A 288,358-nucleotide genomic window follows, 5' to 3' on the forward strand; every position below is an offset into this window, starting at 1 on the left:
TTTTCTGACTCTACTTCAAGGACGATCTTATTATCCAGAACAGTTCTTAGATTTTGGACTTTAACATTCTGTAGTTCAGGTCTCACATTTCTAATTAGATCTTTTTAATATCTTCACTACATTTATGTTTACTGTTCTTGGTAGTAATAATTGCTACCCTGGGTTTTGCAACACACTTTTCTTTTACCACCGTAGCATATTCCTTTTTATTTTGTTCTTGAGTATCTTTCTTTTCAACCCTACTCACTTGTAGGTCTATCTCCAACTTTACTATGACCATTTCTAGATCATCCCATATTTCCATGATCTTGATTGCTACATTGCCCGTTACTCGATGTTCTCTTTGTAATAGGACAGTCCTTAATCTCTCTTGTGCCTCCACTATTTTTTCTAAACTAGTTACTACTGGTCCTTGTCCTGAACTTTTTATCATGGAGTTCAACAACTTCTTCATACTGTGTATCATTTCTAATTTCTTTTCTGGTGTCCAATTCTCCTGCTTTTCCTTTTTAGAAGCTGTATTCTGTGGTGTCCTTTCAGGAACTATTTCTTCCACTTCTTCCTGAACTTCAGAGTTTCCACTCTCTGAATCTTCTGAATCACTATCCACTTTCCTCTCAATATGTGCTTTTCTCTTGGAAAGAGAGCCAGCGCTCGACTTTTTACCGAACATATTAAAAGGCTGTAATTGCCAACTATTTACAACTTTAACTTTACAATACAAAATACAATTTTAGCCAAATTCACTCTGCCCCACCAACTCAATACCCGTTTAGCCGGTTAGGGGGATGAACCCCTAACCGCTCACCCCAGACGTCGAGAACGTAGGTCAGCTAATCTATGCACTTCGTGCAACAGAAAACTTGAAACGTAACAAATCAATAAAGAAATTTAAATCAAACTTCACTAATTACACTTCTGATAAGTCACTTAGTCAAGTCCCCAAGATTAGCCCCTGGGGCTCTCCATAAGTACATGTGTGTGTGTGTGTGTGTGTGTGTGTGTGTGTGTGTGTGTGTGTGTGTGTGTGTGTGTGTGTGTATACTGTGTCAGGGTGGTTCCCAGGCAAAAGCCCATCTCCACCTAAATAGTTTTACAACAGAAAATCTGTAAATTGGACCTGAAAAATAAAAAGATAGCTAAGAAATAAGAAGAGTAAAACCTAATTTTGAAAAGAAAAGGGAGGGAGAAAATTACATTAAGTTCATATACTAAATCTAGTGCATAATAAATAGATTTTCGTATAGGAAAGAATGAAAGTATATATACGAGAGATATGTTTTTGAGTGTAGTATGTTGTTTAGGTCAGGTCACTTTGCCATCAGAAAGCAGCTGGACTTTTCAACTACAATCTGATGCCCGTCCCCGGCACGAGGAGCCGGACCTGCTACTATATTAAAAGCTGGAGCGCCAAAGTGCAATTCAATACTCAACAGAGAAAGTGCAATACTGTTGAGTGCCAGCTGTCCAGACTTGGGCCACCCAAACCCAAGAACTGAACAAAAAAAAAAAAAAAAAAAACAACCACTAGAGTGGTACATGCCGAGGAACCCCAGACCCGACCAAAGGCTTCCAGGTCTGAAGTTCCCAAGCCCAGATGCATTCATTGAAGATTCTGGTTGTATACGGCCAGTTCAATGTCTGAAAAGTTTCTTATTATACATCTTCTGGAAAACACAGTATTTGCGAACACCTGTAAGGCCTGAAAGTTGTCAACTCCTTGCACCAATGTATGCACATTATCTTCATCAAAATTAGATATTTGTTCTTTCAAAAGATGCCTTTCTACTTTATAGTAAGGACAAGAAAATAGTATGTGTTGCCAAGTCTCTACCGCTCCACAAGAACACCATGGATCTGGCTCCAATCCTCTAGAGTGCAATTTATCCCGGATCGAACCGTGTCCTGTCAGCAGAAAACTGGTATACATAGTGGGGCAAAACCACGACGACACTTGCTTAGAGATAGCAAAATCTGCCACTGGAATAATCTTTCTAGTTATCGCTCCCACCTCGGAAGAACTCCATCTGGCTCTCCATATTCCAACCAAACCAGTCCAAATACGAAGTTTCTCCTCCTTAACTGTAGCCGTCAGATTTAAAGACAACCCTAGATATTGGGCAGGGATACCCTTCCTCATCGCGTACATCATTCCTCGGTATACCACGTATAAATCCAGAGGTAACAAGCCAGCTATCACTTGTAGCGCAGCCGTAGACACAGTCCTTGGCGCATTCAAATAGGTCAGCATCATTGATCTCTGCAGCGACATTAACTTACGTTGAGTCCTGATCTTAAGCACAGCCTCCAGCCACACGCCAGCAGCATAGGCGATAACTGGTAGAAAGATCGTTTTGTAATACAAACTCATAGTAGTTTTGCTGAGTCCCCACTCTCGCCTAGAAATTCTTATAACTGAACATATAAACTTCTTTATTTTATCGTTAAGATGTGAAACGTGCAGGTGAAAACCCATCCTGTCGTCCATAAGTACAGTAAACCCCCGCTATTCGCGGTATCTGTATTCGCGGTCGCCGATTTAATATAAAATGAAACCTAAAAAAACGTGAATTTTAAAGCGCCGTGAACAAATTTCCGCCATAAAAAAAACATGGGCGTGTCTAAAATTATCTTTCCCGGTCAAAACAGTGCTCAGTAGGTGGGGGGGTGACAAAATCGCGAGCGTGGATGTTTCTCGCTAATCCTTGTTCAGTATGTGTTATGCGCTTGTCATGGAAGATTTCGTCGTTTGCTTTTAATTTATATGCTTATAAATTGAATAAATTTATCAATTTATAAATTTATGTTTACAAAAGTGATAAATCTACCATTTTGCAGTGTAAAACAGACTTTTTCGAGCGTGTTAGCAGAAGAAAGTGACTTTATTGTGGACAAGTTCTTTCTAACCCGTACAAAAATATGGCTACGAATAACAAGAGAAATGAGAAAATATCAAAGGTGATGACATTAGCAAATAAAATTGAGTTATTAGACAAAATTTCTTATGATGAAAGTGTCTCCTCAGTGGCAAAACATTATAAAATCATGAGTCAACAGTACGATCAATCAAAAAATCCGCCATAGTGTCCGTGAAAATGCGCTAATTGCTTCAAAAATTTGCTCTGTTACTCGTGATGTTAATTTATAAAAAATGGAAAAAGCTTTAAATCTGTGGATGGAAGACCGAACTCATAATAAAATTCCGTTAAGTTCACTCATCATTCGTGAAAAGGCAAAACACCTTTATCAACACTTTAGAGAAACTGGTGATAGCACTGGCGGGATAAGTTTTTTAACCAGCGAAGGCGTTGGTTTGAAATTTCTAATAAATATTACATTTAATATTAAATTGTTTCTTATTTTCATTTCGATGCCATATGCTTGCATTTCACTGTGTACTGTCTATGTACATAGTCATATTATGAAGGTACATATAATACATACATAGACAAAATTTTAGACTAGTTTTTCTTATATATTTCATACTTTGGAACGGAACCCCTTTATTACTATGGGAGTCATAACTCAGTATTCGCGGCATTTCTCAGGGACGTAACCCCCGTGAATAGCTGGGGTTTACTGTATTAGCAAAATCAGTGTTAATTTTTCTTCTGGTTTTTAAGCCACACATTTTAAGAGGTTATCTTGAGCTTCCTGATTGTTAGCATTAGTAGAGGCATACGATGCAAGAAAGCAAGCTTATGCAGCATCAGCCTAAAAAAAAACCCTCCCATTTCACCCCTCCATTCGTTCCAAATGCTTGTCCAGCTCAGCCTTAAATTTATTTAGGCTATCAACTTCCACAACAAAAGATGGAAGTCTGTTCCACCAATCAACTACCCGCTGGCTAAAGGCAAATTTCCACACATCTATTCTACAACTGTCTTTCCTCAATTTGAATCTGTGCCCCCTTATGTTCTTAATCTGAGCAAGAGGAAGAATTCCATCAGCATTCAGCTTGCTCAACCCATTCAAAGCCTTATACACCTAAATCATATCAACACGCAAGTGCCTACTCTACAGGCACTGCAATTTGCAGAACTTAAGCCTTTTTTGATAAGGGCACCCCTTTGTTCCCCTCACCAATTTTGTTGCACTTCTTTGTACTTGTCTAGCAACTCTACATCCTTCCTAAATTAAGGCCTCCAGACTTGTACACAGCACTCTAGGTGTGGCCTGACCATTGCCCTGTATAACAGGATAATCACCTCTCTGTCCCTACCGGCAAAATTCCTATAAATCACTGACAAGACTTCATGACTTGCCCTGGCAGCCCATCTGCCCTGTTCAGCAAACTTCATATTTGACTGCACAATTACCCCCAGGTCTTTTTCACTTTCCACTTCCCTGAGTGTAGTGCCACACAGTTGATACGTTTCTCTTTGGTTATTGCTACCCATATGCAGTACTTTGCATTTGTCAATGTTAAAATTCTGTTGCCACTTTTCAACCAATTTGCCCAACTTATCTAGATTCAGTTGGGGTAGTATACTGTCTTTACTGTCCATAACAACCATGCCAATCTTTGTATCATCTGCAAACTTTGAAATTAAACCTGATATACCTTCATCAATATCATTGATAAATATACAAAACAAAAATGAAAAAAAAAACCCTGGGAAATTCCACTAATAACATTTGTTCATGAAGAGCGGTGTCCATTGATTACCAATCTCTGTCGTCTCCCACTCAACCATCCCTTTATCCATTGTAGCAGCTTACCGTTAAAGCCGTACTTCTCCAATTTGTACAGCAGTCTTCCATGTGCATCAGTATCAAAAGCTTTCCTGAAATCCAAATATATGATATTAAAATTATTTTTGGCATTCAGTTCCTTTGTGACCACATCATAGTATCCAATCAAATGTTAAGTAAGCTCAAGTTTAAAAGCATACTGGTAAATATAGTGCAAGAGCATCAGAAATACATAGCTATATCTGAATAAATCAGAATATTAGTAATACGGCAGCTTGTTGTGAAGGTATTCAGAATATGAGATATAACTTAAAATGATGCATTTTACTAATATTCTGATTTATTCAGATATAGCTGTATTTCTGATGTGCTTGCACTATATTTATACACAGTCTAGACTCCTCCACAGCTTGAGGCTTATGCCCTAAACGCTTGAGTCTAAGCATACTGGTAAACAATCCTATGGCTTTATTTTAATATTAAATGTGTATTTTGCCAGTTTAAAATTAAATTTCTAGTACCGTGTGGAATTTATGAAAAATTGCTTTTTTCACTTGCTTCCAAAATGCTTGATCACTAGCTTTTTGAATGTGAAAAAATTGGTAACTATGATATTTGTGGAGTAAAAGCAAAGCGTAGCAAACTTTTCTTACCAACAGGTGATCAGGAGCAGAGAATGTTTACTGCTTCTATATATATGATAATTCTTAGCAGTCGGTGGCTTGGGTAACTGGGAGCTAATTATTATTTGGTTTTTAGGAGCATTAGCAACTAAGGCCTTTTTGCTAAGGAGATATGCGGTGGTCATTCCCTCACCTTTCCGCATCCTCCGTATTTGGTGGTCACGGGCTCGAACCGTGACCACAAAATACGGAGGGTTTACTAATCAAGAAGCATGTGCTATGCACTGCTGCTCCTGCCCACCTGGCTACAGAGGCACCTACAGTTAATACTGTAGCTCACAGTTACCCAAACTCTTAGGAAGTCATCTGAGAGCTAATCTGCACCACATGGAGGACCACCACGAGAGCATTCCTGGTGTGAAACAGCAACCCTTACCCACCCTACAGTTGTCACAAAAAAAAAAAAAAAAAAAAAAAATCAATTATGCAATTGAATATGTTTTTTTTTTTCTGCAGCTCTGAATACTTCCAACTTCCTAACTTAGCAGCAACATTTGCTATATTTTTTCCTGTTTGCGTGATAACTAATTGATTTTTTCTTGAAATGATTATGTAAAATACATATCAAAGAAAAACTCGGTAACAATTCAAATTTAAAAAAAAGAAAATAATAATAAATAATGAGTTGTGCGTGCTGCTTTTTTTTTTTTTTTTTTCTTTCTCTTTTTGTGCATTTTAGGATAGATGTGAAGGTTTCAGTTATACACCAGTTTTCAGAAGTTTATCATTCAGCTTTCAACAGGGATATTCAAGTTTGAACAACTAACTGTGATATAATAGGACTAATGGAAACTTGGTGTCACCCAGAAATAGGAGTATGATGAGTTTCACTGCACAATATACAATGTATTTAGGATGAATAGGGAAGATACAGTGGAGCCATGCTTGTCCAAGCCTGAGTGTGATAAAAGCTTTCCCAGATTCAGATATTATGCATGTAGTATCTGTATGTTGCAAGTTAGTCAGAAGGAAAGGTATGATGAGAGTGGAAATAATCTGCAGATAGATGATTGTGAAGATTATGATGAGAAAGTCTACAATCAGATGAAATGGACAAGGTAAACTGAATTATCAATTCAGTTGCCTCTAAGAAAATTTGATGAATTGAGTGGTTACAGATTTATTTTAGAAGAATTAAAAGCATGCCAGGCAACTGACCTTGCATTTCATTCTTAATAAAAACTCTCCATCAAAAATGAAACAATATTGCTCATATATGTTTTATTTAATAACTTTTGATTTTTAATATGTATTGAGAATAATGTCTTGAACATGGGATAAGTATTTATAGCCTTTGTGGAGCCCATCCCTGACTGTTATGTGAAAATGTGCATTCCATAAAATGCAGTTTCTATTATTTTTTTTTTTTTTTGGAAAGTAAGTGGCATGTATAGCAGGATAGGATTATAGTAAGTCTGCTGTCTGCTCTTACCCTATATTTGTGCTGTTTAGCCATGTTCAAAACCATGAAAAAATATATACACTGAGTGATCACTGAATTATGACCACCTCCCTAATACTTCGTATGTCCTCTTTTTGCCCTCAGTACAGCGGCTATCCGACGTGGCATTGATTCAACAAGAAGTCGAAAGTGTTCGGCAGGTATGGCCAACCAAGCTGTGTGTAATGTGGTCAGCAATGCAAGTATGGAGGTGATTGGTGTATCCAGATGCCTGATAAGCCTTTTCATAGTGTCCCATAAGTGCTCTATGGGATTGATATCAGAAGAGTTCAGAGGCCAATCGATATGGTGGAGGTCAGAACTGTGTTCCTCAAACCATTCCTGCACAAGTGCCCAATGGTTCGGCACATTGTCATCTTGGACGGCACCATCGTCGTTAGGGAAAAAGTGTAACACAAGTCAGCAAGCAGTTGACGATAGCGGAGACCACTGATACGTTGTTCCACATGCACTAGGAATCCAAGTTCTTGCCAGTGAAACATGCCCCACACCATACAACCGCCTCCACCGGCCTGCACTTTTCATACCATGCATGATGGATCAAGAGCCTCATGTTGTTGATGCCAAATCTGTACACGACCATCCATGGTGTGGAGTAAATAATGTGACTAATCCGACCAGCACACCTTCTTCCAGTCTTCTAACATCCAACTTGCTTCCTCTTTGCACCAGGCGAGTCTTTTACAACAATGAACCTTGGTTAGGAGAGGATACTGTAGGGGTCGTCTGCTGGTAAGCCCATACGTGCGTGTGAGCGAGCGAGTTGTGCGATGCATGGTCATGCCAGATATCGTTCCGGGTTGGCCCATGTATTGGGTAGTCAAATCTTCAACAGTGCTGCGCTTGTTCACCTGTACAAGTCATTGGACCTGGTGCTCACCTCTAACATCAACCTTTCGCTGACCTTTGCAATTTTGCTGTCGGGTCATTATTTGACCATTTTGACGTCGGTCCTGGTACACTTTAACTACAGTGGCTCTCGAACACCCCACCAGTTCAGCTGTTTGGGAAATCAAGGCACCAACTCGTCGAGCACCCACAATCTGTCCTTTATCAAAGTCCGATAAATCCTTCCTTTTACCCATCACGTTCGGAATTTGACTATCTACTGAACCACTGACACCTTATCTATGCTACGTAGGTTGACTAACTCCGCACTCTCGTACTTCATGTGGTCAACAGGTCGCATTCAGTTTTTATATGGGTGGTTATAATTCAGTGATCACTCAATGTATATAACATGGTAGAAATTATAATTTCTCTACTGATGTACTTAGTTTGGTGATTCCTGTCTGTTAATAATAAGTATAGCAATAATTTCTTGAAATTTTCTTTGTGGGAGGAGCTTACATATTCTTTCATCTTGTTCATCATATCTTATCTGTATATCTAAGGAAACAGATGAGTGTAAAATTTGTCGACTGTATCATTATAACTAAATATATGCAGTTTCTTGTAACTTTTAATTTTTTTCTTTCTCTCTCTCTCCTCAGAATACGTGAAGCAGATAAAAAGAAGAAACTCTTTCCATCATTGAAAAAGAATGAACGTGATAAAAAGAAATTACAAGAAACTGTTTTGAAGCAGCTTCGGCAACTTACAACAAATGGAGCATCACAATGGACAAATACTCGCCATGATAAACCATAAATTTCTTATCAAATCTCTTTTGTCAAATATTGCTAGACCTTCATCCACCGTTTTGCCTCCATCTCTGGATGCCACCAGACACTGTTATTATATTAACAGAATGGGACCTCTGGACTATGGTGTACAGCATGATGGTAACAGTACTTTGTTTGGAACTGAAAATTCAGCTAGTTTTGTGATCTGCTGCCATGATTTGTGATTACAGTAACAGCATGCAAGCCCCGAATCAGTGGTAATTTCCAGCTTAAAATTTGCAAGTATATGAGCAGTTGGTGCTAGGGTTTTTAAGTAAGGGCCTTAACTAAATACTCTTCCTTTTATGGGCTATTCAAAGATGATGATAAAAATGACTAGAAAAAATGCTGTTTGAACTGATAATTAAAGGACAGCATAATTTTTTTTGACTTGAAATTAAAGATTATAGTATATTCTATAAATATAAAAATCTTACTTTTTTTTTTCTTCACATGTGATATAAACACAATTACATCTCTTATCTGAATATCATTTAATGGTAGAAATACTTTAATTATGCATATATTTTTTGTATAAATAAAAATTGTAGAGTTGAGTGCTTGGGATGAACATTGCCATCCTCTTTCCTTTGAAGAAATGTTCTTTTTAAAAACACCAATACTGAATGCTATTTTAATATTTCATATTATGTAATTCTTGACTTATATTACTTCTTGACTTAAAATTCACAAGATCATGCTACAAGCGGTTCTTTACAGAAGTATGAAATCAAGCTTGCCAAATTGTGCAGGTTTGTGCTCAAACTGAATGTTTTTATGATGATAAATAACACTTCCCTGCATACTCTACAATTTGTTTAAACCATACATTTTGACCCCCCACTGGGATCACTCTATAGTTGACAGTAATTCATTTAAAAATTTAAATTTATGTTAGAAAATAGACAAATAATTAATTGTTAATACATGACAAACTAATATTGACTGTTCCAAAATGAGGGTGGTACTATCCAAGGAACAGCTATTGGTACAGCAGAAAGGTGAAGCTGTTTAATTGACTGCATTTCATTTTCATCTTCAGTGAGAGCATGTGGTGCTGTTCCTTGCAAGCCCCTCTTTGGCTCCCTTTTCAAATCGATATGATGTAATTCAAAGTAACAATAGCATTGCATCTTTTATTTTTATAGTGGTATAGTGCTATTATATAAACAATAAATGGAATGAAAATTGAGAAGTAAAATTGCTTTTTATTTATAAGATTTAAATGTAAGGCAATTCAATAAAAAATGTATTTTAATAGTTTTAAACTTGCATTTTATTTATTATAATTTGCATTAATATTATTATAATGGTAACACAATAAAATCTATTATTTTTTTCCTTCTAGATATCATAAAAAAAAAATAACATAACCAGTTCAAATAATGATATTCCATCTGACTTTCAATTCTGGAAAATGAATTTCTAATTCATCAGCTATTCATTGGATATACAAGACAGTGGTTAGATTATTATTGTATTTATGTCTGGAGACTGCACCTAATCAATGCACACACACACACATGAAGAACTGCTTAGGTGTGGACTTAGTTTGACAACTAGGCATCTGAGGGAGGGGTAGTCTGATTTAGGCAGATAAAACGCTGAAAGTTTTTAAAATGAATGAGGAGGGTATATTCTTCTTGTAGGTGAGACAAAAACCAGCAGCACAACTATAAAATCTCAGGGAATAACAGAAAATTGGATCCCATAAAGTTCATCTATGTGTAGCAAGTTGTTGAAGTTGCTTCCCAATGTGATAGGGGCAGTGAATCTGGCTAAATTCTAGATTTAAAACAGAATTGGATGGGTACCTTGTAGGAATAGAAAAAATACTGTTTTATTTTATTATTATTTTTATTAGACTGATGAAGAAAAAGTCTACTCCTTACATCATTTTGCCTTACTAATATTAATACTGCAAAATTCATAATTTTCTACAGATCATATGAATTAAGACTCCTTGCTTTCCCTAAGTTTACAAATTATTCACAGCCATCCTTCCTCACATTTTCAGGTATAAAATCTTAAAACATCATCTTAACACTAATTTTTTTATTAATTAAATCAATTTTAAAATGGTAAAATAATACTATCATTAAATAAAATGAACAAAAAATAAGTATTTCTTATCAATGTTATTTTATTTTACCTAACTTTCCACTCCTAATGTGGAATCTGCCAGATACATTTCTTAATTTTTAAAATTTTTTTTTTTTTTTTTTTTTTCATATTTGGAAATAAAAGAAAATCCTCCTGTATACAATTGCCCAGTCTGCACATTGGTTATAATCACTTTTCTCCCCGCACTGGGTAGAAAAGATCTGGGTTCAAATCCCGTCACTGATGCAAGGAACTTTTATAAGCTTTTTTTTCACTCTTTCTTTTAGATTCGTAATCTTGTTCAGATCATGAACCTAAGGGAGCATAAATTCAAATTAAGAAAGGACAGATGTAGAATAGATGTGCGGAAATTTGCCTTTAGCCAGTGGGTGGTTAATTGCTGGAACAAACTTCCATCTGTCGTTGTGGAAGTTGATAGGTTGAATAAATTTAAGGAGGAACTGGACAGGCATTTGGAGGGAATGGTGTGATTTTTTTTTTTTTTTTTTTTTTTTGGCTGATGCTGCATAAGCTCATACACTTGCTTTCTTGCATCACATGCTACTACTACTCCATGGCTCAGTTAGTTGGTCTCAGACATGGATAGCAAGGTTCCCCCCCCCCCCCCCCAACAAGCCGGGGGCCCCAGGTGCCAAGTGATCTTCCCTGCGACTTCTACTGCGATTATATTAGAAAGATAAGTTTTTCCCTTTTGAGTTCACAAGTTTTTTCTTCCATTATTCAAATATATAATAAGAGTTTTCTTTCTTAAAGCATAAGGAAGAAGTTTCAGAAAGGAAAGTAACCTCTTAATTTTTCTGTGTACTAACCTTCGCTTTATTTTATTCACTTGGTGGCACTCCTCCTGTCTCCCCGTGGCGGGGCTGGACCTGGGTGAAAAGACACCACCCAGGACTAAAAGAAGTTTAAAATGGACTAAACTAACAACACAAGATTGGAGAAAGTTAACTCCAATAAATCTGATGACTTACAACTTAACATGTCTCAGGCTAAGAGAATGAAAATTAACAGCTCTCAGCCTACTGTTCCTTTCTTTTTGGTGATACATTTGTTATCAACACAACCCATTGGGAAATTATCCCCATTCTTAGTTCAGAAGACTATAGAGTCCATGGTTGGATCACCAAAAATGATAAAATGATTACAATCAGGTGATCTCTTAGTAGAAACCTCACTAAGTCATCAATCTGAGAAATTGCTAAAAACAAAAACTTTTTCATGACTGCCAGTTGAAATTACCCCACATAATTCCCTGAATACACTGAAAGGTGTTATTACTGAATGGGACCTTTAGACTGCTTCAGAGGAAGAGTTACTGCGTGAGCTAACAGAACAACAAGTGATACATGTTAGGAGGATAATGATGAAGAAAGATGGCATTCTCACTCCAACCCAATCAGTTATTCTCACCTTTAACAATACTTCTCTTCCCCACTCAGTTAAAGAAGGATATTTAAATTGCAAAATCCAACCACATATACCGAATCCAATAAGGTGTTACAACTGTCAGCAATATGGACACTCTCAAGCAACGAGGCAGTGATCCCATCTGTCCGCTCTGCAATCAAGCAAACTGCACCTCCTCTACACCACTCTGTCCAAACTGTCACGGAAATCACCCTGCTTTTTCGAAGACATGCGAAATGTGGATATTGGGAAAACAAATACAAAGTAGAAAATAAAGTGTCTTATCCAGAAGCAAGAAAACAGATACTTGCAACCTTCACGTTCCTATGCTTCAGCAGTGAAACGACAGAAAACTATAGCCACTCAAATGGAGGTGGTAATACCTCTAAATCAAATTATAGACTGGAGTAAAATAATATTAATGACAAAAACAGCTTCACAAGAAACATCCAATGCTAAAGAGCAGGATACTTCCATGCCTGGAAAGCAGAAATCAGAAGTAACGTCTTCTAAAACAAAGCAAACAGCATCTAGTAATCCGTGTAAACAGAAATAAACAAACATAGACAAAATATATACTGATAAAGAAAGAGAGAGATAGAGCATACTAGAACTACACCCTGCAGAAGATATTGATGCACCTCGTCCTAATTTTCCGAAGAAAGACAGACCCAAATATGATAAACGAAAAAACTCAAAAGCGCAGTCAGATTCGACAAATAGTTTTGATACCTAAATAATGCAGTATATTATTATACAATGGAACTGTCGTGGTTTACGTGGAAAATTGGATGAAATAAAAGATATTATTCAGCATGATAAACCGGTCTGCATTTGCCTTCAGGAGACCCATCTAACACCTCAATCTTCACCCACATTTCAAAACTATACACTCTTCCGGAGAGACAGAAATGATAACAGGACTGCCAAAGGAGTGGCAACTTTGATGAATACTAATATACCAGCTAAGCAAATAACATTAAAAACCAACTTAGAAGCAGTAGCAGTGAGGATAGCCATCGGAATTTCTATCACAATTTCATCCCTTTATCTTCCACCAAATATTCTTCTCTCCAAATCGGAATTAAACGATCTCACTATGCAGCTTCAACCTCCCTATTGCCTTATGGGAGATATGAATGCCCATCATCTGTGGGGATCTTCTCACATGGACAGTTTAGGTAACTTAGACGAAACTTTCCTATATGATCAACAACTGAATTTACTGAATACCTGATCTCCCACTTATATCAGTTTGGCTACAGGTATCACTTCTGAAATAGACTTAACAATATGTTCTCCATCAATCTATCCCAGTATAGAACGGTTCGCATTAAATGATTCCTACAACAGTGATCATTTTCCGATAGTATGTTCTATACAGGTCCTTGAGGTTATCACAGACATTCTCTCAGATATGCCAGACAAGCTGTACTTGCTACCTGGGAGTTTAAAATGCAGACGGAACTGATATTTCGGTGACACTCAAGTCAAGTGGACCCAATTTCGGCGAACTCCGGACAGTCTGTGACAGCCAAATCCTCTGCTTGCACATTCACGATGGTGGGACTTTTAGTAATCCTGGGTATAACCTCCATGCACAAGTACATGGTGGGTGAACCAACGTAAGCAGGGGTCGAGGTGTGGCGCCCACACTACATGGAGGAACGCTGCCCCCTCTACGTTACCAGGCAGTACTAGGTGGTAGATGATTCTCATCAACCGGTGCAATACCACCACTTTGCTTATTGGAGTCTTGAAGTGGTGGAACCCATGTTTAGTCTCTACAGCTAAGTTCCGGTCAACCCTTCCCTATCTCTTCCATCATGCAGTATGATTGATGACTTTTGAGGTTATGATGAACGTCGTGGTGAGATCCAATATTCCTTACATTTCGAGGGTACAGCTCCAAAACGGTGTTCACAGGCCGGCCGCTAGTTAGTACACTAGACCGAACCTATTGGTAACTCTCTAGGAGGCTTCCGGATCAGCTAGTGTATAATCTTGCTACCTCTACTCTGCCAGATAGTGACTGGAGGGAGTCTGAGTAGTGTGTATACGGGGAGCATTGTCGAGGCCACGTTATGTCAAGTATCTGGGTATATTCTTACCACATGTACACCATATCCAAAAATTTCACTACTTCATACAGCATGTCCCACCCACTTTTTCTTAATATTGAATACACCATGAATTGTCAAACTAATAGAGCAAGCTTATCTGCAAAAAGATCTAAACCTCCCAAGCACTTCCTAATTCATTTCACAAATATACGTGGTCTCAATTCTGATCTCAACAATGTCCGTTTCCACTTGCAGTCTGCCAAACCCCATGTACTTTTTCTGACAGAATCTCAGTTATCGGTTGATCCAACTACTGCTCATCTCAGATGGCCAAATTATTCGCTGTATGATTCCTTTCGCCTCAAATGTGGTACTTGTGTATATGTCCATTCTGATATTCCCTGTCAGAGACTTGGCAATTTGGAATCTCCTCTCTTTGATCTTCTCTGGCTCAAAATCTCTCTACCTCATTGTGTCAAATTCATCTGTTGTCTCTACCTTTCTCCCAACTCCTAATCACTTGAAGCTATTTCACTTCCTCTCTTTGCAACTTGACTTTCTCCAGTCCAACTTTCCTAAGAATGACATAATTTTGCTTGGTGATTTTCATGTTCACAACTCCAGCTGGCTTCCGTCACACCGACCCAGCAGGTCGAGATGCTGAGGCTTTTGCAATTACTAATGACCTTGCACAGATTGTTCATTTACCTACAAGAATACCGGACAATCCTAATCATACAGCCAATACGCTTGATCTTTTTCTCACAAACAACCCTTCTAAGTACACGGTTGAAGTGAGAGGTCCTTTAGGCATTCAGATCACAACTTGGTGATTGTCTCTTCTCCAATGGAACCTTTATCTCATGGCTATTCCCAACCTCGTGTTGTTTGGCATTACAAGAATGCAAAATGGCATCCTGCGAGACTTCTTTTCTTCTTTTCCTTGGTCGGATTACTGTTTCAAACGAGCCAATATGGCCGTCTTACTGTGCGGACGTGTTTTAGTCAGCTCCGTAATTTTTGATTTTAAATATGTGTCTTAAGTGTTATTTAACCCAAGAAAAGTATGCACACAGGATTATAAAGAACAGAGGATCACGCTGGTGAGATATTTTTGTCATTTACTTGGGAACATCGTCTGGTTGAAGCGTTATTTATCTGTATCCTTTGTTGTCAGACCACATGGTCACCATGTGGCTGACGGCAGGGCTAGAGAGAGGCTGCCGATATAACGCAGTGGCCACGTCTCAACCTGACACCTTGACTAGGGAGGTGCTATAGCGACTGTAACCTTGGACAGTGACAGGGTCCCAACCTTTCAACAAACTGAGTGATTTTATGAAGAAAGCTAATATGGGATATTGTGTATCCCCCCCCCCTGCCATAAACTCTCCATGGTAAGGCGCCAACTATCTCCTCGACCACACCACTGTATTTTGAACGCCACCATTGTGCTCGCCGGCCCCTAGGAATACCCTAGAGAAGTAGTTCCACTCTTCTAGGGGTATTTTTGCATTCGGCTGTTGTCCCCCCCTCCAAAGTGAAGTGGGGGATAGACAATATCTTTGAAAACTGTTTATGCAGCAACATAAACCTACGAACTTGTAGTGGGTAACAACTGCCACCTTTTTAAAAGGGCTACCAGAATATACTGAAGCATTCCCGATTATCCGAACTCTCCCGATTATTCGGAATACGTAACAATGGAAGGGAGACACGAAAAAATTAAGGACTCCCGGATGCAGAAACAAAGCGACGAACTGGCCATAATAAATCAACCAGACAAGATGGAGGAGGCCCGTTCCGCGGCCACCTTAAGCAAGAGGAAAAAACCGAAAGGAAGTGGATCCTAAATTCAAAAGGGAGACCCGCGTGCAGGCCGAAACAAGCGAACAACCTGAACCAACAGCATCACAAAGAGATGCAAACAATGAAAGACAGCAGGAGCCACAGCTGCCCCATGCACTGCTGGAGGGCTCAGTCTATGAGCAATCCCTCAGACTGAAAACGGCCCTAGAGAATATTTTTAAAGAAAACCCAAATAGGATATCTACGGATCTGAGGTCCCATATTTTACAAAATGGAGACAATCCTCCATGACACATACCTAGAAAGCCAAAAAGCTACTACAAGGCTACAAGCCTATATGGAATGCGGGGCCAAACAAATGCCACAGCGCGCCTCGACATATTCGGAAGCGCTGAGGACTCCATCAACAAATGAAGCTCAATCGACCGGAGAGGGGCACCAGAGGAAGAGAGCCCTATTACCCACACCAAACCTAGTGATCCTTAAACCTAAGCAGGCAAGTAAAATCTCCACAAGCGAGGAGCTTAAAACAAAAATAATCAACAACATGCAGGAGGACCTCAGGCACACGAGAATTAAAGGAATGCGAAAAATGAGAGATGTAGGGCTGGTGATAGAAACAGAAACCAGACAAGAAGCACAGAGCATAATAGAAAACCCTAAAATAGACTCCCTTGGTCTTACGGCCCAGCCACCCAAAAGGAAAGGACCATCAATATTAATCTTTGATGTAAACCCGGAAGTTACGGCCGCACAGCTCGTGGAAGAACTATACTACAAAAACATACAAAAGGAAATACCAGATAAGGAACCGCATGATGTAATAACTCCAAAATTCCACGTAAAGGCAAGAGGCGGAATCAATAATAGTTGGAGTGTTGAACTCAGCCCAGAGGCATGGCAAGTCTTAAAAGATAGGACAAGAGTATACATAGAATGGGGTTGCTATCGCTTTCAGGAAGGAACGAGTGGCAGTTCCCAAATGTTTTAGATGTTGCAAGTTCGGCCACTCCTCCCATGTATGCTCCCAAACGGTCCCAACGTGCGGACATTGCACTGAGAAGGGACACAGATTTAAGGATTGTCTGCACAAAGACAAAGAAGCTGCCTGTGCAAACTGCAAGTCCATGAAGCTGGATCATACCCACTCAATCAGGGACCCCAATTGCCCGACCTATCTCAAAGCCAAGAGCAACTACCAAAATAGAATCAACTATGGGGACAAGAACTAAAGAATATAATAAAACAATGATCAAAATAATACAAATAAATGCACAGCGAGCCAAAGCAGTGGCAGACCAAATCAGGGTCAAGGCTGACGAGGAAAATATAGACGTAATTATTCTGAAAGAGCCATACGTCCACGCAGGGCGGGTAGCGAGGTACCCACTCCGATATAAGGTAATCCATACTGAAGAGGACACCCGATGGGCAGTGGTTCTAATCAGAAATGCAAACATAACCGCAACCAAAATAACCCAACTCTATAAGGCCTGGGCTGCTTGTGCCCAGATTATCACAGCACTGGGTTCCCTTTATGTTGTGGCCCTCTACAGCAGGCCGGAACAGGAAATGGAGACCACAATTAGCTACTTACGTCACCTCCAGAACACCCTACCAAACGAAAAAATAATTATAGGAGCGGACGTCAACTGTTGCTCCCCGCTATGGCATAGCGCCACTGCTGACCGAAGGGGAACTGCAAACGGGCAACAGCTCGCGGATTTCATACTGGGTTCACAGTATTGAACCAGCTGCACCAGTTACCAACATACTGCAACACCCTCTGGGAGGCCACTATAGATATCTCCCTGGCAACTAGAAACCTGGCAAACCACGTGGCCGACTGGAGGGTGGAGGAAGCGTGGACCACCGAGTCATCACCTGCAAAATAACTAGAACACTGACAAGGGAAAAAATAGTAAAGCAAATACGCCACAGATACGCTGTCGCCAAGGCAGACTGGCCGAAATACAAGGAGCTTAACTACAGCGATTCGTAACAAACCGCCGTCCCTAGATTCACGAAACAACCCACATGACCTGCAGAAGGCAACCACGGAACTGATAATTGACATAAGCAATCAAACCATCAGGAAAAAACATCCTCAAATGGGAGTGGTCTCTTGGTGGACTCGGGAGATTGCAGCCCTTCGGCGGAGAATGATGAAAGAAAGAAAAGACTTTCAAAGAGCCTGAAGAACATGGCCAGCAAATGAAGTCGAAGCATTAAGACAGAGATATAAACAAGCCAGAAACCAATATACCGAAGCCATCAAGAAAAGCAAAAGACAAGCTTGGGAGCTCCTAGTCTCCACAACCAGAAACACTGACCCCTGGGGTAACTATAACTGACCCCTGGGGTCTATAAGGTAACTACCAATAAGCTTCCCAGGGGGGAGGTGACTGCTACCACCAGGACCCAGCATGGAAATCTTACCACCACTTGGGAGCAGTCGATAAATAACATCCTAGATGCAATATACCTAAAACTAGACATGCCAATCTTACCAGCACAGCAACACATATGTGAAAACAACAACTACAACAGTCAAGAGATAGAACCCCCCTTTACCCTGGATGAACTCGGGGAGGCTGCACGTCGAATCAGAAACAAGAAATGCCCAGGCCTTGATCTCACTGAGCCTGAAATATTGAAGAAAACAGTGGAATTTCAGCCACAATTACTCCTCACATTATACAATAGATGCTTAGAAACTGGCCTATTCCCAACTACATGGAAAATAGCTAACCTAAAATTAATACTAAAAAATCCTACAAAGAATCCAGAAAACCCCGAGGCCTATCGACCGATCGCACTGCTCCCAGTGGCCAGCCAGCTGTTTGAAACATTGCTCCATAAAAGAATAACAAATCACTATGAAACAGCAGGCCTCCAATCCGCAAACCAGTATGGCTTCAGACCGGGGACCTCAACTGCAGATGCACTGGGGAATCTGCTCAAGATAGTGCAGGACTGCAGACAAAAGTACTTGCTGCTCATCTCCGTTGATTTTGCCGGGGCGTTTGACTCACTTTGGTGGCCAAGCGTCCTGGCGAGGCTGAGGAAGGCCCGAGTGCCGATAAACTTGTATAAAGTCATCGAAAGTTATCTAACCCAAAGAAGAGTGGAGATAAACGTGCAGTACCAGAAACTTACGAGAGAGGTGCACAGAGGATGTCCGCAGGGGTTGGTTCTGGGGCCACTCCTGTGGAACATGGTCCTCGATGAGTTCCTAGAAATGGACCTGGGACCTGTGGGAGCGCATGCGTTCGCAGATGACCTTACCTTGACAGTGGAGGCAGACTCCAGGGCCCAACTGGAGGTGTTGGCAAACCGGGCACTACAGCAGCTACAACAATGGGCTTCCAAAAACCAATTAAGAATTTCACCAGAAAAAACCTCATCAATCCTCCTCAGAGGGAAACTACAATTGCGGCAGCCCCAGCAAATAAAAATTGAAAATGTCACCATAAAATTCGCGAGCGAGCTAAAGTATTAGGCGTAATCCTGGATAATAACTTGTCTTTCCAGCAGCACCTGAAATACATCCGGAGAAAAATCAGGGACTACTCTGGGATGGTAGCCAGGATCACAAAGAAAGACTGGGGTCTCAAAAATGCAGCAGCGGTGTGGTTTCCCAAAGCAGCACTGGTTGTGAACAGAAGAACACTTGAAACTATCCAAAGGACCATATTACTCACAACAACGCGAGCTTGCAGCACAGTAAGCACCCCAGCACTGCAGGTACTTGCCGGAGTGCTCCCCATGAATTGGAGGTTATCCAGGCAGGGTTGCTGTTCCTGTTGTCCAGGGGAGTGGCTGCCACCCACCAGGGCTACACGATTGATCCGGCAAACAGCCTAAAGAATGAAAAAGTCAGGTTACAGACCCACCTCCTAAACCTTTGGCAGAGAAGGTGGACTGAGACCACCAAGGGAGAAGTGACAAAAAAATTCCTACCGGACATCCGCAAGATATATCCAAAACAACCGGTGTGGTACTTCCCAGGGTACCACATGACAACACTGTTAACAGGACATGGCCCCTACAATGAAAAGCTTTTCGGGCTGGGTCTCACCGAAGATCACAGCTGTACATGCGGGGAGAGCGAATGCTGGAGCCACATAGCTTATGAATGTCTACAATATGAGGACCTCAGAGGGATTCTCATATCAAGAATCAGATACCTTCCGAAGGGATTGGAGTCCCACTTCCTGGACTCGGAGGAAGAATACAGGGCGCTCTCCCTCTTCATGCAGGATCTATTCGCTAGGAGGAAAATGCTAATTGCAATCAACACAGAGACTGACAAGAAACGCTACCAGATGAAACAGAAAATCGAAATTCGTGGGATACCAGACTCGACCAAATGGAACGCTGACAACTGGAAGAGACGTTAGGACAGGGATTACCCCATGAGTGCCATTGAAAACAGAGAAGAGACAAAAAGCAGCATAACTGCCAACAGACTGACGGCGACCTGAAGAGGGCACTCTAGTCCCCTTCACCTTTTATTCCCACATCCTTGGGGAGGGGGAAGGGGATGACCTTCCCTCCCTCCCCTTCTCGCCACACTACATCTTCTACTCTAGTGGGGCATGGGCATGCCTCACTGAAAACTGGGGCTACATACTCTATTGGTCCCATATTTCTGTCTCTCACCCCCGTCTTCTGTCTCCTCCCCACTTCTATCTTTATGTTAACGAAAGCCCCACACAACAAAAATTAATGTGCCAAAAATCCTTGAGCCCAAATTCGGCATAACAACCTTAGCGATCATACCCCCACGCCAACTCATATGTGTATGTATACATGTGTATGAAATTGTACATGTCATGTGTATATATATGTGTGTGTGCATCGTCACTAACCTAATTGATTTTTTTTTTTATTTATTATTTTATAGGTCCTAGCCGCTGAAATCTCAGGAAAGTAAGCGGCAGGACCTGCCAGAGTAGAACTGAGTTTACTGGGTTCCTGGTCTGTCTCGACGGGGCGTAAGTGGGGCCTCAGCAGGAGTCTAGCGGCTAAATGACCAGATGAACAACGGTACACGACACTACACATTAACAAGTCCCTCACACTTTTAAATCTCTGGCATTTCCCAGTGAACTGGTTCACCCATAATGAAAGCAACGCAGAGATGGAGGAAACCCCTGCTGCCGTATGACAATAACACACTTTACACTTCACTGTTTCAAAACTTCTGATGTCAATGTTTGCTCAGATCGTGTCAGTGAAATGATTCTTGCAGGAATGGACTCCTTTATCCCACACTCCACTTTAATCTAAACCTTGGTTTTCCAATAAATGTGCTAAGGCTGTTCAAGAGAAGAATGTTGCATATCGTAATTGGCTTGTTTCTAATTCTTCAGTTTCATTTTCTGCCTACACCAAAGCTCCCAACAATTGTAAAGCAGTTATTAATCAGTCCAAACTAGAGTTTGAACAGGCTAAGAGTAGAAAACTTGCTTCTTGCCCTAATGGTAGCTGAGCATTCTGGTCTCTTGCCAAAGCTATTGGCTGCAACTTTTGCCCATCTCTGCTCCCACCTCTGTCCAAAACAGATGGGTCTGTTGTCACTTCAGCCAAGGATAAAGCTGACCTGCTAGCATCCCATTTTTCTTCCAGCTCATGTATTAATGATCTTGGTAAAACACCTCCCACCATTTCCAATGCACTCCAATCAATGCCTCCTGTGGTCTTCCATCAAAAGGATATCAGAAGGATTTTAAAGAATCTTGATGCTAAGAAAGCTCGAGGTCCTGATGGTATTTCTCCACTTGTTCTCAAAACCTGTGCTCCTGAACTTACTCCTATTTTTTGCCGCCTTTTTTCACTTTCTTATTCCAAAGGTGTTTTTCCTTCTGCTTGGAAATTTGCTCATATCCAGCCAGTTCCTAAAAAGGGTGACAAATACCTACCATTCCAATTATCGTCCCATTGCGATTACTTCTACTCTTTCTAAAAGTGGACTTAGCGAATGGATGAAACTTTTTACTTTTTTCCTGTATATCATATCATGTATACAGGAAACATTCGGTGTTCAGTGTTGGCATTCGAGGTGAGTGGACGCACTTAGTCAGGGCTCCTCAGTTAAGTGGTTTACTTTTGGATAGTGCTTTTAAATATTCGATTTATTTAGATATTGTTGGATTATTTTGTTATAGGATGTCCTGTAACAGTTTGATTTTAATAATATTGTAGATGTAATTTTTTAAAGCTAACTTTCACTGATATTTATTTAATTTTATAATGGTAGTTACGGGATCTGCCTTAAACACGTCACAGGGTATCGTGACTTGCACGGAAATAGCCGATGGCGATTTACGGGTGAGTAATGATTTAATCCGTTGTGGAACCTGTGGAATGTTTTCCAAGGTCGACCTGGTGACTAATCCTACCTCACTCGGGGATTCTTTTCTTTGTGATCAATGTAAGGAGTGCACCGATCTTAAATTACAATTTGGTGCACTGATGGAACAATTTGAGTCCCTGAAAAAAACGGGTGCTTGCCCTCCAGAATAATGCATCTGGGAGCTCGTCAGGGACTCAAGACTCCAGCAATCTACCAATTGATGCACACCCGATTCGAGCCTCAAAACAGAAAAACCAAGTGCAAACTACTCTGGTTAAAAAGGACATTGTTTTATTAGGAGACTCCATTGTCAGGGAAACAGGGAATATTTTTTGTAATAAGGATGGGTGGTGTAGAACCAGGGTATGTCTGCCGGGAGCAACTATTGATGATGTCACCAACAGATTATCAGATTTTAAAGGGGATAAAGAGAATATTATTATTCATGTGGGGACTAATGATATTAAATGTACACGATCTGACGATTTGTTGGAAAAATACAGGACCATGCTGAGGAAATGCCGCGAGCTAGGCCATAATGTCTATGTGTCTGCAATTCTGCCCAGACACGATAGGAGGGATTATATGTTAAGAGCCTTCTGGGTTAACTCAAGACTTGAAGGAATCTGCAAGGCTTTAGGGGGGAAATTTCTATCAGCATGGCCCACACTTGTAGGTAGAAGGAATTTGTTTTGTAGAGACGGGATACACTTAAACAAAGGTGGTGCAAAAGTTTTTGCCAGTATTATTGAGGACACCATAAAGGTTCAGGGAAACTGCTAGTTAGGGGGGGATGTGGGTAATACTGACATGCATTTATCTGATAATATTGGTCAAAGTAACTCTTGCACATACCTTAAGAGTTCTTATCTGTTACCCCACCTGGATGTATTATCTAGATGTTCCGGTGGACAGAAACGTTTCACGTGAGCGGTTAGCTAATATCAGGGAAGAGAGCCTAAAAAACTTCACGGGTTGTGTTATGGTTGTTTAATATACAAGAACAGTAAATCTTAATTGTTTATACAGTAATGTTAGAAGTGTCCTCAATAAAATGAGCAAATTCGAACTGCTGGTTAAAACAAGTAATGTGGACATAATAGGGCTTACAGAGACGTGGTGCCACCCGGAAATTGGGGATGATGAGTTTAAGTACGGCTTGTATAATGTATTTAGAAAGGATAGGGTAGATAGAAGGGGTGGTGGGGTAATGCTTCTTATCAGAAGCAGCCTGAGTGCGACGATAGCTTTCCCGGATTCAGACATTTCAGATGCTAGTGTAGAGTCTGTATGGTGTGAGATAGTTGAAAACAAAGGTATAATGCAAGTAGGAGTAATCTACAGACCAGGTGATTGTGAAGATTATGACAAAAGCCTCTACATGCAAATGGAATGGGCATGTAAGCGTCAATGCCTTATTATGGGTGATTTCAATTTGCCTCTAATTGATTGGAGTAAATGGGAAGGAAACTCGACATGGGGAACAAAATTTTTAAATCAACTAGATGACTGTTATTTGTATCAACATGTCAGGGAAAGTACTAGAGAAAAGAATATCCTAGACCTCATCATCACACATGAATCAGATGACAATACAGGGCTGACAGTAGAGGAACCAGTAGCAGGAAGTGATCACGGAGTTCTACAGTGGACGATGACGAGAGAGGTAGCAGAAGTAAAAGGCAAAGGAATGGGTTTTAATTTCAGAAAAGGAAATTACGATGCCTTAAGGTACTACATGGCCTCTATTAACTGCGTAGATATCGCGCAGAGAACGAATACATTTGAACTGTAGCATGCTTTTAAAACATTAATCACAGCTGCCTTGAATGCGTATATACCATTAAAAAAATACTCCACGAGGAGGGTTCCAAGTTGGATGAATAGTGAAGTTGCCACATTACTTGAGCAGAAAAAGGTGGCATGGAAAGATTACAGAGCAATAAAAAGTACTGAAGCCTATAACAGCTACAAGGTGATGTGTAATAGAGCCACAGAAAAGGTTCGACAGGCAAAGGCAGTTTATAAGAAATCACTAGCAAACAGAGCAAAGAGGGGGGATAAAGAATTCTTCACATATATAAATGCCAAGAAGAGCAGGACAAACCAGATCGGACCTTTACGTTAGGGAAAGGGAATAATATTAAAAACACCAGCTGCCGTTGCAGATGAACTCAAGTTATTTTGCATCGATATTTACAAATGAAAAACACCTTTTGTGGCAATGGGAAATTGTGGGAGCAAAGTTGAAAAATGTGTAATTCATGATATTGAAATTTTGCAGGATTAATTAATGAAAAAACTTTCGAGCCTACAGACAAGTAAGGCTGCTGGAGTTGATGGAATATACCCTATAATCTTAAGGGTGGCGGCAAGCGAGTACATTGAACCATTGAGGCTAATTATGCAAGCATCACTAGACTCTGGGGAGATTCCCTTGGATTGGAAAAGTGCAAATGTATCTCCCATACATAAGGGTGGCTCTAAAAGTGAAGTTGGAAATTATCGACCTGTCAGTCTGACTTCAGTTGTAGGGAAAATCATGGAGGCAATGATCATAGGTGGAATTCAGGATCATTTGGATCGAATTGAAATTCTCAAGGATACTCAGCATGGTTTTGTAAAGGGAAAATCATGTTTAACAAATCTGGTTCGCTATTTCGAAAGGGTCACTCACGAGCCGAATTTAGGGAATAATTTCGACATTGTTTATTTAGATTTCAGCAAAGCTTTTGACTCAGTCCCACATGAGCGGTTGCTTTATAAGCTGGAACAGGTTGGAATCACTGGGAAAATCCTTATATGGATAGAAGGATGGCTTCAGGGCAGGAGGCAGAGGGTTGTGATAAATGGCTATTCCTCAGATTGGGTTGATGTAAGAAGTGGGGTTCCCCGAGGATCAGTATTAGGACCACTGTTGTTTTTAATTTTCATAAACGACATTGGTGAAGGGATAGAGGGCGTGATGTCTAAATTAGCAGATGATGTTAAAATTGGTAGAGTAGTTAATGATCACTGTCAAGCTGAGCTTCTTCAGAGAGACCTAGACAGACTTCAGGAATGGTCAGAAAAATGGCAGCTATGCTTTAATCCAACAAAGTGTAAAGTATTACACCTGGGAAACAGTAATCCCAAAATAACTTATTCACTTGGTGGAGTTCAACTAAACCCAGTACTGGAGGAAAGGGACTTGGGTGTTACTATAACGTCAGACATGAAATTCTCTGAGCATTGTAAACAGGTTGCAAGGAAGGCCCATGGTGTCCTATCGATGATCTATCGAACTTTTACAAGTAGAGATAGGGACGTGATAATCCCATTATATAAGGCTTATGTTAGACCACACTTGGAATACTGTGTTCAAGTATGGAGACCGCACCTAAAGAAAGACATCGAGCTTCTTGAAAGGGTGCAAAGACAGGTAACTCGCCTAGTGAGATCGGCAAAAGGGCGTCCTTATGAAGAAAGACTTCGAATATGTGGGTTGCAGAGTTTGGAAACTAGACACCTTAGAGGAGATTTGATTGAGGTGTTAAAGGCTCTGAGAGGCATCAGTAAAATGAATGAGGATGAAATTTTCAAGATTATAAATGATGCTAGAACTAGGGGACATAAATTCAAGTTACGGGGGGAAAGTGTTAAGATTGGACTGCAGGAAGTTTTATTTTAGCCAGCGAGTTATAAATTACTGGAATAAGTTGCCTTCATGGGTGGTAGAGGCCGACAGTTTGGGGAAATTCAAAGGTCATCTAGATAGTACTTTCGGGTAAGGGAAGCGCATAGGATGATAGGTTTAATTTCCTTTTTTTTTTTATTAATTATTGTTTTTATCATTGTTTTGTTAGAATTTTTTTTTTTTTTTTTTTTTTTGGCTGGTGCAGCATAAGCCATATCCTTTCTTGCACCATGCGGCCATTACTAATACTAAAGTAATGGAGAAATCAGTTAACCGCCAACTCTTATTAAACTACCTAGAAACTTTCCGTCTGATCAACGATCGCCAGTATGGATGCCGTCAGTGTCGATCCACTGGTGATATTCTGGCTTATGTTACCCATTTATGGACTAATTCAATGGAAAGGTTCGGTGAAAAACAAGTAGTTGCTCTTGACATCTCAAAGGCTTTTGATCGTGTTTCGCATAAAGGTCTTCTAAACAAGCTTCCATCTTATGGGTTGCCAGCTGCTTTTAGTAATTGGTTATCCAGTTTTCTCTCTGATTGCTCATTCAGGGTGATGGTAGATGGCTCTCTGTCTTCTAACTTCTCCACTAATGCCGGTGTCTCCCAAGGTTCAGTTCTTTTCCCCACTCTTTTCCTCTTGTATATTAATGACCTTCTTCCATTGACTGGAAATCCTATCCATAGTTTTGCCGATGATAGCACATTGCATTCTACTTTCCATTTTGAGAAACCTTGTCCTGCCCAATCAGCTTCAACTTCTCGAAAATCTGCTACCAATTCCTTAAATGCCGATCTTCAGGTAATTCTCCAGTGGGGCAAAGACAACTTAGTTGATTTCAAACCTTCTAAAACTCAGTCTTGTCTTATATCTCACAAAAAGCATTCTTCTGCTCCTATGCTTATCCTTAGTGACACTCCAATTTCTAGGCAAAATGAGATATCTCTTTTGGGGATTACCCTGACTTCTAATCTCTCTTGGCACAAGCACATTACAAATATTGCTTCCTCTGCATCTAAAAAACTTGGTTTTCTCTTTCGCTCTCGGCGTTACTTTTCTTCTAAACAGCTGCTCACTCTGTATAAATCGCAAATCCACCCTGCCATGGAATATTGTTCCCACATCTGGGGTGGTGCCCCCAAAACCCCTCTCAGGTTTCTTGATTCCATTCAGAAGAGGGCAGTTAGATTAATTAATGATTCATCTCTAACAGAGTCTCTCCACTTGCTTTCTCATAGACGTACTGTGTCTGCTGCATGCCTCTTCTACAGATACTTCCATGGGCACTGTTCTTCTGAATTGGCTTCTATAATTCCAGCTCTCTCTTTCAAAACAGTCCGAACACGTGCCGCCAACATCCATTTACTGTCCAACTTCAAACCCACAGAACCAACTTTTCATCTTCCTCATTTATTCATTCAATTGCCGTTTTCTGGAACAACCTTTCTTCATACGTATTTCCTGAAAATTACAATCTACAGAAATTCAAGTCCAATGTCAACAAATATCTTCTTTCGTCTTCTCACCCTCCAACCCTAGCACGTTACTAAGTACTATAGGTTCTAATACCTCTCGTGTTTGGGGTTCACATAAAAGAAAAAGAAAAAAAATACAGATACAATCTACCCTTACAGAAGAAACCAGAACAATATGGAATTTTACAAAAGCTAATTGGAGTTAATTTGTAATAAGTAAAAGCTAATTAAAAAAGCTAATATGCAATTAATCAAGCTGGATAAGCAATTAATAGAAACCCTGCCAATAGATGATGCTGTCATATATATCAACGATTAACTGCTAGAAGCTTCGAAAGCTACAATACCTCAAATACGTAAGGCAAGGCAGGCACTGTACAACTCTTGGTGGAATGCAGAATGTGCGATGGCAAAAACAAAACAAAATCACACATGGAATATATTCTGGAAATATCCAACTACCCTCAATTTGATTGTATATAAAAAAGCCGAAGCAAGGAGAATTCAGAAAAAGGCAAAGAAAAATTCTTGGATCATGTTTACTTCCACACTTACTAGGAACTCAAGTCCTAATTTGGTGTAGAAAAAAATTCGGATTTTAAGTGGAAGATATCCAAGCATACAATCTCCAATCTTCCATCGGAAAGGGCAGGACGAAACATCCTGCCCTTTCCAATGATGAGATATCAGAAATTTTGGCTGAATCTTTTGCTTCTACATCAGTAGCTATAAGCTACAGCACTGACTTTAAAAAATATAAAGAGCAAGCTGAATGGATTAAGTTGAATTTCTCTACCAAGACATCTCATTCCTATAAGCTACCATTCCTAAAAGAGGAATTACTTAAAACCATTACAGAATTGCCTAATAGCGCACCAGGTTCCAATGACATTTATTATACTATGATACAACACCTAAACTCTAATTGTCTGGATATCCTACTAGCTCTATATAATAGAATTTTTCTGAACAATCTGTATCCATCCATATGGTCTCATGCAATTGTCCTTGCATTTCCCAAACCCTGAAAAGATCCTTCCTATACATATAATTATTGCCCTATTTCACTGACCAGCTGCTTAGGGAAATTTCTTGAACGAATGGTGCACAATAGACTTAAATGGTTGCTGGAAAAAGAGAATGTTTTATCATCCCACCAATTTGGATTTAGGAAACATAGATCAACACTTGATCTACATGTCAAAGTTGAAACAAATATTAGAAACTCATTTATAAGAAAACAGCATATGGTGATGGTAAATCTAGATCTTGAGAAAGCTTTTGACACAACATCGAGATTCAGAATTCTACGAAATCTATTTCAGTTAGAATACAGAGGATAACTTCCACAATTTATAGAAAAATTTCTTACTGACAACATTTCAGGTACAATATAAAGGCTGTTTATCTACAATATATATATATATATAACAGGAAGGGTCCCCCAGGGCACAGTATTAAGTGCAACCCTGTTTGTGCTGCAGGGAACGATATCACAAAGGTACCCCACCTTCACTGGAAATATATGTACGTAGATGATCTTAACATTTCATTTCAATCACAAAACATGAACATGATTGAACGACAGCTCAAATTATCCATAAACAAAATAGAAGCACGGACTTAAAATAATGGATATAGAATATCTGAGAAAAAAATCGGATGTTATACACTTCTGTAAAATTCGTGGTCTTCATCCTGAACCAGTCTTATACTTAAATAAAATTGCTCTATCTGTTGTTCAAAATTTCTCCTTCTTAGGCTTAACATTAGATATAAAACTAAACTTTCATGAACATATACTAAGACTTTGAACTAGTTGCCTCTCAAAACTTAACACCTTGCGCACGGTATCTTCAATGGCCTGGGGAGCTGAGTACACATTACTAGAATTATATAAAACTTTGATTAGATCTCGTTCGGATTATGGATCTCCTGTATATGCTTCAGCATGAAGGAGTATGTTACATCGCCTAGATATCATTCACCATAATGCTCTCCATATAGCTCTAGGAGCATTTAGAACTTCACCAATTTACAGCCTGTATGCAGATGCATCGGAACCCCCGCTGCACCTTCAACGAGATTATCTACTGTGCATGTATGCGGCAGAAATATACAGTCAGCCATCACATCCAAATTGGTCCATTATTCACGATCCACCGTGGATGAGTAATTATGATTGGAAGCCAAATGAAAATAAACCAGTAGGACTGGTTTGGGAAATACTTTTCCAGCATATTTCTGCAGTAGATATAAACTCAGAACCTCCTTGGATTCTGACTGTGCCTTTGTCTATATCACATCTTACAAACAGGAATAAAAATGAGATCTCTCCAATCGTTATACAGAAGCTCCACGCACTGCACAGTTTTGAAAATAAAAATGGTCATCAGATTTACACGGATGGTTCAAAATCGAACAACTCAGTAGGTGCCGCAGTAATTTTACTGGAAAATATTATATCTGTCTCCTTGCCTCGTGTTTGCAGTATTTTCACAGCAATTCTGCTGTGAAAATACTGCAAACAAGAATAATATGTATTTCGTACCAAATATACTTCCATTTGGAAACAACTTTGGAGGGACCAATCGTGCAATAAATTCCTCAGAATAAAAAAAAGATCTATATTCATGGCGTTCAAGCTCACGTACAAATAGACAAGAGGAAGTTATATTGACAAGACTGCGCATTGGGCATACCTTCCTCACTCACAAACATTTACTTCTAAGAGAAGATGTAAGTTGTATCTGACAGACACAACTTACAATAAGGCACATCCTGATTGATTGTCCATCCTATTCAGCCATTTGAACTACTTCCTTCCAATTATTAGTAAACTTCCAAGCTCCTATAACCCGCTTTCATATACTTGGCGACAAAGCAAACCTAAGTGAGCTCCTTTTATATATTAAACATCTTGGAATAATAAATACACTTTGATATACACATAAATCATTAAAATGAACATAGTGACTCTGACAGACACATATTGGCCATAGTTTCCCTTGTGTCGTGAAATTTGCATAACAACAACCAACAAGCTGTGTTTTTTTTTTTTTTTTTTTCAAGCAAAACAGGCAGTTTGACCAGAGAACACAGGGCAATTTATGGACATGATACATGTGTTGTATCGGAAGATAAATTAGTATTTGGGTGACCCTAATATAACACTTTACTTTTTTTTTACTTTGCATCTTTGTCTGCCAGTATTTCTCTAACTCAATTGTACAGTAATAAAAAAAAAATTTTAAAAATAGAGTTGAATGTTTACATTTTAATGTACTTAGATAGTATGAGTCAGAGCTGTACTACTCAATATGTTCTACGTTGATAATAATATTAGTATAAATTGTGTTAAATTGATTATTTAATTATTTATATTTTACTCTAATGTACCGGTAAGTTGTCGATTTTTTCGTTTTTTCCGTTTTAATTTCTGGAGGATATCATACGGAAGTGTTTTACGCACTATATTGAGGTAAACTCCTCTTATTATACTAATTTTAATATACTATGAATTATGAGAAATTCCTTTTTTTTCTCTCTTTTTTTTTTACATTTGATGCCAGGTGAGAAAATATCTTACCTTATAAAAAAATAGATGTGGTGAAGGCAAGTTCCATTTCCACATCTGTGAGATAGCTCTATAACCTTGCCATAGAACATTGGTTTCACTAGCTAAATGCGAACAGCAGACAAAAACACAGTTCGCATTGCCTCTATTAGGCCGACCGGGCTAGCTGAGTGGGTAAAGTACCTGCCCGGCAACCCAAAGGTCGCGGGTTCGATTCCCGCCTCGGGCTTGGATCAAAGTACTGCAAAACCTTGGGAGGTGCAATATGGCCACAGAAGCCGATGCGCCAACAACTACCAAATCAAAAAAAGCCTCTATTAGATGGGCGCCTCTGTGGGCAGGAGCAGCAGTGCGTAGCACACGCTTCTTGATTAGACCGGGGTTTGAGCCCATTACCACCAAATACGGAGGATGCGGAAAGGTCAGGGAATGACCACTGCATATCCCCGGAGCAATATGGCCATAGTTGCTAATGCTTCTAAAAACCAAATAACAACAGCCTCTATCAGATGTCACATACTCATCTGAATTTTACTTTGGAGGATGAATGACCTTAAATTCTAAATAATATGGCAACAATACCTCGGCAACTCATTGCGAAGGTATTCACAATATGAAATATAATCAAATGATGTATACATACTACCTGGGTAGTAGAAACGATGGAAGTGCATTACCCATCCCTAAACTTTTTTTTAAATAAATATGTTTTCCATGCTAATTTGGTTTTCATTCTTAAGGATCATTGTTATGTATAGGTACTTTTTTGGTAGAACCTATAATACTTAGTACCGTGCATAGGTTGAAAAGATGAAAGAAGATACTTGTTGATGTTAGACTTGAACATCTGCAGATTGTAATTTTCAGGAAATAAATAGGAAGGAAGGTTGTTACAGAAAACATTAGTTGAATGAATAAACAAGGAAGAAGAAAAGCTGGTTCTGTGGAATTGAACTTTGACAGTAAAAGGATGTTGACTGGTTGCGACATGTGTTCGGGCTGCTTTGAAAGAGAGAGCGAGAATATAGAAGACAATTCAGAAGAACAGTGTCCATGCAAGTAACTATAAAAAAGGCATGCAACAGAAACAGAACGCCTATGAGACAGAGTGGAGAGGCTGTTACAGATGAGACATTAATTAACCTAAATTGCTCTGCTCTCTTTTGAATGGAATCTAGAGGCCTGCAAGGTTTTGGGGACACTGCTCCAGATGTAGGAACAATATATCCTTGTATCCACCCCCAAGCTAGCAGTTTTTGGACCTACCTAACACTGCCTCAGTATGATCAGCAAATATTCTTGCACCCTTTCTATTTAAGTGTATCCCATCCCTATAGAAGCAGTCTCTCCTGTTAACAAGTACAGACCAGGCTGAAAAAAATTCTACCCCTTGAGCCTTGCACAGTCTTTCCAGGGCCAAATTGATCGCTAAGGCTGTCATCATATACTCCCTCCTGTCACGGCTTTTTTTCAAAATTGAGGTGTTCAAAATTGAAATGCTCAATGCTGGTGGGATTCTTTCTCTTGCTCAGAATAATCACCTGAGAGGGCATAAATTCAAATTGAGGAAAGACAGGTGTAGGATAGATGTTCACAAGTTTGCCTTTAGTCAGCGGGTGGTTGGTTGGTGGAACAGATTTCCATCCTTTGTTGTGGAAGTTGATAGCCTAAATAAATTTAAGGCTGAGCTGGACAGGTATTTGGATCAAACGAAAGGGTGAAGTGGGAACATTTTTTTTTTTTTTTTTTTTTTTTGGCTGATGCTGCATAAGGTTGCTTTCTTGCATCATATGCCTCTACTAATGCTAATATTCCACGGTAAGCCAGAAATATTTCAAAAGAGTAAACTATTTGGATGAAAAGTAACGCCGAGAGCGAAAAAGAAAACCCTGTTTTTTGGATGCAGAGAAAGCAATATTTGTAATGTGCTTTATGCCAAGAGGGATTAGAAGTCAGAGTAATCCCCAAGATCTTGCCTAGAAATCGGAGTGTCATCGAAGATAAGAAGAATTCTTTTGTGAGATATAAGACAGTGCTGACTTTTAGAAGGATTGAAATTAAGTTTTCTTTGCCCCACTGAAGAATTACCTGGAGATATGCATTTAAAGAATTGGTTGTGGATATTCGAGAAGTTAAACTGTTTGAGCAGGGCAAGGTTTCTCAAATGGAAGGTTGAAAGCAATGTGCTATTATCAGCAAAACTATGGATAGGATTTCCAGTCAATGGAAGAAGGCCATTAATATACAAGAGGAAAAGAGTCGGGGAAAGAGCTGAACCTTGGGGAACACCAGCATTAATGGAGAAGTTAGAAGACAGAGAGCCATCTACCATCACTCGCAGTGAGCCATCAGATAAAAAACTGGATACCCAATTACAAAGAACAGCTGGCAAACTATAGGATGGTGGCTTATTTAGAAGCCCTTTATGCCAAACATGATCAAAAGTTCCTGAAATGTCAAAAGCAATGGCTTTGAGTGTCACCAAACTTGTCCATAGATGGGTAACATAAGCCAGAATATCACCAGTGGAATCAATGATGATTATTGATCAGATGAAAGATTTCTAGAATGTTTTAAGAGTTGGCAGTTAATTGATTTCTCCATTATTTTAGAAAGAGTAGAAGTAATTGCAATAAGATGATAATTGGATGGGAGGGATTTATTACCATTTTTAGGAACTGGCTGGATATGAGCAAATTTCCAAGCAGAAGGAAAATCACCTTTGGAATAAGAAAGTGAAACAAGACAATGCAGGATTAAGTTCAGGGGCACAGGTTTTGAGAACAAGTGGAGAAATACCATCAGGACCTGGAGCTTTTGTAGCATCAGATTCATCTAAACGATCAAAATACTTTTGACGTAAAACCACAGGATTCACTGAATGGAGTGTATACACGCTTTTTTGTGAATGCTCACCATTGGAAATAAAATAGGATGCTAGAGGTCAACTTTATCTTTGGCTAATGTGGCAACAGAACCCTCTGGTTTTGATGGAGTTGGGAACAGAGATGGGCAAAAAGTGCCTCCAATAGCTTTGGAAAGAGAACAGAATGCTCGGCTACGATTTGGATAAGAAGCAAGTTTTCTACTCTTACTCTGTTTGAAATCTAGTTTTGACTGATTAATAACTGCTTTACAAAGTATAAATAATACTTAATAATTATTATTTTGCAAGGTCGCTTATAAAAACGTTGTACTGGGAATATATTATAATAAAAAATCAGTACTATTATACGATTTCAGAGAATATAGGCTTAGGGGTTCGTGAGTCAAAAAAGGTTGGGAACCGCTGGTTAATAGAATTCCATTTCAGTCCAGTAGGCAACCTCCAAAGAACACTGTTTTGCTCTAACATAGTTAGAGAATTGCAGCAAATCTTGCATAACATGGTATTTTTGAAATTTTGTGCAGAGAAAACCCTGCATTATGTTGAATGTAATTTTAAACATTTCCATTCTTTTTTTTTTTTTTTTTTTTTTTGTGAATGCCCACTGTTGACCCACTAGTCATTATACAAAAAAAAAAATTATTGGGAAATCCCTGTGTTAGGTTCTGTGCTATTGAACTTGTGCTTGTTTGAGACCATAAAAAATTGACTTCGAAGCATGCAGTTTGTGACTTTTAAGGTTTTTGTAAGGTTAGTTTGATTATTTGATCGTTAATAAATTTTTCTGGATATATATATGCATTACTAAACTTTGTTGTTAAGAACTGTATTGGAATAATTTCCTTGTTGTGAATTAAACATAATTTGAGTAAATGCCGATTTGTTTAAAGAATGGTTTCTAAATTGGTTTGTGTCAGCTCTGGAAAACTATTTAAAGTGAACAAATATAAAAATCTATATTTCAAAGTTTTATTACTATTGGATAACTTGCCAGGTCATCCAAATGTTGAAGTAATGTTCCTACCACCTAATACAACTTCTTTAATTCAGCCATTAGATCAAGGCATGTCTACCTTTAAAATTCATTACAAATGATTTTGGAAAATCTTTATTTTGAATCTATTGAAGCATGGAAATAAAACTGTCAACACATGTGCTATAAATATGTATGGTCAGAGTCAGTTCATTCAGGAAATATAGTTGAATCGGCAGAAAACGGAATGAATGTGATAGTAGAACTTGCTAAGTCAGTAGGAGGGGAAGGTTTTGATGATATGACAACTGAAGACATTCAAGATTTTCTATTACTGATAGAAAAAGAGGCTGGCAAAGCAGATTTGGTGGAAATGGTATCGGAGGTAAAACAAATTAATTCAGAGGATGATACTGCAGATGAAAATTCTAAAGTTCCAAATTTTACACTAAAAAGCATATGGGAAAGCATAAACTTAGTTGAGCAATTATCTTATTTTTTGAATGCAGATAATTCAACTGAAAGGAACACAAAGTCCAAAAAGGAGCTTCAGAAATGCTTAGCTTCATACAGTGCAATTTACAAAGATATATCAAGCAAAAGCAAACAATCCCAGATTACTGATTTTTTAAGGTGAAAAGAAGATACACAAAATCTAGATGCTGCAAAAGAAATTCAAATAGTAAAGATATTCATTCTGATAATCAAACAGAAAATGTTCTCGTTTGACTGTGCTTAGCAGCAATGAAGAGGAAGAAAATTAAATGAACATACATTATCTGACATATGTATCACAGTTTGCAAGACATTTGTTCAGTTATTACTATTTTTAATAAAAATTTCTGATAGTTATAAAAAAAATTATGTATTTTTGTTAGCCTTTGGAACATAACTCCCCTTTTTGTACTGGTTCTTTGTCCCGTATTACACAGTTTTGCACTATATGAGATTTTATAGGCACCTAACTACCATGTTATACAAGGCTTACCTGTGTGTGTGTGTATGTATGTATATATATATATACACACACACACACACACACACACATACAGGGTTGTTAAAATTAAAGTATCCCTGTGTAGAGGGCACTGGAGCAAGTTCTAAGGCTCGTACTGAAGAGAAATTTGGACAACAGGCACAATAAAGAATGCGCTCAGCATTTATTGGAAAAAAAAAAATTAGTTACAAAATTTGTCACTGTATGGCATGTAACTATCTTAGTTACGATTATGCAAATAACATAAGTTATTTGCATAATCGTAACTAAGATAACTGTGGTTACGATTTTGCAAATAACATAAGTTATTTGCAAAATCGTAACCACAGTGCCACTACTTGCTCTATTGTACTATATAAAAGCAAAGCAGTCTCTTCAAAATCATACAGTAGATGTTTGCCTGCAACAATGCAGCTGTGGCTATCAGAGAATTCCAGCATCAGAAGCACGAGGCATGGACCTATGACTGTTTGTGCTGTCTGCAAAATAATTGTGAAATTTGAAGTGACAGGACATCTTGGTGTTCAACCAGGTACTATCCATACAAGATGCACATGCTGCAGCAGCTAAAGCATGGTGATGCAGATATTCGTTTCACATATGCACTTCAGTTTCTGGCACAAATGACAGTGGATATCACTTGGCCACAGAACATCCTTTGGAATGATGAAACCCACTTCTGCTTAAATGGACAAGTTATCATCATCATCAGCCATTTTCAATCCACTGCAGGATGAAGGCCTCTCCAGCAACTTTCCAGTTCCTTCTATTTTGAGCACTGGCCATCCATTTACTACCCACAAACTCATGAATTTCATCTATCCATCTCCGCCTTTGTCTTCCAGGTTTTCTTGTAGCTCCTCTTGGATACCATTCTGTTATTTTCTTAGTTCATCTGTCATCATGTCTTCGAGCTACGTGTCCTGCCCAAGACCATTTTAGTTCTTTAGTTTTGATAAGAATGTCCTTTACTTGAGTTTGCTGCCTAATCCATGTGTTTCTCTTCTTATCTAACAGTCTGATTCCCAATATAATTCGTTCCATTCTTCGCTGTGTAGTTCTCAGCTTCTCTTCCATTCTTTTGGTGAGTGCCCAAGGTTCACTTCCATAAGTCATGGTGGGGAGTATACATTGGTTCATTATTTTATGTTTCAGACAAACTGGGATATTGCTCTTCAGTATGTGACTATATTTCCTGAATGCTATCCATCCAAAATTTATTCTTCTCTTGACTTCCAGCCATTTATCATTATTACAGCTAATAACTTGTCCCAGATAAGTATATGACTCCACCTTTTCAATTACTGCTCCTTCAATCATTATTTCCCTTTATGTGGTATACTTGTTCATCATTACTTTTGTTTTAGCCATATTCATCTTTAGTCCAAAATCCTTACTAATTGTGCATAACTGATTAAGATTTTCTTCTAATTCTTTTGGATCCTGGCTTATGACCACAATGTCATCTGCAAATCGTAAATGGTTTAGGTACTCTCCATTCACATTGACTCCTTTCTGCGACCAGTCTAATCATCTGAAAGCTTCCTCAAGGGCAACAGCAAACAGCTTCGGAGATATTGTGTCTCTTTGTTGAACTCCTTTCTCAATTTTAAATCTGGAAAACAATACATTTACCATATTTGGCTCACCAGTCAAACACACTTCCACCTTAGTAGCTATATAAGTACACTGAATATGCATGTACAGCACAGTGAGAACCTTACAAAATGCAGATACAACACTGCCCACCACCACTAATCATGGAGGCACTTTTCCATCCTAAAAAATGTGCATTGCATGCAATTACATCGGCTGGAATAGGCAGACCACACGAAGGTCACATGTAGTGATTTAGATTTAAATTACAAATTATTATTCATGTATTTTCTTAGGCTTTTACACAATAAAATATCTCAATTCATGGAGTTAGAGGAAGAAATTGAAAGCAAATACTCATTCTCTGATAATAAAATGGTATGTTTAATGGTGAAATAAAAATTTTGTACATTAAAATTTTCTCTCTCTCTCTTTCTTTCCCCCCCATTAATGAAGAGTGCCTGTTTCATATTTAATCAATTCTAATTATCTATTGCAGTTAATGGCTTCCAAAAATATTCCATAATTACACACAGTAAAAACACACCTCCTCCTAAAATCTAATTATGTTAAGTGCAAGGTTGGAATGTTTTTTTTATTGTCACAGTTCCTTTATAAGAGAGGGTAAGGGCAAAGGAAGACTGAAAAATTATCTGTAAATTACTGGAACCCTATTAGCAAACTGCTTTCTGTTAAATGCTGATTAATCCAAATCATTACATCGGTCAATCACTAAAACACATTGTTATAGTCTGCTATGCCCATGTGACAGTCAGTTTGTCATTCATTATTGACATATTATTATTATTATTAGCCATATGGTACAAGGAAGCCTGAGGCTTATGCTGCACCAGCCAAAAAAAAAAAAATCACTCTGTCACTCATTTGCATACACCTATTCACTACTTTTGTTATATAGTTTTATTATTGAACAAGTCAGTGCCTTTGCACCATGTTTTGTTCGTAGTGAACTGTCCAAGTCGATAATTGGCATTGTTTTAATTGGATCTCATATTGAGGATACCTTCACAATGAGTGGCTGAGGTATTGAACTGCTCTGAATAAGTAACTCTTCACCAACGGAGAAGGCTAATGTTACTTATTCTCGGCAGATACCATTCGATGGCAGTGCTTCATGTTAAAATTTTTTGCAGCCCACTGAGCCTGATAGTAATGGTAAACTGATATGAAAATTTGTACCAATGACATAAAAGTTAAGTTTTATCTTATTTGGTTGGAAAAAAAAAAATTGGCAATCTTTATTATAATCAATTTGCCATTACCACTGAGTGCAGTGGGTTGCAAACCATACCACCACCCATATGGCACCTTATACTTCATAACTGGGTTGTCACTATTGCAACAACAGGGTACCTGCCCACCCACTGATGAGTAAACCAACAAGCTTCGAAACAGTGCCATCTGGGTGTTGGTATCCACCAAGAATAAGTAACATTAGGTGAAGCATTACTTATTCAAAGCAGTGCAATACCTCGGCCACTCATTATGGAGATATCCACAGTATGAGATGCAATTAAAACGATGCCAATTATCGACTTGGACAATTCACTACGAACAAAACATGGTGCAAAGGCACTGACCCGTTCAATAGTGAATCTTAAGCGTAACCCCATGCTTCATGCAAAATAATCAGTGTTATTATGCAGCTCATTTTTGAACTGTGTATATTACCTAAACAAACCATGTTTAGTTTGCCATCAGGGTTTTCTTTTTCTTCAGTTGGCTGTTCCAACTGAAGAAAAAAAACCTATTCACTACTGTTGTTATATAAGTGTTATTATTGAACGGATCAGTGCCTTTGCTCTATGTTTTGTGCATAGTGAACTGTCACTATGAACACTAGCTGCTTAGTTACAATGGCTACTGAAAGCTATCAAATGTCATCCATTTGATTAAAAGATACCTAGCTTTTAAATTCAGCAGAATTTTTGAGATGTTTGGATTTGCTTGATAGTATATTTGTTACTTCATTTACAATTAACTATTTAAATGAACCACAGTTCCAGACTTTTATACAATAGCATATGGGGGGATTTGTACTCACCACCCTTGTGCAAAAAAAATATTCATTTTTAACAGCAAGTTATGAGGAGTACTATTTCCTTTTTTTTTTTCCATGTATGAAAGTTTACTGATAAATACTGATATTGACTTTAAACAGTATCAGTTAGGTAAGTGAGTCACGGTTCCCAACTTTTACACAAAAGGGGGGGGGGGGGAATAGTACGCTCCCACATCTCTCTGTTAAAATGACATGAGTAGTATGAATTTTTTTTTCTTTTTTGGTTTTGGTTTCCATTTTCAGCAGGAGCTGGCTTTCCCTTCAATGGCAATGCTTCATGTTAAAATTTTTTGCAGCCCACTGAGCCCTGACAGTAATGGCAAACTGATATGAAAATTTTTACCAATGGTAAAAATCTGTTTGAAAAATAAATAAAATATTATATTATGTTTAATCTTATGTGGTTGAAAAAAAAAAAAAAAATGCAGAGGCAAAGTCAGCTCTGAAAGAATGAACAAAGCAAACCCAACTTTTGATATCCCCCCCCCCAGATCAGAGATATTTTACAAAAAGCTCTGATTGGGGGGGGGATGTACTGTTTGCAAATTTTTGAATAACAGATGAATGCTAGGAATCCTCTTATACTGCTAGCCAAAAAATAGGCATATTACTTTATCATTGCCAGCATGGGCCATGATGATGTGGTATTAAATTTGAATGCAGCTAACATCATTAATAATATAAATGGTAATAGCAAAACTTGAACAGGTTATATTTAACAATGTAACCAAAGCAGCCCTGCACCATAAAATGACAAACAATAAAGATCCCGCCCCCCCCTTCTTCTCTGTCTTTTCCTGGTTAGCTTCTCAAATGATTTTCATAAGTTACAGGTTTTCAAGTATACAAACCTTCTTACTTACATAAACAGTAACCCCAGAGCAATGTATCAATGCAGGCAGATATGAAGTTTTCTGAGCAGTGCAGACGGGCTGCAAGAGTAGCTCATGGTGTCTTGTCAATGGTATACAGGAATTTTTCTAGCAGGGATAAGGAGGTGATTATTCCCTTGTATAAGGCAATGGTCAGGCCACACCTTGAATACTGTATACAGGTCTGGAGGCCTCATTTCAAGAAGGATGTAGAGCTGCTGGAATGAGTACAGAGAAGGGCAACAAGATTAGTAAATGGAACAGAGGGTTGCTCTTACAAAGAAAATCTTAAGTTTTGCAAATTACAGTGTCTGGAGACTAGGCACTGGTGAGGTGATCTGATAGAGGTGTATAAAGTCTTGAATGGTTTGAGCATGCTCAATGCTGATGGGATTCATCCTCTTGCTCAGAATAATCACTTGAGAAGGCATAAATTCAAATTGAGGAAAGACAGATGTAGGATAGATGTGTGGAAATTTGCCTTTAGACAGCAGGTAGTTGGTTGGTGGAACAGACTTCCATCCCTTGTTGTGGAAGTTGATAGCCTAAATAAATTTAAGGCTGAGCTGGACAGGTATTTGGAATGAACGGAGGGGTAAAATAGGAGTGGCTTTTTTTTTTTTTGGCTGATGCTGCATAACTTGCTTTCTTGCATCATATGCCTCTACTAATGCTAACATATATTCCCCTTGGCAGAGGGACAGAATGTCTTTTAATACCACAAATTTTCATTGCAGTACATAAGCACTCATCTGGTTTATGCTGCAGTGGCTTTCTAGCTGGGCCATTCTTTGATTCCATCATATTACTGGTTCCTGGATATTGCATATGGCATCTCCATTTCTCGGCATGATAACTTATCAGAAAATTTCCTCTTTACCTAACCATTCTAATATAAATTTCTCTATAAGGCCTTTCCCTTCACATTGTGTCTAAAATTGGCACATGCGGCTAGTGTAAGAAATTCAGCACTTGGCCAACAACTCAAGACCAACCCATAACTCACCACATAAATGCCATGTAATTCCCACTTTGTCTCCAAGTCTGCCTTTAACTTCCACACTTTCATTTAAATAAAAAAAAAAAAAAAAAAATTGTTGAATTATTTTTATTTGATATTGTCAAAATTAAAATTGAGCACAATTACTTCATCTTTGTGCATAACACTAAAATATTTTTACCAAGTGAGAAATTCCAGCTATTAAATAATTTCAAGTCTGCATCCTTTAGTAATTCTTAATCCAGCATATATAATTGTCCTGTAACTTACTGCATTGGATCACATGTTGAATATTAAACTCCCACATTGTAGTGCAATACATCAAAAACAGTCATTCAAAATGCTTATATTTGCATCTTGAATCTTTCTTTTGATGACCCTGTAAATTCATTTTTAATATACATGGGATAACAATCTTTCAATGAATCAGATGCAGATAGGCCCAATCAGATATATACAAACAAATTGTTCTTGGAAAAGTATTTACTAAACATAATATTTATTGATTTTAAGAGTCATTTCTTTCACAGGTTATTAGCATTAGTAGAGGCACATGATGTAAGAAATCAAGCTTATATAGCATCAGCCCAAAAAAAAAAAAAAAAAAACTTTGTTTCACCCATCCATTAACTCTAAAAGTTCTAGTTCAACCTTGAATTTATTTAAGCTATCAACTTTCACAACGACAGATGGAGCCTGTTCAAGCAATCAAACACGCTGACTAGAGGCAAGTTTCCCGACCTCTATTCTATAGCTGTCTTTCCTCAATTTGAATTTATGCTCCCTCAGGTGTGGAATCTGAGCAAGAGGAAGAATCCCATCAGCACTGACCTTGCAGGTGTCTAGTCTCTGGACACTGCAATTTGCAGAACTTAAGCTGACCTTGGTAACAGCAACCCTTTGTTCCACTCACTAATTTCTTTTCCCTCTCTGTACTTGCTCTAGTAGCTCTTTAGTAAATCTTTCCTAAAATGAGGCCTCCAGACCTGTATGCAGTACTCAAGGTATGGCCTGACCATTGCCTTATACAAGAGATTAATCACTTTCTTATCCATAATAGCAAAATTCATTAATATATATCTTGCCCTTATGAGCTACTCTTGCAGCCTGTCTGCACAGCTCAGAAAACTTCATATCTGACTGCACAATTTATCCCTAGGTCTTTTTCATTCTCCATTACCCTGAGTGTATGTTACTCTGGGGTTACTGCTACCCATATACAGTACTTTGAATTTGTCAATGTTAAACATCAATTGCCACCTCTCAGCCCTCTGCTCAACTTTTCTAGATCCTGCTACAGTAGTGTACCACACTTTCTATCATTAACAACCCTACCAATCTTTGTATCATCTGAAAACTTGGACATTAACCCTCCTATTGTGTTCGGGTCAATATGACCCGGTCGCCTTCTTTTAATACCAATAAATCCTTTATTTATTTAAATATTTTGATGCCGTTCTGTGTCTTACTAATTTATCCTAATAACGGTATACCTAGATTGACAAAACAATTTTACGGTTAGTTTTTTTTTATAAGTGTAATTGTTGCACTTATTGTGCCCAGGTCAATATGACCCGACGATCAGTTTTGTTAAAATTTAAGGAACGAGAAGCGAATTATTATCATAAATGATTGTATTTTATTAGTTTTGTTTTATTTTCATAGAAATAGCTTAAATTACCACGTTTCTTGAACAGGTTTCAACATGTGCATTATGTGCACGCGGTGAACAACACGTTGATGCTGGTGGGGGGGGGCTTGTTGGTGCCTTCTCGCATATATCTGCCAGTGTGCACTTGTGTGTCAGTTTCTTGGTAGAAACTCAGTTGCAAGAACTAACAGTAGTTGAATTAGAAGCATATTTCAGCGTACTGCTTTTAGCTGGACTGTATAAATCTCAAGGGGAGGCAACCTCCAGCCTATGGGATGGAAATGTAGGCCGTCTATATGTATATTCGGGGCAATGATTCATGTAATTTCACTTTGACAATAATGGAACTCGATCACAACAGTGCCAGACTGATAAATTATCTGCCAAAAGGAACTTGTGGGATGAATCGGTTGAAATTCTACCTATGGTCTATAATGGTAATGAAAATCTAACAGTAGATGAGCAACTGGTACCTTTTAGAGGCCGTTGCCATTTAGGCAGCATACAGCCAACAAGCCAGCCAAATACGGAATCAAGATTTAGACTTTATGTGATTCTGTAAATGCTTATGCATATAACATGCAAGTATACCTCGGAAAAAAAGGTAAAAGAGTTGTGCTAGACCTTACTTATGGTCTAAAAGGGCAAAACGTAACGTGTAATAATTTTTTTGCATCTTACGAACTGGGGCAGGATGCTATTGAAAAGAAATATTACCATGCTTGGCACTATTCGAAAAAACAAGCCTGAACTGCCAACCGAATTGGTCTGCAACAGGAGGGAAGTCCTTTCTTCAAAGTTCTACTTCGGCAATAACACAATGGTAGTTTCTTATATTCCGAAACGGAATAAAAATGTGACACAAATGAGCATCTTCTATCACGATTCCGATGTGTGTGTGCTGAGTAGCTAATGCGCCAATAAAATCAAAACCAAACCAGTGTGTGTGATAAAGATCATAAAAAGCTGTTTACGATTTTAGATTACAATAAAACCAGAGGTGCTGTAGATACTTTAGACAAGTTGGTTATAACATACACATGCAGGCGACAAACTAAAAGATGGCCAATGTCTATCTTTTATAATATGTTTACAACACCTATGTTCTGTGATACAAAATAAATCCAACCTGGAATGCTGGCAAACTTACAAAACATCGACTATTTCTTGAAGAACTGGGTAATTCCTTGATTGCTCCCTTACTGCAAGAAAGAAAACATCTTCTTCGAAGTATTCCTGCTGCTGAAATGGTTAGAAGCGCACAACCATCAATCAGCACTGCCAAAGCAAAGGAACAGCCGACCACAAATAAGCATTAAAGATGTAATTTTTGTCAATCTTCAAAGGACAACAAAACCAATACACTATGTTGTAATTGCTCAAAATACGTATGTAAAGCTCATGTATATTACTACTACCAAGATTGTAAAAAACAAAATGTATGATATAACTACTATGTTTTCCAGATGTACGTAACAATTGTTTATCCATTACTGCTATTCATAAACAAACTTTTGGTCAATAAATGTTACATATATTCTTATTTCTTTTATTATTTAGTAAACACATTACTGCCATATTAATTTAATGCCAATAAAACAACACCCATAGACGCTCGAGTCAGTATGACCCGAACACAAAAAGTAACTAAAACGCAAACACAACAGGAAGGTTAAGCCTGACATACCTTCATAAATATTATTGATAAATACAGAAAACAACAATGGGCCCAATACGGACCCCTGGGGAACTCCACTAATAACATTGATTACGACTCTGTCTTCTCCCACTCAACCATCCTTTTCTCCATTGCTCCAATTGTACAGTAGTCATCCATGTGCCACAGTATCAAAAGCTTTTTTAAAATCCAAGTATATGATATCAAAATTATTTTTTGCATCTAGTTCCTTTGTGACCACATCATAGTATTCAATCAATTTGTTCAGACAACACTTCCCCTTAACAAACCTATGCTGTGTCTGAACTATAACTGCAGTGCTTCTTTAACCAGTGCCTCCATTAATTTGCCTGGAAGAGAAGTTAAACTAACAGGTCTATAATGACTTGTGTCACCCTTCGATCTTCCTTTGTGAATTGGAGTCACATTTGCACGTCTCCAGTCCATGGGTACCTCCCCTTAGTCCAAGGAAACTCATAATTATGGCTATTGGTTTGCTTACTCCCTTTGCTGCCTCCTTTAATATAACTGAATAGATCCCATCCACCCGAGGTGCCTTTTTTGTTTATCTTCAACAATTGCTCCTCCACTTTCCTCTCAGTTATCACAAAATCATCTACTTCACTGCCAGAGTTTAATTCACCTGAATAACTCCTCATGTGTGAATGTAGATGCAAAATACTCATTTAGTTTGTTAGCTACCTGAGCAGGATCATCAACAGTTGAACTATCAATATCCAGGGGACCAAACTGATTCACCCCTTTCCTTCTAGAGTTTACATAGGTAAACAACTCTTTGCTATTTTTCTTTGCATCTTTTGCCAAAGATTTCTCATAATATGCCTTTACCTGCCTAATCTCCTTTGTGACTTGGTTACAGACCATCATAGGCTTCGACGTTACCCAATAATTTATATGTATCCCATGCATTTTTCTTCTCTGCCATGTCTCATTAGTTCATCTGACATCCGTGTAGGCCTAAACCTTGAACAATATTTCTTAGTTGGTATGTAAAGCCTAGTAGCTTCCAAGATAAGTTCTTTGAATGCTTCCCATTTTGAATTTGCTGTTGGTAACATCATCAGTTGGTCCCACTGTATAGAATTTAAATACTGTCTCAGATTACTGTAGTCACCTTTATGAAAGCAAAAACCCTTTTCTTTACACCTGATGGTAGGTACCTCTTTGAGTAAATCCCACTTCAGAACTCGGTGATGACTGTCAATGTGATGATTCTTAATGCATGAAGAATCACTACTGATAATCAGATCAAGAGTATTACTCCCTCTAGTTGCCTCCCGAACGTGCTGATGTAGAACACAATCATCCAATAAATCCACAAAAGCCTTGCTAGTGAGTGAGTGACTAACCCACAAATTCCAGTCAATATCCGGAAAATTAAAATCCTCCATTATAAGACTCTGATTTACTGGCCCACACTATTTTCCTGTACAGTTTTTTATTATACTCATCAGCGTCATTAGGCCTATAACACACTCCTACTCTCAATTTTGATCTACCAGTGCTTATGTCACACCAAACTGACTCGACATGGCACTGTCCAGCGATGTCGACTGGCTGCATTTCCTTGGATTTTATGTGTTAACTAATAGCATAACCTCTCCTCCCTTCCTGTACACATTGTACTCCCCAAATTCCAGTTCTGCATTCCTTATATCTGTGTGACACCATGTCTCTGTTATCCCAACAATACCTGCCTTTGATGCTTTGACCAACACCTCAAATTCATCAAATTTATTCATCAAACTCCTAGCATTGGTGTATATGCAAGTATACATGCACCTGTTCTTATTCTTAGCTACCCTAACACAACCCATGTGTTTACTTGTACCGCAATGACTACCAGCTCTAAAATACCCTACATCTTGTATTCCAGGCTGCTGCTCATTCCAATAGAAGCAGTGCAAGGATCACTTTCACCTCTGCCAGTGGCTACTGTTAATCTATTTGTATCCCCCAAGCTATCAGTTTTCCAACCCACCTAACATTGCCTCGATAGCATCAGCAAATATTCTTGCACCCTTTCTATTTAAATGTATCCCATTCCTGTAGAAGCAGTCTCTCCTATTAACAAGTACAGACCAGGCTGAAAAAAATTCTACCCCTTGAGCCTTGCACAATCTTTCCAGGGCCCAATTGATTGAGAAGGCTCTCATCATATACTCCCTCTTACCGTGTCTGGACAGAATTGCAGACACTTTCAAATCAACCCTAATTCATGGCTTTTTTTCAACAGTGACCTGTACTTGTCTCCTACTCTTAATATCATTAGTGCCAACATGTACGACAATATCACCTTTTGTGCCCTTAAAAGATGGTATCTGCTCTACGTCATCAATCTTTGCCCCTGGCAGACATACCCTGGTCCTGTTACACCTATCCTTTTTACACACCATGTTCCCCATTTCTAGTAGTTGTCGGTGACTATAGAGTCACCGACAACTACTAGTTCCTGTTTTTTTTTTTTTTTTTTTAGTAGTTGTTGGCGCATCGGCTTCTGTGGCCATATTGCACCTCCCAAGGTTTTTGCAGTACTTTGATCCAAGCCCGAGGCGGGAATCGAACCCGCGACCTTTGGGTTGCCGTGCAGGTACTTTACCCACTCGGCTAGCCCGGTCGGCACTAGTTCCTGTGGAACCAGTGCATTCTGCCTTGGGGATTGCCACTGTGTTGTGTGATGATCAAGTGCAAGCGTTGATGTGGGCAGCTTAGAGGTTCACTTGACATTCAAGTCAAGTGAACCTAGTTTTGGTCTGTGACAGCTAAATCCTGTACCTTTGCAATGGTGGGACTGTTAGTAACTCTGGTATAACCCCTAAGCTGTATTCAGGTCCTGAATACAGCTTAGTACAGAGGTTCCCAAACTTTCTCTGTTCACAGTGCCCTTAGTGTCTCAGTAATTTTTTCAGGATACCCCTAGGCTAAAAGAAATATCTAATAGTTCCGTTTGTTAAGTAGTTAGGTCCAAACAACTTAATAAGTAATGTTGAAACTGTGAACTACCTCAAGCTAGTAGTTCACGCAGTGTCTGCCAGATGTTGAGTATTGCTGTGTTTCCCTCAAAATTTTAAAATATCCCACGCTGTATCTCTGAGTTTGCTGCGTCTCCCAGGGGCACCATGGCACACAGTTTGGGAATTGCTGGCCTAGTATACTCAAGGTGTGCAACCACACTACATGTAGGAATGCCACCCTACTGTGTTAAAATTCTACCCCTTGAGTGCTACTTGGTGGTAGATGACTAATCAACCAGTGCAATATCACCACTTTGCTAATTTGAGGCTTGAAGTGGTGGGAACCATGTTTAGTCTCCAGTGCAGAGCTCCAGCAAATCCCCCCCCCCCCATTTCTTCCATAATACAGTATAATCAATGTCTTTTTGAGGTCACAATGGACATCATGGCAAAATCCAATCTGCCTTACATTTCGAGGGTATACAACTCTAAAACAGTGTTCGCAGGCCAGCTGCGGTTAGTCCACCGAACCAAGCCTATTGGCAACTCTCTAGAAGGTTCCAGATCAGCTAGTGTATAATCTCACTAACTCTACTCTGCCAGATAGTGACTGTAGTGAGTCCATGTATTGTGTGTGTGGGGGGGGGGACATTGTCAAGGCCACGTTATTCTTATTATTACTAACTATGTAGTCAAAGGAAGCCAGAGGCTTATGCTGCACCAGCTAAAATAAATTTCCGAGTTACCCTGCGAGAGAGAGAAGAGAAGGGAATCACCAAGAAAGATAAGAATGATGATATCCAGTTCAAGACCCTGGGGTGTGCCAAGCCCATACTCACCAGTGTGAGCCTCTGGGGATATGTCAAAGAGCTACGTATATTTTACCATGTGTACAACATATGCAAAAATTTCATTACTTCATATAGCATGTTCTCCCCACCTTTTCTTACTACTGAATACATCACGAATTGTCAAACTAATGAAACAAACTTATCTGCAAAAAGATCTAAACCCTCCAAACAAATATATGTGGTCTCAGTTCCAATATCAGTGATGTCCATTTCCACTTACAGTAAGTCAAACCCCATGTACTATTTCTGACTAAATCCCAGTTATCAGTTAATTCAACCGCTGCTCATCTCAGTTGTTGGATTTATTTGCTGTATGATTCCTTTCGGTTCAAAGGTGGTACCTATGCTTTCAATGATGTTATTTTTGGCACAAGGGCTGCTTAGGCCATATTGTACCTATTAGCATTAGTAGAGGCATACAATGCAAGAAAGCAAGCTCATGCACCATCAGCCAAAAAAAAAAAAAAAAACCCTCCCATTTTGGCTATCAGTGATATGGAAGTTATTTCATTACTTCATATGATCGTCTCTGTTTCCATAACAGTCACTGTAATGGTGACTGTTATGGAAATCGTTGCCTTATGATATGAGAGAGAGAGCGAGAGAGAGAGTTTTAAAGGTTCTTTCAGATTTGGAAGGAAGCTGAATGAGTGTTGCCGAGCATGTTTGTACAGAGTGCATTCAACAAGGATGTGCACTGTGAGCAGGCAGTTGCAGTGAAAACACTGGAGAATTATTTCCTGTGAGGAGAAATAGGTGAGTAAACTGACCGTGACCGATTCGACTTTGGCTAAGATTACTTCTTCCTTTCTGTTTGCATGGAAACTAGAGGTCCATAACTGTGGTTCTGGTTGTATTTGCAATAACTTATCCATTTGAGCTTGCCATAAAAGTGTCCATTGTTCCTTACATATCCTTCGTATCTTAGATCTGTAATCAACATATGGAACGCAAAAACCAGAAGATGCTGGGTTAGATTTTTTTCTAGATGTTTTGCAGCATAGTCTGTGCATTTGTTTCCTGGTATCCCAGTGTGGCTTGGGATCAAGCAGAAGATGACTACTTGCTGGTGTTCCTGAATTTTAATCATCTTACTTCTTATGGTTTTTATTAAAGGATTGGTTGGTGAGGAGGTGCTTTGTAAGGCTGCTAGTGTACTCTGCAAGTCCATATATATTATACTGTTTTTGATGGAGAAATGGAGAATACTTTCTATGGCAAGCTTGATGGTGAATAGCTCAGCTGTATAACTGCTGCATTCAGTAGACAGAGATAGTGTTAAAAGGGAAAACTGCTGCAGCACTATCAGACTTTGATCCATCCATATATATTTTTGTGAAATGCTGATAATTTTGTGTGTGAGAGCAGTATGAAGTTGTTGCATGTTGATATTTGCAAGGGAATGTTTTCCCCAGTTTAGGAAGTAATTGTCATAGGACAGTTTAATATAGGACCATGGGAGAACTGAAGTGTTTGGATCTTGGAGAACTTTTTCGAGGTGTACATTCCAACTTTCTGATAGTGCTTTCAATCTGATACCAGTAGGTTGAACTGCTCTGGATCTATTTCTGTAGAACATTTTAAACTGTGGATCACTAAGTATTGGCCAAATGGGATGGGTAGACATACTTTGAATTTTAGCTGCATAATTCAGAATTAACGCCTTTCTTCTGAGACAGAGTGGAAATTCATGGGCTTCAGTATAGAGACTTTGTACTGATGATGCACCTATGGCAATCCTAGGTGCATCATCAGTTAGTTAGTTAGTACTATTAGAAACAGAAAGGTAAGTTTCCCTTCTGGACCTTTGCCTACTTCTTGTAGGGGCAAAAGAGCTACACTAATTAATAAATAAAGGAAATGGTTGTTGAAACAAAATATAATCTATCACTTGAAGGCTCTTTGAAGATAAAACTTTGAGGAACGCACAGAAATCGCTTGGTCACAGAACTCTTGGCACCCAGGGCCTGTGCATATGGCTGCTCTGATACTCCCTGTCAGAGAAAGTAATTTAGAATCTACTCTTTTTGATCTTCTCTGGCTTAAAATCTCTCTACCACATTCTGCCAAATTCATCTGTTGCCTCTATCGTTCTCCCAACTCCACTAATCAGTTTAAACTCTTTAACTTCCTCTCATTGAAACTTGAATTTCTCCAGTCTAACTTTCCTAACAGTGAGGTAATTTTCATTGGTGTGAACATTAATATAATGTTCACAACTCCAGCTGGTCGGGATGCTGAGGGTTTTGCAATTACTAATGACCTCGCATATATTGTTCATTTACATAGCAGAGCACCAGACAATCCTTACCACACAGCCAAAACGTTTGATCTTATCCTCAGAAATAACTTTTCTAAGTACATGATCAAAGTGAGTCATCCTCTAAGCTCCTCAAAACACAACTGATGATGTCTCATCTCCAATGGAGCCTTCTTTTTTTGTTGCACACTTTGGCCCTAATGACGATAAGAGTAGATGATCTGCGGACTTACTTAACAAGTATAGGTCAATGTTGAAAGAAAGTCGTGAGTTAGGGTTATATTTGAAAGTGTCTGCAATTCTGCCCAGACATGATAGGAGAGAGTATATGATGAGAGCCTTCTCAATCACTTCGGCCCTGAAGAGATTGTGCAAGGCTCGTAGGGTAGAATTCTTCTCAGCGTAGTCTGTGCTTGTTAACAGGAGAGACTGCTTCTACAGGGATGCAATACACTTAAATAGAAAGGGTGCAAGAATATTTGCTGATGCTATTGAGGCAGCGTTAGGTGGCTCGGAAAACTGATGGCTTGCGGGGATTCACAGACTAATAGATTAACAGTGGCTGCAGGCAGAGGTCAAAGCGATTCTTGCACTGCTTCTATTGGAATGAACAGCAGCCTGAAAAGTGATGTGCTGGGGATTTCAATGACTTCTGGGAGTCATCATGGAACAAGTAAATATGTGGGCTGTGTGACTAAGAGTAAGAATAGGAGCATGTACACCAATGCCAGGAGTATAGTAAATAAAAAAAATTCACCCTAACAGTAATTAGTTCAGTAAGCAGCTCCATCTCTTAGCACAAATTAGAACTACCTCTTATAACTACATTATGTAGTCAGTAAATTCAATATAAAGTAAACAATCGACCACTTTTTTTTTGGTAAATGCTAGTTAGGTCAATAGATAACTAATGACCTAACTAGCATTAGGTCAAATACTATTATTTTAAATATTTTTTTTATAAAAAATACTACTATACTTAGAAACATTTTTTTTTTTTTTTTTTTTTCAATATTCTTCTAAATTTACAATTTTAGCATTAGTTGAGGCATATGATGCAAGAAAGCAAGCTTATACAGCATCAGCCAAAAAAAAAAAAATTCCCATTCTGTCACTCCAAATGTTTGTCTAGTTCAGCCGTAAATTTATTTAAGCTTTCAACTTCCATAACAGATGGAAGTCTGTTCCAGCAATCAATTACCTGCTGATTAAAGGCAAACTTCCATACATCTATTCTACAACTGCCTTTCCTCAATTTGAATCTATGGCCCCCCTCAAGTTCTTAATCTGAACAAGCGAAATTATCCCGTCGATCCTGCTCAAACCATTCAAGACTTTATACACCTCAATCAGATCACCTTGCAGATGCCTAGTCTCCAGATGCTGGAACTTGCAGAATTTAAGCCTTTTTTTCATAAGAGCATCCCTTTGTTCCTCTGACCAATCTTGTTGCCTTTCTCTGTACTCATTCTAGCAACTCTACATCCTTCCTAAAATGAGGCCTCCAGACCTGTATTCATGCAGTACTCAAGTTGTGGTCCGACCATTGCCTTATACAAGGGAATAATCACCTACTTGCCACTTCTGAGCCCATCTACCCAACTTTTGTAGATTCTTTTGCAGTAGCATACTGTCTTTACTGTCATTAACAACTCTGCAAACCTTTGTATCACCTGCAAACTTAGACATTAAACCTGATATAAATCTTCATCGATACACAAAACAACCATGGGCCTAGCACAAAACCCTGGTGGACTACACAAATAACATTAGTCCATGTAGAGCAATGTCCACTTATTACCAACCTCTGCCGTCTCACACTCAACCATCCTATTATCCATTGCAGCAACTTGCTCCTCAATGCCATACCATTCCAATTTGTACAGCAGTCTTCCATGCGCAACAGTATCAAAAGCTTTTCTGAAATCCAAGTATATGATATCAAATTATTTTATGTATCCAGGTCTATTTATCACATCATAGTGTCCAATAAAATTGGTCAGACAAGACTCCCCTTTAACAAATTTGCTGTGTCTAAACTATTATTATTAGTCATAAGGTGCAAAGGAAGCCTGAGGCTTATGCTGCACCAGCCAAAAAAAAAAAAAAAATTCCGTGTTACACTGAGAGAGAGAGTCAGAAGTAGAAGGAAATCACCAAGAAAGGAGAATGATGATATCCAGCTCAGGACCCTGGGTTTGCCAAGTCCATACTCACCAGACGTGAGCCCCTGGGGTAATTATTGCAATCTAGTCTACCTTATTTTCCATTAGTTTAACTTCTGAAGTTAAACTCCATTATTTTCTCAGGTACAGAAGTTAAACTTCTGTACCTGGGAAAATAATGGAGTCACCCTTTGCACCCCCCTTTGTAAATTGGGGATATATTTGCACATCTCCAGTCCATGGGGACCTCCCCTGAATCTAAGGATGCTCTCATAATAATGGCTAAGGGTTTGCTCACTTCCTTTGCTGCCTCCTTCAATATAACTGGATAGATGCCATCTGCCCCAGGTGCCTTTTTTATGTTTAACTTCAACGGTTTCTCCTCCACTTTACTCTCAGTTATTACAAAATCACTTTTTTCCCTGTTAGAGTTTGATAAATTTCTGATATTCCTCTCCTTGCATAATTCGTGTGTGAATGTAGATGCAAAATACTCTAAGTTTATCAGCTACTTGAACAAGATCATTAATCAAACCATCTATGTTAAAGTCAACCAATCTGTATTCATCCCCTTTCTTCTAGAGTTTAAATAAGCAAAGAAATTGTTGCTGTTCTTCTTTGCATCCTTTGCCAAAGATTTCTCATAATCTGCCTTCCTTAGTGCCTACCTAACTGTGTCGCATGATAATTTATATGCATCCAATGCATTTTTTTTCTCTACCACGAGCCTCGTTAATTCATCTGACATCCATTTAGGCCTGATCCTTGAATACTACTTCAATTTTCTCTAATTCATTGTGGCAAAACATCTACTCATATTAGTGCCACGCTCACAAAGTTTGCTTACATTAAAATAAAATAATGTGTTTGGAAAGACAAGCAGTGTGTATACTTATGGAGGATATGATACAATAATCTGTATAATTGGATGTATGCTAATAAAAAAAATTAATTAAAGCAAATGTTTAATGAGAGGGAAAAAATTAATAAAAATGTATACTACCTCTTCCTACCCATTATATTGGATATGGCCCTTTAAGTCCATAAATCTGAATAATTTTTAATTCAAACACTGGCCATTGCTCACAATATAAGACCACTTCTGCCTCTGTAGGTTACTCAATTTCTAAGGTATTTGGCTGTTTAGCATAAAGCAATCTTGAGTACTGTCACTATTTTGGAGTTGGTACCATTTTTTTGCTGTGTGGCACCATTAAGGGCAACAAGATTAGTGATAGGAACAAATCTTACCAGGAGAGGCTTAAATTCGGTAAGTTGCAGCATCTGGAGACTAGGCACCTAATTGAGGTGTACAAGGCCTTGAATGGTTTGAGCAGGCACAATGCTGATGGGATACTTCCACTTGCTGAGATTAAGAACCTGAGGGGGGGCATAGATTCAAATTGAGGAGACAGTTGTAGAATAGATGTACGGAAGTTTGCCTTTAGCCAGCGGGTAATTGATTGCTGAAACAGACTTCCATCTGTTGTTGTGGAAATTGATAGCTTAAATAAATTTAAGGCTGAACTAGATAAACATTTGAAGTGACCGGATGAATGAAATGGGAACGTTTTTTTTTTTTTTTTTGGGGTGATGCTCTATAAGCTTGTTTTCTTGCATCATATGCCTCAACTAATGCTAATGACTGTAGATCCTATATAAAAAATATATGTAAGGAACAATGGACACTTCTATGGCAAGCTCAACTGAATAACAAGCACCTTCAAATAAAATCTGAACCATGGTTATGGGCTTCCAGTTTCTGTGTAAACAGAAAGGAAGAAGTCATCCTATCCAGAATACGAATCAGTCGCAGTCACCTCACTGAGCTTTATCTTCTCTCAGGTAACGATCTCCCGAAGTGTAACTCTCTTCTCACAATCAAGCAAATTCTCGTTGCTTGTGCACCATATAACCATGCCCAAAACACCTCATTCACTTTTCTACAAAATCTTGAAGAACCTTTAATACTTCGTCATATCACAGGCAATGATGCAAATCTGCTTGAATTTTTTGCTTCCTAGCTACATGATCATCTCTGACTGTTCTTACAGTCATCATGTCTGACCTCCATCTCATTGAGAGGCACAATACGGCCCTTGTAGCCCTTGCGACAGAAATACCAATACCAATTAGTATGTTATTTTGGAATTACTGCTGCCCACTTTTAGCAGTAATTGCCACTTCTCAGCCAATCTGCCTAATTTGTTTAGGTCTTTGCAGTAGTATGCCTTGATTCTTGTCATTAAAAACCCTGCCAATCTTTGAATTATCTGCAAACGTAGAAAATATGGCACCATCAATATCATAAATAAATATTTAAAACAGTATGGGGCCAGGCCCAGCACTGAATCCTGAGAGACATTGCTAATAACATTACTACAAGAAGAGCAGTGCCCATTAATAGCCACTCTGTCTTGTGCCACTCAATCACAGCAGTAATTTGCTTCTAATGTCACAATGTTCAATTTGCAGCAGTCTTTCATGTGGGAAGTGTTCAAATCTAAGTATATAATGTCAAAATTATTTTTTGCAACCAATTTCTTCTTTGTTACTGCATTATAGTAACCATTCACATTGGGGGGGGCAGTCTTGTCTGACCAAACAAATCCATACTGCGAGTACCATATAACTACATTTTTCTAGATGGTCCTCCATTATTTTACCTGGAAGAGAAGTAAAGCTGACAGGTCTGTAATTACTCACTTTACCTTTGCAAATAGGAAAGTCATTTGCAAATCCGCAATCTATAGGTACATCCCTGAATGAATACTCTCATAATTGTGGCAAAAGATTTGCTTACCTCTTTTGCTGCTTCTTTTAATATAACCAGATAGATTCCAACAGCCCCAGGTGCCTAATTTACTTTTAGCTTTAACCATTTCAATTTTTTGTCTTTAGAAAATTGTATTTTAATGTCTGCTGTACTGCAGAATGGCAGAAGATTTTTGTATGCATGTCATTAAAGTATGAGAACCAAATATAACTGCAACTCAATTAAAGTTCAAATTTGTCTCAGCATATTAGCAATCATAGTGGGTACATCTTTCATATCCAATAAATTCCAGGTAGCAAACTGAACCAACCAAGAAACTATCTTATCCATTACTCTGAAGTTGATCAGTTTTATAATAACCAAACTAAAATATATAAAATGTAAAAATTAGCAAAATTGTTTTTTTTTTTTTTTTTTCTGAAGATATAGCTCATGCAATTTTGAAAAGAACAAAATTCTCAAATATTACTTGAAAGAAATGCAAACTTCCTTGAAAAGCTTTAATATGTAATAAAAATATTAACATATATATAAATTTTAATTTGTATATTCATGTTTTTATATTTTTGTGTTTACTTTAAATGCCAAGTAATATATTCTCAGATAATGATTAATTACAAAAAAGTCATTGTTTGCAGAGGAAACATGCCTCATACATCCAAAATAAATAATCTATGCTTAATTTTGATAATATAATTCAATAAAGAAATTACACCATAATGAATGGAATATTAAGACCTATACACAGCTTTAACCCATTCAGCAGTGAATTTGGCAAATGCGTGGCCTCAGGAGTAAGTTTTCTCCTAGAAGCAGACTCGTGAATTTTATTATTTTTTTTCATGAAATTGTTTAAGTTTTATAAAAATGTAAAATATATACCTAAATGCTTTCAAATATTAATTTATTCATATTTTAATCATTTGCCCAACATTAAAAAAAATTTTTTTCAGAAATAAAATCAGAATTTAAAATAATTACCGTATTTATTGGCTTATAAGACGCACTTTTTTTCCTTATAAATACCTTAAAAAATAGCCCTTCATCTTAGAAGCCGAAAGTGGCAATACAGCACATGCGCAATCCACATAAATTTACATTGAGATCATGGTCAGTACATTTTTCATCAATAGCACAAGTGTGTGAATGGGTGCTGAAGTCATGGCATGATATTAAGACTGAAATTGTGGTCAAGTCCTTTAAAAAATGTGGTAAAAAATGTTTAATGCAATGGATGACAATGAAGATCATTTATCATATGAGAGTGACAGTGATACTTGTGAAGAGGATGATTATTATGATGATGTTGAGGATAATGATGATCAAGTCAATAATGAATCTGAAGTTGAATAATACTAAAATAATAAGAGTAATAATTCTATACCTTTCTTTATTGGCTTTTACTTTTATTGGATTTTAAATTTCCATTGTATTAACAATAATTTTTTTTCAAGAGTTTTTTTCTTAAATTTAGCGTTCCAAAATTAAAGTGCATCTTCCACACTGCAGTGTCTTATAAGCCAACAAATATGGTACTTTTTTTTTTTAATATTAATTCAATTTCACCAACTTACAGACATGAATACCAGAGAATTTCTTCACTTTATGAGTGAACTTGGAAAGTAAAGCCGACAGTCTAAATTTTTCCTCTGCATTTAATAGTAAAGCTGTGTTTACTATTAGATGGAATCACAGATATTATGTGATTGGCATCTACCAAAAGATCAAGACAATTATTACATAAATGGACAAAATACTTGAAATATATTTTAGCAAACTTGATAAATATACATATAAATAACATACTCCTCAGACCCCACGTATAAAAAAATTAAATATACATAACTACTGATGAAAAGTGTTAATAAAAGTGAATTTCCAAGCTTATGTCAGCCTTGGTATCAGATCAGAGTTCATGAATGAAACAGATGATCAAATAAATTAACATTTCAATGGCAGCAAACTACAGGGTGAGTTCGTATTTTCACCATGTTACAACACACCACCAAGAGAAAGTTTATTTGAGAGAACAACTCAAAAAGCTTTTGTATAGACATTTATAGATTTCCACATGGGTTCCATTTGTGGCCCAAAGGATATCTAAATTGTTGATACATGTACAGAGTCCATTTACATTTTGAACATTAATAATATACTTGTTCCTTAATATAATCTCGGAAGAAAGCACCTAGAGGAGTTATATCTGGAGAGTGAGGTAGCCAATACATTGGTCCTCCTGTTACAATCCATCAGGCTATAAATGTGATATCATCCAGAAATACTCTAACTTCTGCACTATGATACAGTAGGACACCATCATGCTGAAAAATAACATTTAGTTGCAGATGTTCTATCCACAGTACAGCAAACAGCTGAAGCATATCCACCTAATTAACACTATTCTCTGTCTTCTTAGGAAAGGATTAGTGAATAACTGGGCTTGTGATGGGGAACAGTGCGTGTGCGCACACATGCACACACACACTTCAAGGGGCACAATTACTCTCAAACAGCATGCTAGTTTACAGTGTTCCAAATTTTGCAGCTGTGCCTATTTACCATACCACATGCATGAAAAGTTTATATCACTAAAAAATAATACTGTCCAAATAGCCACTGTCATTTTCAATTTACCTGAGCATTTCCACAGCAAAATCCTTTCAACATGATTGTTTGTCTGATTTTAGTGCTGCCTGCACAATCTGAATTTTTATGCATATGGCTTCAAACAACCATTCAGAATCTTCTGCAGGGTTGATTAGGTCAGATGAACTTCTCTTCTGCATAATGAGTTCAAATCCTTGCACTATACTGAAAGGCTTCATAAACTATCAGCTGTCTCAGTCATGGGCATCACTTTCTGTCTTGAAAAAGCCATTTTGATGTTAAACCATTTCAGTCCACTATCTTGCAGTTACATTGCTTAATGAAGTTCCATCAAACATTTTTGAGTTGTCTTTCAAATAAAATGAATTGTTTTTTGTTACCTAGTGTACTTCTCTTTTCACAAACACATGTAATGCGATGATTAATATATACCCACCCTGTATAATTCATATAGCAAAGAAAGATCTTCATGTGCAACAATCACTATTTAAATGTAGCTGTGTAGTACCAAGGTTATACAAAAAATATCTGTAATGCAATATGGTAGTTTTTGAAACACTTGTAGAATTTAATGGGCACTGTTCCACTAATAGTCTCTGCTACCAAAAGGAAATGTTTACATTGTTTTGTTGTTACCTCACCACTTCTTCCCAATCTAAGTGAGATCAATGCCTTTAAGCCAGGAAGATAGATCTCCTACACTACAGCGAGGCTGACTGGTGCTCCATGACGAAATAGTAGTTTCTTTATCAGGATCTAGAAGCAATTCTGCTGCACGACGCCCAGATAAATAAGCACCGTGTGTAGTCGAATAAAAATGAGGATGAGTTGCTTCTCCAGCAAATAACAACACAGGCTGCAAACAAGTGTATAACATATTATTAAATATTAATTTATTTTATCATTTATTTTATCAAATATTTTACCTACCCTTTTCAATACTGGTATATTTAAAGCAAAGAAATAAACTTTTTTAATTAAAAAAGTGTTTTATTTTTAACCTTCATAAATATAATAAGTATGTACATGTAAATAAAAAATAAATTAATACATACATAAAAAATTGACAGTGGCATAAAGTCAGTTTTAGTTGGCTCTCGAGGGTCATGGTTGAGGATCTTCTGTTGATGGCTCTGGTTGAGAAGAGTGTCTTTTTTAGAAGAAAGGATCAAGTGTTGATTGCCAGGATTTCTTCCTCCTCTGTTTAAGAATTTCAAAATATGGGCTCAGGGTTGATATGACACCCCTTTTAACTGTGGCACTCCTCTCCCAGTCGTGATCATGTCACAGAGCTCATTAGTGAGGGACTCTACACTTGCAAGGATCTGTTGTAGATCACTGTTCTTCATAATTTTTTGAGGAGAGTCTTCCTCCTGCTGTTAGCTAAGTTTTGCAGCTAACTCTTCAAGGTCTTCATTTGAAAGAATCTCTGATGACTCTTCAAGAGCTCAGTTATATCTTCAACTGTAACTTCTAACCTGTGCCAGCCTGCTGATGTCTTTTACAACATTCTGTTGTAAAAGACATCAGCAGCGGCTTGAATCCTCCAAAGTCATGCATGAGATCTGAGAGAAGTTTACGCCACCACACTCCATTTAGACAACTGACAGTCATTTCTTGCCAGGCAGTGTTAATGTGATTGATGCCCTTTAAGACATCAAACGACCTTCAATATTCTCTGGTGGTAATATTGGACACGTCAAAAGCTTTAACCATTTCTGTAAATGTTTGCCGCAGGTAATAAGCTTTAAAGGCGGCTATTACCCCCTGGTCCATGGGTTGCAAAACTGATGTTGTATTAGGGGGCATGTAGACAACATTATCTTTAAGAAGCATTCTGACTTCACCCAGATTTTTCCAAAAGAAGAATAGCCTTGGTTGGTAAATTTTTGTCATTGCAGAATTTGAGAACAGTAAGGCAAAAATAGTTGATTTACCAATCCAAGAAGACGTCTTGTATCACCCAAGCCTTCTTGTTTGACTTCTAGTACACAGGCAACAAGGCTTTGTTTAAACCTTTCATAACACGTGGTGTTTCTGAATGGTAACACCAAAATTGGCTTCAATTTTAAATTGCCTGACACATTTGCTCCCAACAAAAGTGTCAGCCTGTCTTTTGATGCTTTAAATCCGGGAGTCGAATTTTCTCCATGGGCAATGAAGGTTCTTGAGGGCAACTTTTTCCAATATAGGCCCGTTTCATCAACATTGAAGATGAGATCTGAAGGGTAATCACCCTCCTATACTATGGCCTGAATGGAATGTGGCAGCCGCCTCAACATCTGCACTTGCTGCCTTGCCAGTAATTTTCACACTTCTGCATTTGGTTCTTGCTTTAAATCTCATGAACCAACCCTTACTAATGATAGTAATGATAGCAGATACTAATGATATTAAGAGTAGGAGACCGGCAGAATTACTTAACAAGTACAGGTCACTGTTGAAAAAAAGCCGTGAATTAGGGTTGAATTTGAAAGTGTCTGCAATTCTGCCCAGACACGATAGGAGGGAGTATATGATGAGAGCCCTGTTGATCAATTCGGCCCTGGAAAGATTGTGCAGGGCTCAAAGGGGTAGAATTTTTTTCAGCCTGGTCTGTACTTGTTAACAGGAGAGACTGCTTCTACAGGGATGGGATACACTTAAATAGAAAGGGTGCAAGAATGTTTGCTGATGCTATCGAGGCAGTGTTAGGTGGGTCGGAAAACTGCTAGATTGGGGGATACAAGGACTAATAGATTAACAGTAGCCACTGGCAGAGGAGAAAGTGATTCTTGCACTGCTTCTATTGGAATGAGCAGCAGCCTGGAAAATAAGATGCAGGATATTACAGAGACTGCTGGGAATCATGGGGGTACAAGTAAACACATGGGTTGTGTTAGGGCAGCTGAGAAAAAGAACACGTGCATGTATACTTCGTGTACACCAATGCTAGGAGTTTGGTAAATAAAATTGATGAATTTGAGGTATTGCTCAAAACATCAAAGGCAAATATTGTTGGGATATCAGAGACAGTGTCACACAGATATAAAGAATGCAGAACTGGAATTTGGGGAATACAATGTGTATAGAAGGGATAGACAGGGCAGGAGAGGAGGAGCGGTTATGCTATTAGTTAAGAAACACAAAATCCAAGGAAGTGAAGCCAGTCGACATTGATGGATAGGGCAGTGTCCAGTCAGTTTGGTGTGATATAAGCATAGGGAAATCAAAATTGAGAGTAGAAGTGTGCTATAGGCCTAATGGCTCTGATGAGTATAATAAGAAACTGTACAGGGAAATAGAGTGGGCCTGTAAATCAGAGATTCTTATAATGGGGAATTTTAATTTCCCAGATATTGACTGGAATTTGTGGGTTGATCACTCACACATTAGCAAGGCTTTTGTGGATTTATTGGATGATTGTTTTGCCTAAATGGATGTCAGATGAACTAATGAGACATATGAGAGAGAAGAAAAATGCATGGGATACATACAAATTAATGGGTAACATGGAAGCCTATGATAGATATAAGTTGGTCTGTAACCAAGTCACAAAGGAGATTAGGCAGGCAAAGGCAGATTATGAGAAATCTTTGGCAAAGGATGCAAAGAAAAACAGAAAAGAGTTCTTTACCTATTTAAACTCAAGAAGGAAAGGGATAAATCAGATTGGTTCACTGGATATTGATGGTTCAACAGTTGAGGATCCTGCTCAGGTGGCTAACAAGCTAAACGAGTATTTTGCATCTACATTCACACATGAGGAGTTATTCAGGAAGGGGAATGTCGTAGGTGAAGTAAACATTGGCAGTGAGCTAGATGATTTTGTAATAACTGAGAGGAAAGTGGAGGAGAAATTGATGAGGATAAACATTAAAAAAAAGGCACCTGGGGTGGATGGGATCTATCCAGTTATACTAAAGAAGGCAGCAAAGGAAGTAAGCAAACCCCTAGCCATAATTATGAGAGCTTCTTTGGACTCAGCGGAGGTACCCATAGACTGGAGATGTGCAAATGTAACCCCAATTCACTAAGGAGGATCAAAGGCTGACACAAGTAATTATAGACCTGTTAGTTTAACTTCTGTTCCAGGAAAATTAATGGAGGCACTGGTTAAGGAAGCACTGCAGGATCATCTAGACAAGAATTCAGTTATAGCTCAGACACAGCATGGTTTTGTTAAGGGAAGGCCTTGCCTGACCAATTTGATTGGATACTATGACATCGTCACAAAAGAACTGGATGCAGGGAATAACTTTGATATTATATATTTGGATCTTAGAAAGGCTTTTGATACTGTTGCACATGGGAGTGCTGCACAAATTGGAGCAGTGTGGCATTGGAGGCAAATTTGTGATATGGATAAAGAGATGGTTGAGTGGCAGAAGACAGAGAGTGGTAATCAATGGACACTGCTCAACATGGACTAATGTTATTAGTGGAGTTCCTCAGGGTTCAGTGTAGGGTCCGTTGTTGTTTTCTGTATTTATAAATAATACTGATGATGGTATATCAAGCTTAATGTCCAAGTTTGCAGACGATACAAAGGTTGCCAGGGTTGTTTAGGACACTACTGATGCTATGCTGCTGCTGCAACAGGATCTGGAAAGGTTGAGCAGATGGGCTGAGAGGTGGCAAATGAAGTTTAACATTGACAAATGTAAAGTACAACAATTGGGAAACAGTAACCCCAGAGCAACGTATCAACTCTGTGGTACTACACTGACAGTGGTAGAGAATGAAAAGGACCTGGGGGTAATTGTGCAGGGAGATATGAAGTTCTCTGATCAGTGCAGACGAGCTGAAAGAGTAGCTCATGGTGTATTGTCAATGATATACAGGAATTTTTCTAGCAGGGATAAGGAGGTGATTATTCCCTTGTAGAATGGTCAGGCCACACCTTGAGTACCGTATACACGTCTGGAGGCCTCATTTCAAGAAGGATGTAGAGCTGCTGGAACGAGTACAGAGAAGGGCAACAAGATTAGTGAATGGAACAATGGGTTGCTCTTATGAAGAAAGGCTTAAGTTTTGCAAATTACAGAATCTGGAGACTAAGCACTGGCGAGGTGATCTGATAGAGGTGTATAAGGCCTTGAATGGTTTGAGCATGCTCAGAATAATCACCTGAGAGGGCATAAATTCAAATTGAGGAAAGACAGATGTAGGATAGATGTGCGGAAATTTGCCTTTAGCCAGTGGGTAGTTGGTTTGTTGAACAGACTTCGATCACTTGTTGAAGTTGATAGCCTTAGCAAATTTAAGGATCAGCTGGACAATTATTTCGAACGAATGGAAGGGTGAAATGGGAGTGGTGTTTTTTTTTTTTTTTTTTTTTTGGCTGATGCTGAATAAGCTTGCTTTCTTGCATCATATGCCTCTACTAATGCTAGCTGAAAATATTTCATTGCACTGACCTTTCTTCTTTAAGTCTTCAAAAATTGACTTAGCCCTTCAATTATTACAGCTTGGGTCAAAGGAATGTTTTTTTGTTTCAAATTGGACCCAAGGTGTCAGCAATTGTTCCTTTTTTCCAAAAGCTTATTTCTGATGTAACTAACTTGTGTAGCACTTTGAATTGATTGTTTTATTTTATCAGCATTCTCCATAATTGCAGTAACAGTGGAAGGAGGCATATTCGCAGTCCTACACACATTAAGGTGGCTTTCACCAGTTTCCATCCTCCGAATAACCTCCATCTTATTTTCCACGCTTTCATTTTTACTAATATTCATTGAACTTCTTTTACCAAACATAGTGTATCTTTATTCTTGTTTAATTAAAAACTTAATAACACGACTGGCAAAAACTGCACACAGCTATCACAAATGGCAAAAGCTTTGAATCTCGTCGATGACGCGACGAACTTTAATGGGCTTTTTTCACTCCGTAACTGAGTTAGTCGGTGTCAGGTGTAGACAGCAAAGTTCCCCCCCCCCAGAAACTAGGGTTTTTCGTCCAGCAAAAAAGGCAAATCGACACAGAACACATGCAATTAACAGTCACAAGACACCCTGCATGGCAGATGAATTTAATTATTTGGGTGGCCTAAAAATGATAGTTTTTTGGTTTGGCATAAGCTGCACACTGCTATCACTACTATTAATGATTATTTAACTTAATAATAGCACAATTAGTAATAAATTTCCAACACGGGTAGTAACACTTCCTAATTCATTTCAGAAATACACACAGTCTGAATTCTAATCTTAATGACGTCCGTTTCCACTCGCAGTCTACCAAATCCCATGTACTTTTTCTGACAGAATCTCAGTTATCGGTTGATTCAACTACTGCTCATCTCAGTTGCCCAAATTATTCGCTTTATGATTCCTTTCGCCTCAAAGCTGATACTTGTGCATATACCTGTTCCAATATTCCCTGTCAGAGACTTGGTAATTTGGAATCTCCTCTTTTCAATCGTCTCTCGCATAAAATTTCTCTACCTCATTGTGTCAAATTCATCTGTTGTCTCTCTACCATTCTCCCAACTCCACTAATCACTTGGAGCTCTTTGACTTCCTCTCTTTCCAACTTGCTTTCTCCAGTCCAACTTTCCTAACAGTGAGGTAATTTTCTTGGTGATTTTAATGTTCACAACTCGAGCTGGCTTCCATTTTCTAGTCACACCGATCCAGCTGGTCGATATGCTGAGGCTTTTGCAAATCACTAATGACCTTGCACAGACTGCTCATTTACCTACAAGAATACCGGACAATCCTAACCATACAGCTAACACACTTGATCTTTTTCTCACAAACAACCCTTCTAAGTACACGGTCGAAGTGAGAGGTCCTTTAGGCACCTCACATCACAACTTGGTGAATGTTTGTTCTCCAATGGAGCCTTTATCTTATGGCTGTTCCCAACCTCGTATTGTTTGGCATTACAAGAATGCAATATCGGATGACCTAAGAGATTTCTTTTCTTCTTTTCCTTGGTTGGATTAATGTTTAAAAACTTCTGATGTCAACGTTTGCTCAGATCGTGTTAGTGAAATTATTCATGCAGGAATGGAATCAACATTTGCTCAGATCGTGTTAGTGAAATTATTCTTGCAGGAGTGGAATCCTTTAAACCACACTCCACTTTAAAATCTCGCTCTTTAGCTAAACCTTGGTTTTCCAATAAATGAAGAACATTGCATATCGTAATTGGCTTGTTTCTAATTCTTCATTTTCTGCCTACACCAAAGCTCGCAACAATTGTAAAGCAGTTATCAATCAATCCAAACTAGAGTTTGAACAGGCTAAGAGTAGAAAACTTGCTCCTTGCCCTAATGGTAGCCGAGCATTCTGGTCTCTTGCCAAAGCTACTAGCAACAACTTTTGCCCATCTCTGCTCCCACCTCTGTCCAAATCAGATGGTTCTATTGTGTAGCATCCCATTTTTCTTCCAACTCATGTATTAATGATCTTGGTAAAACACCTCCCACAATTACTAACACGCTCCATTCAATGCCTCCTCTAGTCTCTGCCAAAAGGATATCAGAAGGAATTTGATGAATCTCGATGCTTAGAAAGCTCCAGGTGCCGATATTAATTCTCCACTTGTTCTCAAAACCTGTGCTCCTGAACTTACTCCTGTTCTTCGCCCCTTTTTTTCACTTTCTTATTCCAAAGGTTTTTTTTTTTTTTTTTCATTCTGTTTGGAAATTTGCTCATATCCAGCCAGTTCCTAAAAAGAGTGAGAAATCCCTCCCATCCAATTACATCCCATTGCAATTACTTCTACTCTTTCTAAAGTAATGGAGAAATCAATTAACCGTCAACTTAGAAACTACCTAGAAACCTTCCGTCTGACCAACGATCGCCAGTATGGATACTGTCAGTGTCGATCCACTGTGATATTCTGGTTTATGTTACCCATTTATGGACTAATTCAATGGAAAAGTTCAGTGAAACACAAGCAGTTGCTCTTGGCATCTCAAAGGCTTTCAATCGTGTTTGGCATAAAATTCTTCTATACAAGTTTCCATCTTATGGTTTGCCAACTGTTTTTTTGTAATTGGTTATCCAGTTTTCTCTCCGATCACTCACTGAGGGGGATGGTAGATGGCTCTCTGTCTTCTAACTTCTCCACTAATGCTGGTGTCCCACAAGGTTCAGTTCTTTCCCCCACTCTTTTCCTCTTGTATATTAATTACCTTCTTCCATTGATTGGAAATCCTATGCATAGTTTTGCCGATGATAACACATTGCATTCCATTTTCCATTTTGAGAAAACTTGCCTTGCTCAATCAGCTTCAACTTCTCGGAAATCTGTTACCAATTCCTTAAATGCCAATCTCCGGGTTAATTCTACAGTGTGGCAAAGACAACTTAGTTGATTTCAATCCTTCTAAAACTCATCTTGTCTTATACCTCGCAAAAAGGATTCTTCTGCTCCTATGCTTATCATTGTTGACACTCCGATTTCTAGGCAAAATGATTAGCTTTAATATTACTAGATGCATATGATGCAAGAAAGCAAGCTTATGTGGCATTAGCCAAAAACGGAAAAAAAAAAAAAAAACACTCCCATTTCACCTCTCTGTACTTTCCAAATACATGTCCAGCACAGCCTTAAATTTATTTAGGCTGTCAACTTCCAGAACAAAGGTTGGGAGTCTGTTCCACCAACCAACTGCCCGCTGGCTAAAGGCAAACTTCCACACATCTATCCTACATCTGCCTTTCGTCAATTTGAATTTATGCCCTCTCAGGTGATTATTCTGAGCAAGAGGAAGAATCCCATCAGCACTGACCATGCTCAAACCATTCAAGGCTTTATACACCTCAATCAGATCACCTCGCAGGTGGCTGGTCTCCAGACACTGTAATTTGCAAAATTTAAGCCTTTCTTCCTAAGAGCAACCCTTTGTTCCATTCACTAATCCTGCCCTTCTCTGAACTCGCTCCAGCACCACTACATCCTTCCTCAAATGAGGCATCCAGACCTGTATACAGTATTCAAGGTGTGGCCTGATCATTGTCTTATACAAGGGCATAATCACCTCTTTATCCCTGCTAGAAAAATTCCTGTATATCATTGACAAGACACTATGAGCTACTCTTGCAGACTGTCTGCACTGCTTAGAAAACTTCATATCTGCCTGCACAATTACCCCTAGGTACTCTTCGTTCTGCACCACTGTCAGTGTAGTACCACAGAATTGATACGTAACTCTGGGGTTACTGCTTCCCATATGTAGTACTTTACATTTGTCTATGTTAAAACTTCATTTGGCACCTCTCAGCCCATCTGCTCAACTTTTCTAGATCTTGTTGCAGCAGCGTACTGTCATTAGTGTCCTTAACAACCTTGCCAACATTCGTATCGTCTGCAAACTAGGACATTAAGCTTGATATACCATCATCAATATCATTTATAAATACAGAGAACAATAAAGGACCCAATACTGAACCCTGAGGGACTCCACTAATAACATTAGTCCACGATGAGCAGTGTCCATTGATTACCACTCTCTGTCTTCTCCCCCTCAACCACCCGTTTATCCATAGCAGCAATTTGCCGCCAATGCCACACTGCTCCAATTTGTGCAGCAGTCTTCCATGTGCAACGGTATCAAAAGCCTTTCTAAGATCCAAGTATATAATATCAAAGTTATTCCCTGCATCCAGTTCTTTTGTGACTACGTCATAGTATCCAATCAAGTTGGTCAGGCAAGACTTCCTCTTAACAAAACCATGCTGTGTGTGAGCTATAACTGAAGTCTTGTCTAGATGATCCTGCAGTGCTTCTTTAACCAGTGCCTCCATTAATTTTCCGGGAACAGAAGATAAACTAACAGGTCTATAATTACTTGTGTCACCCTTTGATCCTCCTTTGTGAATTGAGGTCACATTTGCACATCTCCAGTCCATGGGTACTCTCCTGAGTCCAAGGAAGCTCTCGTAATTATGGCTAAGGGTTTGCTTACTTCCTTTGCTGCCTCCTTTAATATAACTGGATAGATCCCATCCAGCCCAGGTGCCTTTCTTGTATTTATCTTCAACAATTTCTCCTCTACTTTACTCTCAGTTATTACAAGATTTTCTAGCTTACTGCCAGAGTTGAATACACCTCTGGCATTCCTCTCGCTGAATAACTCCTCGTGTGTGAATGTCGATGCAAAATATTCATTTAGTTTGTTAGCTACCTGAGCAGGATCATCAACAGTTGACCCATCGATATCAAGTGGACCAATCTGATTCATCCCCTTCCTTCCAGAGTTTACATAAGTAAAGAACTCTTTGCTGTTTTTCTTTGCATCCCTTGCCAAAGATTTCTCGTAATCTGCCTTCGCCTGCCTAACCTCCCTTGTAACTTGGTTACAGATCAATTTGTATCTATCATAGGCTTCTGTGTCACGTGTTAATTTGTATGTATCCCATGCATTTTTCTTCTCTGCCATATGTCTCATTAGTTCATCTGACATCCATATAGGCCTACTGACTCGACACTGCACTGTCCAGCAATGTCGACTGGCTTCACTTCCTTTGATTTTATGTATTTCTTAACTAATAGCATAACCCCTCCTCCCTTCCTATCCTGTCTATCCTTTCTGTAGACATTGTACTCCCCAAATTCCAGTTCTGCATTCCTTATATCTGTGTGACACCATGTCTCTGAAATCCCCACAATATCTGCCTTTGATGTTTTGAGCAATACCTCAAATTCATCAAATTTATTTACTAAATGCCTAGCATTATTGTACACGCAAGTATACATGCACCTGTTCTTTTTCTTAGCTACCCTAACGCAACCCATGTGTTTATTTGTACCCCAATGATTCCCAGCAGTCTCTGAAATATCCTGCATCTTATTTTCCAGGCTGTGGCTCATTCCAATAGAAGCAGTGCAAGAATCTCTTTCACCTCTGCTGGTGGCTACTGTTAATCTATTAGTCCTTGTATCCCCCCAATCTAGCAGTTTTACGACCCACCTAACACTGCCTCGATAACATCAGCAAACATTCTTGCACCCTTTCTATTTAAGTGTATCCCATCCCTGTAGAAGCAGTCTCTCCTGTTAACAAGCACAAACCAGGCTGAAAAAATTCTACCCCTTGAACCTTGCACAATCTTTCCAGGGCCGAATTGATTGACAGGGCTCTCATCATATACTCCCTCCTATGGTGTCTGGGCAGAATTACAGACACTTTCAAATTCAACCCTAATTCACGGCTTTTTTTCAACAGTGACCTGTACTTGTTAAGTAATTCCGCCTATCTCCTACTCTTAATATCATTAGTGCCAACGTTTACAACTATATCACCTTTTGTGCCCTTAAAAGATGATATCCGCTCTACAACGTCATCAACCTTTGCCCCTGGCAGACATACCCTGGTCCTGTTCCACCTATCCTTTTTACAAAGCATGTTTCCCATTTCCCTGACAATAGAGTCACCAACAACTACTAGTTCCTTTGGGACCAGCGCATTCTGCCTTGGTGGCTGCCGCTGTGTTGCGTGATGACTAAGTGCAAGCTCTGGCATTGGTGTGGGCAGCTGAGAGCTTGATGGGCCCCTCACTTTTAATCCTTCGAGGGCATCCACCCTGTCCTTCAAGCTCTCATATATGCCCATAACAATGCTGAGTTGTCTCCTGATTTACTTACACTTCTTGCATTGCGCACACACAAAGACATCCCCCATGGCAGTATCATGTCCCGTACCTGACTGCTCCACAAACATCAAGCAAGTAGTGCATTTTAATAGGCTGTGATTCAGAGGGCAACTGCCCCCCTCAGTTCTCCCCTGAGCCACAGCATTCCCATTAGTTTGAGCCTTTTGCTTTGCTGCTTTGGTCTGAGTCATGATTTCGATTTAATTTCAATAAAATTTCAATTTCAGTACAAAATTAAAACCCTAAACTTATATCCCAACACAGTTATAACGCTATATTTATGTTTCAGTATCGAGTGTTATCTACGAAATCCCTTTATATTACTTCCGTATCAAGTTAAGTATTAATTATTTATTTTTTACTAATTATTTATGTTACGTAACCCAAGTCGTTATATGTATAGTTAAAAGGACAATTTAATTGACAATGAAGTTCAACAAGATTAATTATCTGATTAATTGACAATATTATATACTATATAATATTGTCAATTAATCTATAGTATATAAAATATACTATATAGTATATAGTATATATTATATACTATACTATATTAAGCTTATTTCGAGATATTTTGTATCTCGTAACAATGGCGGCAATTTATGAACGGTAAACATGTGGATTTGATACCCTTTCCGATACTAAGTAATACCTACAAAATCTCTATCTAGGTTACTTTAATCTAAGTATCGTAAATAGTTATATAAAGCTACTCTATAAAATAAGTTAATATGCCAATTTAAGCTAATAAAACAGAAAATAAATCAGTAAAAACTTCTCTGTTCCAGGAGCGGCAAAAATGTACGTCCGCACAGGCTACTCTCGTCCTCTCGGTACCATTTTAATGGACAGTGCAATTATAAAAGAACATGTTAAAGGATCAACGCATTTAAGTTCAACAATGATCATAGAACATGTTCAGGTGCTACATTGAAGATGTAAAATCAGATTCAGAAGCAAGTGCCCCTGAGCGTTCAATGGCCATTCAAGCAAAAGCAAGAAGTATTTATGAAGATATTAAGGATAAGTACAGCAAACCCCAAGCCAAGTTTGTGGTAAGCATTGCACTGGTTTCCAAAACATTAAAGTATGTGGTGAAGTCGCTAAGTGCCAATTCTGCAGCTGCAGAGAAATTTTGTGAATAAGCAGGAATGCAACCCTTAAGTAAGTCGGGGAGTGGCTGTATAAAAGAAATATAAATAAGGAAAAAAAAAAAAAAAAAAAAAAAGGGCGGAAAAGCAAAGAAACAGATAAATAACATGGACAGAAGAGGAAAATAAAGATACATGGTAGGAAAATATGTATAAAAATTTTGAAATATTAAATATTGGGCAAATAAAGCCAATTTATGCCAATGAATGCTAAATTAAATTGGTGCCCACTTGTTAATGCTGAGGCCAAAACAATGTGAAATATTACAAGAGACATAACAAACCTACCACTCATTATAACAGAAATAGGACGAACCCCCAAGGAACAACTATTATATCCATTCTCATCAGATGTCCACTGGATACGATCGCTGTGAATATTCTTCTTATATATATATATATAAAAGAAGAATGTGATGAAGAGAGCAGGAACAAGCTAACAAACCCACAGATCGAAACTACAGAAAGATCTGTGGGCACCTGAAAAATAAAAATAATACATTAAAAGAAGTACTTAATGCTGTAGATCCCATTATTTCAACATCTTCATCACGGGTCAACCGTTGAAACCAAAGAAAAGACAGCAAAGAAGTAAGGCCTCTGTTTCTGGCATGAAAAATACATAGCACATAGTTAAAACAAAGAAATGTTTAAATTTAAATTAAGAGCATTCAAAAGTAAGTGAAACACTGATGTATATTTCATGGCTGACCTGACAGAAGCAGAAATGAGGGACAGAAAAAGAAAAAAAAAAAAAAGACAAGGAAAACAATTTATTGTGGTACCAAACAGGAGTCGGCATGTAGGATGACTCATCACATTACAGAGGAACAGAGTAAAAGGATTATCTGATGTCATCGTGACCCCAAGCATTAAAAGGAGACAGTAATTCGGAAAATATTAAAATTAAGATTACTAAAGTATTTTGGGAGATCAGCATTAAACAAATGAAATAGTACATCCCAGGATAGAGGAGAAATGATAAGCTATCAAAGTAGAGCAAAATAGTTACTAAACTTTGAGTAAGGTGAGAAAAGCGTGTTATAGTAGAATAATAGCACCTCAATATACCATTCGGTAAACCAATGGCTCACGAGAAATAAAAATGTAGGGTAGCAGGACAGGAAAAGAAATCGGAAGAAGAGGGAAAATAGGTGGGTTAGGGCAGTCAAGGGTTGCGAATCCCGCTCCTATAGCAGGGCCCTGAACATAGTTCTGGGTGTATACTTCATGTGTTTAATTCAGTAATGTTAAAATAAAAAGATAAAATAAAATAAAATAAATCCAATACCACCTTGGTAGCCAATCAGTGGGCACAAGTTTTATAGACTGTGAGACACCAAGGAAGCTGGGGGAGGGGGGGGTATTTGTACAATATGTACAAGCCTGAAAGCAACATACACCATGAATTGTCAAAATAATAGAGCAAGCTTACCTGCAAAAAGATCTAAACCTCCCAAGGACTTCCTAATTCATTTCACAAATATACGTGGTCTCAATTCCAATCTCAACGATGTCCATTTCCACTTGCAGTCTTCCAAACCCCATGTACTGTTTCTGACAGAATCTCAGTTATCGGTTGATTCATCTACTGCTCATCTTAGATGCCCAAATTATTCGCTGTATGATTCCTTTTGCCTCAAAGGTGGTACTTGTGCATATGTCCGTTCTGATATTCCCTGCCAGAGACTTGGCAATTTGGAATCTCCTCTCTTTGATCTTCTCTGGCTTAAAATCTTTCTACCTCATTGTGTCAAATTCATCTGTTGTCTCTACCGTTCTCCCAACTCCATTAATCACTTGGAGCTCTTTGACTTCCTCTCTTTGCAACTTGACTTTCTCCAGTTCAACTTTCCTAACAGTGAGGTAATTTTCCTTGGTGATTTTAACGTTCACAACTCCAGCTGGCTTCCGTTTTCTAGTCACACCGACCCAGCAGGTCGAGATGCTGAGGCTTTTGCAATTACTAATGGCCTAGCACAGATTGTTCATTTACCTACAAGAATACCGGACAATCCTAATCATACAGCCAATACACTTGATCTTTTTCTCACAAACAACCCTTCTAAGTACAGGGTCGAAGTGAGAGGTCCTTTAGGCACTTCAGATCACAACTTGGTGATTGTCTCTTCTCCAATGTAACCTTATCTCATGGCTATTCCCAACCTCGTATTGTTTGGCATTACAAGAATGCAAAATGGGATGACCTGCGAGACTTCTTTTCTTCTTTTCCTTGGTCTGATTACTGTTTCAAAACTTCTGATGTCAACGTTTGCTCAGATCGTGTCAGTGAAATTATTCTTGCAGGAATGGAATCCTTTATCCCACACTCCACTTTAAAATCTTGTCCTTTATCTAAACCTTGGTTTTCCAATAATTGTGCTAAGGCTGTCCAAGAGAAGATTGTTGCATATCGTAATTGGCTTGTTTCTAATTCTTCAGTTTCATTTTCTGCCTACACCAAAGCTCGCAACAATTGTAAAGCAGTTATTAATCAGTCCAAACTAGAGTTTGAACAGGCTAAGAGTAGAAAACTTGCTTCTTGCCCTAATGGTAGCCGAGCATTCTGGTCTCTTGCCAAAGCTATTGGCTGCAACTTTTGCCCATCTCTGCTCCCACCTCTATCCAAACCAGATGGTTCTGTTGTCACTTCAGCCAAGGATAAAGCTGACCTGCTAGCATCCCTTTTTTCTTCCAACACATGTATTAATGATCTTGGTAAAACACCTCCCACCATTCCTAACACGCTCCATTCAATGCCTCCTGTGGTCTTCCGTCAAAAGGATATCAGAAGGATTTTGATGAATCTTGATGCTAAGAAAACTCCAAGTCCTGATGGTATTTCTCCACTTGTTCTCAAAACCTGTGCTCCTGAACTTACTCCTATTCTTTGCCGCCTTTTTTCACTTTCTTATTCCAAAGGTGTTTTTCCTTCTGCTTGGAAATTTGCTCATATCCAGCCAGTTCCTAAAAAGGATGACAAATCCCTCCCATCCAATTATCGTCCCATTGCAATTACTTCTACTCTTTCTAAAGTAATGGAGAAATCAATTAACCACCAACTCTTAAACTACCTAGAAACCTTCCGTCTGATCAATGATCGCCAGATGGATTCCGTCAGTGTCGATCCACTGGCGATATTCTGGCTTATGTTACCCATTTATGGACTAATTCAATGGAAAGGTTCGGTGAAACACAAGTGGTTGCTCTTGACATCTCAAAGGATTTTGATCGTGTTTGGCATAAAGGTCTTCTAAACAAGCTTCCATCTTATGGTTTACCAACTGTTTTTAGTAATTGGTTATCCAGTTTTCTCTCTGATCGCTCACTGAGGGTGATGGTAGATGGCTCTCTCTGTCTTCTAACTTCTCCATTAATGCCGGTGTCTCCCAAGGTTCAGTTCTTTCCCCCACTCTTTTCCTCTTGTATATCAATGACCTTCTTCCATTGACTAGAAACCCTATCCATAGTTTTGCCGATGATAGCACATTGCATTCAACTTTCCATTTTGAGAAACCTTGTCCTGCTCAATCAGCTTCAAGTTCTCGAATATCTGCTGCCAATTCCTTAAATGCCGATCTTCAGATAATTCTCCAGTGGGGCAAAGACAACTTAGTTGATTTCAACCCTTCTAAAACTCAGTCCTGTCTTATATCTCGCAAAAAGGATTCTTCTGCTCCTATGCTTATCTTTTGTGACACTCCAGTTTCTAGGCAAAATGATATATCTCTTTTGGGGATTACCCTGACTTCTAATCTCTCTTGGCACAAGCACATTACAAATATTGCTTCCTCTGCATCTAAAAAACTTGGTTTTCTCTTTCGCTCTCGGCGTTACTTTTCTTCCAAACAGCTGCTCACTCTGTATAAATCGCAAATCCGCCCTGCCATGGAATATTGTTCCCACATCTGGGGTGGTGCCCCCAAAACCTCTCTCAGGCTTCTTGATTCCATTCAGAAGAGGGCAGTTAGGTTAATTAATGATTCATCTCTAACAGAGTCTCTCCACTCACTTTCTCATAGACGCACTGTTTCTGCTGCATGCCTCTTCTACAGATACTTCCATGGGCACTGTTCTTCTGAATTGGCTTCTATAATTCCAGCTCTCTCTTTCAAAACAGTCCGAACACGTGCCGCCACCAGCCAACATCCATTTACTGTCCAACTTCAAACCCACAGAACCAACTTTTCAACTTCCTCATTTATTCATTCAACTGCCGTTTTCTGGAACAACCTTCCTTCATACGTATTTCCTGAAAATTACAATCTACAGAAGTTCAAGTCTAATATCAACAAATATGTTTTTTCGTCTTCTCAACCTCCAACCCTAGCATGGTACTAAGTACTATAGGTTCTAATACCTCTCGTGTTTGGGGTTCTCATAAAAAAAAAAAAAAAACAGGATATTATATTGTTGGCTAGTAATGAATGGGCCTGGAGTACTGAGGTCCATAGTTTATAATATACGTAAGTTAGTTAGTTAACTAACTTACGTATATTATATTGTTGGCTATTATAATGTTGATATCAGTTAAGTGGCCAAGCATCTTTTTATGTTTGAGGATATGGAGTGGGTTTGAAATTATAATAAAGTTAGGCTGGAGAAAACTTGCTATCCAAAATCTTATTGTAGAGATTTTTGATATTACAAATAATCAAGCTATTGCTGTTGCATATGGCAGCTATCCTGATACATTGAGAAAGAATGATATTAGAATGTACCTTTTTTGAAATGTTAGAGTTCCAGTGGGTGAAATTAACTACATTAAAGTTGAAGGCATCATGTGTTACATACAGTAAGCTCTCACTAGTCTGGATTAACTGGTCATCCGGATTATTGCTTAATCCAGATTAGTGAAGCAAAGGATAATCCTAAAAGACAAAAAACTTTGAACACAAATAAACGGAAAATTTAATGATAGTCTCAGGTAGTGTTGATGAAAATAAATTTCAAAAAATATCACTGTAGAGCCTTTATTTAAAAACTATAAAAAGGTAATACATTTATCCATCGATAGATCGATAAATGTATTGTCTTTTTTCTACATTTATCAGGTGGCATTGGTGTTGCACGTCAATACCACTTGATCATCTCACTGTGAATACCACTTAAATACAGCTTCTTCCAGCAACACTTCTTTTGGCTTTTTTAATGCCTGTCTATTTGATACACTGCTTTAATCACTCCCCACATCAAATTTTAAAGCAAATGCCTTTATAAATTCTTTCTGTTTTTTAATATCTGACACAGTCTGTTAATCAATACCAAATTCTTCAGCATTTTTTTTTTTTTCCAGGAACACCATTTTCAAGTTGTTCTATCACTTTGAGCTTGTTAATGATAGTTAAAGTAACATGTTTTCTTTTTATTCTACTTTTCAATTCTTTAGAACCCATAATTATGAAATATATGTTAACTTATGTACATATATGTGCATAAAGAAGTAGCAAATGAAGCATTATAAGCAATAATATCCGTCTTACTCAGAGTCAACGATACTGAACAACACGCAAGATAATGTAATGTAATGTAAGTTCCGTCTCTCTCTGCGCAGTCAATCAGCACACGGCAGAGTGATTCATCTGCCTGCTTAAATCCCATGTGTCTTTCGAGGTACTCAACTGTGAACAGAATTTTTCATATTTCAATCCAGATTAACTGTAACCGGATTAACGAAGGTTTACTGTATATTTATAGTAATATACAGTAATATACATTTATAGCATGAGCTCTGGAGGATAAATATTTGCAAAATCTTGTAGAAAGTTGGGGCAATTTATAACAAAAAAATCATCAATGTATCTACATGCATAGTTCTGTGGGTAAAGAAGTTTCTAACCAGTACAGACAGAGGTAAGCTATGGCACAGCTAGCAAGGCTGCCCATAGTGGTTCCTTTGGTTTGTAGATAAATTGTATTGCCATCAAAATATAATTATTGGAAATACCAAAGTTGGTTAGATTAGTACAAATGTTTGTACTATTGCTATTTTCCAGTGCTTCTATTACAGTAAATTGTTGGTAATAATTCTGCTGTTATGTAGGATATTCATAATAGGTTTGAGCAATTGTTCCAAAGCCTTACCAGGTTTATGTACATAGCTGTTTTTACTTTAAGCGATAAATCTAAAGCCAGTAAGGTTTTTATGAAACTTGCGTATGAAATAAATGTAAGGAAATCTGTAATTGCTAATGTTAAACTTCACCTTTTTTCTGAAAGCTATTAATTTCTTTGTAATAATGCTACTGTTATTGTAAGTAACATTGGAATTAAAGTAAAGGTATGGAAGTAAAATGATTTCCATATAAAGGCAAAGTTGTTGGAAGCTTTGTCAACAGGAGTGATGATGAAATTAGCATTAGTTAAGGCATATGATGCAAGAAAGCAAGCTTATGCAGCATCAGTCAAAAAAAAAAAAAAAAAACCCTCCCATTTTGCCTATCCATCATCATCATCTATCATCGTTCCGCTATTCCACAGGTCGACATATGAAGCCTTGCCACCATGCCCTGTCCATGTAGTTCTCTCCGTCATTGATTTCACTCCAATTTCCTCCTCTCTTAATTACATTTATCATGTCCTGCCATCTCATTCTTCCTTGGTCTTTTGTCCCTTAACTGTAAATCAAACCTTCTTCTACTTGGCAAATGCCTCTCGTTCATCCTCTTGACATGTCCAAACCATTTCAAACGGGACCTTTCAATCCTATTCTGGAGTTTTTCAACCTGAATTCTCTCCCTAATCACATCATTCCTGATTTTGTCGCATCTTGTCTTTCCGGCTATACTCCTCACAAATCTTATTTCTGTCTCCTGAATTCTGCTTTCATCCTTTTTCCTCATAATCCAAGTTTCAGATGCATATGTCAGAATTGGTACATAATATGCCTGATATATAGCCTTCATACACTTCGGTGGTATGTTCCTGTTCCAAATCAGATCTCTTGTCTGCCTATAGAAATTCCCACCCACCTGTATCCTTCTACTTATTTCTTCGTCTATTACTCCAGTCATTGTAATGGTGCTTCCTAGATACTTGAGGTTGTTAACCATTTTTAGCTGTTTCCCTTCCATTGTAATGTATCCATCAAGCTTGCCACTCTTCTTTAGAACCATTACTTCACTCTTCTCCTGACTGAAAACCAGTCCAAATTCATTGGCTATACTAGTCCATATATTAACTTGCCACTGTACTTGTTCCATGCTCTCTCCCCATATGCAGAGGTCATCTGCGAAGAGCATGATTTTCATTTCATCTGGTTCTGTCCAAGTTGTTCCCACACTACATTGCACATCATTCATAACAGCTATGATCAGTAGTGGTGACAGGACGCCTCCTTGCCTCAAACCTGATGTTATTTCGAAGCTCTCAGTCAACCCCACCACTGTTCTTACTTTGCTCAATGCATTGGCACAAACATTCTCAATTCTCTCCACAAGATGTTCCTCTATCCCCAAGTTTCTCAAAATCTCCCACACATCAAATGTTTCCTTTATATCCAAAAAAAATCCATAATTCTTTGTGTTCATAACACTTTTCCATCAGTTGCCTGATGCAGAAAATTAGATCCACCATTGATTTGCCAGGCCTAAAGGCATACTGTTCCTCGGCCATCCTATTTTCAATCGTTCCTCTTATCTTCCGCTCTAAAACTGTCTCATACAGCTTACTCACATGTGATGTCAGTGTGATGCCTCTATACACTTTTTTCTGTTCCCCTTCTTGAACAACAGGATGATCAAACCTTTCCAGTCCTTCAGCACCTGTATCTCATCCCAGATCTTACGGAACAGTCTGTATGTCCACGCTATCCCTGCCTCACCTATAGCCTTCAGCATTTCTCCATTTATCTTATCCATACCAGCAGACTTACATGTCTTGATGTATTTCCATGCCTGCACTACATCATTCCAAGTTAAGTCTTTCTGCTCTCTCTCTCTCTCTCTCTCTCTCTCTCTCTCTCTCTCTCTCCGTATCTTCGCTTTCATCCTCCCTTTTATGATTAACCTGCCTTTGTCCCTTTTGCTGGCTGTCCTGCACGTTCAACAGATTTTCAAAATACTTCTTCCATGTTCCTCTTATCTCTTCGTCCTTGGTTATTAGATTCTCATTTTGGCGCCTTTGTAGCCAGGTGGGCAGGAGCAGCAGTGCGTAGCACATGCTTCTTGATCAGACTGGGGTTCGAGCCCGTGACCACCAAATACAGAGGATGCGGAAAGGTCAGGAAATGACCACTGCATATCCCCGGAGCAATATGGCCTTACTTGCTAATGCTCCTAAAAACCAAAATAACAAATAACAATAACAATGATTCTCATTTTCATCCATCAAGATCTGTTCATCATCTCTTCTCCTTTTCCTAACCATACCATACAACATCTTTTTATTAGCATTGATATCTTCTCATAGAGTTTCACTCCATTCTTCCAACCACAGTCTTCTTTCCTCGTTAGCTATCCTCTTGGCCTCTCTCTCTTCCCGGTTTCATATCTCTCTTTATTCTCGTCATTTCTGTTCTGAAAGTAGGTCCTGAATTCATTATCCTTGGATTTTCAGAGCCTCTCTCATCCTATCATTCTACCATGGCATTTCTTTCCATTTCCTTCTATTGCTTATCCTTCCACAAACCTACTCTGTCAGCCCTACTATACAGTCTTTGAATGCTTTCCATTCTGATTCCATACTGTTCACCACTGACTTAGGTACAACCTTCCTGAACTCTTCTCTGAACATCGCCGCTTTTCCTCTTCTTTCAATTTCCACAACCATAGTTTTCTAACTCTCGTTATTTTGATCCTCTTCAATTTAGAGAATCTCCAACAACTAACCTGTGATCACTACCCAAGGAGACACTAAGAATGACCTTGAAGTCCACTAGCCTTCTGGGTCACTCTTTATCCATGAGCACACAGTCAAGGAGGGATTCCTGTTGACCATCCCAACTGTATTTTGTCACTTGTTGACTTTCTCTTTTTGAACCTATCCATTCATTCCAAATGCCCTGTCTAGCTCAGCTTTAAATTTATTCAAGCTATCAACTTCCACAACAAGTGATGGAAGTCTGTTCCAGCAATCAACTACCAGCTGGCTAAAAGCAAATTTCCACACATCTATTCTACAACTGTCTTTCCTCAATTTGAATCTATGCCCTCTCAGGTTCATAATCTGAACAAAAGGAAGAATCCCATCAGCATTGTGCCTGTTCAACCTATTTAATGCCTAATGATATTAAGAGTAGGAGACTCGCGGAATTACTTAAGAAGTACAGATTTTATCACTGTTGAAAAAAAGCCGTGAATTAGGGTTGAATTTGACAGTGTCTGCAATTCTGCCCAGACACAATAGGAGGTAGTATATGATGAGAGCTTTGTCAATCAATTCGGCCCTGTAGAGATTTGCAAGGTTCAAGGGGTAGAATTTTTCTCAGCTTGGTCTGTGCTTGATAACAGGAGAGACTGCTTCTTCAGGGACAGGATACACTTAAATAGAAAGGGTGCAAGAATATTTGCTGATGCTATTGAGGCAGTGTTAGGTGGGTCGGAAAACTGCTAGTTTCCGGAGATACATGGACTAATAGATTAACAGTAGCCATTGACAGAGGTGAAAGTGATTCTTGCACTGCTTCTATTGGAATGAGCAGCAAACCGGAAAACAAGATACGGGGGATTTTAGAGACTGCTGGGAGTCATTGCAGTTCAAATAAACACATGGGCTGTGTTATGGTAGCTAAGAATAGGAACAGGTGCATGTATACTTATACACCAATGCTAGGAGTTTGGTAAATAAAATTGATGAATTTGAGGTATTCGTCAAAATATTAAAGGCAGATACTGCTGGGATAGCAGAGACGTGGTGTCACACAAATATAAGGAATGCATAACTGGAATTTGGGGAATACAATGTGGATAGAAAGGGAGGAAGGGTTATGCTATTAGTTAAAAAACACAAAATCCAAGGAAGTGAAGCCAGTCGACATCGCTGGACAGTGCAGTGTCGAGTCAGTTTGGTGCGACATGATTTTAGGAAGGATGTAGAGGTGCTGCAGCAAGTTCAGAGAAGGGAAACAAGATTAGTGAATTCAACAAAGGGTTGCTCTTATGAAAAGTTTTGCAAATTACAGTGTCTGGAGACTAGGCACCAGCGAGATGATCTGATTTAGGTGTATAAAGCCTTGAATGGTTTGAGCATGCTCAATGCTGGTGGGATTCTTCCTCTTGCTCAGAATAATCACGTGAGAGGGCATAAATTAAAATTGAGGAAAGACAGTTGTAGGATAGATGTGTGGAAGTTTGCCTTTAGCCTTTGATTGATTGCTGCAACAAACTGCCATCTGTCGTAGAAGTTGATAGTTTAGACAGATTCAAGGAAGAACTAGACAAACATTTGGAGAGAGTGAATGGGTGAAATGAGAAGGGTTTGTTTATTTTTATTTATTTTTTTTTTTTTTCTTTTTGGCTGATGCTATATAAGCTTACTTTCTTGCATCATGTGCCTTTACTAATGCTATTGCTAATCAGATCACCTCACAGGTGCCTAGTCTCCAGGCACTGCAATTTGCAGAACTTAAGCTTTTCTTCGTAAGAGTGCCCCTTTGTTCTCCTAACCAATCTTGTTGCCCTTCTTTGTACTCGCCCTAGTAACTCTACATCCTTCCTAAAATGAGACCTCCAGACCTATACACAGTACTCTAGGTGTGGCCTGACCATTGTTTTGTACAACAGGATAATTATTTCCTTGTCCCTGCTAGTTACATAGTTCTGATAATTGCTGTCAGAACTGCATAAAAGTTTATGTAGTTCTGATAATTGCTGTTTAATTTTGGTGAAGTTGCATTTAATACTAGTTGTAGGAGGAGAGCCATATGTAAAGTCTTATAGTTATTGAATAATTTAGTAAACACAGTATTTATCCATATTTGGAAGGCTTCTATGGGAGTGTTATTTTGTAGGCTAGAATGAAGCATAAGCTAAGTAGCTCCTGATATACTTGCTTTTTCATATTTGTAAGGCTGATTTTAGTGTATAATCTGAATTTAAAGCCATATGACAAGATATTTCTAAGCTCCTGATAGAGTATAATTTCTAAATTACCAGTAATAATATACCCAAAATGGGCATTAACATAGGACTGTAAGTTAGCCTGGTGGCATATGCATCTGTTGGTATCAGGTTCAACTTTATTCATGTTATTCGCCAAAGATGTATAACTGCAAACAATGAGACCAAAAGGTTTAGAATATCTAAAACTGGCTTTGATTTGCATATTTTGGCAGCTAGTAGGAAGGAGATCAGCACGTGTGTTAATGCAAGGGATGATATTAATGCTGTCCAAGTTAGCATTATATTTCAGTGTGATGGTAGATTGTTCCATGTTTTTATTATTATTGAGGGATTTAAGTTTAAATTTGCAAATGTCAGTTAACATGTGGAATAATAAGTGTTTAGATGTGAAGTTAAAATTATGGATGAATTTTATAGAGCTTTCAGAACACTATGCTTAGTGTTGAATAGCAGGACATGAATCTTCTGTACATCAGTGTAGCTTCTGTACCTTCTCTCTGTAATTATTAGAAAGAATGCTTGTAATAATTACAGAGCCTCTGTCAGATCAGCATTTCGCTTACCTACTGCTACTTTTGGCCTTACTTCCACACGGTCTTAATTCAAATTTCAACATGTCTCCTTTGTTTAAACCATGTGCCATGTATATTTCATCTCAGAAACAGAGGTCTTACTTCTTGCTGTATTTTCTTTGGTTTCGACGGTTGACCATTGATGAAGATGTTGAAACATCGGATTTAAAACATTAAGTACAGGAACTCCCCAACTTATGTTATACTCGACTTACGGAAATTCGACTTTACGTAAGTTTTTGCCAGCCGGTGTAAACTTAAAAAAAATTTGGGAAATGTATTTTGCATCCCGTAGGAATAAATGGACATATCGTGAAAATATCATAATGTGAACCCAATAACACGTTGTTGTTGTTCTGTTTTTTGTTTTTTTTTTTGTAATTCGTTCCAAGTCCTTAGAAGTTGAAAATTTTGCTATATGGTCCTTGAGGTTGTCACAGACATTCTCTCAGATATGCCAGACAAGCTGTACTAGCTGCCTGGGAGTCTAAAACGCTGATGGAACTGATATTCGGGTGACACTCAAGTCAAGTGGACCCAATTTCGACGACGTCCGGACGGTCTGTGACAGCCAAATCCTCTGCTTGCACCTTCACAATGGTGGGACTGTTAGTAATCCTGGGTATAACCTCCATCACAGATGCAAGGTGGGGGACCACCCAGGTGTGAACCAACGTAAGCAGGAGTCGAGGGTGGCGCCCACACCACATGGAGGAACGCCGCCCCTCTATGTTACCAGGCAGTACTAGGTGGTAGATGACTCATCAACCGGTGAAATACCACCACTTTGCTTATTGGAGGCTTGAAGTGGTGGAACCCATGTTTAGTCTCTAGAGCTAAGTTCCGGTCAACCCTTCCCTATCTCTTCCATCATGCAGTATGATTGATGACTTTTGAGGTTATGATGAACGTCGTGGCGAGATCCAATATTCCTTACATTTCGAGGGTACAGCTCTAAAACGGTGTTCGCAGGCCGGCCGCTAGTTAGTACACCGGACTGAACCTATTGATAACTCTCTAGGAAGCTTCCGAATCAGCTGGTGTATAAACTTGCTACCTCTACTCTGCCAGATAGTGACTGGAGGGAGTCCGAGTAGTGTGTATGCGGGGAGCATTGTCGAGGCCACATTATGTCAAGGATCTGGGTATATTCTTACCACATGTACGCCATATCCAAAAATTTCATTACTTCATACAGCATGTCCCACCTACTTTTTCTTACTATTGAATACACCATGAATTGTCAAACTAATAGAGCAAGCTTATCTGCGAAAAGATCTAAACCTCCCAAGGACTTCCTAATTCATTTCACAAATATACGTAGTCTCAATTCTAACCTCAACGATGTCCATTTCCACCTGCAGTCTGCCAAACCCCATGTACTGTTTCTGACAGAATCTCAGTTATCGGTTGATTCATCTACTGCTCATCTTAGATGCCCAAATTATTCGCTGTATGATTCCTTTCCCCTCAAAGGTGGTACTTGTGCATATGTCCGTTCTGATATTCCCTGTCAGAGACTTGGCAATTTGGAATCTCCTCTCTTTGATCTTCTCTGGCTTAAAATCTCTCTACCTCATTGTGTCAAATTCATCTGTTGTCTCTACCGTTGTCCCAACTCCATTAATCACTTGGAGCTCTTTGACTTCCTCTCTTTGCAACATGACCTTCTCCAGTCCAACTTTCCTAACAGTGAAGTAATTTTCCTTGGTGATTTTAATGTTCACAACTCCAGCTGGCTTCCATTTTCTAGTCACACCGACCCAGCAGGTCGAGATGCTGAGGCTTTTGCAATTACTAATGACCTACCACAGATTGTTCATTTACCTACAAGAATAACGGACAATCCTAATCATACAGCCAATACGCTTGATCTTTTTTCTCACAAACAACCCTTCTAAGTCCATGGTCAAAGTGAGAGATCCTTTAGGCACTTCAGATCACAACTTGGTGATTGTCTCTTCTCCAATGGAACCTTTATCTCATGGCTATTCCCAACCACGTGTTGTTTGGCATTACAAGATTGCAAAATGGGATGACCTGCGAGACTTCTTTTCTTCTTTTCCTTGTTCGGTTTACTGTTTCAAAACTTCTGATGTCAATGTTTGCTCAGATCGTGTCAGAGAAATTATTCTTGCAGGAATGGAATCCCTTATCCCACACTCTACTTTAAAATCTCGTCCTTTATCTAAACCTTGGTTTTCCAATAAATGTGCTAAGGCTGTCCAAGAGAAGAATGTTGCATATCGTAATTGGCTTGTTTCTAATTCTTCAGTTTCATTTTCTGCCTACACCAAAGCTCGCAACAGTTGTAAAGCAGTTATTAATCAGTCCAAACTAGAGTTTGAACAGGCTAAGAGTAGAAAACTTGCTTCTTGCCCTAATGGTAGCCGAGCATTCTGGTCTCTTGCCAAAGCTATTGGCCGCAACTTTTGCCCATCTTTGCTCCCACCTCTGTCCAAACCAGATGGTTCTGTTGCCACTTCAGCCAAGGATAAAGCTGATCTGCTAGCATCCCATTTTTCTTCCAGCTCATGTATTAATGATCTTGGTAAAACACCTCCCACCATTCCCAACACGCTCCATTCAATGCCTCCTGTGGTCTTCCGTCAAAAGGATATCAGAAGGATTTTGATGAATCTTGATGCTAAGAAAGCTCCAGGTCCTGAGGGTATTTCTCCACTTGTTCTCAAAACCTATGCTCCTGAACTTACTCCTATTCTTTGCCGCCTTTTTTCACTTTCTTATTCCAAAGGTGTTTTTCCTTCTGCTTGGAAATTTGCTCATATCCAGCCAGTTCCTAAAAAGGGTGACAAATCCCTCCCATCCAATTATCGTCCCATTGCAATTACTTCTACTCTTTCTAAAGTAATGGAGAAATCAATTAACCGCCAACTACCTAGAAACCTTCCGTCTGATCAACGATCACCAGTATGGATTCCGTCAGTGTCGATCCAATGGAGATATTCTGGCTTATGTTACCCATTTATGGACTAATTCAATGGAAAGGTTTGGTGAAACACAAGTAGTTGCTCTTGACATCTCAAAGGCTTTTGATCGTGTTTGGCATAAAGGTCTTCTAAACAAGCTTCCATCTTATGGTTTGCCAACTGTTTTTTGCAATTGGTTATCCAGTTTTCTCTCTGATCGCTCACTGAGGGTGATGGTAGATGGCCCTCTGTCTTCTAACTTCTCCACTAATGCCGGTATCCCCCAAGGTTCAGTTTGTTCCCCCACTCTTTTCCTCTTGTATATCAATGACCTTCTTCCATTGACTGGAAATCCTATCCATAGTTTTGCCAACGATAGCACATTGCATTCAACTTTCCATTTTGAGAAACCTTATCCTGCTCAATCAGCTTCAACTTCTCGAAAATCTGCTACCAATTCCTTAAATGCCGATCTTCAGGTAATTCTCCAGTGGGGCAAAGACAACTTAGTTGATTTCAACCCTTCTAAAACTCAGTCTTGTCTTATATCTCACAAAAAGGATTCTTCTGCTCCTATGCTTGTTCTCAAACTTTATCTTTAGTGACTTTAAAACTTTATCTTTATCTTTAGTCACACTCCGATTTCTAGGCAAAATGATATATCTCTTTTGGGGATTACCCTGACTTCTAATCTCTCTTGGCACAAGCACATTACAAATATTGCTTCCTCTGCATCTAAAAAACTTGGTTTTCTCTTTCGCTCTCAGCATTACTTTTCTTCCAAACAGCTGCTCACTCTGTATAAATCACAAATCCGCCCTGCCATGGAATATTGTTCCCACATCTGGGGTGGTGCCCCCAAAACCTCTCTCAGGTTTCTTGATTCCATTGAGAAGAGGGCAGTTAGGTTAATTAATGATTCATCTCTAACAGAGTCTCTCCACTCGCTTTCTCATCGACGCACTGTTTCTGCTGCATGCCTCTTCTACAGATACTTCCATGGGCACTGTTCTTCTGAATTGGCTTCTGTAATTCCTGTTCTCTCTTTCAAAACAGTCCGAACATGTGCCGCCACTAGCCAACATCCATTTACTGTCCAACTTCAAACCCACAGAACCAACTTTTCATCTTCCTCATTTATTCATTCAACTGCCGTTTTCTGGAACAACCTTCCTTCATACGTATTTCCTGAAAATTACAATCTACAGAAGTTCAAGTCCAATGTCAACAAATATCTTCTTTCGTCTTCTTAACTTCAAACCCAAGCACGGTACTAAGTACTATAGGTTCTAATACCTCTCGTGTTTGGGGTTCACATAAAAAAAAAAAAAAAAAATATTACTAAGCTATTTATCTCTCTAAAAAGTCATATTCATAATGGAAATTGCACTACTCTTCCATCGTTATCATATGTTCCCATTATAAGAATCAATTTTGAACCCCTTTGTGATATTTTTCTAAAGCATGTTTCTGGAGGTCACGGCCAAAAAACAAAAACAATTTGCACTTTCCGATTTATTGGGCTTTTCTGTTAGTGAATCTAATTATAAATGGGTGGTCAACTCGATCTTATTGCATTTGCTATAATACCGATACCTGCAATTGTGTGGGTTTTTACGCTATAATGGTGAAATGTGTTCCCCTTCGCTGAAATCTTCAATCATTAAAAAAAACATAAATTTTCTGAATCTTTTTGTCATTTACTTATTTAACTATTTACTTATTACAATGGTGAAGGGAAAGGGACCAATGGAAAGTGCAAGTGCTGGCCTTTTTTTTTTTTTTTTGTAGACCCCCAAACACGAGAGGTATAAGAACCTATAGTACTTAGTACCATGCTTGGGTTGAGAAACCAAAAGAAGATATTTATTGACGTTGGACTTGAACTTCTGTAGACTGTAATTTTCAAGAAATAGGTATGAAGGAAGGTTGTTCCAGAAAACGGCAGTTGAATAAATAAACGAGTAAGATGAAAAGTTGGTTCTGTGAGTTTGAAGTTGGACAGTAAATGGATGTTGGCTGGTGGCGGCACGTGTTCGGACTGTTTTGAAAGAGAGAGCAAGAATTATAGAAGCCAATTCAGAAGAACAGTGCCCATGGAAATATCTGTAGAAGAGGCATGCAGCAGAAACTATGTCTATGAGACAGCGAGTGGAGAGACTCTGTTAGAGATGAATCATTAATTAACCTAACTGCCCTCTTCTGAATGGAATCTAGAAGACTCAGAGAGGTTTCGGGGGCACCACCGTGGGAACAATATTCAATGGTAGGGCGGATTTGCAATTTATACAGAACGAACAGCTGTCTGGAAGAAAAGTAACGCCTAGAGCAAAAGAGAAAACCAAGTTTTTTAGATGCAGAGGAAGCAATATTTGTAATGCGTTTGCGCCAAGAGAGATTAGAAGTCAGGGTAATCCTCAAAAGAGATATATCATTTTGTCTAGAAATCGGAGTGTCACCAAAGATAAGCATAGGAGCAGAAGAATTCTTTTTGTGAAATATAAGACAAGGCTGAGTTTTAGAAGGATTTAAATCAACAAAGTTGTCTTTGCCCAACTGGAGAATTACCCGAAGATCAGCATTTAAGGAATTGGTAGCAGATTTTCGAGAAGTTGAAGCTGATTAAGCAGGGCAAGGTTTCTCAAAATGGAAAGTGGAATGCAATGTGCTATCATCGGCAAAACTATGGATAGAATTTCCAGTCAATGAAAAAAGGTCATTAATATACAAGAGGAAAAGAGTGGGGGGAAGAACTGAACCTTGGGGGATACCGGCATTAGTGGAGAAGTTAGAAGACAGAGGGCCATCTACCATCACCCTCAGTGAGCGATCAGAGAGAAAACTGGATAACCAATTGCAAAAAACAGTTGGCAAACCATAAGATTGAAGCTTGTTTAGAAGTCCTTTATGCCAAACACAATCGAAAGCCTTTGAGATGTCTGGAGCAACTACTTGTGCTTCACCGAACTTTTCCATTGAATTAGTCCATAAATGGATAACATAAGCCAGAATATCACCAGTGGATCGATACTGACGGAATCCATATTGGTGATCGTTGATCACACGGAAAGTTTCTAGGTAGTTTAAGAGTTGGTGATTAATTGATTTCTCCCTTACTTTAGAAAGGGATAGAAGTAATTGCAATGGGACAATAATTGGATGGGAGGGATTTGTCACCCTTATTAGGAACTAGATGGATATGAGCAAATTTCCAAACAGAAGGAAGAACACCGAATTTCCAAAAAGAAGGAAAAACACCTTCTGAAGGAGCACAGGTTTTGAGAATAAGTGCAGAAATACCATCGGGACCTGGAGCTTTCTTAGTATCAAGATTTGTCAAAATCCTTCTGACATCCTTTTGACGGAAGACCAAAGGAGGCATTGAATGGAGCGTGTTGGGAATTGTGGGAGGTGTTTTACCAAGATCATTAATACATGAGTTGGAAGAAAAATGGGATGTTAGCAGGTCAGCTTTATCCTTGGCTGAAGTGACAACAGAACCATCTGGTTTGGACAGAGGTGGGAGCAAAGATGGGCAAAAGTTGTGGCCAAGGATAAAGCTGACCTGCTAGCATCCCATTTTTCTTCCAACTCTAACTCAAGTGACCAGAATGCTCGGCTACCATTATGACAAGAAGAAAGTTTTCTACTATTAGCCTGTTCAAACTCTAGTTTGGACTGATTAATAACTGCTTTACAATTGTTGCGAGCTTTGGTGTAGGCAGAAAATGAAACTGAAGAATTAGAAACAAGCCAATTACGATATGCAATGTTCTTCTCTTGAACAGCCTTAGCACATTTATTGGAAAACCGAGGTTTAGATAGAGGACGAGATTTTAAAGTGGAGTGTGGTATAAAGGATTCCATTCCTGGAGGAATAATTTCACTGACACGATCTGAGCAAACATTGACATCAGAAGTTTTGAAACAGTAATCAGACCAAGGTAAAGAAGAAAAGAAATCTCGCAGGTCATTCCATTTTGCATTCTTGTAATTGGTTGCATGCTTGTTTGGTTTCCTAGTATTACTAGGAAACCAAACAAAATTGATTTAGAAATGAAGTAAAAAGCAGGACAAAGTTTGTCATCTATTGCAAGGGAATTAGGTCTCGCACTGCTTCAACAGTGAATACTATTTTAAAGGACAGTGTGTGTGTATAAAAGAACATATCAAAGGATCAATGTGCACTTAAGATCAACAGTGATCACAAAACAGCATTCAGGTGCTATATCGAAGATGGAACAGCTGTTAATAATATGGATGGAAAATCAGATTGAGAAGTGAGTGCCCCCCCCAAGTCTAATGACCATTCCAGCAAAAGCAAGAAGTATTTATAAAGATATTAAGGATAAGTACGGCGAACCCCAACCCAAGTTCGTGGCAAGCAAAGTGTGGTTTAATATGTTCAAGTATCGCACTGGTTTCCACAACGTTAAAGTAAGCATTGAAGTCACCACTGCCGATTCTGCAGCTGCAGAGAACCTTTGTGATGTGTTAGAAAACATTGGATGAAGGCGGCTATTCAACGCAGCAAATTTTAAAAGTTGACGAGATTGCTCTGCATTGGAAAAAAATTCCAGATCAAACATACATTGCCAAAGAGGAAAATACAATGCCAGGTTTCAAGGTGTCAAAAGATAGGGCCACGCTCTTGCTTGGGATTAATGCAGCGGAAGAGTACAGATTAAAACCACTGCTTGTGTACCATTCTCGAAATCCTGGTGCATTTAAGGGCATCAATAAAGTCACCCTACCCGTGCATTTCCGATTGAACCAGGGAGTATGGATAACAATATCTCTCTTTGAGGATTGTTTTAAATGCTGCTTAATTACAGAGGTTGAAAAATATTGTAAAGCTAACGATGTTCCTTTCAAGATTTTGCTTCTATTAGATAATGCTTCTGGACATCCTACGCATCTAGATGATTTCAATTCGAACGTGAGAGTCATATTTCTACCACCAAACACGACTTCACTCATCCAACCTATGGATCAGGGTGTTATTTCGAATTTAAAAGCATACTATTTATGCACATTTTCTCAGGCATTGTCTGCAGTAGACAATGAGAAAAATTTTACATTAAGAGACTTTTGGAAATCTTAAGATATTTACCATGCCATCTTAATAAGATGGCGTGGTAATGGTACATTAATAAAGCCTGGGAGGTTATTACTAAAAGTTGCTTAAATGGCACGTGGAAGAAAATACGCACACTGCACATAAAAGGCTTCGAAGGATTTGAAAAAGACAAATCATACGAAGAGGTTACAGATAAGATTGTAAAGGTTGCTGAGCTACTAAAAGACATGGAGGAGTTAATAGAGGAAGAAGAGAAGGAACTATTTAACAAAGAACTTATTGACTTGCAGGCAGCGATAGTGAAAAACGAAAATGCTGACGAAGCTCAAGATGAACCAAATGAGGAGCCAAGAGAGATGGCAATGGCATTTTGTGAAATTGCATCGGCAATGGCGAGGTTTGAGAAGATGGATCCTGACAGCGAACGATTCTTAAAAGTTAACAGAGGGGAGTGAATGATATGCTTGCTTGCTACAAAGAAACCTACGATGAAAAGAAAAAAAGCCACTGTCCGGTCATCCATTAATATGTTCTTTCGTAAGGTTGAGCGGCCGAACCCTTCTAAATCTACACAGCTCTCATCCTCCTCAGCACCATACTTATCAGTTGAAGACGTCGATTCTGACAACGATGCTCAAGAGGTAAAACTTGCAGACATAACGTCTGCAAAACTTGCAGACATAACGTCTGCCTGTCTTCTCTCTTTTTTTGTAATTTTATAATTATGTAAAATTTTTTAAATTGCACGCTTTTGTTCCTGTGCATGAGATAAAAAATTGAATAAACACAATAAATAATTCTATTTACATGTTCTTCGAACATTTATTTTTTGATTCAATCAATTCAGCGAGCACAGTTGCGAGTGCTGCACAAGCATGGAAGAAATTCCAACTTACGTAGCATTGCGCGGAACGCAACCCTTACGTAACTCGGGGAGTTCCTGTACTTCTTTTAATGTATTATTTTTATTTTTCAGGTGCCCACTGGTCTTTCCATAGTTTCTATCTCCGGTCTTGTTTCTGCTCTCTTCATCAGATTCTATTTACCTATATTCCATTATGGTCATTGGGTACTTTCTGTTATATTTAGTGGTGTCCCTGGTCCATAATTTATTTTAATATCATTCTTAATATCACTGTAACCATTTTCTACAATCTCTTATTATTAATACATTGTGTGCGTGTGTGTGTACAGTAATACCTCACTTAACAAAGAAGTGTTCTAGTACTTTAGCTCATGATAAGAAACTTCATTATCGGAGGTAGAAATACCATAGCAAGAATATGGATATGTTCCTACACTTAATAAAGAGGTACAAATTGTTCAAAATAAATTTATTTGAAATGAGAACATACATATTATATTATAAAATATTAAAGAAAACTTCACAAGAGTCAAGTAAAACAGTAAATTTAAAATCTATTATGAAAAATAACACAATAACACTAGTGCTCACTTGATGACTTTTTTAAAAATGCATCTAGCGTCCACTGTCTTGCTTTTTTCTTACGATCGCTTAGCACCTCGCAATAACAAGTTAAAGCATTTAAAACGGATCTCTTCATAATGCAGCTTCATTGAAAATCAGGATCATTTTCTGATAAGACATATAAGGTGTGAGTAACTTCATTTAAACAATTAGACAAGGTCTCTGCTGTTAATATCCTCTCTGGGGAAACCTTTTCTTCATTTTCTGAACTGTTTACTTGTTGCTGCGTTAACTCTTGGAGTTCCTCATTTGTTAGTGTCTCACCATGGCACTTAATAAAACCTGAACGTCAGCTACGTCAACTTCTGTAAAGCCTATTGTGTGTGCCATATTTGTTACCAAACACCATTAAGAAACTAATCTGTCACTTTATACCAGGTTTCTTTGATATTGCTGATTGCTTTCATAATGTTGTAATTTTTCCAGAAATCATTGATCGACTGTTGTGTTTCATTATTAGCCACAATCAGTTGACTAAAAATGCGTCTCAGATAGTAGGCTTTAAAGGCTGCTATAATGCCCTGATCGTAGCAGCGAAGTTGTGTTTGGCAAGAGAAACAGTACTTCAACAGAAATGCATGTTTGAAGTGAGCCAAGATTTGAAGGATGACCTGGTTGCATTGTCCAGTAGCAAAAGTGCCTTCGGTTCAAAAATTATTCCCTTCACGATAACGTTAGACAGCAGGACAAAAATAGTTGACAAACAATCAGTAAACAAGTCCATTGTCACCCAGGCCTTTCTATTCGAATTCCATATTACCGGCAAATTAGGTTTGGAGAATCCTTTCATAGCTCGAGTTGTTTTGGAATGGTAAACAAGCATTGATTTTAGCTTCATATCCCCAGATGCATTTGCGTCCGACAACAGTATTAATCAGTCCTTGGCTGCTTTAAACCCGGAAGCTCTTTTCTCATCTTGGGAGATAATAGTTTTGGAAGGCAAGCATTTCCAGAATAGCCCGCTGTCATCCACATTGAATACCAAATTCTGCGGGTATTTTCCTCATTCTACTATGGCTTGCAATTGTGCAGGAAATTCTGCTGTTGCCTGGATGTTGGCACTTGCGGCCTCGCCCATCAGTTTAATGCTATGAATTCTTGCACGTTTTTTTGAATTTCTCAAACCAACCACAAGAAGCCACAAGTCTTGGTGGCTTCCTCAGCTTCCTGGCCTTTAAATGTTTAAATAAGTTGAATGCTTTGACCTGTATGACTGGCATATGACACTGTGTCATATCATCTACCGAAACACTTAATATTTTTTCCATGTTTTCTATAATGCAACTATAGTGTGTGTGTTAATTTGGATGCAGTAATGCCACTACAATTTAGCACAGACTGCTTAACTTTATCAGCTTGATTTAAAATTGTTTTTAAAGTCGATTGTACTAACCCCAATGATTTCACTACATGGCATTTTTTTTCTCCAACTTCTATCCTCCTTATAATCTGCATTTTTCGTTTCTAAAGATATTAAAACAACTAAAGCAGGTACGCACGATATCAATGCCAAATAACCACTGCTCCATATATCACGAAGTGAGTTCTAGGTATGTCAAAAATCCCTACTACAAACTTTCGCATGCAGTCATAGTGCATTTTTTGCTGACTTTGTTCTAAAGGAGCTTTGTTACCAGAGGATTTGTTAACTGAGGTATTACTGTGTGTATATACAGCAAACCCCCGCTATTCGCGGTATCTGTATTCGCGGTTTCGCGTATTCGCGATCGCCGATTTAATATAAAATGAAACCTGAAAAAATGTGAATTTTAAAGCGCCGTGAATATTTTCCACCATAAAAAACATGGGCGTGGCTAAAATTATCTTTCCCGGTCAAAACAGCACTCAGTGGGTGGGGGGAGAGGGGTGAAAAAATCGCGAGCGTGGATGTTTCTCGGTAATCCTTGTTCAGTATGTGTTAGTCATGGAAGGTTTCGTCGTTTGCTTTTAATTTATATGCTTATAAACTGAATAAATTTATCAATTTATAAATTGAGATGCTTACAAAAATGATAAATCTACCGTTTTGCAGTGTAAAACAGACTTTTTCGAGTGTGTTAACGGAAGAAAGTGACTTTATTGTGGACAAGTTCTTTCTAACCCCTACAAAAATATGGCTACGAATAAAAAGAGAAATGTGGAAATATCAAAGAAGGTGATAACATTAGCGAATAAAATTGAGTTATTAGACAAAATTTCTAATGGTGAAAGTGTCTCCTCAGTAGCAAAACATTATAAAATCAATGAGTCAACGGTACGATCAATCAAGAAATCGGAAGAAAAAATCCGCCGTAGTGTCCGTGAAAACGCGCTAATTGCTTCAAAAATTTGCTCTGTAACTCGTGATGTTAAATTAGAAAAAATGGAAAAGGCTTTAAATCTGTGGATAGAAGACCGAACTCGAAATAAAATTCCGTTAAGTTCACTCATCATTCGCGAAAAGGCAAAACTCCTCTATCAACACTTTAGCGAAACTGGTGATAGCACTGGCGGGATGTTTTTTTTTTTTTTGCTAGCAAAGGCGCTGGTTTGAAATTTCTAATAAATATTACATTTAATATTAAATTGTTTCTTATTTTCATTTCGATGCTATATGCTTGCATTTCACTATGTACTGTCTATGTACATGTCATATTATGAAGGTACATATAATACATACATAGACAAAATTTTAGACTAGTTTTTCTTATACAGGGTGTTTCAGTTAAACGTTTCAGAACTTCTAAGAGGGGTAGGGTACATCCTGACAACTCGAAATCATATAGCAATGTGGGGTCGGAAATGCTTTCCTGAAGCGGTGTTGTACACAGAAGCACCATAAAAAGAAAAGAGACCGTAAGTGAGAAATCGTTTTAATAATACATGAAAAGAAGCAAAAGGTACATGGATTAAAGTAAGTGTTCGAAGTTTCTTCAACGTCGTATTGCTTTCGCACAGTGGTACCTTGGAAAATGTGCTACAAATCTCCTTTTTCCTGCTGAAGTGTTGTTTTCCGATGAGGCATCCTTCACAAGGGAAGGAATTTTCAACACGCATAACGACCATATCTGGGCGGTCGAGAACCCGCATACAATACGACGTCGTGCAGCACAGATTCGATTTTCGGTCAATGTATGGGCCGGTATTATGGGAGATCACCTCATCGGACCTTACCTGTTACCGTGTCGTCTAACCGGACCTATCTACTTGATCTTTCTGCAGCAAGTATTGCCACAACTTTTGAGAGATGAACAGATTTCTGCATCGACGCAACAGACAATGTGGTTCCAACACGATGGAGCCCCTGCCCATTATAGCGGAGATGTTCGTAACTACCTGGATTTCACATTTGGTCAACAGTGGATCGGGCGTGGTAGTCTCGTGCGTTGGCCTGCTCGGTCACCCGACCTATCATGTCTTGATTTTTATTTCTGGGGTCATATGAAATCGCTAGTTTATGACACCCCTGTTGACAATGCTGAGGAGCTGGTTGCAAGAATCGCAGTAGCTGCCGAAGAAATTCGAAATTCGCCTGGAGTATTCCAGAATGTTCGGATGTCCATGCGTCGGAGATGTGAGGCGTGCATTGTAGCCCGTGGAAGAAACTTCGAACACTTACTTTAATCCATGTACCTTTTGCTTCTTTTCATGTATTATTAAAACGATTTCTCACTTACGGTCTCTTTCTTTTTATGGTGCTTCTGTGTACAACACCGCTTCAGGAAAGCATTTCCGACCCCACATTGCTATATGATTTCGAGTTGTCAGGATGTACCCTACCCCTCTTAGAAGTTCTGAAACGTTTAACTGAAACACCCTGTATATTTCATACTTTGGAACGGAACCCCTTTATTGCTATGGGAGCCATAACTCAGTATTCGCGTTTTCGGTATTCGCGAATTTCTCAGGAACGTAACCCCCGCGAATAGCGGGGGTTTACTGTACTTTTTTTTGTAATCATGTAGATTTGTTTAAGGCATTCTACCTTGTCAAGAAGCTAGGTCTTTCTCTTTTTCTGGAAGTTTCTTCTTGCTTTAAAAACATTTTGTCTAGAAATAAAGAGCTCCAGTATCACCAGGGGTTGTAAGAATCATTTTCCTTCTGGTAGATTTTTCAGTCATCACTGATGTGGATGTTTGAGATTGCGAAGATAGTAGTTTTTCTGTGGATAAATCCTTATTTATAGACTTGCAGAATTTATAACAATTGATGCTTTTAGTTACAATTTTTGTATTTTTGATGAGCAACAGGAATTCTGTCATGTCACAAGACAAGGAAAGAAAAAGTAGTCCCTCAATACTCATTAGTGAACCAGTCAGTCTTTGATATCCTAGTTAGAGATTTTGTGAGTTACATTGTCAGAAGATAATGTGATATCTATACTGGATCCTCTATGAGTATTGCTGAATATATGTGGTTTGTTGGTTTGATTTCAAATGGTAAGATCATAATGTGTTAAAATTAAATCTTCCATCTCAGAGCCTTTGGGTACTCACTGTGCCACAGCAGGGATTTAGGGTTGACATCAGAAGAATAATATTATTGTTACCTAAGGTGTGAAAAGCAGTTCCAAGATAGTACAGATAGATATTAACATTGGGTGGGCCGTAGAGAGAAATATGAGATAGAATGAAGCTGTAGGAGCTGTAATATGGACACACACATGTCATGCTCATTACAGAGCCCACTGATGGTGATGACATCATAGTAGGGTTGGGGATTACAATACTAGTTTTTGGTTCTTCCCACATAAAGAAATTATATGGGAAAAGCCAGGATAAGCTGCAATTTTGCATATCTGAGCGTGCTGTCCATATGAAAATTAGGGCTCTTATAGGCAAATAATATAAGTCCCATTATTTTCAGCTGCTATATAAATCTTACCCACCATACACTTGGTATGATAAGCCTTTATCTGTAGAATTTTATATAAGTATGTTGTTCTGCCATAAATGATCTCGGGTCGGTGGAATGTGTTATGGTGATGTTATTCATATTGTGTTCTCAACTTGGATATTTCAATTGCTCTTAGATATTCACAGCAGGCAATATAACTTAATGAGTGCTTACTGTCTCTTTTTCTCCTCATACAATTAACACAGATAGGTAATTGTGACTGGGAGGACATTAAAAAAAATGTGCCCACTTTTAGGGCAGTAACCACAGGAGGAAGTTTGTACATGATGAGAAAGATATATAGATGTATGCCTGTCTCTGACCTCCTGACTGGTGTGTATGCAGGCTTATGCATCATCAGCCAAAAAAAAAAAAAAAAAAAAACCCGCTCCCATTTTACCCCTCCGTTCGTTCCAAATACTTGTCCAGCTCAGCCTTAAATTTATTTAAGCTATCAACTTCCACCAATCAACTACCCGCTGGCTAAAGGCAAACTTCCACAAATCTATCCTACAACTGTGGCGCCTCCATAGCCAGGTGGGTAGGAGCAGCACTGCCTAGCATACGCTTCCTGATTAGACCGGGGTTCGAGCCCGTGACCACCAAATACGGAGGATGCGGAAAGGTCAGGGAATGACCACCGCATATCCCCGGAGGATTATGGTCTTAGTTGCTAATGCTCATAAAAACCAAACAACAACAAACCAAACCCTACAACTGTCTTTCCTCAATTTGAATTTATGCCCTCTCAGGTGATTATTCTGAACAAGAGGAAGAATCCCATCAGCACTGATCATGCTCAAACCATTCAAGGCTTTATACACCTCAATCAGATCACCTCACAGGTGCCTAATCTCCAGACACTGTAATCTGCAAAACTTAAGCCTTTCTTCGTAAGAGCAACCCTTCATTCCATTCATTAATCTTGTTGCCCTTCTCTGTACTCGTTCCAACAGCTCTACATCCTTCTTAAAATGAGGCCTCCAGACCTGTATACAGTACTCAAGGTGTGGCCTGACCATTGCCTTATACAAGGGGATAATCACCTCCTTATCCCTGCTAGAAAAATTCTGTATATCATTGAAAAGACACCATGAGCTACCCTTGCAGACCATCTGCACTGCTCAGAAAACTTCATATCTGCCTGCACAATTACCCCAGGTCCTTTTCATTCTCTACCACTGTCAGTGTAGTACCACAGAGTTGATACGTTACTCTGGGGTTACTGCTTCCCATGTGTAATACTTTACATTTGTCAATGTTAAACTTCAACATTTTCCATATTTTTCATAAATAAGCTATACGATAGCATTTTAGGCTCATTTCAGACACCAGTCATATTTTTCACTTCTGCATTGTGAATTTTTGAGCAACCGCTCATAATAACATCTTGCATCCTCTTTCAGAATTTAGCTGGGGAGGGGGAGAGCACTAAAGCAAAGCTTAAGATTCTACTACACATATGCCAAGAACCCAGGGGTAGATTAGAGGTAGCATCTGCTTTTTACAGAGTGAGAAGGTTTCGACAAGGCAGATAGATATGTTAAAGGAAAGAAACAAGGCCTTTCAGAGCAACAGAGGCTTTGTGACTAGCTTCTGGAAGATGGTCAAAAAATTTCAGGTCTAGAGAATTTACAGGCAGTAGCACTGGATTTAATGCTAGATTCAATGGCAATATCATTCTGGAGGGACTTTTTTTTTTTCCAATTTACTTTTGTTCTGATTTTTCTGTTTCTTAGTTTTTTTTCCCCTTGTTGTAGCGAGCTTTCTGTTTACTCTTTTCTTCCTTTGCAGTGACTTCCTGTTTTGCCATATTGTGAGTATCATAATATAATTAATAAAAATAACAATAATGTAGAAAAATTACCAAAAAAAGTATATGGCCATGATTGACGCATTCTCCATTTATCTATGCTTGAATGTTTTTGCCTTTAGATTTATTGTCAAGAAGCTGTTAAAATCCATGCTACAAGACTGCTTGATTTTGGACCCAACACACACACACACACACACGGATTGCCCAAAAAGTGTACACATATGCACACTTTTTAAATAGTTTTGGTTTCAACATGGATAAAATCATTCTTCCCATTTAAAGTACAGTGAAGTAATATAGTTTTTATTGCATTCAAATGAATGCTGTCAAATGAATGCTGTTATTCTATGTAATTAAATTTGAAAATTAGAATAGTACTAAAATCCTTACTTTGCTTTGATATGGATGAGTGTAAACAGGATTTCCTAACAACTCAATATCTCTCTGTGTGGCATTGACACCAATAGATGTGTAAGAACCTTGAGTATATGGCTGACTTTTCCATGATGTACTACAATTAATATAAAAAATAAACATTACTACTAAAGTTATGTACATACAAACTTGCCCATTAAAAGTTTACTTTTTTTCTTGATATTTCTCAAATCAAAACAAAATGAGATTATCCCAAAACAACTCATAAAAGTAGTTGAATGTAATGAAGTTTTTAATGTAAATTAGGTTATTTTATAACATAATTTATATTAAAAATTCAATGTAATTCTCGTTCACACCTTATGGCTGCTTCCCAACATTTGGGTAATTTTAAAGTTGGGTCATGCCTGCAATCAATGTTTCTGAAGATAGAAATCTTCATCCAAAAATAGTTCCTTGAGATTGGGGAAAAGGTCATAATCACAAGATAGTGCTTCCCTCTCTCTCTCTCTCTCTCTCTCTCTCTCTCTCTCCCCCCCCCTTATATTAGTGGTGAAAACAAGCTGCACATAGCCTTATGTTCTTGTGGAGCATGATCACACCAGTTTCCATCATCCGTGGCCACATCTGATACATTTTTGCATAATTTCCGATGAAAAAAGGCTGCATAGTAGTGTCCAAGTGACATGCTGAAAAAAATTCCATACCATAAGCCCTCACAATCTCCCAGTGCTGAATTGATTGAAAGACGTGTCGTGTGCACACACACACACACACACACTCACTCTCTCTCTCTCTCTCTCTCTCTCTCTCGTTTGGACAAAATTGCAGACACTTTCAACCCAAACTCAAGACTTTCTTTCAACATTGTCCTATACTTGTTGAATAAATCCCCAGATCTCCTACTCTTAATATCATTACTACCCAATGGTACATCAGCATCACCTTTTGTTCCCTTCTATATCAAAATGCAAGAGCCCCTTGCTCTAGTTGTGATCTAAATAAAGTGTAATGCAAAAGTGAATGACAAGGTATCAGTACCCTGGATCTCTTCTGAACTCTTAATTTCTAATAAAGGTGGCAACAATCAAAAACCGACTTAGAGTCGTTAAAGCTGGCACAATCACTGGAGTTCTCTGTCAATTTTAAAGTATGTATGGAAAGAAATGAAAAATAGTTCCCAGTTTTTCAGTGATAAACCTAATGAGTTAGTAACAGCAATTACTACAGTATTACTATTATTACTAAAGTAATACTATTACAGAGGCCTCCGTAGCCGAGTGGGCAGGAGCGGGAGTGCAGTAGCACACGCTCTTTGAGTAGACCGGGGTTCAAGCCCCTGACTGCTGAATACGGTCGATCTGCCAACCCGCATTGGACCAGCGTGGCAGATTATGGTCCATTTCCCTCAGCATGAATTGTTGAGGAGGCTTCCATCCTGCAGTGGGTTGATAATGGCTGCACTTTACTTTTTTTTTTACTTTTACTAATACTATTACGGTTACTTATTAATTACTATTACTATAGTAATAGTATTCACCACATAGTGCAAGGAAGTCACTGGTTTTTGTTGCACTGGCAAAAAAACAAACAAAAAAAAGTTGGATCCAATCTGCAGCACCAACTAAAGGTTAGACCATATGCAATTTTTGTTGCAGGGTGACAGGCAACCTTCACTAGATAACAATGCAATTGTCCCCATAAAAGACGAGTGATGGTACTGGGTGTCCACACAGCAGCCCTCTTCTGGGAGGGGAAAAAAAAAAAACACTTCACCCAATTTCTATTGCACATCAGCCTCACCAAAACTTAAACCCTATGTCAATAGAGTCTAACAGAAAGACTAAAAGTTTGAGCTCAAGACCTGACCCTAAAACAACCTCTGGAGAAATTATTAAGGTAGTTGAAGAGGAACTGAATTTCTCCATTGACAAGGAGAAATTCAGTTCCTCACCGTTCCAACTTCGAACTAAGATGCTCACTTACCCGTCATTTAAACTGGTCTTCTCCAACAGCCTTCCTTATGGCCGCTTAGTAATTTTATAAGACCCTTTTTACCACATCTCCTTACAGCAACTCCTTAAGACTCCATAAAACCAGACTAGCTGTGTCAAATGACTAATTAAAATGCATGGATTTTGCTCTAAGCCCTTCTTTCCCCTTGCATCTTTGAGGGAGGAAAAATCATCTGTGCATGCAAGCATCAGTTCTAATGAAGAGGTCCTGACTACTCATGTGCACATCTTGTGTTGGAACTCCACCCACCCAAAAAAGTCAATGGCATCCGATCCAAATCATTAATGATCCTTCAGTACCCCAATACATTCAGAATTCTATATCAAAATGAAAGAAGCATATGAAACAAACTGAAAATACCAGATTTTACTATATGCTGTACTGCGTATGTCTGAAATGTGGCACGATCCTGCTGAAGAATCAATTACAGTCACTCATACTGTTTGGTTCAAGACCCTCTTCATGTCACGTGGTTCTAGGAGGGGAAGTTGTGTGGACGTGTTCTTCAAGTATAATATTCTTACCCTAAAACATCACTCACTGAGTCCAATCTCATCATTTTGTGGCACTGAATCTTGGTACAATATCACCACATTCACTTGACATAACCATCTGTACATTCCACCAGTCCTAGATCAGGCCATTATCCAGCAGGTTGCACATTGGATAATAAATAATATGCATGCTTCTGCTGAGCATCTTATTATTGTAGACTTCAAATCTACCACCACATATCTCACACTTACAGAAAATGATAATTGACACTTCACCCATTAAATTTTATGAATGACTGGATTGGGGTTTTATGGTGCAAAAACAACTGAGGTTATAATGGACCAGGTCAAAGTCATAGTTTCAAAAAGAAAAAGATTTTGGCAAAACATTTTAAATGGGTTACCTCTTCAAAAAAAAGTGCAGGATGAATTAAAAGGCAGACTAAAGTAAAAATAAATTGTCTTATTTTATATAAGTGTATACATATTAATAGCTTGTAAAAATTAAACTGCTCACATATGGTCATTGTTCGATAAAATCTGGTTGAGTGTATATGGCTCAGTCAGATGGTTAAATGTATAAAATGTACATTTCTAAAATTTGTACATAAAGTTAAAACATGCTTAATGGATTAGACGGTGTCACACTGCTCACACACGGGTGAGCCATCAACCCTCAACGGAAAGAAATGTGTCAGATGACACGTCCTATGCATAGCCAAGCAAAAATAACTTCCTCTTTACAATCCCTGTGTAGACTAGACTGCCAAAATTTGATTACAGGCTTAATCTGATGTGGTTTGTTTGTTACCTCCCTATGCCAAGAATCTTGCCTCTGCAATTAAAACTTATTACAGATTATTTCCCTGTAGTATCAGCAAAATCATTTCCACTAATGCCGATGCGGCTGGAGATCCAGCAGATATTGAATCCACCTTCATAAAGAGTGCATATCATCTACTGAATCCAGGACAGGGTTGGATGAGTAATGTTATCTCATTGCTGATAAAGCCTGTAGTGTACTCAAAGAATCAGCGTATAGAATAAACAATAAGATGAGTTCTTATGTGATCCAAGGCAAATTGTATAGTGTGCAGCTCTGCAGTGTATATGCTGCATTCAGGATGAATCTCCTCAGATATAGTATTGTCTGAAAATACAGCAGCAGATCCCACAAACAAGAATATTCGGATCAGTGTTCTGGTAGAGTTGAAAGTAGATGGAAGATGGAGTATCAGACTCCACCCAACTCTTAAGGGAGAAGTAGCAGTGGTATTTGAGCATGCCAGAGTGGAAGGGGCTACTTTGGTGATCACACAACCTTGTCTACAGTAATGTTAAGCTTTCTGCATAGCTCTTGTACAAGAATACCAAATGGACAGTTGGCAGTCAGATGAGTTTTAAAGATTTTCCATCATGGCTCAAAAACATATCCACGTGCGGTGGACTAGCAGGGAGTTTAGCTTAAAAACATATCGTAGAGACAACTGTTTTCATCAAAGCAACAAGGATGGCTTATTTGCTTTCACATATATACACTTTGGACTGGAGATGTTCTGAATGCGCCAGTAGCAATACAAATAGCCTAATGGTGAATGGGGTCAAGCCACAGAAGGACACTATTTCTGGCAGATGCATATACCCGAGACCCATAATCTAATTTTGATCTCAAAAGTGCACAATACAGAGTGAAGTGCATCACTCTGCACGCCAAGAAGTAGAAGAGAGAGAGAGCGAGCACAGAGAATGTTCACCCTCTCATGCACTTTGTGCATACATTGGAGAATTTTTTGTAAAAGAATAAGAGTTTATCTCAATATGATACATAGAACACTTCTGTATGATACTCTACAGAAATTAAAACGAAAACAATTAAAAATCAAAAATATTATATTACAGCAAGAAATAATTAAAAATCAATTGAACACAATTAAAAATCATTTTAACGCAATTAAAAAATTAATTTAACGAAAAAATTGCAAAACGATTTTCCTTCCTTCCTTATACGGGAAGGAAAATCGTTTTGCAATTTTTTTGGTAAATTAATTTTTTATTTAATTTTTTTGCTAAATTAATTTTTTACTTAATTTTTTAATTGTGTTAAATTAATTTTTATTGGATTAAATTAATTAATGTTTAACTTAATTTTTATTGCATTAAATTAATTGTTTAACTTAATTTTTTAATTGCGTTAAATTGATTTTTAATTATTTCTTACTGTAATGTAAGATTTTTGATTTTTTAATTGTTTTTGTTTTAATTTCTGAAGAGTATCATATGGAAGTGTTCTACGTATCATATAGAGGTAAACTTCTCTTATTCTTGTACAAATATTGATATCAACATAGAATGTATTGAGCATTATAGCTCTGGTTTATACTATCAAATACATTGGAGAAATATCAAATTTTCTTGCACTACTGGAATAGTGCAAGAAATTATGTCCAAGCCTTAATTCAGATTTGGGGTGAAGTTTAAAAAAAAACGGATGCAAACGGTCTTCTGTGGTGAGAACCTGAAACCATTGGCCTCTGCCCAGGAAATAAGGCAATCAATGTCACCTTGAAGTGGTCCCTCAATAACCCTTGAGTTGCATGACTGGAAAAATATGATGAATTCATAAACATAGAGCATACTATGCTTGGAAAAAGATGTTTGGTAATGGAGTTTACTTTAATGAAAAAAAAAAAAAAAAAAGCATAACACTCAACAGATCCTTGCCTTACTCCCTCCTCTTGGAAAAAGGACTAAGAGAGGGTGGATCCTATCCGACCTTGGAAAAAACAATAAGATAAAAACAGGGTGACCTCTAAGGCCGAGATTATAAAGATCTTTTAAAATACCAGATCTCCAAGATGTCACATGCTTTTTCCATATCAAAGATAGACACCAGGTGTTCCTTTGTAAGCTGCACTAAATGCAGAAAAGAAGGTTATTTGATTTTAAGTACCATAAAATACAAGCATTGACTCTACAATATTTGCATAGACAGCTAGTCAGAGCAAAAGAATGGAAATTTGTTAGAAATTCAGGATCCTTTCCTGGCAAGAATAATTGCCTTGCACCAGGTGTCAGGAAACTACTCAAGATTCTGTTGTGTAGAAAGAGCAAGTGGTCCATGGATTTTGGTGAAAGGTGTTTAATCATTTCATAATGGATGTCATCTGTTCCACCAGCAATTGCCTTCATATAGGTGAGAGCTGTTTTCAGTTGATGTTATTTTGAGCACGAGAGTAGCCTGTGTGCACGTAGCTTATTGCCGCTCCTGGAACAGAGAAGTTTTTTCTGATTTATTTTCTGTTTTACTATGAATTGGCATATTAACTTATTTTCTAGAGTAGCTTTATATTCCTAGTTACGATACTTAGTTTAAAGTTTAACTTAGATAGAGATTTTGTAGGTATTACTTAGTATCAGTAAGGGTATCAAATCCAAGTGTTACAAGTTGCAACTCTGTTGAACGAGAGGTTTTTTTAAACCATATTTAGCCGATTTATTAACCAATTGTTATATCAAATTATTTTCTGTAAATAGCTAGTCAGGATCCTTAGTTTATTCTGAATTGAGACAGCGAGATTTGGAAGTTAATCGATACTTAAGTGTACTTAGATTTACCGTTCATAAATTACCGACATTGTTACGTGATACAAAATATCTCGAACTAGATAGCATAAGCTTAGTATAGTATAGTACATAATATAATATTGTCAATTAATCAGTAAATCTATTAATCTTGTTGAACTTCATTGTCAATTAAATTGTACTTTTAACTATATACATATAACGACTTAGATTACGTAACATAAATAATTAATACTTAACTTGATACGGAAGTTATATAAACGGATTTCGTAGATAACACTCGATATTGAAACATAGATATAGCGTTATAACCGTGTTGGGATACAAGTTTAAGGTTTTAATTTTGTACAGAAATTGAAATTTTATTGAAATTAAATCGAAATCATGACTCGGAGCAGCAAAGCAAAAATGCTCAAGCTAATGGGAGTGCTGTGGCTCAGGGGAGAACTGAGGGGGGCAGTTGCCCTCTGAATCACAGCCTTTTAAAATGCACTATTTGCTTGATGTTTGTAGAGCAGTCAGTTACGGGACATGATACTGCCATGGGGGATGTCTTTGTATGTGTGCGATGCAAGGAGTGTAAAGAAATCAGGGGACGACTCAGCATTGTTACGGGCCTATATGAGAGCTTGAAGGACAGGGTGGATGCCCTCGAAGGATTAAAAGTGAGGGCCCATCAAGCTCTCAGCTGCCCACACCAACGCCAGAGCTTGCACTTGGGCATCACGCAACACAGCAGCAACCCCCAAGGCAGAATGCGCTGTTCCCAAAGGAACTAGTAGTTGTTGGTGACTCTATTGTCAGGTAAAAGGAGAAACATGCTTTGTTAAAAGGATAGGTGGACCAGGGTATGTCTGCCAGGGGTAAAGGTTGATGACGTAGAGCGGATATCATCTTTTAAGGGCACAAAAGGTGATATAGTTGTACACGTTGGCACTAATGATATTAAGAGTAGGAGACCGGCGGAATTACTTAAAAAGTACAGGTCACTGTTGAAAAAAAGCCGTGAATTAGGGTTGAATTTGAAAGTGTCTGCAATTCTGCCCAGTCACGATAGGAGGGAGTATATGATGAGAGCCCTGTCGATCAATTCGGCCCTGGAAGGATTGTGCAAGGCTCAAGGGGTAGAATTTTTTTCAGATTGGTCTGTACTTGTTAATAGGAGAGACTGCTTCTACAGGGATGGGATACACTTAAATAGAAAGGGTGCAAGAATGTTTGCTGATGCTATCGAGGCAGTGTTAGGTGGGTCGGAAAACTGCTAGATTGGGGGGATACAAGGACTAATAGATTAACAGTAGCCACTGGCAGAGGAGAAAGTGATTCTTGCACTGCTTCTATTGGAATGAGCAGCAGCTTGGAAAATAAGATGCAGGATATTTCAGAGACTGCTGGGAGTCATTGGGGTACAAGTAAACACATGGGTTGTGTTAGGGTAGCTAAGAAAAAGAATAGGTGCATGTATACTTGCATGTACACCAATGCTAGGAGTTTGGTAAATAAATTTGATGAATTTGAGGTATTGCTCAAAGCATCAAAGGCGGATATTGTTGGGATATCAGAGATGTGGTGTCACACAGATATAAGTAATGCAGAACTGGAATTTGGGGAGTACAACGTCTACAGAAAGGATAGACAGGATAGGAAAGGAGGAGGGGTTATGCAATTAGTTAAGAAACACATAAAATCCAAGGAAGTGAAGCCAGCTGACATCGCTGGACAGTGCAGTGTCGAGTCAGTTTGGTGTGACATAAGCATTGGGAGATCAAAATTGAGAGTAGGAGTGTGCTATAGGCCTAATGGCTCTGATGAGTATAATAAGAAACTGTACAGGGAAATAGAGTGGGCCAGTAAATCAGAGAGTCTAATAATGGGGGATTTTAATTTCCCAGATACTGACTGGAATTTGTGGGTTGGTCACTCACACACTAGCAAGGCTTTTGTTTATTTATTGGATGATTGTTTTCTAAATCAACATGTTCGGGAGGCAACTAGAGGGAGCAATACTCTTGATTTGATTATCAGTAGTGATTCTTCACGCATTAAGAATCTGCAGATACAGGAACCACTAGGTGGCAGCGATCACAGTGTGCTGAAGTGGGATTTACCCAAGGAGGTAACTCCCATCAGGGGTAAAGGGAAGGGTAATTGCTTTCGTAAAGGCGACTACAATGGTCTGAGACAGTATTTAAATTCTATACAGTGGGACCAACTGATGATGTTACCAACAGCAAACTCAAAATGGGAAGCATTCAAAGAACTTATCTGGGAAGCTACTAGGCTTTACATACCAACTAAGAAATATTCTTCAATGTTCAGGCCTAAATGGATGTCAGATGAACTAAAGAGACATATGGCAGAGAAGAAAAATGCATGGGATACATATATATTAACATGTGACACAGAAGCCTATGATAGATATAAGTTGATCTGTAACCAAATTACAAAGGAGGTTAGGCAGGCGAAGGCGGATTAAGAGAAATCTTTGGCAAGGGATGCAAAGGAAAACAGCAAGGAGTTCTTTACTTATATAAACTCTAGGACAGGGTTTCTTAACCAGGGGTCCACAGATCCCTTGGGGGTCCGTGAGGTTGGATGGGAAAAAATCAACTCATTAATTTCCTTCACTTATGTAATATATGTATGTAATAAATTACAATTGTATTAGCTGTCTCTGTAGTCACCAATAGAAATAACAGATATTTTCATATCGTATTATAGTTATTGCATATCTCGAAAAATCACTTACGCTCATCATTACTTTGAAATTACGGCAGTTATTTGACCTGCCGCTAGATCGCACTTGATTGCAGTCCTGCTGTGGACAGACTATCGTGCGACGTAGTTGGCAAATTATCCAGGAAATCAGCACCTAGTAGGCACTTTTAACACAAATAGACACGCTGGCTACGAGTGTAAATGTAAATGTAAATAAGGCGCCTCCGTAGCCAGGTGGGAAGGAGCAGCAGTGCATAGCACACGCTTCTTGATTAGACCGGGGTTCGAGCCCGTCACCACCAAATACGGAGGATGCGGAAAGGTCAGGGAATGACTACCGCATATCCCGGAGCAATATGGCCTTAGTTGCTAATGCTCCTAAAAACCAAAACAACAACAACAACAAGTGTAAATGAGGTACAGTCAGTCCTCGTATAACACGTGTTTACACTACACGAATTCGATCATACACGATTTATAAATATGGGAACGATATCTTATATAACACGAACTGAATTCGCTTATACACGATTCGCCTTTGTGTTTACAAGAAATGGCAGTCGAACGCAGAATCACCCCAACAGAACGCAACATGATAGGAAAGAAGAGAAGATTCTGAAAATGTATTTATGTTTTTTATATCAGTGAAGGGGGAAACACATTTCACCATAATAACGTAAAAACCAACACAATTCCAGCTATTGGTATAATCGCAAATGCAATTAGATCGAGTTTACCAGTTTATAACTGATTCCACCAGCAGGAACACAACTGGAAATCGTTTTTATTGTTTTATGGTAGTAACCCCTCGAAATGTGCTTTAGTAAAATGTGAAGTGTTAATACTGTATCTCTGCCTTTATGGTGTTGTTTATTCAGTTGCTACATGCACGCAGCTTTGTTTATGTGTATCAAGCGTGCCTCCTCGTTTTGTAATTGTGCTTTATTCCCTAAATATGAGTAAAATACTTAAAAGGTGTGAAAAGGAAGGGTCCTGGTGAAGACACTGCAGATTCAGAGAGAAAAATAAAAGCAATATCAATAAACAGAGGCGGACTGGGTAAAAAATTCTTACCGGGAAAATTTGTAGTGGCCTCATACTAGCGTTTATGGCCAAAATCACACCGGCCTCCAGCCCACCGGAGTTTTCCTGGTAAGATTTATGGCCAGTCTACCTCTATCGATAGAGAAAAAATATGAAATTGTGAAACGCTTTGAGCGAAATGAAAGACCATGTGATATTGCATGTGCTACAGGCCTAAATGAGGCAATGCCGAGAATTACAAAGAATGCAGAGAAAAAAACTTTCATAGCAGGAACAACTCAAAGTGTAATTAAAATCCATTAGATTAAGGCAAAAAGAATTGGAAGAGATGGAACAGCTGTCATCTGTTTGGATAGAAAATCAAACAAAAATCAAGTTTGCTTACGATAGAAGCAAAAGCATTAGCAATATTTTATTACGTAATAGTCGTAATAAAATACTTATATATTTTATTATGATTATTTATTGTGTTTGGTAATGTTTTGGTTACAAATGTGTGTTCAGTCTTGGGTGGTCGGCACCTAACCCTATTTATCCCATAGGACCTGTTGTTTATATTGCACGATTTTGCATTGCACGAGTGTTTCTAGGAACACAACTATTGTACTATACGAGGACTGACTGTACGTTCAAACACGTCCTACGGTTTAGATAACAGTTGAAGTGTGTAATTTAACCTTTTTGCTGCTATGTGCGTGTATACCGGTCCAACGGTGGAGGCCCCTACAGTGCTACAGGCGTGTATGCATGCCCACCGTGTGTGTGTGTCTGTCGATGCATACAGTGTTCGTGTATGTCTTTCTTAGTTGCTAATATTGCATTAATTATTTTTACATTAATTATTTAACATTTGTTACAGACCGAATTTAAGTTGAAATGTCGAAGAAAAGGAAGTATGATGAAAACTATGTATTATTTGTTTTCACTTGCATTAATGAACATGACGGGACTCAAATACCGCAGTTTTTTGTGCGGAAAAATTCTTGTGAACGGAAGAATGAAGCCAGCAAAACTGAAAGACCATCTCAAGTCTGTCCACGCTGAAACTGCATCTAAAGAAGCTGGTTTTTTCATGCGAAAAAATCTCAATTCGAAAAAGCAGGGACACTTCCAAAACTTGGATTTGCTATTTCACGAAAACCTTTTCTTGAAGCATCCTATAAAGTTGCTTACTGGATTGCCAAGCAAAAGAAGCCCCACACTATTGGAGACTTTAGTAAAGCCACGTGCACTGTAAATGGTCGAACTGGTCTGTGGACTGGAACAGAGAAAAAAACTGGAAGCTGTTCCCTTGTCAAATGATGTAATACATTCTAGAATAGTTGATATGTCTTTTAATATTTTGAAGCAGGTCATCGAGGAAATGGCAGCCTCGCCATTCTCCTTCAGTAAGCAATTGGATGAAACTACAGACATTTCTCAATGTAGCCAGTTCCTTGTTTTTGTTCGCTATGTGCATGCTGACGTCATCAAAGGAGAATTCTTATTTTGTGAGTCTCTTTCGGAAACTACAAAGACCGTCGACGTTTTCAAAATGGTAAAAAGTTTTTTTTACAAACGAAACTTTGAATGGAAAGGAAAACTTCATTCTCTTTGCACTGATGGAGCTCCTGCGATGCCTGGTAATACATCTGGTTTTGCTACTTTAGTGAAAAAAGAAGCTCCTCAAATCATCGTCACTCACTGCTTTTTACACAGACATGCACTGGCAACAAAGACTCTTCCAACAACCCTGAAAAAAGTATTGTCAACAGCCATAAAAGTTATCAACTTTATCAAAAGAAGTTCTCTGAATCACTGTATTTTTAAAAGATTTTGTCAAGAAATGGGAGCAGAATATGAAGTGCTTCTCTACCACACAGAAGTGTGCTGGCTTTCAAGAGGACAAGTCTTGAAGCGCTTGTTCGAACTAAGGGCAGAAGTTTCACTTTTTCTGGAAGAAAGAGAAAACCCACTCTTGGAACATTTTGAAAGGAAGGATTTTATCCATGGGTTGGCTTACATGGCAGATATTTTTCACCATATGAATGAGATAAATCTTTCCATTTAAGGTCATGAAGTCACCATTATGGATGCAACTGAAATATTACAAGCTTTCTTGGCTAAGTTACCAATATGGAAGAAGAGAGTAGAGGCCGACATTCTTGCAAACTTTCCACTGTTGCAGGAAGTGCTTTACCAAGATGTAGTTGAAATGCAAACTTCTCTCTCAATTTTTTTGAAAAGAGATATCTGCGAACACTTGGAAACATTACAGAACTCTTTTAAAAATTATTTCTATCTTCATGGCATGAAAATTGAACCATGGATCCGAAATCCTTTTCTTTTTGATATAAACTGTATCGAAGATGTTGACTTAACCAAAGATGAACTCATTGATCTTAGGTCAAAAAATTTACTACGATTGGAGTTTACCTCAAAAAGTCTTGGAGAATTCTGGTGTTCCCTGAGAGAAGCCTATCCTCGTCTTGTAAAGCGAGCTATGGAAGCTTTGATACCATTTGCAACAATATATCTGTGCAAATCGGGATTTTCAGCACTTTTAACAATGAAAACAAAAAATCGAAATCGATTAGATATCCAACATGACATGCGTGTTGCCTTGTCAAATACCACACCACAGTTTAATGTTCTTATTCGAGATGAACAACAACAGCCTTCACACTGACATGTCCTTAAAAAATAAAATTTCACATCAACATTCCTATATTTTAAATGTATTGTATTATTATTCAATGTGTTAAGAAAGAAACACATATTACTGTATAATGTTTTTTTTAAATTTTGGTAACTATTTCATTAAACTGTTTTTTTTGTAATTTTATTTTATGCATTTAAAAACATTATTCTGAGAAGGGGGTCCTTGGCATTCACCTGAATGGCAAAGGGGTCCGTGGCATTCACCCGACTGGAAAAGGGGTCCGTGGAACTAAAAAGGTTAAGAACCCCTGCTCTACAAGGAAGGGGATGAATCAGATTGGTCCACTTAATATCGATGGTTCAACTGTTCATGATCCTGCTCAAGTAGCTAACAAACTAAATCAATATTTTGCATCTACATTCACACATGAGGAGTTATGCAGGAAGGGGAATGCCATAGATGAAGTAAACACTGGCAGTGAGCTAGATGATCTTGTAATAATTGAGAGTAAAGTGGAGGAAAAATTGTTGAAGATAAATACAAGAAAGGCACCTGGGATGGATGGGATCTACCCAGTTATATTAAAGGAGGCAATCCGTTAGCCATAATTATGAGAGCTTCCTTGGACTCAGGGGAGGTACCCACAGACTGGAGATGTGCAAATGTAACCCCAATTCACAAAGGAGGATCAAAGGCTGACACAAGTAATTATAGACCTGTGAGTTTAACTTCTGTTCCAGGAAAATTAATGGAAGCACCGCAGGATCATCTCGACAAGAATTCAGTTATAGCTCAGACACAGCATGGTTTTGTTAAGGGAAGATCTTGCCTGACCAATTTGATTGGATACTATGATGTAGTCACAAAAGAATTGGATGCAGGGAATAACTTTGATATTATATATTTGATCTTAGAAAGTCTTTTGATACTGTTGCACATGGAAGACTGCTGCACAAATTGGAGCAGTGTGGCATTGGTGGCAAATTGTTGCTATGGATAAATTGATGGTTGAGTGGCAGAAGACAGAGAGCGGTAATTAATGGACACTGCTCATCGTGGACTAATGTTAGTGGAGTCCCTCAGGGTTCAGTGTTGGGTCCATTGTTGTTTTCTGTATTTATAAATAATATTGATGATGGTATATCAAGCTTAATGTCCAAGTTTGCAGACGATACAAATGTTGGCAGGGTTGTTAAGGACGCTACTGACGCTATGCTGCTGCAACAGGATCTGGAAAGGTTGAGCAGATGGGCTGAGAGGTGGCAAATGAAGTTTAACATTGACAACTGTAAAGTACTACATATGAGAAACAGCAACCCCAGAGCAACGTATCAACTCTGTGGTACTGGGGGTAATTGTGCAGGCAGATATGAAGTTCTCTGAGCAGTGCAGACGGGCTGCAAGAGTAGCTCATGGTGTCTTGTCAATGAAATACAGGAATTTTTCTAGCAGGGATAGGGAGGTGATTATTCCCTTGTATAAGGCAATGGTCAGGCCGCACTTTGAGTACTATATACAGGTCTGGAGGCCTCATTTCAAGTAGGATGTAGAGCTGCTGGAACGAGTACAGAGAATGGCAACAAGGTTAGTGAATGGAACAAAGGGTTGCTCTTACAAAGAAAGGCTTAAGTTTTGCAAATTACAGTGTCTGGAGACTAGGCACTAGCAAGGTGATCTGATAGAGGTGTACAAAGCCTTGAATGGTTTGAGCATGATCAATGCTGATGGGATACTGCCTCTTGCTCAGAATAATCACCTGAGAGGGCATAAATTCAAATTGAGGAAAGACAAATGTCGGATAGATGTGCGGAAATTTGCCTTTAGCTAGCGGGTAGTTGGTTGGTTGGTGGAACAGACTTCCATCCCTTGTTGTGGAAGTTGATAGCCTAAATAAATTTAAGGCTCAGCTGGACAGGTATTTCAAAGAAACGGAGGGGTGAAGTGGAAGGGTTTTTTTTTTTTTTTTGGCTGATGCTACATAAGCTTGCTTTCTTGCATCATATGCCTCTACTAATGCTAATGATGTATGGTAAATGGCCCATTATATAGGTAAATATAAGGGGCTGTTTCTCAATTATGTTTAAGGATTGGAAACTCTGGGAAATAAAATTATGTTGCTGAGATGTTAGAAAATGTTTCCCCAATTTGCCATTATAGTTGAGTCTGCAATCGGGCATCCATTCTATTCCAGGACTGAAGAAGGGTTGCTGTGCATTTTCCCTCATTTTCCATATTTTGTAGCAGACTACCTTACAGCTGGTTGCCTGCAGGGCTGGCACTACCATTAGGCCAACTAGGCAGCTGCCTAGAGTGCAGTCCACAGAGGGGCACAGGAAAATATAATAGTTCACTGTTCATAATAGTTTATAGTTCATTGTTAGTTCATAACCAGTTTATTGTTTTCAACACTAACAATACTGTTAAACTTTATTCAATTTGGATCACAGTGATCCCATATATTTTTATTTCTTTTTTCTAGTGAGCTATGGCTGATAAAAAAATTACCTACTGGAGCCCAGTACCACAAATGAAAGGCAGAAAAGGCTAAGGAGCAAGCAAAGCAAGAAAGGGTTCTTCCTGAAATAACTCTGTACACAGAAAGCAAATCAAGAACATGGATATGACTGTACTCTTGTTGAAACTAACACTAGGGAAGCTGAATGTGATGCTCCTATTACAAATGATATAACTCTAAGACAGAAGTTTCACAAATTGGAGATATTTCTGGAAAACACAGAAGAAAAAGAGGATGTCAAGAAAAGTGAGAGTACTGCAAAGTCTGCAAAAGAAGATGGTATTGTGCCTGACTTAAATTACAGTGACCCTGCCAAATGGCCCTACTGTTGCAGTGATAATCTGCGACAACATGGACCACAGCACATTGTATCACATGATTTTCCCAAAGACTCGAAAAACAGATTTTCTCCTATACACTAAAAGAGGAGACTAGCAAATGGTTGATATATTCAACCTCAAAAGATGTGGTTTTTTTTGTTTTTGCTGTAAATTGTTCAGCAAAAAAAAATGGTGCATTATCCCTACAAGAAAAAGGTTCAAAAGACTGAAAAAACATTGGAGCAATTCTTTCTTCGCATGACCATTTAGAAAACTATCAAGCCTAGCTTGAACTTGAATTGCACTTATCTAAAGGAAAAACAATTGATGCTAATAACCAGCAGAAAATTAAGCAAGAAGAACAATATTGGCAACAAATCTTGCAATGCTTGGCTTTGGTCAGAGTTCTTGGCATGCAAAACTTATCATTCCATGGTAAAATGAAAAGTTGTACAGTGCTAACAATGGAAATTTTTAAAGTTTGTAGTATATCTAGCCCTTTTTGATCCTATCATGACATAGAGTTAAAGATCAAGAAACAGTGGTTCACTAACTTGGAAAAGATATCCAAAATGAGCTTATACAGCTTCTAGCCGCTGCTATAAAGCAGCAAATTTTAACACATACAAACTCAGCCAAATACTATTCAATTATTCTGATGTTAGTCATATTGAGAAAATGACAATGATTGTGCATTTTGTTGATGTAATCAAACCATCAGATGTTGAGATGTCTGAGCCTGAAATTATCATAAGAGAACATTTCTTGGGATTTGTTCCACTACAGGAGACTACAGGTGCCTTTATAGGAAAAACTCTTCTTGAACAGCTTGAGCAAATGGGATTACCAGTTGAAAATCTGCGTGGTCAAGGTTATGATAATGGGAGTAATATGAAAGGCAATGATAATGGCATGCAAAAGAGAGTACTGGACGTAAACCCACATGCCTTTTTTGTGCCCTGCAAAGCGCACTCTTTAAGCTTGATAGTCAATGATGCTGCTAGATGTTGTCTAGAAGCAACTAGTTTCTCCATTTTGGTTCAACATCTATAATTATTTCTCTGCATCAACTAAGCGTTGGCAAATTCTAACTAGAAATATATCAGATTTAGGCATAACAGTTAAGCCACTGAGTGAAACAAGATGGGAGAGTCGATCGATGTTTTGAAACCACTGAGATATCAGTGGTTTCCAAATTGAAGCTAAGGCCCTTGCTGGTGCAATTAGTAAGTTCAAGTTTGTGGTATCCCTTGTTACGTGGTACAACATCCTTTTTGAAGTCAATCTTACAAGCAAGCTACTACAAAATAAGGAAGCTGATTTAAATTCAGCTACAAGACAATTACAAGTGACTAAGAATTACCATGTGGACTGCAGGTGTGATGAGGGTTTTCAACAAGTTTTGACAGATGCTACTGAGATTGCAAAGGAACTAGATACTACCAAACTTTAAGACAGAACAAGTTTGAAACAGGAGAAAGAAACGGCAGTTTGAGTATGAGGCCCAAGAAGAGGCACCACAAGATCCAAAGCAGGAATTCAAAGTAGGTTTCTACTATACAGCTACAACAATATAATTCCCTATTTGGATACCTATATGATATGTACAGTATAAAGAAAAAATCTACTGAAGATATACTTAAGGGCTGCAAGAATTTAGAAAAATCATTACTGCATAATGGAAACAAAGATACTGATGCTGAAGATCGATGTTGCGAACTTATAGCAATAGCTCGAAGACTTCCAAAGTCTATGCCACCGTACTTCTCTTCATACTACAACAAAAACTCCTGGATAATGTGCCTAAAGATTCCGTTGCTCTAAGAATCCTTTTCACACTTCCAGTATCAGTGACAAGTGGTGAACGTAGTTTCTCAAAGTTCAAACTTATAAAAACTTAATACACCCTACAACGTTGGAAAGAGACTAGTTGGCTTGGCAACTATATCAATCGAACATGCCCAGGAATCAGCACTTGATCTGGTTGAATTGGTGACAAAATTTGCAAAGGAAAAGGCACACACACAGTGAGATTTTGATGTGCCTGAAATTGAAATTTTTATGAGACTTTTTAACTCTGTTTGTTTTAATGTTGTGTTGTCAATGGCGGAGGTATTCATTATACCGAGTGCCCTTTAGTTTCAAAATGATTTGTGAACCAGAATATTTACTTTTGTATTTGTGAAAGATAATCAAAGATTGATTATTACTTATTCTTGCAATTTAAAATAAATTTAGCAGTTTCAGGTTTTGTGCTTTTTATTTTTTTTTTTACAAAACATCTGTTCTTAAAAATCAGAGTTGGCAATTTGGGGAGGGGGGGTGCGAGTAGCTCGCCTTGCCTAGGGCACAAAATAGTCTGGTGCCAGCCCTGGTTGCCTGAGTAATAGGATCTAGGATCCCTTTTGACCCTGAAGTCGGATATATTTAACCCCAGGGGTTCATGTGGTGAGTATGGGCTTGGCAAACCCAGGGGCCTGAGCTGGATATCATCATTCTTCTCTTTTTTGGTGATTCCTTTCTACTTCTCTCTCTCTCTCTCTCTCTCTCTCTCTCTCTCTCTCTCAGGGTAATATGGGAATTTTATTTTTGGTGGGTGCAGCATAAGCCTCAGGGTTCCTTGCACCACATGGCTAATAATAATAATAATAACAACATGCTTTAACACATGGGCATTTAAAGGCTGGGATATCATCATGGTGGAATATTGTCAGAATATCCCTCAGGGTTTGTTTTGTGATTTTTTTGCTACCATGGTTTGGGAAATAGTGGAAACCACATAGATGTTTTAGGAATTGCAATTGCATGGATGATACTTTCCTGACTGAAGAGATGTCAAAATTTGCCAAATGTTGAAAGGCATTTCCAGTCACCAGAGGTGGGTTTAACGGCGGGCGCACCGGGCACGTGCCCTGGGCCCCAACTTCTGACGGGGCCCACGCAAAACCCCAACAAATTAGTTTAACTAATATGTTCAACTATTAGTTCAAAACTTTGTGATTATTATTATGCTATTATTAATTATATTATACATATATTATATTCAAATTTTATTGGAAATAAAACATTAATAGTACATAATATTTTTTATTTATTTAAAAAAATGGTTAACATGTATTTTTATTTCCCTGTCTCTCTCTTTTTTTTTTAAGGGGCCCAATATTTTCTTCTGCGCCCGGGGCCTCAACCGACCTTAATCCACTACTGCCAGTCACCCTGATCAATTTTCCACTGGGATAGCCAAAAAGGAAGACAAGTCTCCCACTATGTAAGCAGGTTATCAGAGGGAAGTGATTACTTCCATATGGGTTCACCTTTGCCCCCCATATAAATGAAGGGGAGCAGATAGGAAGATCACTGGCAGAAAACATATGGGTAGGTACATGGTAGAAGGTGTTTGTTCCCAAATTTAGAAGAGACAGGTCGCTGTCAATGAGCATATAGTAATAGTAGTACTGTAGTGGCAAATGACGCAAGAGAGCAAGCTTTTATATTAAAAGCAAAAAAAAAAAAAAAAAACCTACACACTTCTCCCATCCATACCATCCAGGAAATTTGTCTGAATTTCCCAGAATTTATTAAAACCATCCACTTCCACAACAACAAATGGAAGCTTGTTCCAACAATCAACCACCTGCTGGCTGAAAGAAAACTTCCACACTATCCTTCAACCATCCTTCCTCAACTTAAATGTATGTCCCCTTATGTGTGTAGTCTCAGCAAGAGAAAGGATGACATTCACATTCAGCATAATTAATCCATTCAAGGCCTAAAACACCTCATCACCCAGCAGGAGCCTGGTCTCCAGAAGCTGCAATTTGCAGAACTGAGGCCTTTATAAGTATGAGCACCTTTTTATTACCTTCACCAATCTGGCTGCCCTTCTCTGTACTCATTCCAGCAGATCTACATCCTTCCTAAAGTGAGGCCTCCAAACTTGTATACAATACTCAGGGCATTGTACAAAGGAATAATTACCTCCTTATCCTTACTAGCAAAGGTTCTGTATATCATTGTGACAACTTAGCTGGGCACTGATCAAAGAATTTCATATCTGACTGGCACAGTTACCCCCAAGTCTTTTTCATTTTCCGCTACCCTGAGTGTAGTACCACACAGTAGATAAGTTACTTTAGAATTACTGCTACCCATATGCAGTACCTTGCATCTGTCAATGCCATTTCTTGGCCCATTGACCCAATTCTCTTAGATCATGTTGTAGAAGCTCACCCTGATTACTGTCATTAACCACCCTGCCAACCTTTGTAATATTAGTGAACTTTGATATTAGGCCTGATATACCTTCCTCAATATCATTAATAATAATTATTACCACTGTTTAACACATTAGTCCACAAAGAGCAGTAATAACCACCCTGTGACTTCTTACACTTAACAATCCCTTTATCCATAGCAGTAACTTGCCTTTAATGCCACATTTCTCCAGTTCATACAGCAGTATTTTATTATTATTATTATTATTAGCCCTATGGTGCAAGGAAGCCTGAGGCTTATGCTACACCAGCCCAAAAAAAAAAAAAAAAAAAAAAATTCAGTATTATCCTGAGAGAGAGAACAAGAACACCAAGAAAAAGAAAAATGATGATATCCAAGCTCAGGATCCTGGGTGTGCCAAGCCCATACTCACTAGATGTGAGCCCCTAGGGTTAATGTGCAACAGTATCAAAAGCCTTCCTGAAATCCAAGTATTATGATATCAAAATTATATTTTGCATCCAGTTTGGTCCTTGAGGATGTCACAGACATTCTCTCAGACATGCCAGACAAGCTGTACTGATATTCGAGTAACATCCAAGTCAAGTAGACCCAATTTCGGCGAAATCCGGACGGTCTGTGACAGCCAAATTCTCTGCTTCCACCTTCATGATGGTGGGACTGTTAGTAATCCTGGGTATAACCTCCATGCACGAGCTCACTGGGCGTGACCACCCAGGTATGAACCAACGTAAGCAGGGGTCGAGGTGTGGCGCCCACACCACATGGAGGAATGCCGCCCCTGTGTTACCAGGGAATATTAGGCAGTAGATGACTCTAATTAACTGGTGCAATACCACCACCTGCTTATTAGAGGCTTGAAGTGGTGGAACCCATGTTTAGTATCCAGAGCTAAGTTCCAGTCAACCCTTCCCCATCTCTTCCATCATGCAGTACGACTGATGACTTTTGAGGTTATGATGAACATTGCTTCTACAGGGATGGGATACACTTAAATAGAAAGGGTGCAAGAATATTTGCTGATGCTATCGAGGCAGTGTTAGGTGGGTCGGAAAACTGCTAGCTTGGGGGGAGACAAAGACCAATAGATTAACAGTAGCCACCAGCAGAGGTGAAAGAGATTCTTGCACTGCTTCTATTGGAATGAGCAGAAGCCTGAAAAACAAGACGCAGGATATTTCAGAGACTGCTGGGAGTCATTGCGGTACAAATAAACACATGGGTTGTGTTAGGGTAGCTAAGAATAGAAATAGGTGCATGTATACTTGCGTGTACACCAATGCTAGGAGTTTAGTAAATAAACTTGATGAATTTGAGGTATTGCTCAAAACATCAAAGGCAGATATTGTTGGGATATCAGAGACGTGGTGTCACACAGATATAAGGAATGCAGAACTGGAATTTGGGGAGTACAACGTCTACAGAAAGGATAGACTGGATAGGAAGGGAGGAGGGGGTTATGCTATTAGTTAAGAAATACATAAAATCCAAGGAAGTGAAGCCAGTGGACATCGCTGGACAGTGCAGTGTCGAGTCAGTTTGATGTGACATAAGCATTAGGAGATCAAAATTGAGAGTAGGAGTGTGCTATAGGCCTAATGACTCTGATGAATACAATAAGAAACTGTACAAGGAAATAGAGTGGGCCAGTAAATCAGAGAGTCTTATAATGGGAGATTTTAATTTCCCAGATATTGACTGGAATTTGGAGGCTGGTCACTCACACACTAGCAAGGCTTTTGTGGATTTATTGGATGATTATTTTCTACATCAGCATGTTCGGGAGGCAACTAGAGGGAGGAATACTCTTGATTTGATTATCAGCAGTGATTGTTCATGCATTAAGAATCTGCAGATAAATTAACCACTAGGTGGCAGTGATCACAGTGTGCTGAAATTGGATTTACTCAAAGAGGTAACTACCATAAGGGGTAAAGGGAAGGGTTATTGCTTTCGTAAACGCGACTACGATGGACTGAGACAGTATTTAAATTCTATACAGTGGGACCAACTGATGATTTTACCAACAGCTAATGCAAAATGGGAAGCATTCAAAGAACTTATCTTGGAAGCTACTAGGCTTTACATACCAACTAAGAAATATTGTTCAAGGTTTAGGCCTAAATGGATGTCAGATGAACTGATGAGGCATATGGCAGAGAAGAAACATGCATGGGATACATACAAATTAATACATGACACAGAAGCCTATGATAGATACAAGTTGATCTGTAACCAAGTTACAAAGGAGATTAGGCAGGCAAAAGCAGATTACGAGAAATCTTTGGCAAGGGATGCAAAGAAAAACAGCAAAGAGTTCTTTACTTATGTAAACTCTAGAAGGAAGGGGATGAATCAGATTGGTCCACTTGATATCGATGGGTCAACTGTTGATGATCCTGCTCAGGTAGCTAACAAACTAAATGAATATTATTATTATTATTATTAGCCATATGGTACAAGGAAGCCTGAGGCTTATGCTGCACCAGCGATAAAAAAAAAAAAAAATCCCAAGTTACCCCCTGAGAGAGAGACAGAGAGTGAGAGAGAGAGAGAGAGAGAGAGAGAGAGAGAGAGAGAGAGAGAGAGAGAGAGAGAGAGAGAGAGAGAGAAAGGAATCACCAACAAAGAGGAGAATGATGATATCCAGCTCAGGACCCTGGGTTTGCCAAGCCCATACTCACCAGATGTGAGCCCCCGGGGTTGAATATTTTTGCATCGACATTCACACATGAGGAGTTATTTAGCGAGAGGAATGCCAGAGGTGTATTCAACTCTAGCAGTAAGTTAGAGAATCTAGTAATAACTGAGAGTAAAGTGGAGGAGAAATTGTTGACGATAAACACAAGAACGGCACCCGGGGTGGATGGGATCTATCCAGTTATTTTAAAGGAGGCAGCAGAGGAAGTAAGCAAGCCATAATTATGAGAGATTCCTTGGACTCAGGGGAGGTAACCACAGACTGGAGATGTGCAAATGTGACCCCAATTCACAAAGGCGGATCAAAGAAAAGACTGACACAAGTAATTATGTGAAGTAATTATGACAAATGTGAAGTACTACACATGGGAAACAGCAACCCCAGAGCAACGTATCAACTCTGTGGTACTACACTGACAGTGGTAGAGAATGAAAGGGACCTGGGGGTGGTTGTGCACGCAGATATGAAGTTCTCTGAGCAGTGCAGACGGGCTGCAAGAGTAGCTCATGGTGTATTGTCAATGATATATAGGAATTTTTCTAGCAGGGATAAGGAGGTGATTATTCCCTTGTATAAGGCAATGGTCAGACCAAACCTAGAGTACTGTATACAGGTCTGGAGGCCTCATTTCAAGAAGGATGTAGAGCTGCTGGAACGAGTACAGAGAAGGGCAACAAGATTAGTGAATAGAACAAAGGTGTGCTCTTACGAAGAAAGGGCTTAAGTTTTGCAAATTACAGTGTCTGGAGACTAGGCACCAGCGGGGTGAACTGATAGAGGTGTATAAAGCCTTGAATGGTTTGAGCATGCTCAATGCTGATGGGATTCTTCCTCTCGCTCAGAATAATCACCTGAGAGGGCATAAATTCAAATTGAGGAAAGACAGATGCAGGATAGACGTGCGGAAATTTGCCTTTAGCCAGCGGGTGGTTGGTTGGTTGGTGGAACAGACTTCCATCCCTTGTCGTGGAAGTTGATAGCCTAAGTAAGTTTAAGGCTCAGCTGGACAGGTATTTTGAACGAACAGAGGGGTGAAGTGGAAGTGGTTTTTTTTTTGTTTTTTTTTGGCTGATGCTGCATAAGCTTGCTTTCTTGCATCAAATGCCTCTACTAATGCTAATGCTAACATCATGGTGAGATCCAATCTTCCTTACATTTCGAGGGTACAGCTCTAAAACGGTGTTCACGGGCCGGCCGCTAGTTAGTACACCGAACCGAACCTATTGGTAACTCTTTAGAAAGGCTTCCGGATCAGCTAGTGTATAATCTTGCTACTTCTACTCTGCCAGATAGTGACTGGAGTGAGTCCGAGTATGCGGGGGCATTGTCGAGACCACGTTATGTCAAGGATCTAGGTATATTCTTACCATGTGTATGCCATATCCAAAAAATTTCATTACTTCATACAGCATGGCCTCCCCCACTTTTTCTTATTATTAAATACACCATGAATTGTCAAACTAATAAAATTAGCTTATCTGGGAAAAGATCTAACCCTCCCAAACACTTCCTAATTCATTTCACAAATATACGTGGTCTCAATTCTAATTTCAAAGATGTCCATTTCCACTTGCAGTCTGCCGAATTGCATTCATTTTTTCTGACAGAATCTCAGTTATCAGTTAATTCAACTACTGCTCATCTCAGTTGCCCAAATTATTCACTGTATGATTCCTTTTGCCTCAAAGGTGGTACTTGTGCATAGGTCTGTTCCGATATTCCCTGTCAGAGAATTGGTAATTTGGAATCTACTCTTTTCGATCTTCTCTGGCTTAAAATCTCTCTACCTCATTGGGTCAAATTTATCTGTTGCCTCTACCATTCTCCCAAATCCAATAATTACTTAGAGCTCTTTGAATTCCTCTCTTTGCAACGTGACTTTCTCCAGTCCAACTTTCCTAACAGTGAGGTAATTTTTTTTGGTGATTTTAATGTTCACAACTCCAGCTGGCTTCCGTTTTCTAATCACACCGACCCAGCTGGTCGAGATGCTGAGGCTTTTGCAATTACTAATGACCTTGCACATATTGTTTATTTACCTACAAGAATGCAAGACATTTCCTAACCATACAGCCAACACGCTTGATCTTTTCTCACAAACAACCCTTCTAAGTACACAGTCGAAGTGAGTGGTCACTTAGGTACCTCAGATCACAACTTGGTGATTGTCTCTTCTCCAATGGAGCCTTTATCTCATGGCTATTCCCAACCTCGTACTGTTTGGCATTACAAGAATGCAAAATGGGATGACCTGCGAGATTTCTTTTCTTCTTTACATTGGTCTGATTACTGTTTCAAAACTTCTGATGTCAACGTTTGCTCAGATCGAGTCAGTGAAATTATTTTTGCAGGAATGGAAACCTTCATGTGGACGCCATATCCAAAAATTTCATTACTTCAACCCACACACCACTTTACATCTCATCCTTTATCTAAACCTTGGTTTTCTAATAAATGTACTAAGCCTGTTCAAGAGAAGAACATTGCATATTATAATTGGCTTGTTTCTAATTCTTCAGTTTCATTTTCTGCCTACACCAAAGCTCGCAACAATTGTAAAGCAGTTATTAATCAGTCCAAACTAGAGTTTGAACAGGCTAAGAGTAGAAAACTTGCTTCTTGCCCTAATGGTAGCCAAGATTTCTGGTTACTTGCCAAAGCTATTGGCCACAACTTTTACCCATCTCTGCTCCCACCTCTGCCCAAACCAGATGGTTCTGTTGTCACTTCAGCAAAGGATAAAGCTGACCTGCTAGCATCCCATTTTTCTTCCAACTCATGTATTAATGATCTTGGTAAAACACCTCCCACCATTCCCAACACGCTCCATTCAATGCCTTCTGTGGTGTTCCGTCAAAAGGTTGTCAGAAAGATTTTTACGAATCTTGATGCTAAGAAAGCTCCAGGTCCTGATGGTATTTCTCCACTTGTTCTCAAAACCTGTGCTCCTGAACTTACTCCTATACTTTGCTGATTTTTTCACTTTCTCATTCCAAAGGTGTTTTTTTTTCCTTCTGTTCGGAAATTTGCTCATATCCAGCCAGTTCCTAAAAAGGGTGACAAATCCCTCCCTTCCAATTATCGTCCTACTGCAATTACTTCTACTCTTTCTAAAGTAATGGAGAAATCAATTAACCGCCAACTCGTAAACTACCTAGAAACCATCTGTCTGTCCAGTTTTCTCTCTAATCGCTCACTGAGGGCTCTCTGTCTTCTAACTTCTCCACTAATTTCGGTGTCCCTCAAGGTTCAGTTCTTTCTCCCACTCTTTTCCTCTTGTATATTAATGACCTTCTTCCATTGACTGGAAATCCTATCCATAGTTTTGCCGATGATAGCACACTGCATTCCACTTTCCATTTTGAGAAACCTTGCCCTGCTCAATCAGCTTCAACTTCTCAAAATCTGCTACCAATTCCTTAAATGCAGATCTTCATGTAATTCTCCAGTGAGGCAAAGACAACTTAGTTAATTTCAACCCTTCTAAAACTAAGTCTTGTCTTATATCTCGCAAAAAGGAATCTTCTGCTCCTATACTTATCTTTAGTGACACTCCGATTTCTAGGCAAAATGATATATCTCTTTTGGGGATTACAATGACTTCTAATCTCTCATGGCCGAAGCACATTATAAATATTGCTTCCTCTGCATCTAAAAAACTTGGTTTTTTCTTTCGTTCTCGGCGTTACTTTTCTTCCAAACAGCTGCTCACTCTGTATAAATCGCAAATCCGCCCTACCATTGAATATTGTTCCCACATCTGGGACGGTGCCCCCAAAACCTCTCTCTCAGGCTTCTTGATTCCATTGAGAAGAGGGCAGTTAGGTTAATTAATGATTCACCTCTAACAGAGTCTCTCCACTCTGTCTCATAGGCATACTGTTTCTGCTGCATGCCTCTTCTACAGATACTTCCATGGGCAATATTCTTCTGAACTGGCTTCTATAATTCCCGCTCTCTCTTTCAAAACAGTCCGAACACGTGCAGCCACCAGCCAACATCCATTTACTGTCCAACTTCAAACTCACAGAACCAACTTTTCATCCTTCTCGTTTATTCATTCAACTGCCGTTTTCTGGAACAACCTTCCTTCATACGTATTTCCTGAAAATTACAGTCTACAGAAGTTCAAGTCCATTGTCAACAAATATCTTCTTTCGTCTTCTCAACCTAAGACCCAAACATGGTACCAAATACTATAGGTTCTAATTACCTCTCATGTTTTGGGTTTACATAAAAAAAAAAAAAAAAAAAAAAAATAGCCAATGCACTGGGAGAAACTTTTGCCATAACATCAGAAACCACCTCATATACTCCCAGTTTTCAAATATAAAAGGCAATTATAGAAAGACACAAGCTGAATTTTTCCACAAGAAATGATGAACAGTACAACCTTCCATTAACTTTCCATGAATTGAAAACAGCTCTATCGCAGACAAAGCAAAGTGCTGTAGGACCAGACCAAATTCACTACATGATGCTAAAGGAATTTGACTACCAATCCCAAATGACATTACTTTAATTGTACAAAAATCTTCCTGGAAAACCAGTTTCCAGATAGTTGGCATCATGCAATAATTCTAGCTTTTCGAAAACCGGGAAAGGATCTCTCTAACCCATGCAACTACCGTCCAATTGCTTTAACAAGTTGCCTAAGTAAAGTTATGGAAAAAATTATCATTGCTCGTTTAACATGGTTTTTAAACAGAAGTAATCTCAATCCAGCACAGCATCATTTCAGAAAAAATTGCTGAACACTAGATTTACTTATAAATTAGAAAACAGTACATGGAATGCCTTCATCCGAAAGGAACATCACGTCGTGATCTGTTTTCATATAGAAAAAGCTTATGATGTGGCAAGGCATTATGGAATTCTCCAAAACCTATACCCCCATGGATTACATGGACATCTTCCTAAATATATCCAAAATTTCTTACAAAACAGGACATTCCAAGTTAGGCGGCAGACAACTCTTTCAAAGGTTTTTATCCAAGAACGCACTGTGCCTCGGGGGTCTGTGCTTAGCACTACCCTTTTTGCTATTAAAATAAATACCATAACAGAGCACATTCCAAGAACCATCAATGCAGCTTTATATGTTGATGATTTCAGTATTTTCTACCACTCTCAGAATATGTGAAGTACGGAACAGTAGCTCCAAGGAAAAATAAGCAAATGGGCTTAAACAAATGGCTTCCGGATTTCCACACAAAAAACTGCATGTATACACTTCTGCAGAAAACAAACAAAACCCGCACCCTGATCCTGAACTGAAACTAGACAGACATATGATCCCAGTAGTACCAAGCATAAGATTCTTAGGACTTCTCTTGGATAAGAAACTAACATTCCTTGAGCACATTAAACAATTCAGACTTTCGTGCCTAAAGAAATTAAACATACTCAGAGTTCTTTCAGCAACAACTTGGAGAGCAGATCAATATACAAGTAGTTCTCGACTTTACGAAATAGTGCGCGCTCGTAAAGTGAAAACTCGTTAAGTGGGAATTTATTTCCCATAGACATAAGGTTAAAAGTAGGGATTACATTCTCAACAATGAAATTAGATAGCTAATTAGTTTATGTTTAAACAATGATTGATTTATAGAAAGAAATGAAAATGTAGCCTGTAAAATCAAGCAAATTATTATAACAGAGAAATTATTTACGACTTACAAATGTTAAAGAATGTTTATTCTTCATCGTCATTGACTAAATGCACACTCATTGATCACTCATTATTAGCTCGGCAATCATTGGTTTGTTGCACAAGGAGTCATCTTTAGAAATGTTTCAAGAGGCGTTTGTTTCCAAGATAATCTTCTCTTTTAATTATAAATTTCACGATTGCATGCATAAGCATTTTTTAACAGCACACACACAAATTGCAACTAACACGATTCGCATGGAGTAACAAGTTTATGAAGCTTTAAAAAAAAGGAATGAAGAGAAGATTCTGAAAATTTATTTATGTTTTTTATACGAATGAAGATTTCAGTAAAGGAGAAACACATTTCACCATAATAATGTAAAAAACCACACAATTCCAGCTATCGGCATTTTTGCAAATGCAAGAAGATCAAGTTTACTACCCGTTTATAATTGCTTGCAGTAACAGAAAAGCCCAATAAACCAGAAAGTGCAAATTGTTTTATTGTTTTATGGTCGTGACCTCCAGAAATGTGTTTTAGAAAAATATCACAAAGACGTTTAAAATTGATTCTTATAATGGAACATAGAATAATGATGAAAGTGTAGTGCAATTTAATGATTTGATTTGGTAACTAATACAATTTACAAACCACGCTCACGATCATTTATATGGCCTTAAGGTCACACTCATGACCTTAAAAATGACATTTTACGGGGATAAATAGCTTAGTTATACAGCGAAAATTTCAACTTCTGAGATCTTGAAACAAATTACCAAACAACAATGTGTTATTGGTTAACATTACGATATTTTAACTATATGATGGTGTCTCTGGAACTGATTAACATCATAAAGCAGGGTACCCTGTATTGTATAGCTATGCACGTGGTTTGGAATGCAGTATTTACAAATGTTTAACATTCGTTTTTTGCAATTAATGTTCATATTTTCGATATTGTTGATACTTGATACTTGGGAAAAATAACTCGTTAACCCGGAAACTCGCAAAGCAAAAACTTGTAAAGCGAGAACTGCCTGTACACTTCTTAAACTTTATTGAGCAATAATTCGCTCCAAGCTAGACTATGGAGCAGCTGTTTACAATCCAGCAAAACCAAGTGCACTGAGATGGTTAGACCCCATACAACACAGTGCACTCCGTATGACACTTGGAACTTTCCGCACTTCACATGTACAAGGCCTTTATGCAGAATCCCATGAACCTTCACTACAGCTTAGACAACAGAACTTGTTATTACACCACACCGTCAAGATAAAATCTATCATTGATCATTCAAAAAGAGACACTGTTTTCATCTGTGATCACATATACCAAGCCCATCGCCAAATGAATCAACCTGCCAACATCCATCTGAAAGATTTGCTGCTAAGCTGAGAGCTTACTTATGATATTGTAGCTACTACAATTGCATGGACTATTCCACCATAGTGTGTAGTTCAACCCATATATGATATGTATTTTCAAACCTGGCAGAAAACAACTCTATCGAGAACTACCAGCAGCTACAAGCAGCACATACAAAGAACAATATGCACATCACACTTTGATATATACAGATGGGTCAAAAACAGAGACTTGTGTAGGAGCCAGGACTTGAAGACCATACCCTCATCCAACAACTTCCAAAAGAATGCAGTATTTTTATTGCTGAATTGCAAGCAATTCTGATGGCTATCAACCAAATTAAACATAAACAGACAGCAAACAGCATAATTTTCACTGACTTGCTTAGCTCTGTTATTGCCTTGCAGAATGCTACTACCACAACACACCCAGTTCTGCAACAAATCCAATATTAATATCAAATCTTTTGCAAAGAAATCACAATATCAGATTCTGCTGGATCCCAGGCTATGTAGGAATAATGGGAAACGAAAGAGTAGCAAAAGACACTGCTACCTCTGATTATGCCTTTTGCTCAATACCATATACTGATTACAGGTCCTCAATTCACCAAAGCTGTACAAAACAGTGGCAACAACACTGGCTAGATCAGACCAACAACAAACTTCATTTAATTAAACAAACACTTCAACCATGGCAGACTAGTTTCCAATCCAACAGACAAGAAGAAGCGACCCTTGCTCGATTGCGGTCGAGCCAAATACGGAGGATGCGGAAAGGGCAGGGAATGACCACCGCATATCCCCGGAGCAATATAGCCTTAGTTGCTAATGCTCCAAACAACGCATCGGACGGGCTCGATTGCGAATCGGGCATACACATATCACTCACTCTTATCTATTCGGAGGTGAAGATCCTCCTCAATGCCAAAACTGTCAAGTTCCGCTTAATGCACATCACTTCAGGGTAAACTGTTCAAAATTTAATAGAGAACATTTAACAGCATTTCAAACAATCATGAATCCACAAAACAACCTGATACTTAAAAAAATTTTAGATGACCGGCCAAATATTAACGATGTTTTCTTTTCCCTTAATCTAATTGGATACTTCCAAAACATATAAAATTAATAGGAGCATTTATGGAGAAGCTACATGATTATAAAGCAAAACCTTGACTTTCTTCTAAACCACACCAAGCAAAGCAAAAAACGTTGAAATATGAAACTCTCCTAGGCTAGGCTAGGCTAGGCGCGGCGCATTATAGCCTAAGCTGCTCTTGCACCAATAGCTTTCAAACAACAACAATCCGTATGTCTGCATTTGATGACTTAATCAATACTTCAAATTCATTGTTTATTTACAATGCTCCAGGAATTAGTGTACATGCAAATATACAAGCATATGTTCTTAATGTTAGTTTACCTTACACAGCCCATGTATTCACTTTTTTTCCATGATGACTCAGCAAGACCTGAAATCCCTGACACCTTGCTTTCCAAGCTGCTGCATTTTCCAATATCGCAATGAAAGAATCACCTTCACCTCTTCCTACAGCGCTGCTGCAAAAAGTCTCTCCTGTTAACAAGCACAGACCATTCTGAGAAAAATTCTACCCCACAAGTGCATAGTGCACAGTCTCTCCAGGACCAAGATGATTGACAGGGCTCTAAACATGCACCCACCCCTCCTATTGTGTGTGGGCAGGATTGCAGACACTTTCAAATTTAATCCTAACTCATGACTTTTTTCCAGCACTGCCCTGTATTCGTTAGTCAAGTCTTCTGATCTCCTACTCTTAAATTATTAGTGCTGATGTGTACAACAATATCACCTTCTCTGCTCTCAAAAGTAGACTACAATGTCGTCTACTTTTGTCCTGGGCAGACATAACCTAGTTCTCTTTGCACATATTTTTCACTTCCCTGACAATAGAGTCACAGACAATAACTACCTCCTTTAGGGCCAGCCATTCTGCCTTGGGGATTGCCACTGTTCTGCTTGATTCACAAGTGAGGGCTCTAGCATTGAGTTGGGCAGCTGAGAGCTTGATGAGCCCGCCCATTTTAATTTCTTCGAGGGCATCTTTAAGAATCATAAACACCAATGAGAACATTGAGTTCGTGCCAATTTTCTCATACTGTTTGCACCAAACACGCACAAAGACATTCCCCTTGGCTCCTTTATGTCCCATTCCAGATAGGTCCAAAACATCACACAAGTAGCACATTCGTTAGGCAATGATTCATAGGAAAACTGGCCCCTTCAGTTTTCCCCTGAGCTCCAGCACTCCCACTACTTTGAGCCCATTGCTTAAATTCAATTTAACCTGAAAATAATACACTTAACTGATAGAAACCTAAATGCATTAATGAATATTCTATCAAGTTTATAATAATTATATATATTACGCTATGAAGTTTACATTATATGTATTACATTATACCTTAACGTTTGTTTTAAATTAGTTATAGCCTTACTAGAATAAAGTTCCTTAACTAAAACAAAAAAATACATCAACCTATATGATTAAAACCTACGAGCTTCTCTTTTTCCACAATTAAAAACTTAAAATTCTTCCATTACTATGCACTACACTATTAGTTACATGATACTGTAACCACAGCAAATTACCAATACAAAAGCTCTACATATATTAATGTCATATTTTACATACTACATGATAAAGTTTAGTTATTGAAATGTGTTTGTATTGCTATAAATTATAGTTTATTGGCCTCTTCTGATACTGCTTACAATGCTACAAAACTACACAGAAACCTCCAAGTATTGCCTATATCAAAAATGGTGGCAAAATTCAAACGTTCTTATCAATACTTAAAGACATAACTACTGTCAAGGGTAAAAGAAAGGTAAAAGAAAAGACTGTAAGGGGAGACTACAGTATTCTCAAACAGATTTTAAATTCTATGCAGAATTTAAATCAGAGGGACTAGCTGAAGCATTACCAAGAGAAATTTCTAAATGGGAAAAATTCAGAGCAGCTACTAAGCTTTCCATACCAAGAAATACTGTTCAAGGCTTCGATCAGATAAACTGATGAGACTTGTGGCAAAGAAGAAAAACACATGGGATGCATATAAATTATCAGGTTATACAGAAGCCTATATGAACTAGTCTGTAATCAAGTCACAAAGGAGGTTAGGCAGCTAAGGCAGATTATGAGAACTCTCTGGCAAAGAATGCAAAGAACAGCAGCAAAGACTTCTTTGCTTATATTAACAGTAGGAAGGGGTTGCATTGAGCCATTTGATGTCAATGATTTAACTAACGAAAACCCTGCTAAGATTACTGACAAAGTGAATAGGTATGCCAGATGTTTATCAAACATCTGGCATACCTATTCACTATCTGGCATTGCTAATGGAGTGCTAAATGATTTTGTGATATCTGAAACAAAAATTAAAGAGAAATTATTAAATCTAAATATAAAAAAGGAACTGGGGTGGATGAAATCTATCAAATTATATTAAGGGAGACAGCAAGGGAGCTAACCAAGCCATTAGCAATAATTATGAGAGCATTCTTGGGAACTGTTTTTTTTTTTTTTTTTTTAGCTGATGCTATATAAGCATGCAAATGTATTCTCAATTCACAAAAAGGGATCAAAAGGTGAAATGAATGATTACAGACCTGTTAGCATAATGTCTGTTTCAAGGAAAATAATGGAGTCACTGGTTAAAGAAGTAATGCAGAACCATTTAGACAGGAATGCAAAAGGGCATAAATTCAAGTTGAGGAAAGATGGTTGCAGGATAGATATGCAGAAGTTTGCCTTCAGCCAGTGAGTGGTTAATTGTTGGAAGAGGCTTCCATTGGTTGTTGTGGAAGTGGATGGGTTGATTAAAATACAGGGAGAACTAGACAAATTCTTGGAAGGTACGGAATTCTTGGAAGGGAGAACTGTTTTTTTTTTTTTTGGCTGATGCTATATAAGCTTGCATTCTTGCATCATCTGCCATTTCTACTACTACTCAGGTAATATGGGTAACCAGTGTAATGCTGAATCAGTTTAGTATTCAATTTGGTAATCACTAGGAAAACAAAAATGAGGGTAGAAGCATGTTATAGGCCAGGGGTGGGCATGCATAAGGTCAATGAGAGCCGCATTCCGGTTTTTCATATATTATAAAGAGCCACACCATAGTCACATAGTATTAAATACACAAATTTAATTTAATTAATATGATTACATATTCTACACAAGTCTTAAGTGCTATGTAAAGTATACATATATAAGAAAATATAATTAAGAGAAAGAAAATACAAAATAATTATTTCAAAATTTTAATAATAAAAATAAAATATAATAAAAATGCATTAATAAAAAGTATAACATTTAACGACGACCTTTCGTCAAATCTTTGAAATTTGGCGTAAAATTTGTTAAAGCCGTTCGCAGCAATTCAGTGAGATGATGACTGGTCAACTGTGAATGATATTTCAACTTCGTGAACTTCATTGAAGAGTACAAAGATTCACAGCAATATGTTGTACCAAAAATTGAAATTAGACGGCAAGCAGCTTTCTTTAAATGTGGATATTTTGATTCTGGCACGAGTTTCCAAAATTCAATTATAGAAGTAGATTTGTGCTGCATTTGCAATTCCTGATCCTCTTTTATCTCTAATAACTCCAATTCCCTAGCCGCTTTTTCAACAAGTATTATTTCAGAAATTGGAAATCCATCTTCAATAATATCACAAATATGCAAATGTAGATTTCAAACTTTTCAAATTTCAAACCTATGTTTGAAATCTGCTTGCAATTCTTCCAATTTTTCTTTGTATTCGTCTAACTTTCCTTCTTTGATATTAATTATATTTGCTTTTACTCGCGGAAAATGATTAAATATTTTGTTCTTAAGATCGTACACAAAAAGCTGAAATTTAGCTTCAAAACTAAATACAGTTTGTGACAAATCAATAATAATTTTTTCCTTTCCTTGTAAAGCCAAATTAAGTGGTTGCAAATGTTCTATAATATCTGTAAGGAACATTGTCAGAAAGCCAAGTTTCATTTTCTAATTCTGAGTATTTTTTTCCTTTTTCTTTTGTAAATGTTATGATAGGATTTAGGAGTTTCACAAAATGGCTCAAAATATTGTAAGTTGACAGCCATCTTACAACACACCATAGGAATAAATCACTGGGCAATTCATCTGTTTCGTCATTCATTCGCAACTCTTCTAAAAAGTTCTTAAATTGATGGTATGTTTTTGCCTTTGTTCTAATTAAATTCACAATCTGCAAAACAATCTTCCACACATTTTCGTATTTGAAGTACTTCGCTATGAGATGCTCGCAGTGAATTATGCAGTGAAGAGGTAAGAAACGTGGAATTTTAGGATCGTTGTTTAAAATACCAGTGAGACCTTTGTTTTCCCCTATCATTGGAGGCGCTCCGTCAGTCGCAACACTTACAAGTTTATCACGAAGCAATTCAAACCTGTTCATTACTTCATCAAGCGCATTTCTAACATCGATACCGTGAGTTGTTTCAATAAGAGCTACTAGGTCGAACATTTCTTCCTTCACATTTACATCTGCAGATACATAGCGGACAAAAACGGCCAATTGTGGAACATCCTGAATGTCTGTAGACTCATCGAGAGCTAAACTAAATGTACAATTTTTTAAATCACACATCAAACTATTTTCAACATTTTTACTAATTGCACCAATATGCGATCAATTTATGCAGTTTTGTATTATCTAGATCCAAAACTTTAACCACTTCTTCCAAGTTTCTTTTAATAAATTCTCCTTCTCCATATGGACGTTTGGCACCAGCAATATTCCAAGCTATCAAAAATCTAGCTTCGTTTGCTCTGTCATCTTCGCGACTAAAAGAAGACAAGAGTCCTTGTTGCTTATGAAGACCAGATTGCAAGAACTTAAGTTTCTCTGTTTGCAATTTTGAATTGAGTGGATATTCAGTTGAAAAGTGGGGATGACTTACTTTGTAATGTCAACGTAAATCGCTTACTTTGTAGTTTGCAATTGTAACTTTACAAATAAGACACAACAACTTTCCATTATTGTCAATAAAAGCAAAATTTTCTACCCATTCTTCTTGAAAGATTCTATTTTCTTGTTTGTATTTTCATTTTTTGATATTTTCTGAGGTCATGTTATCGAAAAATTTAAATAAATTTAATTCCAAAGTCTGAAATTGAAACTCTTATGGGAGGTTTGATCACATTTTCTACCCACTCCCGGTGTAGTGCTGCACAAGTCCGCTGATGGCACCAGCAGTGTAAATGCGCGCGAATTTATTTATAACCAAAATAAAAATAGCAAAATATCTAGACATAAAAATAAATAAATAAACACAACATAAAATCCGTATAACAAAATATTAGTTAGTTAATTTAATGAAAGATTCAGTGAAAAAAAGTTCTGAAATAATAATAAAAAAATGGATTTAAATTTTCAATAGGTGCCGCACTTAACTCAACGAAGAGCCGTATTTGCCCACCGTTGTTATAGGCCAAATGCTTGTCTTGAATATAATTAACACTACACACAAACAGAATGAACCATTAAATCAGAATTTGTGATAACAGGACATTTTAATGTTGAACATATTGACTACTACTACTGTGGCTTGGTGACACACACAATAGGTGAGCTTTTCTGGGTGCACTGAATTACTTTTGTACACCAACATATCAGAGAGGCAATAAAAGAAAGTAATATTTTTGATATGATTATCAACAATGACTCTTCATGCATTAAAAAAAAATTCAGATAAGAGAAATGGTGGCAGTGATTATGCTGTATTGACATGGGATTTACTTAAAGATGTAACTAATTAAAGATGTTGTTTCTGTTTAGGTGGTGACCACAATGGTCTTGTTGTTGTTGTTTTGGTTTTTTAGGAGCATTAGAAACTAAGGCCATATTGCTCCGGAGATATGTGGTAGTCATTCCCTGACATTTCTGCATCCTCCATATTTGGTGGTCACGGGCTCAAACCCCGGTCTAATCAAGAAGCGTGTGCTACGCACTGCTGCTCCTGCCCACCTGGCTATGGAGACGCCACACAATGGTCTTGGACTATAAAATCTTCCAAGTGCAACCAACTGATGATACCAACTGCACATTCTAATTCTAACTATTACTTTCTTGAATGCTTCAGGGAAGTAATAGTTACAAGCTACTAGGTTTTTTTAGTATTAGTAGTACAAATGATGCAAGAAGGCAAGCTTATACAGCATAAAAAAATAAAAAAATAAATTTCCCAAAACCTGTCCATCTCCTCCAATAGTTTGTCTACTTTTCCCTTGAATTTATTCAAACTATCCACTTCCACAACAACAGATAAGTTTGTTCTGACAATCAACCACCAACTGTCTGAAGGCAAACTTCTGTACATCTATTCTGCACCCATCCTCAGTCTGAATGTATGCCCCCTCATGCGCATAATTTAAGCAAGAGGAAGAATGCCTTCAGCACTGCACTTACCCAATACTCAATCAGATCACTTTGCAATATCGTTCTATCGTTCACTTGAGTTGACATTCTGAAAACGGAGAACTGCGTGCGACACTGCTGACGAGGCTACTAGAGACGGTCGTGTTCAAAGCCGTTAAGTGGATTTTTCTTATTTATTGATTTGAAATTATTGTTTTTCTAAAACTTTTGATTTAAATTTAGTAGTATAACATTATTTTGTGATTTTCTGATTAATTTGGTGTATTTATTCTTTACTTGGCCTTGTAATTGTATAAAAGTATCGGTAAAGGTTTCCACGTGTTTCAACTCCGCTACCGTTCGTAATTTTCCCGCCTTTGTGATACGATAGTTATATACCGTACTAGATAGCGTTAGTTGAACTTCGTTAGCAGTTAAATTGTACGTTTAAATAAATACATATAACGACTTAGATTACAAACGTAATATAATTAATTATATTTAACATAATTAATAATATAACATAATTAATTATAATTAATTAATAAATTAAGAATCATGACTCAGACCAGAGCGGCAAAGCAAAAGGCTCAAGCTAATGGAAGTGCTGTGGCTCAGAGCAGAATTGAGGGGGGGCAGTTGTCCTCTGACTCACAGCCTTACAAAATGCACTGTTTGCTTGATGTTTGCAGAGCAATCGGGTACGGAACATGATACTGCCAAGGGGGATGTCTTTCTGTGTGCGCGATGCAAGGAGTGTATCGATATCAAGCAACAACTCGGCGTTCTTGTGGGCCTATATGAGAGCTTGAAGGACAGGGTGGATGCCCTCGAAGAAACTAAATTGAGGGGCCCATCAAGCTCACAGCTGCCCACATCAACGCCAGAGCTTGCACTTGGGCATCGCGTGACACAGAGACAACCCCCAAGGCAGAATGCGCTGGTCCCCAAGGAACTAGTAGTTGTTGGTGACTCTATTGTCAGGGAAACGGGGAACATGCTTTGTAAAAAAGATAGGTGGAACAGGACCAGGGTATGTCTGCCAGGGGCAAAGGTTGATGACGTTGTAGAGCGAATATCATCTTTTAAGGGCACAAAAGGTGATATAGTTGTACATGTTATTTGTTATTTGGTTTTTAGGAGCATTAGCAACCAAGGCCATATTGCTCCGGGATATGCGGTGGTCATTCCCTGACCTTTCCGCATCCTCCATATTTGGTGGTGACGGGCTCGAACCCCGGTCTAATCAAGAAGCGTGTGCTACGCACTGCTGCTCCTTCCCACCTGGCTACGGAGGCGCCTATTGTACATGTTGGCACTAATAATATTAAGAGTAGGAGACCGGCAGAATTACTTAACAAGTACAGGTCACTGTTGAACAAAAGCCGAGAATTAGGGTTGAATTTGAAAGTGTCTGCAATTCTGCCCAGACACCATAGGAGGGAGTATATGATGAGAGCCTTGTCGATCAATTCGGCCCTGGAAAGATTGTGCAAGGCTCAAGGGGTAGAATTTTTTTCAGCCTGGACTGTACTTGTTAACAGGAGAGATTGCTTCTACAGGGATGGGATACACTTAAATAGAAAGGGTGCAAGAATATTTGCTGATGCTATCGAGGCAGTGTTAGGTGGGTTGGAAAACTGCTAGCTTGGGGGGAGACAAAGACCAATAGATTGACAGTAGCCACTGGCAGAGGTGAAAGAGATTCTTGCACTGCTTCTATTAGAATGGGCAGAAGCCTGGAAAACAAGATGCATGGTATTTCAGAGACTGCTGGGAGCCATTGCGGTACAAGTAAACACATGGGTTGTGTTAGGGTAGCTAAGAATAGAAACAAGTGCAGGTATACTTGCGTGTACACCAATGCTAGGAGTTTAGTAAATAAATTTGATGAATTTGAGGTATTGCTCAAAACATCAAAACATCAAAACATCTCTGATATCCCAACATATTGTTGGGATATCAGAGACGTGGTGTCACACAGATATAAGGGATGCAGAACTGCAATTTGGGGAGTATGACGTCTACAGAAAGGATAGACAGGATAGGAAGGAGGGAGGGTTTATGCTATTAGTTAAGAAACACATAAAAACCAAGCAAGTGAAGCCAGTCGACATTGCCGGACAGTGCAGTGTTGAGTCAGTTTGGTGTGACATAAGCATTGGGAGATCAAAATTGAGAGTAGGAGTGTGCTATAGGCCTAATGACTCTAATGAGTATAATAAGGAACTGTACAGGGAAATAGAGTGGGCCAGTAAATCAGAGAGTCTTATAATGGGAGATTTTAATTTCCCAGATATTGACTGGAATTTGGGGGCTGGTTACTCACACACTAGCAGGGCTTTTGTGGATTTATTGGATGATTGTTTTCTACATCAGCATGTTCGGGAGGCAACTAGAGGGAGTTGTTGTTGTTGTTGGAGTGGGATTTATTGGCGCAAGGGCTGCTATGACCATATTGCGCGTATACCGTTACTTTAGAGTGTTTGTCAATATAGGAAAGGAGACTATTCTAGAAGTGATTGTATGCGTTAATCATTTTTAGAAAGGTGAACAGTTCTGATAAAGTGGCATCATTTCCAAGTATATGGCTTAGTTGCAGAGGTTTTTGTGAGCTAATTAAGGATTTGAAACATGCGATTCTAGCTGAATGGTAATGTGTACACTCAATGATAATATGTTTTACAGTAAGTATGGAACTACAATGCAGGCAAAGTGGAGGATCTTCTCCTAGCAGTAGAAATAGGTGTGTAAGATGTGTATGGCCAATTCGTGCTCTTGCCAGCACGACCTCTTCCTGCCTGTTTGATCGGGAACTGGATCTCCACAGCTGTGGATTGTGTTTTATTTCAAGAAGTTTGTTACCGGTTTGATTATGCCACATTTCAGACCACATCTCAGTACATATCCGCCGTATGACTGGTTTGTAGTCAGAAAAAGGAACAGGGGTGGAATCGAAGCAAGTGGGGTGTTTTGCTGCTTCGTCTGCACGCTCATTTCCTGGAATTCCAACGTGGCTCGGTATCCAGCAAAACGTAACAGTCCGATTATTTTTGTTGAGTTGGCATAACTGTGACCTGATTTGTGAGAGGAATGGATGCAAATGTTGTGATTTATTCTGCAGAGCATTCACCGCACTTAAGGAGTCTGTATATATTATTACTTGGGTGTTTGGAACATCGTTAAGGAGTTTTAAAGCCATTTTGATTGCGTATAGTTCGGCCGTAAAAACACTGCATTCAAGTGGTAATTGGACAGAGACAGTGCATGCAGGACTCATTACTGCAGCTCCCACGGAGACATCAGTTTTGGAGCCGTCCGTATATATCTGAAGACTGTGAGCATTGGTCAATGCGTGATTCGCATGTAGTTGTCTGAGATTGTGGTTCGATAAGGAGTGTTTTCCCCACTGAAGAAAATAGTCATCGCAATGAGGTATATACATTGCCCATGGTGCTTGTACTGCGTCCGTAGCTTGAAAGATATTTCCAAGATAGATGTTCCAATTTTGAGTTACCTCTTGTAGCCGAATACCAGCAGGTTTGTTTTCGTTGGGTTTATTTCTATATAAGTTTTCCCACTGCGGTTCAAAAAGATATGTCCAGATGGGATGAGACGGGTGACTACGTAATTTGACTGCATAACTAAGAAGCAATACTTTTCTCCTAAGATGCAGTGGAGGTTCATTGGCATCTATATACATACTTTGCACTGGGGATGTCTTAAAGGCCCCTAAGGCAATCCTGAGAGCACTATGCTGGACCGGATTGAGCCAAGCCAATGCTGTCTTTCGTGCAGAATCATAAACTGGGGCTCCATAATCTAGACGAGATCTTATTAAGGTTCGATACAGATGTAGAAGAGTGAAGCGATCGGCTCCCCATGTCATGGAAGATATAACTTTGAGGATATTAATCTTTTTCATGCACTGAGTTCTTATTTGTCGTATATGTGCCTGAAAGGTAAGTTTGGTGTCAAGTGTAAGGCCCAAGAACCGGATACTTTTGCTAAGTGGTATTTTTTGGGTTCCTAATATTAGCTCGGGATCTGGATGGAGCTGACGCTTTTTGCAAAAATGGATAGCAGTTGTTTTTGTTGCAGAGAGACCCATTGCGGGATGCCCATGATTCTATTTTATTTATCGAGAGCTGCAACTGTCGCTCAATGGAGTGCATGCTTTGTGAATGATAGGATATAGTAAGGTCATCTGCATATAAATAGGTGTCAACATTAGCCGGAATATTTTCTGTTGCATTATTTAGCCTAACCGCAAAGAGCGTTGCACTTAGAACTGATCCTTGTGGGACCCCTTCTTCTTGGACAAATGTACGGGAGAGTGAATTGCAGTAACGCACTTGAAAGGTCCTGTTTTCTAGAAAACTCTGTATGATAAGGGGTAGTTGACCCCAGAGCCCTGTGGCATACAGATTTTGAAGTATGCCATACCGCCAGGTGGTATCAAAGGCTTTTTCGATATCCAAGCAAATCATGACTAGATGTTCTTTACGGATAAAAGCATTGCGTATGTTGGATTCTGCCTTGACCATAAGGTCTAGAGTTGACCGATTTTTCCGAAATCCGTACTGATTCTTATTCATCACCGAATGAGATTCTAGATACCATACTAAACGGGCGTGGATCATTTTTTCTAGTGTCTTACCAAGGCAACTGCTGAGAGATATTGGCCGATAATTTCGTGGATCTGATTGATCCTTTCCAGGTTTAGCAAACGCTAGAACTATTGAGTGACGCCAAGAAAGAGGAAAGTAGCCATCTGAGAATATCCGGTTGAAGTATATTAGCAATGAATTCAAAGCTTGTTTGTTTAAATGTTTAAGCATTATATAGTATATCCCATCAGGCCCTGGTGCACTATCACCCGACCTATTTAGACAGCTCTCTAGTTCAAATGATGTAAAAGGTCGGTTATATGGAGGAGATGCCCTTGTATTGAAGTTCAGGTTATGCTTTTCTGCTTTAGCTTTTAGCTGTTTAAAAGTAGACTCATATGCTGATGCTGCGGAGATTTGGAAAAAGCAATCTGCCAGGGCATTTGCAATTTCTGTTGGAGTGGAGAAGTCTTTACCTTTCCAGCTTATAATCGGCATTGATTCGGGGAACAGTTTACCATTCAGTTTTTTTATTTTATTCCAGATTTTTCTAATCTCTGTATTTTTAGTAATAGTGGAAGCGAACCGGATCCAAGAGTCTTTTTTCGCAATTAATCAAGTTTTCAGTTGTTGGATACTTGCGAAATCGATTCCATGCTTTATTCTTTTCTCTTTTAGCATCACGGCATGCATCATTCCACCAGATATTGGCATGTCTGCGAGGACTGGCTGTGGTTTTTGGTATAGCACAGGTTGCAGCTGTTATTATTTGTGCAGTAATGTGGTCGGTAACTTTATCTATGGACTGGCTTTTGATGACTTCATTATCAAAGGAAATTGAATCTGTGAACTTGTTCCAGTCTGCTTTTGAAAATTTCCATTTTATGCGGCTGGCTATATGTGTGGTTCTGTTTGTTTGCAATTTGCAAATAATTGGGTAATGGTCACTGTTTAGTGGGTTACTTGAAACTATCCACTGAATGATTGGGAATAGTTTTGGGGAACATATTGATAAGTCTATGGCAGTAGATACTCCAGTGGGAAAATGAATATAAGTGTCAGCACCAGTGTTTAATAATGTGAGATTCTGGCTGTCAAGAACTGTTTCAATAAGTTTTCCTCGTTTGTCTATCTGGGGAGATCCCCACATAGTGTGGTGCCCATTGAAATCTCCTAGTAGAATGAAAGGAGATGGAAGCTGCTTTATAAGGTCCTCCAGTTCTTTCACAGTGAATTCTTTGTTTGGGGAAAGGTATACAGAGACAATGGTTAAAGTAAAATTTAAAACAATACGTATGGCTACAGCTTCTAATGTGGTCTGCAGGGAGATCTGTTTTGTAGGAACTTTGTTGTCAACTAGTATGGCTACACCTCCTCTGGTTGAGTTAGTATTGCTTCTGTCTTGTTGATAGATACTATAATTTTTAATCACTGGAGTCACCTGCGGAGTTAGATTGGTTTCTTGCAAGCAGAGGCTGATTGGACTGTGCTGTTTGATTAGGTCATAAATATCAAATATATTGCTTCGTAGACCTCTACAGTTCCACTGTATAATATTCTGCATTATTTAGTTTTTGGGATTGAGTATGGTTCTGTCTGTTTTTTATATCCAACCTGCTTGTGTCGTTCTGGTTTCATCTTTTCTTTTTTTGGGAAGCTAGGATGCCCAAGGTCCATATCATCTTCTGCATGTAAATCTAATATTGTCTCATCATGCGGGGTACCAGCATCTGTGTCCATATTTCCTGAGTATGGTTGTTGTGCAATATTTGGGGATGATGCTTTCAATTTCACAGTTTCTGGTAGAGTATCAGTTGCAGTTGGTGGGACTGTTAGCGGAGTATTGTTAGCACAAGTCACTTTACATTGTTCTGTAGGTGGCTGCTGTGGGACCGACAGCACTGATCGGGCCCAATCAGCAATTGAGATGGATGGAGGTACTGTGACTGCCGTTTGTGTTGCAGCTGACTGGTATTTTTTGGCTGCCGCAGCATAGGTAATTTTTGGCATACTGAGCATAACTTTTTTCCTAGCTTCCTGGTAGGTGACCTTTTGCTCAACTTTGTATTTCTGGATCTCTTTTCCTACCCTCCAGAGTTCACATGATTTTGAGTATGCTGGATGCTGGCCTTTACAATTTGGGCATTGTGGCGTTTCTGCATTGCAGTCCGTTTGTGCATGAGCTTTAGAACCACAGTTTGGGCAGATGGCGTCTCCTCGACATACTGTTTGCGAGTGTCCAAATTTTTGACACTTGAAGCATCTGATTGGGTTCGGAATGTGGGGACGTATTCGGCAATTAAGGTATCCGGCTTTGACAAATGATGGTAAGGTTGGTGTACTAAATGTGAGGATAATATTCCTAGTGGGAACAAGTTCACCATCTTTTTTAATTATTATCCGCTTTGCTTGAACTACCTTTTGATCTTTTAGTTCTTCTACTATCTCGTCTTCAGTGACATTCATCAGGTCCCACTCTGCTATTACTCCTTTGGAGCTATTTAAAGTGGCATGAGGGGTGACCTGTACTGGTATTCCGCCGAAAGTGGATAATTTCAGTAGAGACTGAGAATGCTGGTGCTTAGTTGTTTCGACTAGAAGATCTCCAGATCGGAGTCTTTTCACCATTTTCGGTGAACCAGCCACACTTTCCAAACATTTCTGGATTAGAAATGGTGAAAGTGAACTCACAGGTTTGGCAGAAAGAGAATGTAATATGAGGAACGCTGGATATTCCTGCTGATTCTCATTTTTGCGTAGTCTCTTAGATTGTGATTCGTCACGTTCGGGTTCATTTGAGTCATGACATGAGCGTCTAGGCTCAAGTACTGGAAAGTTGTCATAATCCATGGTTGCTCCTTTTAGCCCCAGAGGATAACTTTTCCTCCAGGTTACCGGCCCCGCCACGTGGAGGCAGGAGCAGTGCCACCAGTGACCAAGCGATTAGAGATTAGTGGTTAGTGTGTTATGTGTTATTTCTATATACAAGAAGAAGAAAGGTACCTTTCCTTTCTTTTTGAAAAGCTTACTTCTTTATTTAGAAGAGCTGAAAATAAATAACTTAGCAAATGAAACACTTGAAATTTCTCTGAAATCTATTAACTCTAGAGAAATCGCTTTGAAATTCACTTGTAGATTCGCTTTGATCACTCGCTTGGCACTCGGGGCCAACTAGAGGGAGTAATACTCTTGATTTGATTATCAGCAGTGATTCTTCATGCATTAAGAATCTGCAGATAAACGAACCACTAGGTGGCAGTGATCACAGTGTGCTGAAGTGGGATTTACTCAAAGAGGTAACTACCATTAGGGGTAAAGGGATGGGTTATTGCTTCCGTAAAGGCAACTACGATGGACTGAGACAGTATTTAAATTCTATACAGTGGGACCAACTGATGATGTTACCAACGGCAAATTCAAAATGGGAAGCATTCAAAGAACTTATCTTGGAAGCTACTAGGCTTTACATACCAACTAAGAAATATTGTTCAAGGTTTAGGCCAAAATGGATGTCAGATGAACTAATGAGGCATATGGCAGAGAAGAAAAATGCATGGGATACTTACAAATTAACACATGACACAGAAGCCCATGATAGATACAAGTCGATATGCAACCAAGTTACAAAGGAGGTTAGGCAGGCAAAGGCAGATTACGAGAAATCCTTGGCAAGGGATGCAAAGAAAAACAGCAAAGAGTTCTTTACTTATGTTAACTCTAGAAGGAAGGGGATGAATCAGATTGGTCCACTTGATATTGATGGGTCAACTGTTGATGATCCTGCTCAGGTAGCTAACAAACTAAATGAATATTTTGCATCGACATTCACACATGAGGAGTTATTCAGCAAGGGGAATGCCAGAGGTGTATTCAACTCTAGCAGTAAGCTACAGAATCTTGAAATAACTGGGAGTAAAGTGGAGGAGAAACTGTTGAAGATAAACACAAGAAAGGCACCCGGGGTGGATGGGATCTATCCAGTTATATTAAAGGAGGCAGCAAAGGAAGTAAGCAAACCCTTAGCCATAATTATGAGAGCTTCCTTGGACTCAGGGGAGGTACCCATAGACTGGAAATGTGCAAATGTGACCCCAATTCACAAAGGAGGATCAAAGGCTGACACAAGTAATTATAGACCTGTGACATTAACTTCTGTTCCAGGAAAATTAATGGAGGCACTGGTTAAAGAAGCACTGCAGGATCATTTAGACAAGACTTCAGTTATAGCTCAGACACAGCATGGTTTTGTTAAGGGGAAGTCTTGCCTGACCAACTTGATTGGATATTATGATGCAGTCACAAAAGAACTGGATGCAGGGAATAACTTTGATATTATATACTTGGATCTTAGAAAGGCTTTTGATACTGTTGCACATGGAAGACTGCTACACAAATTGGAGCAGTGTGACATTGGAGGCAAATTGCTGCTATGGATAAAGGGGTGGTTGAGGGGGAGAAGACAGAGAGTGGTAATCAATGGACACTGCTCATCGTGGACTAATGTTATTAGTGGAGTCCCTCAGGGCTCAGTGTTGGGTCCATTATTGTTTTCTGTATTTATAAATGATATTGATGATGGTATATCAAGCTTAATGTCCAAGTTTGCAGATGATACAAAGGTTGGCACGGTTGTCAAGGACACTACTGACACTATGCTGCTGCAACAGGATCTGGAAAGGTTGAGCAGAAGGGCTGAGAGGTGGCAAATGAAGTTTAACATTGACAAATGTAAAGTACTACACATGGGAAACAGCAACCCCAGAGCAACGTATCAACTCTGTGGTACTACACTGACAGTCGTAGAGAATGAAAGGGACTTGGGGGTAGTTGAGCAGGCAGATATGAAGTTCTCTGAGCAGTGCAGACGGGCTGCAAGAGTAGCTCATGGAGTATTGTCAATGATATACAGGAATTTTTCCAGCAGGGATAAGGAGGTGATTATTCCATTGTATAAGGCAATGGTCAGGCCACACCTAGAGTACTGTATACAGGTCTGGAGGCCTCATTTCAAGAAGGATGTAGAGCTGCTGGAACGAGTACAGAGATGGGCAACAAGATTAGTGAATGGAACAAAGGGGTGCTCTTACGAAGAAAGGCTCAAGTTTTGCAAATTACAGTGTCTGGAGACTAGGCACCAGCGAGGTGATCTGATAGAGGTGTATAAAGCCTTGAATGGTTTAAGCATGCTCAATACTGATGGGATTCTTCCTCTAGCTCAGAAAAATCACCTGAGAGGGCATAAATTCAAATTGAGGAAAGACAGACGTAGGATAGACGTGAGGAAATTTGCCTTTAGCCAGCAGGTGGTTGGTTGGTTGAACAGACTTCCATCCCTTGTGGTGGAGGTTGATAGCCTAAATAAGTTTAAGGCTCAGCTGGACAGGTATTTGGAACGAACAGAGGGGTGAAGTGAAAGTGGGTTTTTTTTTTTTTTTTTTGGCTGATGCTGCATAAGCTTGCTTTCTTGCATCAAATGCCTCTACTAATGCTAATGCAAGTGCCTAGTCTCCAAATGCTGCAATTTGCAGAACTAAAGCCTTTCATGGTACGACCACCTTTTCATTCCCTTCACCAATTTTGTTGCCTTCTCTGCATCTGTTCCACAAGCTCTCCATCCTTCCTAAAATGAGCCCTCCAGACCTATACTGTAGTACTGAAGATGTGTCCTGACATAATGGGATAATCACCTCCTTATCCTTACTCGGAAAATTTCTTTATATCATTGTGAAAACCTCATGAGCTCTACTGGCAGCCTGTCTGCCATGGTTAGAGAACTTCATATGGTGAAAGAGGCCTATGCACTCCAGATTCATATTATTGAAATCAAAAAATTATAATTCCTCAGAGCGGTTTAATACTAGAACATACATACAAAGAACGGTTAATATAAAAAAGAGCTTTCGGCTGAGTAGACAGCCTCCTTCAGTTAAACAGAAAATATATTAAATGACAATTAGAATGGAGATGTGCACTGCCAAGTTGGTGTGTGAGGCGCGTGGCTAATTGTTTGAGGTTGAAGTTTGTGGCTGTGACGTATGATGGTGACGCGGCCAGTATTTGTCTATGGACAGAATTATTGCTTCTGTGATGGAGTTAACTTGACAACCACTGTTCCTGTTCAAAGAGGTATCCGAGCATTTTTTTTTAATGATTCCAACCAGGTGCGCCGTAGGTAATGGTGGGACCTGTCCACAACCACGACATCGCGGTGTGGATCAATGTCGTGGTGAGTTGTCCAGACATGCTCGGCAATAGCTGAGTGTTCCACATTTGCCAAACGGATCGCCCTTTTATGTTCTAAGAGACGTTTCTCGAGCCGACGTCCAGTCTCTCCAAAGTAGCAACTAGTGCAGTCATGGCAAGAGATGCGATAGACCAAACCACTCTGCAGAAAGATGGGGACAGGTGTTTTCACATTGGAAATGAGAGAACGCAGTTTCTTGCCTGGGAGTTGATGCACTTTATCCCATGTGATTTTAGGATTCTACCGATCTGTTGTGACAGGTTGGGGTATTATGGGATAAATGCCCTCGTGGATGACTCACCACTGTTGACGTTACTGTTAGTCGACATGTTGTCACGTGCCTGTAGGTCACACCTGTCAAGGATGTCGATGGGATAGCCACACCTCGCAAGGTCCACTTTGACCCTGGTGATCTCTGTGCGTCTTTCATCTGCAGAGCTAGAGTGTGTCCAGGTGCGAGTTAGCAAGGTTCGGGCAGTGGCGAGGAGGTGACCCCGTGCGTGTGCTGACCGAAAGTTGGTAAATTGGCCAGCACACATAGGTTTACGATAAACTGTTGTCTTCAAGCATGTGTCTTCGCACCGGACGAGGGTATCTAGGTATGGTATGGTGTTGTTCGACTCCGGCTCAATCATGAATTTTATGAAGGGCGATAGTGAGTTGAGGTGGATTAGGATTCGCTGACCTGAGTCTCTAGGGATGACTACAAACACATCGTCTACATAGCGACACCAAAAGGCGATGTGATCTGGTGCGTGTGTAAACGCACGTCCCTCTAACTCCTCCATCACGATGTTTGCCGTGACCGAACTGACAGGGGAACCCATGGCTGTGCCATGCACCTGCTGGTAAATTGAGTCGCTAAACATGATTGCACCCCCTGTTAAGCACAGTCTGAGGGCGGTGGAAATGTCATCAGGTGTCAGTCTGGTTCTGTTGCTAAGGGTTTCATCATTGTCCAAGAGTTGTTTTGCACAAGAGATGGCAAGTTCCACTGGGATGGAGGTAAAGAGTGATATTACATCGAACGATGCCATGACTTGATCTTGTGAGATGGATATAGTGCGGATCCTTTCTATGAACTCAATACTGTTGGAGACGGTGTGGGTGGTCTTGCCAACTAGAGGAGAAAGAAGCCTCGAGACAAACTTAGACAACTCGTAATTCCGTGATCCACAGCAGGATACAATTGGTCTTAGTGGTGTGTCTTCTTTGTGTACCTTTGGCAGGCCGTAAAACCGTGGGATCTGACACCCGGAGGCACGGAGGTGATTACGGGTTGACTGTGTTATCTTCCCCTGTTTGAGCCAACTATCGATGAGGATATTCACCTCTGACTCCCATTGTTCCAATGCTCTGCTGGGGGTAACGGTTAAGGGTTTGTAGACGGAAGTGTCTCGCAAAAGCAGTAAGGCTTTCGCCACGTAATCAGCGCGGTTCATTACAACTGTACGACGGCCTTTGTCTGCCGGTAGAATGACGATGGACGAATCCCGTTTTAGTGCCTTGAGGGTAGAAATCTGCATACGGCTGAGGTTTGAAGAGACGGGGCAAGCATGGTGTAGAACGGCTGAGGTTTGAAGAGACGGGGCAAGCATGATGAGTTTCAGTACGGCTTGTATAATGTATTTAGGAAGGATAGGTTAGATAGAAGGGGTGGTGGGGTAATGCTTCTTATCAGAAGCAGCCTGAGTGCGACGATAGCTTTCCCGGATTCAGACGTCTCACATGCTAGTATAGAGTCTGTATGGTGTGAGATAGTTGGAAACAAAGGTATAATGCGAGTAGGAGTAATCTACAGACCAGGTGATTGTGAAGATTATGACAAAAGCCTCTACATGCAAATGGAATGGGCAAGTAAGCGTCAATGCCTTATTATGGGTGATTTCAATCTGCCTCTAATTGATTGGAGTAAATGGGAAGGAAACTCGACATGGGGAACAAAATTTTTAAATCAACTAGATGACTGTTATTTGTATCAACATGTCAGGGAAAATACTAGAGAAAAGAATATCCTAGACCTCATCATCACACATGAATCAGATGACATAACAGGGCTGACAGTAGAGGAACCAGTAGCAGGAAGTGATCACGGAGTTCTACGGTGGATGATGACGAGAGAGGTAGCAGAAGTAAAAGGCAAAGGAATGGGTTTTAATTTCAGAAAAGGAAATTACGATGCCTTAAGGTACTACATGGCCTCTATTAACTGGGTAGATATCGCGCAGAGAATGAATACAATTGAACTGTGGTACGCTTTTAAAACATTAATCACAGATGCCTTGAATGCGTATATACCATTAAAAAAATACTCCACGAGGAGGGTTCCAAGTTGGATGACTAGTGAAGTTGCCGCATTACTTGAGCAGAAAAAGGTGGCATGGAAAGTTTACAGAACAATAAAAAGTACTGAAGCCTATAACAGCTACAAGGTGATGTGTAATAGAGCCACAGAAAAGGTTCGACAGGCAAAGGCAGTTTATGAGAAATCACTAGCAAACAGAGCAAAGAGGGGGGATAAAGAATTCTTCACATATATAAATGCCAAGAAGAGCAGGACAAACCAGATCGGACCTTTATGTAAGGGAAAGGGGATAGTAATAAATACACCAGCTGCCGTTGCAGATGAACTCAACAGTTATTTTGCATCAATATTTCCAAATGAAAAGCCTTTTGTGGCAAAGGGAAATTGTGGGAGCGAAGTTAAAAAATATGTAATTAATGATATTGAAATTTCGCAAGATTATTTAATGAAAAAACTTTCGAGCCTACAGACCAGTAAGGCTCCTGGAGTTGATGGAATATACCCTATAATCTTAAGAGAGGCAGCAAGCGAGTGCATTGAACCATTGAGGCTAATTATGCGAGCATCATTAGACTCTGGGGAGATTCCCTTGGATTGGAAAAGTGCAAATGTATCTCCCATACATAAGGGTGGCTCTAAAAGTGAAGTTGGAAATTATCGACCTGTCAGTCTGACTTCAGTAGTAGGGAAAATCATGGAGGCATTGATCAAGGGTGGAATTCAGGATCATTTGGATCGAATTGAAATTCTCAAGGATACTCAGCATGGTTTCGTAAAGGGAAAATCATGTTTAACAAATCTGGTTCGCTATTTCGAAAGGGTCACTCACGAGCTGGATTTAGGGAATAATTTCGACATTGTTTATTTAGATTTCAGCAAAGCTTTTGACTCAGTCCCACATGAGCGGTTGCTTTATAAGCTGGAACAGGTTGGAATCACTGGGAAAATCCTTAGATGGATAGAAGGATGGCTTCAGGGCAGGAGGCAGAGGGTTGTGATAAATGGCTATTCCTCAGATTGGGTTGATGTAAGAAGTGGGGTTCCCCAAGGATCAGTATTAGGACCACTGTTGTTTTTAATTTTCATAAACGACATTGATGAAGGGATAGAGGGCGTGATGTCTAAATTTGCAGATGATGTTAAAATTGGGAGAGTAGTTAATGATCACTGTCAAGCTGAGCTTCTTCAGAGAGACCTAGATAGACTTCAGGAATGGTCAGAAAAATGGCAGCTGTGCTTTAATCCAACAAAGTGTAAGGTATTACACCTGGGAAACAGTAATCCCAAAAAAACTTATTCACTTGGTGGAGTTCAACTAAAGCCAGTACTGGAGGAAAGGGACTTGGGTGTTACGATACGGTCAGACATGAAATTCTCTGAGCATTGTAAACAGGTTGCAAGGAAGGCCCATGGTGTCCTATCGATGATCTATCGAACTTTTGCAAGTAGAGATAGGGACGTGATAATCCCATTATATAAGGCTTATGTTAGACCACACTTGGAATACTGTGTTCAAGTATGGAGACCGCACCTGAAGAAAGACATCGAGCTTCTTGAAAGGGTGCAAAGAAGGGTAACTCGCCTGGTGAGATCGGCAAAAGGGCGTCCTTATGAAGAAAGACTTCGAATATGTGGGTTGCAGAGTTTGGAAACTAGACACCTTAGAGGAGATTTGATTGAGGTGTTTAAGGCTCTGAGAGGCATCAGTAAAATGAATGAGGACAAAATTTTCAAGATTATAAATGATGCTAGAACTAGGGGACATAAATTCAAGTTACGGGGGGAAATGTTTAGATTGGATTGCAGGAAGTTCTATTTTAGCCAGCGAGTTATAAATTACTGGAATAAGTTGCCTTCATGGGTGGTAGAGGCCGACAGTTTGGGGAAATTCAAAGGTCATCTGGATAGTACTTTCGGGTAAGGGAAGCACATAGGATGATAGGTTTAATTTCCTTTTATTTTATTTTTTTTTATTTATTAATTATTATTATTTAGTTATTTATTTATTATTTATTTTTTTTTTTTTTGTTTTTATCATTGTTTTGTTCGGATTTTTTTTTTTTTTTTGGCTGGTGCAGCATAAGCCATAGGCTTTCTTGCACCATGCGGCCGTTACTAATACTAATACTAATACTAATACTAACTGCTGCAGTCTTTAAGCGGATTGCGTTGGCCACATCTTCTGGGAGGCGTGATAAACATGTTTCCACGCCTAAGGCGATGTCAGTGATCGGTGGGTACCTTGGAAGAACGGCAAATACCATGTCAAGAGTCAATAGGTCTATTTGTTCTGCAGATAACTGCTTGTTGCTCAGGTTCAATACGAAATCTGTGCAACCTGTGGAAGGGGCATTATGCTGGTGATGAAATTGACGGGATTCATTAATTAAAGTATTGAACTTACGTTTCTGTCGGGCACAATAACGATCTGATTCTCTGACGGCCTGGTAGCATAAAGTATTGATTACATTGGTGTAAATAGGATCGGGAATCAAGAGCCTTAAGGTCGACTAGTAGGGCTGCTTTGCTCGCTGAAGCATGCTGTATGTCACGGTGGAGACAGCCAATCCATATGCGCAGAGTCTCGAAGCCGAAGTTCCGACAGGCACGTCGCATACACTCATTAGAAAACGGTGGTTTGTACCGAAATCATTTCGGAATAATCTTGTTTGCTTTGCATCTGTGAGCAAACCTCAGGTGTTGTCTACCACGGGCAATAAAGATGAAATCCTTCTGTAGTCTCGCAACCATATCGTATGTTGGTTGGCCAAGAAAAGGTCACCTCCGTGCATGTGCAAGGGGTCACCTCCTCACCACTGCCCGAACCTTGCTAACTCGCGCCTGGACACACTCTAGCTCTGCAGGTGAAAGACTCACAGAGATCACCAGGGTCAAAGTGGACCTTGCGAGGTGCGGCTATCCCATCGACATCTTTGACAGGTGTGACCTACAGGCACGTGACAACGTGGCGACCAACAGTAACGTCAACAGTGGTGAGTCATCCACGAGGGCATTTATCCCATACTACCCCAACCTGTCACAACAGATCGATCGAATCCTAAAATCACATGGGATAAAGTGCATCCAACTCCCAGGCAAGAAACTGCGTTCTCTCATTTCCAACGTGAAACCACCTGTCCCCACCCTTCTGCAGAGCGGTTTTGTCTATCGCATCTCTTGCCGTGACTGCACTAGCTGCTACTTTGGAGAGACTGGCCGTCGGCTCGAGAAACGTCTCTCAGAACATAAAAGGGCGATCTGTTTGGCAGATGTGGAACACTCAGCTATTGCCGAGCATGTCTGGACAACCCACCACGACATTGACCCACACCGCGATGTCGTGGTTGTGGAGAGGTCCCACCATTACCTATGGCGCACCTGGTTGGAATCGTTAAACATAAAATTCTCGGATACCTCTTTGAACAGGAACAGTGGTTGTCAAGTTAATCCCATCACAGAAGCAATAATTCTGTCCCTAGACAAACGCTGGCTGCGTCACCACCATACGTCACAGCCACAAACTTCAACTTCAAACAAATAGCCACGCGCCTCACGCACCAACTTGGCAGTGCACATCTCCATTCTAACTGTCATTTAATATATTTTCTGTTTAACTGAAGAAGGCTGTCTACTCAGCCGAAAGCGCTTTTGTATATTAACCGTTCTTTGTATGTATGTTCTAGTATTAAACCGCTCTGAGGAATTATAATTTTTTCATTTCAATAATATGAATCCGGAGCGCATAGGCCTCTTTCACCATATTCGGACTATTCTTGGCCAACCAACATACGATATGGTTGTGAGACTACAGAAGGATTTCATCTTTATAGCCCGTGGCAGACAACACCTGAGGTTTGCTCACAGATGCAAAGCAAACAAGATTATTCCGAAAGGATTTCGGTACAAACCACTGTTTTCTAATGAGTGTATGCAACGTGCCTGTCGGAACTTCGGCTTCAAGACTCTGCTCATATGGATTGGCAGCCTCCACCGTGACATACAGCGTGCTTCAGTGAGCAAAGCAGCCCTACTAGTCGACCTTAAGGCACTGATTCCCGATCCTATTTACACCAATGTAATCAATACTTTATGCTACCAGGCCGTCAGAGAATCAGATCGTTATTGTGCCCGACAGAAACGTAAGTTCAATACTTAATTAATGAATCCCGTCAATTTCATCACCAGCATAATGCCCCTTCCACAGGTTGCACAGATTTCGTATTGAACCTGAGCAACAAGCAGTTATCTGCAGAACAAATAGACCTATTGACTCTTGGCATGGTATTTGCCATTCTTCCAAGGTAACCACCGATCACTGACATCGCCTTAGGCGTGGAAACATGTTTATCACACCTCCCAAAAGATGTGGCCAACACAATCCGCTTAAAGACCGCAGCAGTTCTACACCATGCTCGCCCCGTCTCTTCAAACCTCAGCCATATGCAGATTTCTACCCTCAAGGCACTAAAACGGGATTCGTCCATCGTCATTCTACCGGCGGACAAAGGCCATCGTACGGTTGTAATGAACCGCGCTGATTACGTGGCGAAAGCCTTACTGCTTTTGCGAGACACTTCCGTCTACAAACCCTTAACCGTTACCCCCAGCAGAGCATTGGAACGATGGGAGTCAGAGGTGAATATCCTCATCGATAGTTGGCTCAAACAGGGGAAGATAACACAGTCAACCCGTAATCACCTCCGTGCCTCTGGGTGTCAGATCCCACGGTTTTACGGCCTGCCAAAGGTACACAAAGAAGACACACCACTAAGACCAATTGTATCCTGCTGTGGATCACGGACTTACGAGTTGTCTAAGTTTGTCTCGAGGCTTCTTTCTCCTCTAGTTGGCAAGACCACCTACACCGTCTCCAACAGTATTGAGTTCATAGAAAGGATCCGCACTATATCCATCTCACAAGATCAAGTCATGGCATCGTTCGATGTAATATCCCTCTTTACCTCCATCCTAGTGGAACTTGCCATCTCTTGTGCAAAACAACTCTTGGACAATGATGAAACCCTTAGCGACAGAACCAGACTGACACCTGATGACATTTCCACCGCCCTCAGACTGTGCTTAACAGGAGGTGCAATCATGTTTAGCGACTCAATGTACCAGCAGGTGCATGGCACAGCCATGGCCAATTTACCAACTTCCGGTCAGCACATGCACGGGGTCACCTCCTCACCACTGCCCGAACCTTGCTAACCCTGTCAGTTTGGTCACGGCAAACATCGTGATGGAGGAGTTAGAGGGACGTGCGTTTACACACGCACCAGATTACATCGCCTTTTGGTGTCGCTATGTAGACGATGTGTTCGTAGTTATCCCTAGAGACTCAGGTCAGCGAATCCTAACCCACCTCAACTCACTATCGCCCTTCATAAAATTCACGATTGAGCTGGAGTCGAAAAACACCATCCCATACCTAGATACCCTCGTCCAGCGCGAAGACACATGCTTGAAGACGACAGTTTATCGTAAACCTATGTGTGCTGGCCAATTTACCAACTTCCGGTCAGCACACGCACGGGGTCACCTCCTCACCACTGCCCGAACCTTGCTAACTCGCGCCTGGACACACTCTAGCTCTGCAGATGAAAGATGCACAGAGATCACCAGGGTCAAAGTGGACCTTGCGAGGTGTGGCTATCCCATCGACATCCTCGACAGGTGTGACCTACAGGCACGCGACAACATGGTGACCAATAGTAACGTCAACAGTGGTGAGTCATCCACGAGGGCATTTATCCCATACTACCCCAACCTGTCACAACAGATCGGTAGAATCCTAAAAATCACATAAAATAAAGTGCATCCAACTCCCAGGCAAGAAACTGTGTTCTCTCATTTCCAACGTGAAAACACCTGTCCCCACCCTTCTGCAGAGCGGTTTGGTCTATCGCATCTCTTGCCGTGACTGCACTAGCTGCTACTTTGGAGAGGCTGGACGTCGGCTCGAGAAACGTCTCTCAGAACATAAAAGGGCGATCCGTTTGGCAGATGTGGAACACTCAGCTATTGCCGAGCATGTCTGGACAACCCACCATGACATTGACCCACACCGCGATGTCGTGGTTGTGGACAGGTCCCACCATTACCTACGGCGCACCTGGTTGGAATCGTTAAACATAAAATGCTCGGATACCTCTTTGAACAGGAACAGTGGTTGTCAAGTTAACCCCATCACAGAAGCAATAATTCTGTCCCTAGACAAACGCTGGCCGCGTCACCACCATACGTCACAGCCACAAACTTCAACCTCAAACAATTAGCCACGCGCCTCACGCACCAACTTGGCAGTGCACATCTCCATTCTAACTGTCATTTAATATATTTTCTGTTTAACTGAAGAAGGCTGTCTACTCAGTCGAAAGCTCTTTTGTATATTAACCGTTCTTTGTATGTATGTTCTAGTATTAAACCGCTCTGAGGAATTATAATTTTTTCATTTCAAGAACTTCATAGTTGACTGCATAATTACTCCCACAAGTTTTTTTTCATTTTCCACTACCCTGAGTACCACAAACTTGGTACATTAATCTGGGATTACTGCTTCCCATATATAGAGCACCTTGAAATTGTCAATGTTAAACTTTAATTGCATTTTTCAGTCCATTTGCCCAATTTTTTCTAGACCTTGTTGCAGTAGCATACCTTGATTACTATCATTAACCACCCTGCCAATTTTTCTATCATCTGCAACCTTAGACATTAAGCCTGATACACCTACATCAATATCACTAATAAATAGAGAAAACAATGGGCCAAGGTCCTTCAGGAATTAATGTTATTAGTGGAACCCTGGAGGATTCCACTAATAACATTAATCCACGAAGAACCACTTTGATACCCACCCTCTGTCTTATCCCATTCAACCATCCCTTTATCCATAGTGGAAATTTGCCCTTAATGTCACGCTGCTCCAATCTGTACAGCAGTCTGTTACGGGCAACAGTAGTATTAAAAGCTTTTCTGAAATCCAAGTATATGATATCAAAATTATTTTCAGCATCCAGTCCTTTGTTTTTTATTTAAATAAGAGATATTGTCCTCCCCGAATGTTACCACCTTGTCGCGGTGGGAAGGCTTGAGCATCCTGATTACCCAGAGAGCTATGCTGGCGGTAGCTAGACTACCGGTAGGGCCATCCTAGCTAGACAGGTCAAAGGGTAGGGATCAGACGAAGAGTAATATACTGGTCCTCTAGGTTGGGGATTGTGTGGGAGGCTGGTTTCCTCCCAATGTAAAAAAAATAAAAGCTCAAAGAGGAAAACCAAACAGACAAAGGGACTCAACTCAGACTGGGAAATGGAAACGAAAAGGAATAATGGACATTTTAAATATTGTAACATGGAACATAAGAGGAGGATTAGGATATAAAGAAGTCGAACTACTTAAACATTTAAAACAGAAGAAAGTAAATATAGCAGTAATAACAGAAACAAAGAAAAAATTAAAAGGTACGAAAGCTTATGATTATTATACAATGATATACAGTGGAGTAGATCAAAAGGAAAGAGCTAGTGGAGGGGTAGCAATACTAATAGATCAGAAATGGAAAACCAAAACACAGAGCTAAACATTTATAAATAATAGAATAATAACAGTAAGATTTAAATTAGACAGAAGTTATTTATGTATAATTGGAATTTATGCTCCAGAAGATGGAAAAGAGGAAGAAACAGATAAATTTTATTTAAAGTTACAAAAAGAACTAGATAAGAATGTAAAAAAGGACCATGTAGTTATTTTGGGAGATTATAATGCTCGGGTAGGGAATAAGCCAATAAAAAATATTATGGGATGTTATGGAGAAAATGAAGTAAATGGAAATAAATTAAGAGATTTTGAAACATTTAATAATTTAAAGAATAGCAAATATATTTTTTAGAAAATGTGATATACATAAATATACATGGTCGGCAAGAGGTACACAATCAATAACAGACTATGTAATAGTAAATCAAAAATTAGCAAAATAATGTCGAGATACTAGGGTGTTTAGAGGATATGATATTAATTCAGATCATTTTTAGTGGCTTCAAAAATAGAGTTACGGGCTAAATGGAAGAAGAGAAAAGCTATTAAACAGGGGAAGGAGGAGTTGGGTCATAAAGTATATCTATTTCAAGAGGAAAGTACAGGCACACCTCGGTTAATGTTACCTCTGATAACAAAGCTTCAATATAACGAAGTCTGCAATTTCAAGCCCCATTTAACATAAAAAAATATTCCAGTTTAATCACCTGAAATCTAAACAAACTGAAGAAATTACGGAAACCTTTGGGGCTTCTCGTGGTTGGTTCGAGAAATTTAAAAAACGGGCCAGGATTCATAGCGTAAAATTAACAGGAGAAGCTGCAAATAAGTTTCCAGAAAAACTAAAGGAAATAATTGAACGTGAAAATTTTCCACCAAATTTGGTGTTCAGTGTTGACGAAAGCGGTTTGTTCTGGAAACGGCTACCAACAAAAAGCTTCATTTCTATTGAAGAAAAATCAGCTGCTGGGTTCAAAGCAGCCAAAGACCGTTTAACGTTACTCTTTGGATCAAATGCCTCTGGCGATTAAAAATTAAAATTGTTATTAGTTTACCATTCAGAAAATCTGAGGGCGTTAAAAGATAACAAAAATGAATTTACCTGTAATATGGAAAGCAAATAGAAAAGCGTGGGTTACCAAGGAGTTATTTACTGATTGGTTTGTTAACCACTTTTGTCCTGAAGTAAAACGGTATTGTCAAAAAAACAACTTTGAAGAAAAAGCTCTTTTGTTGTTAGACAATGCTCTGGGACATCCTACTGATCTTAACACGTTGGACACATGCATTCCTGTCAAAGTTGTGTTTCTTCCAGCAAACACAACTTCCCTGATTCAACCATTAGATCAGGGAGTAATAGCATCATTTAAAGCTTATTATCTGCGTCGAACATTAAGCAATTTAACTGAACTAGAGGATAAAGAGGAAATGACAGTTAAAACTTTTTGGAAAAACTACACCATTTAAAACGCAATTGAAAACATTGATAGTTCTTGGAAAGAAGTCACTAAGAAATGCTTAAATGGAGTTTGGCGCAAAATATGGCCAGAAGTTGTACTAGAAGAAGAAAATAACATCCAAGAAATTAGAAATGAAGTTATCCAGATGGCTCAATCAATAGGTTTCGAAAATGTCGATGAAGAAGATGTTAGAAATTTATTGAATGCAGAAGATGATGGTTTTTCAGTGGAAGATTTAGAAAACCTTGTTAGCAACGAAGACAAAGATAATGAAGACGAAGTTAAAGAAGTTCCTGCAGAAAAAGTGTTAACAACCAAAGATTTAAAAAGGTGCTTAAATGACAGTGAAAACGTTTTAAATTTTTTTAGTGAAAATGATCCTGATTTACGAAGAAGTTTTATTGTTAAGCGATCAGTGTTAAATGCAATAACTCCGTATAAGCAATTGTTAAATGAAAGAGAAAAAAAGCATAAGCAATCAACTTTAGACTCATATTTTAAAATGTGATTTCACTTTGTATGTAAGTTGACTGTTTATTTAATAAAACTTCTCTTTGTTCAAAAAAAAAGCTTTTAATTTTCTTTATGTAGGAACATATCCCTATTCTGGCCATAGTATTTTTACCTCTGAAAACGAAGTTTCGCTTAACAAAGTAATTTCGTGGAACGCATCCTATTCGTTATTCGAGGTATGCCTGTATACAAAATTTATATGAAAAAAGGATTAAAGACGAAATAAGTAAAACATTGGAGAGAGAACAAATAGAAGAGGAATGGAATAATATACGAAATATAATTCAAAAGACAGCAAAAGAGACACTAGGACAATTCAGGAAAAACTATAAGGGGGGGGGTAAAGATATGGAATGAAGAAATAGCTAAAACAGTTAAAAAACAGTTAAAACATATCTGTTGTAGTTCTTGGAGGTGGTTTTGATCTCGCCATCGTTGTCTTGGTCGACCCACATCTCTCTTACCTGTAGGTTTGTAGTTAAAAGCTAATTTTGGGATCTGGTCTGGGTTCATTCTTTCTATGTGGCTGATCCATTTTTCCTGATACCGTTTTATGTCATTTACAATGTTATCTACTTTTAATTTCTCGCAGATATCTATATTTCTTTGATGGTCTAGTCTTGTAAAGCCTAATAATGGTCTTAAAAATTTCATTTGTGCTGCTTCTAGTTTGTGTGCATATTTCTTATTCATGACCCAAGTCTCACAACTGTAGAAGAGGGTTGGTTTTGAAGTGATGTTGTGCAGTCGTAATTTTGTTTCGGTTGTCATTTGTTTTCCGAAGTGGCGTTTAATCGTTCCATTCATTTTATTATATTTTTGTAGTTTAGTGTGGATGTCTTTCCCTTCGTTTGATATTAATTTCCCAAATAGGTGAAGTCAGATATTTGTTCTATTTTTTTATTTTATCATCAATAACAATTTTGACTCTTTGTATGATCTTTCCACATAATCCCATAGATTTTGTTTTTGAGGTGGAGATTTTCACCTCGTACTCTTTACCTATTTTATTAAGTTCATTTGCTGCTATCTGTAGTTCATCTTCAGATTTTGCGATTATAACTTGATCATAAGCATATAATATAGTTTGGATTTTATTCCTGTTGTTCAACTGTATTCCGTTGTTAATTGTTTGTTTCCATTCTTTAAGAATTTTATTGATGTAGATATTAAATAAATTTGGTGATAGTCCACATCCTTGTTTCACTCCTTTATTGGTGTTAATTGGTTCTGATAGTTGGCCATTAGAATATTTTATACAGACTTTTGAATTTTTATATAGGCTTTGGATCGCTTTCCGGAGTTGGGTTAGGATATTTTCTTCACGTAGAATCTGCCAAAGTTTTTCCCGGTTTACATTGTCATATGCTTTTTCATAATCAATAAAGAGCAGAAATGTTGGTATATTGAATTCTCTTCTTTTCTCCAAAATTTGTTGTAGTGAGAAAATGGCATCTATTGTGGCTTTCTGAACCCACATTGTTCTTCTTCTAAGAATTGTTCACTGTGTTTATTAAGTTTATTCTTTAGTATATTAGAGTATAGCTTTGCAGCAGTTGACAGCAGTGTTATCCCTCTGTAGTTATTAGGGTTATTTCTGGAGCCTTTTTTGTGTAAATTGATTACTATTCCTGTTTCCCAATCTTTGGGTATCTGTTGCTTATGCCATATGATGTTAAATAATTTTAATAGTGTGTTTTTTAGTAAGGTGCCTCCATATTTAAATAGTTCTACATTCAAATTGTCTATGCCTGGGCTTTTTTGGTTTTTTGATTTTTGTAATATTAACTCTAGTTCTTCCATTGTTATATTTTCTTCATCTTTGGTTATCACGGATTCATCTTCCACTTCCCTAGTGCCTGGGTTATACCATAGTTTGGAATAGTGTTGCTTCCGTTCTGCTTGGGAGATGGAGTTGGTTTTTATTTGATCATTTGTGTCTAGTTGTAATTTCTTAAAAATTTTGAAACCTCTTCTCTGTGGGCCCGTGATATCACGTTCTAAAGATTTAACAAATTTATCCCAGTCATCTCGTCGGATTCTTCTAGTTAGTTTTCTGACTTCTGCTCTAAGCTTTTTATATTTTATGTGTAGATGTAGATCTTTAGTTTGTAGGAACAGTTTATAGGTCTTTTTTTTTCTCATTGATTGTTTGTTTCAATTCTTCATTCCAAGTTCTTAGCCAGTTTTTATTTTTTATAGGTTTATATACAAGACTTTCTTCAGCAGCTCCCAGAATTGATTTTTTCATGTTTGACCAGATTTCCTCAACATTATCACTTTCATCTGATTTGAGTTTATCTTTCAATCGACTTTCATACAGGAATTTAGTGCTTTCATCTTCCAACAAATGTATTTTTAATTTCTTAGTAGTTTTTGTTGGTATTTTCTTATTTTTATTAAGATAATTTCTTTTTAACAAGATAAATATCTTAAATATATACAAAACAGGACAAGTGAGAAATGAAGAAATATAAAAACAAGAATGCAATAAAACTAAAGATATAATAAGGAAGGCTAAAGCAGAGTCATGGGATAGATTTATAAGCACAATAGAACATGATGCTCATGAAAGACAAAATTTGGCATATAAAATGATGAAACACTTGAATAGCACAGAGAAAGACATTTCAAGAATAAATATAATAAAGGAAGAACAATGGAAAAAACATTATGAAGAATTGTGGAAAGACCCAACATATCAAATAGAAGAGATACAGTTAGACACAGTTAGTGACATAGATCCGATAACGAAGGAAGAATTGGAAAAGGCATTGAAAGCTACAAAAAAATAGGAAAGCAATAGGAATGGATGGAATAAATACAGAACTGATCAAGTATGGAGGAAGTTTTTTAAATGACAGAATACTAAATTTATTTAATAAATGTTGAGAACAATATAAAATACCAGAAGAATGGAAGCCAGCAAAAATTATTTCAATATTTAAAAAAGGAAATAGAAATGATACAAAGAATTATGGAGGGATTAGCATACTAAATATGGAATGAAGAAATAGCTTTAGCTATTTCTTCATTTCATATCTTTACCCCCCCCACTCTTCTTATAGTTTTTCCTGAATTGTCCTAGTGTATATAAAATGTATAGCAAAATAATAAATAATAGAATTAAAATTATCTCTGATGAAATATTAATAGAAGAACAGGCAGGATTCAGAAAGAGAAGTTCATGCACAGATAATATATTTATATTAAAACAAATAATAGAAAAACGAAAAGAGTTTAATTTAGAAACGCATTTAGCATTTATAGATTAGGAAAAAAGTATCTGATCGAGTAAACAGATGAAAACTATGGAACATACTGAGTAATAAAGGATACCCAAAGCACCTTACAAAAATAATAGAGTTTATTAAGGAACAAAAATAGTAATAGATATAGGTAATAAATTAACAGAAGAAAGAATAATAAATCAAGAAGTTAGACAGGGATGTAGCTAGTCACCAACGTTGTTTAACATATATATAGAGAACATTAGCATTAGTAGAGGCATATGATGCAAGAAAGCAAGCTTACGCAGCATCAGCCAAAAAAAAAAAAAAAAACTTCCACTTCACCCCTCCGTTCGTTTGAAATACCTGTCCAGCTCAGCCTTAAATTTATTTAGGCTATCAACTTCAGAGTTCAGTGTCGGCATTCGAGGTGAGCGGATGCACTTAGTCAGGGCTCCTCAGTTAAGTGGTTTACTTTTGGATAGTGCTTTTAAATATTTGATTTATTTAGATATTGTTGGATTATTTTGTTAGGTTTTCCTGTAACAGTTTGATTTTAATAATATTATAGATATAATTTTGTAAAGTTAACTTTCATTAATATTTATTTAATTTTATAATGGTAGTTACGAGATCTGCCTTAAACACGTCACAGGGTATCGTGACTCACATGGAAATAGCCGATGGCGATTTACGGGTGAGTAATGATTTAATCCGTTGTGGAACCTGTGGAATGTTTTCCAAGGTCGACCTGGTGACTAATCCTACCTCACCTGGGGATTCTTTTCTTTGTGATCGATGTAAGGAGTGCACCGATCTTAAATTACAATTTGGTGCACTGATGGAACAATATGAGTCTCTGAAAAAAACAGGTGCTTGCCCTCCAGAATAATGCATCTGGGAGCTCATCGGGGACTCAAGACTCCAGCAATCTACCAAGTGATGCACACCCAATTCGAGCCTCAAAACAGAAAAACCAAGTGCAAACTACTCTGGTTAAAAAGGACATTGTTTTATTAGGAGACGCCATTGTCAGGGAAATGGGGAATATTTTTTGTAATAAGGATAGGTGGACTAGAACCAGGGTATGTCTGCCGGGAGCAACTATTGATGATGTCACCAACAGATTGTCAGATTTTAAAGAGGGTAAAGAGAATATTATTATTCATGCAGGGACTAATGATATTAAACGTACACGATCTGACGATTTGTTGGAAAAATACAGGACCATGCTGAGGAAATGTCGCGAGCTAGGCCATAATGTCTATGTGTCTGTAATTCTGCCCAGACACGATAGGAGGGATTATATGTTAAGAGCCTTGTGGATTAACTCAAGGCTTGAAGGAATCTGCAAGGCTTTAGAGGGGAAATTTTTATCAGCATGGCCGACACTTGTAGGTAGAAGGAATTTGTTTTGTAGAGATGGGATACACTTAAACAAAGGTGGTGCAAAAGTTTTTGCCAGTATTATTGAGGATACCTTAAAGATTCAGGGAAACTGCTAGTTAGGGGGGATGTGGGTAATACTGACACGTGTTTATTTGATAATATTAGCATTTTTAGCATTAGCATTAGTAGAGGTATTTGATGCAAGAAAGCAAGCTTATGCAGCATCAGCAAAAAAAAAAAAAATAAATAAATAAATAAATAAATAAAAAATAACCACTTCCACTTCATCCCCTCTGTTCATTCGAAATACCTGTCCAGCTGAGCCTTAAACTTATTCAGGCTATCAACCTCGAGGACAAGGGATGGATGTCTGTTCCTCCAACCAACCACCCGCTGGCTAAAGGCAAATTTCCTCACATCTATCCTACATCTGTCTTTCCTCAATTTGAATTTATGCCCTCTCAGGTGATTATTCTGAGCAAGAGGAAGACTACCATCAGCATTCAGCATGCTCAAACCATTCAAGGCTTTATACAACCCTAGTCTCCAGACACTGTAATTTGCAAAACTTAAGCCTTTCTTCATAAGAGCACCCCTTTGTTCCATTCACCAATCTTGTTGCCGTTGTCTGTACTCATTCCAGCATCTCTACATCCTTCTTGAAATGAGGTCTCCAGACCTGTATACAGTACTCTAGGTGTGGCCTGACCATTGCCTTATACAAGGGAATAATCACCTCCTTATCCCTACTAGAAAAATTCCTGCTAGAAAAAGTGAATTTGGAAATTATTGACCTGTCAGTCTGACTTCAGTAATAGGGAAAATCATGGAGGCAATGATCGAGGGTGGAATTCAGGATTATTTGGATCGAATTGAAATTCTCAAAGATACTCAGCATGGTTTTGTAAAGGGAAAATCATGTTTAACAAATCTGGTTCGCTATTTCGAAAGGGTCACTCACGAGCTGGATTTAGGAAATAATTTCGACATTGTTTATTTAGATTTTAGCAAAGCTTTTGACTCAGTCCCACATGAGCGGTTGCTTTATAAGCTGAAACAGGTTGGAATCACTGGGAAAATCCTTAGATGGATAGAAGGATGGCTTCAGGGCAGGAGGCAGAGGGTTTTGATAAATGGCTATTCCTCAGATTGGGTTGATGTAAGAAGTGGGGTTCCCCAAGGATCAGCATTAGGACCACTGTTGTTTTTAATTTTCATAAATGACATGATGTCAAAATTGTTAGAGTAGTTAATGATCACTGTCAAGCTGAGCTTCTTCAGAGAGACCTAGATAGACTTCAGGATTGGTCAGAAAAATGGAAGCTATGCTTTAATCCAACAAAGTGTATGGTATTACACCGGGAAACAGTAATCCCAAAATAACTTATTCACTTGGTGGATTTCAACTAAACCCAGTACTGGAGGAAAGGGACTTGGGTGTTACGATACGGTCAGACATGAAATTCTCTGAGCATTGTAAACAGGTTGCAAGGAAGGCCCATGGTGTCCTATGAATGATCTATCGAACTTTTGCAAGTAGAGATAGGGACGTGATAATCCCATTATATAAGGTTTATGTTAGCCCACACTTAGAATACTGTGTTCTTCAAGTATGGAGACCACACCTAAAGAAAGACATCGAGCTTCTTGAAAGGGTGCAAAGACGGGTAACTAATGCTAACTCGCCTGGTGAGATCGGCAAAAGAGCGTCCTTATGAAGAAAGACTTTGAATATGTGGGTTGCAGAGTTTGGAAACTAGACATCTTAGAGGAGATTTGATTGAGGTGTTTAAGGCTCTGAGAGGCATCAGTAAAATGAATGAGGATGAAATTTTCAAGATTATAAATGATGCTAGAACTAGGGGACATAAATTCAAGTTACGGGGGGGAGTGTTTAGATTGGACTGCAGGAAGTTTTATTTTAGCCAGCGAGTTATAAATTACTGGAATAAGTTGCCTTCATGGGTGGTAGAGGCCGACAGTTTGGGGAAATTCAAAGGTCATCTGGATAGTACTTTTGGGTAAGGGAAGCGCATAGGATGATAGGTTTAATTTCCTTTTTTTTTATTAATTATTATTATTTTTTTTTTTTTCCTTTTATCATTGTTTTGTTCGGATTTTTTTTTTTTTTTTTTTTTGGCTGGTGCAGAATATGCCACAGGCTTTCTTGCACCATGCGGCTATTACTAATACTAACTTCCACAACAAGGGATGGAAGTCTGTTCCACCAACCAACTACCCGCTGAAAAAAGGCAAATTTCTGCACATCTATCCTACATCTGTCTTTCCTCAATTTGAATTTATGCCCTCTCAGGCGATTATTCTGAGCAAGAAGAGGAATCCCATCAGTATTGAGCATGCTCAAACCATTCAAGGCTTTATACACCTCTATCAGATCACCTTGCCGGTGCCTAGTCTTCAGACACTATAATTTGCAAAACTTAAGCCTTTCTTCGTAAGAGCAACCCTTTGTTCCATTCACTAATCTTGTTGCCCTTCTCTGTACTCGTTCCAGCAGCTCTACATCCTTCTTGTAATGAGGACGCCAGACCTATATACAGTACTCAAGGTATGGCCTGACCATTGCCTTATACAAGGGAATAATCGCCTCCTTATCCCTGCTAGAAAAATTCCTGTAAATATCAATGATAAGACACCATGAACTACTCTTGCAGCCCGTCTGCACTGCTCAGAAAACTTCATATCTGCCTGCACAACCACCCCCAGGTCCCTTTCATTCTCTACCACTGTCAGTGTAGTACCACAGAGTTGATACGTGCTCTGGGGTTGCTGTTTCCCATATGTAGTACTTTACATTTGTCAATGTTAAACTTTATTTGCCACCTCTCAGCCCATCTGCTCACCCTTTCTAGATCCTGTTGCAGCAACATAGCGTCAGTAGCATCCTTAACAACCCTGCCAACATTTGTATCGTCTGCAAAATTGGACATTAAGCTTGATATACCATCATCAATATTATTTATAAATACAGAAAACAACAATGGACCCAACACTGAACCCTGAAGGACTCCACTAATAACATTAGTCCACGATGATCAGTGTCCATTGATTACCACTCTCTGTCTTCTCCACCTCAGCCACCCCTTTATCCATAGCAGCAATTTGCCTCCAATGCCACACTGCTCCAATTTGTGCAGCAGTCTTCCATGTGCAACAGTATCAAAAGCCTTTCTAAGATCCAAGTATATAATATCAAAGTTATTCCCTGCATCCAGTTCTTTTGTGACTGCTTCATAGTATCCAATCAAATTGCTCAGGCAAGACTTCCCTTTAACAAAACCATGCTGTGTCCAAGCTATAACTGAGGTCTTGTCTAGATGATCCTGCAGTGCTTCTTTAACCAGTGCCTCCATTAATTTTCCTGGAACAGAAGTTAAACTCACAGGTCTATAATTACTTGTGTCAGCCTTTGATCCTCCTTTGTGAATTGGGGTCATATTTGCACATCTCCAGTCTATGGGTACCTCCCCTGAGTCCAAGGAAGCTCTCATAATTATTGCTAACGGTTTGCTTTCTTCCTTTGCTGCCTCCTTTAATATAACTGGATAGATCCCATCCACCCCAGGTGCCTTTCTTGTGTTTATCTTCAACAGTTTCTCCTCCACTTTACTCTCAGTTATTACAAGATTATCTAGCTTACTGCCAGAGCTGAATACACCTCTGGCATTCCCCTTGCTGAATAACTCCTCATGTGTGAATGTCGATGCAAAATATTCATTTAGTTTGTTAGCTACCTGAGTAGTATCATCAACAGTTGAACCATCGATATCAAGTGGACCAATCTGATTCATCCCCTTCCTTCTAGAGTTTACATAAGTAAAGAACTCTTTGCTGTTTTTCTTTGCATCCCTTGCCAAAGATTTCTCATAATCTGCCTTCGCCTGCCTAATCTCCCTGGTAACTTGGTTACAGATCAACTTATATCTACCATAGGCTTCTGTGTCATGTGTTAATTTATATGTATCCAATGTACAAAGGGTACTAGGAAAGTTTTGCAATATGACGCAACAATGAATCACAGGAAGCTGCTTGTTGCTGCATGTTGAGACATGTTGATACGTGCATAGTAGCCGCCGCGCCAAGTCGATGGGCTCAGTTATTCATTAGTAGTGAGAGTGTAAAGTGCTTGCGATGGCATCGTGGTCACGAAATGAGATAAGGACAGTTTTGCGGTATAATTTCGTGCGTGGTTTAACCATAGACCAGTGCTTAGAAGAAATGACTCTTGCACTAGGTGATGATTGTCTACATCGTACAACGATATTCAGGTGGTATAGAGAATTCCAAAGGGGAAATTTCACTCTGGAGGATTCTGAGAGGCCGGGAAGGCCACGAGCGTCAGTTACGGAGGAAAACGTTACTGCTGTGAGGAAAATGCTTGACGAAAACAGGCGAGTGACCTGCCAACAGATAGAGGATACTTTGGGCCTAAATGCACCAGCAATTCGTTCGATTCTGCAAGATCATTTGCACGTGAAGAAACTTTGTTCTCTCTGGGTGCCGCATCAACTGACTGAAGAGCAGATGACACGACGTGTGACTTGGTGCCGGGAGATGTTAAAAAAGTTTGATAAGGGACAATCTCGGTATGTGAACAACATCGTGACAGGCGACGAGACTTGGCTGTACTATTACGATCTGCCGACCAAGGCTCAAAACAAAGTTTGTCTTTGATGATGACGACACACCCGTAATTGTCAGAAAATCCCGATCTGTAAAGAAGAAAATGATAGCTGTATTTTTCAAATCGAGTGGAATTGTGGAACGTGTCGTTTTGGACACGCAGAAGACAGTCACAGCTAAGTGGTATACTGAACAATGCCTGCCTAAAGTCATTGGATCTATGAAGAACCTGCGGCCAAAGTCAAGAACGGACACCTGGTACCTCCATCACGATAATGCTGCAGCTCACAGCGCCAAAGCCTGCACCGAATATTTGACCACGACAGGACTGAAACTTCTCGAGCACCCTCCCTACAGTCTAGACCTTGCTCCCTGCGACTTTGCACTGTTCCCGCATGTGAAAATGAAGCTAAAATGGAGGCGGTTTTCCAGTGATGAGGACCTTCTACGGGCTTGGGACAACGAGTGTGCTTTACTCCCTAGTGAAACTTGGCAGAACTGGTTTAAAGATTGGTTTCGGATGATGGAGAGGTGTATTGAATGTAGAGGAAATTACTTTGAAAAAATCAAATAAACAAAGCTGTATTGCAAAACTTTCCTAGTACCCTTTGTATTTTTGTTCTCTGCCATATGTCTCATTAGTTCATCTGACATCCATTTAGGCCTAAACCTTGAACAATAGACTTTTACCTTTTACCTTAAACCTTTCCATTTACATATCATTGATATGATTTGTAAATGGAAAAAAGAAATTAATACAGGAATATATATTTAAATACAAAGAATAGGATTAATATGCTGTTATTTTCAGATGATCAAGTAATTATTCAAGATAGTGTAGATAATTTACAAAGAGCTGTATTTAAATTAAACCAAATAACAGAAGAATATAAAGTTAAAATATCAACAATGAAAACCAAAACCCTGGCTTTTAAGCGGAAAAATACAGTGAGAACAAAAATAGTTATAGACAATAAAATACTAGAGCAAGTAAAACATTTTAAATATCTAGGATGTGATATAACATATGATGTCGAAGAAGATATGAACCAGAAATTGGCGAAATTTCAAAATATAGGTGGAACAATAAAAAGAACTCTGGCTGAGAAAACAAGGAAAGAAACAATTGAAATTTTACAAAGTAATGGCAATACCAACACTTCTTTATGGTTCTGAAACATGGATACCGAAACAAAGAGACACTAATAGAAGACAAGCTGCAGAAATGAAATTTTTAAGATATGTTGAAGGATGTACAAAATTAGATAAAATACCAAATGTAAATATTAGAAAGGAATTAAAGATTTACTCAATTAATGAAAAAATTATAGAATATAGACAAAGATGGAAAGAACAGGTAGAAAGAATGGAAGATAATAGATTCCCTAAATTAGCTTACACATATAGAGCAAAAGGAAAAAGAGACAGAGGAAGACCGAAGAAAAGATGGGCACAGCTCTTCGAGATCGGAAGGCGGATTGCCTAATCCGTGAAGGAAGATAAGATATTGTTCAAGATTTACACCTAAATGGATGCTGCCATCTATTAAAACTGTGTCTAGTTTAGTAGGAAACAAATAATAGATCACATACTAGATAAATTTCAAGACAATATGTACATGCAATGACACATTATTTGAAATGGTTCTTTTGAAAGGATGCACCTGACACACATTCTATTAAGGTCATACTGTGCTTACCTCCCAAATGAACTGAGAACTACAAAAACATGCGTAATTAAATACTTTAACTACTATTTATGGTTTATTTTAATTCTGCATGCACACAAATATGCATGAAGAAATTATATACACTCCAGTATTTTGACTAAATATCTTAAGGCAAAATCATCATATTAAAAACAATATCAGAAACTTACCATACAACTTTACATGGTTTGGGAATATATGGATCACTTAGGAATTTCCTTAAAATAGTAGTGCATGTTTCTCCCACCTCATCACTGGACAATGTTTCCAAGTACTCAGCTTCTTTTCCAGAAACAAAAGCAAGAAGAATATTTTCTGAAATGCGACTGAAGGAATATATCTTCCTAAACCAAGTCTTGTTAACATCATGTTCTTCTGTCTTATCCCACAGTGTGATTACTTCAGAAATGTCAGGGTTAAGAAATGGCCTGTCGTATTCAAGGTATATTTTATCTACCACTCCAAAGTGCAACTTTTGAATACATTCTAGTTTATATTCAGGCAGAGGAGGATGAAAAATTTCATTGGATTTTTCTTTTAATACTCCTAAAGGAAGTGTTACTATTACATGGTTAGCATGGAATTTTTTACCATTCTCACAGACAATTTCTATGTTTGTCACAGAACATGTCCCATTTTCTGCATAATTTACATTATCTTGTGAAGGACTAAGTGTTGTATTCTGTTCTGTACAATTGGACCCCATACCACCTAGTGGAACATCTGTTTCAGAATATTCTATACTACTTTGCTTGCACCTTCTGTTCCAATTAATATGCTGAACAGGATGATTTTTTAAAATACAGCTTGGAGGTAGAGCTTGTACTAAAAGATTAAGTAAAGAATAAAATCCATTTGGAAGTGTAATGTTACCTCCAGGTAGCTCAGTGTAACTACCAAAGTCACTGAGACCAGTATCATCCATTGAATGACAACCGGTTATACAAGTTTCCCGATTCAGAAGATGATCAAAAATCATACGTCTAATGTGTTGGTCATCTTTGTCTTCAAACTGCTGTAAATAAGCATTTATATCCATCTCTAAGTGTTTACCAACACTATTTCCCACTTGAGGAGGAGGATGAAAGTGCAACAAAAAATATTCTTCACATCGTTTACTGAACCAAAAATATGCACTATATACTTCTTCTACTATAGAAATAGGCACTCTCTTTCCTTCTTCTGTTGTAGCAAGAACTGTGTGAGGTTGTTGGTCACTATTTAATTGCACTAGGTGATTAGACAGAGCTAATTCATACATTGGATTGCCAAGAACTCCATGAATCCAGCAAGCTCCCAGTTCTACTCTGTTGCTTCCTGGAAAACAATTAAATAAATATTAAAAAAAAAAAAAAAAAAATTGACTGTTTCAGAAAAACATTATAAAATGGCCCAAACTGGCTACTCTAACAATTAAGAATCTTTATTGTATTGTATACTTAATAAGAATATGACAGTGCAACAACACATTTAAATTTTTCTTAAGAAATTCATTCATTCATTGTTAAAATGTTATGAATTGTTATGGTTAGGTTCTTGGAAAGCATCGTTATTTTACCACATGTTCACTACGTTCTCCATTTTGAAGATTGGTTAGTTGATTATTTTGATGTTTACCAGCACATCAACAATGGAGATCATAATGTGCTAGATCATTATTTAGTATATTATATTTTCTGTATGGGAACTAAATCCACATTTATGAAAATTAAATATTTATTCTGTGTATATCATCATTATTTACAGTATATGGTAGATGCCCAGGATATCAAGGAGGGTGATTTTTTCCTTCCTTTACATAATGATGTTAAGGTCCTTTGTCAATCATTTTCATATGCCAGGAATTTATCAATACATGTTAAATGTTTGGTTAGTGTTGTATGTTATACATCTTGGAGGTTCTTCGACATGGGGTAGATAAATGTTATACTGACCAGGCTACATTTAAATGTAGCCTGGTCAGTATAACTTCTCAATCTCCTTGTGCCTGTTTTCCACTGTTCAACTTTAGCCTTTATTTAATATGATTCATTCAATGTTCATTTTTTCCAGAATTCTTGCCATTTTGTCACACAGCAGTTTTGGATGACTGACTTATAGTCATTGTGTGGAACTTGGAATAGTTGTTTCTAAAGATTTGTGGTTTATTATGCTGTTCTATCAGCTTTTTAATTTCCTTTTATTCCCTATGTCCTTGTATGCAGCAGGAAGTTACTTCCCATTTTTATTTTGTTAAGTCTGTCAATATCTATTTAATTTGTCAAAGAAATGGATAAGTTGTATTGTTCATGGGTGGCATTGCTTGTATTACAGTTAAGGAATCTTAGTAAATTATGCTTCTGAAATGCTGCTAATCTTTTGGAAGTTAGTGAAACAGTGTAACTTCTAGGAAAACTGCTGATGCTCCCACATGATCCACTGATTTTGATCTATCTATATATATTGGTACATTTGGGGTATTGAGTCTATGTATTGCAGTAATTGCTGAAAGATGGTGTTTGGTAACCTTTTTATTCCAGGGTTTTGTATAGAGAGAGAGAGAGAGAGATCACAAGATAGTGGTTGGTCCACAGTGGTATCAAGTTTCCATTTAGATTTGCTGTTTTCATCTAGAAAATGCTCAGCATTATCTATGCTGAGATTATGCTTTACTAGTTCTTTTATTCAGATTCTAGAGGTTGTTTTACATGTTAATGGCTGTTATATACGTTTTCCTATCATGGGACAAACAGGACTGCCCAGATAGGATGTTCTAGTATACATGTTATCTGCATACAGTTGTCTTCTCAGGGACAACGGTAGAAAAAAAAAAAAAAAAAAAAAATGAAACTGCAGCCATTATCAATCACCCACTGCAGGATGGAACCCTCGTCAACAATTCATTGTGAGGTAAATGGACCATAATCTGCCACGCTGGTCCAGTGCAGGTTGGCAGATCGACCGTATTTAGCAGTCAGGGGCTTGAACCCCAGTCTACTCAAAGCATGTGCTACTGCACTCCCGTTCCTGACCACTCGGCTACAGTAGTTCATTAGTTTCTGAATAGAGGCTGTACATAGGTTACATGTGGAAGGCTGTTGCTTTTCATAGTGTGCTATGAATGGTCTAACAATTTGAGAGCACTCTTTCGCAGTGAGACATAGATGGATGCTCCATGATCTAGTTCAGACCTTACTACCACTATAAAGGTCTGTTCCCCACGTTATCATTGTTAAAATTTTTAGAATACTGAGATATTTCATGCACTTTATTTATAATTGCTTGATATGTTCTGTGAAGGTCAGTTTGCTATCTTAAAATGAGTCCAAAAAATTTTACACTCTGGATAACTGCTACCCTTATCCTGTATTGTTAGTTCAGGATCTGGAATTTGGTTTCTACAGAGGTACACCCATACTGTTTTTTGTTCTGAAATTCTAAATCCATTTTTCTGGGCCCATTTACTGTTATTATTAATTGTGCATATTCTGTGCTTGGTAAGAGATGCTAAAGTCATCTACATACAGCAAGCTGATACTGTGAGTGGCAGCTGATTTGGGATACTGTTTAATTTGATGGCAAATAGCATGGCATTCAGGAAAGATCTTTGGGAAATTCCTTCTTGCTGATGTGATTTTGACAGGGTGTTTTGCACTATAACCAGAAATGTTCTATTCTTCATGAAAGTTTCAATGAAAAGAGGTAAATATCCTCTGATCCAGCATTGTGGATATCCTGTAGGATATCGCTGTGTATCCTACAGGATATCCACATGGCTTTCTCTATATCAAAAAATATGGAGACCACATGTTCTGAACTTAAATGCATCTCTATGTCTGCTTCAATTTGCACAAGATAATCTAATGTAGATCTGTTGCATCTAAACCCACACTGTGTAGTGGCAAACCAGCTGATTGTTTCCAGGTACCAGACTACTCATTTATTGATTATCTTTCCAAAACTTTGCCTTAGCAGCTAGTGAGGGCTATCAGTCAAGAGCTGTTTAGGTTGTTCAAATTTTACTGGGGTTGAGAAAGCCAAAACTACTACTGCATTAGTAGAGACATATGATGCAAGAAAGCAAACTTATGCAGCATCAGCCAAAATAAAATGCTCCCATTTCACCCCTCCATTCGTTCCAAAATACCTGTCCAGCTCAGCCTTAAATTTATTTAGGCTATCAACTTCCACAACAAAGGATGGAAGTCTGTTCCACTAACTAACTATCCACTGGCTAAACGCAAACTTCTGCACATCTATCCTACATCTGTCTTTCCTCAATTTGAATTTATGCCCTCTCAGGCAATTATTCTGAGCATGAGGAAAAATCCCATCAGCATTGAGCATGCTCAAGCCATTCAAGGCTTTATACACCTGAATCAGATCACCTCACAGGTGCCTAGTGTCCAGACACTGTAATTTGCAAAACTTAAGCCTTTCTTCGTAAGAGCAACCCTTTGTTCCATTCACTAATCTTGTTGCCCTTCTCTGTACTCGTTCCAACAGCTCTACATCCTTCTTAAAATGAGGCTTCTAGACCTGTATACACATACTCAAGGTGTGGCCTGACCATTGCCTTATACAAGGGGATAATCACCTCCTTATCCCTGCTAGAAAAATTCCTGTATATCATTGACAAGACACAATGAGCTCTCTTGCAGACCATCTGCACTGCTCAGAAAACTTCATATCTGCCTACACAATTACCCTCAGGTCCTTTTCTTTCTCTACCACTGTCAGGTAGTATCACAGAGTTGATACTACACTGACAGTGTAGTATCAACTCTGTATAAACTTCAGTATAAACTTCATTTGCCACCTCTCAGCTCATTTGCTCAGAGGTGACAAATAAAGGATATTGGTTTTCTAGGAAAGTGTGATTGCACAGTTTTGCAATGTTTTCTGAAACTTAACATAATACTTCTATTTACAGTCAGTCCTTGTATAACACAATAGTTGTGTTCCTAGAAACCCTCGTGCAATATAAATAACAGGCTTTATTGGAAAAATAAGGTTAGGTGCCAATCACCCAAGATTGGGCACACATTTGTAACTAAAACATTACCAAACACAATAAATAATCGTAATAAAGCACTTACACAGCTGAAAAATGTAAAATTAATAATTTATTCATTTAAATCGAGATTTTCCTACCTTAAAAATAAATGAAGACAGCTTGAAGAAAGGGTGCAAGAAAGGGTTGAAGCGGCAGAATTATAGGGAAAGTGGCGGCAGGTTGTCATCATTATCGAACTGGGAGGTGGAGGAGATGCAGATGAAGGCTTTGGACGGAATAGTCAGGCCAGAACTACAGGGCTGTGGCTCATTTTTTGTCTCTTTCTTGGGTGTTTTCATAAAAAAAAGACATCTAGTTTCTGTTCTTTCGCTATCTTCCTTCCTTCACAAAGAAGATCGAATTGTATGAAGAGCTCTTCTGCTTCTTTCTGCATTGTAATCATTATCTTCTAGCTACTGCATACTTTTCTCAAATGAATTTAAAACTGAAGATAACTCTGAAATAGAAAGCTATTTTACGGTGGATATCAGGCATTCATCTTCATCATCTTCCTCACCTTCCACCCGTCCTTCAGCAACAAGTTATTGCAGTTCTTCAGTTGAAAGTTTTTCTTCATGAGACTGAAGCAACTACCCTAAATCTTCTTCTTCCAATTCCTCAAAGCCAACTTGCTTTGCGAGGGCAACCCAATGTGCTTTTAATTTAGGAAGCTCGTTTACAGAATCAAAGCCTTTAAAATTACGAATAAAATCGGGTAAAAGAGGCCGCCAAACACCATGTAAACATTCTTTTGTCACTTCGTTCCAAGCCTTCACAATTATGTAAATTGCATTCTTTATGTTGAATCGCTTCCAGAAGTAAAGACTTGTGTAATTATTATTATTACTGTTATTATTATTAGCCATATGGTGCAAGGATGCCTGAGGCTTATGATGCACCAGCCAAAAAAAAATAATTCCCAAGTTACCCTGAGAGAGAGAGAGAGAGAGAGAGAGAGAGAGTCAGAAGTGGAAAGGAATCACCAAGAAAAAGAAGAATGATAATATCCAGCTCAGGACCCTGGGTTTGCCATGCCCATACTCACCAGATTGTTCGTTTGTTATTTGGTTTTTAGGAGCATTACCTGTTGTTGTTGTTGTTGTTGTTTGTTTGGTTTTTAGGAGCATTAGCAACTAAGGCCATATTGCTCCGGGATATGTGGTGGTCATTCCCTGACCTTTCCGCATCCTCCGTATTTGGTGGTGACGGGCTCGAACCCCGGTCTAATCAAGAAGCGTGTGCTACGCACTGCTGCTCCTTCCCACCTGGCTACGGAGGCGCCTTGGGATACTTGTATGTTTCTTTATAAGAATTAAATAGGGAACCTAGTTTATAAGTAGAGAAAGTGAGGGAGATGTCGGTATCTTTGAATGTACGTCGGAAAACTACTAGCTTGGGGGGGGGATTATCACAGACTAAAAGATTAACAGTAGCCACAGGCAGAGGCGAAAGTAATTCTTGCACTGCTTCTATTGTAATGAGCAGCAGCCTAGAGAGCAGGTTTCTGGGGATTTCAAGAGCTGCTGGGAGTCATCATGGAACAAGTAAATACATGGGCTGTATTAGGATAACTAAGAATAAGAACAGGTGCTTGTAAACTTGCATGTACACCAATGCTAGAAGTATAGTAAATAAATTTGATGAATTTAAAGTACTGATCAAGATGTCAAAGGCAGATATTGTTGAGATATCAGAGACATGGTGTCAACACAGGTATAAGCAGTGTAGAATTGGAATTTGGGGAGGTCAATGTGTACAGAAAGGAGAGACAAGGTTGGAAGGGAGAAGGGGTTATGCTGTTAGTTAAAAAACGCATAAAAATCTAAGGAAATGCATCCAGTTGAAATGGGTGGACAGTGCATTGTTGAGTCAGTTTGGTGGGACATAATCACTGGGAAAGAAAAAATGAGAGTAGGAGTGTGTTATAGGCCTAATGACTCTGATGAGTACAACGAACAATTGTGCAGAGAAATAGGGCCAGTAAACCAGGACGTCTTCTAATGGAGGATTTTGAACTTCTAGATATTGACTAGAACTTCTGGATTGGTCACTCGCACACTAGCAACACTTTTGTGGATTTATTGGAAGATTATTTTCTACAGCAACATGTTTGAGCTGCAACCAGATGGAGTAATACTCTTGATCTGATTATCAGCAGTGATTATTCAGGCATTAAGAATTTGCAGATAAAGGAACCACTAGGTGACGGCAATCACAGTGTACTGATGTGGGATTTACTTAAAGATGTAACTACTATCAAAGGAAAAGGTTTAGTTTTCTGGGGTGGGGGCACTTTTAACAAAATACAGACCATCCCATTAATCCAGTATATATATATATTAGTATTAATAAATCTTAAATGTTGCAAGAAAGCAAGCAAAAAAAATCCCACATCCATTCCTTCCAATAGGTTTTCTAATTTTTCTTTGAATTTATTCAGACTATCCACTTTCACCACAATGGATGAAAACTTGTTTCAGCAATCAACCACCCGTTAACTGAAGGCAAACTTCTGCAACCTTCATTCTATGTATGTAAAAATGTAGTTTATAATAAGTTATATTGAGTATGTGCTGAAGTTCCACTGTCACATACTTGACAACTGTAAACTGAAAAGTTGATTTTATTAATTGCTGTGCTTCTGAAATTTTTGTAAAATATTTTTGGTTCCCATGTCTTATGGTCCAAAAGTATACTACTAAATGCATGTGGTGATATTTTTATCTTTAGTGGTGGCTAGAGCAAGTATAAAGTGGCCAATTCGGATTACAAAACAGACAACGAAAAGGATGGTTGCTGAATTAAATAAGTATTTAGCTGTAAATCTAAGAGGCTTGTACACTGCAGCCAATGAACATCATGAGCCAATTAACACTCTCTAAGGTAGGGGTTCTCAAACTTTGCAATACTGAAACCCTCTAAAATGATAATTAATGTGCTGCCTCCTCCCCAAAATAATAAATGAATTTATTAATTGATAAATGATTTCATTTAGGTTAGAGTTCAGTAAGAAATATGCCACTTGCTTTTAATAAGTATGCTTTTATCTATATAAAAGTTAAACAGTAGGACCTTACACTTATAAAATAAAACCATTACATTGTAAATAAACAAAAAAAAAGTAGTTGCAATGAAACCCAAGGCAAATAAAAATAAAAAAAAAGTGGTCACCATCTAAGTTGCTTGTGATCCCATGGGGATTGTAACCTACAGTTTTGGTTGTTTATCAAACCAAATAACTTGTACAACATAGCCCCCCTTTTTTTAAGTTGATGAGCAAGTTTCCTCAGAACATTGCATGTGTTGGTGGATGACCTTCTGTGTTATGATGTTGTCCTTGGGTTTTCCATTTAGAGGCCTTGTCATTCCCGATGAGATGATTTCCCAGTAAGATTCTTTATATTTCTAGTTTTTTTTTTTTTTAAACAAAAACTTACATATCACAAAAGTCACTGCACAGAGCACATGCGTTTAGGAGACTTGCTCATAAAATAGTTAATGCAGGTTTCACAGCACAAACCTACAAATGTATCTTTTAAACATAAATTGTAAAACATGGAATGAAAGCTGAGGATTAGAACAGAAATTTATTAGTGACCAGGGTGGTTACGAGTTTTGCCAGTAGTTTTCATACACTAAAGCAAAATGGTATCTTTCAGATGGAGCAGGACTCGTAGAAAATAAACTTATCAAGCTAGCAGTCAACTTGTAGTACCCAGGGCCCTCTGTGTGAAGAATTAAGGAAACTGTTCAGTCCAAGACTATACTGCAAAAATTGCAAATTCTACAAGCCATCAACAAATTATGGGGGGGGAGGAAACCCTCCCAATTTCCTATATTAACATTTTTTTGCACAAAGGACTAAAACTAGGTTTCATCAACTATTCACCTGAATGGCCTAGTAAACAAAATGTTAGAATCTGCTTACATGGTGCTTATGCACAAAATGAACACATGCACCCATCCCATTTCTCTTTTCATGTCTTAATTTCTGGATACAACTTCCAAATCACCAACAAATTTTTAACCTCGTGGCTTAAGGATAAATGTTATTAGCTGCCATTACTAGCAATTTTACACAAACCAAAGAACAGAATCAGTTGTTGCAGCAAGGCATTTACGGTAGCTAGGACATATGATATGACTGGTGGTATTCACACAGAGGTTTATAGTCCCCAAATAAAACTTTAATTTGAAAATCTTATTGATTTATGTAATCATATACTACTGCATAAGATTTTCAAATGATTTCAATGCTTGTATTGAAATATTAATGCAATCTTATTATTGAAAAAACAAAGGCAACAGCTTTCATTTAGTGTGCAGTTTCATTAAGTTCATCATATACAAGCTACTAAATTGTGAAGCTAATTTTCAATTACCCTGTGCATTCCCTAAACTCCTAAAATACTTAACCCTTTTATCACACACCCATTGTTTTTGGATTTGAAGCAAAGCAAGTCAGTAGGTATGAATGCTGTTTCAAATCTGATGGCTTCTTCCAGATTGAAAAATCCTAGACTCTTAATCAAAGATCCTTTGAAATTAATTGCATAGCTGCTAACTTTGAGAAACTGAAATCTGGAAAACCTTTAACACAGATCTGCCAATGAGCTGTTACAGACCAATTCAAAATTAATAATAAATATAATTTCAAAACCAAAGTGGTAAGGAATCTGAAGTTCTTAGAATTTGATTGATATGGCATTAAATTTATTACCACATTTTCTGGATAATAAAACGCATCAACATTTTAGGTAACAAGATTTGGGAAAAGATATTTTACAGCTGAAGCACAAATTCACAAGTTTTTACTAAATGAAATATCAGCACAGGACTTGGCTTTTTGCTTGTTGTATAATGCCAAACAAACACACTCCTCATTGTTACTGCCATAGTTATCACTGTTATAACCCAAACTTTCACTTTCTTCAGGAGTATGTAATCTTCAGTGCCATCATGGGCACTGCACACTGTGAAATCATTGGTCACTTTATTTAATTGATCCACTCCTCGCAAATGAATGTCTGAAAGCATGGTGGCAGCGGAGGAAGAGGAACAACCTAAACTGTAGGTTACAATCCCCACGGAATCAAAAGCAACTTAGATGGTGACCACTTTTTTTTAATTTTTATTTGCCTCGGGTTTCATTGCAACTATTTTTTTGTTTATTTACAATGCAATGGTTTTATTTTATAAAATGTAAGGTCTTACACTGTTTAAAATTTATATAAATAAAAACATACTTATTAAGAGCAAGTACAGTGATCTCAGACAGTTTTTAAATTCTATACAGTGGGATCAACTCATGATATTTAAAACAGCAAATTCTAAATGGGAAGCCTTCAAGTAATTAATCGTGGAAGCTACTAGGCTTTTCATACCAACTAAGAAATACTTTTCAAGATTTAGCCCTAAATGGATGTCAGATGAACAAATGAGGCTCGTGGCATAGAATAAAAATGTGTGCGATACATATAAATTATCAGGTGACACAGAAGCCTATGGTAGATAGAAGCTAGACTGTAATCAAATCACAAAGGAGGTTAAGCAGGCAAAGGCAGAGAACGAGAAATGTTTGGCAAAAGATACAAAGAAAAACAGCAAAGAGTTCTTTACTTATGTAAACTCTAGAAGGAAGAACGAATCAGACTGGTCCACTTAACATAGATGGTTCGACTATTGATGATCCTGCTCAGATAGCTGACAAACTGAATGAATATTTTGCATCTACATTCCCCACGATGAATTCTGTAAGGAAGGAGAGGACAGAAGTTTATTAAACTCTAACATGGAGCTAAATGATTTTGTAATAATGGAGAGTAAAGTGAACCAGAAATTGTTGAAATTAAACATAAAAAAGGCACCTTGGGCAGATAGAATCTATCCAATTATATTGAAGGAGGCAGTGAGGGAAGTTAGGACACCCTTAACCATAATTATGAGAGCGTCCTTAGATTCAGGAGAGGTCCCCATGGACTGGAGATGTGCAAATGTATCCCCAATTCACAAAGGGGGGGGTGCAAAGGATGACACAAATTATTATAGACCTGTTAGTTTAACTTCTGTTCCAGAGAAAATAATGGCGTCACTGGTAAAACAAGTGATGCAGGATCACCTAGACAAGACTGCAGAAATAGTTCAGACACAGCATGGGTTTGTTAAGGGGAAGTCTTGTCTGACCAATTTGATTGGATACTATGATGTGAAAAGGAACTGGATGCAAAAAATAATTTTGATATCATATACTTGGATTTCATGAAAGCTTTTGATACTGTTGCACATGGAAGACTGTTTTACAAATTGGAGCGGTATGGCATTATAGGCAAGTAGCTGCAATGGATAAAGGTATGGTTGAGTGGGAGACAGCAGAGAGTGGTAATAAATGGGCACTACTCTATATGGACTAATGTTATTAGTGGAATCCCCCAGGGTTCAGTGCTGGGCCTATTGTTGTTTTGTGTATTTACAGTGGTATTGATTAAGGTATATCAAGCTTAATGTCCAAGACGATACAATGGTTGGCAGGGTTGTTAATGACAGTAAGACAGTATGCTACTAGAATTAGCAGAGGCACATGATGCAAGAAAGCAAGCTTATACAGCATCAGCCAAAAAAAAAAAAAAAAAAACCTTTCCATTTAACTGATATTCTCATTTCAAGTGTTTGTCTAGTTCTGCCTTGAATTTATTTAAGCCATTAACTTCCACAACAACCGAATGAAATTTGTTCCAGCAATCAACTACCCGCTGGCTATAAGCAAATTTCCACTCATCTATTCTACAGCTGTCTTTCCTCAGTTTTAATCTATGCCTCCCCCAATCTGAGCAATAGGATGAATCCCCTCAGCATTAAGCCTGCTCAATCCATTCAAGGCCTTATACACCTCAATCAGATCGCCTAGTCTCCAGAACCTGAAATTTGCAGAACTTAAGCCTTTCTTCATAAGTGCACTCTTTGTTTCCTTCACCAGTCTTGTTGTCCTTCTCTGTACTTGTTCTAGCAACTCTACATACTTCCTAAAATGAGGCTTCTAGACCTGTACGCAGTACTCAAGGTGTGGCCTGCCCATTGCCTTATACAAGGGGATAATCACCTCCTTATCCCTGCTTGCAAAATTCCTGAAATATGACCCTCTCAACAATGAAAAATAATGTAATTCAACATTCAGAAATACGGAAAATAAATTCAGAAAAGACGGAAAATAAATCAGAAATAAGTGGAAATGAATAAATTTTCTAATGTTTTAAAACAATTAATTTATTAATATATACACAACTACTTACATGACGTGCACCATATATTAGTAAACCTTCAAGACTTATTTCGTAAAATATTTGGTTATTCTTTGTTGTACACTGGATTTTACTGTACATCATTCATAAATATGTTTGTATTTGTTTAAACACTCAAATATATTTTCTGGAACATTTTCTTCACATTGAAGGCCTGAAAGCAAAGTTTCAAATGCTGCCAACATTTCATGTTTGGAAAGTTTAATATTGCCCTCATTGCCTTTATTTTCATCAAACTCATCATCGATATTGTCACTAGTTCTTTGAATACTCTCCAAAATGTTGGAGTCACTCAGATATTCAGCTACTATGACATCATCATCAACTCCTAAAAATTTGCTATGAACAATTTCTCCACTGATCAAACCTCTCGCTTGGAGTTTTTCCCATGATTGCTCAATGTCCTGTAGTAGTTCATCCCTCTCATCACTGTTAATTGGCATTTTAGCAAAACCTGCATTTGCAAAACAATTCTTAATCATTGTTTCCACCATATCTTGACTCCACACTTTTGCCAAATCTGAATGCACATCTGCAAATCCATTACAGAATCTATAGGTTGGTTTCCTATTCTCAGTATAATTTTTTTCAGTATGCACCTTCGGTAGTGCATTTTCAAATTCTTAATAATGCCTTGCTCCATTGGCAGTATAGACAAGGTATTCAGAGGGAAGAAAACAAGCTTCGCACTTGTAAGTTTTGAAATTACCAAGTGAAGGTGGGAAAGACAGTTGTCGACAATCAACATATTTCTGTTTTCTTCATCATCTTTCTATCAAAATTTAAAATCCACTGTTCAAAAATTTCACTTGTCATCCAAGTTTTTTTGTTGTAGTCCAACTTTACTCCTTTGAAACATCGGAGTGTTTACCAAAAGCTTCAGTTTTTCATTACCAGCCATATTTGCCCCAACCGAGACTGTAATTCTCTCCTTGCTATTTTTACCACATAAACATTTATCACCTTTAAAATTCAGCATCTTGTTCAGGAAACATTTAAAAAACAGAACTGTTTCATCAACTTTAAATGTCTTTGGGCTCATAGTCCTCCATAATTTTTTTCAAAACTGTTTCTTTCCAATGGGTATGATCTTCTTCGATTACAATCCACTTTCACCAGAAATAACTTTTTCAAGCAAGCCCTTTTTTAAATGGCACTTTTTAAATTTGTCCTGCCAACCACAACTGGCTTAGAATGTTTTATGCCGCAAAAAAGATGTGTACTCCATAGCCTTTTCTTTTATTAATGGCCGATATTGGCAGAGTTTTAGTCTTGAATCAACTTCATCCACTTAAAAATGGCTTCATCTACATCTTCATATAGGCATAATTTCACATACTTCCGACTGAGTCCCATTTCTTCAAACAGTTTGAGAATTAAAATATGGTTTCTCAGAATGGTTGACACACTACTAGCAGGGATACCAAATTTTATAGCGATTTCTTTTTTTTTTAATGCCGCAATCTACATGTTAAGCACTTCCACATTTTCCACTACACTCAAGGATTTCTTCTTAGACATTATAAGGTTACTTACACAGCAGCTAAAAGAACCCGAGGGGGCTTACACCTGATGAGTATGGGCTTGGCACACTCAGGGTCCTGAGCTGGATATCATCATTCTTCTCTTTTTTGGTAATTCCCTCCTACTCTCTCTCTCTCTCTCAGGGTATTCAAATTTTTTTGGCTGGTGCAGCATAAGCCTCAGGCTTCCTTGCATCACATGGCTAGTAATAATAATAATAAATAATAAAACTAATTTAGGGACCACTTGTACATACCATGTAAACAGAAATGGGAAATTTAGTGAAAGTGTGGATGACTCATTTCTGCAAAAAAAAAAAAAAAAAGATAAATTTCCAGAATAAAGGGAAATCACTCTCTCCTAATTCTCTAATAGGGTGCCTACAGTAGAAAAAAAAAAAAAGATAAATTTCCAGAATAAAGGGAAATCACTCTCTCCTAATTCTCTAATAGGGTGCCTACAGTAGAAAACACGTTGATCAGAGCAAATGTCAGCATTGGGAATATGCCTTAATCTTTGCCAATGGCTGTGGACACACAGATAGCAGTTGACCAGTGCAACTTCTCAGTATATTAGAGGTGGTTGTATAGGTTTTAAAGGCACCACTAAATCGTGGAATGTTTTAGTTCTTAATTAGTGCTCTTAAAAGCTAAAGTGATTAATTCTTAATCCTTTTAGCACTTAATTTTTGCTTTCTACAGCATCAGCTCTATTGCCTAAAGGCCAGAGGTGCAAAACAATGCGTACCTAGGTCTCTCAAAATCAGTTTGTTAATGACCAAGGGGAAATCAAAAATTTGCTAAATAGAAAAATTTACTATATGGAAGTTCATTAAAGAGTGTCCAATTGTGTATATATATATATATATATATATATATATATATATACAGTCGATTCCGGTTATTTGGGACACATCGAGACTAGTGCATTTTGGCCAGATTAAGCAGCTGCCCCAGTTATCCAAAGTTTCACGTAAAAAAAGTTAAAAATACAATGGACTCCTGTTTTACAATTGGTTCACTGTACAATTGAATCACGTTACGATGGAGTCACCATAGTAAAGTACCGTTCACTATACGATGTGTAGTAAGCGCCGGTCACTGTGATCACGTTTGTGAATTGAATTTTAATTCTATTAAACAGCAATTCTAATTAGCGAAAATAGGAGGAATATTATCCACAGGCTATAAAAGTAAAGATATATTAAGCACAAATTTACCCTTTATTACTTTACTAATTAAAAAATTAAATGATACGTGAAAATCAGAAGAATTACAGTATTTTCCGGCTTATAAGATGCGGTTTTTTTCGTGAAGAAATACTCGGAAAATCACCATGCGTCTTATATGGTCAATGTCAGATTAGGCCTAAAGACTACCAGCAATGCATTTTCGATGACGCAGTGCCGGTAAAGGGAAGTTTTCAGAATCTGCGTGATTCTGAAAACTTACCTTTGAAATTCACACCAATATTTACTTAAGATTTATCTGTTGAAATATATTTTTAACAATTATCAGTGGTTACAATCTATAGCAACAATGCATACCAGTAATCTTTTTTTCGTGGAAAATTCGTTGAAATCTGCGTGATATGAATCTCACAATCAGGCGTAAGTAAAAACTTGTTTCATTTTCCCATGTGTTTGCTTCCTCTATAATATGATCTCGCGCTTTTATGGTATTCCTCTATGATCTCGCGCTTTTATGGTATGGCAGGCTAATTAGACTGGATCGGGATTTTTCAATTCCAACCATCTTTTACAAAGAGAAAGTGACGCCCGTATTTGTCTTAGGGTGAGTAAGAATTTCTGTTACGTTACTTCTGTCAGCTTTTTTCAGAAACAAACATTTCATTATTGGTTGAACATTTACCCAAGAGTATACCATTATTTTGAGAAAAATATATTACCGTATTTAATTTTATTATTATTATTTTCTCCAAAATATTATTTTTATTATTTTGGAGAAATATTTTTTTTTTTCCCAAAATATGTGGCCAAAACTAGGGTGCATCTTGCCAGTGCGTCTTATAAGCCAGAAAATACGGTAACACATATTGTAATATGTACATACTAACTAGTTGACATTTCTGTTCACTGACATTTGTGGGTGGGGGTTAAAATTTAAAACAGTAAAAAGATAAGCAATCAATAACAAAGAACTCGGCACACACAAATTGCAAGTGACACGATATGCGCAAGTGAGAACGGAGTAACAAGTTACGAAACTTTAAAAATAGGAATGAGGAGAAGATTCTGAAAATTAATTTTTTTCATATGATTGAAGATTCCATGGAAGTGTAAACACATTTCACCATAATAACCCACAGAATTCCAGCAGTCAGTATTATCACAAATTCAATAAGATCAAGTTTACTATCCGTTTATGATAGATTTCACTAACAGAAAAGCCCAATAAACAGGTGACTGCTAATTGTTTTTATTGTTTTATGGCTATGACCTCCAGAAATCTGACCGAACCACGTGGTATGGTCAGAGACAATTGTAGGGTAATCTCCAGTGCTGCGGTATCCTGCCCCAATTAAGCGAAGTAAACCCTGGCTGTTTTCTCAATTGGGTTCTGTTTTTTAAGATTTGCCCCAAATAAACGGCTACCCCAATTAACCGGTGGCCCAAATAACTGGAATCCACTGTGTATATATATACAGTAATACCCCGAAGTTACGCGATAGGTGGGTCCGACGAAAATCGCGTAAGTCGAATTCGCGTAAGTCGGGGTACAACTTTGCATATAAATACATATAAATTTTGCTTAATTGGGACCAAGGACTAACAAAAACACTAGTTTAGAAGAAAAATATTTAATAAAATTGCAGTTCTTTATACATATTAATACAAAATATGTATTTAAAAAACAAATGACTTACGTTAAAAAGTTATTTCGATGTCGATGGCTTCATAAAATCTAACAAATTCGACTGACGACACAGCGCGTTCTTTTTTTCACGCAGAATTTCTTCGTAGCAAGCTAATAATTTTTTTTATTCCTTGCTTTGTAGCTATAACGCGTTCTTCGTTGGAGTCTATGTTTTCTAAAAATTTTAAGCCCTTTACAATTGAGCCCTTTTCGATTTTCAACCTCTCAAGTTTGCAATTGTCATGTGCTTTTCGCCGTTGCTTCATTTAGGCCTGTAGCACGTGCAATATCACATGGTCTTTCATTTCGCTCAAAGCGTTTCACAATTTCATATTTTTTTCTCTATCGACAGAGGCGGACTGGCCATAAGCCTTACCGGGGAAACCCCGGTGGGCCAGTGTGATTTTGGCCATAAACCATAGTATGAGGCCACTATAAATTTTCCCGGGTAAGAATTTTTGACCCAGTCCGCCTCTGTTTATCGATGTTTTGCTTCTTTTTTTTTTTTCTCTCTGAATCTGCAGTGTCTTAGCCAGGACGCTTCCTTTTCACACCTTTTAATTAAGTATTTTACTCATTTTTAGGGAATAAAGCACAATTTCAAAACGAGGAGGCACGCTGGATACGCATAAACAAAGCTGCGCGCATGTAGCAACTGAATAAACAACACCATAAAGGCAGAGATACACTATTAACACCTCACATTTCTAGGGGGTTACTACCATAAAACAATAAAAATCCAGTTGCGTTTCTGCTAGTGAAATCTGTTATAAACTGGTAGTAAACTCGATCTAATTGCATTTGCGATTATACCGATAGCTGGAATTGTGTTGGTTTTTACGTTATTATGGTGAAATGTGTTTCCCCTTCACTGAAAAAAAAAACATAAAAGCAGCAAAGTTGAATTTTGTTCATCTTTCGCTTTCATTCTCCGCCGTTGCACCGTATATCGATAACATACGAAAAACGACCTTGAAGATAGTGGGCGGCAGCGTTGCCAAACAAAAAAATCAAGAACCGCGTAACTCCGAGTTCGCGTAAGTCGGGGTAGCGTAAGTCGGGGTATTACTGTATATATATCATTTTTTTTTTTTAAATTCTGATTTGATATGGCAATAATTTTAATCTGGTATATTGGGTAATAAAGTAAAAATACGAAAAAACAAATTTATATTTTAAAACAAAGTTTACACTTTTAAAAATTTTTTAAACTTCAATGAAAAAATTCGCTCGTAAGAGACTGTTGATACCGAAAATTTACTGCAGGGGACCCACCCACATGTAATAAACTCACTTGTGAAAACGTCATGCAAAAATCTGTTGAATGATGACATGCTATAAAGGCACAGTTCTTTTTGCATCACTATATTTACAAGGGTGGTCCAAAGGGTGAAGCAAGCCTGTCAGTTTTACCTCTGTGCCAAGCACAATAATGGAGTCCATAGTAAGGTAAGATCATCTTCATAGGAGGAGACTCATAATAGAATTACAGCAGGCATTTGTTAAAGGCAAATCATGCCTTACCAATTTGATTAACAACTGCAAGGTCATCACAATGGGACTGGATGCAAAGACTGCATATTTTGATATTATACACATTTTTCTGTAAAAACTTTGACACTATACCAAATGTATGACTGTTATATATACTGGAGCAATGCGACATTAGAGGCAAGTCACTACTAAGGATAAATGGATGGTTAAATCTACAAAACAGAGTAGTTACAAGTGTCCACTAACTAATGTGATGTGGGATACCACAGGAGTTAGTGCTGGGTCTCTTATCATTTTCAGTATTTATTAATAATATTGATGTAGGTATTTCAAGTTGATGCTTAAGTTTGCTGATGATACAAATGTGAGCACAGTGGTTAATGACAATAATCAGATCGTACTTTCAAGGAGACTTAGGAGATCTCGATGGGATGAAAAGTGGCAAGAGAGTTTAACATTAATAAATTAAAGGTAGTGCATCAAAGTAGCAGTAATTCCAGAATAACATACCATTTGGTACTACCCAAAGGAAAACATTTACTTGGGTAGCACCAAATGTATGTGTTTGTGTGTGTGTGTGTGTGTGTTTTTATTTTTTGTTTTACTTGCTACTCAAATAAAACAAAAAACCATACTTAACTACTTTCAACAGTTAAACCATTCATATTTGGTGGGCCAATGTGATTCATCTCCTTCCTTCTGTGTTTACATAAGTAAAAAAAAAGAGTAAACAAGCCTACCTCATATACATTGTAAAAAACATACCTAGTAGCAGCTTGCCTACACTGCTCAGAGAACTTTATGTATGCCTCTATAACTATCACTAATTCTTTTTTCTTACTCCACTACCTTGAGCTTGATAACACCCATCATCAGAATTATTCTGCAAAGGGCAGGCTAAACACACAACTCCAACAACCACTTCATATCACCCCCCCACTTTAATTTCATCAGTCACGGTTTTCTTCAATCTCCCTCTGGGCCTCTTCCCCTAAACTTTTCCCTCCCTCACATTCTTTACCAATCCCTTACTCACAACTCATGTCCAATCCAATTTCTACTGGTACCACACCCAGATGCTATGTTATTTTGAGGTTACTGCTACCCAAATGCAGCATCTTGCATTTATCACTTTTAAACGTCAATTGCCACTTTCTTACCCATCTGCTTAGTCTAGATCCTCTTAAAGTAGTATACCTTATTACAGCTATTAATCATTGTACTTACCTTTGTACCATCAGCAAATGTAAACACTGACTTGAAATATATCAATAAATCAAAGGGGGAGGGCAACACCAATCCTCAGCTCCTTTGGAACCACATTCATCACATTCATCTATGACGAGCAGTAGCTACTTATAATCATTCTGTATCCAACCACTTAACCATCCATTTATCCACAGTAGGAGGCCTCCGTAGCCGAGTGGGCAGGAGCGAGAGTGAAGTAGCACACGCTCTTGAGTAGACCGGGGTTCAAGCCCCTGACTGCTGAATACGGTCGATCTGCCGACCCGCACTGGACCAGCGTGGCAGATTATGGTCCATTTCCCTCAGCATGAATTGTTGAGGAGGCTTCCATCCTGCAGTGGATTGATAATGGCTGCACTTTACTTTTTTACTTATCCACAGTTGTAACTTGGCTATAATTGCCAGATTGCTCCCATTTATACAATAATCATATCTGAGGTACAGTACAGAAAGCTTTACTGAAACTAATTATATGATGTCAAAGTTATACTTTTCATCCAATTCCTTTGTAACAACCTCAGAACAGCTAATTAGATTGGTGAGGCATGTCTCCCTTTAACAAATCCACAATGTGATTTCTTGTGGCTCCACTCCTATCACAAGATGATCTTCAATTACTTTGATTCTATACTCACAACGCATGTCCAATCCAATTTCTATGAAAAGAGTTTAATCTCTTTTCCAGAAAAAAAAAAGAGAGTTTAGCCTCTTTTCCCAAGTTCAGTCTGCAGCTCTGTAGTTACCCATCCCAAAGCTAAGGATGTGCTCATTATGATAGCTAAAGTTTTAACTAGCTCTTTAGCTAATTGGATAGATTCCCTCAGCCCTGTGCTTTTTTTTTTTTCACTTCTAGATACTTTTTATTGTTACAAAATCATTTAACTGCCAATCAGTATTAGAAAGACTTCTAACACCACATCAAAAAACTTCATTTGTGAATGCCAAGGTCTAAAGACAGAGTAACTTTCTTCAGATATCAAAATCTAAAGAAAGTAGCATGCCTAATTTAAATAAAAAAAAAGTAGGGTATCAACACTAGGACTGATCTCTGATTTATGGAATAAACTGGAGACAAGATATCAAGAGTTTTGTTTAGCATTAGCATTAGTAGAGGCATTTGATGCAAGAAAGCAAGCTTATGCAGCATCAGCCAAAAAATAAAAAAAACCCACTTCCACTTCACCCCTCTGTTCGTTCAAAATACCTGTCCAGCTGAGCCTTAAACTTATTTAGGCTATCAACCTCCACCACAAGGGATGGAAGTCTGTCCAACCAACCACCCGCTGGCTAAAGGCAAATTTCCGCACGTCTATCCTACATCTGTCTTTCCTCAATTTGAATTTATGCCCTCTCAGGTGATTTTTCTGAGCTAGAGGAAGAATCCCATCAGCATTGAGCATGCTTAAACCATTCAAGGCTTTATACACCTCTATCAGATCACCTCGCTGGTGCCTAGTCTCCAGACACTGTAATTTGCAAAACTTAAGCCTTTCTTCGTAAGAGCACCCCTTTGTTCCATTCACTAATCTTGTTGCCCTTCTCTGTACTCGTTCCAGCAGCTCTACATCCTTCTTGAACCTACACCTCCATCCTACATCCTACACCTCCTTATCCCTGCTGGAAAAATTCCTGTATATCATTGACAATACTCCATGAGCTACTCTTGCAGCCCATCTGCACTGCTCAGAGAACTTCATATCTGCCTGCACAACCACCCCCAAGTCCCTTTCATTCTCTGCCACTGTCAGTGTAGTACCACAGAGTTGATACGTTGCTCTGGGGTTGCTGTTTCCCATGTGTAGTACTTTACATTTGTCAATGTTAAACTCCATTTGCCACCTCTCAGCCCATCTGCTCAACCTTTCCGATCCTGTTGCAGCAGCATAGTGTCAGTAGTGTCCTTGACAACCCTGCCAACCTTTGTATCGTCTGCAAACTTGGACTTTAAGCTTGATATACCATCATCAATATCATTTATAAATACAGAAAACAATAATGGACCCAACACTGAGCCCTGAGGGACTCCACTAATAACATTAGTCCACGATGAGCAGTGTCCATTGATTACCACTCTCTGTCTTCTCCCCCTCAACCACCCCTTTATCCATAGCAGCAATTTACCTCCAATGTCACACTGCTCCAATTTGTGTAGCAGTCTTCCATGTGCAACAGTATCAAAAGCCTTTCTAAGATCCAAGTATATAATATCAAAGTTATTCCCTGCATCCAGTTCTTTTGTGACTGCATCATAGTATCCAATCAAGTTGGTCAGGCAAGACTTCCCCTTAACAAAACCATGCTGTGTCTGAGCTATAACTGAAGTCTTGTCTAAATGATCCTGCAGTGCTTCTTTAACTAGTGCCTCCATTAATTTTCCTGGAACAGAAGTTAAGCTCACAGGTCTATAATTACTTGTGTCAGCCTTTGATCCTCCTTTGTGAATTGGGGTCACATTTGCACATTTCCAGTCTATGGGTACCTCCCCTGAGTCCAAGGAAGCTCTCATAATTATGGCTAATGGTTTGCTTACTTCCTTTGCTGCCTCCTTTAATATAACTGGATAGATCCCATCCACCCCGGGTGCCTTTCTTGTGTTTATCTTCAACAGTTTCTCCTCCACTTTACTCCCAGTTATTTCAAGATTCTGTAGCTTACTGCTAGAGTTGAATACACCTCTGGCATTCCCCTTGCTGAATAACTCCTCATGTGTGAATGTCGATGCAAAATATTCATTTAGTTTGTTAGCTACCTGAGCAGGATCATCAACAGTTGACCCATTAATATCAAGTGGACCAATCTGATTCATCCCCTTCCTTCTAGAGTTTACATAAGTAAAGAACTCTTTGCTGTTTTTCTTTGCATCCCTTGCCAAGGATTTCTCGTAATCTGCCTTCGCCTGCCTAACCTCCTTTGTAACTTGGTTGCATATCAACTTGTATCTATCATAGGCTTCTGTGTCATGTGTTAATTTGTAAGTATCCCATGCATTTTTCTTCTCTGCCATATGCCTCATTAGTTCGTCTGACATCCATTTTGGCCTAAACCTTGAACAATATTTCTTAGTTGGTATGTAAAGCCTAGTAGCTTCCAAGATAAGTTCTTTGAATGCTTCCCATTTTGAATTTGCTGTTGGTAACATCATCAGTTGGTCCCACTGTATAGAATTTAAATACTGTCTCAGTCCATCGTAGTCGCCTTTTCGGAAGCAATAACCCTTCCCTTTACCCCTAATGGTAGTTACCTCTTTGAGTAAATCCCACCTCAGCACACTGTGATCTCTGCCACCTAGTGGTTCATTTATCTGCAGATTCTTAATGAATGAAGAATCACTGCTGATAATCAAATCAAGAGTATTACTCCCTATAGTTGCCTCCCGAACATACTGATATAGAAAACAATCATCCGATAAATCCACAAAAGCCCTGCTAGTGTGTGAGTAACCAGCCCCCAAATTCCAGTCAATATCTGGGAAATTAAAATCTCCCATTATAAGACTCTCTGATTTACTGGCCCACTCTATTTCCCTGTACAGTTCCTTATTATACTCATCAGAGTCATTAGGCCTATAGCACACTCCTACTCTCAATTTTGATCTCCCAATGCTTATGTCACACCAAACTGACTCAACACTGCACTGTCCAGCGATGTCGACTGGCTTCACTCCCTTGGTTTTTATGTGTTTCTTAACTAATAGCATAACCCCTCCCCCCCTTCCTATCCTGTCTATCCTTTCTGTAGACGTTGTACTCCCCAAATTGCAGTTCTGCATCCCTTATATCAATGTGACACCACGTCTCTGATATCCCAACAATATCTGCCTTTGATGTTTTGAGCAATACCTCAAATTCATCAAATTTATTTACTAAACTCCTAGCATTGGTGTACACGCAAGTATACCTGCACCTGTTTCTATTCTTAGCTACCCTAACACAACCCATGTGTTTACTTGTACCGCAATGGCTCCCAGCAGTCTCTGAAATACCATGCATCTTGTTTTTCAGGCTTCTGCTCATTCTAATAGAAGCAGTGCAAGAATCTCTTTCACCTCTGCCAGTGGCTACTGTCAATCTATTGGTCTTTGTCTCCCCCCAAGCTAGCAGTTTTCCGACCCACCTAACACTGCCTTGATAGCATCAGCAAATATTCTTGCACCCTTTCTATTTAAGTGTATCCCATCCCTGTAGAAGCAATCTCTCCTGTTAACAAGTACAGTCCAGGCTGAAAAAAATTCTATCCCTTGAGCCTTGCACAATCTTTCCAGGGCCGAATTGATCGACAAGGCTCTCATCATATACTCCCTCCTATCGTGTCTGGGCAGAATTGCAGACACTTTCAAATTCAACCCTAATTCTCGGCTTTTGTTCAACAGTGACCTGTACTTGTTAAGTAATTCTGCCGGTCTCCTACTCTTAATATTATTAGTGCCAACGTGTACAAATATATCACTTTTGTGCCCTTAAAAGATGATATTCGCTCTACAACGTCATCAACCTTTGCCCCTGGCAGACATACCCTGGTCCTGTTCCACCTATCTTTTTTACAAAGCATGTATCCCGTTTCCCTGACAATAGAGTCACCAACAACTACTAGTTCCTTCGGGACCAGCGCATTCTGCCTTGGGGGTTGTCTCTGTGTCACGCGATGCCCAAGTGCAAGCTCTAGCGTTGATGTGGGCAGCTGAGAGCTTGATGGGCCCTCAATTTAGTTTCTTCGAGGGCATCCACCCTGTCCTTCAAGCTCTCATATAGGCCCACAAGAATGCCGAGTTGTTGCCTGATATCGATACACTCCTTGCATCACGCACACACAAAGACATCCCCCATGGCAGTATCATGTCCCGTACCCGATTGCTCTGCAAACATCAAGCAAACAGTGCATTTTATAAGGCTGTGAGTCAGAGGACAACTGCCCCCCTCAGTTCTGCACTGAGCCACAGCACTTCCATTAGCTTGAGCCTTTTGCTTTGCTGCTCTGGTCTGAGTCATGCTTCTATTAATTTATTATAATTAATTATGTTATGTTATTAATTATGTTAAATATAATTAATTATATTACGTTTGTAATCTAAGTTGTTATATGTATTTATTTAAACGTACAATTTAACTGCTAACGAAGTTCAACTAACGCTATCTAGTACGGTATATAACTATCGTATCACAAAGATGGGAAAATTACGAATGGTAGCGGAGTTGAAACACGTGGAAACCCTTACCAATACTTTTATGCAATTACAAGGCCGAGTAAAGAATAAATACACCAAATTAATCAGAAAATCACAAAATAATGTTATACTACTAAATTTAAATCAAAAGTTTTAGAAAAACAATAATTTCAAATCAATAAATAAGAAAAATCCACTTAGCGGCTTTGAACACGACCGTCTCTAGTAGCCTCGTCAGCAGAATGTTAAAATTGTCTCAGAAGCAAGATTAAAAGATAGACAAAATTTATGTACAAAAGTTGGATTCCATGCAGTTATATTTTGATATGGTTCAGATTGAAAAAAGGAAGTTAGAAATAACCCTCCTAGAATTCTATTGTGAAATCAGATTGTGATAAATATGATTTTAGTGAAGTTCAAAATGAACTCTTAAAAACTGTTCAGCCCTTCTTAATGAAGTGAAAGTGAGGAGTAGTCTGTCTTTTACAGCTTTCAAGATTGAAAGCCAAGGCTGAAAGGCAAAATTTCTGTTAATTAGTTTTCATATATGAAAACCAATTAACAGTAAAGGTTGTTAGGTTAACAAAGGTAACTGTTGTTCAGTATTTTGGTCATATAGCAAAGTTTAACAGCATAGAGTCACAGGGTGGCTCTATGGGTAACTACTCTTATAGAGATTGTCCTTCTTTGAGTAGAAGATGACCAAAATACATTGGGAGTTGAATTGACTAAAAAAAAGAATAAAGTCTTCTTTCTGGGCAAATGATTATTTTGCAGATTAATAAACCAGCAAGCTGAAAGTGTTGTTTTGCACCAGGAAAGCTGAAGTACTAGTGCAGGGTATATAGAGCAGGAATCTTATTCAGTGAATGGATGTATGAAGGGTTCTCCTTCCTATTATATAGTTCTGGATAGTGATGAAAATCCAAAAGCTGCTACTGTAATAAAAAATAAGGATTATACTGGTTACCCAATTAAATTCTTTATGTTTTAATCTAGATTTGCTGTGAAATAATTAACTTCTTTGGAACTATGTGCTCGGCATCTTTATACTGTCAGTATAGTTAAACAATTTTCCCCTTAAATTAGATATTTAGAACCTGTATATGTTTTAAGCTCTTAAAATGTCTTACTCGTAGTGGACACTAAAGTTGACTGGGGTGGAGAATCTTCCAGTGAGTGAGGGATGGAGTTTGAGAAGTTTCTCTCTCTGACTCAAGGTGGAGAGTGTTAAATATTCTAGTCAGTTGTTAGGGAGTCCCTGCATACGGTCTTGTTGGGGTTGAAAAACGGAAGATAGTTCTGGTAGAGACTGCTTAGAAGAGAGCTTTGGTAGAGACTCCTTAAAAGAGAGTTTTGGGAGAGTAAGAAACTGGTGTGTACAGAATAAGTGGATTACCAGTGATCACTCGTATCACTTTAACATTGAAATTCAGGTAGGATGGGTTTAAAGCTGAGGTCTTTCCCCCAGCCCACCTCAATTCTAAACTTAAACTTCTAGACATACCCGCAAGACAATATTAAGAAAATCTCCATCCCAGTAGCAAAAGACCGTGGGATGGAGATTTTCTTAATATTGTCTTGCAAAAGACCGCCTCAGACATTTCAACCATAAGTTCTAAAAAGATCCAACAATATCTCCAAGTGAACGGCTACAATCAGTTCTAAAGGAAGATACAATGACCCACACATCCTAAACAGATTAGGGAAATGCCACAGTCATCCTAAATCAAGATGACTACTACCAAAATGTCCTTGAGCACCTAGCAGATCAAGGTGTCTACAAGTCCATAAACAGTTCCCAGAGATGAAGATTAAAAAAATAACTTACCTCCCTCCCAGATCAATAGAGACAGAAGAAGATTTATTTGAAAGACTTAATCCAAAATTGAGAAGCATCTTCTTCATTTGCAATCATCAAAAAGTTCAGAAACCAGGTTTCCAATAAGATCAATGGTAAATTTCCAACCTGTTCTCCAACATACTTTCCAGGAACTTCCTCTCAGTCTACAACTCAAAAGAAACAACTTTCAAACTCGAGGATATTACTTTTAATCAGAGGAATACCTAGTGTCCAATATAGTTAGGGAAGGACGCTACATGGTTGTCATATAATAATACCTAGTGTTCTTCAATACAGAGTTATTAAACTAAATCCATTATCTACAACTAGGGCAGAAACAGCCATAGCAGCTCCCCAAACCCATAACCACTTCTGACATTTCTGTTCTCATTAATCTGTCTGTAGGAGGAGGATCATGCTTAACTTTCAATGACTCCATCTTCTGTCAAATATCAGGTCAAAGTATGGTAAATTCACTGTCCCCTCTCTTAACAGAAATTTTCATCAGCCACCTAGAGGAAACTTTCCTTGATCAGCAGCCTTTAAACCCACAAATATCTGGATGAGGTATGCCAATGACATGCTTCTCATCCAATTGCATCAATTTCTGCCAGAACCTCAACAATTTCCACTAGAGAATCTTTAAGTGAATCTTCAAGGCTTCTGCCCCACAACTCAATTAAAATAGTCATCAAATTGAAAGCCCTAATAACATGTAGCTAACCACAAACCAACAGAAAACAGAATCTATCAAAGCAATTGCCAAAAATATTGAACAGCTACCAGGTCTCAGAGTAGGTCACCAATAAATGCACGTCAGCAATCTATCAGAAGAGAGTGAAACTGAAAGGCTGCCTCATTATTTCATACATTGCAGCAGTATCATAGCAAAAGCAGCCAAAAGCTACAACATACCCACTGTCATATGGCCAATAATCCCCAAAACAGAAGCTCTCTAGTAACAACCTTCAACCATCCAACCCCAGAGGTCCAGTCTATTACCTACAGTGCTCCTACAATTCATCATACACTGATAAATCCTACAGAAGACTAGGAAAAAGAAATTGGAGGAACACAGGATGGTTTTCCAATGTGAGAGAATCAACAAATTTGAAACTTCAGCCCACACCCTAAGCCACAGAGGATGGTGGGATCTCCCCAACAAAATCATCCTCTCAACTGACTCTTCATACTCTTGGAGGACATTCAAAGAATTCACAGAGTACATAACAGAACTATGATGCTCAATACATTCTATGTATTCAATATGTAGAAGAATAAGAGAAATTTACCTCAATATGATATATAGACCACTTCGGTATGATACTCTCCAGAAATTAAAACAAATAGAAAATTATATACGTTATGCCTGGAGAGAATGAAAGTTAATGAAATAGTCAACAGGAGTTTAAAATATGAATTTGATAGTATATAACAGAGCTATGATGCTTAATGCATTCTACATTGATATCAATATTTGTAGAAAATATGAGAAATTTACCTCAATATGATACGTAGAACACTCTTCAGAAATTAAAATGAATCTTTTATTCGTTTTAATTTCTGGAGAGTATCATACAGAAGTGTTCTACGTATCATATATATGAGGTAAATTTCTCTTATTCTTCTACAAATATTCAAAGAATTACCAACAAAATATGGGGTCTCCTTCAACACAGCACACCTGGAATCAATGTATTTCACGCAGAAATCTTAGGAACACTAAGACAGACTCCATGGGCACCAACCAGCAGCCAAAATCAGATTCATAAGTTATTCCCCCCATTCCAATATCCCCACCATGTTCCTCATCCTTTCCAAAAAATCATAATTCATTATCGTTAGTTGCACCCAGCTTTCCTTCAAATTATAATTCTGTTCCTCAACATACCCATTGTCATATGACCTAGTCCCCAAAACAGAATCTCTCTCTCTCTCTCTCTCTCTCTCTCTCTCTCTCTAGTAACAACCTTCAACCATCCAAGTAACAACCTTCAACCATCCAACCTCAACCATCCAACCCCAGAGGTCCAGTCTATTACCTGCAGTGCTCCCACAATTCATTATACTGATAAATCCTACAGAAGATTAGGAAAAAGAAAGTGGAGGAACAGGATGGTTTTCCAATATAAGAAGTCTAACAAGGCCAGTCTAACAAGGCTTTCACCATATTTTCTGCTGCACTTTCTTCAATTTTTAGTTTTTGTCCTATAGTTTAAGGAGATATTAACTATACTAGAAATTCACATCACTCTAAATTCAGATTTTGTAGTTTTTGCCATTTTTATAATTTTACCTTTCGTAGTTACTTCCTGAAATTTTCCTCTAATTTTTGATAGGAACTGGAAGTACCTCATGATGTAGTTATGAAAATCTTAGATCATTTTCTTCTGTATGCCTTGGACTGATATTGACATAACAGGTGTGTCCAGTGTTCGTATTGTCAGGCCACCCTGGCAGACCTGGATAGTTTGCACTTCACTTTTTATGTTCTTACAAATAGCTACAAAATCCCACTCTAGGTTCTTACAAATATGTAGGTAATGTAGTTAATGCTCTAATGTTGGTTGCCTCTATTTTATACCATCTCCTCTCTTCATTCCCCCAGAAGAATACCTCAATCACTTCAGTAACTTAGTCATATTAATATTATTTTATAATTGTGTGTGTATACACACACACAAATAACCAATGTAAACTATATTCACCATAATTAATTTCTAACTTTGACTATTATTTTAACCTACTGTATAGGCCAGATGATAAAAAACAGTGACTTCTCAAAACACTTCCAAAGTGTTTAAATGTTTCTATTGAAGTATATTCAATTAAACTGCAACATTTTCAATAAAACAGCTTAATACGTTCACTGCCACTTATATTTGCAAGGGTCTTTATTTGTGCCTTGGGGTGCCTTTCTGGAATGATGGAAAAGGTAGACAGTACTTTTTAGTAAATGGATTTTATCTGGGAATAATCATCACTCCGAATAATGCCAGCATCTTATAAAGCTACAAACAACAGTTTGTAGCTTTCTAAGATCAACAGATGCATTTGAACAAGATTCAGAATCTGCATCACTCGCACAGAATTCTCTTTCAGTACCAGATGAATATTATAAAGAGCTGATTCAATGTCATTAGCTTCAACATACTGTCCATCCCTGTTCCTTTTCAGTCCTGATGTCCCAGGGTATGGATCCATTATAACCCTTTAATCTTATAGGAAAACACTTTATTTTGTTTTTCACAAACTAAAGAATTAAAATTCTTTAGAAATCTTTAAAAAATTTTACATTTTCTTCTTGTGGAAAATACTAAATTAGATAAAATAACATCAACATAAGCAAAGAATATATAAAACTGTGTGAACCAAGTAAACAGCTTTTATAGTGCTCTCTAAATAGTGTGATTAGCACAAAATAAAACTCCAGCCACAATGCAACAGCCCATGGTTCAATCAATGTAATGACATCTCTCAGTTGTCCATTTCATGTGCCTTTCCTTTTACAGTGCTCATTTACTGACCACAATTGAATGGATGCATATTTGTGATAAGGCAAATATGCCTTATCACGAATATGCGATAATACAAAAATTTCAGTTCATTTGGATGCACATTTGCATTCCGACAGTGAACGTTTTAATATTTTACATGGTTGATTAATGTTGCTCATCATAATTCATTTAAGGTGAAATTCAGGTCTACTGCCATTTGAATCCATGCAATGCCCTGTATTCCAACAAATTAGAACAAAGTTCACTGAGAATGGCAAGTGAGTTTCAGAAGGACTGTCCTAATTGGTAAATCCTGTGAACAAATGAGGAACATCATATTGGGTGAGATGTTGGCAGAGAATTTTGAAGGTTTGAACTGTACTGCCTATGCAGATGATTCTGCATAAGCAGTACAGTTCAAAGTTTTAAGATTTGATACTGAACAGCAAACAAGTGTTATTCACTAGGTTGGAGAAGGAGTTAAAAACAATGTAGTTATATCTAAACAAAAGCTGTAATAATGTTTTTTTTTTTTTTATTCTCTATGAAAACCCCTAATATGGAAAATATTACAACCTATAGTACTACTAGAGATTCCATGAACCACCAACATAAATTTGAAACTGAAGCAGTTGCTCTTGACATTTCTAGTCTTTTGATCATGTTTTGCATAAAGGTCTTCAAAACAATCTTTAATCTTATGACTTGTAGCTACTGACTGTTTTTTTACAATTGAGGATCCACTTTTCTCTCTACCTGTTCAGTGCAGGTGATGACACTGTCTTCTAACTTCTCCATTAATTCTAGTTTTTCTCTCTCTCTCTCTCCCTCTCTCTCAATAATGTTCCAGTGCAGTGAAGAAAACTTAGCTAAATTCAGTCCTGTCTCTTGTTTCATGCAAAAACTACTGCTTTTGTGCTCATCTTCAAAGATTCTCTATACAACAAACATAAATCTCTAGGATTTACCCTGATTTTTAATCTCTCTTGGCATAAACATATCACAGATACTGCTTTCTCTAGATCAGAAAAACTGGGTTTTCTTTTTTTGTTTTCACTCATAAACAACTATTCACTCTACAAATTCCAAAGCTTAGAATATTCTCAAATTCTCATATAGAATATTCTCACATCATTTCTTACAAAGTCTCTTCACTGTCTTAGATGTTTAGTTTCTGCTGACTGCCTTTTCTATAGATGCTGCCATGGGCACTGTTCCTCTGAACTGACATCTGTAATTCCTCCACTCTCTTCTAAAACCAATCATTTAGCATCCATTCACTGTTCATCATCCCCCTCTCCCCATACTTCTCCTTCAACCCACGCACTGTACTAAGTACTATAGGTTTTGATACCTTTCCTGTTTGGGGTTCTCATAAAAAAAAAAAAAAAAAAAAAACTTACAGGGTGAACTTTTTCCTCTTACTCATCCTTTTTATCCCTTTCTACTTTGATTCGTTGGAACAACTTTCCCTTACATTTATTTCCTGAAAAGTAGTCTGCTGAAATTCAAATCTAATGTCAGTTAAGTATGTTCTCTTTTCTCAGCCTTGAATTCATACATGGTTTGTGGATTTCTCTATTATGTTGAAAAGAATACGGTAAGTAAATGGGGTGATAACTGGAAAGGAAGGAGGGAGGGCTTTGTCATCCATATCCAACTAGTTCCTAAAATAGGAACTGGTTGGATATGAGCGAATTTTCAAGCAGAAGGAAAAATGCCAGTGGAATAATAAAGTGTAAAAAGACAACAGAGAAACAGAAGCACGTTTTGAAAACATGTGAAAAAATTCCATCGAAACCTGGAACTTTCTTGGCATCATGATTGTTCACAATTCTGCAAACATCCTTCTGTCGAAAAACCATGAGAGACACTGGGTGTTGTGTACAACAAGAGGTAGTTTACCAAGATGATCAATACAATAGAACAAAACAAGATACTAGCACACCAGCTTTGTCTATAGCCAAGGATGCAATAGTACTATTAAGTTGTAACAGAGTTGGGAACAGGATGGATAGAAGAATCAGCCAATAGTTGTGGCAAAAATACTCAATTACCATTTGGACAAGAAGCAAATTTTCTACTCTTAGTCTGTTCAAAATAAAGTTTAGACTGAATAATAACTGATTTACATTGTTGTGAGCTTAAGTCTAAGGAGAAAATGAAACTAAATTTGGATATGGATTCAAGCAAATAATATGCTACATTCTTATCTTAAACAGTCAGTGTATTTGTTGGAATAAAAACAAGTTTAAATAAGGGACTAGTTTTCAAGGTGGAATGAAGGATTTGATCCCTCCAAAAATAATATCACTGACACAACCTAATCAAACAATGGGATCAGAAAATTTAAAACACTAATCCAACCGATTAGTGTTTTAATTGAAACAAACAGAAATCATGCAGATCATTCTATTTCTCATTCCTGTAATACCAAACAACATGAGACACAGAGAGGGAGAGACTCCATTGGAAAAAAATACCAACACCAAGTTGTGATTTGAAGTGCCTAGAGGACATTGACTGGGTACTTGCAAAGGTTGTTGGTGAGAAACATATCAAAGTGTACTGTTTGTGTGGTTAAGATTGTCTGTGGCACGTAAGTGAACAAGTTGTGTGGGGTTATTAGTAAAAGCAAAAGCCTCAGCATCTCAACCAGCTGGGTCCATGGTACATAGAAAACTGAAGGCTGCTGGAGTTGTGGAGAATAAAATCACCAAGGAAAATTACCTCACTGTTAAGAAATTTAGACTGAAGAAAGGCAAGTTTCAAAGAAAGTAAGTCAAAGTGTGCCAAATGATTAAAGGAGCCTAGAGAACAATAGAAGCAGGAAACAAAATGAGAGAATCAGAGAAAATTTAAGAGAGGAGATCAAAAATAGGGAATTTCAAATTAGGAAATTTCTGACAGGGAAATATTCAGAGTAGATCTATGCCCAAGTACTACCTTTGAAGTGAAAGTAACTGTAAAGTGAATAATTAGGACAACTGAATTGGGCAGTGGTTGAGGCAACCAACAACTGGAATTCTATTATAAAATAAACAAGACAGGCTTGGCAGATTGTAGACAGAATTTGACATCATTGAGATTGGAATTGAGACCATGTTTGTTTGTTGTTTGTTATTTGATTTTTAGGAGCATTAGCAACTAAGGCCATATTGCTCCGTGAATATGCGGTGGTCATTCCCTGACCTTTCTGCATCCTTCGTATTTGGTGGTGATGGGCTCGAACCCCGTTGAGACCATGTACAGTACAGTGTAATTGTTAAACACATGAGGAATTTTTTTGAGAGGTCTAGATCTTTTTGCAGATAAGTTTGCTATTACTTTGACTATCATGATACATTCAGTAGATAAAGTAAAGATGGGAGGGGAAACATGACATGAATGAATTAATAAACTTTTTCAATATGGTGTATGCACAGCAAGAATATAACAAATTCTTTCACATAATGTGACCTCAACAATGTCCCCTGCATACACACTACTCTGACTTCCTCCAGTCACTAGCTGGCAAAGTAGAGGCAGCAAGATTATACACTAGCAGATCCAGATGCCTCATAGTGAGTTTCCAATAAGTTTAATATGGTGGACTACACAGTAGCCAGCCAGCCTGCAAACACCTTTTAAAGCTGTACCCTTGAAATGTAATAAATATTGGATTTTGCCACAATATCCATCATAACTTCAAAAGACATCAATCATAATGCATGATAGAAGAGATGGGTTTGGCAGAGCTTTGCTCTGGAGACTAAACATGGGTTTCACCACTTCAGGCGCTTCTTGATTAGACCGGGGTTCAAGCCCGTCACCAACAAATACGGGGAATGCGGAAAGGTCAGGGAATGACCACCGCATATTCCGGAGCAATATGGCCTTAGTTGCTAATGCTCCTAAAAACCGAATAACTAACTTGTTTAAACAAACAAACAAACCACTTCAGGCCTCCAAGAAGCAAAGTGGTGTTGCACCAGATTATGAGTATCCTCTACCACCAATGTTAGAAGTTAGGCTAAAAAGATGCAGATTGTTAGAAATGGGGATGCATTAGGCAAATACATCATGAGTCTTGAAGAGGAAATTGTTTTTCACAGAAAGTGTTAAGTTCACCTAGAGAAGGTCAAGGCCCTCTACTGCAGTCAATGTACTCTGTGGACATTGGCCATGTTCTTAATGCAGGGGATGCTTCCTTGAATCTTGTCCAACATACATACCATGGGACCACAGAGAGTGGTCAAAATGTGCTGCCAAATGTGGTCAAGGTCAAAGAAGGGGTCACATGTGGATGATGATGGGGAAAAAAAAAGTGATAGCTAGCAAGCTTCACCTGACAGCTAAGCCACAAAAAGTGCAAATAGAAACACTGTCATACAGCTGGGTGGCTGGAGACTGGACAAACTATTCTGCATCCTGTGAACAGGGAAGCAAAAATCATTCAGTTATGTGTTAAAGTCAGCTCGTAGAGTTGTGGGTTGATCCAGATCCTCTCCCAAAATCAACATCAGGAGATGTTGCTTTTGAGACCTCTAGTAATGTTTTGCTTAGATAACAATCTGGCTTTAGCAATAAGCTGGTCTATTATATCGGCAATCTTGACAAGGCAACTTGCCTGCCAAAACCTGCAAAGCCTAACTGATACCATTTAATATGCTCAAGTTATGTCCAGCGTAGAAGTTATCTTTTTTATATACAACCGCTGTAAAAAGAAAAATAGGGCAATTAAGTTGTATGAATGCTTCTTTGTCCCTCTTCAGATCTACTACTGGTGCATGGGGTGGCAGGGTTTCTAACTATGTAATTAGGAAAGATCTAATGGAAGCAGCTGAGATTTGCTCTTCAGGGCATAACTTGGCGAAGGTAAAGAAAGCCATCACGAGAACGACGAGAAACATCGGATAACTTACGTGGAAAATTAATTTCCCGATACAGCACTCTAGCGCTGCTCACTTGGTAAACAGACAGTAGGTGTTATCAGTCTGGGGCAAAATCGAGAACAATATACTGATTGACAAGTAGGTGTGGCAAATGATGTGCTGATTGGTGTACGAACACAACAACACGATAATATCGGGTTAGTATCATTTTAGTAGCACTCAGAAGCACTAATGGTAACTTGCCCTAATGAACGCTTTCCATAATGCTGGAAAAAGGTCAGGTTACAATCCCATGGGAGCTTGAACCCCTCCTGAAATGGAGGGGGTAACATAACCTTTTTCCTTTAGAATCTTGTGGACTAGCGCATAAATTGTTTATTAACAAAATATTATTTTTTTATTACTGTACTTTTATTTTTAAAGACACATAAATATATATATATATATACACACACAGACACACACATGGAATCTTTCTTTCTTTTCTTATATTATTTCCTAACCTAACCTAACGTTTAAGGTTAGGTCACTAAATATAAGGAAACTGTTTCTATTATTTCCTAACCTACCATTTAAGGTCAGGTTATGAAATATAACAAAAAATAAAGAAACCCTTTCCTTTTTTCATAACCAAACCTAAATCAATAATATAGTAAAAACACTCACGAACTCCAAAAATCTGCTTTTAATAATGAGAAAAAAACAATGAAGAACATAAAAATGAACAGGACGAAACTTTTATTAATTTAGTTTTCATCAAAAAATCAACCAACATTTAATCTTCCTTACAAATTTATTCCATCTTTAAAAGATTCATCGCTACTATTACCTGTTTACCATTAAACAGGTAAACATTCATTACAAAACTATTATGCACCATTCTTTACTCATAAATACACATTATAATGCCAACCAATGACTATGCAATAGCTTGTCCTCTGTCACACCCACCATCAATCGTTTGCCACGCCTACCTGTCAATCAATATATTCTTCTCGATTTCGGCCCCAGACCAATAACATCTACCATCTGTTTACCGAGCGAGCAGCGCTAGAGTCCAGTGGCAGGAAACTAATTTTCCATGTAAGTTATCCGACATGTCGTTCTCGTGTTGGCTTTCTTTACCTTAGCCCATAACTCAAGCATTTCGAACAATATCAAATGAATCTTTACAGTACAGGCAAGCTGCCTTGCCTTGCCAAAACAAACAGATAAAACAGAACTGCTTATTGCTAAAGCAAACCATCCCTATTGAAATTGTAGGAGTAATCTCCTTCCTGGACAATCATGTTTTGTACAACAGAGCAATGCTAAACAGGCGAGTAAGAGAATTAATTTGGAAATGATGAATATATAGCAAGATAGATGGAATAATTCAGATAAAGCTAGACAGACCTATCAAATCTTACCTGAGGTAAACTTGGTAAATTGGAAAGCCAAACCTTGGTTGCAGTTTAGATTGAAGAGTATCTTCTTGTTGTTTGGGCATGGCCTGAAACTGAGATTGTATCAACTGGGTCTATCTGATTCACAGTTATATGTCTGTAGAGAGGAGTCCAGCCTCCATATGATGTTGTATTGCCACAACTAAACTGACCTCAGGGCCCAACTGCAGAGAGACCTATATATTAAATGAAAGCAACTTATCTATTTTGTTTGTATATAGACTGTACTTTGAATATTTTAATAATTTTGTACATAGTTTTTCAAAGGAGAGATCAACAAAGAAGTGGTATGTTAAACAGTAGAGTTAACCAGTTAGCAGGGGCAGTAACTATGTCAGCTTGGTGAAATAGCCTTACTTTAGATGACAGAGGCTAAGTGATCCTTATCTCTCCTACAATATCATAAATGTTGATTTAGATTGCCAGTTTTATATTGTAAATAGTTGGCTTTGTTTATAGTTGATTCAAACTTTTTGCTTTATTAACATTTTACATTTTATCTGCTTTGCAGTTGTATTTTAGATATTTTTTTAAGTTTGTAATTTGAGTTTAGACCCCATGAACACATTGTAGATAACTTTCATTAATTCTAACGTAATGCTTCTAAGGCACATGCACAGAGGGCAGAGCTATGTGTTGCAGAGGGCAGCATTCCCACCAACAGCCCCAAAGTGGATTTTGTTATGTCTTTTTGTGGATGCACGCACTATAAATAGTAAATTCGATTTCAAACCCTTGTAAAAGAACCACCCTTGTATAAAAATTTAGGTAAAAATACACATTTTACATTCACGTCTGGATTTTTCCTCAATAACTTGGGTTCATGATGAATGTGGTGAAAGGTATAACACAACAAAAATAATTTTATTGTACTGAATTTTTCTATAAAGTAAGAATATAATGTTTTTTTTTATTAATGAATTAATAATAATAATGAAATTAAATGACATTATTTCGAATTGTATAAAATGTATGTATGCTTACATCTTATATAAAAATTAAAAGATAAAAAACTGTGCATACTATAACTTTTCTTCTCCACATATCCTTTATTTTCATGATCAGCACAGCAGTTTTAGTCTCGACTAGGATATTGATGTTAGCTACTTCATAAGAAATATTAGGATGATATTTCCTTTTGGTTATATTTAGCATTCTAGTAGACTGGCTAAGAGATGACAAATGTTCTCTGCATAACTTACTTGTTTCACACCAGAGCACAACAAGCTAATGTCATTCTAGTAGAAGACTAATACTAATTAAAGGGTGAGTACTGTTCTAATTTCCCTTATGTTTCCACCCAGGCAAAATAATGACAAACCAAAGCATAGCTTAACAAAGTTACATAACAGAAAAAATCTGAATGCTGCTAATTTACCCATTATTAACTTTCCACTGCTAATGCATCTAACAGATACCACTTTCATTTTTTTATTTGTGAATGAAATCAAATCCATCTACTTTTGCCCACCAATATTCTCAAATTGATCACACAGCATTTTCTGTTTTCATTTTGATATAACTGTAAATTATGAGAAAACAGACACCAGGAGAGCAAAGGCATCTATCTAGCTATCTTTCTTATAGGCAACTCCCATTCCTACCTGGCATCTGTGAGATGCTAGGGAGTTGCCTATAAGGAAGAATGGAAGCTCTACAGCAAGAAATGATCTTGCTGCTATTGTTTCAGCAGCTAAATGCAAACAGCTGATAAAAACAGCCATTCAAACTGCATCTGATTTTCAATTCCGACAATATCTTGAAAATTCTAAAAAATACAGTAAAAACATTATTACTGGTTTCTCTCATTTAATTTTAATATTTTATAACCAAATTTAACAAATAAAATAAAATGTCCTTTTCAATTAGTTAAAGAACTCTTTTGTTTCTTATACAATTAAGATAAAACAATAAAACAAAAAGAATGGTGTTCCACAGATGACATGCAAGCAAATATGCTCCATTTAGGGAGAATCACAAGGGGTTAAAGATATGAATGTTATTGTAGCATTACTAATTTTCATTTGTCAATTTTGTCAACTTTCCCATTGACAGAAAAAAAAAAAAAATCTGTAATTAAGCAAAGTTTACACTAAGTCAGTCAAAAATAACTTTTATAATCATAGCAAATCTAACAAATCTAAGGTATATGGGAAGACAATTCCTTTATTTAAAAACAATAAAAATATTGTACCAATATTTAGTGAATGAACTGGCACCTTGCAACACCTTGTATATAGGACTAAATATTTAATATTGTAAAAAAGTTGCTCCAAACATTTTCCATGTTATTGATGCAAAATCATAGAAATACTGATTATTTCCAGGTACTTATCAATTTGCATTTTTATTGACTTTTATAAATCTCCCAAATCATGTATTAAAATGTCTTGTTGAAATAAACAATCCATATTCAAAATGACAGTCTATCCATCCAAGTACCCATATATTTTGAATACAAAGGTGAAATTCGATTTGTAAAAAATATTGGTTTGTGGACTCTAACCATAACTGAATACAATACAATACAATAGTGAGATTTAGTGGGGCACATCTGGTGCTCATCTGAACCTCTAAAAAAAAAAAAAAAAAGCATAAAGAAAACATTTCAAATAGTCTTGAATAAAACTCTACTTTTCTTTTAAGGGCTTCAAAATTATTTTGTCCATATATCTATATTTTACAGAACATATATTTAAGTAAGAAAAATTTAATAAATATACTTTACTATGTGAAATATTTTAATAAACTAATTTTATTTACTAAATAAATAAAATTAGTTTATATTTTATTATTTAATTCTTTGTAGTTATTCAACCCAGTGGTATCCAGGTATCATCGTAAGGGGACATGGCGACCAGGCTTTTGAGGGTCTTTTTAGAATGCCTCCTACGTTCTTTTTCTTTAATTTCAAATTTTTGTTAAGGGGGGCATATTGCCCTCTCTGCCCACCCCTGAATACGCTCCTGATTCAACCCATCATCAATCATGTTGAGGGCTGAAAAGAAAAAGTCTCAACAGTATCTGGATGAATATCTAGCTTATGGTTTTACTGAAAGCCCATTCGACTAAAGACAGCCAATGTGTCTTATGCGTAATAGTTCTTTTTCAAATGAGGCTATGAAATCATCAAGAGTTTTAGATCACTTGAAAAGGAAACATCCTGATAAAGTTGGTAAACATAATGAATATTTTAAAATTTTAAAACAGAATTTTTAGCAATGTAACACTGTTATTCCCTTATTTAAGAAGAGAACACAAAGGTGAAATGAATGATTGTGTCTTATAAAATTGCAGAAATCATTGCAAAAACTGATGCTCGTATAGTTGCTGAGAACTGTTATACGACCTGCATTAGAGACTAATTTCAACAGTGATGCATCAAAATCCTTCCAGTATTTTAAAAGCATTGCCACTGAGCAACAATTCAATTCAAAGATGAATCATTGAAATGTCAGTTAACATTGAAGAGCAGCTAATTGACAAACTAAAAACGAGAAAATTTTCTATTCAGATTGATGAATCCACAGTTACTGACAATAAGGCCCTTCTAATGGCATATGTTCATTATTTCGATGATGATTGTAAATTGCAAGAGATGGTTGTAAAATCTATAGAAACTGACTGTACTGGAGTATACAGAGTGCATGAGTACTCTGATCTCAGATATGAATTTTTATTTGCTAGTCCTAATCTTACTCACCTGACTGAGGGGGTTGAAGCTCAATTAATTAAGACTGAGGAAAATGTTCAGGCTTTTCAAACATTTTCCAAGAAATTATTCCAGAGAAGATCAGTGCTGCTTGAACTTCAGCAAAGGACAGTAGAAGGTTTACAGACTATTGACATGAATTTATGTAACAGTTTAGGATGCTGAAAAAACTGTGTAATTGACCTTGTAGTTAATGATCACATGTTCCTCTGTACACAGGAAAATATTATTGGACAATTTATGTAGTTACTTGTGACCATACTGCTATTTGTCTTCATCTCATGTCCAATTCATATCATATGGCTCATTGTGCCGTGTGCTTTTCTTGTCGTTCCTTGTGCCATAATTTATATTTCTAATTAGTTGTGCGATGTGATTTATTGTCTGAACACGTTATATGTTCATTTCACTTTATGACATTGTAATTTACATGACTTTGAATCTGTATATAATATAATATGTATGTATGTATATAGCAGATTTGGCAGTTTCTGGCTAGGGGCCGCTTGTTAATAAAAATGAATGAAATGAATGTACTAGAGTATCCATTTTTGCAGCTGTGAAAACATGGTTTGATGAAAAACAAGTACCACTGCAAAATTTGGTATCCTGTGCCACTACCACCATGGTTGGAAGACAAAGGTTTTATAGCCCACCTAAAGGAAGATGTCCCAAAGTTCTTGCAATACACTGTATTGTGTGCACTGATAAAACAAAATAAAATCACAATCAATAAAATAAAGTCACATAGCAAATATATAATCACCTTTTTAGAAAATTTTGTGTTGATAATGAAAAACAGTATGTGAGGCTTCTTTTCCATACAGAAGTCAGATGGCTTTCTAAAGGAAACTGTCTAACAAGATTTGTAAAACCTTTTTTGATACAATAATTAGTTTTTTTTAGAAATCGAAGGAGACAGATTTAGCAAAAGAGATCAGCAAACACAAAAACAACATATACTATATGGCTTGGATTTTTCTGAAACTTAATGAAGTATCACTTAAACTTCAAGGGAAATTAATTGCAGTGATAGACTACAAATGCGTATTAAAAGCCTTCACTGAAAAACTGGAAATATTTGAAAGCAGTTTAATGAGAAAACAATTTCATGGTATGCAAGAGTTAGTGAAATCAATGAATCTCTCACTAAGAATGATCTTAAAAATTATTCAGATCATTTGTGTTCTTTAAAAGGCGAAATGAAAAATAGATTTTAGGATTTATTTTCTTTTTAAGCGAAGCCATGGATGTTAGATCCAATTGAATGCGATTCCGGGTCTGCTAGTGAAGAAATTCAAGAACTCATTGAATTAAAATGTAAAGAAGAATTCAAATATAAATTCTAAAAAAGGTAAAATGGCTGAGTTGTGGGAATAAAAAACAACTAAACTTCTTTATCCAACAATGTGGTCTGAAATGGCCAAAGTACTTTTGTTTTCCAACATCTTATAAGGTTGAAAGTGGTTGTAGTTCAGTAAATAAAATATTAACAAAGGAAAGAAACGTAATTGATACACATTCAAGAGGAGATATATATATACTGTATATGCAAGAGATCATATTGAACATTTAGCTAAGAAGCGTCAGGCTCAGGGAACCCACTGAATAAAAAGAGTAAGTATAAAGTATTTTCTTGTTTAAAATTTCATGGGGGGGGGGTGCAAGTAGGAAAAAAAATTGGCTAAAAAAAGTCCTTTAGAGGTTAAATAATTTAAAAAATGTTGAGAAACGCTGGTCTAGACAAATGGAAGACCCACGGATTGCACCAGGGAAAATTAGTCGGGCGAAACTACCAGCTGCAGACTGGTAAAGAGATCAAAGCCATGACAGAGGGAAAGGATTACTTCCAGAAACACACAGTAGCACTCTACCAGATCATAAGGAAGATGGACAAGCGATATACTCCACTCAATCTAAGCGAGGAGTCCCTTCCCACCCATATGACACAAATGAAGCTAGAAAGATGAGCAGACACAACAATGACCTCCATCAAGTTCACATAGATAAAATTGCTTCATGGCTCACAAACAGAACGCTATTCCCCGAGACTGAAGGATTTGTGCTCACCACCCAAGACCAGGTAATCAACACACCAGAAACTATAGAAAATACATTGCCAAGGATGACACATGTCAACGATTCTGCCTAGCTTCAGAAACGATCCAACACATTACTGCGAGATGAAAGGTGATCACCAAGACTGACTACACTTGTAGACACAAACAGGTAGCAAGGATAAGACATCAGAAGCTAGCAAGAAAATACCAGTTTATCAAAGAAAGTATACCATACTACAAGTATGAACCCCAGGCAGTACTACATGGTCCCAGTACAAGATGTACTGGGACCGCGTCATAAAAATGATAAAACAATCCCGCACAACAGACCGGACATAACCCTTGTGGACAAGAAACAAAAGGCTTCCTATCTGATTGACATAGCAGTGCCCAACACTGGCAACCTCCAGAAAACCCATGAGGAAAAAATCAGGAAGTACACGAACTTAAGACAGGAGATCAAAGACATGTGGCATAAGCAACAACCAACCCGATTATTTTGTCAACTACTGGTATAGTGCCAAAGACCCTACATAACAGCCTAGCAGCAATAGGTCTCCCAGCAAACATCTACAAGGAACTCTAGAAAGCCACAATCCTGAGAAGTTCCTCGACCAACAGTAACACCAGATATAACAACCACCACACTGTGCACTTTGGTAGCAATACCCTCACAAGGTGGAACCCCTAATCAGGGAGAAATAATATAAGAGCAGCAACAATAATAATAACAATAATAATAATAATAATGTCAGAAAGCCTACGTAAGAACCCAGCAGCAATAAGCTGCCCAGAGAACACCTACAAGGAACTCCAGAAACTTGCAATCCTGAACACCTGTGGAACAGTGATAGAGTTCCTCAACCAATAACAGCCAGACATAACAACCACTCCACACACCTGTTACCAGTACCTCTTGTGGAATAAAAAAAAAAAAAATCTATCAAGAGAAGAAAAAATAATAACAATAATAATAATTATTATTAGTAAGAGCCCATAGCTGAGTGGGCAAATGCAAGGGTGTATGCACACAACTAGTGTTTAGCCCACATGACTGCTAAATACAGTTAACAACTGTGTTCATTGTTGAAATGATTAATTGTAAATTCCTCTGACCTACTGGCCTTGCCAGAATATAAACAGAACTTTTAATTTAAGTAAATGAAATTATGAATTTATTTAATTAATAATTAAACAATTATAGTTGTATTATGATATTCATTAGTATTAGTAATTTTTTAGTATTAGTAATGGCCGCATGGTACAAGAAAGCCTATGGCTTATGCTGCACCAGACAAAAAAAAAAAAAAAAAAAAAAAAAAATATCCGAACAAAACTATGATAAAAACAAAAAAAAATAAAAATAAATGAAATAAATAGATAATAATAATTAATAAAAAAAAGGAAATTAAACCTATCATCCTATGTGCTTCCCTTACCTGAAAGTACTATCCAGATGACCTTTGAATTTCCCCAAACTGTCGGCCTCTACCACCCATGAAGGCAACTTATTCCAGTAACTTATAACTCGCTGGCTAAAATAAAACTTCCTGCAGTCCAGTCTAAACATTTCCCCCCATAACTTGAATTTATGTCCCCTAGTTCTAGCATCATTTATAATCTAGAAAATTTCGTCCTCATTCATTTTACTGATGCCTCTCAGAGCCTTAAACACCTCAATCAAATCTCCTCTAAGGTGTCTAGTTTCCAAACTCTGCAACCCACATATTCGAAGTCTTTCTTCATAAGGACGCCCTTTTGCCGATCTTACCAGGCGCGTTACCCATCTTTGCACCCTTTCAAGAAGCTCGATGTCTTTCTTTAGGTGCGGTCTCCATACTTGTACACAGTATTCCAAGTGTGGTCTAACATAAGCCTTATATAATGGGATTATCATGTCCCTATCTCTACATGCAAAAGTTCGATAGCACACCATGGGCCTTCCTTGCAACCTGTTTAAAATGCTCCGAGAATTTCATGTCTGACCGTATCGTAACACCCAAGCCCCTTTCCTCCAGTACTCGGTTTAGTTGAACTCCACCAAGTGAATAAGTTATTTTGGGATTACTGTTTCCCAGGTGTAATACCTTAGGATTAAAGCATAGCTGCCATTTTTCTGACCATTCCTGAAGTCTATCTGGGTCTCTCTGAAGAAGCTCAGCTTGACAGTGATCATTAACTACTCTACCAATTTTAACATCATCTGCAAATTTAGACATCACGCCCTCTATCCCTTCATCAATGTCGTTTATGAAAATTAAAAACAACAGTGGTCCTAATACTGATCCTTGGGGAATCCCCACTTCTTACATCAACCCAATCTGAGGAATAGCCATTTATCACAACCCTCTGCCTCCTGCCCTGAAACCATCCTTCTATCCATCTAAGGATTTTCCCAGTGATTCCAACCTGTTCCAGCTTATAAAGCAACCGCTCATGTGGGACTGAGTCAAAAGCTTTGCTGAAATCTAAATAAACAATGTCGAAATTAAATACCAGTATATAAAATTAGAAAGGCCATCTTATCTTCGTTTTCCATTTACACTGTTTAGTTACTGCAACTGTCACAGAACACACAAATTTTGCCTTCACAAGTTGCCCTGATATTGCACTACTTTCAACCAAATGGTATCACCAACAGCTTAAACCTGCCAGTTTCACTGCTTTCAAACAAATGTGTTTATAGCAGTACAATACCAGGACAAGACACTGAAATCAAAGTTAGTTCTGTTATGAGCATTCAGATCACTGCATTATTAACAAAGTTATTTAAATCCAACTAGTGCAAAGCAAATGGCATTACTGACCATTTGGAGAAATCTTATAATGAGATATGCAGAAAATTTACATGGAAAAAAAAGAGTTATCTCAAGCACATGATGATTTGCAAGCCACCATTCAAAATACACCTAAAAATTGTAGACAATCCAAGGATAAATCTCTGAGGGAAGGCAGCCATTTCAGGGACATCTGGTAACCCTAACATTAGAATTAGTAGCTAGTGGCATTAGCAATAGTAGAGGCATTTGATGCAAGAAAGCAAGCTTATGCAGTATCAGCCAAAAACAAAACCACTTCCACTTCACCCCTCTGTTCGTTCGAAATACCTGCCCAGCTGAGCCTTAAACTTATTTAGGCTATCAACTTCCACGACAAGGGATAGAAGTCTGTTCCACCAACCAACTACCCGCTAGCTAAAGGCAAATTTCCGCACGTCTATCCTACATCTGTCTTTCCTCAATTTGAATTTATGATCTCTCAGGTGATTATTCTGAGCAAGAGGAAGAATCCCATCAGCATTGAGCATGCGCAAACCATTCAAAGCTTTATACACCTCTATCAGATCACCTCGCTGGTGCCTAGTCTCCAGACACTGTAATTTGCAAAACTTAAGCCTTTCTTCGTAAGAGCACCCCTCTGTTCCATTCACTAATCTTGTTGCCCTTCTTTGTACTCGTTCCAGCAGCTCTACATCCTTCTTGAAATGAGGCCTCCAGACCGGCATATGACGCAAGAAAGCAAGCTTATACAGCAACAGCCAGAAAAAAGAAAAAAAACCATCCCATTCACTCATCCATTTGCTCCAAAAGTTTGTCAATTTCTTCCAGTTCTTATTTAAGCAAGCTATCACTTCCACAATGACAGATGACAGTTTGTTGTAGCAATCAACCACTTGTAGGCTAAAGGCAAATTTCTGCACATTTATTCTGCAACTGTCATTCCTCAACTTGAATTTATGCCCCTTCAAGTGCATAAGTGGTCCTTGAGGTTGTCACAGACATTCTCTCAAATAGGCCAGACAAGCTGTACTTGCTACCTGGGAGTCTAAAATGTTGATGGAACTGATATTCGGGTGACACTCAAGTCAAGTTGATCCAATTTCAACGAAGTCCGGACGGTCTGTAACAGCCAAATCCCCTGCTTGCACCTTCACGATGGTGGGACTGTTAGTAATCCTCGGTATAACCTGCATTCACAAGTACATGGTGGGTGACCACTCAGGTGTGAACCAATGTAAGCAGGGGTCGAGGTGTGGCGTCCACCCCACATGGAGGAATGCCGCCCCTCTGTGTGGATGCCACACCTCGACCCCTGCTTACGTTGGTTTACAATAGGTTCGGTCCGGTGTTTGCAGGCCGGCCGCTAGTTAGTACACCGGACCGAACCTATTGGTAACTCCTAGGAGGCTTCCAGATCAGCTAGTGTATAATTTTGCTACCTCTACTCTGCCAGATAGTGACTGGGGGAAGTCCGAGTAGTGTGTATGCGAGGGCATTGGTGGGGCCACGTTACGACAAGGATCTGGGTATATTCTTACCACATATACGCCATATCCAAAAATTTCATTACTTCATACAATATGTCCCACCCACTTTTTCTTACTATTGAATACACCATGAATTGTCAATCAAATAGAGAAAGCTTATCTGCGAAAAAACTAAACCTCCCAAATGCTTCCTAATCCATTTCACAAATATACTTGGTCTCAATTCTAATCTCAATGATATCCATTTCCACTTGCAGTCTGCCAAACCCCATGTACTTTTTCTGACAGAATCTCAGTTATTGGTTGATTCAACTACTCTCATCTCAGTTGCCCAAATTATTTGTTGTATGACTCCTTTCGCATCAAAGGTGGTACTTGTGCATATGTCCATTCTGATATTCCCTGTCAGAGACTTGGTAATTTGGAATCTCCTTTTTTCGATCTTCTCTGGCTTAAAATCTTTATACCTCATTCTGTCAAATTCATCTGTTGTCTCTACCATTCTCCCAACTCCACTAATCACTTGGAGCTCTTTGACTTCCGCTCTTTGAAACTTGACTTTCTCAATTCCAACTTTCCTAACAGTTACGTAATTTTCCTTGGTGATTTTAAAGTTCACAACTCCAGCTGGCTTCCATTTTCTAGTCACACCAACCCAGCTGGTCGAGATGCTGAGGCTTTTGCAATTACTAATGACCTTGCACATATTGTTTATTTACCTACAAGAATACAAGACATTTCCTAACCATACAGCCAACCCGCTTAATCTTTTTCTCACAAACTAAGAAAATATTGAAGTGAGAGGTCCTTTACACACCTCAGATCACAACTTGGTGATTGTCTCTTCTCCAATGGAGCCTTTGTCTCATGGCTACTCCCAAACTTGTATTGTTTGGCATTACAAGAATACAAAATGGGATGATCTGCGAGATTTCCTTTCTTCTTTTCCTTGGTCGGATTACTGTTTCTAAACTTCTGATGTCAATGTTTGCTTAGATCGTGTCAGTGAAATTATTCTTGCAGGAATGGAATCCTTTATACCACACTCCACTTTAAAATCTCGTCCTTTATCTAAACCTCGGTTTTCCAATAAATGTGCTAAGGCTGTTCAAGAGAAGAACATTGTATATCGTAATTTGCTTGTTTCTAATTCTTCAGTTTCGTTTTCTGCCTACACCAAAGCTTGCAACAATTGAACAGCAGTTATTAATCAGTCCAAACTCGAGTTTGAACAGGCTAAGAGTAGAAAACTTGCTTCTTGATCTAATGGTAGCCAAGCATTCTGGTCTCTTGCCAAAGTTATCGGCCGCAACTTTTGCCCATCTCTGCTCCCACCTCTGTCCAAACCAGATGGTTCTGTTGTCATTTCAGCCAAGGATAAAGCTGACCTGCTAGCATCCCATTTTTCTTCCAACTCATGTATTAATGATCTTGGTAAAACACCTCCCACCATTCCCAACACGCTCCATTCAATGCCTCCTGTGGTCTTCCATCAAAAGGATGTCAGAAGGATTTTGACGAATCTTGATGCTAAGAAAGCTCCAGGTCCTGATGGTATTTCTCCACTTGTTCTCAAAACCTGTGCTCCTGAACTTACTCCTGTTCTTTGCTGCCTTTTTTCACTTTCTTATTCCAAAGGTATTTTTCCTTTTGCTTGGAAATTTGCTCACATCCAGCCAGTTCCTAAAAAGGGTGACAAGTCCCTCCCATCCAATTATCGTCCCATTGCAATTACTTCTACTCTTTCCAAAGTAATGGAGAAATCAATTAACCGCCAACTCTTAAACTACCAATAAACCTTCCGTTTTGATCAACGATCGCCAGTATGGATTTCGTCAGTGTCGATCCACTGGTGATATTCTGCCTTATGTTACCCATTTATGGACTAATTCAATGGAAAAGTTCAGTGAAATACAAGCAGTTGCTCTTGACATCTCAAAGGCTTTCGATCATGTTTGGCATAAAGGTCTTCAAAACAAGCTTCCATCTTTTCGTTTGCCAACTGTTTTTTGTAATTGGTTATCCAGTTTTCTCTCTAATCGTTCACTTAGGGTGATGGTAGATAGCTCTCTGACTTCTAACTTCTCCACTAATGCCAGTTTCTCCCAAGGTTCTGTTCTTTCCCTCTTGTATATTAATGACCTTCTTCCATTGACTGGAAATCCCATCCATAGTTTTGTCGATGATAGCACATTGCATTCCACTTTCCATTTTGAGAAACCTTGCCCTGCTCAATCAGCTTCAACGTCTCAAATATCCACTAACAATTCCTTAAATGCTGATCTCCAGGTAATTCTCCAGTGGGGCAAAGACAATTTAGTTGATTTGAATCCTTCTAAACTCAGTCTTGTCTTATATCTCGCAAAAAGGATTCTTCTGCTGCTATGCTTATCTTTGGTGACACTCCGATTTCTAGGAAAAATGATCTATCTCTTTTGGGGGATTACCCTGACTTCTAATCTCTCTTGGCACAAGCATATTACAAATATTGCTTCCTCTGCATCTAAAAAACTGGGTTTTCTCATTCGCTCTTGGTGTTGCTTTTCTTCCAAACAGCTGCCCAACCATGGAATATTGTTCCCACATCTTTGGTGGTACCCTCAAAACCTCTCTCTCAGGCTTCTTGATTCCGTTCAGACGAGGGCAGTTAGGTTAATTAATGATTCATCTCTAACAGAGTCTTTCCACTTGCTGTCTCACAGACGCACTGTTTCTGCTGCTTGCCTCTTCTACAGATATTTCCATGGGCACTGTTCTTCTGAATTGGCTTCTGTAATTCCCGCTCTCTCTTTCAAATCAGTTTGAACACGTGCCGCCACCAGCCAACATCCATTTACTGTCCAACTTTAAACTCACAGAACCAACTTTTCATCTTCCTCATTTATTCATTCAACTGCCGTTTTCTGGAACAAACTTCCTCCATATGTATTTCCTGAAAATTACGGTCTACAGAAGTTCAAGTTCAATGTCAACAAATATCTTCTTTCATCTTCTCAACCTCCAACCCAAGCACGGTACTAAGTACTATAGGTTCTAATATCTCTCGTGTTTGGGGTTTACATAAAAATAATCTGAACAAGAGGAAGAATCCCATTAGCACTGAGCTTATTCAAACCATTCAAAGCCTTAAACACCTCAATCAGATCACCTTGCAGGTACCTCGTTGCCAGATGCTGCAATTTATAGAACTTAAGCCTTTTTTTTTAGTAAGAGCACCCCTTTGTTCCCCTCACCAATCTCGTTGCCCTTCTCTGTACTCGCTTCAGTAGCTCTACATAATTCCTAAAATTAGGACTTCAGATCTGTATGCTAAGGGTCAGCAACCGTTTTTGAATGATGAGCCACTTTTGATCTAATTTAAATAAAAAAAAAAGTGAATCTCAAGAGCCGCACCTCAGCTCAAGCTTGGGGGGGGAGTAGTGAGTTTTTTAAGAAATGGAATAGAGTGGGAAGGTGTTTTATTAAAAATATAATTTTTTGAAATATTATTTATTGATACCTAACAAATGTAACAAACATCCAATTAGGTACGAATTAATGTGACTTTTGCTGCTGAACTTCTTGAGCGAGTCTCTCAACATCAGGCAAGTATGCCGAAATTTTGATCTTTAAACGTGCTGAAAGACTCGCATTGTTCAGATGGTTTCTTTATTTATTTTTAATATAGTTCATGGTCTAAAATATTTTCCTACAGAAATGCATCGAAAAAAAAACTGAGAGAAGACCAACTGCAGATCTTTTTTAAATTTATATATTTGTCCAGCTACTACCCATCTGAAGTCCAAACACAGATCTCTTCAAATTTATATACTTGTTCAGTAACCTACTACCCATTGAACCCAATTTGGTCTTGCTTTTTCAACTCATCTATCGCCGTCCATTTGTGTAAAATTGCAAGGGCAGCCTTTTGCCTCTCCAAATCCTCAATTTCAGTTTTAAGGCATTTTAGTCTTGCACTCCACATGTCCTTGATTTTTAAGTCCTCCAACTCCATTTCAAATTGTGCTTCATGTGGGCTAAAAGTTAAAGAGCCGCTGGTTACATGTCAAAGAGCTGCAGGTTACTCAAGGTGTGGGGACCATTTCCTTATACAAAGGGATAATCACCTCCTTATTCCTGCTAGCAAAGTTCTAGTAAATCATTGACAAGACCCCATGAGCTACTCTGGCAGCATGTCTGTACTACTCTGAAAACTTTATATCTAACAGTACAATTATCCCCAGGTCCTTTTCATTCTCCACTACCCTGAGTGTAATACTACACAATTGGTATGTTACTCTGGTATTACTGCTACACATATGCAGTACTTTTCATTTGTCAATGTTAAACTTCAATTATCATCTCTCAGCCATCTGCCCAAATTTTCTAGATCCTGTTACAACCGCATACCGTTTTTATTGTCACTAACAACCCTGCAAATCTTTGTATCATCTGCAAACTTGGACATTAAACCTATTATACCTTCATCAATATCATTGATAAATATAGAAAACAACAATGGTCCCAACACAATGTGTTGGGACCATTGTCGTTACTAAATGTGTTGGGACCATTGTCTTCACGGACTACTGTTATTAGTGAACTAATAACAGTAGTCCGTGAAGAGCAGTGTCCACTGATTACCACTCTGTCTTCTCCCAGTCAACCATCCATAGCAGCAGCTTAACCTTAATGCCTTATTTAGTGATCACATATGATTTGATTGGATACTACGATGTAGTGACAAAGAAAATGGATGCAAAAAATTTGTACAGGAACCTTCTATGTGCAACAGTATCAAAAGCTTTCCTGAAATCCAAGTATATGATATTAAAATTATTTTTTTGCATCCAGTTCCTTTGTGACCAGATCGTAGTATCCAATCAAATTGGTAGCGCAAGATTTTCCTATAAAGTATAATTTTTAACTCTGTTTGCTACACATGGCTAAGTTATTAACAGAGGAGTACACATTTAGGTTCATAGTAAATCGAGCCTATGTGATCACTAAATAAGGTAATTTTCTTGTGCTGCTGTCATTTAAGTTCCTCTGACCACTTGTGGCGAACCTGCAGTATAAACAGAAAATTTATACTTTTTTTTTTTACCCATCATTTGTTTTTTGTTTGTCCGATTAATTATAATATATTTAACATTTTATCAATATTATAATTAAGATACTCCTTATAGAGTCGTCTGGGGCTAGACTCTGGCTTTCTGTCAATACACAGAGTGACCAGTTAATTGCATAAACACAGTTACACAAGAACTAAAGGAGCTGTTACTCAACTAGTGAGTAACACCTCCTTTAGTTCTCAAATCAACCGAAAGTCATGGACTCCACAAGATGCTGAAGAGATTCCACAGAGAATCTGTCCCATGCAGAAGACTTTCATCCAGGAGCTGTCTCAGTTTGAACAGTGGCAGAGTACTAGTAATAGTGCCAAATGAAGCAAGAAAGCAGGCTTATACATCAGTCAAAAAAAATCCCATTTTATCTATCCATCCCTTCCAACAGTTTGTCTAGTTCTTCCTTGAATTATTCAAACTATTCACTTCCCCAACAATGGATGAAAGCTTGTTCCAGCAATCAATCAGCCATTGACTGAAGGCAGACTTCTGCACATTTACTCTGCAACCATCCCTCCTCAATTTAAATTTCTGCTCCCTCGTGTGCATAGTCAGAGCAAAAGAAAGGCTCCCATAAGCATCAGAGGTGGACTGGGTAAAAATTCTTACCGGAGAAAATTTGTAGCAGCCTTATACTAGTGTTTATGGCCAAAATCACAACGGCCTCCAAACCACCAGGGTTTCCCCGGTAAGTCTTATAGTCAGTCCACCTCTGATCAGCATTCAGTTTGCTCAAGCCATTCAAAACCTTGAACACCTTAAACAGATCACCTCATAGGTGCCTAATCTCCAGATGGTGCAATTTGCAGAATGGAAGCCTTTCTTGGTAAGAGCACTCTGTTCCCCTCACCAATTTTATTGCCCTTCTATGTACCCGTTCCAGCAGCTTTACATCCTTACTAAAATGAGACCTCTAGATCTGTATGCAGTACTCAATATGTGGCCTGACCATCACCTTATATGAGCGGTTCTCAAACTTTTGTCAGCAGGCCAATAGTTCAGGTGGTAGATGACTTTCATCAACCGGTGAAATACCACCACTTTGCTTATTGGAGGCTTGAAGTGGTGAAACCCATGTTTAGTCTCTAGAGCAAAGTTTCCGGCATCCCCCTCCCCCCACCTTCTCCTTCAACCCATGCACGGTACTAAGTACTATAGGTTTCGATACCTTTTGTGTTTGGGGTTTTCATAAAAAAAAAAAAAAAAAAAAAAAGAAATGAAAATATGATAATAGAAATTGTGGGTGGCCCATATATCAGATTAATGCTGTGATGCCACTGATATGTATATACATTGCACAACATACATATTAAACAACACTTCTCAATATAAAAACAACTGCAGGCCACACTTTGTGGACCACTTCCTTATACAATGGGTAATCCTCTCCTTATCCCTGCTGGCAAAACTCCTGTATATCATTTAGAAAATCCCATGAGCTCTCCTGACAACCTGTCTGCATGACTCAAAGAACTTCACATCAGACTGCACAATTACTCCTAGATCCTTTTCATTTTCTATTATCAACTCTGTATACCACAGAGTTGATACATTACTCTGGGATTACTCTATCCATATGCATTACCTTCCATTTGTCAGTGTTTAATTTCGACTGCCATCTCATAGCCCATTGGCCTAATTTTTCTAGATCTTGTTGCAGTAGCTTACCTTGATTACTGTCATTAAAAACCTTGCCAACCTTTGTATCATCTGCAAACTTAGACATTAAGCCTGATACACCTTCATCAATATCATTAAATAATACTCAAAACAACAATGACCCCAGTAATGAACTCTGGGGGTCTCCACTAACGACACTAGTCCAAAAAGAGCAGTGTCCATTGGTTACCACACTCTGTCTTCTCCCACTCAACCATCCCTTTATCCACAGCAGCAACTTTCCTTTTATGTGCAACAGTATCAAAAGCTTTCCTGAAATTTAAGTATATAATATCAAAATTATTTTTTGCATCCAGTTCCTTTATCACTGCATCATAGTATCCAATCAAATTAGTCGGACAAGATCTCCCCTTAACAAATCCATGCTGTCACTGCATGAAGTACTGCACTCCTGTCTAGATGGTCCTGCATTACCTCTTCAACCAGTGCCTCCATTATTTTCCCTGGAACACAAGCTAACAGGTCTGTAATTACTCATGTCTCCCTTTGTGAACTAGGGATATATTTGCATGCAGAGGCAGACTGGGTCAAAAATTCTTACCGGGGAAAACTTGTAGTGGCCTCATACTAATGCTTATGGCCAAAAATCACACTAGCCTCCAGCCCACAGGGGGTTTCCCTGGTAAGTCTTATGCCTCTGTTTGCACATCTCCAGTCCACAGGGATCTACTGAATCCAACAATGCTCTCATATTATTGCTAAGGATTTGGTTACTTTCTTTGCTGCTTGCCTTAATATGATTGATTGGTCGCATCCACCCTAGGTGCCGTTTTTATGTTTAACTTCAACAATCGCTGTTCCACTTTCCTCAGTTATCACAAAATCATTCAGCTCACTATTAGAGTCTGATAAACTTCTGGCATCCCCCCTCCCCTAAAGAATTCCTCATGTGTGAATGTAGACGCAAAAAGCTCATTCAGTTTGTCAGCTATCTGAGCAGGATCATCAACAGTCGAACCATCGATATCAAGTGGACCAATCTGATTCATCCCTTTTCTTTTACTGTTAATGTAAGCATACAATTTGCTGCTTTTCTGTATATTCTTTGCCAGAGCCTTTTCATAATCTGCCTAGCCTTTCTAACTACCTTTGTGACTGGATTACAGACTAATTTATATGTACCATAGGCTTCTGTATCACCTGATAATTTATATGCACCCCATACATGTTTCTTCTCTGCCACGTGTTGCAATACTTCCTCTGACATCCATTCACGTCGAAGCCTTGAACAGTATTTCTTTGTTAGTACAAAAAGCCCAGTAGCTTCTATGATTACGTCTCTGAACTTCTCATTTAGAATTTGCTGTTAGTAACATCATCAGTTGGTCTCACTGCACAGAATTCAAAAACTGTCTGAGACCACTGTAATCTCCTTTATGAAAGCATAAACCCTTCCCTTTACTCTTGATGGTAGTTACATCTTTAAGTAAATCATGCATCAATACACTGTGATCACTGCCACATGGTGGTTCTTTTATCTGCAGATTCCTAATGCATAAAGAATCACTGCTGATAACCAGATCAAGAGTATTGCTAATCTCTAACATGCTGCTGTAGAAAATGCCAAGAACAGTTCATTCCACTTCATCCCACAGAGATGCTCAATCGGGTTGCAATCTGATAAAAAAAGCACGTCATGTAAGGCAAAGTCAGCCTCATGACCTCAGAATTATCCCTGCACAATCCACAATGGCCACCATAACAGAGGACTTAACTGTGAGCAGAAAGATGTGCACCTGGTTGGGAATAAATGTTTAGGTAACCTGTGGCAGACACTGATTCCCCACAATCAGAGGAACTGATATATGCCACAAAAACACTCCTCATACCACTGCAACTCTGCCTGGAACAATGGCTTCATAGATTCATGCTGCTGGTGCCATACCCTAGTCCTGTTGTCAGCAAAAAACAACCAAAATTCGTATTGGATAGATGACCTTTTTGCAATCCACAAACATCCAGCCATACCTGATGGTAGTAGAGAATGAAAAAGACTTGGGGTTATTGTGCAGTCATATATGAAGTTCTCTGAGTAGAGCAGAGAGACTGTCACGGCAGCTCATGGGATTTTGTTAATGATACAGAGAAATTTTGCCAGCAGGTATAAGGAGGTAATTATCCCATCATATAAGGTAACGGTTAGACCATATCTTGAGTACTACATACAGATCTGAAAGTCCCATTTTTGGAAGGATGTGGGTGTTTTGGAACAGATTCTGAAGATAAGTTGGAATGCAAAAGAGTATTTTTACCAAGAAAGACTTCAGTTCTGCAAGCTGCAGCATTCGGAAAACAGTCACTTCTAAGGACACCTGATTGAAATGTTTAAGGCATTAAATGAATTGGGTAAACTATAATTATTTAAAGATGTTTATTGCATCCTTACTCATTCTCACACAATACATATAAGGGGACATACTTAATTTGAAAATAATGGTTGCAGGATAGGTGTCTGAATATTTGTATTCAGCCAAAGAGTAATCAATTGTTGGAACAAATTTCTGTCTGTTGTTTGGAAGTGAGTAGTTTGAATAAATTTGAAGAAGAAGAATTAGATAAATTGTTAGCGGATGTACAGAAGATGTTTTTTGGGTTTTTTACTGATTCTGTGTATTACTCTTTAGGTTATTTTCCACTAATACTAGATAAAGAATAAATTAGTGCTAATGAGAATTTGGCACAAGAAAGTCCAGGAAGAAAACAGCTAAAAGTTCTACTAGTGATACACATCCCTGAGAAAATATTAAAATCATGGCACGTCTCCTTTTGATAAATTTACGCATGTGCAAATCACAAAATTTACCAATAATAGGAAGGGAGGGATTCATACCAACAAGCAGCAAAAATTCCAAGGAGCCTACAATATTCAAGCTAGTACGTAAACTGTTAAAATGCAAGAGGTTTAGCATGTGAAAAATTAAACTTTTATTTTAATAAAATGCATTAAAAAAAAAAAAACTTCCTCTACTTTCCTTCTCCATTAAGATGACAGACAGATTATCGATCCTACAGTTAAGCAGAATGTTTAGCTTAGCAGTAGCATTGTTTGGTCTGATTGATCCTGTTGGGGCTTATTAGTTGTTACTTTTTGTATCAATTTATTAGCATTAGCATTAGTAAAGGCGCATGAGGCAAGAAAGCAAGCTTATATAGCATCAGACAAAAAAAAAAAAAAAAAAACCCTTTTCATTTCACCCATCCACTCGCTCCAAATGTCTGTCTAGTTCTGCCTTGAATCTATTTAAGCTATCAACTTCTACAACAGATGGAAGTTTGTTCCAGTTATAGGCCTTTTTAGTTTTGTATGCACTATCGTCCAGACCATTTATGTTGTTATTCACTTAGTACTAACTGTGAAAGTCAGAGGGACAATGTGATATCATTCATATTACTCCATTTTTCTGGCCACATCCAATTCATCATGTAGAACACTTTTTTTATTATTGCAATGGAAATATACATTTTAGTTTTATTTGAATTATTATATTAAAATAGTTTTTGTCTCATTATTATTATTTATTATGAATGTTATTATTGGAAAAGTTGGGCATTATATAGGATGCCTGGGCAATGTATGAAATATATACATATGTATATATTTCTTTTTTCTTTTTTTCATTTACTTAGTACGGACATATATTTATTTCAGCAAACAAAATCAGCACCTGTAATTAGATCAGTTAGACCTGTAATTAACAGTATCAGTTAGGTTAGTGGAACACAGTTCCTGACTTTCACTGTTATGTAAATGAATGAAATTCCCAACTTTTAAACAAGCGCAAATTAGAAAATACTACTTCCCTCCTATGCTCCCAAGTAGGAGCAGTCCCAGGATTTCCTGGGGGGGGGTCTAAAGCAGTTAAAGAAGAGAGAGCTAAAGCAGCATTCTGCAGAATTTTTTTACAAGTTTAATCATTATGTAGCAGTAAGGAGTTAAAGTGAGAAATATAAAAAAAGCATGGGGCAGGTTACAAACAATCATTTGTATGAGCATTATATAAGAGAATATGTAAAAGAGCCACTGACAGGATAACACGGGCAAAATCGTATTGCAAAGAAAGCTAAGAAGGTATGTATGTAATTTTTCTCATATGTGATTGCAAAAAAAAAAAAAAAGAAATAAAATCAAACAGGACCCTTAAATGATTGCAGTAGAAGCCAATAAAAACTCAGCAGAAATGGAAGATGAGCTGAACATATACGTATTAACATTTACATTTGAAAGCAAAGTCAAATCTTTGGAGCATGTTAGACTTATATTGCTGTAAAATAGATGGTACATTAATTGCAGATAAGTGCTTGTTAGAAAAGCTATAAAAGTTATAAAAGAGTTATAAAAGTTGCATGTATAAATGTATTTGAATGTATAAACCACTGAGTATGTTAATGATTGCATCTTTAGACTACAGGAAGAGTGACTGTACTGAAGAAGAGTTAACATCTCTCCAATCCACAGTGGTGCTAAAGAGGAGTTGGGTAACTATAAGCCAGTAAGTTTCAGCAGAAAGTCCATAGTAGCACTTCTTTCATAGGGAATATTATGGAGTCACTGGCTAAGGATGAGAATCAGAACAATCTCAACACAAATGCTGTCTTGAAAAGATTCCAGCATGGGTTCACATTAAGGGTGGGAAGGGAAGTTAATAATTCGTGCTAGGCCATGATACTTCAAAAAATACTTGGATCTTTGTGAAGGTCCATGTTGTTTTGAAGGGGGAGAGGAACTAAAAGTGGTTCAAGACAAAAAAAAAAAAAAAAAAACACTTGAGAGTTATAATTTAACCTGATATGAAATTTCGCATGCAGCATAAAAAGAGGCAGACAGGAAGGCACATAATATCCTGTTGATGATTTATAGGATCGTCAACAGCAGAAAACAAAAAATAACTGACATGAATATATTTTTTGTAATAACTAAGCAATACTGTACTGCTGCTTTCATAAACTGCCAAAATCTTGTTCTTCTCAGCCTACTCTTGCTGAAGTTTGGATGACTTTCAATTCATCCAAACTTCAGCTGTTAAGCTAATAGTATTTTCTGAGCTTTTCCAGCCCCTTCTGGCATTGTCAGCCTTTACAATTCATCATACAGGGCTCAACAACTGATTAATGATTTCCTGTATTATTCTGCATTTTTTGGTCTGCATGTCAATCCCTCGAAGACTTATCGTTTCATGGAAAAACTCAGAGCAAAAGTCTAACAAATCATCATCAGGGTTTCATTTAATTGAAAGGGCTTTCCTCAATGTTATAAAGATGCTCAACAATGTGAGATGTGTTGACACCTTTTTATTTTAATTAAAAAATTTAATTTTAAGCTTTTTTACTGAACTGAAATCACTGAAACCATTAATTATGATCTGCTAAACTCAATTAAAAAATATCAAATAAAATTAAAAAAGAGAAACCAAGACACTTGGACAGTTTTACCCCAATATGTGTATGCTCCTAGGTTAATCAAATTATAAATGTCAGATGTATTTATCATTTGTGTCATTGCTATGCCTGACCATTTCAGACTGCCTCCAAGGCAGTCTGAAAATGGTCAGGCATAGCAATGACACATATTATTTCTCGTATGAAATTTTCTCCACCTATAGTTTTGTAACCCTTAATTAATCTCTTAAAAGTGTTCACTAAACAGCATAGCATGTGCACATAATGAAACACCAAAGTCAAATTTCAAAATATATCTATTGAATTCACTGAATTCAACAGATATATTTTGAAACTTTAGCATTAGCATTAGTAGAGGCATTTGATGCAAGAAAGCAAGCTTATGCAGCATCAGCCAAAAAAAAAAAGAAAAAAAAGAAAAAACCCACTTCCACTTCACCCCACTGTTTGTTCAAAATACCTGTCCAGCTGAGCCTTAAACTTATTTAGGCTATCAACCTCCACTACAAGGGATGGAAGTCTGTTCCACCAACCAACCACCCGCTGGCTAAAGGCAAATTTCCGCACGTCTATCCTACATCTGTCTTTCCTCAATTTGAATTTATGCCCTCTCAGGTGATTATTCTGAGCTAGAGGAAGAATCCCATCAGCATTGAGCATGCTCAAACCATTCAAGGCTTTATACACCTCTATCAGATCACCTCGCTGGTGCCTAGTCTCCAGACACTGTAATTTGCAAAACTTGAGCCTTTCTTCGTAAGAGCACCCCTTTGTTCCATTCACTAATCTTGTTGCCCTTCTCTGTACTCGTTCCAGCAGTTCTACATCCTTCTTGAAATGAGGCCTCCAGACCTGTATACAGTACTCTAGGTGTGGCCTGACCATTGCCTTATACAAGAGAATAATCACTTCCTTATCCCTGCTGGAAAAATTCCTGTATATCATTGACAATACTCCATGAGCTACTCTTGCATCCCGTCTGCACTGCTCAGAGAACTTCATATCTGCCTGCACAACCACCCCCAAGTCCCTTTCATTCTCTACCACTGTCAGTGTAGTACCACAGAGTTGATACGTTGCTCTGGGGTTGCTGTTTCCCATGTGTAGCACTTTACATTTGTCAATGTTAAACTTCATTTGCCACCTCTCAGCCCATCTGCTCAACCTTTCCAGATCCTATTGCCGTAGCATAGTGTCAGTAGTGTCCTTGACAACCCTGCCAACCTTTGTATCGTCTGCAAACTTGGACATTAAGCTTGATATACCATCATCAATATCATTTATAAATACAGAAAACAATAATGGACCCAACACTGAGCCCTGAGGGACTCCACTAATAACATTAGTCCACGATGAGCAGTGTCCATTGATTACCACTCTGTCTTCTCCCCCTCAACCACCCCTTTATCCATTGCAGAAATTTTCCTCCAATGTCACACTGCTCCAATTTGTGTAGCAGTCTTCCATGTGCAACAGTATCAAAAGCCTTTCTAAGATCCAAGTATATAATATCAAAGCTATTCCCTGCACCCAGTTCTTTTGTGACTGCATCATAGTATCCAATCAAATTGGTCAGGCAAGACTTCCCCCTTAACAAAACCATGCTGTGTCCGAGCTATAATTGAAGTCGTCTAAATGATCCTGCAGTGCTTCTTTAACCAGTGCCTCCATTAATTTTCCTGGAACAGAAGTTAAGCTCACAGGTCTATAATTACTAGTGTCAGCCTTTGATCCTCCTTGCCTGATTACTTTTGTAATTTATGTTGTAATTTTATATATTTGTACTATACTGCAATCGTTTTCTACATGATAAAAAAAAAAAAAAATTTCGAAATCAAAACTTTTTCTTTTTTTTTTTACTGTTTATGTTAATGTATATTACTTATTTCTGGTTGAACTCCAGATTATGGGTACAATTTCACCGCGTTGAGGGCATGGCCAAATTCGGGACAGATTCAAGCAAAAGTGCGAGTTTTTTTAAATAGACTTTCATTTTTGGCTAGTGAAAAAAATGTTAGGTTAGTTTATGCCAGTAATTCGGAAAGAATTCAAGCAAAACAAGCCACTTCCTCAAGAGGTGTACCCATAAACTGGAGATAACTCTTATTTTTTATATATACTGTACCAGGCTTCAAATACAGTATAACGAAGCGCAGAGAATGGAAGACACCTGCCATCCTTACCAAGAGGGATGGATATTATTCTTCCTCCTATCCTGTTCCTGGCCTCGAGAACTTTTATATCCGTTTCACCTTTCTTAACTAAATGGTACGCGGCTGAAATTCCCGCAAGTCCGGCGCCTATAATAACAACTTTAAAATCCTTCTTCTCATCATCGACACAGTCACTAGCATCTGTTGCAGCCATGTTCATACTTACAAACTTCAGCGCCACGGAACAATATCCTGTGCGCAACGCTTCAGAATTACTAAGAAAATTCACGGAAAGTGTTCAAAAAGCACGGATTTAAAAATTAATACACTCGCATGCGGGAGATGGGAAGTTCCAGTTGAGTTGCGTTTCAGCAGACTCTGTACGCCATAATCCAATGGCGTGGGATAACACTGCAAACACCTGTTACAACCGAGTCACATATCTGATTTTAACGTCGATAACAATTATTTATTAATTTTTTTTTTTAGTAGTTGTTGGCGCATAGGCTTCTGTGGCCATAATGCACCTCCCAAGGTTTTTGCAGTACTCTGATCCAAGCCCGAGGCGGGAATCGAACCCGCGACCTTTGGGTTGCCAGACAAGCATTTACCCACCCGGCTAGCCCGGTCGGCGGTAACAATTATCTTCAGGCGAATGGATTAGCCACTAATACCATGCCTATATTAATTTAACGGCCTAAAATAACTAGATTGACTTGCTAATGTCGAGATGGGCCCGGCACAGAAGCTGCACTATGACACCTATGACGCCCTGTCCCTATGACTTTGCTTCTAGTACTCCCATCCTAGGTGACACCACTAAGAGTCACATACAGTATCTCTATTTCCATTTTTCCTGGTGAGGGTCTTTTCTTCCCATCTCCTGCTACTTCTTCCCATGGACTCCACGGTTCCAATTCTATGCAATTTACCCCCAGGAGCTCACATCTGGTGAGTATGGGCTTGGGACACCCACGGTTCTGAGCTAGATATCATCATTCTTGGTGATTTCTTGATGATTCCATTCTACTTCTGGAATCACCAAGATTTCTTGGTGATTCCATTCTCTCTCTCTCTCTCTCTCTCTCTCTCTCTCTCTCTCTCTCTCTCTGGGCGCCTTCGTAGCCAGGTGGGAAGGAGCAGCAGTGCGTAGCACACGCTTCTTGATTAGACCGGGGTTCGAGCCCGTCACCACCAAATACGGAAGATGCGGAAAGGTCAGGAAATGACCACCGCATATCCCGGAGCAATATGGCCTTAGTTGCTAATGCTCCTAAAAACCAAACAACAACAACTCTCTCTCTCTCTCTCAGGATAATAGGGAATTTTTTTTTTTTTTTTTTTTTGACCGGTGCAGCATAAGCCTCAGGCTTCCTAACACCATAAAGTAAAGTAAAGTGCAGCCATTATGAACCCACTGCAGAATGGAAGCCTCCTCAACAATTCATGCTGAGGAATAATAATAATAATAATAATAATAATAATAATAATAATAATCTACATTCAGCGGTGTAACTGTAGTACTAGAAAATCCCACTGTGTTTAATAAAACAGAACAAAAACTTTTGGAATTTTAATTTAGTTCCTGATAAGTTTTTAAATAAAGAATTGTATTTTAATATTCTTCTATCCACAGGGGCTTATTTTGCTCAAAAGAAAGCCTAAAATACTCTTTTTTGAGGGACTGCTTTTCAGATTTTTGTAACTAATAGTTCCTACGTTTTCACAGAAAGCCTGAAAGTATTCTTCAAATTTCATTTTCCCATATTTGAGTTTTCAAGGCAGGAATTTTTTCCCACTTTCATTTGGGCTCCACCTATGACAGAGGCCCTCTAAACAGCACAGGGCAAAATAAATTAAGACAATCCCTATAACGATCCCCACATCAAATTATTGCGCCAGAAGAAGAGTTCCGTGGAACAAAGGTCCGTATGTGTGTCCAACACGCATACGGACCTTTGTTCCACGCACGTTCTACGAACGCCTTGGCGTATGAACTCCAAGCACTACCAAGCGTTACCAACAGCAAATTCAAAATGGGAAGCATTCAAAGAATTAATCTTGGAAGCTACTAGGCTTTTCATACCAACTAAGAATATTTTTCAAGATTTAGGCCTAAATGGATGTCAGATGAACTAATTAGACATGTGACAGGGAATTAAAATGCATGGGATATATATATATATAAAATAACAGGTAACACAGAAGCCTATGGTAGATAAACGCTGGTCTATAACCAAGCCAAAAAGGAGGTTAGGCAGGCGGAAGCAGATTACTAGAAATCCTTGGCAAAGAAAAGCAGCAAAGAGTTCTTTATTTATGTAAACTCTAGAAAGAAGGGGATGAATCAGATTGGTCAACTTGATATCGATTGTTCAACTGTTATGATCCTGCTCAGGTAGCTAACAAACTAAATGACTATTTTGCATCTACATTCACACATGAGGAGTTATTCAGAAAGGGGAATGCCAGAGGTATACTAAACTCTGGCAGTAAGCTAGATAATCTTGTAATAACTGAGAGTAAAGTGGAGGAGAAATTGTTGAAATAAACATAAGAAAGGCACCTGGGGTGGATGGATCTATCCAGTTATATTAAAGGAGGCGGCAAAAGAAGTAAGCAAACCCTTAGCCGTAATTATGAGAGCTTCCCTGGACTTGGACTCATGGATTGGAGATGTGCAAATGTGACCCCAATCAACAAAGGAGGATCAAAGGGAGACACGGGTAATTACAGACCTGTTAGTTTAACTTCTGTTCTAGAGAAATTAATGGAGAGACTGGTTACAGAAGCATTGCAGGATCATCTAGACAAGACTTTAGTTATAGCTGGGACACAGCATGGGGTTTCTAATGGGGAAGTCTTGTCTGACCAATTTGATTGGCTACTATGATGTAGTCACAAAGGAACTGGATGCAAAGAATAACATTGATATCATATATTTGGATCTTAGAAAGGCCTTTGGTACTGTTGCACATGGTAGACTGCTGCACAAATTGGAGCAGTGTGGCATTGGAGGCAAATTGCTGCTATCGATATAGGGATGGTTGATTGGGAGAAGACAGAGAGTGGTAATCAATGGACGCTGCTCTTCGTGGACTAATGTTATTAGTGGAGTCCCTCAGTGCTGGGTACATTGTTGTTTTTTGTATTTATAAATGATATTGATGATGGTACATCAGGCTTAATGTTCAAGTTTGCAGACGACACGAAGGTTGGCAGGGTTGTTATTGACACTAATGACAGTACGCTGCTGCAACAGGGTCTAGAACAAAAATAAGTAGATGGGCTTGAGAGGTGGCAAATGAGTTTTAACATTGACAAATGTAAAGTACTATATATGGGAAGCAGTAACCCCAGAGTAACGTATCAACTCTGTGGTACTACACTGACAGTGGTAGAGAACGAAATGGACCTGAGCGTAATTGTGCTGGCAGATATGAAGTTTTCTGAGCAGTGCAGACGGTCTGCCAGAGTAGTTCATGGTGTCTTTTCAATGATATACAGGAAATTTTCTAGTAGGGATAAGGAGGTGATTATCCCCTTGTATAAGGCAATGGTCAGGCCACACCTTGAGTACTGTATACAGGTCTGGAGGCCTCATTTCAAGTAGGTTGTAGAGCTGTTTTAACGAGTACAGAGAAGGGCAACAAGATTAGTGAATGGAACAAAAGGGTACCCTTATGAAGAAAGGCTTAAGTTTGGCAAATTACAGTGTCTGGAGACAATGATCAGATCACCAGCGAGGTGATCTGATAGAGGTGTATAGAGCCTTGAATGGTTTGAGCACGTTCAATGCTAATGGGATTCTTCTTCTTGCTCAGAATAATTGCCTGAGAGGACATAAATTCAAATTGAGGAAAGACAGTTGTAGGATAGATTTGCGGAGTTTCCCTTTAGCCAGCGGATAGTTGGCTGGTGGAATGAACGTCCATCTTTCGTTGTAGAAGTTGATAGCTTAAATAGATTCAAGGCAGAACTTGACAAACATTTGGAGCGAGTGGATGGGTGAAATAAAGGTTTTTTTTTTTGCCTTATGCTATATAAGCTTGCTTTCTTGCATCATGTGCCTTTGCTTTGCTAATGCCTTGGCATTGGGGCAGGAGCCAAGGTCGCCGACATCAGAAGGGCGCCACTGACAGACATGCCACAGCAGTACAGTGCCAAGCTACTTTGACACCCGAGGCTAGCTGACCAAATGGCACCCTCGATGATGTCAAATCAAGATGACAGCACATGGCGGGGTGATTTCACACGGCGATTCAAGCCTGCATACATCCTTATATCTGTGTACATACTGCATAGCATCATAGATCTATTTGCTGTCCAGAGTATAACGTTGAAGGGATCAATGAGGCGATCTCTTCATCAGCGCATGCTGGAATGCATAGTAGTTTGCAATTCACGCATTGTGTACAAACTGAATAAGTTATAGTGTTTTTCTGATTGCTATATAAACAGATAATCGTGAAAATTGTGATTAATAATTTAAATAAAACAATAAAAGCCAAATTAATTTTAGACATGCCACCAAAGAAAAAAAAGTGGACATCATTACCGTGTAGAAAGACTGTATAAAGAGGAAATTCGAAACAAACATTCCGCTAGTTTACAAAACTGGCTTACAATAAGCCACTCCAAACTTGAAAGTGACAAATAAAATGAACGCGATTCGAATGAAGATGAAACAAATGATGATGCCACTGAAATGGAAGTCCAAGAAAAAGCTCAAACAGTTGAAGTCATTTTTAAAGAATTACAAAATATGGACAATAACTGACAACAGTTGGCAGACGAAAATGATGGCAGCAATAATATTAACATGAAACATGTAAATCTGAATTTTAATGATCCGACCACCCACAAAAATAGATGTCTTATGGCGCAACACGGTCCCGAACATATAGTCTTAAAAACGTGTCCTGTCACTTGCATCATGTGCCAATGTTTCAATAATTAACCACAGGGGTTCACATTCGGTGAGTATGGGCTTAGCACATCCAGGGTCCTGAGCTGGATATCATCATTCTTCTCTTTCTTGGTGATTCCCTTCTACTTTTCTACTTCCGACTCTCTCTCTCTCTCAGGGTTACTTTGAAGTTTTTTTTAGTTGGTGCAGCATAAGCCTCAGGCTTCCTTGCACTACATGGCTAGTAATAATAATAATAATAATAATAATGACTGCGCTGGTGAGCACCCAGGAAGAGAAAATGCCAACGCATGAAGTGGAGCGTCGAAATGAATATGTACATCATCCAAGCATATTACAAAATAACGAAGCTTGAGACTGATATAACAACTTACAGGGCGAGACTACGTACCAAGTGGATGGAACGATTCCCGGATATTCAGGTTACCGAGCAGCGAATAGCAGACCAGAGAAGGACAATCGTCACGAAGAATCTAATAGATCCTTCAACCTTGGAAAAAATCAAGCAGGACGTGAGCGATCAACTACAAAGGATAAAGAATATGGAACCAGAGAAGGAAGAACATACCACCACCGAACCAGAGGAGGAAGAGCAAGAGGAAATACAACCAGCAGCAGCTGAAGTGAAAACAGACTAGGTCATGATATCCAGAATAGAGGACGAGTGGAAAAAGGCCCTAACAGAATTCAAAGGAATAAACCCCACAAAGACTCACGTGATACCCAAGCAGAGTCCGAACAGAACCGTGTGGAGAGTCACAGACCACCTGAATCGGCACATAATACCGCATTACCTCGACAGCAATGGTGCAACACTGGATGCCATCCAGACAGCTGTGTATTGTGCTGCGGTAGCAGCCATGAGGATTAATGGAAGAGAAGCGAGAGACCAGCAGCAGAAGAACCGGAAACAGAAGGAACCACCAGCTTGGGAAAGAACAGTTCAGCAGAAGATAGAAGAATTAAAAGAGTCAAGATTGGCCAATTGACCCAGTACCAACGGGGCAATAGGAGTAAGAAATTGATTAGAAAAGTGAAGAGCATCCTCAAGACAGACAGCATCCACAGAAAACATGAGACAAAGAATCAGAAAATAGGAGAGTACTTGGACACATTGAAGCAGAACCTCCTTGCACTCAGCAAGAGACTATGCCGATACAAAGAGAGCTCCCAGAGAAAAAATAAACAACCGAATCTTCGACCAGGACCAAAGAGGCTTCTACAAGAATCTCTGAGACGACGGGAAACAAGGGAACGGACCACCCGAGAAGAAGACGATTGAGGATTTCTGGGGAAACATATAGAACAGGGAAGTAAAACATAACAATCGAGCCACCTGGATAGAACTAGAACGCAAGAAAACCAAGGACGTACAAGAAATGAGAGGGTGGGAGATTCGGGAAGAAGTAGTAACACAGACGATTAAGAAGTCTCCCAACTGGTGAACTCCAGGAATAGATAACGTCCACAACTTCTGGTACAAGAAGTTGTGGACAAGATATATTAGGCAGTAAGAGCTGGTAAACCAGAAGGTTCGAAGGGCGGCCGTTGTACATGCATAGTTGTGGCCTACCTACCCGTGGTGTAGACGGACACTGGGCAAGCTTTCCAGATGATCGCTTGCCTGGTGACAAAACTGCCAGAAACAACTAACACTGCACAAACATACGATTACACATATTTCTGGCCTTTTACAGAGCCCTGTATTCATCAGAGAGCACAAAGGCGGAGTTGAACTCACATTCAGGTGCCATCCTACATAAGATACCATACATGTCTACACAGAGCCGCTGTGACCCTATGTGCCGCCAGTGCATTTCGTTTTCAAAATACATTACTACCACACCTTTTGGCATCACTCATATTGTGGATATAACTTCGCAACTGTGATGGCTTGTTGAATTACCTGGGTACCTGCCCGCCCACTGATGATTAAGCCCAATAGCTTCGAAACGATCGTCTAGAGGCTAGTTTGTGAATTGTTTCGTTCAGATGTGTTCTACTCGTTCTGAAGGTTGAGGAAAGTGTCCGATCGTATCAAGAGGTTAGCGGCGGTTCTTTCAGCTGAGGTTATCCCGTTGTGGGGAACCTCCTTTAGGAGGGTAGTAAGTGATTTATTTTCTTTTGTTTTACATTTCTTTGAAATTTATTTCTGCCAAGTTAGGAATTTTCTTTTTTCGTTTTGCTGGTGTCAGGCAGGACACGGAATTTTTAACTATTCATTTTCCTTAAGGAACCGAGATTAATTATGGCACAGTTCTTTTTTTAGAGAAAGGACAGTGAAGTTTCAGACTACAGAGGTTTGTCCAATTAGAGAGGTAATGCGGGGAGTGACTCAGGTTGTTTCGATTCACGAGATAAAAGGATTAACTCCATTACCGAGGCAGAAATATCAGTTGGTCTTGAAAACAGTAGAGGCAAGAGAAAAGGTTTTGAAAGGGTTTTAGCATTAGCATTAGCATTAGCATTAGTAGAGGCATTTGATGCAAGAAAGCAAGCTTATGCAGCATCAGCCAAAAAAAAAAAAAAAAAAAACCCACTTCCACTTCACCCCTCTGTTCGTTCAAAATACCTGTCCAGCTGAGCCTTAAACTTATTTAGGCTATCAACCTCCACCACAAGGGATGGCAGTCTGTTCCACCAACCAACCTCCCGCTGGCTAAAGGCAAATTTCCGCACGTCTATCCTACATCTGTCTTTCCTCAATTTGAATTTATGCCCTCTCAGGTGATTTTCCTGAGCTAGAGGAAGAATCCCATCAGCATTGAGCATGCTCAAACCATTCAAGGCTTTATACACCTCTATCAGATCACCTCGCTGGTGCCTAGTCTCCAGACACTGTAATTTGCAAAACTTAAGCCTTTCTTCGTAAGAGCACCCCTTTGTTCCATTCACTAATCTTGTTGCCCTTCTCTGTACTCGTTCCAGCAGCTCTACATCCTTCTTGAAATGAGGCCTCCAGACCTGTATACAGTACTCTAGGTGTGGCCTGACCATTGCCTTATACAATGGAATAATCACCTCCTTATCCCTGCTGGAAAAATTCCTGTATATCATTGACAATACTCCATGAGCTACTCTTGCAGCCCGTCTGCACTGCTCAGAGAACTTCATATCTGCCTGCACAACCACCCCCAAGTCCTTTTCATTCTCTGCCACTGTCAGTGTAGTACCACAGAGTTGATACGTTGCTCTGGGGTTGCTGTTTCCCATGTGTAGTACTTTACATTTGTCAATGTTAAACTTCATTTGCCACCTCTCAGCCCATCTGCTCAACCTTTCCAGATCCTGTTGCAGCAGCATCGTGTCAGTAGTGTCCTTGACAACCCTGTCAACCTTTGTATCATCTGCAAACTTGGACATTAAGCTTGATATACCCTCATCAATATCATTTATAAATACAGAAAACAATAATGGACCCAACACTGAGCCCTGAGGGACTCCACTAATAACGTTAGTCCACGATGAGCAGTGTCCATTGATTACCACTCTCTGTCTTCTCCCCCTCAACCACCCCTTTATCCATAGCAGCAATTTGCCTCCAATGTCACACTGCTCCAATTTGTGTAGCAGTCTTCCATGTGCAACAGTATCAAAAGCCTTTCTAAGATCCAAGTATATAATATCAAAGTTATTCCCTGCATCCAGTTCTTTTGTGACTGCATCATAGTATCCAATCAAGTTGGTCAGGCAAGACTTCCCCTTAACAAAACCATGCTGTGTCTGAGCTATAACTGAAGTCTTGTCTAAATGATCCTGCAGTGCTTCTTTAACCAGTGCCTCCATTAATTTTCCTGGAACAGAAGTTAAGCTCACAGGTCTATAATTACTTGTGTCAGCCTTTGATCCTCCTTTGTGAATTGGGGTCACATTTGCACATTTCCAGTCTATGGGTACCTCCTCTGGGTCCAAGGAAGCTCTCATAATTATGGCTAAGGGTTTGCTTACTTCCTTTGCTGCCTCCTTTAATATAACTGGATAGATCCCATCCACCCCGGGTGCCTTTCTTGTGTTTATCTTCAACAGTTTCTCCTCCACTTTACTCCCAGTTATTTCAAGATTCTGTAGCTTACTGCTAGAGTTGAATACACCTCTGGCATTCCCCTCGCTGAATAACTCCTCATGTGTGAATGTCGATGCAAAATATTCATTTAGTTTGTTAGCTACCTGAGCAGGATCATCAACAGTTGACCCATCAATATCAAGTGGACCAATCTGATTCATCCCCTTCCTTCTAGAGTTTACATAAGTAAAGAACTCTTTGCTGTTTTTCTTTGCATCCCTTGCCAAGGATTTCTCGTAATCTGCCTTCGCCTGCCTAACCTCCTTTGTAACTTGGTTGCATATCAACTTGTATCTATCATAGGCTTCTGTGTCATGTGTTAATTTATATGTATCCCATGCATTTTTATTCTCTGCCATATGCCTCATTAGTTCATCTGACATCCATTTTGGCCTAAACCTTGAACAATATTTCTTAGTTGGTATGTAAAGCCTAGTAGCTTCCAAGATAAGTTCTTTGAATGCTTCCCATTTTGAATTTGCTGTTGGTAACATCATCAGTTGGTCCCACTGTATAGAATTTAAATACTGTCTCAGTCCATCGTAGTCGCCTTTACGGAAGCAATAACCCTTCCCTTTACCCCTAATGGTAGTTACCTCTTTCAGTAAATCCCATTTCAGCACACTGTGATCACTGCCACCTAGTGGTTCATTTATCTGCAGATTCTTAATGCATGAAGAATCACTGCTGATAATCAAATCAAGAGTATTACTCCCTCTAGTTGCCTCCCGAACATGCTGATGTAGAAAACAATCATCCAATAAATCCACAAAAGCCCTGCTAGTGTGTGAGTAACCAGCCCCCAAATTCCAGTCAATATCTGGGAAATTAAAATCTCCCATTATAAGACTCTCTGATTTACTGGCCCACTCTATTTCCCTGTACAGTTCCTTATTATACTCATCAGAGTCATTAGGCCTATAGCACACTCCTACTCTCAATTTTGATCTCCCAATGCTTATATCACACCAAACTGACTCAACACTGCACTGTCCAGCGATGTCGACTGGCTTCACTTCCTTGGTTTTTATGTGTTTCTTAACTAATAGCATAACCCCTCCCCCCTTCCTATCCTGTCTATCCTTTCTGTAGACGTTGTACTCCCCAAATTGCAGTTCTGCATCCCTTATATCTGTGTGACACCACGTCTCTGATATCCCAACAATATCTGCCTTCGATGTTTTGAGCAATACCTCAAATTCATCAAATTTATTTACTAAACTCCTAGCATTGGTGTACACGCAAGTATACCTGCACCTGTTTCTATTCTTAGCTACCCTAACACAACCCATGTGTTTACTTGTACCGCAATGTCTCCCAGCAGTCTCTGAAATACCATGCATCTTGTTTTTCAGGCTTCTGCTCATTCTAATAGAAGCAGTGCAAGAATCTCTTTCACCTCTGCCAGTGGCTACTGTCAATCTATTGGTCTTTGTCTCCCCCCAAGCTAGCAGTTTTCCGACACACCTAACACTGCCTCGATAGCATCAGCAAATATTCTTGCACCCTTTCTATTTAAGTGTATCCCATCCCTGTAGAAGCAATCTCTCCTGTTTTCTATTAGAAATGTAATGATCAAACCTGTGCAAATTGGTAACATACGCAAAGTGGTTACTATTGACAGGTTTCCGGTAAAAATGTCTAATAGTCCTGTCGAGAGCTTTTTTAACAAGTTTGGTAAGGTTGTTAAGATTCACAGGAAAGAATATGAGGAATGGCTAGGCGTAGAAACAGGTACGGTGCAAATTCATATTGACATGAAAACACCCGTGACAAACATCATCGATTTGATGGGTCATAGGTTATTAATAAATTACCCAGGAGTTCAGAAAGTTTGTTTGAGGTGTGGAGGTAAAGACCATTTGGGAGCAGAATGCCAAAAATCACGTTGTTTTAATTGAAATGGCACAGGTCATATTACGGCCAACTGCCTTAATAATTGTAAAAAATGCGGAACTTCCACACATAAATTCATTCAATGCCCGGAACGCACGTTTGCCGAAAGAGTTGCTGGTGGGGGAGGACAGCAGAAAGCGAGCGAGCCGCCAAAAGATATGCCTAACGCTGAGAGCGCGGAAACTATAGTAGCGCAGAGGGGTGAGACGCAGATTAAAGAAATCACACCAACATTTACAATAGCGTACGATATGTCGGCAGCACAATCGGAACACGCGGAACTAACCGAGGACATGGAAGCGGAAAATACAGTACAAAATGTACATAAGCGGGGGGGGGGGGGAGAAGGAAGAAATAAGCGGTAAAACTAAAATAGCAAAAGGGAGAACAGAGGAAATTCAAAAAGAGACTAAAACAAAACAAATAGACGGGGAAGAGGTATCAATTTTGTTAGGCGGTAAGAAAGATTGCAAAACACCTTCGGGGTCTGATTCGGATTCAGATGGCATACAAACAAGGGAATACGAAGGAATAGAATGGTTAAATGTAGTAGGAAACACAAAATAATACAGGGAATATAGGCGAAGCTTGGCGGAAATTGCTAAAATTCGAGAACAACCGATTTTTCTTTGGAATGAAAACGAGGAGGGTGAAGTAGTAAATATACAGTTCGCTTGGGGAGATTTCGCTTTTTCCAATATTAGAAACAAGAATGTTGGAGATCTCACTGTGTTGCTCACCAATAACAAATTAAAGTTCAATGCTGAACATAGGAATATCTTAGCAGAAGTTCTAGTAAAGTTCTGCTCATAATGTCAGGAATAACATTTATGTCGTTAAAGGTACAGGGTCTGAGAGCGGTTAACAAACAAAGGATGATATGGCAAATTATGATGAACATGGGGGTGAAGATTTGGTTTCTACAAGAAACCCACTTTGCAAGTTTAGCAGACATCCAGCAGTTTCAAAACAGATACCGGTTGTTAGCATTTTGGAGTTTTGAGACAAATCGATCTGCAGGGGTGGGAATAGTAGTGATTCCTCCAATTTTAGGGACTGTACGACTGGCGGGTAGGGATACAGAAGGTTGGGTTGTGGCAGTGGATTGGAGTTATGGGGGCGCGCAATTAGACTAATTTGTGTCTATAGTCCAAATTCCACTTTAGAAAGGAAAACTCTATTAGGGACTGGGAAACAATATGAGGGGGTACAGTGGGTTGTAATGGCAGGGGACTGGAACTGCGTTCCTGACCCCATTATGGACAAAATTCTGGGGGGTACCCAGCATCATGCTACAAGGGGATTCGTGAATTAATCGGGTTTGTACTAAATGGGACTTGGTAGACATCTGGAGGGAAAAAAAATCCGGGGAAACGAGCGGCCACCAGAATAGCCAATAATATAGGAACTAGGATAGATCGCACTTATGCAACGAGTCAGTTGAAGGATAAGATAACAATGATACCGCATGTGAAATTTGCGGGAGGTCGACAAGTTTCAGATCACATGGCAGTAATTTGGAAGGGAGATTTATTTACGAACGTTAGTCTGGAAAAAGGCTATTGGAAGCTCAACCCAGCAGTTCTGGATAGAGAGAGGATTGGGACTTTACAACAGTTATTAAAAAGATAGTAGAGCAAGGTGGAAATGAGTGGGAAATGTGGATGAAAATTAGAGAAAGTGCTAAATCATTTTATTACTCGAAAATTAAGGAAAGAAACGAACAACGCAGAAATAGACTAAAAGATCTCTAACAAGAAAAAAGAATTTACCAACGGTGTGGGGATGAAAGGGCAACAGCAAAAGTACAAGCGATTATTGACGGTATAATATTGGAAGAAGAGAAAGAAAAGGCGCGAAAAATACAGCTGAAATTTAGGGAGTAGTAGTAGTAGTAGTAGTAGCAGTGGCATGTGATGCAAGAAAGCAAGTGTATGAGCTTATGCAGCATCAGCCAAAAAAAAAAAAAAAAATCACACCATTCCCTCCAAAAGCCTGTCCAGTTCCTCCTTAAATTTATTTAACGTGCCAACTACCACAACGACAGATGGAAGTTTGTTCCAGCAATTAACCACCCGCTGGCTAAAGGCAAATTTCCGCACATCTATTCTACATCTGTCTTTTCTTAATTTTTAATTTCTGCCCCCTTAGGTTCGTAATCTGAACAAGTGGAAGGATCCCATCAGAATTCAGCGTGCTCAACCCATTCAAGGCCTTATACACCTCAATTAGATCACCGCACAGGTGCCTAGTCTCCAGCCACTGCAATTTGCAGAACTTAAGCCGCTCAAGTAAATCTACATCCTTCCTAAAATGAGGCCTCCAGACCTTCCTAAAATGAGGCCTCCATACGCAGTACTCAAGGCGTGGCCTGACGATTGCCTTATACAGAGGGACAATCACTTCCGTCTCCCTGCTAGCAAAATTCCTATATATCATTGACAAAACCTCATGACCTGCCCTTGCAGCCTGTCTGCATTGCTCAGAAAACTTCATATCTGAGTGCACAATTACTCCCAGGTCTTTTTCATTTTCTACCACCTTAAGTGTAGTACCACACAGTTGGTACGTTTCTCTGGGGTGACTTCTACCCATATGCAGTACTTTGCATTTGTCAAGGTTAAACTTCAGTTGCCACTTCTTAGCCCATCTGCCCAAATTATCTAGATCCTGTTGCAGTAGCACACTGCCATTACTGTCAACAACCCTGCGAACCTTTGTATCATCTGCAAACTTCGACATTAAGCCTGATATACCTTCATCAATATCATTGATAAATATACAAAACAACAGTGGACCTAACACCGAACACTGTGGGACTCCACTAATAACATTAGTCCATGAAGAGCAGCACCCATTGATTACCACCCTCTGTCTTCTCCCACTTAACCATCCTTTTATCCATTGTAGCAACTTCCCCTTAATACCATTCTGCAACAATTTGTACAATAGTCTTCCATGCGCAACAGTGTCAAAAGCTTTCCTGAAATCCAAATATACGATATCAAAATTATTTTTTGCATCTAGTTCCTTTGTAACCACATCATAATATCCTATCAGATTTGTCAGACAAGACTTTCCCTTAACAAACCCATGCTGTGTCTGAATTATTGCTGCAGTCTTGTCTAGATGATCCTGCAATGCATCTTTAACCAGTGTTTACATTATTTTACCAGGAACAGAAGTTAAACAAACTGGTCTGTAATTACTCGTGTCACTCTTTGATCCTCCTTTGTGAATTGGGGATACATTTGCATATCTCCAGTCCGTGGGAACCTCCCCTGAGTCCAAGGATGCTCTCATAATTATGGCTAAGGGTTTGCTTAGTTGCTTTGCCGCCTCCTTTAATATAACTGGATAGATCCCATCCACCCCAGGTGCTTTTCTTATGTTTAACTTCAACAATTTCTCCTCCACTTTGCTTTCAGTTATTATAAAATCATTAAGTGTCCTGCTACAATTTGATAACTTTCTGCCATTTTCAAACCTTAATAATTCCTCATGTGTGAATGTAGATGCAAAATACTCATTCAGTTTGTTTGCTATCTGAGCAGGATCATCAACAGTCGAACCATCGATATCAATTGGACCAATTAGATTCAACCCCTTCCTTTTAGAGTTTATATAAGTAAAGAAATCCTTGCTGTTTTTCTTAGCGTCTTTTGCCAAGGATTTCTCGTAATCTGCCTTCGCCTGCCTAACCTCCTTTGTGACCTGATTACAGACTAGCTTATATCTGCCATAGGCTTCTGAGTCGCTTGATACTTTATATGCATCCCATGCATTTTTCTTCTCTGTCACGAGTCTCATTAGTTCATTAGATAACTATTTAGGCCTAAACCTTCAACAATATTTCTTAATAGGTATGAAACTTTTAGTAGCATCCACGATTAATTCCTTGAATGCTTCCCACTTAGAATTTACTGTTGGTAACATCGTCAGTTAATCCCACTGTACAGAATTTAAAAACTGTCGGAGACCACTGTACTCCCCCTTACGGAAGCAAAAACCCTTTCCTTTACCCCTGATGGTAATTAAATCTTTAAGTAAATCCCACATCAGTACACTGTGATCACTGCCACCTAGTGGTTCCTTTATCTGCAAATTTTTAATACACGAATGATCACTGCTGATAACCAGATCAAGAGTATTACTTTCTCTGGTTGCCTCTCGAACATGCTGCTGCAGAAAACAATCATCCAATAAATCCACAAAAGTCTGACTAGTGTGTGAGTGACCAACCCCCAAATTCCAGTCAATATCTGGGAAGTTAAAATCCCCCATTATAAGACATTCCGATTTACTAGCCCACTCTATTTCTCTGTACAATTGTTCATTGTACTTATTCGAGTCATTAGGCCTATAACACACGCCTACTCTTTTTTTTGCTTTCGCAGTGCTTATGTCACACCAAACTGACTCAACAGTGCACTGTTCATCTATATCAACTGGATGCACTCCTTTTGATTTTATGTTTTTCTTAATTAACAGCATAACACCTCCTCCCTTTCTATCTTGTCTATTCTTTCTGTACACATTGTACTCCCCAAATTCCAGTTCAGCATTCCTTATATCTGTGTCACACCACGTCTCTGCCATCCCAACAATATCCACCTTTGATGTCTTGACCAACCCTTCAAATTCATCAAATTTATTTACTATACTTCTAGCATTGGTATACATGCAAGCATACGTGCTCCTACTCCTATTCCTAGTTACCCTAACACATCCCATATATCCACCTATTTCAGGATGACTGCCATTTTTCCCTGAAACCCCCAAGACCCCACGCAAGAATCACCTTCACCTCTGCCTACGGCTACTGTTAAACTGTTAGTCCTTGTATTCCCCCAAGCTATCAGTTTTCCGACCCACTTAACACTTCCTCGATAGCATCAGCAAATTCTTGCACCCTTTCTATTTAAAGGAGGCTGATAGTCCTTCAGCTGCGTTTTACCAAAGAAGACTAAGGCTAAATAATTTAGCCAAAACGGTTCAGGAAATTAAAGACGATGACAACACTAACACACACATTCAACAAAGCTAACTATTATGAATAGTTTTGTAAATTACTATGAAAAAGAGCTTGCTTTGCAGAAAAAAGAGAGACGACTCCATTTGGACGATTGGACAATTCACACCCGAGCAACAAGCATTACAGGACAGGGAAATAATTATGGGGGGATCTAACTGTGGCTCTGAAATCATGTAAATTACGACGCGTGCCGGGACCGGATGGTTTGGGGGTTAAATTTTATAAGAAATTTTGGAACTTGTTAGCGCCTATTCTTTTGGCCGTCTTTAACAATTTTTTTCAGGAAGTGTTAGTACCCGAAGGCTTTTTAAATGCCCATACTACTTTCATTCCGAAGTGTGGACGGGATTTAGGAAAATTGGTAATTAGAGACCTATAACGTTGGCTAATTGTGACTACAAAATATTTGCAAAGATTTTGATAGCTAAGTTAAAACGCGACGTAACCCAGGTAGTTAGGAGCACACAGTGTTTCGGTATATCGGGGAGGCGAATAGAATATAACCTTTGGTATTAAAAGATATATTAGAATATCAGAAACGAAAGAGTTACAATTTAGCGTTAGTAGCACTCGACTAGAAAAGGCTTTCGATAGAATCGACCACGACTACCTTTTCTCTATAATTAAAGATACGAACATAGGATCTCAGTTGTTTACAGTCCTGAGAAATCTATATACACGTAGTAGCACACGACTTTTGATAAATGGAGAAATTTCGAAAAACATTAAAATTGATAGGGGAGTAAAACAAGGATGTCCGCTTAGTCCTTTGTTATTTACGTTAGCACTAGAACCACTACTGGGAAGAATACATGTGGACATGTGTTTTTGTAAAGGGCGGCTCCTAGAACGTGAGTTCATCTCCGCCTCGTATCTCTGTGAAGAACAGTATCACTACAAATGGGCCAGATGTGTGTGACGTCGGTTTGTGTGTATTATGTGTGTGTTCTGTTGTTCTGTTCTGGCCTCTTGGCTACCCAGAAGCATCAGTCACCTGCACAGATGATTCTGGGTACTCGTCCACACCACGGGAAGGTGGGCCAGTCCCAATGGAGCACGTAGTGTCTTGACACAAGACTCTGAACCACCTGATGTTGCCAAAAGGTGGGCCAGATTTCTCTGGGGGGCCCACTCCAGAGAGGGAAAAATAATAAATAAAAGTAAATAAATAAATAAACTAAAAATAAAAACAAAATATATTTCCCGTGGTGCAAAAAAATAAAATAAAAATAAATAATAATAATAATAATAACTAAAAAAACAAAAAAAAATAAATAAAATAAAATAAAAATAATAAACAAATAAATAATTATAATAATTCCCCGTGGTGAAAAAGAAAATATATTAAATAAATAAATAAAAAATAATAATAATAAAAAATAAAATAAATAAATAAATTTCCTGTGATAAAGAAAAAAAAAGAGAGAGAGCTGTCTGGCCCACATCCCAGGTGTCACAACAGTGCACGAATAAAAAAAAAAAATGAAGGCTAAGTAAATGAAAAAAAATAATAATAATAATAATTACAGAATAAATAAATCATTTTAATCCCACAGTGAAGAGGAAGATGTAAGTCGGGGTGCCAGCAGAGAGAGAGTAAGAAAAAAAAAAAAAAAAAAAATAGGAGAGTGGTTATCAATCCTGCACAGAGTGAGAAAGAAGAAAAGGTGAGCCAAGGCTCCTCCTAGTTCTGGGGGTAGGACCTGGAAACAGTGCAGAATGGAGGTTAGAAAAAAAAAAAAAAAAAAAAAAAAAGAATAGTCAGTAGAAGGAGTGACTTTCAGTTGGCAGTGGAATTATTAATGATCGGAATTTCCACGTCGGCGATTGGCGATCAGTGTCCTCCTCCTCCTCCTCCAGGCAAATACTTCAGCTGCAAAGGTCTGGAAGGCTTCGAGGTTGTTCTGGGTACATATCAGTTGATGGAGATCTGCTGGTGGGAAGTCCTGGATCTTATTCTGGGACGGTTTCTGATGTCGTTGTAATGTACACACTCCAGAAGCAAGTGTTTCCAACTTTCACTTTGTCCGCAAAAGCAGTAGGGAGTGTCGATGAGTCCCAGTGTATGCAGTTTCTCATTTAGAGAACCGTGTCCGGTAATGAGAAATGAAAATTCGAGGCTGAGGGAGAATCATCGGGCGTTATTTTTAGTGGTTACAAAGGTTACCTCCGGAAGAAAACTCCGAGTTACAACCCCTACAATAGAAGAATCCCATCTGGTCTGCCATACATTGAAGAGTTTATTGAGACATCGAGATTTCTCCTGCTTTATATCCGTAGTTAGTGAGAGTTCTATATCCAGGATCGTTGCCGGAATACCTTTTTTAATTCGATAGCAGAGCCCCTTGTAGATTGTGTTAAGGTCGAGAGGGAGGGTGCCTGCTATAACTTGGAGAGCTGCTATAGAGACTGTACGGCAGATTCGATGGGTCGCCAGTAACATAGCTCTTTGTTTAGCGTTTAGCTTTTCTTTCATCTTAATGATAGGAACTCTGTAAAACCAGACCCCGGCAGCATAGGTTTCTATTGGGAGAAAGACGGCTTTATAATAAAGAAGAAGGGTTCATTTTGATAGTCCCCACTCACTTCTTGAGATCCGTATAATTGCGGCGGAGAACGTTTTGGTCTTGGAACTCAGATGCTGTAGATGGGGAAAGAAAGATAGGCGGTTGTCTATTACTACTCCCAGGACTTTTGTCTGTTCTATGAAGGTTAGCTGGGTTCCATTGATTTTGACTTGGGAAGGCCTTCTTAAGTCGAGTCGGTTTTTAAACACCATCATCTTAGTTTTGGCAGGGTTAATTTGCAATTTGTTGATTGCTGTCCAGGTAGAGAGATGGTTGAGTACTCGCTGTGCTGTGGATTCGAAGGCTGCTCTGGAATGACCAGCGACCACAATGGTGAGGTCGTCGGCGAATGCTATGATTTTCGTTTTTTCAAAACTGTTACTGAGCCAGCTCTGGAGCACCATATTCCACACCAAGGGCCCCAGGAGAGCCCTGGGGACACCCACGGTGGATGGGTTTAAGGACTTGGCGATATTTTGACTTAACTACTATTGTACGTTGTGAGAAGTAGCTTCTGAACAGCCAGTAAAGATTGTTTGGACATTCTGCTGTGCGAAGACGTTCCAGTGCACTTTCCCACCATACATTATCGAAGGCCCCCTCGAAGTCAATAAACAGAGCGAGTTCATATTTGGATTGCGAAGTTTCCTGATGCAGGATCAAATCAGAGAGGGCATCTTCACATGATCTGCCCTGGGTGAATCCATATTGGGCTGGTGAAATCATACCTTTGGAGAGAAAGAGGTTCGTGATTCGGATGGCCATTAGTCTTTCCAAGGTCTTGCCTAGGTTTGCCAGCAGGGCAATTGGTCTGTACGAACGAGGGTTTGTTATTGGTTTATTTTGTTTTGGTATTAGGCGGAGAAGTGCAACCTTCCCGGGCTGGGGAAACTCTGATTTTTGGAGGCATTTATTGTACAATAATAGAAGATGTTCTGGCTTTAATTTATGAAATCTAATGATGAAGGCATATTCAATTAAATCCAGTCCCGGGAACTTTTTGGTATTTACTTTTTTGAGGACCTGATTCAATTCCAGACTGGTGAAGGGTTCAGCTTGGGTCTGTGTTATATATTCGGCATTCTTCTTCCGGATACTTTTGTGTTCCGGCAAGTCATTCTGAGGGTTGTCGTCCGGGAAGAGCTTATTTATGATGGCACTGATAGAGTCAGTCCAGTTGCTGGTTTCATTTTGATCAGCCAGGACAGTGCCAGAGATATCTGTTGGGAAGGTTTTTCCCCGTGTGATTTTATACAGTAATTCCCAGGGGTTTGAATTTCCAGATTCTAGGAGGAATGTAGCCCAGGTTTCTCGCTTTCTAGTTGCTATTGCCTTGGTGTATGTATTCTTTTTATTCAAGAATAGACAGAACTGAGGCCATTCAGGGAATACCGTTGCCAAAGCCGGCAGAGCAGTGTAAATGTATAGTGTATGCGGATGATGTTACCGCCACACTCACTACGAGTTATGCGGTGGAAGAATTTATGTCACTCGTTACTTCTTTTGGTAAAAAGTCGGGGTTAAACATAAACGAAGATAAAACTAGGATCAAATTGTTGGGGAAATGGATACATCGGCCTTTACCACAACGAGAAGTGGAGTCGAATAAATCGATTCAAATATTGGGAGTTCCGTTTAGAGAGAGACCCATGGTTTGGGTCTCTCTGAGGGTTTCTACCTGTAGGAAGGCTCACCACTAAAATACGGGAAAGTTTAAAAGAGTGGGAAGTGGGACAATTTTCTTTTGAGAACAAATCCATTATTGTTAGAACCGTAATTCTTCCTATAATCTTATACACGGTGTTTATAACAGGAATCACAGCTAGGACAATGAGACGATTTTACGTTACAACATTTCAGTTTCTATGGGGAGAAAAACGGCAAGAGACAGCGCAGAAATTTTTTATTTTTACCGTGGGAAGATGGGGGAATAAGTATTCCAAAAATTAATTTGAGGTGTAGCTGTAAGAGACTGCTGGATGTGGCTAATATGGTGCAATCTAACCATTTAGTAGCGGTACTGATAAAATATTTTATGGGATTTAATATAGCCTTAATTAAAGGCGGCAATTATCTAGGGCCAAAAGCAGAGGCAATTCCTATATATTACAAAAAAAAATTCGGGATATGTGCACGCAGTTAAGGGAGGAAGATATAGATCCTTTTAAGGGTGGTTTAAAACGACTCTACTGGACACTGTTTAACTCAGAAAATCCAGAAAAGCCAAATTTAGGAAACCATAATGCGCAGTTGTTTTTTAAAAATCTAAAAATTGGCGGAAACTACCCATCGCGTATTGATTTTTCGTGGAGGGTTGGTTACGGAAACATACCCGTGAACGATATCACGTATAGATTTAGTCAGATAGGCAACAGATTATGCGAATTTTGTACCGAAATTGAAACAGTGTACCATTTATTTTATTACTGTCGATTCGAGCAGGAAGTTTGGAAGAGAATTTGTAGAGATTTTTGAGGATAAGACAGTTCACACTGGAGGAGGTAATTTACTTACAATTCGATCATCCCTTGGGCAAGAAAAAAATGTTCACGATATTTTTAATTTCACAGGCAAAATATCATGTGTGGAAGCTTCGAAAACGGAAAATGTTTGGGACCTATAGGGGATATCTTTGGGACTTGAAACAAACAATGTCTGCTTCCATGCAAAGGTTTTTACAGTTGGCAAAATGGCGTTTAGGGTCTGATAAGTTTCTGAAAAGGTGGGGAGAGCCACCTCTTCTGTGCAGTTTGGTTGGAGATGAGGTTCATTTTAAGCACTGGTTTTAGTTATTTGGAGGGGAAAAAAAAGCACCTGAGTTTTTTTTCGTTTATTACAAAGTTCAGTTTTCTTGATAAAAATCTAGATCTCTTAGGCTCTCATCAAAACAGTTCCATGATATAGGTTTAAATTTTATAACTCATTTGTTTGGTTTAATAGATCTGGTCCAATGGGTTTTTTTTTCACATTAAATTCACAATAGCCTCGGAACGATCGTCTGGGTGGTGGTGGTACCGCTGAAAATAAATAACAGTAGTCTTCTCTACTAGAGAAGCGTTATTTATTTGAAGTAATGCAATAGCAGCTATCTCGTTGCGAAGGCAAGCACAATATGAGATACAATTAAAACGATGCCCTCTACGCTACATACGTAGTTCAAGTTTATGGGTTAACTATGGTGTATTTATACCGATACTCTATAGTTAATTGAAAAAGAAAGGAACTACAACATATAATACAATGAAATAACAAACAAATATAACAAAATCATTCTGAAAATAAAACTTTAAATTCTAAATCACAGTAATCGTACAATAATAAAATAAAAGGAAAATTACACACATTTAACGTTTCCTTATTTAAGAGATGCGAATTTAGTTCCAAATTATCATTTTCTATTGAAATTACTGCCAAATTAAAGAGTCGTTGTTGAGACATTTTCGATCGTATATAATTTTTGATTAATATTAATTTTGAAAAACTCCATTCATCTGACGCAACTGAAACTGGAACTAGAAAAATACTAATTAGAAAAATTCTTAATACAACTGCTACATTTGGAAAAGTAGTAGTAATGGGATAGGGTATGAACCTATGTTACCCAGAATCCTTTGCGAAAGAGTGGGAGTTACACATGGGCTGGAAAAATTTGGTTTATATTTTCTGTCATTCGTTTGTTTTTCTCTCAACAGATGGCGACAGTGATAATTTCAAAATTACAATTTTCTATTTATTTTTTGGGGCAAGAACCGGGGTTGTTATGCTTGGGGGGGGGGTAATCTTATCTCGCAACTGTGCGGGTTCGATGTAGGTTTTAAATGTATTGGTTGTCATGTTATAGTGAATTTTTGTGAATAATTTTGTGGCAATGCATTGTCTATTTTGCGGGTAGTTATGCTGCGGGGTGGGTCGTCTCCAGGCATTCTGGGAAGTTTTATTTCCTAGAATGCCTGGAAAATATAAAAAAATTAAATTGGGGAAAAAAATGCGCTCCGCACTGAAGAGTTTGCGTTCCCTCAGCTCGCAACTCCTTCTCTAAGTTGCTCACGATCTCCTGGAGATCGAGGAACAACATAAGTTACTATACACACTCAGTTTAAATGCGCAGTAAAAAAAATAATAATACGAAAAGAAGAATATGGAGTTAGCTGTGATATTTGAAAAGGAATATTACCTCTGATATTAAAAACTATTTACGAACGGACGAACGAACATTTAATTTTTTTATTGAGTAAAATTTCACCGTTCATTTCCAAAAAGAAGACATGCATTTGTACAGTAGTCTTACATGTGCAACTGTATCAAACGTTTTCATGAAATCCAAGTATATGATATCAATTTTTTTTGTTGTTGCATCCAGTTCCTTTGTGACCACATCATAGTATCCAATCTAACTGATCAGACAAGACCTCCACTTAACAAACCCATGCTGTGTCTTAATTATTACTGCTGTCCTGTCTAGATGATCCTGCAATGCTTCTTTAACCCATTATTTTCCCTGGAACAGAAGTCAAATTAACAGCTCTGTAATTACTTGTGTTATCCATTGATCCCCCTTTGTGAATTGGGGATACATTTCCTCATCTCCAGTCTGTGGGGACTTCCCCTAAGTCGGAGGATGCTCTTGTAATTATGGCTAAGGGTTTACTTACTTCCTTTGCCACCTCCTTTAATATAACTGGATAGATTCCACTACCCCAGGTGCCATTCTTATGTTTAGCTTCAAAAATTTCTCCTCCACTTTGCTCTCGGTTATTACAAAATCATTTAACTCCCTGTTAGAGTGGTAAACATCTGGCCCTCTACTCTTTGAATAACTCCTCGTGTGTGAATGTAGATGCAAAATACTCATTTAGTTTGGCAGCTAGCTGACAATGATCATCTACAGTCATACCATTGATATCAAATGCACCAATCTGATTCATCCCCTTCCTTTTAGAGTTTATGTAAGTAAAGAAGTCTTTGCTGTTTTTCTTTGCATCCTTCTCCAAAGATTTCTCATAATCTGCCTTTGCTTGCCTAACCTCCTTTGTGACTTGATTACAGACTAGCTTGTATCTACCATAGGCTTCTGTGTCGCCTTTCAATTTATGTGCATCCCATGCATTTTTTTCTTCTCTGCCACAAGTCGCATTCGTTCGTCGGACATCCAGTTAGGCCTAAAACAACAACAGTATTTCTTAGTTGAAACAAAAACCTAGTAGCATCCAAAATTACTTCCTTGAATGCTTCCTATTTAGAATTTGCTGTTGGTAACATCATCAGTTGGTCCCACCTTATAGAATTTAAAAAATCTCTGAGACCACTGTAGTCACCTTTACGAAAGCAAAAATCCTTCCCTGTACCCCTGATGATAATTACATCTTCAAGTAAATCCCACATCAGTACACTGTGATCACTACCACCTAGTGGATCCTTTTTCTCTAAATTCTTAATGCATGAATTATCACTGCTGATAATCAGATCAAGGGTGATTCTCCCTCTTGTCGCCTCTCTAACACATGCTGCTGTAAAAAACAATCATTGAATAAATCCACAAAAGCCTTGCTAGTGTGCGAGTGACCAAACTACAAGTTCCAGTCTATATCTGGGAAGTAAAAATTCCCCATTATGAGGCACTCTGATTTACTGTCCCACTCTATTTCTCTGTATAATTGTTCATTATACTCATCAGAGTCATAAGGCCTATAACAAACTCCTACCCTCATTTTTTGTAATCAAAATGTTGTCTAAATATCAAGGATCAAAGTGTTGCCTAAATATCAAGAAAGTGTTGCCTTGGATGTAGAAATCTTCAGTTTATTTACTGGCAACTCTTAGGAGTCCATGTGCGCCCTGCCGTGTTGCATTTTTTTCCGGAAAGAAACAGAATCTTCAAAGAGGATAATGTGCCATGTCATCGTCCCCGCATGAGCGGTTCGAGGAAACAGTGAAGATATCACCCATCTTGATTGGTCTTCAAATCAGCTTACCGGAATCCAATTGAACACATCTGGAATATTTTGGAGCGGGAAGTGAGATGTATGGTCACACAACTGCCTTCTTTCTCGTCACTGGAAAGCCTTGCAGGCTTTCCAGTGACGAGAGAAGGCAGTGACGAGAGCAGTCTTTCCAGTGACGCTTTCCAGCTTTCCATTATTTCCGATAGATGTCTGAAGACGCCCGACACTGGAAAGCCTTGCAGGCTTTTCAGTGTCAGGCGTCTTCAGACATCTAGCGGAAAAAATGCCTAAGTGAATAGCGGCTTTTATCCGTGCTAACAGTGGCCCAAGACGGTATTAAGTAGGTAGTCATAATTCAGAGTATCACTCAGTGTACACTGAAAGGACAGAATTCATGGGACACCTGGTTCCTGGACAACGCGACGCTGTGATTCCTCTCGCTTGTGGACGAACCCAACGCTTGGCAGATATATAGATACACTGCATCACTGCATTCACGTAGACGGTAATTCGATGTCAGCATGGATAACCGTCGTGAGTTAACCAACTTTGAAGAGTGGGTGCCCGACGCATGGGCCACTCTATAGCGGAGGTGGTACAGAAATTGCACTATCCCGTTCGACTGTATCAATAGTGTATCGGGAATACACCATTTCTGGAATAACATCCTCATCTTGGACAGCGCTGTGGGCGGAGAAAGGTGGTAGATGAACGTGGCCGTCGACGTCTCTCTCGCATTGTTTCAGTCAACCGGAGAGCGACAGTGGCACAAATCACCGCCGATTTCAACAAGGTGGAGACGTTTCTGGGAGGTAGCAGATATGTCTCCACCAAGACTATCAGGCGATCATTAGCCGCAATAAGTTATGAGAGTCGCCGACCCACCAGAGTCCCATTGCTAACTCCACGACAAAGGACTCTACACCTCAACTGAGCGAAAGAACATCGGCACTGGACCTTGGCTGATTTGAGACGGGCTCCTGGTCAGATGAGTCCCGTTTCCAGTTTTTTCGAGCGGACGGGAGAGTGAGTAGCTGGCGAAGCTATGCACCCGTCATATCAACAAAGAATTGTTCAGGCAGGTGGACGGTCGGTAATGGGCTGGGGCGCGTTCAACTGGCACACGTTGTGACCTCTGGTTCGTCTGGACGCATCACTGAACGGTCACGTTTCCATCCTTGCTGACCATCTGCATCGCTTCATGGTCGTTGTGCACCCACAGGGCAATGGGCTACCAGCAGGACAATCCGCCTCCCCACAGAGCCGTGGTGACTAGAGCATTGTTCGAAGAGCATTCCGCAGATTTTACCACCATGTAATGGCCTCCTCATTCATCAAACATTAACCCTATGGAGCATCTTTGGGATGCTGTGGAAAAGTCCGTTTGAGCTTTGGATCCTCCATCCAGAAATGCGACGGAATTATAGACTGCAGTGCAGCAAGCATGGATGGAAATACCTGTGGGATGCTTTCGTGAACTAGTGGACTCAATGTCTCGTCATGTGACTGCCCTTATCCGGGCGAAAGGTGGGCCTACCCGTTACTAGGTAGGTATCCAATGATTTCTGTCCACTCAGTGTATGTATATATATATATATTTTTTTTTTTAATTGTATTATTTTATTATTATTATTTTTATTTTTTTTATTTGTTCGTTTTCTTCAAGTCTTTTTGGGTGGGGAGGGAGATGGGCCGAATCTATATTATTATTATTATCATCATCTTTATTTTTCTCCTAAGAGACACCCGCTTACATAATTATCCACTTATAATTTATACATATCTTAATATTAATATACATATCATTGTCTTAATAAATTATAAAAATTATACATTGTCTAATTAATTGTATTAAAGATACCATTGCCTTATTTTTACATGATAGACAGATAGGGAGCATAAGCATAATTTGCAATTTTACAAGGAATTAGAGAATTTTAAAGAATGTTCACATTTACACCACTACTTACAGTGAGATAACAGAAAGATAAGACGTATAATATAAACATACCACGAGCACCAGTGCGGAACAAAAAGTCTCGACCAGTTCATTCTTCATTTCCTGCATTCTGTATTGTTTTCATCTGGCTTCACTTCCTCGCAGCATTTATAAGTGGAATAATGCATTCTGAAACATTTCAGTCTTGTACTTCTCTGTGCAAAGCCTTTCTGGGTCTACTTGAAGATCGTGTTACATCTTAATGGTGTTAGAAGGAAAAAATTCGCTGAAGGCTTCCCAGCTGCGTGAGTACGCTAATGAGTGGATGGAGGTGATGGTGTCCTATTCGCCCACTTTGCGTCATACGGGGCCGAGTCAGCAGGTACTCAGTTATCAGTGAGTCGAGTCTCCCTGTCAGCAGTTTTTGCTTTTGCAAGCTGAGAATGTTCTTGGTGACAATTATGTGAGACCAATAGATACACCTGGTCACCGCGTTGCGGGCATGGTCAAATTCTGGACGGATTCAAGCAAAATAAGCCACTTCTTCCAGAGGTGTACCCATAAACTGCATGTATAACCGGGAGATGTTAGTGGAAGACCTCTTCCTTCCCCCCCCCCTTGCGCATCTGCAGATGTTCTGTCATTTGTTAATATTTAATTTGTGGAGATATTATGTGTACAAATGTAGTAAATTTGTACGCATAATACCTCCAAATATAATAAATTTGTACACATATAACAGGCTATATATTATTTTCTTAATAAAGAGTTATAGTTTATTAAACAGACAATGCTTATTACCAGAACTCAAAATGGAACTTTCGTAAATACTGTATCTTATTTTTAATAATCAAGTACGTACATGATTCATACTTATTCCGATAAGTATGGCGTTCCGATTGGCCTTCTAGTGAGCTCCAATTTCATTTGACCTTGTTTATCAGATGCTACGTGTTTAGAGAGGGTGGGGAACTCTTTATTAACGAATGACCTTTTCTGCTCCTGTTATGCTGAGTTGTGCCTGAAAGAAAATTACTCGCCTTCCACCTCTGGTCGCTGGGTCCATTGTTAAAGATCGCTTACTCCAGGATTGTAAGTTTTCTGCTCAGTGTAATATTTACCGATATACATATAATCGTTATGAGAGGAGGTGGGAGTGGGGTACAAATAGCAGTTTACATTTATAAAACACACAAGTGATGCGACTTGAATTAGAGTATATAATGGAGGGAACAGGGTCAAAGCTATTGGTATGAACTATTATAGGAGGGGAATCAAGAAATTTAAAATCTCGCATTACTTAATTTGTGAATGGTCCCTCCTCTTTTTTTTTTTTTTTTTTTTTTCAAATATGATAAATTAAGCCAAATATCATTATTGAATTTCGGGCAGTTATTATTATTAAATTTGTTCAGTGAACTCAAAATGGCCCCCTAAACGGCCAGTAGGGTAGGTGTCGTATGGGATTCTTCTCGTAAGCGAACATTTCCGAATTGAAAGGCAAAAAATAATCGAGTAAATATCCAATATATGTGAACCTCAGGCAACGATTATCCCATCTGTGATGTTGTCATTGCTATTATTTTTTGCATAACTAGTATGTAAAAAAGAAACAAGCAATAAAGTATTTAACGAATACATATTTTTATAACTCTTTTTTAATGTTTGCCAAAGGCAAGGACTGGGGGATAGAATAAATAGATTTAAATGCAGTAGACGAAATGAGCAATAATTACAGCAAATGAAATATAATTAAAAGCTATATATATATATAAAAAAAAAAAAAAAAAAAACTTACAGTGACTGCGCTAGTTGTGGGCCCCCGGAAACTGAAGAAACTGAGCCGCTGAACCACGTTAAATTAGTGATAAATATATAACAGAAATATTAGTAAAATACAAAGAGATGCGTAAGTAGGTACTTCACGAGAAATAAATGATACATCATTTGTGGAAAATGAAATTTTATTTTTGAAACAAAAACCCGGCAGAATATTTTATTCAGTACCAGACTTGACAGTAAAGACAAATGGAAATCAATCGACAGTTAAACTAGCAAATAGAGTAATCGAAGGTAAAGTCATGGCAAAATAAAGTCATCGAAGGTAAAGTCATGGCAAAATAAAGTCATCGAATTTCAACTGCATTTCATTAGAAAGTGAAACGAGCTGAAGCAGCGAGGGAACAACCGGCCGTGAAGGATTTGTCTTCGAACACACTAACTCATATTATTTTTCTTCACAGTTTACACAGTAGCTTGTGGGTCTAGCACATTATACTGACATAATAAAGAAATTGGAAATAATAATAATAAAAAAGGATACAAACGGTAATACCATTATGAGATATTTGAAACATTGCTGAAGTAAATGGAGAAAATTGTTCAAGCAGGAATTAGAAGATTACTAGTGTGAAGCAACAAATTATCTTCATTTTCTGCAAAAAAATTCGTTTCAATTATAATAAGGCTACTGTTATGCATCTCTTTTGGAACCTCTTCAGCTGCCTGTGTAATCAGACTGGCATATGTACATTGATGGCGCGTGTTACGCGCCCGAAAACGTGCTCTGAAAGAACTTTCTTGTAGGCAATGCAAATTAAGCAGTACTCTTTGGTCAACTAGCAAGTTTAGGAATCTCTCGGAGGAGTGAAATTCTACTTCCATGCGAAGAGAAGAATGATGACGCATTACGGTTCTTGGTAAATTGACCTCTAAGACATCGCCACTTTTAATACCCCTCTTCGACTGCCACACTATTTCTCCGTTGCTTGTGTCTCTTAGCACCATCCACTGAATGTTAAAGTGTCCTGACGGCAATTGCATCGTATTTTGAGTTTCTGAAAATTAATGAAAACAAAGATAAAAAAAAAATCTTTTTTAATTATTTCTTAATATTTCCTAATTAACAAGAGATCCTTTCGTTGAGTTCTACTTCAATGCACACAGGTTTTCCGAAGCACTGCACACCAGCGAGAGCTACAGCCTACGCTAGCAGCCATTAATATTTCAAGCGCTGTTATACTTCTACGTATTTAAACTAGAGGACGCTGTTGCCATTACATTAGTATAAACATGGTATTCCAATGCAATCTGTATGTAAATTTATAAGGATTAGATTATTATTATTATTAGCTATATAGTGCAAGGAAGCCCGAATCTTTTACTGCACCAGCCAAAAAAAATTTCTGAGTTGTATGCAACGATGGCCAGATTTGGAAATCGTGAAAGAAGAGCACATGGCAGGGAAGCCAACATACATACCAAACGTCACCAACACCATCATAATTTTATTTTCCGTTAATTTATTCAAATAACTTTAGAAACAGTTAAACAATCGTAGTTTTCTAAATAAAAAAATAGTACGATTTATCACCCAATTACATAACATTTTTTTCACTTGATTTGACTTTTTTTTTTAATTTTCAAAACTCTTTTATGATAATTTTTCTAAAATATTTATACTATATCTTAAAATTTTCTTAGCGATGCTTTGGGCTCAAATGGCAACCATATGGTGCCATTTGAGCCCAGCGTTATAAGCCGAATGATTCCAAGAAGGATGATTGGCTCATTATGGGCGAAGTGAAGTGAAGTCAAGTCAACCTATCGTTTTATAGAATGGAAAGCATATACTAAGAATACATGCGGAAGCAATTTTTTTAACCATCTGAATGATTATTATCGAAACATGTAAGCAAGTACAAAACGGTTCTAATATCCATGGATTTCGAAAAACAGGCCCCGAGCTTCGGGTTGCATAATCACTATGTATTTCTGTGTCACTATATATTTCAAGACCGATAAACTGATTTAAATAACTTTATTAAAAGAAATAAAATAAAATACACATAAACTGATGTAAAATAAAAGCGCTAATTTATAAGTAAAATAGTAGAACAGTAGCGTTCGAGGTGAGGTGTCCCTTCTTCGGCTAAACACTGAATGGTGGCATTTATACGTTACATGGAATAATAATATAAGATTAGGCGTGATCATGAATCTGGCATCGGTAAAGGAAGACAACGTACACGTCACGAATGGTGCATGCATATATGTTAATGGAATAAAACGAATTAAGAGTCACTGGACATGATCAGATGTCTGGTGCCACTAATGCAAAACCAAGTACACGAGATGAACGCTAGCGTTCATCACACTGTAAAATGGCGGATTCCATACATATTTAGTGTCAAACGGTAGCAGAGGTTCCCCCATCTCCGCGTGCTATACATTATTATTATTATCATTACTAGCCATGTAGTGCAAGGAAGTCTGAGGCTTATGCTGCACCCGTTAAAAAAAAATTTCCAAGTTACCCTAAGAGGGAGAGAGTCGGAAGTAGAAGGGCATCACCAAGAAAGAGAAGAATGATGATATCCAGCTCAGGACCCTGGGTGTGCCAAGCCCTCACCAGATGTGAGCCACTGGGGTTGATTTGTGGGTGTGAAACAGAACACTGTCAATGCCAGAGGTTTAAAAGTGTGTGGATTTTGTACATGTATATGTGTCGTGTATTGTTGTTCCTCTGGTCATTTAGCAGCTGGGCCTCTAATGGGACCCAACGTTGCCCCACCTGCCCCGTGGAGCAGACCAGGTACTCCAGTATCATAGCTTTTTACTCTGGCAGGTCCTGCCACCTAATTTCCTGAGATTTCAGTGGCAAGGACCTAAAAAAAAAAAAAAAAAAAAAAAAAAAACGCTATAGATAGGGGTCAGCCAGCCAAAACAAAAGGAGTACTAGTTGGGCGATTTGATGTTATTAAGTTTTTGGGTGTAGGGCTCAAACAATTTGGAGTTGATTCGGACGCTAGTTGTAAGTTAGAGAAGGGGAGGGAGACTGAAGACTAGGGCGAAAAGATAGAGATACGGGGTTCATAGAGAAGATGACCCCAAGTCAGTGGAGCAGGCCGATGTCCGACCAGAGTGAAAAAAGAGGGGCGGCGGGGAGAAGACCAGGGGTAGCCTCCCCTCTCGCCCGGGGGAGTGGAAGCAAAGGACCACGCAAGGGAGCGTGGCTAGGGAGGCCTAATGGCAGGAGCTGAGTTGTGCTGGTGGTTGTGCCATTCCTGGGACAAACTAAGGAAAGAGTTTTTTTCTCTCTGAAAGGACTGTTATATCCAGGAAGTTTCTTATTTTGATCTTCAATGGGTGGTGTTTGAGTGCCTAACCCGCCTAGCAGTGAAGACAGATTGTGCAAACTCAGTAAAGGCACAGTAGCGCTGCTTGTCCATTATAATCAGGTGCTCACAATGCCTGGGATTATCTTGGATTTTAGTGGCAAATCTTAGCCAGAACGCGTGATATTCATGGCAATCATACATTACGTGATTCCACGTTTCTTCAGCCCAGCAGTAACACAGTGGATCATCTTCTATGCCTAAGGATGTTAGCTTCCCTTTAAGGGGTACGAGGCCTGTCAATAGAGATGTAGTATGGAGGCCTGGTGAGTACCGGGGAGGAGGCTTTGGACTGATGAGGTTCACAGCGGGAATGAACTTTTTGGTTATTAATCCTTTATTGGTGGTGTTCCATGTCTCTTGCCAGGTCCTGTACATAATTTCAGAGATTATCTTCCTTTCCTGTTTGGGTTGTTATCAAGATTAAGAGTGATGCCTGCTGTTTCTGTGGGAATACTCTTCTTCAACAGTTGATACAATCCTCTTCTTATTACTTCCAGCTAGCACCTATAGAGCTAGAGTGCTTACTGTACGGCATGCCCTTGTTACGGCAAGGAGCATAGAACGCTGTATGGGGTCTAGTTTATGGTAATTTCGGTCAAGGGAGGCCCTAGTACACCATACTGAGGCTCCATAGCAAACTACTGGGACAAATATGGCATTATAGATGAGGGCCAGAGCTGGCGCTTAAGGCCCCAGTCTGCACGGCTTATACGGATGATCAGGGCGGAGTATTTTTTTATTTTCTCTGACATATATGTCAAGTGAGGATGGAAATTTAACTTCATATCTAAGACGATTCCTAAATACTTGATTTCTGGGTATAATCTTATGGAGGTGTTGTCAATTTTAATAACCAGTGGTCTTCGTAGTTGGAGCGTTCCCTTGAGCAATATAGATTTCGTTTTCTCTCTCGAGATATTTAGTCGGCCGCCCAATCCTGGAGCTTAGCTAATGCACAATTTTCACGCTCCTCTAGTTCAGCTCTTATGTCACCATGCACCACCAAAACCAAATCGTCAGCAAACGCAAAGGGTCGAGTCATCCCCAAGTCCCTCCCAAGGAACTCGTCCAGGACGATGGACCAAAAGAAAGGCCCCCAGGACCGAGCCCTGGGGACAGCCTCGGGAGACCTGGCTAGTGACAGATTTGTACCTGGTATTAACGTGGACAGTGCGGTGTCTCAGGTACTCCTTGACACAGCTATAAAGGTTGAGTGGTGCTTTGGTTTGATGGAGTCTTCTGAGAATACTTGGAGACCACAGCCGATCAAATGCTCCAGCAACGTCAACTGTGATGGCTAGCGCATACTTGGCTTGAGTTCTTGAAGCAGCACGTATTAATTAATTTAAGAAGAGCATCGTCAGTGCTGCAACCAGCTTTGAAACCGTACTGAAGTGGAGAAAAGCGGTTTTCTTTAGAGTAGCATTTTGACAACCTGTTGAGTTGTCAAAATGCCTTTCCAGAAGTTTGCCGAGGACTTGAAAGAGAGCAATTGGCCTGTAAGATTTTGGCTCTTCAGGTGGTTTGATTCCATAATTGGATGTAGGGTATATGTACTCCCTTATTACGGTTCAAGACACTATTACAATTGGATATGTGTAGTGCTTCAAGGCTGGCTGTAGTCACGAGTAGTCGATGATCTCAACGTCATGTCGGGGATCAAGGTTGTGTTGCTCAACCCAATAATGCTCAGCAACAGCGGATCGTTCAAAATTAGCGGATCGGAGAACCCCTTCATGTTCTGAAACACGATCTTTTAATCTCCCGCGGTTTCACCTATATAAAACCCCCCAACCCTCGCATGCAATATGGTACACAGAACTGCTATGCAAGAAGGAGGGGATGGGTGTTTTCATCTCGGAAATGATCTCGGAATGGGTGTTTTCATCTCGGAAATTTACTAACAGGAAGTTGCATACACTGCATGTGGTAAGAGTGCAAAATCCTGATAAGATTTTCCGACATGCCAAGACAGTAGGGAATGTAGGTAGTTGGGGTAAATTTATTAACATGTGGTGGATTAGGTTGTGCAACAAACTCACGAGCTTGTAATTCACCCCTATCCAGAATATGAGTTGGATAACCACAGTTAGAAAGATCTGCCCTTACTTTGGAAATCCTTAATTGCCTGTCACTTTTGGAGCTGGAATGGGTTCAAGCGCGGGTAAACAAGGCATGTGCAGTGCTGCATAAATGACCAGGAGCATGAGCGACCCGTAGTTCCTAAACTAGCCTGCACACATAGGTTTCCTAAAGACAGAAGTTATAAAAGGTGACCCCATCACTCTCTGGTGTCGATTTGTTGATGGTATCTGCACGGCGATTGTCCCTCGGGGATCGAAAACTCAATCACTTCAATATCTCAATTCCCTGTCACCTTTAATCCATTTACTGTCGAGCTGAAAGCAAATAATACTCTTTCTTTTCTGGATGTTTTGGTCCAACTCGTGGGTTCATGTTTTACAAGTTTTGTCTTCAGGAAACTTGATTGTGCAGGCCAATTTACGAATTATGGGTCTGCGCATGCTCCTGGGCATTTAACAACACTGCGCGTGCTTTGTTCACCCGCATTTGGACCCATTCCAGCTCCAAAGTGACAGGCAATTAGATATTTCCAAAGTAAGAGCGGATCTTTTCAACTGAGGTTATCCAGCTCGTATTCTGGATATGTGTGAATTACCAGCTCGTGAGTTTGTTGCACGACCTAATCCACCACGATAATGAGTTTACCTCAACTGCCTACATTTACTACTATCCTGCTAAGATTTTTACTACTATCCTGCTAAGATTTTTTACTACTATCCTGGTAAGACGTTCCCACGTCTTACCAGGATTTTGCACTGTTACCGCATATGGTGCATGCAACTGCCTGGTAGGAAATTGCATGCCATCATTTACATGTCCGGTTTGTGGTGGTTATTATGTAGGCGAAACCGCTGGGTGATTAAAAGATCGTATTTCAGAACATGAAGAGCTCTCCAATCCGCTAATTTTGAACGCTTCGCTGTTGCTGCGCATTATTGGGTTGAGCAACACAACCTTGATCACCGACGTGACGTTGAGAATGCATTATTTGGGCAAATATGTGGGCTATGTTAGTGTTGCTAAGAGCAAAAACATGCATAATATGTACATTCTTATAATTAAGGATGAGGTATATAAGTAAAAGATATGCAAATTTAGACTTCACGCCCTTTATCCCTTCATCGATGTCATTTAGGAAAGCCAAAAACAACAGTGGTCCTAATACTGATCCTTGGGGAACCCCACTTCTTACATCAACCAAATTGAGGAATAACCATTTATAACAACCCTGTGCCTCCTGCCTGAAGCCATCCAGCTATCCATTTAAGGATTTTCTCTGTGATTCCAATTTGTTTCCAGCTCATAAAGTAACCGCTCATGTGCTTTGCTGAAATCCAAATAAATAATGTTGAAATTATTCCCCAAGTCCAGCTGTTGAGTGACCCTGTCAAAATAGCTAACCAGATTAGTTAAACATGATTTTCCAGTTGCAAAACCCATGCTGAGTATCCTTCTGAATTCCATTTTGATCTAAATGATCCTGAATTCCATTTCGATCTAAATGATCCTGAATTCCATTGCGATCTAAATGATCCTGAAATCCACCCTTGATCATTGTCTCAATGAATTTCCCTACTACTGAAGTTAGACTGGCCGGGCAGTAATTTCCCACTTCACTCTTAGAACCGCTCATACGCCATCAATCACAAGAGCTTTACTGGCCTGTAGGCTCGAAAGTATTTTCATTAAATAATCATGTGAAATTTCAATACCATTAATTAGATATTTTTCGACTTCACTTCCATAATTTCTCATTCACATAAAGGGCTTTTCTTCTGTAAATATCGAAGCAAGGTAACTGTTAAGTTCATCTCCAACTTCAGCTGGGGTAACTAATACTATCCCACGTCTTACATAAGTGTCCAATCTGGCTTGTCCTTCTCTTCTTTGTATGTATATGTGTGAAGAATTTCATATCCCCACTCTTTGCTCTCTTTGTCAGCGATTCTTTATAATCTCCTTTGTAGCTGTTATAGGCTTCCGTACTTTTTATTGCTCTGTAACTTTTCCATGTCGTGTTTTTCTGCTCAAGTAATTTGGCAACTTCCGTATTCATCCAACTTGGAACCTTCTTTATTCATCCAACTTGGAATCTTCCTTGTGGAGTATTTTTTAATGGTATACACATTCAAAGCTTCTGTGATTATTGCTTTAAAGGTATAGCATAATTCAATTGCATTTGCTCTCTGTGAGATATTTACCCAGTTAATAGAGGCCATGTAGCATCTTAAGCCCTCGTCATTTCCTTTCTTCATATTATAACCTATTCGTTTGCCTTTAATTACTGCTACCTGTCATCGTCCACCGTAGAACTCCGTGATCGCTTCCTACTACTGGTTCCTACTACTGTCAGCCCTACTGTATCATCTGGTTCATGGGTGATGATCAGGTCTAGAATATTCTTTTCCCTTTTACTTTCCCTAACATGTTGATACAAATCAACATCATCAAGATTTAAAAATTTTGTCCCCCATGTCGAGTTTCCTTCCCATTTGCCTCAATCAATTATAGGGAAATTAAAATCCCACATAATAAGACATTGATGCTTACTTGCCCGTTCCATTTGCATGTAGAGGCTCTCATCATAATCTTCACAATCACCTGGCCTGTAGATTACTCCCAATCTAATTATACCTTTGCTTCCAACTATCTCACACCATATAGATTCTATATTAGAATACGAAACGTCTGAATACAGGAAAGCTTTCGTCACGCTCAGGGTGCTTTTGATAAGAAGCATAACCCCGCACCCCTTCTATCTTCCCTATCCTTCCTAAATACGTTATACGTACCGAACTGAAACTCATTATTCCCTATCTCCGGATCGCACCACTTTTCCGTAAGCCCTATTATGTCAGCGTTAGTTCTGCCTAATCAGCGAATTGAATTCGAACTGCCTAACCAGCAGTTCGAATTCACTCATTTTATTGACGACACTTCTGACATTATTGTATACACAATTAAGATTTCATGTTCTTGTATAGTTAACTACCCTGACACACCCCTGAAAGTTATTTAAGCTCGTTTCCCTGGCATTAGTTACCCACTCATTTGAAACATTTCTGCCCTCAGAACATTTTGCCAATAAACCCCAGGGGCTCACATCTGATGAGCCCCTGGGACACTGGATCCAGCTCAGAACCCTGGGCGTGGCACACCCAGGGTCCTGAGCTGAGTATCATCATTCTTCTCTTCCTTGGTGATTCTCTCTCTCTCTCTCTCATGGTAACTCAGAAATTTTTTTTGGCTGGTGCAGCATAAGCCTCAGGCTTCCTTGCACCATATGGCTAACAATAATAATAACGGGTGCGACGCTCTTCCCCGAGACTGAAGGATTCATGCTCGCCATCCAAGACCAGGTAATCAACACACACCAGAATCTATAGAAAATACATCGCCAAAGAGCCCGGAGTGTCCGATGACACATGTCGACGATGCCACCTGGCCTCAGAAACGATACAACACATCACTGTGGGGTGCAAGTTGATCACCCAAACTGAGTACACTCATAGACACGACCAGGTAGCCAGGATAATACATCAGAAGCTAGCAAGGAAATACCCGTTAATCAAAGAAAGTGTACCGTACTACAAGTACGAACCCCAGGCAGTACTAGACACCACAAGCTGTACTGGGACCGCGCCATAATAACTGATAAGACAATCCCGCACAACAGACCGGACATAACACTTGTGGACAAGAAGAAAAAAGCTACCTATCTGATTGGCATAGCGGTACCCAACACTGGAAACCTGCAGAAAACCCATGGAAAAAAATCAGGAAGTACACGAACTTAAGACAGGAGATCAAAGAGATGTGGCATATGCAACGTTACGATCATCCCGATCATCGTATCTACCACAGATACGGTGCCAAAGACACTACATAACAGTCTAGCAGCAATAGGTCTCCCAGCGAACACCTACAAGGAAATCCAGAAAGTCGCAATCCCGAACACCTACAAGGAAATCCAGAAAGTCGCAATCCCGAACACCTGCAGGATAGTCAGAGAGTTCCTCGACTAACAGTAACACCAGACATAACAACACCCACCCTGTGTACTTGGTAGCAATACCCGTCACGAAGTGCAACTCACAATTAGGGTGAAATAATAATAATTAGGAAGTACACGAACCTGAGATCAAGGAGATGTGGCATATGGAAGAAGTATCGACCATCCCAATCATCGTGTCAACCACCGGTATGGTACAAAAGACTCTACACAGCAGCAATAGGTCTCCCAGAAAACACCTACAAGGAACTGCAGAAAGTCGCAATCCTGAACACCTGTAGGGTCAGAGATTTCCTAGACCAACAGTAATACCAGACATTACAACCACCCTGTGTACTTGGTATCAGTACCTGTCACGGAGTGGAATCTCCCAATCAGGGAGAAATAATATAAGAGCAATAATAATAATAATAATAATATGTTTTGTTGCTGTAACAAACAAGAACTCTTGAGGTATGTGCAAACGTTACTTTGACCAATATTATGAGATAAACGCGTATCTATATTACACTTGTTCCCCCAAACTAGCAGTTTACCTGAACCGTTTCCCAAACTTGTTTTATTCACGGAACACTTTTCATCTCAGAATATATTTACGGAACACTTACGAAACACAAGTTTAGCGGGAGCCAAAGAACTGTTTGGTAATATTTATTACATACGAAGCATGTGCATCAGGAGCATCTTTATTTCCAACACATGTAAAGCCGAAATTCAAATAACTGTCACCATACTTTCGTTTTGGTCTTTTTTTAGTTGGTTCTTGTTTTTTCACTTTGGATTTTTGGGGAACAAAAGGCTGCAATTGTTCATCCTCACTTTGAAGTGTGACAATATTGTGTTCGTTTTCATAGACCGCAGTTGCAATACCAGAAGTACTTGCTTCTCGTTTTATAGTTCCTTTTTTCAACCACAAATAAATGCTTATTTATTTTAATAATAACTAGGGGCTTCGCTCCCTGCTCGCTTCTTTTAATAAAATAAAATCAAATACTTATTAAAGCTTTCGTCACCGTGTGTGTCTCTTCCTCAGCTATGAATACATAAATACGTTATTGTAATAAAAATATAAATGCACGAGGCATTACAGAATATGAGCGTGAGTTAACTATAAAATATCACTCTAAATACACCGTAATTTGCTCATAAAATTTAACTACATTCGTAGTGTAAAGGGAATCATTTCATCTGTATCGCATATTGTGCTCATCCTTCACAACGAATTGCATTACCTTGAATAAGCAACGCTTCACTAATAGAGAAGACTATTGTTACTTATTCTCAGTGGACACCACCACCCAGACGGCACGCACCGTTTCAAGGCTTTTTGGCATATCGTCGGTGGGTGGACGGGTACCCTGGTGTTGCAATCATAGCAACCGAATTGTGAAGTGATTCCACAATGTGAGAGATACCAAAAGGATTCTTTATTCCTTGTGAAGTGATTTCAAGTTGTGAAGTGATTCCACAATATGAGAGATGCCAAAAGAATTCTTTACACCTTGTGAAGTGATTACACAATATGACAGATACCAAAAGGATTTTTTCTTTACACCTTTTGGCATCTCTCATATTGTGGAATCACTTCACAACTGTGTTAGCATGTTGCAACACCAGGGTACCTATCTACCCACCGACGATAGGCCAAAAGCCTTGAACAAAGAGAACTCAAAGGAAAAACTACGACAGTAGTGTAAAGAGTATCATTTCAGCTGTATCTCATTTTGTGCTCATCCTTCACAACGAATTACCATGTATCACACTACTTCGAATAAGTTCAATAATAGAGAAGGCTATTGTAACTTATTCTCAGTGGGCACCACCACCCAGACGGCACCGTTTCAAAACTTGTTGGCCTTTCATCGATGGGTGGACAGGCAGGCACCCTGGTATTGAAAACATAACCCCGTTGTGAAGATAATCCCACAATAGGAGAGATGCCAAAAGGTGTACGTGATAACATTATCACGTACACCTTTTGGCATCTCTCATATTGAGGGATTATTTTGGAATATTTGGCATTTCATATTGAGGGATTATCTTCAACAACGGGATTGTCATGTTTGACATACCAGGGTGCCTGCTCACCCACCGATGAAATGCCAACAAGTCTTGAAACGGTACCGTCTGGGTGGTGGTGCCCGCTGAGAATAAATAACAATAGTCTTCTCTATTAGTGAAACGTTGCTTACTATAGGTAGTGCAATACATGGTAACTCGTTGGGAAGGATGAGCACATTTTGAGATACAGATGAAATTATGTCCTTACACTACGAATGTAGTTTATTTTTATGAGAAAATTACGGTGTATTTACACTGATATTTTATATCTACATAATATCGGTGTAGATACACCATAGATAACTCTTAAGAAACTACGATGGTAGTGTGGGAGGAATCATTTTCTTTGTATCTTATATTGTGCTCTTCCTTCGCAACGAGTTGCCATGGTATTGCACTACCTCAAATACGTAACGCTTCATTTATAGAGAAGACTATTGTTATTTATTCTCAGTGAGTACCACCACCCAGACGGTACCGTTTCAAAGCACCGGTTTTTTTTAACTGATATTTTATAATAAATACGCTACATATGGAAATCAAGAATGTTACCGAGTGGTCATTGTAGGTAAACAAATCGCGTGCACGAAGTTTATCTAGCATGATCACGCTAAAACAGAAGCTTGTTTTACAACAGTAAAGCAAGCTTCTGTTTCGTATTTTAGTATACAGTATTTTACGTATTACCACGTAACCCGCATCCTTGTTCTCTCATTGGTTGAATAAATTTTATTAGGAGGAAAATTAATGCTTAATGTATAGAAAGATTATATAATGTCGGTGTAAATACACCATAGTTTACCCAAAAATTTAACTCAATAAGTAGTGTAACGGCATCATTTGATTTTATAGTTAATTTCAACCCATGATATGCCTTGTGCATTTAGTCTTCCAAAAATTTTAATAATATTATTTCGAAATACAGATAATTAACAAAAAAAAATTAATACAAGGAAGTGAGTTTAGTTATCGGTTCGCTTCCCACTCTCCTTCAAACCCATGTACCCCAAGCTAAGTCCCATACGAATAGCATATTAGACCACTACATTGCTACTTTTTCGTAGATGTCATTTCCTCTACGCATACACCGTACTGCCACTTTATTAGGTACACCCCTGCTGTGCACACAAATGGTTTGACCCACAACGTTGCAAGTCACATAACCACAGTTGTGGATATAAATGCAGCAGAACAACCTTTCTAGCATCAGTTAAGCGCACAAACCGTAGCAGGAATGGGGAAAAGGAGTGATCTAACTGGCTTCGAACGTGGCATGGTAGTAGGTGCAAGACGTGATGGACAAAGCCTCTCTGAAACGGCAGGTCTTCTGAACTTTTCACGCACCACAGTTTCAAGGGTGTATCGAGAATGGCGCAACGAACAGAAAACATCCTCTCAACGGCACTCCAGTGGAAAATCTCTTGTTGACGAGAGAGAGGTCAGAGGAGGATGGCTAGAATTGTGCAAGCAAACAGACGGGCCACAATGTCGTACTTCACGTCAGAATACAACCTTGGTGTGCAGAACAAAATATCGCAACGGACTAGTCGCACTTTGTCGCGAATAGGCTACAACAGCCGACATCGCGTACCTTTGTTATCAATGAAGAGAACAAGAGAGAAAGCCTCCTGTGGGCACAGCAACACCAGCACTGGACTATCGAGGATTGGAAAACAGTTGCTTCGTCTGACGAGTCGAAATTCCTGGTGCATCATGTTGATGGAAGGCTCAGAATTTGACGAAAACAACATGAATCCATGGACCCGTCATGTCTGACGACTACTGTGCAAGATGATGGGGGGGTCAGCGTTGTTATGGTGTGGGGAATGTTTTCTTGGCACACGTTGGGTCCATTGGTACCCATAGATTCACGTCTGAATGCCAAATCGTACCTGAACATCGTTGCTGACCAAGTGCATCCGTTCATGTTGACAGTTTATCCTCGGTCAGATGGTTACTTCCAGCAGGATAATACGCCGGTGCACAAAACCCGAATCACTATGGAATGGTTCCAGGAACATGACAATGACTTTTCTTTGCTGCAGTGGCCCACTCAGTCCTCGGATCTCAATCCTATTGAACATCTTTGGGATGAGCTGGAAAGGACTGTTCGCTGCAGGCCTACACCTCCGTCGAATCTCAAGGAACTGCGTGACACACTCACGTCTGCATGGTACTCAATTCCTGCACAGCGTTTTCAGCATCTTGTTCAATCCATGCCAAGAAGAATTCAGGTTGTTTTTAAGGCTAAAGGAGGCTCATCATGCTACTAGGTTGGTGTACCTAATAAAGTAGCAGCACAGTGTACTTCTTTATTGAAAAGCCTGCCAAAATAAAGTGTTCCGCGGTCTATTTGATTATTAGTCTATGCCAGTATATTACTAACCGAAAAAAAAAAAATAATGTTAAAAATTATAATGATACAAAATTGGTGTACGCTACAAATATGCAAATTTATTTATTATTATTATTTTTAATTATTAATTACGATTTTCACTGAACACCTGTTCACTTATCACGGAACACAGTTTGGAAAACGCTGCTTTAAGGAATCCTAAATAATACTTACAAAATCTCTTACATCAGCCTGATGTCTGATAGACTGGAACTGACTACCCACAATGCGTCGAGTATTGTGGGTAGATTCCCCACCGAAACTGGCATATGGAAGAACTGGAAATACAACAGAAGCACGACAAATACCAATATATGGAATGACCTTCTAGTCCCCCAGGGTTGTTGGGAACCGCATCCTGAATATGACCTTTCGCCATTTTGCGATCTAAACTGGGTTTCTTTAAATCTCCATCCCCTGCCTCCCCACTCTTCTTCTGGTGGGCTTGTCCCCACTGATCTTCACGGGAAGCGGAGATGGGGGAAATCCCCGGTGCCGTCAGACAACTAACACACTTTACACTTATCTTCATGGGGATGCTTCCTCTATCATCCCCTTATCTCTATATGTCGCCCCCCAGCTTTCAGTCTATCCCCCCTATTAAGTTACTTTATGGGCATACTCGGTTTAACTTACCGAATATGCCCATAAAGTAACTTAATTGAACTAGCGCAAAATTTAACCCTTCTCACTTAAACCTATACCCCAATTCGGCTGTAAATTCACCGCAATGCTCCCCCATATATAAAGTGTGTCCTTGCCACTGAAATCTTAGGAAACTAGGTGGCAGGGCGTGTCAGAGTATTTAAAAAATCTACTAGGTTTCTGACCTGTCTCCTCGTGGCAAAGTGTATGTGGACATGTGTATATGTAAAGGGTGGCTCCTAGAACGTTTGTTCAACTCCGCCTCGTATCTCTGTGAAGAACAGTATCACTACAAATGGTCCAGATATGTGTGTAACGTCGGTTTGTGTGTATTATGTGTGTGTTCTGTTCTGGCCTCTTGGCTACCTAGAAGCATCAGTCACCTGGACAGATGATTCTGGATACTCGTCCACACCACGGGAAGGTGGGCCAGTCCATGTAAAGCACGTACTGTCTCAAGAGAGACTCTGACCCACCTGATGTTGTCAGAAGGTAGGCCAGGATCCTCTGGAGGCCCATTCCAGAGGGAAAAAAAAAAAAAAAAAAAACCCCGATAACCCATGGTGCTGGATATGGAACCAAAATTAATAAAATAAAACATCTATAAAAATAAATAAATAAATAAATAAAAGAAAAAAAAAAGCCAAATAAATTAGTAAACAAAAAAAAATTATGATAATAAATAAATGCATAAAAGAAAAAGTGATGCTACTAAAAAAAAAAGCACTTAATTTTGTCTGCAGGCTGAGGAAAAATTTCACTTCTTGAGGATTTGAGTTTATATATTAAAAGATCTATCCAGCTATGCATCAGCAGGACCATTGTGCTGCATTCTGTTGAGATCTGTCGACACTGAACGCCTTCGAAGAAATACGCCTTGAGCGAAAGCCTGAAGAATCTGATATGACTCCGAGCTTTGAAGCAGAGACGACTCCTGTCCTGGTTGAAAATTAATAAGTGCTTGAAGAGGAAGTCTGAGATCGTCATACAGGGAGCAGTGAAACAAGATGTGATCCCAACTCTCTGGTGATCCACATGAACAGAGGTCTGTTTGTGATAAATTGAACCTAAAAAGACTCTGGTTCATCGATCCATGTCCTGTTAACAGGTAGGACGTGAATATGTCCATGCAGAACACGTTTATCAATGAGAAATGAAACTTGTGGTATAAATTTTCTCGTTGTTGCACCAACGGGAGCTGTATCCCATCGAGACTGCCAGATGTTAACTAACTCGTTCCACAGTCTCCTTCTTTCTCTTTTAGCAACATCTTGAAGGTTGATGGTTATTCCAAGAAATTCGGTCTCAATCTGATTTTTCAATCTGTATAAAAATCCTCTATAAGTAACTTGCAAGTCTAAAGGTAATGTTCCGGCTAGTACTTGCAGAGCATGCGTAGAGACTGTCCTGCATGCCTTAACTAAACACTGCAAGATGGTTCTCTGCAAAGAGGCGAGTTTTGCTTTGAAGTGTTTGAGCCGTGCCCTGTGAAACCATGCACCGGAAGCATACGTGATTAGAGAGAGGAAAACTGCATTGTAATAGATCCTTAATAAAGTTTTTCTGGAGAGCCCCCATTCAACATGGGACACCCTAACAATTGCACCAGTAAATCTTCGTATTTTAGATGATAAGTTTGTCAAGTGAGGAATAAAATTGAGACTGGAATCAATTACCACTCCTAGAACCCTGTATTCTTTAACTATGGGGAGACGAATGTTGTTGATCTTGACCAACGAAGGACGAGAGATATCCAACTTTGATTCAAGAATCATCATCTTTGTTTTTGACAAGCTGATTTTAAGCTTATTGGCCACTGTCCAACCGTAGAGATCCCGGAGAACAAAATTTGCGGCAGTTTCAAGATCGACCCTAGAGTTACCATTTACCAAGATGGTGAGATCGTCTGCATACGCTATTATTTTGACGTTATCGAAAGATCGGGAGAACCACTGCTGCAGCACCATGTTCCCTGTAAAAGAACCCAATATAGAGCGCTGTGGGCACCCTCTAGATACTGATCTTTATACTTGACTATGTTTAGCCTAGACTATTATGGTTCTATTGGCAAAGTAATTATGGATTAAAAGGTAAAGGTGGTTGGAGCACCTAGCCGATCGCAGACGCTCCAGGATGCTCTCCCACCAAAGGGAGTCGATGAAAACGGCCAGAGTATATTTATGTACTGAGTTTTGAACTGAAGAGACAAAGTCCACAAGAGCATCCTCGCAAGAACGTCCGGGACAGAACCCATATTGACCCCTTGAAAGCAGATCCCGTTCTACCAGTAGGGTATTCAATCTAATGGCCGTTAGTCGCACTAGCAATTTACCCAAATTAGCCAGCAGAGCGATCGGCCTGTACGATCTAGCCGCTCCAGAAGGCTTATCCGGCTTTCTGATCAACTTAACTAGAACGATCTTCCAAATTTCCGGAAAAGTTTCTTCCTGAAGGCATCTGTTGAATAAGTTTAGAAGAACATAAGGTTTTAATTTCAAGACTCTGATAATAAAAATGTTTTCTACAAGATCTAGTCCTGGGCACTTATGAACATTAGCTTTATGAGAGACAGCCTGCAGTTCATCCAACATAAAAGGTTCGGTGGTTGTTGAGGGCACATAAGATTCATTGTCTGATCGGATTTTAGAATGAACAGCTAAGTCTGAGGTAGGATCATCCAACGGAAAAAGAGCACCTAAGATTGCATTTGCAGTATCATGCCAGTTCAGTGTTTCCATGGAGTCTGCCACAATTGAGCCAAATATGTTAGAACCAGAGGTTTTTCCTCCTACAGTCTTGTATAGAAGACCCCAAGGGTTAGCATTTCCAGAGGTGTGAACGAAATTCATTCACGTTTCACGCTTTCAAGAGGCAATGGCCTTCACGTAGCTTTTCCTCAATGAAGAATACTGCTGGTAAAAACGATTAACGTCGGCTTGGGGCGAGTCTCTATGCCTTTGGTAGTACCAACGGGCTCGTTGAATTTCCCTTCTTAACTGGGATAACTCCTGCGTCCACCATGAACACACACGTCTTCTGATTAACCCTCTTTTTCCTAGAAGACTTATATGACGCTTTTATTATAGCATTTTGAATATAGTTCACTTGATGAGAAATAGGTAAGGTTTCAAAAGAAGCAATTTTTCTGTTCGTCAAGGTCCAGAAGAATGGAAGAGTCAAAAGCATTCCAGTCAATATTTCTGATGGAAAATCTTATTAATTCTGGCTGTGAGAAAGTGTGTGAAGATTGAACTGCAGAATCAGGGGAAAGCATATAATAGATGACTCTATGGTCACTGGTGCACTAGTATGTATACACAGTCCAGTCAGTAAGCCGCAAATCGAAGTGAGAGTTTGTCATCGTTATATCTATATTAGATTCTCCTGCATAACGTGAGAAAGTATGAGGGTGATTAGGCTTGTTGTGAATTGAAACACAATGATTAATTATGAACTCCTCCAAGAGAAGGCCACGTGCATCTGTAGAAGAGCTGTGCCAAAAGTTAGATTTTGCGTTGGCGTTCGATGAGATCAATATATTGTTATTCGGTCCCAAAGTATTTATCACAGTCTCGAGGTAAGCAAAAGAGTGATTAAAGTCCTGCGATGGAGGGCAGTAGAGAGACATTAAGTAAAAATGCATTACGGAGTGTGTGACAAGAACGCAGGTAGAAAACTGAGTGCAAAATCCATGAAGAACCGTGATGCCTAAAGAGTCATTAAGAGTTAATATACAAGATTTGGGATTCTGGTCAACAGGTTGTATTATTCTCATTTTCAACGAGTAACCCAGTCTGGACTGTGGTCCAGACTGGACGCATGCAAAATAAGACTCTTGTATAGCGACAATGTCAATACAATTTGTCTCGGCAGAAAGCCTAATCTCGTCAGCTACTGCCCGAGATCGCTGCCCGTTTATCTGCATAATACAGACGAAACTCTCACAGACGAAACTGGCGTAGAATCGTTTAAAGAGGTAGTGTTGTTTACATTATGTACAGAGTGATGAGTCAAATTACTCATAAGCGTTCCTTATTCTTGCGGTTTCTAATGCTCATTTATATTCAGGACATTCACTGTCCTTTACAGAATGGCTGTACTCCCGTTTACGTCGCTTGCAGTTTGCGCAGCAAGCCGCCTCTTCCTTATGAGGGCAAAGTGTAGGCAACGGTGGGTCCCACTAGAGGCCCAATGGCTAAATGGTCAGAAGAACAACAAAACATAACAGCACACGACATTTCACTCCCCGCACACTTTTAAATCTCTGACCTCCACAGAGTACTGTGATACACAAACAGTGTATACAACGCGGAGATTGGGGAAACCCCTGGTGCCGTCAGACAGCTAACACACTTTACACTTTTACTTGCCACCTTTGTTTAAATGTATCTCGTCTCTACAAAACAGATTCCTTCTACCTAAAACTGCGGGCCAAGCTGATAGAAATTATTTCCTCTGCAAAGCCCCAAAAGCCTTGCAGAGACCTTCAAGCCTTGAGTTAATCCACAAGGCTTTCAGCATATAACAGTACCGTGCCTGGGCAGAATTGCAGACACATCGACAATTTAACCTAACTGGCGGCATTTTTCAGCATGGTGCTATATTTGCCTAACAAATCGTTAGATCGTGTATGCTTAATGTCATTATTCCCTACATGAATAATAATATTCTCTTTATCTTCCCCTTAAAATCTGACAGTCTGTTGGTCCTGGTTCTAGTGCACCAATCCTTCTAACAGAAAATATTTCCCGTTTCCCTGACAATGGAATTTCCTAATAGAACTAAGTCCTTTTGAACCAGAGTAGTTTGCACCTGGTTATTCTGTTCTGGGGCCCGAATAGGAATTGCATCACTTGGAAGGTTATTAGAGTCTTGAGTACCTAACGAGCTCCCAGTTACATTATTCTCGAGGGCAAGCACTCTCGAGAATATTTTCAGTATAATTTCAGAATAATTTGAGTGACTCAAATTGTTCCAGCAATGCACTAAATTTTAACTTAGGATCAGCACTCCTTACAAACATAATAACAAAGAAAAGAATCTCCAGGTGAGCTATGATCCACAGATTCTGCAAAGGATAAAATCATGACTCACCCGGAAATCACCTTCGGTTATTTCAGTGTGAGTCATGGTACCCTCTGAAGAAGTGTTCAAGGTGAATCTAGTAACAACCATTGTAAAATTTACTAAATATTAATAAAAGAAACTTTCAAAAAAATTATATTAAAAAATCAAACTATTAAAGGGAAAAAAAACTTATCAAAATAAACTTTATAATATGCTAAATAACCTATGAAATTCAGCTCTACTCCACTAATCCTGCCCTAATCCCCTCTTATCTATACTTCTTTGCTATTGCTACGAAGCACTCCACAAGCCACGTCTGTTCGCCACTAAGGCCCAAAGTCTAAATCTTTGTCGCTGACATGTTGAACCTTTTTAGAGAGCTACTTTTCAAGACAGAAACTTTCCATCTAATAACCAGAGACACCTCCAGAGGTTGCCCATTCTTGGCCCACAGTGTGTAACATGGTATTAGATGAATGGTTGTTGCACGGTTTTCAGCATGCAACTACGTTTTCCAATGCTCAAAACCTGGTTCTTTTTGATGACCCCTGCTGGACCAGGAGGCAAAAACTGTCCTCTCTTCCTTCACTGTTTTTGTTGGGCTTTAAGCATATCAGAAACGTGGGCTATATTGCGCCGCATATGTCTGTAAATTGCCACATTGTGAAAAGGCCCATAAAAATTTCTCGAGTCATTGACAAGATTCGAATTAAGGTTTTTTCCAACAGGTGTCGGGAGGATGATGATTGTACCAACTGTGCTACCCACGAAGGCTCTGTCTGACCTTGCACTTTATTGCCATGATATTGAGTATAATAAATAAAATAAATAAATAGAAAGACTGGGGCTTAAAAGGTTGGCCCCTACATCTATTTTATAATGCTGTCTTAGTCCCTAATTACAACTAGTATACGAGGTGTGGCAATAAAGTTACTGGACTGGTGCTGTTGTGGTGGTATTCGAAAATAAACGGAAGTGGTATGTTGTAGTTCAAACTTTCAACATCAGATGGTGGTACAGTAGGCTAACAGGCTACAAGTAACAGCCAGTTTCGTTCAGTAACGTTAACGTTTCGTGCCATAATTTTGCAATGGAGCCTCGAACGAATATCAAATTTTGCTTTAAACTAGGACTACAACAGCAACGAATGAAATGGTAAAAATTGCTTATGGTGGTAAAACATTAAGTCGTACCAGTGAATTTGAATGGTGTAAGTGGTTGAAGGAATGTTCGCTGTCCCATGAAGTTGGCGAAATAATGACCAAGTTACTATAGTTCGGAATTTATGGCAAGAATCGTCTTTTGACCCTCAGAATGTTTGCCGATGAGTTATATATGAATAAAACGTCAAATTCTGCATGAAGAGTTATGCAAAAGAAAGGCTGGGAAAAAATTTTGACACACAGCTGCATGGCTGAGCAAAACCAATGAAGGGATCATTATGCAAAGATTTCATCCAGACTTGACACGACAATCCTAATTTCCTCAAATGTATTGTCACTGAATATGAGTGTTGGGTTTCGGTGTGACCCAGAGATGAAGCGCCAGAGCGTGCAGCGGACTTCATAATCGTTATTAAGGCTAAAAATGTTTTGTTTACAGAAGTAGAGAATCAAGGCGATGCGCAACGTGTTTTTCGACAAAAAGCTTGTGATTCACGAGGAATTTGTACCAGACGGAGAGGGCGAGAGAGAGAGAGAGTGTCCATTCTGCATTCTATGTACCGGTGTTTTGAAGACTATTGAAGCCCATTTCGCAGGTGAGACTGCAATTTCAAGAGAACGTTTGCTGATCCTTGTTGCACAATAATGCCTCTTGCCATTCTGCACTTTTTTTTTTTTTTTTTTTTTTTTTTTTTATGAAAACCCCAAACGCGAGAGATATTAGAACCTATAGTACTTAGAACCGTGTTTGGGTTGGAGGTTGAGAAGACGAGAGATGATATTTGTTAACATTACACTTGAACTTAAGAAATATTGTTCAAGGTTTAGTCCTAAAAGGTTATCTAATGAACTAATGAGACTCGTAATGGAGAAGGAAAATGCATGGGATGTATATAAATTATCAAGCGACTCAGAAGCCTATGGCAGATATAAGCTAGTCTGTAATCAGGTGACAAAGAAGGTTAGGCAGGCGAAGGCAGATTACGAGAAATCCTTGCTGTTTCTCTTAGCATCTTGAAAGATGCTAAGAAAAACAGCAAGGATTTCTTTACTTATATAAACTCTAAAAGGAAAGGGATGAATCTGATTGGTCCACTTGACATCGATGGTTCGACTGTTGATGATCCTGCTCAGATAGCAAACAAACTGAATGAGTATTTTGCATCTACATTCACACATGAGGAATTATTAAGGTTTGAAAATGGCAGAAGGTTATCAAATTGTAGCAGGATACTTAATGATTTTGTAATAACTGAAAACAAAGTGGAGGAGAAATTGTTGAAGTTAACAATAAGAAAAGCACCTGGGGTGGATGGGATCTTTCCAGTTATATTAAAGGAGGCGGCAAAGCAACTAAGCAAACCCTTAGCCATAATTATGAGAGCGTCCTTGGACTCAGGGGAGGTTCCCACGGACTGGAGATGTGCAAATCTATCCCCAGTTCACAAAGGGGGATCGAAGGGTGACACGAGTAATTAGACCTGTGAGTTTAACTTCTGTTCAGGGCAAAATAATGGAGTCACTGGTTAAAGATGCATTGCAGGATCATCTAGACAAGACTGCAGCAATAATTCGGACACAGCATGGGTTTGTTAAGGGAAAGTCTTGTCTGACAAATTTGATAGAATATTATGATGTGGTTACAAAGGAACTGGATGCAAAAAATAATTGAAAGCTTTTGACACTGTTGCGCATGGAAGACTATTGTACAAATTGGAGCAGAATGGTATTAAGGGTAAGTTGCTACAATGGATAAAAGGATGGTTAAGTGGGAGAAGACAGAGGGTGGTAATCAATGGGTGCTGCTCTTCTTGGACTAATGTTATTAGTGGAGTCCCACAGGGTTCGGTGTTAGGTCCACTGTTGTTTTGTATATTTATCAATGATATTGATGAAGGTATATTAGGCTTAATGTCGAAGTTTGCAGATGATACAAAGGTTGGCAGGGTTGTTAATGACAGTAATGGCAGTGTGCTACTGCAACAGGATCTAGATAATTTGGGCAGATGGGCTGAGAAGTGGCAACTGAAGTTTAACCTTGACAAATGCAAAGTACTGCATATGGGTAGAAGTAACCCCAGAGAAACGTACCAACTGTGTGGTACTACACTTAAGGTGGTAGAAAATGAAAAAGACCTGGGAGTAATTGTGCAGTCAGATATCAAGTTTTCTGAGCAATGCAGACTTGCTGCCAGGGAAGGTCATGGGGTGTCAATGATACACAGGAATTTTTCTAGCAAGGAAAAGGAGGTGATTGTCCCTCTGTATAAAGCAATGGTCAGGCCACGCCTTGAGTACTGCGTACAGGTCTGTAGGCCTCATTTTAGGAAGGATGTAGATTTACTTGAGCGTGTACAGAGAAGGGCAACAAGATTGGTGAGGGGAATGAAGAGATCCTCTTACCAAGAGAGGCTTAAGTTCTGCAAATTGCAGTGGCTGGAGACTAGGCACCTGCGCGGTGATCTGATTGAGGTATATAAGGCCTTGAATGGGTTGAGAAGGCTGAATTCTGATGGGATCCTTCCACTTATTCAGATTACGAACCTAAAGGGGCATAAATTCAAATTAAGAAAAGACAGATGTAGATTAGATGTGCGAAAATTTGCCTTTAGCCAGCGGGTGGTTAATTGCTGGAACAAACTTCCATCTGTCTTTGTGGAAGTTGATAGGTTGAATAAATTTAAGGAGGAACTGGACAGGCATTTGGAGGGAATGGTGTGATTTTTTTTTTTTTTTTTTTTTGGCTGATGCTGCATAAGCTCATACACTTGCTTTCTTGCATCAAATGCCACTGCTGCTACTACTACTACTACTAGTACTACTTCTGTAGGCTGTAAAAATCAGGAAAGATATATGAAGGAAGGTTGTTCCAAAAAATGGCAGTTGAATGAATAAACGAGGAAGCTGAAAAGTTGGCCTGTGGTTGGACAGTAAATGGATGTTGGCTGGTGGCGGCCCGTGTTCGGACTATTTTGAAAGAGAGATCTGGAATTATATAAGCCAATTCAGAAGAACAGTGCGCATGGAAGTATCTGTAGAAAAGGCATGCAACGGAAACAGTACTTCTATTAGACAGCGAGTGGAAAGACTCTGTTAGAGATGAGTCATTAATTAACCTAACTGTCCTCCTCTGAATGGAATCTAGAAGCCTGAGAGAGATTTTGGGGGCAACACCCCAGTTGTGGGAACAATATTCCATGGTAGGGCGGATTTCAGATTTGTACAGAGTGAACACCTGTTTGGAAGAAAAGTAACGCCGAGAGCGGAAAGAGAAAACCAAGTAGATTAAGAGGAAGTAATATTTGTAATGTGCTTGTAATGTAATTAGAAGTCAGGGTAATCTCCAAAACAGATATACCAACTTGCCTAGAAATCGGAGTGTCACCTAAGATACGCATAGGAGCAGAAGAATCCTTTTTGCGAGATATAAGACAAGACTCAGTTTTAGAACATTGAAATCATTAAGTTGTATTTTCCCCACTGGAGAATTACCTGGAGATTAGTATTTAAGGAATTGGTAGCGGATATTCGAGAAGTTAAAGATGATTGAGCAGGGCAAGGTTTCTCAAAATGGAAAGTGGAATGCAATGTGCTATCATCAACAAAACTATGGATAGGATTTCCAGTCAATGGAATTAGTTCATTAATATACAAGAGGAAAACAGTGGGGGAAGGAACTGAACCTTTGGGGACACCAGCATTAGTGGAGAAGTTAGAAGAAAGAGAGCCATCACCCTCAGTAAGCGATCAGAGAGAAAACTGGATAATTAATTACAAAAAACAGTTGGCAAACCATAAGATGGAAGCTTGTTTAGAAGACCTTAATGCCAAACACGATCGAAAGCCTTTGAGATGTCAAGAGCAACTGCTTGTGTTTTACCGAACCTTTCCATTGAATTAGTCCATAAATGGGTAACATAAGGCAGAATATCACCAGTGGATCGACACTGACAGAATCCATACTGGCGATCGTTGATCAGACGGATGTTTGTTATTGTTTGTTATTTGGTTTTTAGGAGCAACTAAGGCCATATTGCTCCTCGGTTATGCGGTGGTCATTCCCTGAAATTTCCGCATCCTCCGCATTTGGTGGCTCAAGGGCTCGAACCCCGGTCTAATCAAGAAGCATGTGCTACACACTGCTGCTCCTGCCCACCTGGCTACGAAGGCGCCAGTTCAGATGGAAGGTTTCTAGGTAGTTTAAGAGTTGGCGGTTAATCGATTTCTCCATTAGTTTCGAAAGGGTAGAAGGCATTGCATAGGATGGTAACTGAATGGGAGGGATTTTCACCCTTTTTAGGAATTGGCTGGATATGGGCGAATTTCCAAGCAGAAGGAAAAACACCTTTGGAATAAGAAAGTGTAAAAAGGCGATAAAGAACAGAAGTAAGTTCAGGAGTACAGGTTTTAAGAATAAGTGGAGAAATACCACCTTCACATGAAGCTTTCTTAGCATCAAGATTGTCAAAATCCTTCTGACATCCTTTAGACGTAAGACCTCAGGAGGCATTGAATGGAGCGTGTTGGGAATGGTGAGAAATGTTTTCCAACATCATTAATACATGAGTTGGAAGAAAAATGGGATGCTAGCAGGTCAGCTTTATCCTTGGCTGAAGTGACAACAGAACCATCTGGTTTTGATAGAGTTGGGAGCAGAGCTGGGCAAAAGTTGCGGCCAATAACTTTGGTAAGAGACCAGAATGCTCGGCTACCTTTAGAGCAAGCAGCAAGTTTTCTGCTCTTAGTCTGTTGAAAATCTAGTTTGGACTGATTAATAACTGCTTTACAATTGTTGCGAGATTTGGTGTGGGCAGAAAATGAAACTGAAAAATTGGAATCAAGCCAATTACGATATGTAACATTCTTCTCCTTAACGTCCTTAACACATTTATTGGAAAACCAAGGTTTAGATAAAGGACGAGATTTTAAAGTGGAGTATGGGATAAAGGATTTCATTCCTACAAGAATAATTTCACTGAAAATCTAAGAAAATGTTGACATCAGAAGTTTTGAAACAATAGTTCGACCAAGGAAAAGAAGAAATGAAATTTCGCAGGTCATCTCATTTTGCATTACTGTAATGGCAAAAAACACGAAGTTGGGAATAGCCATGAGTTAAAGGCTCCATTGGAGAAGAGACGATCACCAAGTTGTGATCTATTGTGCCTACAGGGCCATCCACTTCGAAGGTGTACTTACAAGCGTTGTTTGTTAGAAAAAGATCAAGCGTGTTGGCTGTATGGTTAGGATTTGTGTGAGCAAGTTTGTTCAGGCACGTATTCGTTTCGGTTTAAAAGATTTTTTCCAGTTTTATGTTAAATCGGTACTTACACCGATGAGCCAAAATATTATGTCCACTCACCTAATATGATGTTGGTCCTCCCCTTGCAGCTAAAACAGCTTGTACCCTGCGAGACATGGACGCTACAAGATTTCTAAATGTGTCTTGTGGTATTTGGTACCAACACGTAACCTGCAGATGCTTTAATTCCTGGTTGGTCCGTGGTTGAGGCGCCACAGATCGTAGTTGCTGTCCCAACACAAACCACAGATGCTCGATGGAACTGATGTCTGTGGAATTTGGAGGCCAGTTCATGTTCCACGAACCAGTCCCGAACAATCTTGGCGGTGTGACATGGCGCATTATCCTGTTGAAAGACGGCACCGCCAGAGGGGAAGACCGTTGCCATGAAAGCATGTACCTGGTCAGCAATGATGCTTAGGTATAGCTATGTTGAGGGTCAGACGGCTCCGGGGATTTATCCCATCTCCGCATATGTTCTATGTATCGAGTGATAATACCCTGTCTATGCCAGAGGTTTAAAAATAATATATGGATTATGTGGTATGTAGTTTGTTGTGTCCATTGTTCATCCGGCCTGTTGGCCGCCGTGCCCCTAGTGGTCCCCGGCGTTACCATACCTAACGACGGGGACCCCGGCCGGGTGTACTAAGAGACTAGTTATAATCTGGCAGGTTCTGCCACTTACATTCCTGAGATTTCGGTGGCTAGGACCTAACATAAAGGTAGAAGCGATCGCAGTTGATTTAGGTAAAATTGCATTTAGAGAGCTGCGTGGGGTTTTATGCTGAAAGAACTATTTCTAGAGAGCCTAAAAGGTCGGAAAAATTTGATGTGATTTAAATTTGGACATGTGGGGCAATCGCTGTACAAGAAAACGTGTTGTGAGGGGGAGGGTGAAATAGGAAGATAAGGGGTACGATAGGAAGGTTACCCCCATTTTCATTGTGGCATGCCCATGCCCCACTAGAGTGAAAATATGGGGAGGGGAGTAGAGAAAAACTTCTCCACCACCCCTGCCCAGGGGGAAAAAAAACAGGTCCGCACAAGGGAGTGCGGTTTTGGGTCGCCAATAGGCCATATCACCTATTCTATCTGCGCTGTAGTCCAAATGGTGGTGTCACCACTGACTCAACGAACACGGTCTTGTCCTGGCAAGCCATGGTTTGGAGTTTTATAATTTTATTATTGGGCCTTTGTAGTGCATTGAATTAGAGTTTCTTCTGTTTACTTTCAGGAGTGAGAATTTTGGATTGGTGTTCAAACTGGGTATCACAGAGTGGGTGCTGCAGAATAGCTTCAAACATTATGGTAAGTTTTATTTGTGTGTCACGTTCTTGTTTGACCTCCTGCAGTCCTTCTAGTCGGGATGCCTTTGGTGTATTGCTATCATTGTTTTCCTTCTGGAAAATAGATCCTGGGCATATTGACTGGGTGCCTTGTAGTCCTCTTGAGTGTCTAACAGTCTGGGTTCTTGGTTGTCTGGTAATATTGGATTGCCGTTATTAGGCGTAGTCGTAGGTCGTCATAAAAAGCGCAGTCAAACATTAAGTGTCTCCAAAAACTCCAGGTTGCCACAGGGACAGTATGCGTTATCTATGATGCCAAGTTGGTGAAGCTTAGCTTTAAACAGGATGTGTCCTGTAAGGAGGAAAATGGCATTCCGACGGGGTTAAACCATGCTGTCCCGCTAGGGTAAAGCTTGGTGGCAGTGGGGAGAAATCTTCTAGTCACTGAGCCTTTTTCTATGTCGCTCCATCTCTTCTGCCAAATCTGGACAGGGTCATCGGTAATTCTTCTCTTCTCACAGTTGCAGTCATTAGTAATGTCAGTGGTGAGGTCATACATTCTAGCTGATGTGTTTCTAGCAAGATGGTAGAGCAGACCGAAGCGGGTAGCCTTGAGGTCCAGGAGAAGAACCCCTGCCAGGACCTGGAGGGCAGCTGTTCTAGTTGCTCATATCATGCCAAGGAGGATGGTCCTCTGAATCGTTTCGAGAATCGTTTTATTCACTTTAGGTGTAAAGTGTGAAGTGTATTTAGGGTCAGACGGCACCAGGGGTTTCCCCCATCTCCACGTAGTTTACATTGGGTGGTGATACAGATCACTGTAAAAGCCAGAGATTTAAAAGTGTATGGATCTTGAAGTGTGTGGTGTCGTGTACCGTTGTTCTAATGGCCATTTAGTCGCCAGATCTCTGCTGAAGCCCGACGTTGCCCCACTTTCGCCCCGTGGAGGCAGACCAGGTACCTAGTAGTTTAAGATTTATTCTGCCAGGTCCTGCCACCTAATTTCCTGAGATTTCAGTGGCTGGGACCTAAAAAAAAAATAAATAAATATAAAAAATAATAAATAAATAAAAAAATAATAATAAAAATAAAATAAATAAATAAAAAATTCTTATATTGTATTTATATTGCATGTATATATATATGTGTATACAAATACATATATTCACATACACACACGTACATATATACACACAACGTGCATACACATACCAGCATCAATCGTGGGGTTCATGTCGCTTGAGTTGAGAGGCCAGGACATCGGCAAAGATATTTTGGATGTGTTTAAATTTAGGTGTCTGGGGCTTTGCTAGTGTGAAGATAGAGAGGGGAGACTTGGGGGGAGAAAGCCAGAAATATGGGGCCAATAGGGAAGGCAGCCCCAAGTTTCAGTGGGGCATGCCCATTCCCCACCAGAGTAGACATGAAGGTGGAGGACAAGAGAATCGTCCCCCCAGGAAGTAGGGTTTAAAGGTGAAGGGAGCTATGCGTGCCTTCTTCAGGCTGCCGTAAGGTTTGGGAGCTAGGCTGCAGTTTGTTGTCTCTATTCTTGGCTACTTGATGTAGGTTGGGACACTCGTGTATATTTGTATATGTTTATGTTATTGTAAGTGTTTGATTTCAGGCTTCTTTTACCACCAGGGAACAGCCAACACCCGTTGCCTTATTTAGAAGTAAAATTCTAAATAATAAAAAATATGAATGTCGTGATAGCAAAGCAAAAATTGGTTTAGACTTTGTAATAACTGAGTCAATACTACACAGTAGTAGTAGTGGCATGTGATGCAAGAAAGCAAGTGTATGAACTTATGCAGAATCAGCAATAAAATAAATAATAAAACAATCCCCTCTAAATATTTGTCTAGTTCCTCCTTATATTTATTTAACCTATCAACTTCCACAACTACAGATGGAAGTTTGTTCCAGCAATTAAACACCAGCTGGCCTAAAGGCAAATTTCCACACATCTATTCTACATCTGACTTTCCTTAATTTGAATTTTGTCCCCTTAGGTTCGTAATCTGAACAAGTGGAAGAATCCCATCAGAATTCAGCGTGTTCAACCCATTCAAGGTCTTATACACCTCGATCAGATCATCGCACAGGTGCCTAGTCTACAGCCATTGCATCTACATCCTTCCTAAAATGAGGCCTCCAGACCTGTACGCAGTACTCAAGGCATGGCCTGACCATTGCCTTATACAGAAACAATCACCTCCTTTTCCTTGCTAGAAAAATTCCTATATATCATTGAGAAAACCCCATGACCTGCCCTAGCAGCTTGTCTGCATTGTTCAGAAAACTTCAAATCTGACTGCACAATTACTTCCATGTCTTTTTCATTTTCTACCACCTTAATTGTAGTACCACACAGTCGGTACGTTTCTCTGGGGTTATTTCTACCCATATGCAGTACTTTGCATTTATCAAGG

The 288,358-nt window shown here is 38.8% G+C and overlaps 3 protein-coding genes across 4 annotated transcripts in view; 1 reads left to right on the top strand and 2 right to left on the bottom strand.

The window, feature by feature from the left end:
- The window catches only part of Sec15 (exocyst complex component Sec15), a 654,019-nt gene extending 645,148 nt beyond the window's left edge, over positions 1–8,871 (top strand). The window contains exon 20 of one of the 2 annotated variants that reach the window (XR_016546976.1): positions 8,334–8,456. Coding sequence is in view for 1 of the 2 variants with exons in the window: in XM_090374206.1 (XP_090230332.1) it covers positions 8,334–8,490 (157 nt within the window). In the remaining variant the exon portion in view is untranslated. Of the gene's footprint in view, positions 1–8,333 lie in introns of both variants that reach the window. The other variant, XM_090374206.1, reaches the window with a different exon arrangement.
- Positions 8,872–57,539: 48,668 nt separating this feature from the next.
- LOC150085733 (peroxisomal N(1)-acetyl-spermine/spermidine oxidase-like) lies at positions 57,540–230,569 on the bottom strand. The gene is made up of 4 exons (XM_090374667.1): positions 230,386–230,569; positions 169,857–171,003; positions 99,326–99,446; positions 57,540–59,227 (listed from the first exon to the last, which is right to left on the bottom strand). Exons 1-4 carry the CDS (start codon positions 230,567–230,569, stop codon positions 59,027–59,029), a joined length of 1,653 nt encoding a protein of 550 aa, XP_090230793.1. The 3' UTR covers positions 57,540–59,026.
- A 28,540-nt stretch (positions 230,570–259,109) lies between these two features.
- On the bottom strand, positions 259,110–259,550 carry LOC150085734 (retinal rod rhodopsin-sensitive cGMP 3',5'-cyclic phosphodiesterase subunit delta-like). Its single transcript, XM_090374668.1, has one exon. It carries the CDS (start codon positions 259,548–259,550, stop codon positions 259,110–259,112), a length of 441 nt encoding a protein of 146 aa, XP_090230794.1.
- Positions 259,551–288,358: the final 28,808 nt, after the last annotated feature.

This window comes from Mastigoproctus giganteus, chromosome 5, assembly GCF_048544385.1.
Source record: "Mastigoproctus giganteus isolate SK-2022 chromosome 5, ASM4854438v1, whole genome shotgun sequence".
NCBI classification, from domain to species: Eukaryota; Metazoa; Arthropoda; class Arachnida; order Uropygi; family Thelyphonidae; genus Mastigoproctus; species Mastigoproctus giganteus.

Bases quoted from the DNA above. Each gene is read 5' to 3' on its own strand.
- LOC150085734 (XM_090374668.1), bottom strand. From the start codon at position 259,550: ATGCAATTGCCGTCAGGACACTTTAACATTCAGTGGATGGTGCTAAGA.
- LOC150085733 (XM_090374667.1), bottom strand. From the start codon at position 230,569: ATGGCTGCAACAGATGCTAGTGACTGTGTCGATGATGAGAAGAAGGAT. The intron at 171,004-230,385 runs GTAAGGATGGCA...ATTGTTTTCCAG, and splicing joins AATAATATCCATCCCTCTTG to GAAGCAACAGAGTAGAACTG. The intron at 59,228-99,325 runs GTAAGGATTTTA...ACTTGTTTGCAG, and splicing joins CTCATCCATATCAAAGCAAA to CCTGTGTTGTTATTTGCTGG.